Raw genomic sequence first — 288,358 nt, forward strand, 5'->3', positions numbered from 1 at the left:
TAGAGAGTTAAATTACCAGTGCTAAATAATATAAAGTTTTTACTTTATTTTACGGGATATAGGAAGAGTGCAAATATATTACTTTTTAACCTCATAAACTCCAAAAATTTCATTTTTTCTTTCATATGGCAAATTTACCAGAAGTGACAGCTAACTTTGCCATAATTGTTTTTATGCTTAAAATATTATAATTTACAAAAATGAAATAGATATTTAGTAATAATGTAAATTTTCATGAAATTTACTACGTCTAGGTGCAGGTTACTCATTACGTTTTCATACAATTATATTTTTTTAAAGCGAATCAAACTTTTTGACACATGAAAAAGTGGCAAAGTAAGCAGGTTTCACGGTAGTACAATCCTTGTACTATTTCATAAGTTTTAATGATTTTTCTCTATTTTTATATCCATTTGAATTAATTAAATACTAAAACAAAACAATAAGTAAAACTTTGTAGAAAATAAATGATGTTAAACAAATATACCTTCTATTTCATGCTGCGTTTTAGAGTCTAATAAGAAAATTAGGATTAAAAAAAAACTAGAGCCAATCTACCAAAACTATTAATAGTTTTATATATAATATGCATTAAATTATTCGAAACCACTTTCACATCCAGGGCAACAAAATCATTGTTGACCAGTGTAATATTCCTTGTAATCTTAAATATTTATTTATAAATATATTTTTTATTCCTATTTTATTTTATAATAAGACCAGTAAATATAATATTTACGTAATAGATTCTGGAACAGTAACCTATTTTAAATTATATAACGTGAAAGCAACTGAAAGATTCTTCTCAGTTCTCAGTTTATTGCAACAGAGTGTATGTAACATTCCTACGTACATTTGGTAATTTTCTATTCCTATTAAAATCTTATCACAAAATACCTAGGTATAATAAGGTGAAAAATGAAAATATGCAAATGAATCTTATATATACCTACCTATTATTATATAGATACGCTATACATATAGGTACCAGGTACACATGACACAGTACATAAGTAGATATTTGGTAGATATCATGTGATGACGTTCCGATTCTATGTATTTTTTTCACAATTTTTTTCTAGCCTTAAAAATAAGGTTTATTAATTATTCCCATTGGTCGTTGTGTGGACGTTGGATCCCGAGTTACGTAACTTTTTGAAAAATCAAACAATCATTTTAAAACAGTTCAATAACACTTATGTTTATGTACTACTAATTACAATATTAAAATAAATAATATTGGAGAGATAAAAGAACTATGTAGTATGTAGCATTAATATAGCACTACAAAATAAAAGAAATATCCTAAGGAAATATCTAATACCAAAGACTGTTGTATTAGCACAAAATAATAAAAATAATGTATTTAGCCACACTTAGCTATAAGTTTTGAATTATCTACTAAAATTTGATGAATAATATCATATCTGGCTATTTGTTATTATGTAATTAGATTTTAACAATTTTATGACTATATTATTATTTAGACAGAAATATTATAGTATATATTTAATATTACATTACATGAATGGAAATTGCAAAGTAAAAATAAAAATTCATTAATACTTATCAATTATTGATGTGTTCATTTTATTCATGACAATAGAAACACAAGATTTTTTAACAATGTGCAGTCATATTTAACATAATCTCTACTAATATCTACAAATAATAATAAAAAATATTTTAATTATTTACATACTATTCTTCGTAACACTCATAACTTAGTAAGCATTAACAGAAGATTGCTAAATCATAAGACTAACAATAGATTTTATTTAAAATATACATATACATTTTCTATTTTAAATACTAAAAGATTCTCCACATCCACATGTGCCCTTGATATTTGGATTGTTGAAAACAAATTCAGCTGCTAATTTATCTTCTACATAATCCATTTCAGTACCTGAAAATACAAATTGGAATTTAATTATGAAATTATATGCTAAATATAAATGATGTGGAACAACAACATAAAGGTTTTGCTAACCTAGTAATGTTAACTGGGCTTTTTTGTCAATAATTATTGTCACACCATCTTGTTTCACTTCTTCATCAAGTTTGCCTTTTTCTTTCGCATAGTCTAAGGTATAAGATAACCCATTGCAACCTCTTTGTCGTACACCAACTTTAAGGCCCACAAAGCCTTTTGCCTCTTCCTTTGACATAATTTCTTTTACCTTCTGAACAGCTGACTGCGTTAAAACAAGGGCTGCTCGCGATGGTAAAACTCGTTTTTTTACTGCTCTTACAGTTGCACTCGCTATTGATCTAGTAGCCATCTGCAATAAATAAAAAGAGTTTAACAGTGGTCATCAGAAATTTTCGAGTTGCTGTAAAAAGTTAATTGCGCTCTTAGACAAGAGCAAGACAATTATTTTTTTTCTTTTGTTATTACTATGGTTCCCTGGTACATAATTCTCAGTAGTATTTAAATATAAAATAATATAGTTTATTCAGCCACTACCTTATTTTTTGATATTTTTACTTTTATATTCTTTTCATCACAATTAATTTATTTTGGAATTTGGTGACATTTTTGAAAATATGCGACAGCCGACAGCCGTCATTTCATTTGTCGCATTTGACTGTCAAAATATAATAGTAATATCCCTTAATATCCAATGTCATTGTCAAAATATAATGTTTAGGTGCACAGAATACGAACACAGTAGGAAATAATTTTGAAAATCCAAAAGTGCACGCCTCATAATTTTTTTTTAATAATTAATTATTATTTTTGTTTATTTAATAACAATTAAACCACATCGAATCAGACCCTGAAAAACGTAGACAGAGAAACCAATAGACAAATTGATATCTTATGTCGCATTCACACAAGAAAAAGAGCAACTTATGCCGGTGTTGTGTAAAGAAATGAGAGAGAACGATAAAATTTTTTGTTTCACCCAGCGTGCCACTTTTTTCAAGAAAAGAAACCTACTTTGCTAAACAAAGTTTGACAGCTAACTATCGTCTTCCCTAAAAATATAGTTTTTACATGTTATAAGTTAGAAGTAATTCATTGTGTTTGGTTTTGCATAATCTAAACTTACCGTTAATACCTTATAAAATAATACCATGGTGCGGTGTAGTGTTAAAGGGTGTAAAAGTGTTAGTGGAACGAAAATGCCTGGATTGTCTTTTCACTCGTAAGTATACAACTCTTTATCAGTTATTAGGCCTTCATGATACTTTAGCGTGTTAATATATTGTGTATCACGTGCTGTTGACTTGAATACATTGTTTAAAAACCACAAAAATAACAATTATAAATTTTAACCTAAAAAATTTTGTGTTGCCAACTTTTCTACAAATTGTTACCCACTATTATGGGAAATAATAATATATATTCTGCAGTGTGTATTTTATTAAATATCTGAAATATTCAATGGCTTGTTCCAGTTTTCCTGAACCTGATAATTTACGACAAATTTGGATTGTAGCTACAGGATGAACAGATTGGAAACCAAAACCGAAGGTTAGAAAGTATTACGGCAATCACCACCACCGCGACGCTGCCCCGCCGAAGACAATGGACATTCTTGGTTCCAACATTGAACCGGAGGGACGTAGTTAATTAAGTTAGAGATAATTTAAATGTAATTTTTTTATTACAATAAATTATTATTAAGTAAATTTCGTTTTTTTTTGCGCCTTCGCGGGTCGGTCAATATAATTAACGTGTGTATCTGTTAATATGTACTTACGAAAATAAACATTCTTTTATTTTTTTTATTTAATTTTATAAAAAATAATAAACAATCGAGTTTTCATCTACATTATCATTACATACACATTTTCATATGGGATTATGATAATGATATATTACATATATTCATATTATACATATATAGGTATGTGTATATATGTACATAATATGTATTACCCTTCTAAAGGTAATATGTTTATTATATACTAGCTGCGCTCCGCGGTTTCACCCGCGTGGCTCCACTCCTGTTGGTCTAAGTGTTATGGTACAATATAGCCTTCCTCGATCAATGGGCTATCTAACACTGAAAGAATATCCCTTCCCTCCTCACCTTCACCCCGTCCCGCACTACACCTCCTCATTGTATTAAACAGTATACCTACTATTTTCTGTAAATTGACACTTTTAAAAATTCGTTATATCTTTTGCATGGAATATCGCGGACTTTCTTGTAGATATTGGTCCATTCTATAATACCGTAGAACATTTATTTGTTCTATTTTCAATAGATTCCGCAGCGCACGCGATGACAGAATTTTTATTAATGATACATTATTTATTACATTTTTGGTAAGGATCTCTAATTTTTTTGAAAATGCAATATAGCCTATGTTGCTCAGTGAATATGCAGCTTTCTAATGGTGAAAGAATTTTTGAAATCGGTCCAGTAGTTTATGCGTGAAAACCATACATAATTACAAACATTTCCTCTTTATAATATTAGTATAAATAGTATAAACATGTAAGTATCATGTAATGTGGATATTTCATTATTATCCACTTATGTTATGTGAATAATGATATTGAGAGATTTGTATCTTACAAATTGCGGGGTAAATTTTCCCTCACATGGTAACCCTAAATATTGTGACGTATTCTTTTTTATCTCTTTCTGCGACACGCATTGCCGGTGTCTATTGGATTCTCTGTCTACGCTGAAAAATGAAAGGGTTCTATTCCTGAGCATACTCAAGCGTAAGAGAAAAAAAAAGACTCGATTACCTAGTAAAGTATTTCGGTCGCTATCGTGTTAACAAGAAAATCCTCCGCACATACAGACACACGGACGTCCAAGACAGAACTTTTTTAAACTGTTTTTTAACTAGTTTAAATAACAAAAATGACATCAAAAATATCATGAATGTTAAAAATAGTGTTTTTTCTTAATATGTGTGTGTATGTATTATCTTACAAGTGCAATGTGATACATAAAGACATTTTAAGTTTGAAAAATCAGATGTTTTGCGCGAAGTGACAGTAGTACCTACCTCAACCACACCTCAACGCTTCGCTTATGAGGCGTGCAATAGAAATAGAATCTTCTTTTTGTTTTTGAAATAGAATTATACTCTGGAAGGATGTAAAGTATGGATGTCTGTTACTCTTAAAAGTACTTGGTATGTAGACGGATTTATTAATAATAATATGATTACAATTTGATTTATGATACTTGATTTTGCACGCGGGTTCGTCCACGGTGTGGCACAGTACTTGTATAATAAAATGTGGTATTGATACTGTTTATTAATATAAATATGGACTTTTATTGTATTATCACTATATAAAAAACAAATATGATCTTAAATTCCTATGTAGGTACATAATTTACGATTACAGCAATATTTAAAAAAAAATAATACAATTAGTAATTTTTCTTAATTTTTACGTTAAAGTGGCAATTATAGTTTAAATGCTGTATGTAATAAAATATATATATTTTGTAACTTAATTTTGAGTAATTGAAATATAAATATAATATATTTTAAATATTATATTAAATTATTATTCTTAGGAAAATGATCAAATTTGCGGTCTTCTAGACATGAAAATAAAAGTTAAAAAAAAATGGCTGAAATGACACGTCAGGTTGTTAAATTGTCACAAGTTCATGTTGTGTGGTGTCAGCTGAAGAATCCAATTTATGTATGAAAGAAAATAATGTAAATGTGAATTATTAATAATGGGAGGACAAAAGTTTGAATATGATGAAAGCGGCTCGACATTCTTCTATTTTGTTTTATCATTTCTTGCATTAATATTGATTCCAGCGACATTTTACTACTGGCCAAGAAAGCGAAAAGAAGGTAAAGTTTCATAAAATATTGAGTATTTCCAAGTAAATATTGTATTCCTAAATGTATAATATTTTAAAATCAATAAATTTATGTACATATCATACGTGATTTCATTCATTTTTGAGAATCACTTCATGGTACAAGTACAGTTATGTTTCAATTTGGACTACATCCGCCACACGCAGCACAATTTTAAAAAGTAAACGTAAATTTGAATGTTATATTGTCTTTACAGATCCAGTCAAATTAGCAGAACAATGTCAATGTCCGGGTTGTTTAAAAAAAAGAATAATTATAGAACAATCACAACCTTACAAAAATGTTAAAAATTTCTTTGTAATGTTAGCAATAGTGTCCGGATGGGTGCTATTAGGATTTTTAGCAGTTAAAGTATCACAGTTTGATTATGAAATGTCCAATTTTGATCCATATGACATTTTGGGTTTACCACCTGGGGCAACTCAGGCAGAAATTAAGAAGTCATATCGTAAGCAATCACTTATCCTGCATCCTGATAAGGAGACTGGTGACGAGAAGGCTTTTATGAGACTAACAAAGGCCTATCAAGTAAGTATTAAGGATTCAAATGACTGTTATTTTAATATAAACTTGAAATAGAAATTTATTATTGAGGAAATCAATTATTTCCACTGATAAACTTTGCATTAATGTTCATGTATGAAATTTGCATTGAGATTTGCCAACAATGATGCAGTATTTATTTTAAAAAAATATTATAAATTGTGTATGAATAATTTCAGGCTCTTACAGATGATGAGGCTAGGAGAAACTGGGAGAAGTATGGTAATCCAGATGGGCCGGGGGCAATGAGTTTTGGTATTGCTTTGCCGAGTTGGATTGTGGAGAAGGAGAACAGTGTGTGGGTGCTGGGGCTTTACGCTCTTGTGTTCATGGTGGCCTTACCAACAGCTGTAAGTTGCAAAGCCATTTTTTTTTCTAAATTTTACCTTTTTTTCCTGTATTGCTCTTATCTTTTATTGTCTTGCATAACTTATTTGTTAGTAAAATTATACTGTTGTGCAATACATACTTCTACTTTTAAATAAATACAGTTTAGTAATTTTCTAATTTATGTACTTACACAAATACAATTTTCTTATTTCTAATTATTCAAACAAGAATGTATTTAGATATTTAACCACAAGTAAGGATTTTTTGTTAATTCATTGATTTAAAGCGGAATGACATTTTATATTTATTTTATTTGTCTTGATCATTAATCATATTATTCAGATAAGGAAAATGACTGGGCAACATTACTTCTACAAGCTTGATACTACCATAATCAAAACAAATCTAAAGCATTTTATCCGTACTATATATAATATTATAAATGCGAAAGTAACTCTGTCTGTCTGTCTGTTACTCAATCACGCCTAAACTACTGAACCAATTTTCATGAAATTTGGTATGGAGATATTTTGATACCCGAGAAAGGACATAGGTTACTTTTTATCCCGTGAAAATGACGCAATCCCGGAAATCCCACGGGAACGGGAACTATGCGGGTTTTTCTTTGACTGCGCGGGCGAAGCCGCGACTACTTTATTCTTTTTAATTATCTTTTTATTAATATTAATTATCTATAATATTATAATATTTTGTTTTAGGTTGGTACTTGGTGGTATCGTTCCATTAGATATTCAGGGGAGCAAGTTTTACTTGATACAACTCAAATGTATTTTTATTTCTGTCATAAAACACCATCTATGCCGCTCAAACGGGCTCTTATGATTCTCGCTGCCTCTTGTGAGTTTGACCGTAGACATAACTCTGAAATTATTGAGAGGAGTACAGATAATGAAGAAGTGCCTGCTGTAAGTATTTTAAAATTATGTCTGTAATTCATGTTATTTCGGCTTTTATTCTGGGATGCATTTTAGTTTACATAAATTGAAACACTTAAGCATAAAATATACATCTGTTGTGATCAATGAAGTTGATACTACTAAAGGTGAATATTTCAATAGTCATAACTGCTTATTACAAATCATGTTTTGCTTTAAAATATGGTAAAGTCTAGTAAAAATGTAGTTATAAAATTTTAGGAAAATAATAAATTATGCAATTTATAAATTAGGATCTAATTTTCGTTACTGAAAATTGTTCAAAAATTTAATTTATATCTTATCCAATATACATTGTAGCTGCTACGAGACCTGCCAAATTTAGGAGAAAAAAATAAAGAGCAACCGTTGTGCCGACCCTACAGTGTGAAAGCTCGTGCGTTACTTCACGCGCATTTGTCACGAATGAAGCTTCCTGAGGAGACGCTGGAAGCTGACCGACGGTATATTGTGTCTAGATGTCCCGATCTCATTGTGGAGATGGTCAATTGTGTTAATCAACTTATTGCATTAGCATACGCTAGAAGAAGTGAGTATAATTGATATCATTTATGTGTAAAAAAATATTTAAAATTCAGATTTATATAAAACTGGTGGTCCGCCCCGGCTTCGCCCGTGGTACATATTTAGTATCCTATGTCCTTCTCCTGGCTCTAAACTACCTCCCTGCCAATTTTCAGCTAAATCAGTTCAGCCATTCTTGAGTTATAAGTGGAGTAACTAACACGCCTTTCTTTTATATATATAGATATTTGTACTAATATGTATTGTCTGTTTTTTTTAGTCCCCCGTTTACCAACGATTGAAACAATCGAAAATTGTATGAAAATGTCACCAACTATAGTGCAAGGTCTTTGGGAGTACAAATCACCTCTATTACAATTACCATACATCACCGAAGATCACTTAAAGTATTTCACAAACAGAAAGAAGCATATAAAGTCTCTGTTACAACTCGCACAATTGCCAGGTGAAGAGAGAAGACAGGTGCTACGGTTTTTAAATGACAAACAATATGATGATGTCATGAAAGTCTTAGGAAATATGCCTTATATTCATTTCCAAGTAAACACTGAAGGTAAGTTATTGAATAAATTATAATAAAATTTCATATTGTTACTGTAAAACATTTGTTTAAATAAAAAATAAAAATTAAGTATACTAATGATATTTATTCATTATTGCAGTAATTGATGATGAAAATTCAACGGTTGTAACAGCAGGAGCTATTGTAACAGTAACTGTACTTCTACAAAGAACTAATATGAAAGAACTTTTCGGAGATACTACTATAAAAGAGAAGAATAATATAAAGTAAGTCTACATATTTTATACTCAATATATAATAGGAAAAAGTAGCAGTCTAAGAGCGTATACGCACTATGCGGGTAGCCGTCCGGCTGACCGCAAGCACAATTATGTACGTAATATTCATTTCTATGCGCACTGCGATGCGGCTACCGCAGACCGCACAGTGCGCATAGAAATGAATATTAGGTACATAATTGTGCTTGCGGTCAGCCGGACGGCTACCCGCATAGTGCGTATACGATCTAATACCATACCATAAATATTTTTAAATTATAAATATTTTATATTATCATTTTACATCATTGAGATAATATTACTAGTTACTACGTATGGAGGAGACACCACGAACAAAATCTGTGCGCCATTTTTTTGCTCTTACTAAGTTTTAAAAATTATTATCTATTTAGGTACTTACCGATGAAAGTTATTCCTTTGCACCTTTCCGTATTATTTATATTATTTGTGCAATATCGTAACACACACGAAGGCATATTTGATGCGTTTCACTTTAAAACAAATAAAAAATGAGCGTGCAGTTACGCCATAATATGGCGTATGTTGAGCGGAACATAAGTGATGTAGGTGGTGTCGTCTCCATATGTATATCTCAATGTTTTACATTACTAAATGAAATACTAATTTCAACAACTAGGGACGAGGAAGACGGCGCGGGCGCGGGTGAAAACGGCGAGAATGACAAGAACGATAAAAACGATAAGACCGAAAAGAATGAAAAGAACGATAAGAAAGAAACGGCCCCCAAACGGCCGGTGTGGATGAAGCAGGGCAAGAAGCCGGTTAAAAAAACAAAGAAGCCGGTTGCTAAGCAACAGGTGAAAGCGGCACCCGCCGCCCCCGCGCCGCCCTCCCCGCCGCCAGCCGATGTTAAGAAGAAGGAACCAAAGAAAAAGGATGAGGATGGTATGTTAATAAATATTAATAAAAGTTAATAAATGATTAAGAGTTTTTGTTTGACACTAGGATACGCTATTATTTACGTTGCGACACATATAAGAGTAGAACCTTTGTATTTTATTCGTAAATGATAATATTTTTTTGTTTAATCTGAACATATAGAACGGAAAGCATTAATTTATATTTTAATCTATTATTTTCAAATTTAAGTTATTTAATGTATTGCATAGTTTCGACGAGTATTTTTCCTGCCTTCCCTGTATAATCGCGTAGTCAATAGCGTTACACAATTATGCGGTTCAAGGTCACTTCCAAAAGAAATTTAATGAAATAAACGTTCATACATTCATTCTATTATGTGTACTTTACACACTATTGATAAAAAAATACTTTCAATCTAATCTCACTAGTGAAAAATCACACCGGTAGTTCGATATTATTCGTACATTGAGCACAATAAAATATCTTCTTCTACACAGGCGAAGAATCCGAAGCGGGCAGTTCGGACGAGTCGGGCACGCACAGCGACTTGTCGGACAACGAGTCGCGCGACAAGTCGTCCGCGGTGGACGACGACGACGACCAGTGGGAGAAGTTCCAGAAGCGCCTGCAGAAGCGCGAGAGACTCGAGGGCAGGTCCAAGAGCTCGCACCCCGTGCACTGCCCGTACTTCCCGTTGGTGAGTATGGATATGAGATAAAGATTTGATTTAGTTTGTGCTAAATTTGGTGATGAGATAAAGATTTGATTTAGTTTGTGCTAAATTTGGTGATGAGATAAAGATTTGATTTAGTTTGTGCTAAATTTGGTGAGTGTTGGAAATGAGATAAAGATTTGATGTTGTTTGAGCTAAGATTTGAATACATTTTCATAGGTCGCCTTTGAATCACGTGATTTCCTTTTAATTCAAAATATTAACGCTCTATAATATAGTCGAATTGACAAGAATGAGCAAAATATAACAGTTTGAAGAAAAAAATTGAAGCAACCGACTAATTATTGGGACTTCCTATATTTGATTGAAGTGAAAACTTTTAACTAATATTTTCTTATGTTTATTCTATGAACTAGCTGTGCCCCGCGGTTTTACCCACAGTGATCCGCTACTGTTGGTCTTAGCGTGATGATAAAGCCTTCCTCGATAAATGGGCTATCTATCACCGAAATAATTTTTCTAATCGCACCAGTAGTTCCTTAGATTAGCGCGTTCAAACCAACAAACAAACAAACTCTTCAGCTTTATAATTTTATAATAATAATTATAATATGAAATGAATAGATATACATAAACCGCGTTTAAAATCTGTTAAAAATTCATCTAACCATATATAACTTAGAAAAACTCCTACGATAAAGTGTTCAACGCGGCAAAAAAAATTTTCACTCCAAAAAATGAACTGTATCGTATACGTCAAACTCAAACTCAAACTCAACATTTATTTATTCAATTAGACTTCTTATAAAAGCACTTTTGAAACGTCATTACATATTTTCAAAATTTACCACGTCGTACAGGAGAAGCAAGAGTTCTGGTGGTGCTACATCTGCGACCGCAAGTCGCACACGCTGCTGACCGCGCCGGCGCACGTGACCGCGCTGGTCGACTCGCACGAGCTGCAGCTGCGCTTCACGGCGCCGCGCTGGCCCGGCCTCTACACGCTCGCGTGCTGCCTCCGTTCTGGTATTAGCTTTATGATTTTCGTACATGAATGATTTTGCAGATAATGTGTCGTTTGGTTACAGTTTCGGTATTTGAAGCAAGAAAGAGTAGGAGATATTTAGTTTATTTAATAGCGTAGTACACTAGCATATATACGTAATTCAATATTGTGTGAAACAGTAAAATAAGAAAAAAAAAATCCCATACAATTTCGGTTTATAGTTTATACCTTTTGTTACTTGTACCTACAAGCCAAAAATATATTAAAAATTTTTTATCAACCATTACTAAATTATCCTTGTTTAGAAATTAGAAACTATTATGTAAAAAAGTCACTAATTTCCTTTATCGCCCGAATCGAACAGCTTCTATTAAACTCAAAGCCTAAGTCATCTTTAAAATATGAACTATCCACATAAAAAGCCTAAAATTATAATAATCCCCCTCCCACCAGATTCATACATCGGTATGGACCAGCAGCAGGACATGAAGCTGGACGTGAAGGAGGCGGCCGCAGTGCCCGCTGAGCACCCGCAGTGGGACCTTAGCGACTCCGACACGGATAACAACGACCAGGTACCACACTGGCCACTTTTGTTTTTTTTTCCTTTTTTAAATGAACAATTTTTAGCTGTGTCGATTGTAGGACACGTACACTGGCCACTTTTACACTTTTTTTTAAGTAAAAACTTTTTTAAGCTGTATCCATTTTTGAAAAAAGAATCTTGTCGATTGCGTGATGCGTCATCGATATGCGCGCCATACTATTAGTGACGTGTTGCGTTTAGCAATTTTTAGCAGCCACTGCTTTTATTGCTTTATGTTTTTTTACTTGATAAAATCGTTGTGAATATTTTGTATATAAAATATATTAAATTTCTTAAAAATAATATGCATATGTATGTATGTGTATAAGTGTTACACAGAGAAAGTTTTAATAATTACAGCTTTCTTTCTAATTTACTGCGTAAGTTAATTCTCATTTGATGGGCCTTCTACGAAGTACTAGAAAACAAAAAAAAAAAATATGAGTTAAGTATTGCCAGCATATTAAGTTGTTAAAATTGTAATTTTTATTTTCGTTTCATTTTATTGAAGGAGGTACACTTATAATTTAAGATATAGTGTACCTATGTAATATGGTACAAAAAAATATTTAATAAACATTGTTCCTATGCAAAACGTCGGATGCGAACATCGCGCATTCGATTTGTAATATTTATTTGTTTACGGAAATGACCCAAATAACTGGACTTCGTAAAGCAAATAAATTTTAAAATTAGTTATCTAACTCCATTTAATTAAGAAAAGAATTTAAATTGTTTTGTTATGCTAAATGGGTGGAATAATTTGAATAAAATTGTTGAAAGCTTTAGAAGTCTCATCTTCATTCATATTTTATATTTATTGTGTGTATAATGTGATACCTATACATAATTAATAAGAAAATCTGAGACTTTGTGGTAACATATTATTCAACGCGTTTCTTATTGCGGCTTAATGGTCTTATTCAAAACAAGTATTCCGCTATTTTGTAATCGATTAATTATCGTTATAAACAAATGACAAAACTCGATTTTTCGTAATTAGTGAGTCACGAGGACCTCAATCCTTGCACAACGCGAGCGCTTTTATGTGTCAGTACCGTGTTTTAATTCAAATTCGTTTATTTTTTAAATTTCTTTTATATAATTTATGGCCTCCTTGGTCTTACACCTTAAGCTCTTGGGTTATACAACCTAAAAATTTATCCTTAACATATTATAAAAACAACATATAAAACCACTGCAGTAGAAAGAAGTAGGTACATATTTTGTTTATTTATAGCTAAATACGTATAGGGATTCCCGATAAGGACAATTTTACAAGTAGAATCTTTACTTTCCAACAATATTTCAAGAACTTAATTACAGTTATGTTGTGAAATTGTCACTTATCACTGACTACAATGTTTTTCTGGAAATATCGAATATTAGTATGTATATATATGTATCTTTTTATGGACAAAATCTTAAAAAATATTACCAGGTCAATTTGATCAGTTGACAAATATTATCTTAAAAAGTTTATATATTTAGCGGGATTCGGAAGGAAAAATGTGTTCCGTTTCTGTGTTTGCTAAAAGAGTAAGGGTCTAAATATATCAATATCCGCATCGGCTAACGGTAGCGCGGAAACTAATTTCTCTTGTTTTCTTATTGTCTTCGAGTTGCGGACTGCGGTAGACGACAATGGCATTTAAAATTCAGTTGCATACTTAATCAAACATTTTAGCATATTTGTTTTTCTTAATGGGTATTTTCTGTTCAACAGGGAGGCAACGAGAGTGAATTCACAACAGATGACGAGGTCGAGGAAGAGTAAATTAAATATTAAGTTATTTTTATAGAGTTTTTAATGAGGTGTACACGGCATTTATTGTTGTATGGTTTGAGAGCGAATGAATATAGTATCTTTTATATTCAAACATTGTTTTATTATCCTTACTTAGTAACGTGCTGGGTTTTAATGGTTTTAAAAGGTACCATATGGATGTTTACAACGGTGCTAATGGTGGAGCTTAGTGACGGGGTCGCTGTCCATTTCGATAACACTTAGAGAGCTGTTCGAAACGTGCAAGAAATTGCAATTGCAGTAAAACTTACTCTTAGTACCTTACATACCTTTTAGACTAAATATGAATTTATCAGTGTAGATTTAAGATATACGAATGAATATATCTAAGGCAAACATTTCGATTAAAGTAACAATCATCATTATAAAACAATAAATTTCATTATTATTTTAAAGAATTGTGATATCCTTGCAGACTGCAGTAAATATTCTTAATATCAATTTCAATATCAATTGATTTTGAAAGACTAAAGCAATGCAAATCCCTATTGATCAAGAGACAAGAGGTGATGACCGATGCTCTAATGTGTCAAGTATAGGTAGTATCGAATGTGTTGTTCTACTGAAGAACAACAAAGGGTATCGGGTTGGGGTGTACTGTGTGCTGGAGGGCCGCAGCGAGGGTATCGTCCTCGCTGGCGGCGCGCGGTGGCGCGGCGGTGTGGCGGCGCGGCGGAGGGCGCGGGGCGCTCGCTCGCCGGCCAGCGCCGCCTCGCACTCGCGCGCCGAATCTCACAACAGACCCACGACCGAACGACCGACACTCACGCCCGGTGTCGTATTACGCTCTAAATATATCTCGCGAGCGCGATCGCCTATTTGGAAACCGTCGCGCGCCGTGTTTTGAACCAGTGATTGACAGTGCCGAGTGAAGAATTTTCTGATCGACGCAGCATTCGCCGCCGACGTGAGTATCCTCGAGATGTACCTTGCGATGAAGATGCCCGCGAATATTGTATTACCGCATCGCGGTTTTAAAATAAACAGCTGTTTCTCGGAATCGATAGCGTTGGTAACGTGCTAAATTGGGACCCCGTTGCGGAAAAAATGAGAAATATGAGATCATGTTTGGTTCAATTTTTTTTCAGGGCTCGCAAATTTTTTATAAAAAAATAACTTAAACATTCAGAGTTATGGGTTTTCCTCTTTATATACGTACACAAAACCAGTGACTAACGTTTACAAACATAATGAATAAAATATTAAATCTCATTAAAATTACAGCTAACAAAACAATAATTTAGCAACATAATAATTAGCACAACGGAAATATGTACAATGTACATTGTACAGTAGGGCAAATGTGATTAAGGATTCTGACAAACTAGAACTGGTCCCTAAACCAGGAATATTGCATAAGCGCTTATTGGTCCGAAAGTCGTGGGCAGTGAGTCAATTGTGTGGTTTACTGATTTACGATAAAATTTGTGTTGGCACCTACAATATGAATCTAATTGGCAATTATGAAACAGGAGCAGACAAGACTTATTAAATTACAAATCTCAAACTGACCTATTCACAGATTATATTAAATAGGCATTAATAAATAATAGTTTTTATTACGCAGATAATTATTAAGGTGCAAAAGGTCATCCTATCAAATAGGTAATGCATACTTATTTACAAATACATATCTTTGATAGACATAATCATGTACCTATTTAGTTGCTACATTATTGTACAACCCTTTTCTATGAGGACGTGACAATATAAGTATTTTATTCATTTTATAGGTAATTAATTTAAAATTTTACAATTTGTTACGAAATCGATACGATCAGATTATGATAATTGATGGGTAATTAAATGATGCAAGTTATGGATTATTCTGTTCACGAAAATATTATGGAATTGGATTCGCAGTGTCTATATAATGCTTATTATTACATCTTATCTTTTATAGTCTATGTAAAGTTGGCGGTTTTCACGGTTCGAATATAGCCTGTAGTTACGATTGGTGATATCCCAACGTTGACTATGGGTTGCTGCGCGATGAATCGAACCACGGACTGATAGCGGGCCGGTTAGACGAGTCCCAAGCCAGAGTGCAACGGCCCAAACTAAAGGGAATTTTAAAACGTTGAATCTTGCAAGCCCTTTGATCTTCAAAGAACATTCAAAACCATTTTTTTCTTCGGCTAAATTTAGTTTTATACCATAACATATGCCAATCCATACGACCAGCGCGGCGCCTTACATTTACGTAAACGGTAAACCATGGATAGTAATGGGAGAATGATAATATTTCGTCCTTTGTTATTGCCTGCTTAAACAAAGGAATTTACCTATAAGGAAATGGGAAATGCAAATTAATGATGCTATAAGTTTATAAATATTATAGTACTGTAGAAGCCGTATACATACTCGTTGATAGTTCCTTTAGAAAATACGCTTCATATCTTTAATATGGTAATTACCTCACAGAATCGTTACTGCGTAGTTATTTTAATGTGGTATCGCATTATGCATTTTGTGTAGAACCTTCTTATCTTCATGGAAACTTTGGAATAGGTATGGTAATAAACTCTCTTGGCAAACGAATAAAAGTCTAGTATAGGTCTGTATTGTTATGTAGGTTTATGCTGGATTTGCCTTACCTATATTCAAAACATATTCTGATCTCGTATTTTTACGAATAATCAACGATGTCGCCTTTGATGTAGGTATCTCAATTATTATTGTAAGACATTATAAAACCATTAAGGATTAACCCGGTTTTAAAAGTCAATAATTTCACGTTGTGAAATTAACAAAATTTAAGCCAATACGGAATGCCTAATTTTCTGGTCTAATTTAATTTTTGGTCTTATTATTTTTCCTTAACTACACAATATTATGATATGATAGGAAGGTATACTTAACATTAAAAAGGCTCATTCATGAATTAATATCAAACCTAATAATGATACTTCGACACTAACATTGGTTATTGTCATAGTAAAATAAGATGTGAAAATATTAACTTATTACTGTAAACATGAATTTTAAAAAAATACATTAGTTTTATTAATTTTGGATGCTACCCAAGATGATAAGTGGGGAGTGAGAACTTAAAGTCAGACCGTGACAATGATTGTTTAGTGAAAAACAAAGACACGTGAGACTACAATAGAAACATGATAACAAGTATCCATAGAAAATTGTAAAGATTGATCTACATTGGAATTTATAGTAGGATATTACTTCAGTCCTGTATTGATGAATTTTCCTACAGGGATGGCGACAAACTTATTTTTTTTGTTATTTTCAATTTTCTTCGCCTGCTGATATTTACTGCTAGATAATTCTGATATGTAAGTATTATAATATTATCATGTCTAGGAAAGTACTTCATACATCTATTACCTATTATTTTTATATCTACGAATATGATCTACTAATTTTAATCTTCCTATAATAAATAGTCCTTCCTATAATTAATAAAAACAAAATAATTCGTCTTCATTACTCATTGCGTCAAATAAAGATTGATAAAACAATTGATTGAAATTATTCTTATTATCATATATTTAACTTTCCACGTATTGTAAGAATCTTCTAAGAATAAGAATCTTTTCTTTTTAAGATATCACACTGCAATGACTCATTGATTAGCTAGATGTTTTATTTACATTAAATAGTCAAGATCCCTTATCGGATAGGTATGTTAACTTGATTTCTGATTAAGGAAAAGACGCAAATGCATTCCTTTACTTCATCTAAAATACATATTAGTTATTGTCTAGACTATTATACCTACATATTTTATAAATTAAACAAAGTACCTAATTTTTTAATATTAATAATTTATTATGGTCATTCTAATTTTCAGGCTAAAAAGGTACCTAACTACCTAGCTAGCTATTCACTTTAAATTTGTATATATCATTTCTCAATAGGGTTTATATTTAACCCTGTTAATTCACCCCATTTAAGTCGCTGTAATTAACATCACCTGTACACAGTATTAACGTACACGTTTTTTCTTGCAACCTTTGAAAGGTTTCATTTCAGACCATTCCAGTAAACCCACCCGATATTTAGGTAACAATGACTCCGAATGACTTTTATACCTTTGAGACGATAACTTCCAGCTCGCTAGTCGAACACAAAGGGATCACTTTTATTTATTTTTTTCGTTACCATATGAATCTGTTGATGACTCAGAGGTCGGTTGGTCAGGGTTTACATTACTCATAACTGTAACATAGCCCTCTAACCCACTGTTGCTTTGTTATTATGATATTATACGTATTTGATGTTATTTTTAACACGCAAATATTTTTTCTGACATCAGCTTTTGAACCTTTCAATTGTTAAAAAAGCATGTCTAGAAGTATTGTTAAATAATTGTCGTCGTTTATCACGTAGCAGACGAAGTCAGTGGGTGAATAAGGAGAGCTTAGTTGAGCGTGCCATTCATAAACATGCCAATATGGCACCGGGATCAATCGTGCACATCCGTTTTGCTCATTCTTAGGTCGCAACTCGCAAGCCAACTCTCCGCCTGGAACAATAATGTGTATATGTAAAATATTACATGCACCACTACCCGCATGAACAATGACATCATCAGTCCCATCACTTGGATACGCAACTTAGGATAATTTGTTCACAATTATTGTTATAATATTATAAAACAAAACTATATAGTTTTTAGGCTTCATAAAGGCCTGTTTAACCGGTTTCTATCAAGGAAAAGTCGTAAAGTCAATAAGAACCTTAACAATAGTGAATTCGCCAGAAGGAAACATACCTAACTAATTATCTACAGATTTTTTTCTATGGAAAATTAGGATATCATTTAATCAAATTAAATTGAATTTTGTTTGTAATTGTTTTGCGATTAAGTACCTATATCTTATCTCATATTCAAATCTCAAATAATTTTTAACGAAATCATTATTTAAAAATTGGAAAATATGAGAATAGGGTTTAATCAAAATTACATGTGCACGTTAGCCCTACATATAAAGAAGCTTTTTAAATGCTTTTTATACATAGTTGTTAGAGTAAGTTAGAACTGGAATAAATTTTAGTGAAAATCAAAAACTAGGTTTTGGTTGTTAGGCAAATTATTCGTTATCAAGATATACCTAATTGGGAATAATAATATTTACATTATTTTAAGTTAAGTTAAACCATGGACTAATGTTAAACTTTAAATATTCCTACGTTCAAATCCATTTCTAGGAGAAAGAAGAGAACGTGTCAGATTTTCAAAATGATTGAGGTTTAATAAAACAAATTAAAGAATGGCTACGGCACTAAATACGGCGCCAAGTTACCTAGAGAATATTTTAGTAATACCTAGTTACTACGATTATTACAAGTGTTTATTGTTATTCCATTCAGATTCCGCATTGTTTTGATCGTCGGCGTTACGTGTACCTACCTATTACGTTTACGCTACACGAGCGAAACCGTGTTCATTCACTAGTTGTAAATTCTTTGACGCACGGTATCTATAATTAAATTCATTCACTAGCTTTTGCTTGCGACTGCGACGACAATGTTACGTTCCATTTATTCAAGTAATGTATTGTATGGTATGTTAATAGTATTTTAATAGCGATCGTTTACTTTTCAATTTATTCTTTTAGTTTTTAACAGAATACCAATAATATGCCCAATCGTTTTAGCACAGACTAATAATAATATACTACGTATACTTTAGGTTACACGATTTTATTCTAATACTAGCGGTCCACCCCGGCTTCGCCCGTGGTACATATTTACGTTTTCTCTACATAAAAACCATCCTCGTACTTCAAGGAATATAATAAAAAAATAATTATCGAAATCGGTTCAGCCGTTCTCGAGTTATGCGCTTACCAACACATTTTGCGATTCATTTTTATATTATAGATTGCGTAGATAACACTTCAGATAGTATTTACTTTACCCGATCGATAAATTCCCGTGGAATTTATCAATAGGAACTAACATTGAGATATGAGGTATATAAACAGGGTTAATCATTTCAGTAGGTATATGTTGTGTTATCAGTGATGCGTCCGAGCAACGTCCGTCGTAAAATGGATGTCGGCCAACAGTTTCGCAACTGCTCTTTATATACCCACTCACCAAGGTCCTTTCATTGCTTTTTGAGGGTTATTGACATTAACATAGCGTTACACAATTAGTTATCCAACGATAATATAAAATTCCCAACGAATTTTACGGGGAGCTTGAGTCTGAGCGGACGATCCGGTGACGCTCGAGAAGTGCCAAGTTTACGTCGCCGCCCACGGATACAGAAATACCGCGAGGTCGTGATAATGCTGACTGAGAAAATATAAATTATCTGAAACTAGTTTCGTGCATATTTTTAAACTGAATTCAAAATATCTTGTATATAATTCAATGTTAGTGGTTAACCTATTTTTTCACTTGTAATTAAATGCATCTAGACATTATAACATTCAATAAACATAATCAATTTGAAGTCGATATTATCATAGTACATATTATCCTAATTTTATTTAGTAGTGTTCATAGGTATTTATCATTCGTATCAAACACACGGGCTATTGGTCGTATCTAATTACTGCTCATAGTTTGAAGATGTGGAATTAAAACCTGTGAAAATGCCGGAAGTAATCTTTAAACTATTTTTTCATAACAAGACGATAATTAGTAATTAGATGAATTTCTATAATTGCAATAGTTAACTATATGAATTGCCTATTAGGCATTAGCGTCCCTTATGTGATATGATAAACAGAGTGTAATTTGGATGGCGCCATGTTGCTGTTACCTTTGAATATTCGAGTGCAGCTGACGCCAACGCTTGCGACACCGCGACTGGACTCTGGCATGCAATATGCGTTTGTCTCATACGCAACCCAATGTAACAAGCTGGGCGGCATCGAAACAGTGAAAGCGATTCCATTTCATTTATTATTTGGCTTGACTTGAGTCTGTACTCTGTATGAGCGTACAGCGAGGGAACAATAGAGCGACCTCAGAAGGCCACAGCTGGGCAAATAAGCTCGTCATACGTTGCAATCAAAGGAGTAACAATGACATCAGCTCTATATCAGCGGGTTTATTTATTGTTCACAGTTCATTCGCCAATATATTGTATTTAATATTTTATTATTATTGTTATTGGAATGTTTGGTGGCACTGGTGGTTTATGTTTCAATAGCGTCTTCGTGCAACGGAACTTTGCTCTGTGCGCAGGTACAAATATTTATTTTAACACCTACTCGTACCTATAACATTATTGGTGCTTGCTAAATCTGCAACTGCCTACTTTGTCAACGTTTGCCAAAAAATCTATTTTAAGTCAAACGGAGTCGACATTAACTTTCAGATGTTTTGCCAATGTCACATCCATATAAATAAAATATACGATTACAGTAACAACCGATAAAACGCGCTTTTAGAATTTAAAAAAATATTTAAAATCGCATTGTGTTTTGAGGACGGCAGTATCATTCCCATTTTATGTTTTGTAATAAATTCTTTGCAAAAATTTAGCATATTATGGAGAAGAAAGTATTTTTAATAATATCGTTAATAATTATTCTTTATTTATATGAACAACCATTCAAATAAAAATTTTAGTAAACTACATAGCTTTACATCTTAATTCTTTTAATATCAATTAGTAAGAAAACAATCTTACGGTTATATAAGTATACCTAAATAAAATCAAAATCTCAGTATGAACTAATTTATACATTTTTTGTGCCGCACTGTGTTTCATTAGATCAAAAAAATTTCCCTGTGCTGTTTATTGTATTTATCGATCAAGGGATGTATTTACAATGTAAGAGTAGAACACCCACGTGTCAATTTCTTATACTTTTTTTTTAATAAAATGGCAAACTTTAGGTGAATTTTTCATGAAAAATATTGAAATGTATTCTGAAATCGTAGCTGTCTAAGATATTTATTTTAAATAAATATAGACTTATAAAGCATCTTTGGGCGCATATTATACAGTTTTTATTTTTGGAAAACTACCTCCGAATACCGAGAAAAATATTTTTTTCAGATTTTCGTTTTTATTTTTTTTCTCCCTAAAAACGCAAAAGTGCGGCTTGTCACTAGCATAAAATTATTGCTCGTAATAAGGCCTATCACTCATAAAAAAACCACGCCGCACTATTGCGGTTTTTAGAAGGAATCCAATTTCTAAATATAGTGTAAGGGTTGTCAATAAATTTGACCATCATTCTTTTTATTTTGTTTTGTACTATATTTTTTACCATATTTCAATAAATGAGATATTTAGGCATGAAATCTAATGACCTGCTTGGGAAACCTTTTTTTAATTTTTTTTTTATTTATACTATTGATAAGCACGTGTTTGAGGAATTTATTTTTTTCCATGAAGAAGCTTGCGATGTGATAAGTATGTAAGTTATATCTCTTTTTATTCCTCGTATATCCACACTTAGAAGAAAAAAAAACTTGTTTTACCTTTTTGCGACAACCCTATGTTGTTTTTTGACCTTTTTGAAAATGTCGTATTCTTCCCAAAAACCGCAATAGTGCGGCGTGGTTTTTTTATGAGTGATAGGCCTTATTACGAGCAATAATTTTATGCTAGTGACAAGCCGCACTTTTGCGTTTTTAGGGAGAAAAAAAATAAAAACGAAAATCTGAAAAAAATATATTTCTCGGTATTCGGAGGTAGTTTTCCAAAAATAAAAACTGGATAATATGCGCCTAAAGATGCTTTATAAGTCTATATTTATTTAAAATAAATATCTTAGACAGTTACGATTTCAGAATACATTTCAATATTTTTCATGAAAAATTCACCTAAAGTTTGCCATTTTATTAAAAAAAAAGTATAAGAAATTGACACGTGGGTGTTCTACTCTTACATTGTAAATACATCCCTTGATCGATAAGTACAATAAACAGCACAGGGAAATTTTTTTGATCTAATGAAACACAGTGTGCCGTTGAGATGTTTTGTCATACCTTCCTTCTTACTCATGTGCGTGACGTCATTGAATGGTGCATGACTAACAATCCGGTAAAATTAAACACATACCACCAGCCGATGTGGACATCGATAGTTCACGGAAGTGTTACGTAGAACTATTGAAGAAATCGTACAAGTCATCGGTTTCGGAAGATACTGTTTCGTCACTGGTTTGTTTGTTGATTCCTCTGACCCCTAGGGCCTTTACCATTACTTTCGTTTCTCTTTGAGATGAGGTCACAACATTTGATTATTGAATGGGCATCTATTAAGGCTGCAGTCTAGCAAAATTGCGTTTTCAACAAGTTATTTGACAATTTTTTCCCGGCTAATGAAATGATAAACTGAATTTTTTTTTCTTGTTTATCAATTAGTGTTATATACGCAATGCGCGTGAATTTTTTCACATTTATAAAGTTACTTTATTTTATCTTAATCAGGCCTTCAAGATAAGTCTCTTTCCCCCAAAGACATTTCGAGCTAAGTTTGTGCACTCACTACGTTGCAACCGATTACAATTTACACAATCTGATCAGCGCATTATTATCCTTATATAGTCGTTATTAAAAACTGCTGAATACAATTGCCGAAAAACTTATGATTTTCTTAATTAGAACGTTATAAATTCATTAAATTTCCCATTTTTTGCCTTACAAAATCTATTGATAAATACTGCTAAAAGTTATTTTTTCCATTAATTTATTCGAGTTGGTTGAAGACCAATGAGTATTAATCCTTTAAAAAAATTTTTTTTTGAATTTTGATAATTCTTTAAATATTAAAAAAATATTTAAAATAATTAGGAAAAATCCTAGCGAATTTCTTTAGTCGCGCTCCTTGGGCCGGAGCGTTCTGACGTGTGCTCTACGCTCGATTTTCCTTCATACCGAAGTGAAAGTTGCTCTACTTCATTAAATTTAATATTTTTGTTAATTGATTATTTTTATCTTAGTTTTGTGCAAATATTCGTATTTTTAAACATTTGATTTCGATATGGAAAATAAGCGAAAAAAATACGCGTGTAACTACTAGAAAAAAAATTATCTTCGAACATAAAGTTAATGAAACCAAATAGATTGCAAAGATGATTGGCAACAATTTCTTTATTTTACGGGGTGTCAGTAAAGGGATGTATATTTCTTTAAAACTAAAGTAAGCTCATAAATTTTCTTATAATATAATTTTTTTGAAGTTCCAAAAATGTTTATTTTTCGTTTGAGAAATACGAAATATAATATAAACTTGTATTGAGAACTTGAACTTCCCAAGTTCATCCGGGGAAATCCCCATACGGGGAAAATGATTTGTTTACTCCAAAATTGATCCGAGGTGTTTTAATTTTTTCTTCTAGTCATTTTCAACGTAGCGGCATGTTGTTTGATTATTAATTTTGTAACTTAAATACAAGATGTTGGTTTTATATTCTGATCTTACAGACGCGCTGACAAATTTAGTCCGCCATTTCTAGTTTAGTCTACCAACTCTAAGTACCAATATTAAAACGAATGGATTATCATCACATCATCAAAACTCAGATGTAATGGAAGATCACAATAACATAGAAAATTCAGTGGGTGTTGAGAACTAAACAAACAGAAGTAACAGAGACGCGAAGAATAAAAAAAGAGGACGAAAGCGATAATTCGTTGATGCTTTCCCTTTTCGACGTATTGTTAGGGTACATCACCAATCTGCAAAAAACAAAACTGATGATTCCCAATTGCTGATTAAAAATGAAAAACTGATGATTCCCAATTGCTGATTAATAATCGACAACAGTGGTGAAAATTTGCCGATCACAATGAAACATCCTTCAGTGGTAGCAGATTTACTCATTTCAAATGTATCGGTGAACAGCGTAAAGGAGAGGAGGACAGGAAAACATTATGAATGTGGATGGTGGATTGTATACAGGGTGTAATCGATAAGTATGTGCAGGCGAATATGACGTTATTATTGCAGGTATCAAAAAACTTAAAACTGATATCGAAATTACTTTACCTAATGAACAAAATGACAATAATAACTTTTTAAAAGTATAACGAGAAATATCTAAAAAATTTACTTTATACACTCCCATATCAAAAAGGGAAAATGGGACTAGTAGAAGTTAAATGTCTAATTCCGGCAAAAGACATGAATGCGGAAGATGCGGTTAAAAAAAATTTAATATTTGAAATACAATGCAAAAAATAACACTTTTGTCATAGATAAGAATCATGACTATTTTTTCTAAATTCAGGGACAACTAAACGTTGCAGAAGCATAAGTCTGCTTATTTGCTGTTTGGACTGGAGTGAATAATTCGTTAAAAATAGAATATATAAAAAAGTATGTAACGTTTAGGCAAAATAAAATGATGGACCATTATCAAGATTTTACATAAATTGCCTACTGTCAGAATTGATTGATTCGAGACTTCAGCATTCGATGCCCATCAAGGACCCATCCTATATCATTCAAGCGATTGAAAAAAAAGAGATAAATCCAGTGCAACCGATAAAGCATCAGAATGCTAGCAAAAGATTTATTAGGTTTATCAATATAAATCTATATATTACACATAATAATATAATAAATCTGTAGAAGACGCGAAGACTGACATCCGCGCGGACGGAGTCGCGGGCGGAAGCTAGTGAGAAATAAATATCTTTTGTTTTCATTTGCGTATTTTTCTATTTTATAATTTTTTAACACACACATTAATTTTTTTTTATTATATACAAAATTTGTTTATCCGTTTTATTAGTTAAACTGAACAACTTTCACTAAGAAACTTAGGTCGAAAAAAATGTAGATATAGAGTTATGCATTTTGTATGGAAAGTTTATTTTTTTTTATATTTCGTCCAAATTTCTTTGTAAAGGTTGATCAGTTATATAAACATGAAGTTGAAGATATCAATAGAAAGTATTCGCAAATTTTGTGTACTGATAAAAAAAAATCACCTGGTGTAATTTTCACGAAAATTGTTTCAAATTGTCATTTTTGGTACTTATTACGAATATTAAATTATGCATACGAATGATTTAATTTTTAAAAATTAAGTGGAGCAACTTTCCCTTAATACATTTGTATTATTTACATATAGGATGACAGGATGCATTTGTTTGCACTACTAGACCAAGCCCTTAAGGGAAATATATGTAACGTGAGAACTGAGACATGCCTTCTTAAAAGAAAAGTAAACATACATGCCAATATAAAAAATAATTGGACCCAAAATGTGTAGGTAGACTATACATAGATAGTGCATAGAGCTTGCAAAATTTGGTTTGTATTTCATTTTGAACTAAAACCGAAGACATGTGTACAAATATACCTATTTAGATAAGATGGCATAGTTTTATGCTATAATAATAATTTCATAGATTGCATTCTTAAGATAAAACGAGAACATGACCGTCAATCACGAGCGAAGGCCGGGAAACGACATTGTACGCTGAAAAGGACAACAATAACCAAACAATACCCATATTGTACCTACCCAACATAGACATGAAGTAGTTATATAAAGTAATAATGGTTTTGTTATGGGTTTTGTATATGATATATTTTAATATAACAACTGTATTATTACAATATTTTATTTTCATTTTCAGTAGGTAACTATATAGTCAGCGCTAACATTCATTATTATCCCCTTTCATCCTACTCTTTTTATACACCTTTTGTACCCAATACAGCATTCAAATGAATAGTATCTCATTAGTAGTAAGAAACTACTTACTTTGCCTTTGCTATTTATCGTTTTTTATTGTGTATTGAATTGATGGGATGCGTGTGTCGACTGAAGAGTGCCACGACCTTTTGATTGGTGGCGCTGCAATGGCCAAGGCATGTCAGACAGTACAATCTTAACACATTAATGCAAGGTAGAAATAAAAAGTATTTTGCATTTCATGCTCGTCGCTCGCGCAACCTTACTAGTATGGTTTTTGTTTTTCGTGGGACTTCGATAAACTTATGCATTTTTATCCGCGACGTGGTTGCTTTACGGTTTTTGGTCTTATCTTTTTTTTTTTATCACAGAGCAAGCAAAGGGGCAGGTGGGCCACCTGATGTTAGTGTTTTGGTCTTATCTGGTAGACTTTTCACTGCCAAAGTATTTTACACAAATCAATATGATTTTGTAGGCCTGTAATATTGTGTGATCACTGTTCAGGTAGGCAAGGTATTGAAATTAGAACGGTCGTTGGTGGTGAACGATGTATAGGAAGTAAAATATTTGCCATCCGAGCCCGGCATCAAACCAACCTAAGTTTCCTTTCCGTTGCGTCGTCTGCTCTTGTTTGCATTTGTTCTCATTAGGTAGGTACTCTACATAACTCTATCAAAATTTGTTTTATCAAAAAATAGTGCCGTAAGGAGAAATCAACGTTCAAAAATTGATAAATGATTAGGTTATTGTTTGTTCCTTGTAACAAATCTAAACGAAAGTTTTGCTCTCAGCCTTTCACTAATGTCTTTTGAATCGCAGAAGATCTTCCGCGAGATAAAATAGACCGCAATGTCCGAATACGCTGAGTGCGGTCAGTGAAGCTATGCCTGAGTGAAAATAAATCTTCAATTAGGTCAATCAAATGCCAAGCACGCCAGCAATATTATAATATATTTTTTATCTTGGCGTAGTTGCGTATACAATATAAGAATTTTACAAGGCTGCATCCTCCATGAACGTCCGGACACGTTAATGTAAGGTTTATTACATTATCATGAAGGGGAAATTTAAAAAACGGTTTTCTATTGTTTTGTAAATTTTCTTTGCATCTAAATGGGTCTTAAGTCTTAACTTACATTACAGCATTAAACCATTTAAAAATTCGCATCGATTCCGAGAGATTTTATTTTTAAATTCGATGTAAGGGTGAAATGGTAAAATATTTAAAAATTTAAATACATACATAAATATTTATGAAATGTTATGCTTTCAGATGGCACAGTTAATATCTGTGCGTTTGAACAAGTCCGATCAGCAGCCACTTGGCTTCAGGCTGCAAGGCGGCAAGGACTTCGGAACGCCTCTCGTCGTACAAAAGGTAAACTAAACAATTCACATTATTTTCATAAGAGCAAATTGAATAAAGATGAAGGTGAATCAGGTTATTCTTAGTTTCAATGTAGAGGCAACTACAAGAATATCTAGCATTTACAATAGTTGTTTTGCATAATTTATAAATGTATAATGATAGTAATTTCCAAAGTAACTCTGCTAATGTGTATTCATTCGCCCACACGCGGCTATCGACCGATCGAAGCGTCGAGACGACATAAAAGCAGACACCTCATATTAGGTTTAATGTGTTATATCAAAAGAAACACCACAGTATTTCTTGGAACTAAACGTTATGCATTTACAATAAACACATTACTCATAATTGAAAATAATTCAATTATACAGATAAAAGAAGGAAAATTAATATACGATTCTACCGACGTAACTAAGTTCCAAGTTTAGTTCTTTAATTTTATATTCATAGCTTAGCCACGGTTTAGATTTTTCCCAAAAGAGACTTATTTTATTTAACTTATGTGGGTGCCTAAAATCCGTTACAAGCGATAGCACACTATCTATTGAGTATTGTGTTTTTTATGTGATAGAAACCGTTTTGTTTAAACATTTGTCACGTTTTATCAACTTCCAGTTACTATTTAAGTGGGTGATTAGTTATCCAAAGGAGCTTTTACCACTCATTAACTGTTAGGTGACCTCGTTGATGTTGTTGCATCACTTGTACTAAATCAAGGCAAGGTTGTTATATCTAGAATTTTTAATATTAATTGTTTTAAATCTTTGCATTTAACTACTACAGTAATAACTATAGGTGATTATCATCAATCAAAGTTTACATTTTAAATTTCCACATGCAAATTCAGTCACAATTTTCAACAGATACTAAAAAATAAAAATCATTGATTCAGCTAAAATTAATTATGAACCGATGTGATAAATAGATGAGAACTTTATTGAATTCGTTCTGTCAGCCTTGCATAACACGCAATAAATTATTAATCTTCCATCTTAATTCATGAATAACGGCCTATTTGGCGCAGTTAGCGAGTAACGACTGATCATACAGGATACAGGTTTATATAAGAAGTAAGAACTGCGAACACGGCGTTGATTGAGAGTATGTCGATTAATATTATTAAGATAAATGTTTGTGTTCGCTGCAGTTCAGAGAGCCCGTGTATAGTTGTTGCATAAAATATAAATCAACCTATAGGTACTATGTATACCTCTATGGCTCTATAATGTAAAGCTGAAGAGTGAACTGAGTTTGTTTGCTTGGACACGCTATACTCACGAACTACAGGACAGATTTTCAAAAATTCTTGCACCTTGATTTGTTGGTACGTGATCCCTGAGCTATACTTAAGCTTATTCTAAACGTTATTTTAATCGTAACAGTATATCAATAATAATCCAGAATTGGCATAATTCAATGTTGTTTTTTTTACATAAGGAATAGGTAAACTTCCATGAATTGGAATTAATAATAGGAATGCCTGATATAATATGGCAAAATTATTTATTCTCGCTCATTTGCCTAGTTACTGCTTAAAGTAGTCGTGAAATTTTATTGAAATTAAATTTTCTTGAATAAAAAAAAAGTAGGTACCTAAAGTTTTACAGTATTCATCAGACACTAGATACATCAGAGTAAAATGAAGGTTGAAGGAAAGTTTCTCTAGAAAACTATTTTAAAGAGGAAGCAATACAACCCAGTGAACATCTTATAAACAATCTACTAAAAATAAAACTGACATCTGGTAGGTAGCGCAATAAATTCTTTAAAAATGGAGAAAGGTGCACCGAATAACGTGCTTGCAGATTCAGCGAATATTTAAGAGGATGAGCAAATTACTAAGAGCCAGGTCGTTTACATGTTAAAGTACTTGTACAGTTAAGTTCATATATACCCAACATACAAGCTACTCGAGAAAATAAAACAATTTAAATATTCATGCATGAACAATGGATATGTTCCATGGAACTTTTTCAAGATTCCAGTAAGATTCTGTATTCTGTTTGATATGAGAAAGAAAATAAATTACTCTGTGATCGTATATCTGACTTCCCACTCCCACACTTAGAAGTATTCTATTCAGAAAAATCTATTACCGTTCGGATCTATACACACTTAACATTGATTGAATAAAGAAGTGATTTATTATTTTTAAATGACAACATCTCCATTAATTTAACAGCGCACATAACAAATATGAACGTGTTCAAATTAGCATATATTTGAATGTGTTAAGACACTCTACAAATACTCTCTTTAGATTTTTTGTGTGGCATACAAAACATTATAAATGAGCGTCATATGTTGGTTTATTGTACTCGTCGTGTACATATTGTAAATTATAATATATCATTATGTTACTTATCGGAACCAAATTCTCGAGAACCACACTGACATCGATCGCGATGTTAAGAATGTTAAACTATTTAAAAGTAATGATGATGATCCGAAGTAGCGGTACTTTCGCATGCCTTGTTACTTATACTCACATTAAGCATTGATGGGATATTTTATCCTTTCTGACAGTTCAATGAACTGTTAATTCCCGGATCTGCATGGTTGTGCCTAATCATAACGAAACCGCTTTGTTTATTTAATGTTATAAGTGTACTAAATGGAGCGGTTGGTAACGTGTTCGTTTTTATCTCTGATGAATGGCTTGGATAGATGCGTGGGTGTCTGCTGCAAAAAATAGAGTAAGGATTAAGATTTAATCTTGTCCAAGTCACAATTCAAACATTGATTATGTGAATTTCTTTGCATAAGTATAATTTGTACCTATCGGCAGAATGTAATTGCATGAAAAAAATTGTTTCACTATTCCTGGTTCTACCTTCCCTGATAGACAAATGTCCTACGACCTACATAGAAATTAATTATATTTATTATTAACGTATATGGAGCAATAAAACGTGTTTCTCTATTTAAAATGAAGGAAATCGAGAGTAGTTGTTAAGTCATAAGGAAAATTGCTAGTTTATCCTATCCTCCTAGACGTCGGGACAGGTCCTTTAATCGAAGCAGGTTTAGCACCGCGATGCATTCCTGTGCTACCTATCCGTTGTATTTTACTTTCTCTTGTAAATAAAACAAACACAACACAAACACAAACTCCTTAAAATTATTTGTTTTCCGTTGATTGTATGGAAAAATATACGAAAAGCTCTACAAAAATTATGCTTAAGGATTTCGAGGACATATTGTATAATTTATTTAAACACATTATTTAATTTTATAGTAGTAGTGTGTTAACTTTTCGTTGTAACTGTTAGTGATTTATTGTTAGCTTTTAATAACATTTTCGTATTTGGTCCTGGTTTTGCGGCTGACGTCGAATCACCTTACAGGATGCAAAACAATACACACTTAAGTGCATACGATATGATTTTTTTTGGTTTTGTAATGGTTCTGGAGAATGACTAATGAGTAATGACATATTAGATAATTGGATGAACACTTCGCTAACTCTTGGTAGCTAGCTATTATTACTTACCTTTTAAGCGGAATCATTTTGATGGAATTTCACTTATTTCGATGACATTTTAATGATTTTGAAATAAAAAATTGCGTCTGGCACCTATTTAACAACGAAAAAAACGTCTTGCAATAAAAAAATTATGTCTCATGGATCTATCTAAAGGCAAAAGATTAAAAATTACGCATTAAAAAATGACTTTAAATTAAGGATATTTTCCTGTGCAGATAAGATGCGCACTAATAAACGCAACCACTGCGACCAGCCAGACAGCCCGGACTCTAACCGAAATAGCAAGAGGAACAGTATATCAAAGAACCAACTATACTAAAATGCTCTCTTGTCAACGTTGGTAGCTCCTATACGATCTGACAATATAAATATTTTGAGTAAAATAATGATATAATATGAAAAGACCACATTCATAGCAAAACAACACCATAAATGGGTAAAATTGCTCCAAATATGTATGTATCATTCAGTACAAAGAAATTAAATGATTTCATCAGAGACTAAAACCACATACTAATAATAATATACTACGTATACACTAAAACTAGGATGTGTGAGCTAACAATTTTACTGTTTATAATTATTTCGTTATGGTAAGCCTAGAGTTGGAGAGTTTTGTTGCATAACTGGTCGGGTTTTGTAGATTCGGACTTCGAACACAATCTGAGTCACGTACTGGCAGGGATTTGTTTTGAAATTAGAACACCGTGCGGCGACAGCGTTCTGTGGATTATCGCCATTGGTATTTTCATTTGTTTTTTTAATCATCGAAGGTTTAGATATCATAGCCTTTTCTATTTTACTTTAGTGGAATGGTAAATAATTTTTCTTGGCCATTTTAAAACAAACTAAACGAAAAGGACTAGGTATCTACTTAAGCATTAATTTTGTTGTTATTTCCTTATTACCGATTGACTAACAGGAAATATTTTACGGTTGCATTAATCTTAAACCACATTATTTTAAAAAGGTTTTGAAGTCGGAAGATGGCCTCAGGAAATTGTATAAGGTATAAACTATAAAGTCATCTAATGTGGAGTTCTTTTATTTTTCTTTATGTGTTGTTAAACGAATATGCTGACATATCTATTTATATTTTACACATAAAATATTAGGTAATATCCTATAAACATTTAAATACTTACCTATTTGTAAATAGCATTTCTGCAATGGTTATTTAAATGCCCATGAATAGAATAACAATTTAGATTAAAGATTCAAGGTTTACAATTTGCATCTTAATATTTTTTAGGAAATTTCTTGACCATAAAGAAATTTGGAAATGTTTTAAAAATTTTACTTACTAGATTTCCGCCCGCGGCTTCGCCCGCGTTTTCAAAGGAAAACCCGCGTAGTTCCCGTTCCCGTGGGATTTCCGGGATAAAACCTATCCTATGTGTTAATCCAAGTTACCCTCTATATGTGTGCTAAATTTCATTGTAATCGGTTCAGTAGTTTTTACGTGAAAGAGTTACAAACATCCATACATCCATACTTACAAACTTTCGCCTTTATAATAGTATTATGATTATGATTATGATAAGTTATAACTATTATTTTATGAAAGCTTGGTAAATTTTTATTTAATAGTTTTTTATTAGTTATTACACGAAATGACAATGACCTAACTTTAGTTCTTACAGGCTACAGCTGTGTTATTGTTACTGGTCATACCTAGGCTAAATAAGGCAACGCGTGTGCTCAGGAGTCAGGCGTTATATTTTGTAAGAAATAAACAATAAAGAAAATAATATAATAATATGGTATGACCTCGCACGGCGGGCGGGACTGCATTAATCTCCAGTTCTTGTATTTCTGCTGCCATATATGGCATGCGCGTGCTCAGAGCCACTAAGGGCATTGCCATAGAATAACACATGAAACGCGACACTTTATATGAGAATTTAAATTAAACTTAGGTAACTCTCAATCCATTATGAAGATGGTTATTATCACAAGTAGGGTAACGAATGATTGAAGATGTAAATTGATTAACAATGGAAGGACAAACTTATTTAAAACCGTGGTAAAATGGCAGCAATTAATTATTTATGAAACGTAAATTGTTATCTGCATCACGATCGATGAGTCAAAGCTCGCGCGTCCGAGAACATTGATTCGCTTCTCTAGGTCATTAGAATGACTCTTAAATGAATTAATTTGAGAATCATGATTTGTACAACAGACTGAACTTTTTGCATTTATGTGTTAAATTCATTATGCTTTTGTTTTTGTTTTGATGCACGAGACTAGGAATTTAGTTTATGAAACTTATTACTTTTAAGTGTTATAGCTGTTATGTATATATAAAGTATGAGTAAAATATTTGGTGATGTGGTTTATTAGTTTATTAATAAACATATTCCAAATATTTTACTCATAATTTCATCCATAAGAGTTAATTCAAACTCTCTGTATATTTAACTCAGTAGTCTTTGACAAAATTAAAGTACAGGGTCAATATCAATGGCTGGAAAAACTTGGGTTATTTAAAATTTTTACTTGCACCTGATACTTGGGTGGGGTTTCGAATAAAAGTATGACATATAGACAGCCAGGCTTTAGTTCAACGATAACCTGTATTGTTGTAGGTACAATACATGTCAATCATTACCTATTTACGAGTTCGCCAAAACTGTATTCTGTGTTTAACGGTTTTAAAGTGAGTGTGCATTATTTTGAATTGTCTCGTGTGCTTAAATAAATGTTGCTTTAAAGTTTAAACAGTTATAAAGATACATCAACTTAAATCTTAATTTAGGTTATCCTACGGAAATAATAAGTAATAATTATGTATTTAAAAAATATAACGATCCTTCGAGGACTTTCTCGGTGTAAAGCTTCACTTAACGTCTAACCTTGATAGCATAAAACTTAAAATGACAAATTGTTAAAACATTGATGTTAAAATTTTTAACTTTTTTCCTAACCCGTTATAAAACTGCAGTGGATTAATGCGGGTATTTAACAATTTAACAATAGCTATTATACGTTTAATACTTATTAATATTTTAGCTGCATATTTAAATCTGCTGGCTTAGATGGTTTTGTTTGAATAGAATATTATGGGTACTTTTAAAAATGAACACACGTGCAATGAAGAGCAGACGGTTGGCTGGTTCTCGTGACGTCACTGGCGTTTCCTTCCGCGCCCTCCCCACATTCCAGACTTCATTGCATTCTTGCAAAAAATACTTGTTTAGCCTAGAATATAACCGGTCCACGTACCCTAGACTTCGTTATTAAACCAAGGCGATTTAATTTTTTAAGCGATTACGCGAACCTTCGTAATATTCTGAGCTCATACTTTTTAATACCTTCCTATACCGTAGTAAATGCAGTAAATTATTATGTATATGCGGTGAACTTGTTATTCTTATTGGAAACGATTCCATTTGCTTATTGGTTTATTTACAAATGGATAAAGTAAACAATATCAGCTGTTTGTTATATAAATAGTAGTTATGGATAATGCGCACCGCGACAGTAAAAATAATAAATATATTTTGAGAACTTTTTAAACGCTATAAAAACGCAAAGAATTCCATGTATTTGAAAAGCAGCTGCGGCGGTCGAGGGACCACTTTAGGACTTTTACCTACCTTTAAAATGTCACATATCAATTCTCGTTACATAGAAAAAATAAATGAAATAATATTGTTAGTTCTGTCAAAAAAGCTTTAAACTCGGGGACAAAGACTTTTTTTTTCTAAATGGATGTTCATATGACCAATAAAACATCCATAATTATGACCGTTCATGGTGGTATTTCGTAGGTTGTTTTTAGTAGTTGGCTTGAATTCATTCTATGCTCTCTAAATATATTTTATGTGAATAAATAATTTAAAATAAATAAAAAGTGATGATAACAGAAAAAAAAATACAAAATTATTTAAATTAGAATCATATATAAATTATATATAAACATTAAACATTGAGACTTCAGACTAGGTAATTCATAAATAAGGATTTATTGGTTAATGAAATTACACTCATTTTGTATTCATTGATATTGCGTAAAGATTAGAAATGACTAGTATATATTTTATCATATTGTATTTGTTGTGTTTTAATTAATTTAGTTTGATAAGCCAGCTTTTGCTGCTATCTACCATATGGTATGTTTATATAAGTAACGTTCAATGTTAAGGACCATATCAAAAGAAGTTTGTCCTCGTTTAGTTATTATACGGTTAAACTACATCCATTAAACATTTAGATAATGTATATTTAGGTGTTAGTCTTGAGATATTCAAAACCTACCAAGGTATTGAACCTTGACTTCGTTTATTTTAGGTCTAGGTAGAGTGTGGTTATCACAATAAATAAGTATAACACTTACCTAAACTTGACTGACCTAGTGAGACCTACGTAGGGTGAAACAAAACACGATGACGACCACGAAACAAAACATGATTAAGTTATACTTAAATCTAAGTATTAAGTTATAATTAAGTTCTTAGGTTTCTTAGCTAATTACATTCTTAGGTACTTAAGATAGGTAATATTTTATAACAAGCATCTTTAAAGTATCTACAGATGTCACATAATCTGCAGCCTCCAAGACTGTAACATCTAATATGACTATTATTGCTATTCTAAAATAACTTATTATTCTTTCAGGTTAACGGTGGTAGCGCAGCTGAACGCGCAGGGCTGCAGGCTGGCGATGCACTGATTCGTGTGAACAACACTGAAGTATACGCTCTGCGTCATCAGGAAGCCCAGGACGCAATCAGAGCAGCTGGCCCCATGCTGGAACTCACTGTACAACGGTAGGTAAAGCTTTTGTGACGTCCAATGGGCAGAGGCTAACTGTTTGTACAATAACTTTAGGTAACTATTATGAGTGGCCACGCTTAGATAAATTGCGACCACGACATATTTCGATTCCGCGATGCAGGTATTGGCAGCATAAAAAGAATAATTACAAAAACAGTTAATTCAATTCAACGGCATTTGGATGTAATTTAAATAATCATGCAAATTAGGTACATAGAAGATTAATTTTAATAAGAAGTTATGATGATTAGAAACAATATATTTCAATGTCGGCATAAAAAAGGTAATTGCGGTTGTTCCAACCTTCTGAAGGCGGCGCCCAGCTTCCGCCGCATTGCATTAAATAACGATATTGACATTCAAGATGCATTCTTGTTTATTGACTTGAATGCTACTTATATGGTAGCCAGCTGCTTATCTTCATTATGCAAGCCACTTGCGTAATGGAAGACTTGCAAAAAACATTGTCTTACTATTACCTAAGTTATAAATAGGTTTAGAAGATATGGTGCTCTACAAAATTGATATTGTAGCGTTAACTAAAATAGCATCGTTTGATTTTTGAATTATTATATTAATCACTAGCGACCCGCCCCGGCTTCGCACGGGTGCAATGCTGATACTAAATAAACTACAGGAAAACTGTGAACGTTGTATATAAAAAAATAGCGGCCCGCTCCGTCTTCGCACACGGGTATAAAATAGGTATATAGCCGGGCGGCCGGCCGGTACCGCCGCAAATGCTACGTCCCGCAATTTTTAAATCTGTAATATCTTCGAAAATATTCACTTAAATCATACGGTGTACAGGCCCATATAGATCTATATTAAATGAACAATGTATTGAAGGTATTTAATTGGTTAAGGATTAATGCTGTATTGGTTAAAATCGCATCGAAAATTAGCCATTATTTGTCGTAAAAAGTAAATGACAAAAAAAAGTTATTGTGGGTTATCCATAAGAGATAGACATATACCATCGCGGACTTTTCTATAGACCTTTTCAATGTGTATAATACTTAGTACATTATTTTGATAAAACTCGTAGGGTTCAGCCTGCGTTTGCAATGTAAGCGGAAAAAATGTAATTTTTTACGACATCACATTAGAAACCTCAAAAATAACAGTACTTCTCCACTATTTAATGGATGTTATTATACATATAAACCTTCCTCTTGAAACACTCTATCTATTAAAAAAAACCGCATCAAAATCCGTTGCGTAGTTTCAAAGATTTAAGCGTACAAAGGGACATAGGGACATAGGGACATAGGGACAGGGAATGCGACTTTGTTTTATACTATGTAGTGATTATTCTTGTCATCTTTGATCTTTCATTATAGTTATATTTTTCATTATTTTCTTAATTATCCAGAAACAAAAATCATAACATAAGTGATAAAATTGTACCGCGCACCAAAAAAAGACAAACAAACAAACACACTTTCGAATTTAGTGAGGATAAGTAATATAGATTTGCCTGTAACATTGCAGCGGTGGTGGCACCTGGAAGCCATCAGTGACTCCGACGGGCAGTCTGCCGAGGCCGGGCACTCGACCGCTGGGCGCCAACCCGACGCCCGTCACCAACACATCACTCAAAGCAAACCAACAGACTTCCCGCGCTTTTGGTTCTGGACACAACAACGTCGCCAAACCTTTTGGTTACGTAAGTATAAGTTATTGTCATTATCATCATTTTCATCATAATCATTAGTTATTATAAGCCATCTAAAGTTAGATTTTGTCCGCGTTTTATGAGAACCTACCTCTCAGATCAAGAGAGAATCAGATTTCTGCCACTGTAGGTTACGTTATAATTCGTCAATAGATTCAGGTATAATATAGGTGCTACAAACAATAAGTTTTCTATTTTTATATTTCATAGATTTTTAATGAAAGATGACCAACGATAAATTCGCTGAAAATATATTTAGAAAATATATGTGGGACCTGTAGATTTGTAATATGTCACGGTTTTCCCTGATGCATGATAATAGATTGCTTCTATTTACGTGCCTGTCTAGAAACTCACGAAAGCTTTGATTTATAACATATTATTTCTTTTTAAGATGAACGGCACTGACTCCGTAAAAGGCATCGTGAACAAGCAATACAATACGCCTGTCAACATGTACAGTGACAAAACCATTGCCGAAACTCTATCTGCTCAAACTGAAGTTTTGGCTGGAGGCGTACTCGGGTAAGTGCTTCGTCCATAAATAAATTACAGAAATAATAAAGTTTGATAGAATGTATAAAATTATATCTGATCCACACATAATCTGATTTTTAATCATAACAGAGTCAACTTCAAGAAAAACGAGAAAACCTATGATGCCGAGAAAAGCGCTGTATTCAAAGTTCTGCAAGAAGAACAAAACGACCCTGAACCAGGTAAAATGGCAATAACATAAATAAAGTCGAAAATAATTGAAAGTAAGTTTACCAAAGATATATGGAATTCCTGTGTGGAATTCCTTGGTAGAAGTAGAAGGATATGCATACTATTTGCTTGGATTGCGACTGTCATATGAATGAATGAATATGCATATAAAGTGAAAGCAATCAAAAACAAAGGGGGATCGGTAATTATTTTTAAAATCTACTTACTTCTAAAAGTTGGTATAAGTATACCACACTTATACGCGGTTATTCAGTCCTCTATGTATACAGGGTGTCCCAAAAAGTAGTGATATACTGAAGCTGGGAGGTAGAGGACTTAGAGGGCTATCCGAATCACCCCCATGTGTGTTATACGATTTTTCGTATTTTCGGAGTTATTAAATTTTTTTCAATTTTTCATCGATCGCCGAGTACGATGAGATTTTTATTTATGGTGACGTGAATTATTGCGCTAGATGCTTGATTTTTTTTGTGTGCTAAGCTGAAAGATAGGCCAATTCAGTATGGTAACATTTACTATCGTTAGATCTTCGAATGGAATAATAAAAAGAATTAAATGCCAAGAAAGATAAAATTACCCAGTATGTTCATAACTTCAAGGGCCCATAAAAAAATAAATTCACATAAAAAAGGTTTTCCATTTGGCTTTTAAAAACTTGCTCTATCGATCAGGTAGCTACCCTAAAAATTTCATTTTATTATTCTGAAGGCTTCAATGGAAAAATTGAAATCTAAATGTGGTTACTGCAAAATTTTTATTAACATGATGATCATTAAAACCAAGAAATAGGTGTTTAATTACCAGAATTTTTTTAAAATAGCCCCGCTGTTGCTCAATGCAAGTGCGACATCACCGTAAAAAGTTGTCTCTTAAATGTCTGAATGCTCTTTTATCATTTTTAATGGTTTCTTCTGCTACTATGAATTTCCGGGTTATTTCGTCCAAATTGTGGCAGTCTCTCGTCTTTGTAGTATCCCCACGGAAAAAATTCAATAGGGTTTATGTCCGGAGACCGTGGAGCCCAGGCTAAAGGGCAAAAATACCCTGAAAGATGGATTGGTCGTTGCAGCCTGCGCATGCGCCGGTGACGCCTGCTTTAAAGCCTGGCCTCCACGGTCCCTCGACCTAAACCCCATTGATTTGTTTCAATGGGGATACTAAAAAGACCTCGGCTACTTGAGAGAATGCCACAATTTGGACGAAATAACCCGGAAATTCATAGTAGCAGAAGAAACCATTAAAAATGATAAAAGAGCATTCAGACATTTAAAAGACAACTTTTTACGGTGATATCGCACTTGCATTGAGCAACAGCGGGGCTATTTTAAAAAAATTCTGGTAATTAAACACCTATTTATTGGTTTTAATGATCATCATGTTAATAAAAATTTTGCAGTTACCACATTTAGATTTCAATTTTTCGATTGAAGCCTTCAGAATAATAAAATGAAATTTTTAGGGTAGCTACCTGATCGATAGAGCAAGTTTTTAAAAGCCAAATGGAAAACCTTTTTTATGTGATTTTATTTTTTATGGGCCCTTGAAGTTATGAACATACTGGGTAATTTTATCTTTCTTGGCATTTAATTCTTTTTTTTATTCCATTCGAAGATCTAACGATAGTAAATGTTACTATACTGAATTGGCCTATCTTTCAGCTTAGCACACAAAAAAAATCAAGCATCTAGCGCAATAATTCACGTCACCATAAATAAAAATCTCATCGTACTCGGCGATAGATGAAAAATTGAAAAAAACGTCATAACTCCGAAAATACGAAAAATCGCATAACACACATGGGGGTGATTCGGATAGCCCTCTTGGTCTTCTACCTCCCAGCTTCCGTTCATCACTACTTTTTGGGACACCCTGTATAACTTTAATAAGATTAAAATGATCTCCAAGATAAATAAATTAAATTATATATTAATAAATTAAATTATTTTCATTGAAAAATTGGGGAATAATTTATTTATTTGAGTGAGTAGATATAGTTCCTATACGAATTGGCAATGATTAATAAGAATCAAAATTGATATAAAGCTGAAGCGCCGTCCGCTCCGACGACGCCCGCGCCAGTGAGCGGTCTGCGGCACGTCACCGCGCCCGTCACCAAGCCCGACGCGCCGCTCAACAACACGGGCGGCCTGCCGGTCGGACAGAACATTTGTGAGGATTGCGAACGCCTCATAACGTGAGTCGAACGGTCATCGTTCGACACGGTCGCAAACGTTTCTATGCATTCCAGCTCTAGGGCTCTTTTCGGCATCCTGTCAAAATCTTTAAAAATATTTTTGTTTTTTCGACTTCGGTCGTTGTTAATCGCTCGATTGGCGCGATAATCGTGCGATTGAGTGGTTCGATTGATTCCAGCTATTGTAAAAAAGGTAATAAAAATGGTAATTAATGCAATATTTACTAACCCGCCTTATTTAAGTCGTCCCGTTTATCGACTTCTATCTTTCCGCATCAAGAGAGAAATTCTTGAGAGACTTTCGACGGCATACAAGTGTTTTTAATAGTAATTGGGGGATCAGCAGAGGCGTCCAACACGTTTTATTCACGTGCAAGCGTGACGCGTGCCGTGGCACCGGGCGGCGTGGCTCGGCCCCCGGCCCGCGCCGTGCGGCCCAGCGCCGTGCCCGCGCGCCTGGCGCCCGAGCCGCCGCACCGGCCCAGCATCCCCGTCGGCTGCCACCGAGTGTTGCCGGACGGCCGGATAGCCCTGGGAGCACCGGCGCACCCGCAACCGCTCCCCGACGATCTGCCCGCCGTCCACGACCCGCCGTACTGCTCCGAGTGTAACGCCCAGATAGTGTAAGATGAGCTCGGAATGCCTGACGTTTTTGCGCCCGTGTCGAACTGTGCATTAGTTTAAATGTGGTACCGTAGTCGTGCCTTTTATACACAGAGCGTTAGTCTAATAATTAACGTTTATTAAATACTCGATATTTAATACTCGAATAATGTAATAATATTTATGAATACAAAAATCTTTGTATCAAAGGCATTATTGTAATATATGTTGGTATATGGCGGCCTCTTTCCGTTCCGTGGAATGAACTACGTGGAACTACGCTAAAGATGCCGTGGACCGAAATAACTCGATCACCTTACTCATGTATCGTCACGATATCTAATGGTAGATTATCGTTAATTGCTCATTATCATATTTTATAATCATAACTCGCATATATGTGTACACAAATGATACATCATTTCAATAACTCATGTCGTCAATTCTCACCCAACAAACAATTATGCGTTAAGACAAGCTTTATTAGACATGTATTTCGGTTCTACTTAGATATTTAAGAGGTAGCGTATTTCTTATAAGAGAGTTATAGAGTGTAATAACACCTTTATACCCTCGATTTTGGCACAAAATTTTGCAGGCTAAGCCTGTATGAAGCCCTATATAGTGGTTCTACAAAGCCTTTAGTTGAAGTGTGTAAGAGGTGTTACAAGAACGTCAATTTTAGTTTGAAACTTTATAGCGCCTTTAGAATGGAGTTAAGTTGAAACCTAGAGTTATATAACATATCTATAGTGGTGTTAGTTAGAACTAAGACCGGTACGTTGATACCTTATAAGTCATTTGAAAAGTTTTCTGTGTCAAAATCAGATTGTAAAAGCTTTAAAAAGAATTCTATTAATTTATTAAGTTATTATTTGTCCAAATGAGTGCTTCGTTTATCTGCCGACAGTATGCCGACATTGCAATATTATCATCACAAAATGTATGATGTGGATTTAAAGTATTTTTGAGTTAATTATTAGTGCGCTTGCCAGTTTACTGTGATAGTGTATCGTGTTTCTCATCTCAATTTTAACGCGCCCTCAAAAAATTATGAATTAGAGGAATAAAAGGATAACATTTGAAAATGCAAATAACCTAAAATAGTTTTAAACGTCATTTTCAAGTGTTGCTAGGTTTTATTAGTGATTATATACATAAAACTAAGTAAAATAATTAGGAAAATGTAAATATATCGTTATAAGAAAGTGATTTTGTACCAATAAATTTTTAGGTTATGTTTCCAGAAAGTAATCAAAATGGCGATTTTTTCTTAAAGTTACAGTCTTCCCTTAAATCAATTATGACACTTGATGAACTACAACGCCGGTGGTAAAGAGTATTATACGGTCTTGGGTTGATATAAGAGAGGAATTATACACTTATCGAAGACATTTACCTGCTGTGGAGACTAAAATACTGATTTTAGCTTTATTTATACATGTTTGGATTAGGGTTCCTTACAAAGTAATGAAACCCCTAATCTTCAAGTCACCCCAGGCGCAGGTTTCATTTTAAAGAAAATGCTCAGCTTACAGTTCATACATTCACAAACACAAAAGATACACAAAAATATTGTCACGAGCTCAGTTCGATAAATGTTTTCAGAATTTGAGGTTAGGTTATGCATAAACTCTTTAAGCGTTCGAAACATTTAATGGTGTTTTTACAGAGTTACAAGTAATTTATCTTACACCAAAACCTTTTATATAAGGATCGTACAAAACCACTGTAACTATTTAACCTATGATTGCCTTTAGTATAACAGGCGTAAACTGTATATAAGGGTTATACAACGTATGTAGAGTTTGGTGTTACTACACTCTTAATTAACTCCCTTGCAGAACCGCTAACGTTACTGAAGTTGAAATAAAGTCTTATGATCTAAAAGCAACTCCGTTATAGCAGATTTGTAGCAATAAGAGTTAAAGAGAGTTAATGAAGATCTTTCAACAGGTTTTAACGTTGTAAGCAGAAACAAGCTTTAACGTCTTAAGTATATACGCAGCCACTGATACTACACTAACTACTAAGGAAATTGTGATTCGTTATTTACAGTTGTAATGCAACTTGAAGAGCTGAACTTATTTAATAAGTGTACTGAACCACCTTTAGTTATAACTGAATCCATTATAAATCAATAGTAGTACCTTAAACATTAAAATAGCCTGCAACCAACGCATAATTGTTTGTTGGGCATGTATTCATAGTTATAAGTAGTAATATAATGTAGTATGTGCACTTGGCATGGTGTCAATAGGCTGCACCGTGTAGACGATGCGTAACTCGCCTTGTAGATTGAAGCACGTATCATATACATGAGCAGCATGAAATGTTATGTAATAATCATAGTTATGCAAGGTTACTGTTTTAGTTGTAATTGTTTAGCGAAATATCACGTTAACTTGACGAGAACCATTTAAAATGGATCGCTTATAAAGCTATTCTTGCATTTTAAATAGTTTTAGTTTTAGTAGCATATTAGATGCGCTAGAAGAATATTTTGTTCGTACCCATATGAATATGAATCCACCGTCCACGCATTTAAATATTAGGTTTTAAAACTTTTTCATTAAGTACATATATTTTTGACTCACGTTCTCCACTATAATTTAAAATATTTCATGAATATCGTACTATATTAATGTGTTTAATTCAACAGTGGTGTCTTCGTACGTATAAAGGACAAGAACTTGCATGTGGAGTGTTTCAAGTGTTCCACTTGTGGTACGTCCCTCAAGAACCAGGGCTACTACAACATAAATGGTAAACTGTACTGCGACATCCACGCCAAGCTAGTGGCTCGCCAGAACCCACCAGCCGCGAACATGGAGCCAGTTACTGTGCCACCGTAAGTATTTGTTTAATCGTTGTTTTTATTATAACCCTTAATGAATATGGATATTAAGAGCACATAATCCCAATATCTAAGCATTTTACGTTAAAGAAAAGGTTATACTTTGCTAAAAGTTTATTGGCTAGTTCAAGCTAGTTTGATAGATTTGCAAAATTGCCGTTCTTTCATATGTATTTTATTTGCAGTGGTGGTCGCATTCCGACAAACACATACACAACGCCCCTTCCTCCGTTGTCAACTGGAAATTACACCAATGGTTCTTCGTCATTATTTAGCGTGAGTTATTTAAAATTGCTTTCAACTAGATAAAAATATTTTTCTATTATTAGGCATTCGCTCATTTTACCCCAAGGTTAAATGTAGTTGTGCTATTTTTATCTTTATTTGTTTAGATCATAATATAAAATTAGTAACTAATAAATACCTACTCCATGTGTTCGCGAACCAGTGGCGACGTTTTGGCACACACATAGCATTGCAGTTCGGGAATGTTATATTTGACCTTGATGTAGTAATCAAAATAATATCTATTATTGGTAATTGATGGATTAGTACCTATTAAACCACTAGAGGATACACACTCAGTGGACAAGTCATGTAAACAAGTGTCGGTGATTCAAAGTTACTATGTTTACAGTTAAGTAAAATTTTATTCTTTTATTTTTAATTAAATTATTTTGTAAATTATTTCATATATTAGAAGTGCCTTTCTATTGTTTTCGTCTCTAGTAATTTTATTGTAATTATTGTTTGTTAACAACGCCCAATGGTATATTATTTGATTATTTTATGTATATCATAACTTTAATTCAATGTAAACAGAATCGTATTGTTACAATTATAAAACCAAGGTATTGCTTGATATACAATTTACAAAATACACAAAATGCAATAACATAGTCATTCTCAAGAATGCTACGTAACATAATTATTCAGTACTAGGTACACATTGAGATACTATTACTACGTATGGAGAAGACACCGCCTACATCACTTATGTTCCGCTCAACATAGGTCAAATGGCCTCACTGCACCCAGTCGCTTTAGCGCGATGGTCGCGTTCATGTGTTGTTTGTTTTAAAGCAAAAAACCAAGAAACTCATCAAATATGCCCTCGAGTGTGTTGCAATATTGCACTAATAATTCAAGTAATGCGGCAAAGTGCAAAGAAATAACTTTTCATCGGTAATTAATCAGATAATCATTTTTAAAACTTGGTTCGAGCCATTGAGATAATATTAATATGGAGTCGATACCGCCTACACCACTTATGTTCCACTCAACATACGTCATGTGGCGTAACTGCACTCAGTCGCTTGCTCGCTCATTGGCGCGAACGTCACGCTCATTTTTTATTTGTTTTAAAGTGAAACGCATCAAATATGCCTACGTGTGTGTTACGATATTGCACAAATAATACAAATAATACGGAAAAGTGCAAAGGAATAACTTTTCAATCAGTAAGTAACTAGATAATAATTTTTAAAACTTAGTTAGAACAAAATTTTTGGCGGGCGACATTTTGCGTCATTTGTCATAGATTAAAAATTTAAGATATGACATTGGGCATGAAATAAGTGTTGTTAGTAATATTTGCTGGCGTATATTTTTATAGTATAAAATAATAATTTTACATATTTAGAAAAGCATAGACTGGTTGTTAATTGAAAAAAGGTGAAATCATGAAATATGAAAATCAATTACTTAATCACCAATTTTTTTTTTGTTAATTGATTTTAATCAATTTTAATTGATATTGTATAAGCTACTGACTTGAACGTATAATTGAATTATTATTTATTTATCTGCACTAATATTATAAAGAGGAAAACTTTGTTTGTTTGTTTGATTGTAATAAATAGGCTCATAAACTATTGGACCGATTTTGATGAAATTTGGCACAGACAATCTTTAGACCCTGAGAAAAAACATAGGCTACTTTTTATTGCGAAATATGTACCACGGGCGAAGCCGGGGCGGACCGCTAGTTCAGAGATTAATATTTTTTCTATTCAAGGTTTCCATGTCTGGGCCGTGAAGAAAGGGAAAAATGGGTAAAATTTGTCCAAAACAACCGCAGTGAAGAAACCTGGTTACCATCCGATAGAACTTGCGTCTGTTCATTGCATTTTCGCGATGAGGATAAATATACCACAAAAGCGGGAAGGCGTATTCTAAAGAAGTCTGCTGTTCCTTGTATTGATGTTAGTAATAATAATAAAATTTTACGGATTTGTATAACAAATAAAATATTATTTTAGCCATCACTAACATTATTATTATTATATTTATTTTAGCCGAAGGTGTGCTACAATAGTACTGGAACAATACAAGCAATTTCTGAGCCGGGAACATGTTCTGAGGATGATGAACTAAATATAAATAAACACAATTTTTACACGGCTTTTATTTTTTTCTAAAAAAGGCTCAATTTGTAAGGAATGAAACTTCCCATAGCCCTGACTGAACCTCCTCATCCTATATTATATGCCAGATATTGTTAGCCCCGCGTAGTAAAGTCAGTTTATATCTAAAATAAATATTAAGTAAGTACAAAGAAAATTTCAAGTCAACGTGCATGTAAGGAGTGGCACCCAATAAAATAGACAGAAAGAAACAAAGTGTCGCCTCTATAGCGGTGAGTCAGTGACATCGCATAATCTATGACTGTCTAGCCGTCATTCGCGCGCCCCGCGCCGCCATCTTGGCGCACAGATTTTGTTCGTGGTGTCTGCTCCATAATAGTATTATCTCAATGGTTCGAGCAAAATTTTTGGCGGGCGCCATTTTGCGTCATTTGTCATAGACTAAAAATTTAAGAAACGGAATTGGGTAAAAGATGTTTAGATTAATATTAGATGACGTAAATTTTTATAGTGGAAAATAATAATTTTACACATTTAGAAAAGATTGTACTGTGGATATTATATGAAAAAAAGGTTAAATCATGAAAGATGAAAATAAATTACCTATGTATAAATTTTATTTTTGTTACATTGATTGGTTTTAATTGAAAAGTTTTCAATTGATAAGTTTATTAATAATTTATTTATTACGTTAATAATATTTTTTTTGTTACATTGATTGTCTTTAATTGATAAGTAATAGGCAAAATATTTACAAAGTTTCGCCTCTATAGCGGTGAGTCGATGACATCGCAATCTATGACTCATAAGCCGCCCCGCGCCGCCGCGCTTGCAGCACAGATTTTGTTTGTGGCGTTTCCTCTATACTTAGTTATAATAGCTCAATGGTACTACATCCGTTTTTCAACGAACCAGCTATTAACTTAGTTTTCAAGAACCACCGTTGGCACTTGGCAGAATCCGTCCTCACTGCCCACTGGGATCGGGAATTGACATTTAAGAAAGAGAAAAAAGAACCAACGTTCACTAGTGACCTGTGACATTGATATTACCACAGAATATATTATACTATAACGCGACATATTAGGTATTTAAATTCTGTGGTGACATTGTATCTAACTTAGAAAACATAAATAAACTGAGGGTATCTAATATAAAACTATTGCAGCCATCGAGCAACTTGTCAGGCCCGAAGCCGTTCGGCTCATCGATCGGCTCGGCGTACTCGCCGTCCCTGTCGCCGCGCTCCGCGCCGCTGTCGCCCGCGCGGCCCGTCGCGGCGCCCGCGCCCGCGCCCCCCGCACCCCTCTCTGCTCCCTTCGCACCGAGTAAGAGAGTCACTTTTGCTGTTTAATTCTTGTTACATTATTATGTCAACATATTATAGCACTCGAAAGGAAATCAGACCACTTGTGTTTGTAAAACCTTAAATTTAAATTGTGTAGGTATCTACTATGTGTGCAATTGTGAATCGAATACAACCTAGATAAAAGATTAATAACGTGGCGTCACTTATTTCCTTTTGGATTGTTTATATTTTATGATAATCGAATAGTAAACCAATGTTACAATAGTAATAGCCCCGTGAGGAAGTATTGTATATAAATGCGCACATAATACCGATACGATACCTTAGGCCGCCTGTCCATCCGCGTTTCCACCTGCAAGTAGACTTGCAAGTTGCTGTCAGACAGACTGCCGGACATTTCTTGCGGAAGTTTTCTTGCAGATGGAAACGCGGCCTTAGATCATTAATGATCTAAACAAGAAGGATAATATTTGACTAATCTATCTTAGGAAGATCCTAAAAATTTTGAATGGTCCTAATATTTTCACATTTTGAGTCTAGTTAGTAAAAAAACAAGTAGGTACTTACATAATTATATTTTTTTATACCTAGTTATTTGGGTAATGGATTTATTGTTTGTTTTGCTAAAATTTATATTATGTTATTACTTTTAATTTATAGTTCTAAGGATGTACATTTAGATCTGTTATAAGAAATCATTTTGTTGAAGACCACATTGCCTTTATACTTAATTAGTTTTTTAAATTTTCAAAATTTTATTAGGTACCTACTTACTCTAGATTTTTATTTTTGCATGATATTCTATTTTACATTTATACTAAGATAAAAAATATACGGAAATTAATCTAAAATATTATATTTAAACGCAACTGCAAATATTGGGTGTATTAAATTTGGTTTGTTTTTGACAGAGGCACCTGTTTCAATGTTTAAAGGTAATAATATAAATAGAAAGCATAAATAACAGCAACACAGCTTCATAAAGCAAACAGGTTGTAAATACAGTAAATGCGCTCTACGCGGAACGCCAATGCCAGGCACAGCACTCTAATTAATTTCACTTATGCCCATTATAGTTCAAAACTTTTGAATCCTAGTCAACTGGATTAAATAACCGTCATGCTTTCGTAAGAATTATTTTCTATTTTTAATAACGTAGAATTTTTCAAAATAACTAATGTATATTTTTATTATTTTTTCCCTCCCTCCATTCTTAACGTTTGCTATTGATAACACGCTAACAGCCAAAAATGTAAAAAGCATTGTGTGGCCCCCACCGAATCCTCCAGAAGACGAAACACCTTTGGCGATCTCTTCAGAAAATGTTTCTAATAAACATTTAGCAGAAACTACCTTCGTTTCCACTGAAAGTATGTCAACGAAAGCTACTGCTGAATCTAAAGTAGCAAAAGAACAACTTTCATCAGGTGACCAATTTATATCAACATCACAAGAAACAGCATTTTCTTCTTCCGTTTCATTTTCATCCGCTTCTACGTCAGCTGCTACCACAGCGTCTTCATTTTCTAAATCATCAGTACAAAGTGAACAGACTCAAATGATGCAAGAAGTATCCAATTGCACCGTCCAATCATTTTCGGAACAAGCAACATCTGAAGAACAAAGCTATGTGCTTTACCAATCAGAAGGCCCTGGCCCAGTAACGTTCATTCCAACCATTGGTGGCATTTCACGCATGGACCAGAAATTAATGCATGATGTTACAGGTTTTGAATTAAAGCAAAATGATATTTTGAAACCATCGTCATCTGTCATGAACACAGAAATATTGCAACCAAAAGGAGGCATTGCCGATGAAGGGAAAGGAAATAAATTTGATGCTCAATCCATTCAATTTTCAAATACTCAAAACACAAGAAATCCTTTAAGCACAAACTTTACTGAAACAAACAACACTTTAATTCATTCTAAAGAAAACAAAACCCAACAAGAATCGAACACGTACTTTGATGGAAAAAAAGGTAATGATGAAATTGCAATACAGCCTACAGAATGTTCTATTAATAACGCTAATATCACAAACCCTATTAAAAATAATTCTCTTTTACAAACTTCCCATGAGGAAATGTCTTATCCGCCACTTAAAACAACTCAGCAATGCCTTTTTAGTGACCCCAATCCATGCTTAAATGAAATTCAACATTTTGAAACGAAATCTCATAACTCAACATCAGAAACATCCGTTAGTCAAACATGCGAGCAAAAAAGTAATATTTCTATATCCCAGGAACCAATGTCTTTCATAGCATCGGGTTTAAATATTTCTTGTCCAACCTTGTCGCCCATGGTAAATGCATTAACAACTATTCCAGAAAAACCATTTAAATGTATAAATAATATTTGCACAGGTAATGAGAACGATTTGAAGGAAACTGCATTATCTACATCTACTAATGCACACCTTTTTTCTACAAATTATGAAAACAAAGAAATTGTAAACAGTTCCACACAGGTATTAAGTCAGTCCGATATTCAACGCCTCGATAACAAAAAGACTATCAATACGTCTATTCATTCCAATAAACACTCATCCAATAATTTCCAATCATCTTCACAAGTATCTGCATTTAGACCTGTAGGTAAATATACACACCCCCAATCGTCACATATTAACTCTAAACATTTATCAACAAATTCAGAGAATTCCGCCATTACCACTTGCATAAATACTCAAGGAATATCTTCAGTAAAATCTACTAAAAGTTACTATGAACATTTAAATAAAAATGAAATGTATTCATCGACTGCCCAATTTGGTTCAGGATTTCACCACATGAACTCTAGAATAAATGATACTAATACTTACAATTCCATTCATCAGTTTCAACAACCTGAAACATCTGAACCTATTCACGTTTCGAATAGTTGTCAAGAATCATTTATGCCCGTAGTAAATCCTGAAGATAAATTGTCAAACAATTATCATAATATATCTTCTCCTCTAGTGGTTCCCTCTCCTTTGCACCCTAAGTTGGCAGAAACAAAAGTTTCTATACAAGACACGAAAAATATAAAATTTAATAATAGTCATATTTCTACGGCTTCTCATCCTGTTTCAGATGAAAATATTTCACGAGGATCACCACCTCAAAGTCGTCCTTCGACTCCAAGCCTTATAAATAAACCTGCGCCTATAATACCACATTATCAAATGAATTTAGCTACTGTGGAACATTATGCGCCAGAAAGCCATATTTATCAACCCTCGGGTGGGGAAGGAAGCCGTACACCAACTCCAAAGCCAAGGCCTCGAACACCTTCCCAGGGTCCAACCTTCAAAGCTCAGGCTCCTCGTATAAAAGACAATGCCCCACAATCTTACTTAAATCAAAATCAGCCTTTTTCACACCAACTACCCTCAACATTTCAACAAGAGCAAAATTTAACTCAAACAAACATGCTTAGCAATGAAACAAAACATCCTTTATTAAAAGAAGAACAACGCTCAAATATTGAACGCCAATCTGAAAATTACAAAGAAGGAAATATGTCAGTAAAAAAAGATAGCATGATGAATCAGAATTATGGACAGAAACAGATGGAAACACAGAATGTTGCTGAATATGGTAACACGACGGTGCAAACAACTAGAAAAACATTCGAAGAATATGAACAAATACAGTCAGCTAAAATGATAGAAATAAAAAAAGGTGCTTCATTGTCTTCTGATTCATACCAACCTGTCGAAGCTTTAATTCGTCCATCTGCTATTAACTCTAAAAAATCTTCTTCTGCCATGAGTTTTACTCCTACTACACCAAGTTTTTCTTCTAATCTTACTAATGAAAATGTGGATACCACTAGACAAACTCATAAAACAGCGTTTGAAATGAGTCCTTCTATTTCTGGTGCTAACCGTGGTCCGGTGTGTGATCCTCCCCCGTCAACAGGTTCCAGTGTAGGGGCTGCCGCTCGTGGCAAAACATTTGGCGTGTCATCGGCTCCTAAACGAGGGAGGGGAGTTTTGAACAAAGCTGTTCTACCTGGCTCTCGCGTTCCTCTTTGCGCTTCTTGCAACGGCAACATTAGGTGAATAGATGTAAAATGCGTTCATGCGTTTGATTTGTGTGTTGCATGTTTATATGTAGATATAGGGATAACTGTCACTTATGAATGTGGTCTTTTACTATATTTTAGGCGTGTATTTAAAATGTTTTTTTTTTTATCATAACAAGTGTTTTGCTTTTTAACGAGTGTTGTTTACATAGATGTTTTATTTTCTAACAGCTAATGAAACACAAAATTTCACCAATACACATAAAATGGAATTTAAAAGTCCAGCTGAAGAACGATTAATAAGAAAAATGGCAAAAATGGCATTAAACGGATATGAAATTGGTATACAGAGGAAAATCAAACCCGCAGATCACATACAATCTATGGCCGATAGAATACAAGATACGATCGTCACAAACCACCCCTTAAATTCAGAAAACACATCATCTGGTGAAAACAGTCGTGATAATACACTTAAACGACCATCAGCCAAAGTAACAGACAGAGTATTTAAACAAGCAGAAATTAATCTACCGCTATTAAATGCATCAAAAGTAAACAATTCCAATGGCGAAGCTCCTCTTCCACCGCCTTTACCAACGACTCCAATTCCAGTTTTTCATAGTCATAATGCAATGAGTAATTCGATGATAACCGAAGATCCTGTTTTACTTCAAATAACAAAAGATTTAACTCCTGGAGAGAAAGTTCAAAATGGAAACACGTATTTAAGCTGTGAAGATTCAAAAAAAGACAAAGTAGACAATATTTACACAAATAATTTACATCAAAGGTCCAACTACAATAAATCGGCATTTTTAAATGATTCACTTTCGTACGAAATTAACAAAAGTGACGCTAAAATTGAGTCAAACTTTTCAAACACCATGAGCAAAAGGAAACTATTTGAAAGGAGTGATGCCATTAATGACTCAAATTTCTCAGCAGATAACAGTTATTTACAATACAAAAATAATGACACAAATATTAACATATCAGACAAAAATAATATATACAATAAAACAGGAAATAAAATTAATAACAAGATCATAAATTCTGTAGAAAATGGGAAAGAAAAATCTTCAGAAGGTACAGACGAGTCTCAAAATTTACCTAGTAATTTATATGATAATACACTTTATACTTATAAAAATACTAAAAATGAAAATGGTTTATCGAATGGACAGAGCTTAAATAACGATGAATATTTGAATCGAATTAATACCAATAAAGATAATACAGAGGAGACCGTTGTAAGACGGCGGGAAAAGAAAAATATTAAAAAAGATGACGGTAGAAGGGATTCACATATCATTGCTAGGCCATTAAGTACCATGACCTCACTTGATGTTGCCGATGGACATTACATATGTCACGTATGTGACAAAGCTATTACCAGGTAACCACATATTCATTTACATTCACATTATAATTTACTCTAAATATATTTGATATATAAATTATTTGGCATGGTCTTGATAGCATGGTTTATTTGTTTACTGTTACAAAATAACTGCACGATTTAATAATTTAATTTTAAATAAATATTCATTAATATTTTTGCGAAACGGGTACCATGACTAACATTTTGGATTTATTTTGTATCAGGGGTCCATTCATAACGGCTTTGGGTCGCATATGGTGTCCAGAGCACTTTATTTGCGTCAATGCTACGTGCCGTCGCCCCTTGCAAGATATCGGGTTCGTTGAAGAAAATGGTCAACTGTATTGCGAATTCTGTTTCGAACAATATATTGCACCATCGTGCGATAAGTGCCACGCTAAAATCAAAGGGGTAAGTAGGTAGTATAGAATACAGGTAAATAGGACGAAATGACTGAAGCAAAACACATGACCCTAACATTGATGTTGATTTTCCCAGGATTGTCTTAATGCTATCGGAAAACACTTCCACCCCGAGTGTTTCAGCTGCGTTTACTGCGGTAAACTTTTTGGAAATAATCCATTCTTTTTAGAAGACGGTCTACCATATTGTGAAGCAGGCAAGTCAATTGGATTATAACAAACAATTGAGATTTAATAATTTGTATTTAGTATGCCCATGTTATCATATTCATAAATTTATATACATTTTAGACTGGAACGAGTTATTTACGACTAAATGTTTCGCATGCGGTTTCCCCGTGGAGGCGGGCGACAGGTGGGTCGAGGCGCTCAACAATAACTACCACAGTCAGTGCTTCAACTGCACGGTGCGTATGATGAGAGCCCTACTAAAACAATACAATATGTTATACAATAATTGGCCCCCCGAACTTTACCGTTATATTTTGTCAAACCACTTTGAAATATGAAATCAATGTTTCTATTTCTAAAACATAAAATAGTCAAAACAATGTTTTAACGTGAGATGTGCGATTCCTGTTATGAAAAATATCTCCCTTCTATATTCCGCGATGTTCCTTATGGATATTTTTGTTTAATGAATAACTTACACTTTTCATTCATTTATTCAAAAATCGAAGGGTTTTATTGAGGTAAACATGCTCTATATTCATTACATATTATCTTCTTAATAATTTTTTACACACAGCTCGTCATACGCTGCCATTCAGTGTTATGTTCCCAACTAATTAATGTGTGAAATATATCCTCGTGAAAATTAACACAAGTTTGTTAAATAAAATATATATAAACATACCTTCTATAAACTCCAGAAGGTTTTTTTTTGTGATTTCGTAGTTGTAGAGTAGTTTTAGTGGTATTGCCTGAGATTGCTATGTATCGTAAGTTTGAGTGTTTTATTGGGAGGACAAAATGTTTTGGCTATTATATGTAGAATTTTTTTATATATTTTGTACAGTGTTTTTTATGTTTAAAATGTATAAGTACTTTATTTTATTGTCCATTTATTTTTGTGTCTATAGTTTATAACAGAATAGGTCAACATAAAACTTATTATATGTTTTATTTATTTTTTTGTTAAAGGTGTGCAAAAAGAATCTCGAAGGACAGAGTTTCTTCGCCAAGGGAGGACGACCTTTCTGTAAGATTCACGCCCGCTAAAAGTCCACCAAAAATTATTTATAACTCCGATACTGTTTATTCGACTGTTACTTTTCGCCCAGTCTCTCTTTCTCCTCCTAAACCATCTGCTAATACTAGTCCACCACAAAGGACCAGAAAATTGGAAACACCCCTCCACTTTGATGGAGGACTGTTTTCCGATATAAGAAGTACGGATGGAAAATTATTGAGTAAAGTAACTGTAGATCATATTCACAGCACTACAAAACACGATGTGACTGATTCGCCTAATTTGTCAGAAACTTTTGAACCTGAAGGACACAAAGCTGTTATTGACGATATTATCAAAACTGAAACAATTATTAATGAGGATGTGATAAAAGTAAAATTTACTCCTGTTCCTCCTGAAATTGATTCGATTTCAAGACTTTCGCCTTTCTTTAAAAACAGATCTCTGACTCCAATAAATTACATAAGAAACGATTACGATGATCTTACAAGTTACCAAATTGTCAATTCATTGTGCAAAGAAATGCATCTTCTGCATCCTGCAGATGGGAAAATTATTGAAAGCGAATCAAATCAGAGTGAGGCAAATTCAATTCAGCGCGAACATAGTCCATTAGCTAACACAGAAATACCAATTAAACTGATAAACATAGACAGTTACTTAGAAGAATCTTTAAATAGATTATCTGAAACTAAGGATAATACTTGTATGGAAAATTTGGAGGAAGAAAGAGAGACCGTAATAAAAGATGCCTCTATTAGACTTAGTCAAGAGAAAATACTAGAAGAGGCAAATACTATAGTTACAAAGGATAAGAAGGAAGATCAAGCGGAAGATGTATGGAGGTCATCTTGTACAACCTATTCTGTTTCTGCTGAGGATGCGTTTAAAATAAAGTCAAAATTGAACAGTGTCGAGAAAATAAATCCGGGAGTTATAAGCGCTATATATAACCTGCCAATGCATTATCATGCAGCAATCTTATGTTTATTTTTAATTGTATATAATCTTGTTTACCAATATATCAAACAAAATTGCCACGGCAATAAAAATAACGCTACAATGTAGATGAAATTATCATCTAATCAAATTATTTGTAGGTATTGTATACTAGTCAAAAATTTTGGATATTAAAAATAAAATATGTTTTCCGGAAATCATTTATTCTGATTTACATTATTATTTTAATAACTGTAAATAATTGAAATACTAAATATGCTTTGATAATTTGCATACCATGTTTTTAATAATACTTATTTAACAATTGGGTGCTTTCATTTTATTGAATTTTGCGCGCAATATTGTGATAAATCGTTTCCTCTAATTTTACTTAAGGCTTTGTACACAGCTTCCGGAATGTTTTTAATAAACTAACATTAACAGATTATAAAAAAAATTGCGGAAAATATTTAAAAAGTTATTGCAATTCTATCGAGTTAGAGAACCAAATGGTGCACCAATAATAATAATAAATCCTACTAAGTATAGTGTGTATAGATTGATTATTATTATTACGAAATACTATTTTAATTTTTAACCTAACTTGAAAATTAAAATACCCTTATTATGTATCTTTATTTTCTTCTCTTCCTTTTTTGGATTCACCTTGTAATTTAATGGTAATTGATTTTAATAATTACTGTGTTGTTTATTTTACTACAATTATACACTATTTATTTAGATTTATTATATTGCCGTTAGAATTAATGCATAAGAACATTTTTATAATTATGTGAGCTTAAATAAAGTATTTTATCATAATTCATTTAGTTTTATTTTATTTCCCCACTAGCTCTAAATTACTACACTAAAAATTATCAAAATTCGGTTAAGGGTGCTATAACAGATTTTTAACAAAAACCGCTATTTTACGGTACAATTTTAACTCAAAGCACTTACACGTGAGAACAAAGTAATATCTTAATTTAAAGATAATATATTCAGTTCTACGATCATCTTATAAAAATTGTACGACGTCATACAAAATTGTCACTGAAATACGATTTTCCCAGCACAATGATGGCATAAAATGCAAAAAAATGGGGTCTAAACCGGTACACTTTTAAGAAAATTAAAAGCCTAATCTATCTTCTTACCTATAAATTATTGAGGGATATATAGTCCTTTATAGATTGAGATAATTTTTTTGTATCTAAATCAAAATTTTATTTCAATTATAAGCTAAATTAAAAATACTTGTCGATTTCTTCATACATTTTGCTCTCGCGGGTCGTCAGACCGCGCTCAGAAGCGCTCTTGGAAGGACGGGTGTATCGCTCCTCGTCCCAAAAATAAAAACGAACTAGAAAAAGATTATTGTGCGTATACTGTCGTTTTCGTGATTTGAAATATTTGATACTTTATAAGAGTAAACTGTATAAGTTTCATATTCCAGTTATTTGTAATTTAAAATTATGTTTTAAAAATTATGTTGACTGAGATCCTCTTTTTTTATGGGTTGTTGAACGGATTGGTGGGGTAAAGCAATTTCTTAAATCCAAAATGGCGCCGACGAAAATTTGCCATCTTTTCGTCATGGGTGTCATTTTCATGGTTTTTGGGGTAGCTATTAACCAATATGAGGTCAAAAATAAAATCCAAGATGGCGCAGACGAAAATTTTACATCTTTTCATCATGGGTGTCATTTTCATGGTTTTTGGGGTAGCTATTAACTAATATGAGGTCAAAACTAAAATCCAAGATGGCGCCGACGAAAATTTTACATCTTTTCGTCATGGGTGTCATTTTCATGGTTTTTGGGGTAGCTATTAACCAATATGAGGTCAAAAATAAAATCCAAGATGGCGCTGACGAAAATTTTACATCTTTCCGTGATGGGTGTCATTTTCATGGTTTTTGGGGTGGATATTACGCAATATGAGGTCAGAACTAAAATCCAAGATGGCGCCGGTGAAAATTTGACATATTTTCGTCATGGGTGTCATTTTCATGGTTTTTGGGGTAGCTATTAACTAATATGAGGTCAAAACTAAAATCCAAGATGGCGCCGACGAAAATTTTACATCTTTTCGTCATGGGTGTCATTTTCATGGTTTTTGGGGTAGCTATTAACCAATATGAGGTCAAAAATAAAATCCAAGATGGCGCCGACGAAAATTTTACATCTTTCCGTGATGGGTGTCATTTTAATGGTTTTTGGGGTGGATATTACGCAATATGAGGTCAGAACTAAAATCCAAGATGGCGCCGGTGAAAATTCGACATCTTTTCGTCATGGGTGTCATTTTCATGGTTTTTGGGGTAGCTATTAACCAATATGAGGTCAAAAATAAAATCCAAGATGGCGCCGACGAAAATTTTACATCTTTTCGTCATGGGTGTCGTTTTCATGGTTTTTGGGGTAGCTATTAACCAATATGAGGTCAAAAATAAAATCCAAGATGGCGCCGACGAAAATCTTTGTTATTTTATTTTAGTTTACATCTTTATTATTAAGAAAATTACACCTATGACGAAAAGATGTCAAATTTTCGTCGGTGCCATCTTGGATTTTGGTTTTAACCTCATATTCGTTAATAGCTACCCCAAAAACCATGAAAATGACACCCATCACGAAAAAAGTCAAATTTTCGTCGGCGCCATCTTGGATTTTGGTTTTAACCTCATATTCGTTAATAGCTACCCCAAAAACCATGAAAATGACACCCATCACGAAAAAAGTCAAATTTTCGTCGGCGCCATCTTGGATTTTAGTTTTGACCTCATATTTGTTAAGAGCTACTCCAAAACCTTGAAAATGACACCCATGACGAAAAGATGTTAAATTTTCGTCGGCGCCATCTTGGATTTTAGTTTTGACCTCATATTGGTTAATAGCTACCCCAAAAACTACCCACACTTGCAAATGTGTTTGCTACGTAGGAAATTTCAGATTTAAGAGTATCCTAGGTAATGTGTTAGGTGACGAATACCTATAATTTATTTCATTCCGACTATTTTTCGGAATAACATACATTTACTAAGAATTGTATACAATGCCGGATTTAATACAGTGCCGGTAACATCATAGTATGTATGATAATAATTCTACATTTCTTATAAAGCTTTGATATTGTATACAATTCATAGATTATTATTCAATGAAATAATGATGTAAAATAGTCACACTTTTTTAAGTTGTTTGAATATACTAACATACTTATTAGGATCGTACCTACTAATAAAAGTAACAAAATGAATTTTTAAAGTTCCTAGTAATCTTCTGGAATCAATTTCAATAAAAATACATAATATCAAAAATTAAAAATAATATCAAGTATGAAGATGGTCTATAAAATGGAATGCGCTATGTTTACGTGAGCGTGATATTGCCGCGAACAAAGTTACGTCGTTAGATACCTAAATTTGAGTAACGCAGATTTGTGACAGCGTCCTTAATGAGCACAAGCATGCGCTTGACGGCTTTATAACCTGCTTTAAATTATTTCTTACCCTTTTCAGTTTTCGTCTTTAAAACATAGTATTCAAGATGATGCAGTGTCTACCTGTTTGTTATTTCTACTTAAGTCTGGAACATTCAACTAAATTGACAACTTGTAATCTATACAATATACATCTATACTAATATGTATTATAAAGAGGAAAGGTTTGTATGTATGTATGGTTTTCACGCATAAACTACTGGACCGATTTTGAAATTTGGCACAGATAATCTTTAGACCTTGAGAAATAACATAGGCTACTTTTTATTGCGAAATATGTACCACGGGCGAAGCCGGGGCGGACCGCTAGTAATATAATAAATTAGTCATTTATTACGTGATCAGGGACACCCTACAAAGTAGATAATTTCATTTTGAAATGAAACTTCTGTGTGGTGAGAGTAAAAGAAGGTCACGTGTCATGGCAATAACATCACGTCATGGAGTAAGGCAACGATTTTGGTATCTTTAAATCTTGTCAAAGAAGTTTGACTTCGGTCTTCGGAAACGTGTATGTACGTGTGCACACACGCTCATTTTAAAATATAGCGAGCAGAGGCTTTTCTGATGATAAGACATTAATCTTTAGGGTATACATATAAAGATTAAAGTCTTATCATAATACAAAATTCTTTAATAGGTACAAAAAAATACAGAAGAAAAGAAGAAGAAATACTTATGTAGTACGAAAACAGTTTGATATTTTTAATGACAAAATATGAGTCTCGATGTAGGCTTTCTGCGCCTGACAGAGATGCTCATGAGGGCCACTACATTTTAACAGGATGCAGATGAGTCATTTTTAATATTACAAACATCCATTATGGATGTGTTTTTATACAAAATTATTTTATTGGCATTATATATCAACATTTATATATCAACAATTATTTTATTGGCATTATATATCAACATATATATATATATATATATATATATATATATTATAGCTAATTTTTTTATTTTTAAAATGAGTTCACCCATTCTTGAGTGTGGAAAATTAATTGGCGTAACTAACACCAAAAACACAGACAATTTTATGTTTCGGTTTTCGTCCATTTGACTGACCTGCTACAATCACGTGCGTAAAACTTGAATACAAACCTACCTTCCCGCGCAAGTTTGCACTTTTTACGTTCCTTAATGTGTAAGCAACAGTACTATCAACATGAAAATTTGATTTGACAAGAAGAGAATTCAAAAAATTAACGTAAAAGTGGCCGCTTCCCATCCGTGCCTTGCAGATGTCATCGCGCGAGAGAAAAATTTGCCGGCGAGAAAAGTTCATGGTAAGATATATCACTGTTTTAGCTAGTTTACGTAATGTTTTTGGTACGTATGTTTAGTTATAAGCCTATTAATCGCAATTAGAAGTGTTTATTATACTTTTTTTATAATACTCTTCGAAAAATTAAGTGGACGGATACTAGGTTACCAAATTCTCAAAATATTTGGTTTTCGTCCAAGTGGACGAAAACTCAAACAGCTACGTGAATATTTGTTAGGTTCTTTTTACTCTATCGGACCTTTAAAATACTGAATAGTTTTAGTCCGGGATACATCGCCCATTTTTGCAAGTGATTACTATCAAGCTAATTTTTCGTGAGTAGCTTTATTTTGATGAGATGCCCAATAATTTCATGTACAAAACTCTCGATTGTGGTAGCTTACAGAGGTAACAAGGATAAAAATTTTTGATTTGACGGTTCTCAAATATTTATTACGCAATTTGTAGGACAATATGTCTGTTGAATTATATAAGTATTAAATAAGTGAAAATAAAAAAATCAGCTGGTTAGTAATCATTTATGATGACTTCGTTATCGATACACATTGGAAAGGGGGACTCTTTGAATAAACCAATGATTTTGTAGGACAAATATTTTTTCGAATAATTTAGATAATTATCTTGAGATTGAACAAAAAAAAAACATTCAGTTAGTAATTAATATTTGAGAACCATCAAATCAAAATATTTTATCCTTGTTTCCTCTTGTAGCTACCACAATCGAGAGTTTTGTACATGAAATTATTGGGCATCTCATCAAAATAAAGCTACTCACGAAAAATTAGCTTGATAGTAATCACTTGCAAAAATGGGCGATGTATCCCGGACTATTTCTCCCGAAGTGATCTTTATTGCTATTAGCACAGACTAATAATAATATATGTACTACGTATACAACTATTAGTTTAGATTTTTTGGTTTCCGTCCACTGCTTTGTCAGTGCTGCCAAAATAAAAAAATATTTAAAGAAGTGGACGAAAACTAAATTTAGCTTTAAACGTTTTAGTTTTCGTCCATGAATGAGTATTGGAGTGGACAAAAATTAAAAATAGCTATTCTTTTGCATTACTTTTCGTCTTTTTTACGTATTGAAAAGTTTTCTATTCAGTATCTTCCTTATAAATAATTGGTGAGGGCCAGAGTGCTGTAGGTACCTAATATTGTCATTCATTCAGTCATGTATCATTCTCCTTATGTGAAGTAGAGTCAATTATTCGTAGCATAAATGGGGGTAGGTCAGACATAATACACTGTATTTTTCTTGATTAATGATAATCTTGAGTATCATCTTTTATTCTAGGTCTGTTTTGCCAATGCAATATTTTTTTATTCTACTTACTCAACGTATCCTAAGAAAGATCTTATTGTTTTTAGATGGCCTCGAAGGAGTCTAAGAAAGCTAGAAAAACAACGCTACGTACACTGAAGAATCTTTAATAAAGGCATCAGTAAGACAATAATGCATAGTTCAGTATTAGTAGTTAGTAGTTCATAGTTCAGTTCAGTATAGTATAGTTTATTTTAGTAGCTAAAACGTATTATTATGGCTGTGTTTAATATAGTACGTTTCATTTGATAAACAAAGTATTAGAATGAATATTTCTGTTTTTTGATGTAATTTCTCAGTCCTATAATTATTACTTTATTCATTTACATTGTAAGTAACGCATTCCTTTCTTTATTAAGAATGATTAAACAATCATCACTAACGCATATAAAGACTGCCAAGTGCTACATAGATCTCAGTGTTGACTAGTTATATTGATTATTATTAGTAAAACTAAACCTGTAAGGTAGTGAGAAATTGATTGATGGTGATTAAATAAAAGTATATATATACCTGTAATTGGTTTTTAACTTAATAGTTGACCTACCCTCCTTTTTCTACACGGTGGTCGAAAACTAGCTTACACTAGGACGAAAACCAGTTTTTTTGGACGAAAACTAGCATATATACCCTACTTTTGCAGAAAATAATTTAAATAAAAAGATACGTCAAAATGATTTATTTTCACTTAATATTATCTTAAAGAAGACTATATAAGGACTAAATAAAAATATTATATGTTTAAGTAAGGGTGCTCCAAAATATTTATTTCGCATCACAAAGTTGGCAACTCCCATAACTGGACGAAAACCAGCGCAATGACCCTACCTAGTTACATAATATAATATGTATATTCTTTTATGATTCTAATAAAAAAATTATTATAGATATTTGGGAATGTGAAGGATTGAAAGGTATATATATGTACTAGGTATATTATAGTAAATAAAATTTGTTATATTAAGTTAAATTAATATATTTCCTAAATATTGACATATCTACTCAACATATAGCTAATTTCATAATAATTATTTACATATATTTTATTCTTCTGATGGATTTTCATATTGTGCTTCTAAGTTAAGAGGATGTGGTAGATCATCGTCCCCAAAAAAGAATTTTAAAACTCTGAAAAAAATAGTATTAATAAATAATAAAAATAAAAATAATAATAATACTGCTCCATATCTGTTATATGCATGCATAATAATTATAAAGTAATAGACTATGCAGCTACCACAAAGACTACAAAGAATAATTTCATAATATCAATGAAAAATATGGGTAAGGCAAGAATTTGCACCTTTTCCATTCCACTCCCAATCCAATGAAACTAAATGTTAGAAATCCATGCCAAATTACTGTAAATCGTGGTTCAGGCTCCCTTTTATGGCCAAAGTTTTTATATGTTCTTCGGTCAACACGTAATACTTGTCTGAACAGTCGTAACATAATTAAATCACCATAAAATAAAATTCAAGAGCCCGCACAGTGTGCATATAGTAATTCTCAATCTTAAATTTCAAGTATTTTATTTTTATTTTTCTGCCAAATGTGAATTGTGAAAACTTTGTAATGACTTATGACATTAGACATAATTGACATCATTTTGACGTTTGATTTGCTTGGTTTGTCATGTTCCAGCTTGTGTTCCAGTTTACGCAGTGACGCATGTGTCAATAAACGAATATCATTTCTGTTTTCAAGTTATTGCATAGCTTTTATCTAAGACTTTGATCGCGGCCACCGAATGTAAAAATTCCGTAACGAAAAAAAAAACCTAACACCCTCCCCCACTCCAACCGGCACAGCGATGCGATGCTATCTAATTAAGCTTTACCGCGGCAGTCCTCGAGTGCCACGCGTATATTTTTTACAATAATCACAAATAAAGCTAATAAAAGAAAAAAAATGTTGTGTGGTTTTATGAAACCACGGTAAAAGTGAAACTGTTCGAACGGTTCCGAACACTGCTTTGTGTAGCGCATGTCGCGTGACGGTCGGCTGCCGAGTAGGTATGAGGTAGGTATACCTACTCGGCAGCCGCGATACCTACACGCGACATGCGCTACACAGACCAAAAAGTTTGAGACGATGTAATAAAAGTTTCACTTTAATTTAAAGTGAAACTTTTATTACATCGTCTTAAACTTTTTGGTCTGTGTAGCGCGTAGCGCATGTCGCGTTTATCGCGGTTGCCGAGTAGGTATACCTACTCGGCAGCCGAACGACACGCGACATGCGCTACACAAAGCAGTGTTCGGAACCGTTCGAACAGTTTCACTTTTACCGTGGTTTCATAAAACCACACAACATTTTTTTTCTTTTATTAGCTTTATTTGTGATTATTGTAAAAAATATACGCGTGGCACTCGAGGACTGCCGCGGTAAAGCTTAATTAGATAGCATCGCATCGCTGTGCCGGCAGCCGAACGACACGCGACATGCGCTACACAAAGCAGTGTTCGGAACCGTTCGAACAGTTTCACTTTTACCGTGGTTTCTTCATAAAGTTATAAACAGACGTTCGAACTGGTGCGACCGGACCACCGTACTCGTGCGGTGCGATCGACTCGCCACACGACCGCACCGCACCTAGGGTTGCCAGTATTTGATTTAAGGGTTAACAGCATCAAAAATACGAGTTTTAGTTATTTTTTACGGGAGATAATTAAAACAGCAATGTTAAATAGAGAAAATTTATTTTTGGCATTTATATTTGCTGTTGGAAGAAACAGCTTTTAATAGCTCTTCATTTTCTAAAGCGAATGTATAAAAATCTTTGCACGATAATTTAAAATTACATTTAATTAATTTGCAGCTTCGCCTTTACAGTTTCAATATTCAATCGGTTTCGGCTATCCGTCCAGGCATTGCCGCACAAAGAAAATATTCTTTGTTTAAAAATTATGATTAAATTTACGATTTTTAAAAAAACATTTAAAATATTGGAATTTTCGCGGCCGACTGAGCTAAATAAATTCATATAAAAAAATAGATACACTAGTGACTAGATAATTTATTACGTTGCTAATATATGAAGTGATTAAAGGCGCAAATTATCCCTTTTTGAAATTTTCGATATTGTCGATAGAGGCGAAAGTATTGTAATTTTTACTGATTTTCGTTTTTATTTTTTTATATTATATGCAGGCGTTAGTAGAAGCTCTGTTTAGTACCAAAAGAAACCTTGAACTGAGTTCTACATGTGACAAAAATACCACATTCTAGCCACGAAGTTATTACGAGATATAGATTTTCAAAGAATGTCAGGGTTGTCCCTAGTAAACAAAATTATATATATCATCTATCTATTACCAAGTTTTTGTTTATGTTTTAGTCGTTAGTTATAGTCGATATTTCAATATATTATTATATGTAGGTACATAATATTTATATGTAATAAATTAACTGAACAAAAAAAATATCTTAGATTTATAAGACAATTCAATAATATCAAATTAATACAAATTAATCTCCTTTTTTTGTGAATATTTCGAGCATTGATCATAGTAATCTCATTAAAAGTCAAACCGAATTCCTTGAAAATCTATTTCTCGTAATAAATTCGTGGTTAGAATGTTGTATTTTTTTCACATGTAGACCTCAGTTCAAGGCTTCTTTTGGTACAAGTACAAGTACAAGTTACAACCATTGAAAAGAAGAAAACGAAGAGAAAAGAATGGGCAAAATTATATTTAAAAGACAGGGATTCATTCAGACATATGCAGTCATATCATAAATCTTTGTAGAGTTCTAAAATTTATATTATTAATCTTTTTTCAGTATTAGCCACGTCATCCGACGCCATCGCCATTGATAACGATCGACCGACGTCCGTTTTGTTTGGCGGTAGAACTATGACTAAAGCTGTAATAAGTATATAGTCTATGACTAATGCGCTGTCCGGTGCGATCGCCCGTCCACACGCGCGAATTTGGTACGGTCCGCACCAAGTTCGGATGAAAAAACCATCGAACCAACCGTACCGTCAATAATAATAATTATGTCCGGCGGACCACTGTACACACGATCGAATATGGTCCGGAGCGCACCAAGGTCACGGTGCGGTCCGTACCAAATTCGAACGTCTGTTTATAACTTTAAACCACACAACATTTTTTCTTTTGAAATATTACCGAAAAGCCGATACAAGAGAAGATAATCCATAGAACTCCACAGACAAACTGCATGTGCAGTTTTGTGGGACTTAGACTTAAGTTATTGTAATAATTTTTAAGAATAATTTCAATAAATAATAATAAAAAAATATAGAGTTCGAGAAGTGTGCCTGATTTAGTAAAAGCTCATTATCACACTGTTTGTATGCATTTCCTGAGAACATTTCCTATGGTACTGTTTATTTTTTTTACACCACATGAAAGTAGAGATTTCAATGAACAAAAGGCTCCCCAAGTTTTTGAAAAAAACTGATATTTTGACGGGTGACCTTTCGATTGAAATTAGGTTGTTTTTTGGTATTAATCCATATTATAAATGCGAAAGTAACTTTGTCTGTCTGTTACTCAATCACGCCTTAACTACTGAACCAATTTGCATGAAATTTGGTATAGAGATATTTTGATACCCGAGAAGGGACATAGGCTACTTTTTACCCCCAGGGGTATGTCCAGACATAGGATAGGTTTTATCCCGGCAATCCCACGGGAACGGGAACTATGCGGGTTTTTCTCTGAAAACGCGGGCGGAAAGCTAGTACCGATTATTATATTTTAAGACATATTACATGATGGAGATGGATATAACTACCCTGCCTACCAAGGTATTGGTTGTGATCGTATCATTTGCGTTAAAATAACATTTTGGGAATAAATGATAGGCACACCTTTCGCATTCATACTTCTTTATTAAAATAAAAATGTGAAACATCAATCTTATGCCGCAGCCACACGACTCGACGAGTGGTATGGGAAGTAACGAGGAAAGTAGGCAGGGACATAGTGTGGCGACGTTACTCGTCATGCCACTCGTCGTGCTCATCGTCCTGCTCACTGCTCCCCATTTTGTCGGCTTTTGCGCGCGAGTCAAAGGACCGGCAATACGAGTGCGAAATGAAGAGCGTCGCGTTTAATCGCGCGAGTAGATACCGCTTTCTCGCCGCTGGCTGATGGGCGCCCCCCGGCACTCTGCCGGCGGGCTCGACCTCGCTAAGCGGCGATGAAGCACCCACGGACATTCTTCCCTGCTGCAGCTCGCAGATCGCCCGCGATACACGCGGGCTCGATCGCACTGCAGCAGGACACCTCCCGAACTCGACACCTCGGACCATTAGGTCCCACCCAGTGCCCCGTCTGTAGTTGCAGGCGGCGTTGCTACCACTGAAAGGGGCCGTCGCCCCGAACAGTTACCCCGAGGCCTGTGAAGGCCTGCGTGGAAGACCCGACTTGCTTGCGCGAGTAGAGCAGTGTGTGGCCAGACGGCAATATCGAGGCGAATAACGACAGCGCGATGAGCAGGACGAGTAGCATAGTGTGGCTGGGGTATTACAAAAGGCGGTCCTTGCCACAGTACTTACGTCTAATATTCCATCATATTAACTAAAATTATAACAAAAATGTAAGGGTACTATTATATATTCACTTATTATGTACAAAATAACCAAACATCTGTTTGTGGTTAAAGCTTAACACTAGAAAAAATATTTACAAAATATATGTTATGTTTTTATGCCTATAAAACATTTTATATCAGTTTTCTTTTGGATAAAAGATAGTCAAAATACATATGATTAGGTAAATCATACCTACTAAAAATTATCATACCTCTACTGCTAAATCATTACTCATATAATCATTATATAAATATGTTAAAGAAAAATATGTTAAAATTAAATGCATGTAATAACTGAAAATTTAAATATTGAAAGTGCGAAGCAATATGATAAACACTTATGTATGGCTAATCTTCAAATTTAATAGAATGTACACCCATATCAATGACACCACCTCGGTATGATCCTCGCTTCTTCTTAGTCTTTTCATGTTTGAAAGACTTGCCTCGTGTGTGTTTCAAATCTATATTTGCACGCTCACCCCACGATCCACGTGCTCCACTCTGAAACAATAATAATATACTATGTATAAGTAAATTGTTGGATTTGAACTTGATTTTTACATAATGAATAATCTAAAATTTATATTCATTAAAGAAATACCAAAATGTATTTAAATTTTAATTAATAAATGTATAAATATTAAATCACATTTTGATGAGGATATTTTTATCGAAAAAAATGTCAATTTTTTGTTCATAATTTTGAGCATTTGTTATTCTGACAAAAAAAGGGGATGACTTGTTTAAATTATGAAAAAGCGTGTATCGAGCAGACGTTTCAGAAGTGAAATTTCTATTGCAAGATTCAAAGATACCAAAATCGTCGCCTTATTCCATGACGTGCGATATTGCCATGATGCGACCTTGAAATTTTTCTCTCAACGCGCCTACAGAAGTTTCACTTCAAAAAAAAATAATTACTGATCATTGTCTTGTTATTGTTAAAGTTTACTTGCACAGTTTTTAATGTAATGCGCGCTCCACATTCTCGGCAAAACTACACGAGACATAGCGAATACGAGAGTGTGGAGGACATATTCGGCAAGTCTCGTCTATGTTCGTGCAGTCTCCATCACGTGTCGGTATTTCGTATCCGAATGAAAGGGCTCTCGTGTAGTTTTGCCGAAACAAAAAACACTCCCTCCACATTCCCGCCGCGAGTCCGCGACAGTCTGCTTGCAGGGAGCATGGTAAGCGCACGTTGATTTCGGTGAAGAGCGTTTTTCCAACGTCTCTTGATAACTTTTTTTTCTCGAATAAACGTATAATAGGGAATATGCGTAAAATTTGAAATGGCCTAAAATATTTTTTTCTCGAATACTTATTATCGTAATATTATAATGAAAAGGATTTTTTTTATTTACTTATTATTTAAACCCCTAAAATGATATTCAAAAAGTGCAAAATAAGGGAGCGAAATTCAAACTTCCAAAACGCACCACCTTCGGTCGAACGAAATGTGACGTCATCTGACACGACATTGTATTCATCACTCCACAGTAAACACTCACTGGACGTGTCATGTGACGTGACGCAAAGCGCGCGCAAAATGGCGGCGTTTGAACTGCTTTAAGTTTTTAAAACTTTTAAATTTCATTTTTAAAAATATCTAGAGTATTTTGAAGCCCATTAATATTTTTTTCTATGTTATAAAATAGTAAACTATAATTTTAAGACAATTCGATTCCACGTCCATCTCGTTCGAGTACCGAGCGCACAAATGCGCGAGCGAGAATGTGGAGAGCAGCTCTCGTCTCGTCAATAGTTTTGGCGAGACCCGAGACAAAACCTCTCGTGGAGAATGTGGAGCGCACTTAAGAAATTATGATGTAAAGCAAAAATATTCCTTACCTAATCGAAAACAATCTTTTTGTTTTGTTTGTTTTCGCCACCGTCAAAGCTTTTTCTATCATTAAAGTTCTTGTTAAATCCTCCTCTGTCCCCGCCGCCCCACGAGTGCCTATCTCCGCGACCGCCCCGGCCTCCCCTGTCTCCCCCCCGGCCCCCTCTCCCCCCTCTGTCTCCAAAGCCGCCCCGGCCGCCGTGCCCCCCTCGGCCTCCTCTATCACCGCCGCCTCGACCTCCCCTGTCGAACCCTCCACGACCCCCTCTCCCTCCTCTATCGTTGAAACCGCCGCGACCTCTGAATCCCCCTCGACCCTCGCGATTATTAAACGAACCCCGATTAAAACCACCGCGACCCCGGTTAGACCATCCATTATTGCCGTTCCCAGATTCATCTTCACCATTCTCTTCTTCTTCATTTTCTCCCTCCTGGTGGAGAGATAATATTTAAAACCAAGACAACCCTATGCATTTTATTTATAGCAGTAAAAATTTTAAAGTAAATGCCCAAAATAGTTAGCCATGTGCTTAATAAAATTTAATACATGGAGTTGCCTTGGCTCTTTAAATTTTAGGGCATTTACCTTGGCTTCAAATGAATTGTCTTTAAGTCTAGGATCCACTTCTACTTTTTCTGATACAACTCGCCTAAATGGCACTGGTTTATTATTTTTTTCATTCTCTTTGGGCGTAGACACTACATCTGTACCCTAAAATTACATATTTCAAACAAATTAATTTTATTTTTATAGAACAAAGTTCACACATTAATTTTTAAAGTTATTGTACCAGTTGAAAAATATATCTATATTTTTCTAATTAGTAGAAGTAATTGTCATCATTATAACACATTAAAGAATATAGTATGATTCATTTAAATAAATTATTCATATACAATGGGTTTTATAAAGGGCTTGTACAAAAAAATATTGCATATTTCATACCTTAACAAAATTGCTGTAGGGTTTTTTTGCTGGAGTATCATTTTCTCCATCTGAACCTTTTCGTTTCTTCCCTTTTTTAAAACCATTCTCAGCAGCCTGAAATGTTGCATATAATTAGTAGTAATCTCAGCACAACTGTAATGTTTTTATTAATATGAAACTTGGCATCATAATATGTATTTTATACTAGCGGTCCGCCCCGGCTTCGCCCGTGGTACATGTTTACGTTTTCTCTACATAAAAACCATCCTCGTACTTCAAGGAATATAATAAAAAAAGAATTATCGAAATCGGTTCAGCCGTTCTCGAGTTATGCGCTTACCAACACATTTTGCGATTCATTTTTATATATAAGAAGACAAGATAGATTTCATAGTACATATAATATATAGATTTAGGAAAAATTTAGGTTAGGTTTAGCTTACCTGCGATTCATTGTTTGCTTTTGTGGAAGGCTTGTCGTCATCACTATCATCTGAAGATGATGAAGCATCCTGTTTCTTAGCTGGTGTGCTTATAGACTTTGCAGGGGTAGCCGTGAGCTTCGGCATTTTAGCAGCCTTAGGCTTATCGTCGTCACTACTATCATCACTGTCATCAGACGATGATTTGGAAGACTTTCCTTTAGCTGGTGTTGCAGCTGGTTTGGATTGAGCTGCAGGTTTAGGCTTCTCATCATCACTGTCATCACTATCATCAGATGATTCTTTTGCCTTCTGCTTTGCTGGTGTTGATTTCACAGCTTGTTTTTGAGCTGGCTTTGGCTTTTCATCTTCACTGCTGTCGGAATCTGAAGATGATTCTTTAGCTTTTGGTTTTGCAGGTGTTGCATTTTTCTTGGCTGGTGTCGGAGCTGCCTTAGCTGGCTGTTTCTGAGAAGTTTTCTTATCATCATCACTACTATCATCACTGTCATCAGATGATGATTCCTTGGCTTTAGATTTAGTTGTGTTAGGGGCAGGTTTAGCAGGAGTGGGTTTGGGTGCTTGTTTTTGAGCTGTTTTAGGCTTATCGTCATCACTGCTGTCATCACTGTCTTCTGAAGAAGACTTCTTTGCTGCTGGTTTCGCAGGTGTGGTAGCAGGTGTTGGTTTTGCCTTTTTCTGTGCTGGTTTTTCATCTTCACTGCTATCACTGTCATCTGAAGATGATTGTTTAGCTGCAGCTTTTGCCTGTGGTTTAGGTGCAGGCTTAGCTGGTGTAGCTTTTGGTGTTTGTTTGGGTGGTACTTTAGGCTTTTCATCTTCACTACTATCATCACTATCTTCAGATGATGATTTCTTAGCATTTGATTTAGCTGGTTTTGCAGAAGGTTTTGCTGGTGTAGGCTTGGGTGTTTGCTTTTGAACAGCTTTAGCCTTATCATCATCACTGCTGTCGCTGTCATCTGAAGAAGATTTAGCAGCGTTCGCTTTGTTGGGTTTAGCTGGAGGGATTTTTGGAGCTTGCTTTTGAGCTGCCTTAGGTTTTTCATCTTCGCTACTATCATCGCTGTCTGAAGATGACTTTGCTGTTTTTGGCTTAGCAGGGGTTGAAACTGGTTTATTTTGAACAGGTTTTGGTGTTTGCTTCTGCACAGCTTTGGGCTTATCATCATCACTAGAATCATCATCAGATGATGAATCTTTTGTTTTTAATACTGGTGTTTTTGTTTGAATATTTTTCTGTGGTGGCTTTGTTTTTTCATCTTCAGAATCTGAACTGTCAGAGGATTCTTGTTTTTTTACTGGTTTTGGTGTATTATTAATTTGTGGTTTAACAGGTTGCTTCTTGGGTTGTGTGGTAGCATTATCCTCACTGCTATCTGAGTCATCAGAGGATTCTTCCTTTTTATTGGTTCCTTTCTTAGCATTAGCAGGGGTGGCCTATAAATTTAAAATGAATGTTTTGAAAATCATACTTTTTTCACAACATTTTAATAGGTCAGTATTTTTAAAAATCAGAGGTAGTGACGATAACAAAGAATTATCATAGTGCATCAATTACTTTAATTTACATCATTTTAAGTATTTGTTTGAATTTTATAAGTGTTGCTTTGTTACAATTTTGTAACTTACTTTTGATGGTAATTTTCCATTGACCTGTGGGGTGCTCTTTTTCGGTGCTTCATCTTCATCACTTGAATCATCAGAACTAAAACCATATAAATGTATTTGATCACTAAAAATATCAAGAATTTAATATCCATAATATTTTGTTATGACAAAAAAATTTAATTAAAAAGTATACATGTCAAATGTGAATAAAACCCAAAAATAAACCCCAACCATTTCAGGAATTAACTTTTGTCACACCCCGGACACTCCATACAAAATTATTGTTTTGACAGTCACACTGTAGAGACTGCAAATATGTGTGTTAACGCTTTATGGTTGGCACACTTTTGACTAGCGTAAAAAAAATTCGTGTTTTTCTGATGAAATACATCCGTAAACAGCACAATATCTAACCATTTTCTACGAAAAACGTTAATCACAAATCTAAAATAATTAAATTACTTTAAGTCAATTTGATTAATGTTGTCAATCTTCGTTGCGTATCGTCCCTGTAGAAAAATGTGGACCATTTAGCCTGATTGTGCGGGGTGAGGTACCTAAGTGTTTAATTTTGGCGGGAGACGGAGAGTGTCCGTTCTGTAGCATTTAGCTACTATTATGACGTATTCTGTGCTTTTGGTCCACACTTTTACTCATTTATTAATAAATTAAAAACTAAACTGTTTTATATGTATGTAATTTCAAATTAATAGCTTTTCTTAATGCACAATAAAGTTCATACAACTAAAAGAAACAATTGGTATTTAATATTTTGGCCTTTTGTTAATAAATGGCTGGATGGATTGAGGGACATTTTTTTGCCGTAGCAGATGCAGAGTTACTTAAATGACTTAATTATTTTTTATTATTGCTATACTATAATGAGAGAGTAGAAATTATTTAAACGCTTTAAAGTATAAATTATTAATAATACCTTTAATAAGATATAAACAATATAAACTATAAGGTTATAAGAATAAGCATGCTCTGAAATATTTTGTTAATTCTTAAAAATGTATACAAACCTCTCTGCCTTTTTAGCCTGCTTAGCCGGCGTGGTATTTTTTTTCAGTTTTATATACTCGGAGATGATGTCTAGAAGTGATGGTGAACTTGGAATAGATTTCTAAAACAACATCACTTTATACTTAATTTAATGTATACATAATTTTAAATATAAATTATATATATTAATATATATTAATCAACTTAAAAATATAAATTGGGACATGAAAGATGAATAGTACAAAGTTAATAAAAATATAGGGTTGACTTTAGAAACGTGCGGCACGAATTTCGGCGCGATTTTAATTTTTATCGATCGATAATGATGCCCCGAAACATACATTAGCGGCTTTTCGTGCGGAAACGTGTAATTACAGAAAAATCTTTTTTTTTATTTTTGAGATTATGTTCAAAATTGTTTGAGTTACATTGACAAAACTACAAGAATTGTGTTTGAAAGAGATAACAAATGTCTTAATGTACATATTAAAAACCATAGTTCATTCAAAAGCATGTTGCTGAGGGGACAACAATTCATACGGGTTATTGGCGAGCATAATATGATTGTTTGGGGCAATATGGGTATGTTCATAAAAAAGTTAATCACTCAGACCCAGACAACCCATTTGCCTCTGACCCATTTGAGTCCCAGTGGCATGTTGTAAAAAGATTTTTTAAAAAAGATAACTATAACCACTCAGCAAACTTCGGTGATAATATTATAGAATATGTGGAGACGATGGGTGGAAAAAAATAAAATGGATCCATTCATTGCCATTGTAAATTGTATCAAACATGTATACAAGATTTGAAAAATAATTATTTAAAAAAAATGTTTTTATTGTATGTATATTGCACACAAATTGTTTATCACAGAACCGAATCTGTCCACCCCGATTCCACGTGGTACTTGTCTGTCATACACTAGAGTGTATTAAAAAAGTCGGAGGCGCGGAGGAGCGTGGCGCCCGCGTGTGCTGAGGAGCAGGCAGAGTCAAGCGAGCCGGAGTGGCTGAGGCTGGTCGCCAAAGGCGACCAAAAAGCCGAAGCTACAAAGGCGAGTGAAGACTCCTGCCTGCAACGAGGTACACGGGGGCAAGCGCCACGTTCTGCAGCGCCGGAGCAGTCAAGAAAGCCCATAATCTTCGTTATATTTCTAACTACATCACTACATAGTATAAAACAAAGTCACTTTCTCTATCCTTATGTCCCTTTGTATGCTTAAATCTTTCAAACTACGCAACGGATTTTGATGCGGTTTTTTTTAATAGATAGAGTGATTCAAGGGGAAGGTTTTAGTATATAATTTCTTAGGTTTAAGTCAAAGCGGGCGAAGCCGCGGGCGGTAAGCTAGTATAAATATAATCTCAAAAAAAATTAAAAAAAAATAGAAGGGGGGGTTTCCTCACCCCCCCACTTTATAGGGGGTCTCCCCTCACCTCCCCCCTCCCTTTCCCTCCCCTCCCCCCCCTTAATTCGTGCCGCAAATTTCTAAAGAAATACCAAAATATAGATTTATTTTCAAAAAGGTAGAAATTAAAGTTTTAGATCGACGAATTTAAAAGAAAGAAAGACATAATATTAATTTCACAAAGTTATGCTAAGATAAAAAAAAAATAACACGCGTGGCCATCATTATATTCGAAACACACGTGGTTTGGTACATGGTTAACTTACCGCTTTAGTCTTCTTTTGGAAATTTTGCGCTAGTGTTTTGTCTATGTTTAATAGGTATTGGAATACAATCCCTAAGGTTTCTTGGTGAACTTCAGAAGAATTATTCATTTCTAATAATTATTTCGCTATAAAAAGTATGTATAACCGAGACCGGGCACGAGCAGCGGCCACACGGCTGCTTTGTCACAGATTAAAAGAAAAATTAGTGTTCGAATTTCATGGTGGCAGTACACATTGGGCCAACGTGTTGGGCCAACGGGTTGGGCCAACGTGTAGAGAGCTACTTGGCGGTATGTTGGCTTCATTAGCCTAGTTGGCGCCAATATTGGCAGGCCAACCGAATGTTGTCGGTTTTTTGTGCACACATCAAAGGATCTTGGCGCGCTCCACAAACAGCGTTCACACGTTGGTGTCTTGTTCAGTTTGTTGTTACTCGTCAGCGGAGACAGTATCGTTGCGCGTCAATGAAATTTACGTTTAACCATGTTCCGATAGCGATGGCGGCGCCGAGGTTTTACAATTCGTAGATTTGTATCGACATGAAGGAATAATTTGGAATCCACGGCATGAACTACACAAAAATAAAACCATATGACTCAATAAATTAGATGTTCTTTTTTCTATTTATTATATTATTCTAGATGTTTTTCTTATCTAACTTTCATACAATGCGATAAAAAAATGAATATATTTATAAAATGAGTAAAATAGTATTAAAAAGTTACTTGTTCTTAAAAATTAAATAACAATATACAATGAGCATTATTTTGATCAAATTGTGCTTTATTACATAAATAATATTATCATTTAATAAAATAATATCTAAAATCTAATCTTTAAAGTTTCGTTTTATAGGTAAGTAGTTAAAATTAAATTAAATGTAAAATGTACACATTTTAAACATTTGAAAAAATCTAAACATAATAATGTTTTATTTATACAGTTATAAAAAAAGGACAATAGAGATTGGAAAATGGTATCATCGCAGACGGCAGAGTACACTCATTGTTATTGATGCACATGTACGTAATAATTAAACGCACTGTATATAATTAAATTGCCGCGGCTGCAAGAACTTCTACGGACTACGTCCATCTTTGAAGCGCCAATGCAGAATGATCAGTACGCCAATGTGTGAACAGGAATCTTGATATCCTTCATTTTTTCCCAACACGTTGGCCCAACGCCTTGGCCCCATGTGTACTGCCGCTATCAACATTCAAGATGATTTGAAGTATAAAAAAGTGTTTCCATATTTAATAAATGCTTTTGACAATTTTATGTTTATAAAGCGTCTTATTCACGGTCAATCCCCGACGTACGTCGGCTCAAGGCCGCGGTGCTGGATGTATCCTACTCATAGATGTAAAGCCGGTTATTAACGATTTTAACCGTGCGGTTAAAAATGCATTTTTCGTTATTAACGGTTAATTAACCGTTAATAACCGGGGGCGGGGGGAGGTTGCGCGCCGGCAGCATGAGATGATGAAAGGTTATCGTTTTTAGGCTATTCATTTCATAATTATTATGTTGCAATGATTAAAGAATCTATTTTAATTAATATGTATAGTAGGTAGGTATCAGTCGTTTATGTTATGTTATTTATTATAGGTATAGGTTTGTAGTATGAATATTTCAGATACTTAAATTGTGTTTAGTTTACGTTAAGTGACTTACAAAAAAACAAAACACAGTACTATTTTTATAGGTCGCAGTCGGATAACTAACCGTTATTTACCGCACTTTATGGGTAGCTAACCAAAAATTTAGTTAAATAACGGTAGCTAACGGGTTTTTTACAACTATAAATTTATTCCTACTGACGATCGTGCGCGCATCAAGCATGGCTAGGGTTGCCAACTTTTATTTGAAGAAATAGAGTATATCTGATTTTAAAGGAGGTAAATAAAGAGTAAATAAATATTTTTAAAAATGTATTTTTTTGTACTTTTTGCAGTAACTAAGAATTTTTCATTATTTTTAAATGAATTATATGAATCCAAAAATTCCAAATCTAAATTTATATATTTCAAGAGATCATTTTTAATTAACTTTTAATGAAGCTCGGTTTCTCTCTTCCCGCCACTTCACATTCATGACCGAAAAGACTCTTTCAGTAAATGCTAAAGTGGCGGGAACAGAGAGTATATAGCTAATCATTTTTTTTAAACAAACAAATTCGTCAAGATATTTTTTTAAAATAAATTGCCATTTTTCTGCAGTGGACTTTTGCATAAAATCTGTGTTATTCAACAATTCGCCTTGGAGTTCTTTTAAAATAATAACTTCTGAATATAAACTGTCCATGTGTACAAGGTTGATCCAAAAGTAATGATAATTGGGATTTCCTGTGTACATAAAAATCAAAAATAACCGTTTCTTGCTTGCTCATGTACTCACTAAGTTATCACAAAAAAATCATATCAATAGGCCACGTTTCCAAGTATTTACATTAATTTCTGTTGGCAACACTAATCTGCTGTACGTCCGCGCTATTCACTGTCCATCTGCACGACGTTCGCGGTGGTGGGGGTGCTTGCTGGATGAAAAGTTGGTCGTGCACATCCAGCAAGATAATAATAATAATTATTGACGTACGTCAACGCTATTCACTGTCGTTTTGCGTCGTGCATCGTGTATGACCTTGGCGGGACGTAAATAAGACGCTTAAGGCCGCCTGTCCATCTGCAAGAAAACTTCCGCAAGAAATGTCCAACCTCTGAGTGTCCAACAGTCTGTCTGACAGTAGCTTGCAAGTCTAAGAGCGTATACGCACTATGCGGGTAGCCGCATTGCGGGTAGCCGTCCGGCTGACCGCAAGCACAATTATTATGTCCGTAATATTCATTTCTATGCGCACTGCGATGCGGCTACCGCAGACCGCACAGTGCGCATAGAAATGAATATTACGTACATAATTGTGCTTGCGGTCAGCCGGACGGCTACCCGCAATGCGGCTACCCGCATAGTGCGTATACGCTCTAATTCTGCGTTTCCACCTGCAAGTAGACTTGCAAGTTGCTGTCATTGCAGACTGTCTTACATTTCTCGCGGAAGTTTTCTTGCAGATGGAAACGCGGCCTTAGAAATAGAAATTCATATTTGTTTTTAGCTTAGGATATTTATTAATAATTAATACAAAAGTTTTTGGTTTCACATTTGAAAAATGTTTATTATTTTATCAATTACCCTTGTATCATGTTCGTCAAAATTAAATCTATACTAATATTATAAAGCTGAAGAGTTTGTTTGTTTGTTTCTTTGTTTGTTTGAACGCGCTAATCTCGGGAACTACTGGTCAGATTTGAAAAATTCTTTCGGTGATAGATAGCTCATTTATCGAGGAAGGCTATAGGCATATATATATGATAAATATCATCACGCTACGACCAACAGGAGTGAAGCTACGGGGGTGAAACTGCGCGGAGCAGCTAGTTCACATATAAAATCGTAAATAAAAAATCCTATCCTATCCACATCCTATCCTACTAGAGTCAAAATAATATTATAAGTGCGAATGTTTGTGAAGATGTAGTGAGGATGGATGTATGTGTATGTGTATGTGGTGTATGTATGTTTGTTACTCTTTCACGCAAATACTACTGAACCGAATAAAAATGAAATTTAGCACACATAATCTAAAGGGTAACTTGGATTAACACATAATATAATAGGTTTTATCCCGGAAATCCCACTGGAACGGGAACTATGCAGATTTTTTTAGAAAACGCGGGCGAAGCTAGTACACTATGACCCACATAAACTTCACGTTTAGCATACTTAAAATTTAGAGCCCACATAATATTATGACCTTAGATTATGACCAAGAAGCTTATGACCACACTATGACAATATAAATTAGTATCTCTTTTATATTTTTTTCTATTATCAGGTAGTTTATTTCTTTTCGCAAGTTTATTTATTTTCTATAATTTTTTTACAACTATGAAACAACACAATTATTTGTAAATAAATTATGCATAATAATTAAATGCGTTTTCAATTTTGTTAAGCTTTTTTATAAAGTCAATTAAATAAAATCTATTATGGGCTGACGGCTTCTGACGGCTGGCTGACGGCCGTCATCTATGTTTTTTACTCTGTTGCCCATGAATTGAACAGACATCACATAGATTTGATTTGAGAATTGAGATTTGAGAATTGAGTCTTGAGAACGATCATGTTTTCGTTATCATTTTTTATTTTGAGTTGAAATATCTTTGTAATTTGTATAAGTAACCACATCCATAGTTGATATGTTGTTGAGGGTTCATCGTATATTTTTAGGCGAAGTTGCTTGATTTATTATTAATTGAAAAGCTGATATGTTTCCTATTATTAGCTTTGTCGAATGTGAAAAGCATTATTATTTTATGGCATCGAGTAGTTATATAAAACTGTAAAAGTGAATTAACAGGTGCAATAATGCCCCTTCAACAAATAAACGTAAAGAATTCATCAGAAATTGAGAGTTGGGAATGGGGTGGTGGTTGTGGCAAAGAAACAATTCGTGCAGGGTCTGGTAGTAGTCAAACATCTTGTAGTAATTCAAGTGGTGATATCTGCAGGATTTGTCATTGTGAGAGTGAAATACATAATCCTCTTCTAGCTCCATGCTATTGTTCTGGTAAGCTACTATATTTATGTAGTCTATATAACATTTAAGGCCTTAAAAATAAAACTTAAATATGTTCATAATTGTATAGCATATTGGAAATTAATGATTTTAATACACTGAAGTAGTATAGTGCTTAAGCAAGTCTTATCAAGTGAAAGAATTACAGTATACTTTTATTGTGTTAATATAATCTGGTCTTCTGTTATTTGAAAAAAAAAACCTTGATTTCTTATTATTTACCTATTTGTTTTTAACTGACTTCTTTCTGTACTGTTTCTTTTTTCTGTACAGTCTACTAGAATAGAAACACCATTGTTATTATTTAATTTAAAGTATACAACTATCTAATAAATAAATGAATATAAGATTAGGATGATTTGAATTACAATTAGGAGCTATAATATAACCAGTTGCTATTTTTTATATTAAGTACTTATAATCATTATTACTGTTGATAAGTTTGGAGCATGTAATTAAAATAAATGTTCAATGTTGTAGTAAGAGTAACTAATTTTAGAAAAGAATAATATAAAATGAAATGACAATATATTTTACATTATTGTAATGCATCTGAAACACATATACAGCTTCTTAATTTACATAACAAGTACTTGAGTCAGCATGAGAATCACTGCATATGCAAAGCAACTTTGGATTCTAGTGGGATTTTATTAAATCCTTGTTAAACTTATTATCAATATTTTAAATTTTAAGGCTTTATTTGTATCACTGGCACTGTTGAATGTTTGATGTTAAAACAATTATTTAACACTACATATATGGGAAAATAATATCATAATATAATATAGAGTGCTTAAGGCTGTGTACGCGGTCCGTGCGCTGTTTGGCTCAAATATGTGATTTTTCAAACCAGATTGTCCATCAACCACTTATCTTACAAACATATTAATTACTAATAATTTTAGGAAATTTTATTGTCTATGTAGTTAGTTAAGAGTTTTTTTCAATTAATACAGTATTTGTGAATACCATTAAGAGAACTGAGCCGATGATTACTTGATTTCACTTTTAGTGTCAATTTCGAAACTAAAAATATCTGAAATTGCTGACAGATCTAACACACAATTTTTTTTAACTAACTGCAAAAATCCATATTAAAATATTTAGTTAAAAGATTTTTTTTATTTTGGACTTACGAAATTAAAATCCGAACAATGTTAATTTTTTTAGAAATTATAGTCGACAAAATGATTATTTTCACCAAGATATTTGACTTAATTGAATATAATTTATACGTATTGCAATAAAAGAATGTCTTACTTATAAGATAAAATTTAAAAAATCAACTAAGGTACCTCCATTATTTTTCTACATTTTTTTTAAAGTACTATAAAACACTGCGCGCGACCCGATTCAAATCAGTCAGCAGCGAGCCTTTCCAGAGAGAGGACATGTTGCTCTGCACTCTCCTGTGGACCTATGCTGTTCATAGTAAAAGGATAGCGCAAGCGGCGCTCTATCGTAATAGATCGCGGAGATTTTGACTTGCGTTAAATTGAATAAGCGCTCTTAAGCATTAATAAATAAATGAATATTATTTGAATTGTTAATGTAACAACTCTGTATTGTACAATAAGTAGCTCTGAGTATAATTAGTGATTAGTATATTATATTTTTCTTAATAACAGCTTTTATGATTTAATTTTTGTGAACTTAAGACATTTTTTTATTATTGTAAGTTGAAGAAAATATTCGTGAATTATTTACTTAATTTAGTGCTGAAGGTAGTTTAAAACAATATTACTAAATGTTTTTTGTACAATTTTAAATGCATTTCTTTCAAACAATAGCAGAAAGGACAAAGTATAAATTAAATTAAATACTATTTAAATAAGTTTTTACCTGGCTGTCTTAATATGTTTCATGCTCATGATGTCTTTATGACATTTTTTGTAGCAATTATTATTAATAAGATGTTGCTGGTGTCTCTACAAATGAACTTTAATCTTTTCATTGTGAAATGACTAAACGATTGTTATCAATTATGGGGTGCAGCTGCCACATGATAACATAATGTTCACATGATTGAAAGTATACATAGAAATCTGTTATAATTTTTACACCCCTTATATTTAAAACCTTTGTACTATTCTCTTTACTTTTTTGAGTAAAATTACGTGAGTTGTATCCTTTTTTTCTTTTGCAGGCAGCTTGAAATATGTTCATCAAAGCTGTTTACAACAATGGCTGACAGCCTCAGAGACGAGATCATGTGAATTGTGTAAATTCAACTTTATTATGCACACAAAAATAAAGCCATTCAGTGAGGTGGGTATTAAAATAATAATATATGTAATTATAAAAATAAATACTGTTTCAAGCTGAACTATGTACCTATTACATATTTATAAGATTTCAACATATCCAACACACTATGACAATATCACTGGCCCTGTTGAATGTTTGATGTTGAAACAATTATTTTAACACTATTAATTTCATAATATTATATAGGGAGCTTGAACCTGGCTGTCTTATATGTTTCATGCTCTGGATGTCTTGATGAATGTCATTTGAAATTTTTTGTAGCAATTATTTATAAGATGCTGCTGGATCTACGAATGCACAATAATAATAAACACAGATGGTCATTTGAATTCATCTAAATCACACCACTCTACAGTTGAGCTTTTCTCTAAAAAGTATATTTTCAGTCAGAAAAAAAAAGACTCCCATTTTATTACTGCATTGATGTTAGTCATTGAGAATTATATATTTGACTTTAAGTATGTATTACAATATATTAACGGATAACCCCAGTTCTTTTCAATTTACTGATGATTTGTAAGAGAGCATTGATATTATGCTCTCTTACAAATATTTCAGCTAAATTATAGAAATATGTATATTTATAAATAAAGAAATGTATTTGATAATTTAACATAGTCTTGGGTGTCAATTTTTAAAAATACTTACTTAATACTTATCATGTGGATATTAGGATTTGAGTTATTTTTTTGCACTTATGTAAATTCAAGCAGTATTAGAAGGAGTCTAAGTGTTCAACAACATATTTACCATCCAATCTAAATTCATTATTCATTGCCCTATTAGCTATCACCTAGTCTACTTCTATGATATTTAGTTTTATCTGTTTTCTGAAGTGGTCTAGGCCTTGGAGAACCAATGCAATCTTACATCGGAGTTTTCATCACAGAGATTTAATTCTAATTTATTTAAAAAATATGATACTATACATACATATTTAAATAATTGTAGTGAGAAATGTGTACAGGTTTCGTACATAGGGCGAGATGGCTAAGCTAATTTTATATTTTTGTTTCATATCCTCGGAATATTACAATTGCAAACGTTTGTGATGTGTTACTCTTTCACGGGAAAACCACGGCTTGAAACGGCTAGTTATGGCCAAAAGTGCTTAAACTTTGTTTAGGGGAAAACAGTCTTCAGATAACCTGAAGTGTACAAGTCCAGAGATGTACGCGCGTTTGTTATGGGTCAAAATAATCTGTAACCCCAAAATAATGGGACACCGGATCAAATCGGTTATTATCGGTTAACGGTTAACGGTTCTTGGGATTGAGAACGAGGATAGCTTTGTGATAGATTAGTATGAAGATAAGGATTTTGTTAACAAATGCTTCTATTTCAGTGGCGGTTATTGGAGATGTCCGGTGTGGAGAGGCGGCGGCTGTGCTGCGCCGTGCTGTTTCACTGCGTAGCCGCGCTCTGCGTCATGTGGTCGCTCTTCGTGCTCATCGAGCGAGCCGTCGAGGAGGTCAACAAGGGACAGATTGGTAATTCACTACACGGCCATGTGTTAAACACATTACCCGACCGCATTGCTATACACGATCCATTTAAATAACACCGCGTAACATTATTCAATTCATATAAGCAAATCTAGGAACTATACCAAAAAAAGCTGTCTGACGACAATGCCGTATCGATATTATTAATCGAAAGTAAAAATAAAATAAAAACAAGTTAGTTCCGTTATACTGCAGATTAAAATGTTTGATACCAGAGCTAAAAATATGCGTATGAATGTTTGTATTAATACATATTACACCTATGTTTTGTTTGAAGATAACAGAGGAATTTCGATGATTCATTTCCAGTAACAGAGTCAGTTTGTTTCGGTGTAATTGCATGTTAATATCGGCATACTGCATAGCATTGAATAATTTGTAACATTCTAATGTAATTTGACTATTTCAGCGTGGCCGTTTTGGACGAAATTAGTGGTGGTCGCAGTGGGGTTCACCGGCGGCGCTGTGTTTATGTACATTCAGTGTCGACAATATTTACATCTTTGCAATCGATGGCGGGCGCACAATCGGTAAGCGACAAGGAAATTTTAATAGCTTTATTCATTCCATTTAAACTGTACCATATATGTACGCACATGGTTTCCAAGTTAGCGCTATTAAAACATTATCATTATAATTAACATTCTAATCTTGTTACTTTTTTACAGCCACTTTTTATAACATTTTGTTCAATCGATTGCGCAAAATGAGTTTTAAACTCATTGCAGTTTATTATAATATTTTTATATGATATAAATACTTTTCTCGTACAATAAACGATTTCACACAACAAGTTAAGGTCACTCGAACTATAAACACGTGAATTTTGTAAGATCAAGGTTTCTGTGACGCAAATTATTCCCAATCTCATGTATTCTAGAATATTGCAACAGATGATTTGCAATGCTACCAGATTGACTTTCGGTGTGAGTCCGGTTTGTCTGTATGCGGATTTCCTGATTATAGAAAATATAAATATTTAGACGTAGGTAATTTTTCCGTTTAATAACTATCTGGGGGCACGGCAGTGCCCCCGCCAAGTCGAGCAAAAAAAAAGCGGCACGGCCGTACCATCCTTTTCTCGAAGCAATTCGGGCCTTTTGCGACCCCCTATAATTCGGTTGTGGATAAAGCAAGAAACCTGAATCTTCAGTAACTAATCCGGCATTGTATAAACACGGAATATTTAAAATTTCAGTCAATTTGAACCAGTAGTTTAAGAATGACAACTTGTTAAAGTTTCTAAATTTTGTCACTCACTGACTCACCGATCATCAAAAGTCCAAGGCACTTCTAGCAGACTTAGAAGCTTCATATTTGGAATACATATAGAGTTTAGTGTCTTAATCATGGGAAAACTTAAATATTTTGTAATTTCGGTCCAGTTTTCCAAATACACCAACTGCATAAATAACTTTGTAATCCCATATAAATATATCGGATTACAAAGTTATTTATGCAGTTGGTGGTTGGTGGTGGTATCAAAAAGAAAGGCTCTACAAAAAGAAGTGAGATCCCATCAAAAACATCCTGTAAAAAACCCAAGTCTCGCAGCTCAGTCTTTCTACCGTCAAAAGTTGTGAGATCCATGTAATACCAAGTCGGTTAATCTATTTAGTGTCTACTTGAAGGACCTTCTGTCTTAAGTTATTACATAAGTTATTATCATGCCAATATTAAAAATATTTAACGTTTTAAACAAATATATCGACTTGGACATCGCATGAAAACAAAATGAATATTACAATATTATATTAGATTCTTTAGTCTCTCGCGCCTCACGCGATTGAAACTCTCGTTCCTGTTGGTCGCTGGCCCGTCGTGCTGTGTAGTGTGATACATACTAATAATCAAATCAAGCGATGTCCAAGTCGATCTATTTGTTTAAAACGTTAAATATTTTTAATATTGGCATGATAATAACTTATGTAATAACTTAAGACAGAAGGTCCTTCAAGTAGACACTAAATAGATTAACCGACTTGGTATTACATGGATCTCACAACTTTTGACGGTAGAAAGACTGAGCTGCGAGACTTGGGTTTTTTACAGGATGTTTTTGATGGGATTATGTTTTATTTTTCTCAACAGGAAATTTACTTTTATAAAAAATAGGATTATTGCGTAAAATCGACATGTTTATATTTAATTTTCTGGTCGTTTTATACCATAAAATATTGTATGTATTTGATATTGAATTGAAATTGAAACTATACGTACAATTACATTTTATAAAAATATTAATACTTAATAACGTAAAACAAAATAAGTAAATCATAAAAGTAGTGAATTTTCCATCGATTATTATCTTAACATTTACAAATATTATCTCATAAGTACTTATATTTTTATTTTTATGTAGTCATCTGGACTAGATTGTTTTAAGCATAATTTAAACATATAAAACGTATAGGGAATCTAGCAAAGTAATTAAGTAACATAATTTGAATTGCTAAAATGTCAAATACCTAGGCATAAACATAAATTTTATGAGAATGGATACTAAATTATCAAAATTGAAAAAACATAACCTTGTAGTTCAGGATCCATCGCCCATTTTTGCACTTGATTACTATCAAGCTAATTTTCCGTGAGTAGCTTTATTTTGATGAGACGCCCAATACTTTCTTGTAAGACATATTGTCCTACAAATTGCTTAATAAATATTTGAGAACCATCAAATCAAAACATTTTATCCTTGTTACCTCTGTAAGCTACCAAAATCGAGAGTTTCGTACAAGAAATTATTGGGCGTCTCATCAAAATTAAAGCTACTCACGGAAAATTAGCTTGATAGTAGGTAATCAAGTGCAAAAATGGGCGATGGATCCTGAACTATTGCATTTTTAAAAATTAGAAGATTGGTATATCACGAGTTTGATAATATGAAATTAGAAAGCGAAGTTACGTTGAATCATAATAAATGTTTACGAATTCATCGAATTATTGCATATTTACGATCCGTCGTAAAATTTACGTCATACAAAAGTCTTCGAGTTAAATACTAGAAGCATACCGATTAAATAGAAATAGTGTGGTTTTTGCATACAATAGGTCATCAAAATTATAATAATAATATATGTACGTTGCTTACAATATTTGCATTTAAATACAATTATGAATTTCCGTTCTTATATGCCTAAATATAATTGGTGTGTCATAACATACGTAATTATCTCCGTGTAGTCATATGTCTTCAAATCTCAATATCGGATATTATTTTTTTTTTTCAATATATAATTTAACGAAATGAACGAAAGCAATCCGAATGTCGATTACAATGGGTTTGGAATTTTATTGATATTTGCATTTTGTAAAGGCAATCAAGCAATTTTCACAAAATCTCTCAAACTTACTCTCCCATTAAATTTTGATTAAATAAGGCGACAACTAGTTCATAAATAATTAATAGACTGGACCTGTTATTTAAAAACATGATTATTGTTTGATAAATCGATAAATTGTCTGTTCAAATGAATTTGACTTATTAAGTCTTTATTATTATAATTTATTTAAAAAATATGATAATGTGGTAGATAATTTACAATTTTTTTGCATAAAAATATATTCGTTATATAATTAATCTGTGTCATTCACTATAAAATTAGATTGGGAAAAAATAATTTGAATTAAATAACAAATTACGTAGGTATGAGATGTTTTTGTTTATCTATTCTCCAAGCACGTATAATATGCAGACACGAAATTGTACACGAGTACGTGATCAAAATTCGTTTCAACATCTAATTACAACTAATCGATAAATTCTTGATTCATCAATTCACACATAGACCGGGAGATATTGACACAAAATTTCGAGTCATTTGTAACAGGATGGCGGTTCTACAGGGGTCTTAGTACGCAATGACAAAAAGAAAAATGATGGTGTGAACGTTGGTACCGGCGGCTTAGTCGCGTGTGCGTTAGTCAAACTCGTCGGAAAAATAGCGAAAGTCAAACGATTATCTGCACAGGAAAATATCCTTAACTTTATAGTCATTTTTTTAACGCGTAATTTTTAATCATCATCATCTACTATTAGTATACATAGGTATATAGAAAATCGGGAGTGGTTTCTTTAGCATTAGTGCAAAGAAATAGTAAGTACTCAGTAGTAACCATAGATTTAATATTTCCTTTAATACAACATCTTTTTAATTTAAATAATCACACAAAACATTAAAACTATATAGATTTTAAGAGACTTTAATAAATTTACGGGATAATAAATTTATTTATACATTGTTGACGTACACACAATGTATAAATATTACGTTAAAGTTGTGTAAAGTACGCCAAGGTTGTTTTGGCGAATAAATAACATTGTAGAGGGACCTCATTCACAAAGTGCTATCAATGCTAAAGATTTTCCTCATTTGTTTGAAAAAACGAGATCTAATCAGAATTTTACGACATGAACATATTTGGAATTGCATGCACTTGTAAACATACAGTGGTGGTCACATAATTAAAGACACTAAGAGCATTTTATACTACACAAGACACTTCTCTCAACATTTTTTTTTACACTACCATTGGAACTTGTTAAATAATCTTAAAATATTCAGGTATGTGTTGTCTAATGCTAAACTAAATTTTATCTACAAAACTTGTCGGTTTGTTAGATTTTAATCGGTTCATCCTTACTACTAGCAGTTTTAACCTAGCAAAGGTCTGGCCATATAATTAAAGACATTAGACTCGCTTATGAGAAATATAAAAAATTATTATTTTAATGAGATTATTTTTCCAACACAAAATGCCTGACGTATTTACAAAACATTTTTACACTTTTCAATATTTGGTTGCATATCCTTTGGCAGTAATGACGATTTACATCTCTTGGGCATTGAAGCAACTAATTTTGTACAAGTTGCATCACTAATTTGGTTCCATTCTTCGAAAATGCTTTGCAAATTTAGTCGACGTTTGATGACCGCTTTGCCGCGACTTCTTTCTTTCTTGATTCCATAAGTTTTCGATCGGATTTATATCCGGACTGTGGGGGGGAGGGCAATCCAAAACAGTTACAGATTGGTTCCTTAACAAGCACTTCACTACTTTTGCTGTGTGCTTAGGAACATTATCGTGTTGAAAAGTCCAAACAAAAGGTAACATTTCCTCCGCATAGGGCAGCATGGATTGCTCTAAAATATACTTGTACTGGAATTTATCCATGTTGCCTTCTGTCTTTTTGAAAGATCCAACACCAAGTCCAGAAAAACAGCGCCCACACATTGATATTTCCACCCCCATGTATGACTACTTATTAATGTATCTTGGATCCATTTCCTTATTGAGATGGCGTCTTACATATTGTTTTCTGATAGAATTAATCCTATTAATCTTAGTTTCATGCAAAAACAGCACATGTTTCCATTCTCGTTCAGTCCAGTGTTCGTATTTTGTAGCAAAGTCAAATCTTGCCTTCACATTTTGTTTTTTCAAAAGTGGTACTTTCCGAGATACTCTTCAGTGCAAGTTTTCCTCACACATTCTCCGTCTAATTGTCCTTGCAGACACCCCCTTCAGGCTTCAAGCCTGCTGCACCATACAACTCTGAACTGTATCAGTTCCGACACTTTTAATGGATCTTTTTTAGCCAACAACACCATTTTTGAATCTTTCGCCCGAGTAGTTTCACTTGGTTTTGCTTTTCTGAGTACGTTTTCGGTCGTGTGGAACATCTTGACATGTTTTATAGCATTCGTAACCATATCCTTGGAACATTTTAATTATCATGGAAGTTAAAAATAATTTTTCTTGTGGACGAGTCGCAACTCTTGTTTTTAACCATAATAATTGATATTAAAGCAATTAAACATATGAATTTTAATTTTAAAAATTAAAAATACTCAAAGAAATTATGGATTGTCAACGATTTATGAAATTACGCGGCAAAACGAAGAAAAGCACAATGCTGTTTCTTTTTATTTAAAAAAAATTATAACTCATTTCTTGTTGTCTTTAATTAAGTGGCCAGCTACAGTGTACGGAAACAAAGTTTGTGTTACATTCCCACAGAGAGCAAGTGCCGAAACTAACAAGGAATATAACTATTTTTTATCCCTCATTTTAAAGAACATATTGTCTTGTATGGTTTAGTAAAAATAATACTAGATTAAATACCTTTTTCAGGTAATTGTACTTCCTAATGTAAATCTTTTATGGTCAATTAGGGGGTGTCTTTAATTATGTGACCACCACTGTATGTACTTATTAATTATAAATGTTAATTTTATGTGTCAAAGACAAAAAAAAAAAAATATTAATTGAATAAATTCAAAGCTGTTTCTATTTTAGGTACATACTTACAAAAATATATGAGAAGTGCAAGTGTCTTCTTAGATAAGGTTTAACTGTCTATTAACTATTTTATTTACATTGAATCTTGGAGATAACTAATACATCGCATTCTAATATATAATTTAGTTAAATTATATAGATAATAATTATTTATACCAATTACCAACAAATATATATGCACGTTATTACTATTTTACAATTGGAACCAGTGCTCTGGTTAAAATATCTCTGTTTTTAACGCCATTCGAATTATATTTTCCACTCGAAAAGTCGTTTGTGAATACGGCCACAAGTTGCTTTGAACTTATTCTACATTTATCATTATTTAACTAAAACTCAATCTAAGATGGAGAACAACATTATGTTTTGTCAATAAATAGTTTCCCACATTCCAGTATACTGCTAATCCAAAACGCGCCGGAGAAGCTGCCGATCGCCGCGTCGCCGCGGGCGCCGCTGCGCAGCAAGCGCCGCGAGCGCAGCGCGCGCGGGCAGGTGGTGGCGAACATCGAGCCGCCGCCGCCGCCCGTCGCCTACCACGAGGAGGACGAGAGCGGCGGCTTCGAGACTTATAGGTAACTAGAGGTCCGCCCGTGGTACATATTTCGCAACAAAAGGTAGCCACTAGCCTATGTCCTTTCTCGGGTATCAAAATATCTCCATACCAAATTTCATGCAAATTGGTTCAGTAGTTTAGGCGTGATTGAGTAACAGACAGACAGACAGAGTTACCTTTGCATTTATAATATTAGTACGGACTATGAAGTTGCGTTAGAACCTGAGGGTAAATGCAAGTGTATTTCTTTAGCTCATGTGTTATTTTGGTACATAAGCTACATCTGGGTTGCTTGGAAGAGATTGTTTGTTTATGAGCAATAAGGCCGACTTTATGTACGTATGTGCCGTGTGTTATTATTGTATCAAATTATTGTCTAGTTTTATTTCTGTCTTGTTATAATTATATGTACAATAAATAATAAATAAATAAATAAATGGCTGCTAAGTATTTTCAAAAACCGTTCACTGATTTTCCCGCGAAAGACGAACAAACATACAAACAGATATACATCCATCCATCCATCCTCACAAACTTTCTATGCGTGACACAACTTCGCCAGAAATGTTTTTTTAAAGTGAAACTTTTATTACATCGTCTCAAACTTTTTGGTCTGTGTAGCGCATGTCGCGTGTATCGCGGCTGCCGAGTAGGTATACTTTTACCGTGGTTTCATAAAACCACACAACATTTTTTTTTTCAAATAATGTTTAATAATCTTAATTATTCATTAGTTGTTACCTATAAATATTACAACGTAGTTCATTAATCATGGAAATTTAAATTTTAATCATTGGTCTAATTACTAACTAGCTATCAAGGTTGTACCGGGTAACTTGCTATTGCTAACCTGTATATTATTTTGTAAAGTAATGATTATAGTGTTTACTGTTTACCATGTGAACGATGACTCATTGGATGCTATTTATAAGTATTGTATACAATATGATAAGTATGTTTATTAACAAGTTCAATATGCTATTATTTTTTAACTACCTTCTGTTCGCTGCTTTATTTGCGTGGATATAATCGTTAGAAAAATATTAGCTTTATTTTTGTATACAAACTGTGTGCCAAATTTCATGTTAACGCAATTTTCGTTATAGTGTTATGTAGGTGGTAATTATTGTCAATTATTAATTGCAATTTTATCAAGTCAATTTTACTTATTTACCGTTTTACTTTTACGTTTAGTCATTCAAAGAGTTTGTCTATCTCGTATTTTCATATTTTTAATTTCGTGTGACACATTACATTTTTAAATAAAAATTGGTTGTTTGTAAAGTAGGTTTACGATCGAGATGTTTACGTGATAACGTCTTATTGGTGGCAGCGCTCGAGACGAGACGGGAGATCGGTCCGTCTCTCTCTCGTTATACCTGCAATCGCGCTCGTGAGGTTTTGGTGTGACACAAGTTTCTGAACATGTCACCCGACTAAAACGATTTTAAAAACGTTATCACGTCAATAAGTACATTTGTTTTCCAGGGGCAACCCGCACAGGCGGCTGTCCGCACTGAACGCGGAGCGGCTGCGCGCGGAGCCGCACGAGGAGACGCGCCGCTACTCGGACACGCGCCTCGCGCCCGCCGCGGACGACGCGCAGCCCACTGAGGTAGGGGGTTAGTGTGTGAGTTGCGTGCTTTTCCTTGTTTTAGTTTGCTATAAATGTTTTGTTGAATGTCTAAATGGGTTGAAGACCAAATTTTTAAATGACCTTCAAGTTATGTGAAAAGATGCTAATTTATCAAAATTCCGTTATTGTTTATAGTATCTCTGTCTATGTATTTTAAATATCTACAATACTATTGAATGCGCAAAAAACATTTTCTGTATTCTTCTGCTGTTCTGTTTTTATTTCTGTCTTACATGTCAGTCATCACGTAGAAAGATTCGGCTATTTATCACACAATAACAACATACTTATGCATGTTAAAGTCATCAAATGTGTGCATAATGAAAGTGTACTTAACATTGTGTGGGTTGTCCACAGACGGGCGTGTACCACATAACGGTGGACCCGCTAGAGGCAGACATCAGGTCGCTGCTGGCGCTGGACGCGCGGCGCGAGGCCCGCGCTGCCCGCTCGCTGCCCAACCTCCGCGCGAGCCGCGAGAGCCTTCTGCCCGCGCGCCGGGAGAGCCTGCTGCCCGCACCGCCGCCCTCTGCCCGCCCGCCCTCCTGAGCCCGCCCCGCGCTCACCCTCTACCTGGACGACAACGTGTACTAGGAGACCATGGAGACCGGGTGACCGAACCACTGTGAATGTGAACCGGAGCGACTGTCGCGTACAGTGCGCTACATAGTGTGAACCGAGAGGCCGTTGTAGTGAATAGTGCGTTACATAGTGGGATACTATAGTGACCGATACTGTGGACGTGTGCAAATAAATAAATATCCTGTGGATGTCGGGAATTACCCATAGTGACCAATATGATGTGTATGTTGAATTGTATCAACCAACTGTAGTGATCGATTAGGAGTTAACTGTGTCCTCTAAAACCACCCATAGTGACTGTTGAATATTGGATTATGCTTTTAATAGTGTGAATCAAACATCGACATAGAAGCCGACTTTTAACCATATAAAATAGACAGTAGGTTATTGAGTATACAAATCATACCAACCATTAAGTTTTGAACTGTTTCTATGATGTGGAATATGGTGTATAGATAGACTAGTGTGAACTAGCTGAAATGACCACTAGAACCAAGTATAGTAAACATGGTTGGTCTGCATTAGAGTGAACTATGTGTTTTTGTAGAATATATGGAGAAAATGTGTCAGAAATGTGAACTGTCCAAAATAGCACACAATCATAAGCAACTGCAGTTGATGGAATGGTTATTTTTAATAAAGGAATGAAGCTATTACTCTTAAACTTGGTCTGAATGGATATCCCATTGGTACAGTGATCTCTGAATAGACTGGAAATGAAATAATGAGGCATAATGTAAGAACTGTGAGAATGAAGGTACATATAGGTATTTTTACAAACTAAAAGAGAAAGGACAAAAAGTATTGAAATGAAATGAAATGAAATAAAAATGAAATGAATGAAATGAAATATGTTTATTATGGATACATAAAAAAGTATTGGAAGGGCTTTGGTCGTGGAGTTTTGCAGTTCTCTACTTCATTAATTATGATGGTGAGATATCTTGAAACAGTCATGACAATGATACTCCACACATAAATATAGTTTAAGACTGTGAATGAACTACAACCAAAGAGTGATTGGACTGTATTGATACAGTATTGTAATGAAAAGTATGTTTTGTTAACTTCAGTCCAAAAGGTATCTATCGTCCAGTAAAAGTGTCAAAAGTGGTCAAATTTGTGTTCTAGAATGACTATAGTGTAATTTGTTGTCATTCGCTTAGTATCTACCAAGCACTAGAATATGAGAGCAGTTTATTGTAAATCATTCTCAAGTTATGCGTATAATAAGTTGCATAAATTTTTGTGTTGCTATAAAGTTATTATATAAATTAAATGATTTTTCATAAAATAAAGTTTGTCCATGGCTACTTATAATAAATGCTTATTAGCACACTATCGAAATCATGTGTCCTAAACAAAATATACATTAATAATGTGCTGTTTTGTGCAATATTATGACTGATTGTATGCAAAATATACAGTAACAATCAATCAAGTTTTTTGATTTAGCTGTGTTGAATAATGAAGTTTAGTCTGATAGGTTTTTGCAACCATCATTACCTAAAGCAGTACGGAGCATTAGTTATGTTTATTATTATTACATATTTTCTGATATATATAACTAAAGGCGTTTTCCTAAGTACCTCAAGGTATAGAAATGAGTATCTTGAATTTTCAAGTATAGGTAACAGTTTTATTTTATAATTATTCAGTAAAGGATTTTTTGTAAAATGTAAATGGCGTGTAATAATAATAAAACATAATTAAAAAAAGGCATGACAATTTAGACAGAGGACAATAATCAGGTAACTTAAAAAAATTGCTAGGTAATGATGGTTTAAAAATTATTTTTGCAATTTTTAAGCATATTCTACTATGTGTTTAAATTGAATTTCAACAATCAAAATGTATTGTGTAATGAATAAAATGTATTGTGTATAAATATCATTATCCCTTGAAATCTTACAACTTAGCAAAAAATGTGTTTTTTATTGATGTGCCATTTTTCATCTTTCATATTACAGTGAACTATCACATTTACATATAAAATAGTCATGTTCATAGGATTTAGTGCGTGTAAATAATTTGTGTAATATACTATGGTAATGATAAAACATGTGCCCCATTTTTTAAGTATGTCTGGGTCTTGTAATGAATTTATTTCTTATGGAGCATTGTGAATGTTTTGCTTAAAAAAATTGGCGTCGCGAGTACTTAGCTACGCAAAATTTGTTCTACTTAATTTTCGAGGGTTGAATTTGTTTGCAATTTTTTTTGTCTCGGATTTTGTCATGTTCCTGTTATGAAAAGTCCGTCCTCATCACGAAAGTAACAATATTTTTTTAGAATTCTGTAAAGGCTTGATGCTTTATTTATTTTTGATTTAATGATATAAGTCATATTTTCTCTCTACAATCATTTAAATAAATAGTACAAACTAGATAAGTCTAGAAACAGAAAGTTGCATAAAACCAATATGCTTTATAATTAGGCAATTTTGAGCCCAATCATTCACATTATTTTGTCTTTTCTGAAATATCAGTCTGTCTGTCTTAATAGAATCTCATTATTTAGGTAACTTCCCGTCCTCTTGATCTCTCGCTTGTCTCTAATTCTATTTTTTTTAATGGTTTACATAAACGTAATTCTTTTCTTTAACATTAGCTTCGAATTTTAAATTTTTATCATTCTTGTGTATTGAAAATTTTAGTTTGGTAGCATCACATAGAAATCACATTTGAATTAATAAACTTTAAAACGATAATAATATGTAAAATAGCATTGATAATGTATATTTTCATTATGTATGAATTTGAAGCTTTCTTAAATCAACAATATAATTATCACTAAATTAGCATGGTGTGTAATTATTCTTGACATTTGCTGGTTAAAATAAATGTGTAAAGAATATGTATATATATTGAACCTATTGTAAGACCTATTATTAACCTAACTAATCTAGATTTTGGCTTGATATTGATATTTGGCTCTTTTAATTAATATTTAGCTGCATTCTTAGTTTGTTCGTATATATTTATTGTTAAATAATAGTTACTGTGAATGTCAATGAAATCGTGTCTAGGTAGTTATTTATAACACCTATAATGTTATCTTTAGATAGGAGAAAAAAATAGATTTGACATTTGGTGCTAAAGTATCAAGGCTCTTTTCGCAAAATTGGACTATAATTTTAATAATACCGTTACATATTCAATGCTGGTTGCAATACCTATAATTATATCGACAATTTTAATCATTTAATAGTTGTGAATACTTACATAATATGAAATAGACAAATCGGCAATTAAATAATCTTTCAGATATCAGTATTAAATAATTTATAACGGAAAAGAATAGTTGCATTAACCTTTGCTAATTATTATTAATGACTTATAAAAATAATCTAAATGTTGGATTAGCAATGAGTCTGATTCGAAAGAAGTCTGAAATTTTTTAAACTTAAGTAAAAATGCACAAAAAATAGACACTGTCCGTTATTGTAACCTACGAATCATTATTTATTGGCAAAGAACATCGATATGACCTTAAATTTTTATCGTCAATATCGCTGACATATCGTTATCTTGTTGATGAAAAAGGCTCTTAATTTTCAAGAAATATTCAACGTTTGAATGAAGGTTTGAATTTAAAATATTACTGCATATCACGTTGTAAACAACTTTGTCGTGTTACTTGTACTAGTGTAAATAATTGCTTCCGAATATAAAAGTGGGAAATAACTATCATTGCATCTATCTTAGTATTGTTGGTTCACGTAAACATACTTACTCTATGTGTTTTGTTATCTATGTATTTATTGTGCCTTATTTCCTAATTGTGATATTTTTTCCTTTTATTTAATTTCTTTTTTTTTGAGAATTTTATCGTTTGTGTTGTTTTATCAAATTTTCAAAATTGATGCATTTCTGTAGGTATATAACTTATGTTCGTAAGCGATTTTTGCTCAAAATTTGATTTCTCCCTTGCGATCCGTGTACTTATAGTTCATGAAATTTGTAAGACTGTTTTTATTTTATTATGTGAAAAATGTTAACTCCAAATTATAAATATAAGTTATTTTCAGATGAATGAAGTTTTATTTTATTCGTACTTAATAGTACCAGCTCCCACTGCTCGGTTCTGCAGATATGCAATGTAGATATCTACTGTACTAGACTTTATAGGGTATGAAATAAGCAACCAGTTGGATAAAAATAAATAATTTATTTAAATAAAATAGTTTGAATCTCATTCTCGTGGTTTCGACCAGAGCTCGGGTCGTTGTGACTAGATTGTACACTCAACATTTCTTATATTCATTACATAAATAACATTTCTGTACAAACAGATAACACTTAGTAATTAAAGTTACGTTGCTACTTAAAATAAATTACTTGCCTAATACTCGAGTATTAGAAAAATTAATCCACCGAAAATAACATTACACACTGTCGAGAGCTTTATTATAAAATATGTCTCCTAAATTAATTTTGTTAGTCTTGTAACTACGAATATAATGTGATGGTAACGCCGCTCCATCGCTCACAATCATCAGTCATATCAAGATGGCCACAACTTCTACGTAAACCGACTAAACATTACAGTTTCTTCAGTATTTTACAATCAAAATGTCTTGGAATTTTAAAGGGTCCGAAGATAATCTTTCAGAACTGCAGATTTTGTTCAAATATCTGTCTTAAAATTCGGTATCACCGAGTACATTGTACATAAGGCGCTTGAAAGAGTTCGATTGCTGAATATGCTCTTCGTGTAACGAGTTCACCTGCAAAACAAAATATTTCATTACTCTCAAGAATTTTTAATTTTTGTAAAAATGAGGTATTGCCTACATTTAATTTATTCCAGGTATTACATATTTTACTGCATTTATTTAATACATTAGTATAGCATAGTACATAATATATTATTAAAAAGGAAGGCTAGTTAGAAATATAATATCATATTTAATCTTGGCATTAAGAAATTATTCATAGACTAGCTTCCGCCCGCGACTCCGTCCGCGCGGATGTCGGTCTTCGCGTGGATGGTTTATTTCTCCATTTTGAGTAACTCTGACAATAACATCTTATAAATATCTATTGGACCTAAATACGGCTAGGCTAATAATACCCAACGTGTGTTCGCGGTTCTACAGAACAACGTCTATGGATAAAACTGAAAAATTAAGATTATTTTTTTTCTACGTATTTTTCCAGGATAAAAAGTATCCTATTTTACGCCCAGGATAATAAGGTATAATTATACCAAGTTTCATCGAAATCGAACCGTTAGTTTTCACGTGATGTCTTCACATACAGACAGACAGACAAAAATTTTTTTAATCAAATATTTGGGTTTGGTATCGATCCAGTAACACCCCCTGCTATTTATTTTTTCAATATTTTCAATGTACAGAATTGACCCTTCTACAGATTTATTATATGTATAGATATTTGATTTGAATTCAAGATTAGCACGCGTTAAAAATATACTTACGAAGGTCGTTTGTTTTCCTGCGAGTTTTGTCTCGTTTTGTTGTTTTGATTTCGGAGGGACAGGCTTCTACAATGCATAGAAAATAAAAACAAAAATCAGAATACATAGTTAGGTACATAACTGAGTGAATATTATATAAGAACTTTTCATAACATAAATAGTGTATAATTTTGTAAATACTGCAAAAGCATCTAAAGGATTTTGTTAACAATAATTGCAGGTTCGATTCCTGGTTTTGTAATGTTTCACATTTAAAGTATGCTAATAATGTTGATATCACCTGTAAGCTTTTGAGAATCTTGTATCGAGGTTCAAGTAATAATTCATATATAGAATCAAAATATGTTATGTTCCTAATAATGGACCTTGGTTAATTGAGGTCTGTAAGTCTGTTTGAAGGAGATTTGTGTTATGTATGGTGTGTGTAGTGTCTGTCGGTCTTGGTGCGTTATGTCTTGTTCTTACGTGTGATGTGTGTTGTTTTCCATTTACGTAAGTATATAATACGTTGTGTGACGCGTAGATGCAGTGTTATGTAATTTGTTGTATTGGGATTTGGGTGTTACATGGACTGGCATGTTTGGTGACGGGTGCAATGTGTGGTGCGTAGCGCATCACACACCACAGTGATATGTGACGCGATGTAGTTTTGTGTAGTGTGTTATGTGCATTGTATGATGTTGTATTAAGTGTTGCGTATTGTATGTTGTTGTGTGGTATGGTGTTTTGCATAGTGTGTTGTGTTATGTGCATTGTCTGATGTTGTATTAAGTGTTGCGTATTGTATGTTGTTGTGTGGTATGGTGTTTTGCATAGTGTGTTGTGTTATGTGCATTGTATGATGTTGTATTAAGTGATGCGTGTTGTATTGCATGTTGTGTGGTATTGTGTCGGGTGTTGTGTGGTGCGAGCAGTACCTTGGCGGGCTGCGCCGTGAAGAGCTTGGTCTGCGGCGAGGGCTGCTCGTGCGCGGGCGGATCCTGCTCCTGCAGCGCGCGGAACGTGTCCGACTTGGCCGGGTCGAACGCCTTCGAGCTGCCCCCCGCCACAACCCCCGTTTAGTTCAGTTTAGTCGGTTAGAGGCGCGATAGATACACGAGTACGTTATACCATATACAGATACTGTTAGTACGACTGATGATAGAGCGCATCGGGTGAAATCGATTACACTAATATTATTATAATACTATGAAATATACGTATATTAGCTATACTAGCACGCGTTTGACGCGTGAAATGTCAGATTGCAAATTTTTAGTTGGCAACGTGTCGACGTCGTCGCCGTGCCGAAGGTGTGAGAGACGAAGGATAGTTGAGAATAGCGAAATTAAAATAAATAAGCATTAATGCGTCATTAGGATGGGGCGTCGACAGTTGCTTTGGCGTAGTTTCTAGTAAAAGACCTGCCTCTTGACAACGTGTGACCGCCCGTAATGGCCGTTAGCGCTATGTGAGGAAACAAATACCTCCATTAAATTACAAACTTATTTTCCTTCAAAATGTAATTATAACATTTATTTGCTTGCCTTAAATAAATATGATTGTAAATTGATCGAGAAATCTTTCACCTATAGGGAATGCAATCTGATCTAATCTAGCGTACAAATACAGCCATAAATTAATTATATAGCTTAGACCTTAGCCTAGAAAGAAGACTAACTCTTGGAGAATTTCAGATATTTTCGTTTGGCAGACTGCCATGCTCTTGAAACAGTTCAAAGATGAATGTGGCTTAGGTAATTATGGTGACCTTTAATATTTCGTGCGGTATGCTGTTTTGTACTTTACTTCCTACTTTAATAGAAATACGAGTGAGGTATATTTAGAGGAGCAAAACAAAACTATATAGTACATGATTCCTTGGCGGTAATTCGAAATGGCCGATATAATTCAAGGATTCGAACCTTCTGAATTAATTAATATGAAAGATTTACCGAATCTATAGAGCTAAACATTAATCATCTAATTTAATGCATTTCTAAATTAGATAATATTGAGAAATACTTACGGCAGAGGCGACGTCTGTTGCCTGATAGAATTAGCAATGTTCTGTTCTGAATATAGGTTGATTGGTGAGTTAAATTGTTTGTGCACAACCTGGAATAAATTAATGTTATTGTGATTACTGAAATAATATTAATTAGCAACACCGATGATCTTCAAACCAAACAAACACAAATAAAATGATATTTGACATCATTGAGCTCGATGGAAAAATAAAACTGGACACCATTAAGAAAGTAGAATATTAAGTGAAAACCAAATTTATCAAGAATATGTCAAGAAGATATAATAAAAGTGCATAAAGAATGTAATTATGAGAAGAAAAAGAAAACTGAATATTATGGTATCTTTGGTAAATACCTATTCCAAAATAGAATAGTTCACACAAGAACGAAATTGGTACTTGCGTAGTTGAACTTTTTGGAAGGAATAGGTACATCGCTATTTTAGTAATATGTAATTTTAATTTATTAATTGAAATTTTTAACTTTCTATTACTCCGTTCCCTGGATTGTTTCAATTTCTAGAAATGAATGAAGTTAGTGATGTAAAAACTGAAATGAATTTTCTTTTATCCACAAACGGATGATTACAGAACGGCGTATTAACTATATGAATCATAGAAGTAAAAAACTTGATATTTATAACTTGCAATGGCTAGCTAATTTCGCTACGATCTATGCGATGACTGTGATTTCATGAAAGTTTACGTCGAGAACCATGCGTGAAAGTTATTTGCAATTCCAAACAATTATTACAACCACCTTATTCGCATCTTCACCGACCACTCGCTGCAACACCGATTCGGCCACCTGAGTTTTTCCAAAAAAGTTCCATTTTACTTAGCGTTAGACTCAAATATTATAATTGTGCTCAACATTTAAAGCTTTATAGAAATATTCTGTACAAGTGTGATTGTGTGCATGCGTTATGATTTGTGCGTCCGTGCATACTGTATGTACTATGTAGATATGTACCTAACATACTTACGAATTCGTGGCATATAAATTATTTTTATCAGTGAATGCTATTTCAAAATATTTATAACATCGTTGCCAAAACATTTGTGTCATATTCATAAGTAAAGTCTTGTAAATTCAAGTTTTAAAAACACATTTAGAAGTGGGAAAACGTGTTTAAAATTATGTGCACCCAATATTCGTACAGCCAAAACAAAATTTCATCGCATATTTTATGATGTACTTATTACAGCCCACATGTTATTCATGCTTTTTAATAAACATAGTTACTGAGGGCTTTTAAATTGTAACGTCTATTCTTGAAAAATCTAAGCTAATGTGTCCCAATATAAAACTAAGTCATTAACACCTCATTAACTTTTCTGAGAACTTAAAACAATTCTATGTTTCTGAAAGAGTTGTTATTTAACTACACTACATTTATTTTACACTATTTTTTTTTCCTTTAGACAACTTGACGTTCGCAAAACTTAACTACCCAATATTGAATATACCTACTGCAGTAGGAACAGAATTTTATTATTTCCTATCCAAAAATAACCCGAAACAAGCGCTAAATTCACTTAAATTTTCCTTAAAATTCTCCCATCACATCACAAACAAATAACAATCGCTAACTTGTAGTGTCTTTAAATTCTCCTACCCCATCCTAACCATCCCTAAAAGGAATCAAAGACCCCATACCTTCACGAAAGGGTATACAAATATAACATTTAAACACATCTCTATTTATTTAATAAAATACATTATTTGAATTATACGTCGATAGAATGGTTAACGTAGTAAGACATTATTCAGTTTATGTTAGAGCAATTTCACGTGAATGAGGCATACGTGATTTTATGTTTCTTCAAAATTCCCTATCCCATCCTAACCATCCTTAAAACAAAAGATATTTCTCTTCAAAACATAAGCCATACCTTTTGCTTCATGAGCGTGTCGCGGTAGTCGTGGTGCGGCGGCGCGCGCATCGCCGGGTTGGGGTGGTGGCGCAGGTAGCTCTCCGTGGGGCCCGGCTCGCGGCGCACCTTGGCGCCCGGCAGCACCAGCGGCGTCGTGCGGTACGGCTGCACAACATGCTCAATTATAATATACTAGCTTACCGACCGCGGCTTCGCCCGCTTTGTCTAAAACCTAATAAATTATATACTAAAACCTTCCTCTTGAATCACTTTATCTATTAAAAAAAAGACGGGTTGCACTCCGGGAGTGCCGGCAGAAGTGAAAACTTGATTATATTAACGTTCAGCATGTTTGATATTTTGGAATGGTATCCGTCTTACGCATGGAATATAAGGGCAAAAAAAAAAAACATCCGTCTTACGCTTTTTCGATCAGGCCACGTGTCCTGACGCGAGTTTAAGATTTTATACCCAACGCCGCTAAAGAAGTTTTCACTTCAAAAACCGCATCAAAATCCGTTGCGTAGTTTTAAAGATTTAAGCATACATAGAGACCGAGAAAGCGACTTTGTTTTATACTATCTAGTGACTAGCTTCGCGGTTTCACCCGCGTGGCACCGCTCCCGCGTCTTAGCGTAATGATATAAATTATATCCTATAGCCTTCCTCGATAAATGGGCTATCTAACACCGAAATAATTTTTTAAAACGGACCAGTAGTTCCTAAGATTAGCGCGTTCAAACAAACAAACAAAGCTAAACTTTATAATATCAGTATAGATTGACCATACATCAACATTTTTTTAACGAGTAGGTATAGTCGTTTATAAGCACTCTTTCACACACAGGCAATCAGCTGTGTTTTAAATTGCCCTTTTAGAACACGATCTATCTATAACTTTACTGTGACTTTAGTAATATCTTAGGGTCATTTTATTTGTGTGAAACAGTAGGAACTAAGAACTTATCCGGCCTGACAGGCCCGTAGAATTTGCCGAACCAGTGGTAGGTAAATAATTTCTTTGTATTTTGATGATAAGCGCTTCTATGAGAAGTCTAGTTGAAAAAAAAAATGTCTAAACTGTTGTAAAAATTAGGAGGGATATCCAATTGAGAAAAATTTACACTACTCCTGATATTTTTACAGTTTACACTCTTTCAAATTTACTTTCACATAATTGTATATATTGTGTCTTTCTTTCTGTATTCTTTAGTACTTTACTGTATGGAAAGCGATGACCGAACACAATAATAGTCCAATCCAAAGATACAAGTCTGATCATAATCGACTTCGTAGAACCCTGTGTGATTTGGTACAGTTAGTAGTAAATCGACCTCTAGGAACATTTGGCTAACATTCTTCAAACAAACTATTTATGTAAACTATTTTTGAGTTTACAACCTTCTAACATTAACCGTGACATTCTTTAAACAAAACATTTTCAATTAGTTACTAACACTGATCGTCGGCGTGATTGGCACGACGCTCCTTTTTATTACGAAAATATGTACGTAATAATTCATGTTGAAAATAAATTAGAGTAACCACTTAGTATCATGTGAAAATGAAGAAAACAAAGTACCCCATACCTTCACGAAAGGGTATACAAATATAACATTTAAATACACCTCTATTTATTTAATCAAATACATTATTTGAATTATACGTCGATAGAATGGTTAACGTAGTAAAACCTTACTCAGTTTATGTTAGAGCAATTTCACGTGAATGAGGCATACGTGATTTTAACGGTTCCAAGGATTATATCCGCCGCGGCCGTTGCGAATTGTGCCAATGAGCAAACAACAAATTTCGACATTTATTTCCGTTCATTTCGCTATTTACAAAGCTAGAGCGCTGACGCAATTGATTACTTCGGCCGTTTCATAAAATTTTTCCGCAAAATTTTATCGAAGAAATTTCTTGGCCCACTCTCATTGAAACAATTTTTCGTTATTGCTTCTTGTAAGAAAAACAAATTTCAAACGACTTAAAATTGAAATACATTAGCTGTTGATGATTTTTGTGAAATTTCTGTAAGTATGAGGTTTTTTACATCTGTTACAATATAAATTGGATAAGAAAATTAATTATTATGTACGACGTGTGAATTATTATGAGAACGCAATGCACACGTGCAAAGTATGAAGCTATATAGAGCTATATAGAGCTTCATATTTTGCACGTTCAACTCTATAGTTAAAGGAGTATTCGAATAAATTAAATAGGTCAATAGAAAACATAAAATTCAGATTTAACCATACAACAACAAGTTTGTACTGTGACATTGAAGCGAAAATAGCTTTTACAGCTGGCGTTTGGGCATCAAATAAATTTGTTAGAGTACATAGCGCTTTTTAATGGTTTAAATAATTGTATCATAATAACTCTTCTTTTATTTGATCTTGCCATTTACCAGATATTTGTTTGTTCAGTGGAATTTATTTGGGCACTTATTATTGGAATATGTAGACGATTAAATAACTATTGGGCAGCGGAAAATTTTAGAATTGATTGGTACATTTTCTTAAACTTTCGAATTTGTCTATAATTTTATATTATATCAAACGTCCCCTATATTAAAAAGTATATATTTACGTTTATATTCCTATAATAGTCCTAAGGGACTTTCCCTTTCAGTTGTTAATTATTATTCGAAAAGCTTTAGGAGATATTTAGGAATATTTCGTTTTTAGTACTATATCTATATGCTGACATTAGAAGGTGGAAATGCATATTTGAATATTGTTTTTTTTTTTAAGATTTAATTCAAAAACTACTCAAGTATTTATACATAATTTTATCAATAGACTTACCTACTCACTCTATTTTTTTACCACACAAGCTATACGAGGAGAAGCGTCACTTAGACGCCTCTATACATAATTTGTACATATTTCCCTATAAGCAATTAGTTTTATTCTTAAACATAATATACGGTATGTATTAAAAAAAATGTACCTAACAATTCAAATGTAAAGCTTTGGGTATCATTGATGTTTATTGTATCAAATAAACTTGCTTGTTAGTTATTGTTCTGTTAGTTCCAAAAGGACGACTTCCGAATAAATGATAAACACAGTCATACCACACACGTTTCAGAACTTTTATTACCAAATCAAGGTGCTAGAAGTTCTTAAAATTTGTATCGCTATACTGTAGTTATTACATCACATAATCGTGAAACACAAGCCGCTTTTCGAGTGCTCCCAAATTAGTTTGCGCTTGAATGTTCGAGATAACGAATCACCCGTAAAGTTTCACAAGATTGAACGGTTTCATGATATTATGTTTAAGTATATGTAGGAGTATGTAAACTTTATATTTCCACTCATTTGTATTAGTTTATTTTGCACAGGTTTAGTATTAACAAATTCAAGAGTTAAGTTTGTATCGACGCACCCAATTTCTGACATCTTCTTCCTCTGGATGTTTAGGGTCCTGGTATCCGTTCGGGAAGAAATTAGGATTGACCGACATTGTAACACTATTTTAGACGGACGTGTCGTTGAGCGTGCGATCGCGGACTGCGACTCCAGTCGCTCCCACAGTAAACACCAATTTCAATGCATCTATTTTGGAAATATGACGAGAAAATAGGCGTCAGCGTGGGCGAGATCTCTAGCACCCTAAGGCCTTGAAGGAGACGCGCGAATTAATTATTATTATTGCCTGTTTTTAACGTCTACGCATTGTCTTTGATGGCCAATAAATCCCGGACCGACGAATCGTCTAACACAAATAATGCAATTTTTGTTTAAGTTTCAGAAATATATGCACAAATAAATAACATTCTGATATATAATTTTACTTGGGATCAGTCTAGAACATCTGAGGTAATCACTTATTACTCAGAATAATGGACACAAAATGACGTCCGATCTGTGAATATCATCGGCTTCATCACTTTAATTAATAACATAACGTAATAAGAACGTTATTGGCATAGCGCCAGATTACACGGCCCGTCTCCGTTTAGAACTTGGGTAACCTATTTCGTGCGAAAAATATTGAAGATCGATAAATGGGAAAAATAATAAACAATTTTCCCATTATGAGGTATGCAGCAACAGTAGAAGTTATATCAAATACTTACGTAGGAGCAAAAGGCAGCAGAACTACATAAAACGCAAACATTGTGTAGTAATTTGTAAAGTATATACCTATTCAAATACAATGTAGCTACATACTCAAAACAAATTAGGTACAAGTAAAAGCTATTGTATAATACATATTCGCATATTTAAGTCGACCTACCTACTTAGTAATTATCTCTTTTTATATATTTGATTACCTCTAATATATTTATTATTATGGTAATGTGCGGTAATTATACACATAAGAGTCTTAAAGCACATAATATGATCTACATAATATCTCATGTTAAGATTTTAGTTAGAAGTTAGAATCTTCGTAAGAAATTAGTGATTAATATCTTATATACGTTTTCAACATCACATAAATCGTTTTATTATAAATTTATAACCGAAGTAAAATCATTTATTATCATTTCACAAGGTTCTGTCCCAAATACTCGAGATGTAAAGACCATGTTACACTATCGAAATATGCGCATGAAAAATGACACAAGGGAACGCACTTGGCAAAATTGTTTGGCAGAAACGCAATATGATTTCTACGATTGAGGGCTTTGAAAAACTATAAAGATTCATTTTGGCAGGCCATCATAATAGTAACTAGTGAATGGGCACTATACTTTACTCTTTCGCACCTGTGGAGTTTAATACGATATCAATTCTGTATCACTTTTTCTTTCATGTAACCGTACATTTAATGTTGGCAACTATAAAAACAGTAACAAGATGAATAAATATACATATATATTATATACCTTAGAAACTTTCATCATTATTATTGAGCTATTGACAGCCATTTGTAACATATTTTCAGTTACATATTTCTACCTCGAAAATCGAAGTGTGCGTGTAAAAATGTTAATTTCCAAACTCTTATTAATAATTTCCGTCTATGTTTTTATCAAAGAAACAGTTTTTACTTGTCTACATTTTAACAAAATATAAATTTTGTCAACTCTTACCTGGCTACCGATAGACTCGTCAACCACATCGTCATTGCGAGAGGAGACGGGTGACAGCATTAGGCTCCTGTATTCGCCTTCATGCTGTACTGACAACTGTGGCTGCAATAGCGGAGTGCTTCGTGGAAGAGATTCAGGTCCACGCCACGCATTGCTCTGCCCGGATTTTGGGCTTGGCGTCCTGGTGTAAATAAAAAAAATAAGCTCTTGGGTTTACTCTTGAAGAATTTCGATAAAAAAGAGTAATTTTTAAGTTTTAACTGAAAATCTGTTAAGGCTGCCCGCGTTTGATATTTGCAGCAGAAATATTTAATCCGTTTTCAAAGATTCGAAACTGAAGTATGCCATAAATTGAGCAAAAGTTATATGATTTTTTACCACCAGTAGTAGTTTAGTTTATAAATTTTATTGTACCTTGAGTCTGCTTTTTGTGTTGTGTCAAACTTTTACTATATTTAAGTAGTGACTTATGAGTTATGACTATATGTAGGTTTCAGAGATGAGCGATAACATAAGGATCAAAATTTCCTTATACACAGCATTATGGCCATATATTGCTGGATATTATGGCTTGTAATATAATCAAATTTCAAAGGTCACTTCAAACCTGATGAGGTATTTAAAATTGGGATGATTAAAAATAACATTTGACCCAAATACTTTTTTGTACACACATTTCTACGATGCATCCATACATATCATTACATTGACGTTTTAGTCCTTACCCAATCAATCGTAAGGATATCTTACCTAAACGGTGGTGGAACAGCATTGGATACAGGTGCACGTTGGGCCATGGGTGCGGCTCGAGGGACTTCCCGTTCCGCGTCCCTAGAGGTAACGTGTGTTGTTATAGCTACGTAACGTGCAATATGGAACACTCAGTTATTTGAGCGTTAAGGAAGATTTGTAAGTTCCGAAAAGGTCGGTTTTGTATAGTGCGTAGTACTGGTATATTCATGTAGTTTGGATAACATTATTACTAGGTGCAGTATTTCTTTATTGGACTGAATAGTAAAACATTAAGAATATTGTAGATTAGTTAGGTAGTTTAAGTTTATACAGAATTATCTATATTAATTTTGGCGAAAGTAAATAAGCGGAGTTTTATTCTACTTAACATTTAAACATGAAGCAGCGATAGAGCATTCTGTTTTATAACTTACCAAATATTATATTAAGCATTCTTCAATCTTACGTAAGTAATAAGCCTAGCTTGTGTTTTTTATTACTTGTGGAATCAAGCAAAGCCACAACAGTGCTTGAGAAAATCTACCGGTTATAAAACATGAAATAGGTCAATTTATTTAGAGACTACATATTATATGTGAAACAGAATGATCCAGAATTGAGTTCGCTAAATTTACAACCGTCAACAGATATATTTTACCTGACTAGTCGACCTTTGATAAATCATTACATATTATGAGCTATTCATAGCACAAAACTAAGCTTAGAACGCTACTAGTTCTTAATCAGACACGACACAGAGAAGGCCATGCTAATTATAATGCTTCTATTGGCTATTTTCAATGTGTCAACATCCTTAGTTTTAACTGAATTTACGAATAAAGATCGCGCTCCGAAATTAAAGTAGGGTCGGAATTCCGAAATTAAATTAAAGTAGGTAATTAAAATAGTTTTGAAAGTGATTCCAAGAAAATTTGTGGTGTTTAAAAATTTGTGTTTAGATTATTTCCTGATAAACTTAAAGAGATCACAATTTGAAAGATATAAAATAAATTAAACTGGATTGCAAAACTTCACAACAGAAAATTTCCAATGTTCAGTTTTTTGTTTGTTAAAATTAATTATATTCTATACTTTGACTACAGTCTGTCAAATTGACATTTCACGCATATACTCTGAGTTTAATATTTTAAAAGTTAACTGGTTAAATTAGCATTTTCAAATTTATTTTAACATCATAATATTTTCCTATTTTTACACTTACAACGAAAAAAGCGGCATTAATATCCATTGAAGTGAATCTAGCTACATCGTGCAAACGACACCGAGTGACAGATCTTACTCATACATGTAATGATAGAACGACGGTGTGGGTGACCGGCCTATATAGCTGCTCGGCGACCGCGGCATGCTGTAGTAATGCGGGCTCGAGGTACTCCTGTGTTTCAATCTTTCAACTAGACAAGTCCTTACAAACAAAATCTTTGGGAGACGCCATCAAGAAGAAGAAGTCATTTGCAAACTTCTTTTAAGTTTTCATGAAGTAAATTTTAGTTCTGTGCCAATTTTTTGACAAAAACAAAATCAAAATAAAAGCTACATGTTAAGGTTGATGTTCCGACCGTCCCTCCATACATTTTTGATTACCTCTAAACACTTAACACAGACACTATTTCTTTAAAACTAATCATTTTATCACTTCTCTATAATGAAATGTGTGCGCGTTCGACCTTTTTAATCAATAATTTACAATATTTACTTAGAAAAACAACAGTAAAATACCGGAAAAATTTGACACTTCTACAGTAGTGTGCGTGACTTTTGCCAAGCAAAACACGACATAAAGCACGACATCTAGCGCATAGACTATATACTTATTACAGATCTAGCGCGTCAATGTCTAAACGAAAGGCGATGTTTAGACATTGACGCGCTAGATGTCGTGCATTCGCGTTCGTTATCTTATGCATAATGAGCATAATTCTAATAAATCAAAGTTCTGTGTAAAAATTGAGTAATTTCATTTCCAATCGTTCAAAGAAAATAACAATAAAATAAAATAAAACTAATGACCTTAGAAACTATGTTTTTTTTTATTTATTACTCATTATTGTTCGTCCGTCGTAGGTCTGTAAACTGTATTGTACACTGAAGGTAAATGGTACTGTAGGTACTTTAGTTCGGCGTCGTCGCTCGTCGGCTTGATATAAAATTACATTCTTGATTTCATTGACACGCGCTATGATTTGCGCGCGGAATTTCTTGTGTTGTGAATTTATTTTTGTATGCTATGCATTTTAATTGATTCAAATTGCAATGTTTCTCTAGTATGCATTTGAGACTATATTGTAAATTGTAATAATTGATCGTGGGTATAGTAATTAATTATTCTAATAACGCAATTAGTAATATATGTATTTTCGGTGGGATTCAAAACAAAAAATTGGCCCGTGATTTTTATGAAATTTCACCACATTGCAAATCACATCAATCATAGTTCGTACACATGTATGACGAAAGTGATTAGTATTGTGGCTAACATTGACTCATCAGTTCATCACTGAAACCAGTGATAAATCAGTACCTATATCATATTGTGTTTGAATATTTTTAAACAATGATATAAGTATACAATTATTATAAATCGGTAAACTATCAAAGTAATCACAAACTTGCAAACATTGGTAAAATGTCCAGTAGTTTATGAGCCTATTCATTACAATCAAACAAACAAACAAAGTTTTCCTCTTTATAATATTAGTGTAGACAAACACTATGAATACGATCACGAATGCAAATTCGGGGATTTTCTAATTATTGCTAAATAATAATTGAATTCGTTTTGAAATACTCTATAATTTTTAGTGTATAAATAGACATTTATAATGTGGTGCTCATTTTTTTTGTACTGCTAACGCTATTGTAGGTACCTATTTTCGTTGTTTTATTTCAAGTGAACACGGCCATACAATTTTGTCACGAGCCGCCTATGATTGTAGGTACTTTTGTTAGGCTCCTTCGTCGTCCGCGTCGGCTCGAAAGTTCTTGATTTCATTGTCACGCGCTATGATTTGCGCGCGGATTTTCTTGTGTTGTGAATTTATTTTTGTATTATTATTATTTTTTATTTTTTTTTTATTTTATTGATTCAAATAAAATATTTCACTAGTATGCATTTGAGACTATATTGTATTATGTATAATTTATCGTAGGTATAGTTATTCTTATAACGCAGTTATATTTTCGGTGGGACAATTTGACCCGTGATTTTTCTGAAATATCACCACGTTGCAAATCACATCAATCATACACACGTATGACGAAAGTATAGTGGCTATAATTGACTCATCAGTTCATCACTGAAACCAGTGATAAATCAGTATATCATATTTTATTGTGTTTGAATATTTTTTAAACAACGATATATACAATATTATTATAAATCGGTAAACTACCAAAGTACTTCCGAATTTTCAGACAGACAAACAAGTAGTTTGAACACGCAGTTTTCTTATACTAGTAGCAAAAATCAAAACCATAATATTATGTTTACCTACTATATTTTACTAAAAGTCGAGTGCGTCGAAATCGTAAATAATAATATGTTTTTCACCTTCCTGGTTATTTTCCCATAGTAAATAGTGTTTTAGGTTTGTTGTTGTAGGTAGGAATAATAATAATTATTCTTACATGTTGGTTATGAAATGTATATTGAAATAATTTACTTTTACAAATCATTAGTGATATTAGTTTTGAGTGAAAATGCTTGGATCAGCATAATATTATATGGTACTTCAAATACATGTTTTGATAAAAAAAACAATAGTGTAATAAAATAAAACTGCGTTTTATTGTAATCAATGTTGACAATTTTAAATTCCAAAATTATTGATCAATAAAATAGTTTACACCAACAAATATAACTTTTATTTTTATAACAATCGTTCATAATATAAACCGTAGCAGGTGGCGTTTTGAAGTTCTGTCTACTCATACAGAAAAATGGAAAACTTGTTTTTTTTGTAAACAATTTATTACTCATGTTGTTTGGCAACTCGAAGCGTGGTCGTCCGTCGTAGGTACTTTTGTTCGGCGTCGCGTCGTCATCCGCGTCGGCTTGATATAAAACATTCTTGATTTCATTGACACGCGCTATGATTTGCGCGCGGAATTTCTTGTGTTGTGAATTTATTTTTGTATGCTATGCATTTTAATTGAATCAAATTGCAATATTTCTCTAGTATGCATTTGAGACTATATTGTAATAATTGATCGTGGGTAGGTATAGTAATTAATTATTCTAATAACGCAATTATATTTTCGGTGGGATTCAAAACAAAAAATTGGCCCGTGATTTTTATGAAATTTCACCACATTGCAAATTATATATTATACAATTACAATTACAATTATTATAAATCGGTAAACTATCAAAGTAATTACAAACTTGCAAAATATGCTTTTCCGAATTTTCAGACAGACACACAATTTTATTAGTTTGTTTTAGCAAAGTAGGTACCTATACCTATACGCTTACGTCGCGCGTCGCGACTCGCGTCGTCGAAAACGGTGCGCCCAGAAACAAACATACCTAATTCAGTTACAATCCTTTTTTTGTTCCGTAATTTATTGTATTTATTCTAATACGATTTTTTTTATTCGTCGGCCAGTTCTACTAGGTATAAAAAGATAAAATTGAAATATAATTATTGTAGCGACAGCCATAGGTATTATGTTACTATGTTTTCGTAAATATGTTTTTCACCTTCCTGTAGGCGTAGTCTCGACACATTAGTCGACATCGATCTCGACCGAAATCGGTCGGTAACTAACGATTTTCAGTAACTATAGTATAGACCTAAAAAATTTAGTGTTGTTTTTCCAAGAAATTTACCTTGATATTATGGAATATATAGTAAATTAAAATTAGTTACATAAATTTTTCGCATTATTACAAATACAATTGCATATGAAAAAAGCACATGTTATGCACAAAAAACATGGCAGTTAATTTAATTTTAATCAAATTCGATATTTTTTTATATCAATCGTTTAATTAATGTTCTATTTATTACATATTCATGGAATCCAAAATTCCATGTATGGCAATCTCCTTATTTACTTTTTTGACATTTGACATCAATCAATCAAAATAATATTTCTATCAAAATAAATATAAATTTTGTGTTTTCAAGAGGATAATTTTTAACTATGTTCTTAAAAATCCTATAAATCTATTGGATAACAAATATCCTAAGAAAATATCAATCTGCGTTATGTTTTTATATAGTTAAAGCTATTAGTTTTAGTTTAGTAATATTTTGTTGTTTGTGAAGTGCAATAAAATTCTAATCAAAAGACTCTAAAAGCTCTACAAGATAATTCTGCTCAATTCGAAGCCTTTCGAGAAATCTTTAAGACATCATAGAAATTGACGGAACTAAAACTAAGGACGGAACGGATAATTTGTATCACTTGTATTTTTAGCTTGTATTATTATACTAGCGGTCCGCCCCGGCTTCGCCCGTGGTACATATTTACGTTTTCTCTACATAAAAACCATCCTCGTACTTCAAGGAATATAATAAAATAAGAATTATCGAAATCGGTTCAGCCGTTCTCGAGTTATGCGCTTACCAACACATTTTGCGATTCATTTTTATATATAACTAGCGGACCGCCCCGGCTTCGCCCGTGGTAGGTACATATTTACGTTTTCTCTACATAAAAACCATCCTCGTACTTCAAGGAATATAATAAAAAAAGAATTATCAAAATCGGTTCAGCCGTTCTCGTATATAATATATTATATTATGTGCATCATTGTATATTTTATTACAGTTAATAAGCAAAAGATGAATATATGCAATTGATTTAGCGGTTCACGGGTAATTATTTATGCAATAAATATAAATATTTATCTATAAATTTTATAATTTACAGATGAACAAGTTACTACAATTATGTTGATGAGAGATGATGGTTTTGAGCCAACTACGCTATTATAAACTGTTAAATTAAATTTTTCTAATAATTTTTTTTCTTAATTCGATCGTTTTTTATTTGTATTCATCTGTATAATTTTATTATCCTAGAAGTTCAGAAAGAAATTAATCGAATATGAATGCAATAATTTAGGCTGAATAAATGCAGACAGCAGTACACTACATATTTTAATATTTATTTAATATAATATAAGAGGCTTCTTAACATTTTCAATAAAATTTTGAAACCATCTTAAAAATAAAACATTATTTGTTTATTTTATTTTAATTGCAATAACATTAAATAAGAGAAAACAATATTGCGTTAAATCGTTTAGCATCGGAAGTGTGAAATATCTTTTTTATTATAAAATTATAATAATCTTTAATTTTTCCGACATTATCAACCGTATCTACAAACCCACACAAACCGTAAGGCCCTTCTCCCATTACGATACTTCTAGAATACGATACTCGAGTAGAATACTAGTTAGATATTTGCTCGCTGCCCGATGCTCGCATATTATGCGACTGAAAAATGACTAAATTCATCATTATTGTGCCTCGTTTTTGTAGACGGACGCTATGTCGAGCGATTCCAGTGACGACGTAAAAGTAGGAAGTAGGTACTGGATTCATCCATATATTGAAAGAAACATAAATTGTAATAAGAATTTTTTATCTTTCTACCAAAGAGATACGCGCGAAACAGTCGCGGACGTGTAGGATACCGGTAGCGTAATGGGAGAAGGGCCTTCGAGATCTTGTCGAGATCAAACGTCGGTATCATAACGATTGACAATGTCAAAGAATAATTTGTTTTGACAATATTCGAATGTGTTGCAAAGAAATGATTTTCCAAATCCATGAAATCTATATTTTATTTATTTTTCATATATCTACGGATTTGAAATAATGATGTTATTAATTTAGATAAAAATACATTAATACAAGGCTGTTATTATATAAATATTTTGACACATTACGGAAAGTTTTGTGAAGAATAAAAATTATAAACAAATATGTATCCATTGTATACTTCCATCAAATTAGGGAGAGGTATTAAGCGACATCATTTTCATTGCTGAAGACGGGACTATAAATTAGTTGTCGATAATTACCGACTAATGTGTCGAGACTACGCCTCCAGGTTATTTTCACATAATCTTATCTTATATATAAAAATGAATCGCAAAATGTGTTGGTAAGCGCATAACTCGAGAACGGCTGAACCGATTTCGATCATTCTTTTTTTATTATGTTCCTTGAAGTACGAGGATGGTTTTTATGTAGAGAAAACGTAAATATTATGTACCACGGGCGAAGCCGGGGCGGACCGCTAGTATATATATGTATATAAATGAATCGCAAAATGTGTTGGTAAGCGCATAACTCGAGAACGGCTGAACCGATTTCGATAATTCTTTTTTTATTATATTCCTTGAAGTACGAGGATGGTTCTTATGTAGAGAAAACGTAAACATGTACCACGGGCGAAGCCGGGGCGGACCGCTAGTCTTATATATAAAAATGAATCGCAAAATGTGTTGGTAAGCGCATAACTCGAGAACGGCTGAACCGATTTCGATAATTCTTTTTTTATTATATCCCTTGAAGTACGAGGATGGTTCTTATAGCTAGAGAGCTAGTTAGTTTAGTTTTAGTGCAGTGGCAGTGTAAATGTTGTTGTTGAGGTTATGTAAATTTAACACTTTAGTTAACTACCAAGATATAAAGAAATGAGGATAGGACACAATAACTATTGGTTGAGGTATTTATAAACTCATAATATACTTTTAAAAAAATCACGTTTTAATAAATTTCTAGAATTAAATTAGAACAGCTGATTCAAAATAGCCTAAAAAATCTTAATAATAATAATTACGCTTCACAGCAAGAAGAAATGTACCATATGTACCCGCACAAAGTCGATATTGTGTTGCCTACCGTTCGACTCAATGGCTAGGGTTGTAACTACCTTTAATAATTATTACCAAACTAATAAACCGAGTGATGCGAAATAACCATAATTCTTTTAGAGTTTGATAAAATGATCAGGCAGGTATTTTCTTTAATCCTCTGAATTCTCGGTTACTAAATTGTATCGTTGAAATTATTCTTAATCGCGTAAATTTAATAAATAATCATATGGAAAACACTTTTCATTTGTTTTTTTACTTTCACGCCCAACTACTATACAATAATTACGTTGTTTCGGTATTTTGACGAGAAAACGCAGGAAACATCCGTTGTATCATTTTAGATAGATTGTATATTTTGTATCTGTAGAATTGAAATCAAAGCTATGTATATGTTGTCTCCATTCTTTTCTTATCGGATTGTTGATCCCAATGCGAATGCGTCACTTAAATTTTATAAAAGACAATTAAGAACATCAAAAATAAAGTGATACGTAAATATTTCACAGTGCAATATATTATGTAATTAATAATAATTATATATTTATGAAAAAATAATTACATCAGATTTAATAATAGCAATTGTTTTGAATGTACATAATATGAATAAATGATTACATCATAATAGTAATAATCACAATTGTTTTATTTCCCATTTGTTGCAACCCTAGCATATTTTCATGTAGCAGCAGAAGTACCTACACTGGCGGCGCGGCGGCATCGTGCGACATCAAAGGCATTGCCTTACTAGGTAAGTTTATAATGACTCATTTCTTTTATTATATAATTTACGTTTTACTTTTACAGAATCCGATTCAATGGATTATGAAGACGAGTCACACAACGCCATACGATAGTGTCAAAACAAAACTTTTACTTTTATTTCTATTTATTCGGTATAATTACAACTTAATAGTGATAAATATGATCATTATAAATACAAATAGGAATTAACAATATCACGAACACGTGACACAACTAGTATTTTACCGATTCCATACGTAGTCATACATGTTTCAAAAGAAAAACTTTTACTTTTACTATTATTTCAATTTATCCGGTTTAATTAAGACTTAATATTGATACATATGATCATTATAAATACAAATAGGAATTAACAATATAACGAATACGTGGCACAACTAAAATTTTACCGATACCACCCGTGGTCATTCTCCTTTGTGGGTCATTTGTAACAGGATGGCGGTTCTACAGCGAAAAAAGAAAAATGATGGTCAGAACGCTGATACCGGATACCTTAAGATACTGTAATATAAAATATTACTAGATTAGATAAAATATTATAGGTAGTATCTTCACCGTGTGTGACGCGCTTTACATTCACGCCATCTAGAGTTAAATCTTTATCATTTTTGTATACGTCTGTGTGTGTAAACGACCCTGTATGCAATGACAGATGTTAAAACGCATAATTTTACCGAATTGGGTGGATTTTAAGGCAATGATATAACATATTTCAATAAAATATAATATTCAGTAACCGCCATGACTATTCCTAGGTTTGATGACTATTCCAATTACGCAAAAACTCAAATAAACTAGAAATGTAGAATTCAGCGCCATCTAGCGGGATATTGGCTGGGAACAGATCGTTGCAATCACCTTAATGTTTTTATGATACGTAGTACAAGGGGCTATTGCACTGCTAAGGCAATACTATTCTATACTATATACTATAAGGGCGCACATAAGAGCGCCTGCAGCCTTGAGAAGATCGTCTAGGGAGGCGTCATCACTATGTTAGATTATTTTCGGTATAATTAAATTTGGTACGCAAACAAAATAACATAATGATTACCATGAAATTAAGAAACTAGATATAACCAGAATGAGTTCAAGGATTCGTATTTATTGCACTGCATCCGTCGAACATTTCGGACTATATAATAAAAACGTATGTTTCTTGAATTTGGACAGTAATTAATTAGATATATGACTTGTCTGCTTGTACAAAGTGTTTTCCATTAAAATTATCTTATTAGTAATATTAAATCATCGAAATTGTTGTAAAGTCTATTAATGTTTAGGTCTAGAGTTAAAATGAATTGGAATATTTGAAATTACCTTTGAACAACAAGTTTGATTTGGTTTTGAGCATTTTTAAAAAGATTCTGTGCGTCTTCGTGTCGTAGGTCCCTTGCGTCGTAGTCGTCGATTTTGGCAATAATGTCGCCTCTAGCGAGGTCCCGCCCTGCCGGTGTGCCTGGCGTGACCTGGAAGTAACAAACAATCAATCAATTTAAGTGTGTATTTGTTTTAACATTGTATAGAAGGTATAAAGTATAAGGAAGAATTGACGCAAGAATTTTTAATAGGTACACATACCTAATATTTTGATCCTAAACTCTGCTTTCATAGAATCATTTCCTGTATTTATTTATTCAACCAAAGTGAAGCGAGAAAAGAAAAGTCAATCACCTTGAACAACAAGTGTAAAAACAGATGAGCAATGAACGCCTTGTTATTCGTTATGTCATACTATTTTTCACCTGCTATAAAGGTTGAAAGATATGAGACCGTGACATTCTGGATTATGCAATAGCTAGGTCATCTGATTTTTCGTATTGGCAAGTCGTTTGTTTCATATTTTCATGAAATAATAATTGTAAAATGTGTATTTTTTCAACAGACGTTACTATTTAAGATGTTGCTATATCCTCCACATTAAGTTTACATGGGGTTATGTCTGTTTTAGCGATTAATGACAATGAATCGGTTTCCTTTCGAGATTATATAAATTATTGAATTCTATCTATTTTGTATTTAAATACTGCATCATCCGGAGTCCCAGAGATGTTATCGAGGGTTGCTAAACGTTATGACTAAGATGACCTTGTGATTAGGCAGGGGGTTGGATGTGTTATGCACCGAATTTGGCCAAAGGCCAAGCTAAATGCGGCCAGCGACGCTGTCGTGCCAACCGTCACTGACACTTTTATTGAAAACAACCATCGACCTACTACAGGCCGACAAATTGACGGGCTGATTTGCGCAAATCCATCACGCAACCACTGAGTCAATGGCGAGGACGTCCTAAATTTACAACTGATACTTGTCACCTGATCTATTATTAGGGATGTACATGTACTTCGGTAGTACTTAATCAATATGACGTCACAAGAAAAAATTGTCTGTGGTAATGGAACTGATGAGATTTGCGTTATAAATATCTACGTCCGTGTTTGAATGGTTTTATCATATTGCTGCTTGCGCACATTTTTACGTCACACAAACGCATTTACGAATTCAAAGCTATATCTAACAAATTTAAAATCGTATTTATACGAGGATGAAAAAAGTAAAATAATACGTAATGGTATTTACCATTATCTAATGTTGTTACTTAAGATGTTAGCTATCTTGTCCTGCAAGGTTGCTGGTGTTTTACAAGTAACCCTGTATACAGGTACCCACTCTTGGTATACTAAGCTCAAAGGAGGTTATAGTTCTGCATACGCTGAGTTCGTAAAAAATACTTCCAGACGCACTATTTTTCAAATAAGTAGATGAATTCTTAAAACTCTATGTGTACCCCCCCACAAGCAACCCGCCTCATTTTGCCACCCGCACGTGAGCTATCGTTTAAGATTATGTTTTCATAGACAAAATGCTCACATTAGCGAAGCGGTATAAGCCGGCTGCGCGAAGCTACAGAAGAAAACATGAATTTTCAGGAAAAATTAAGCAAAAATTTTTTGACGTAATTTTGTTGTTTAAGTATTTTTTACGTGATCAGTTTATGCAAAACTACAAGTCCCTTCGCGCTTAGTATACCAATAGTGGGACACCCTGTATAGATACCATATATGTGATTGAAGTGATTTTGTCCTATAACCTTTTTAGGTATAATAATGCAATTTATCCTGCCTATCACCGTCTAATGCTAATGCACTGCATGCATGTATCAGAAATCTGTATGGGGCTGAAACTGTGTAAATTTATTTGCGGACAAAAAAATAAATTAAAGTAGATACATATACGTATAAACAGTGGCGGATTTATAGATTTGCCGCCTGTAGGCTATTCAATTTTTGCCGCCTCTAAATTTTGATATCTTAGTCCACAATCATATCAATTTTCTAGATATCAATAAAATTTCAACTTAATAATTTGTGCTCCATCATCCTCGTTACATCAACTTTTCCCATATAGTTCAATTGAGACGACACCGCCTACATCACATATGTTCCGCTCAACATAAGCCATATGGCTTATCTGCACTCAGTCGCTTTAGTGCGATGCAATGGTCGCGTTCATGTCTTGTTGTTTTAAAGCAAAAAACCAAGAAACTCATCAAACATCAATCATCGAGTGTGTTGCGATATTGCACTTATAATTCAAGTAATGCGGCAAAGTGCAAAGAAATAACTTTTCATCGGTAATTAATCAGATAATCATTGTTAAAACTTGGTTTGAGCATTTGAGCAAAAATTTTGACGGGCGCCTTTTGCGTCATTTGTCATAGACTAAAAATTTAAGAAACGGCATTGGGTATGAAAGATGTTTAGATAGAAATATTAGATGACGTAAATTTTTATAGTGGAAAAAATAATTTTACACATTTAAAAAATATTGTACTGTGGATATTATTTGAAAAAAAGTTAAATCATGAAAGATGAAAATAAATTACCTATGTAACTCAGTAAGTATCAATTTCTTTTAACATTGATTGGTTTTAAAAGTTTTAAAATTATAAGTTTATTAAGTAATAATTTATTTATTAGATATTTTTTTGTTACATTGATTGTTCTTAATTGATAAGTAATAAGCAAAATATTTACAAAGTTTCGCCTGTATAGTGGTGAGTCGATGACATCGCTAAAATCTATCTTTGACTCACAAGCCGCCCCGCGCCGCCGCGCTTGCAGCATAGATTTTGTTCGTGTTGTCTCCTCTATACGTAATAATAATAGCTTAGTTATTATTGAGAACTATGGTACCGTGTTAGATCCTTGATTATTTTTACAGCAAAGAATTATCTCTATTTATTATCTATCTCTATTTTATTTTATTATCTATATTTACTCTTGCCTAAAAATCAAAATCCGATGTTTTCGCACATTATACCGTACCTTACAAATATGATGCACATGAATATTATTTAAAAAGCAACTTATCGGAAAGAAAAATGATCGCTGAGTTTATAAAAATTATTTTTTCGGTTATGATTAATTATTTTTTATTTAAAAGGAAATAATTTTTGGATGATCGTGTTCACAGTAAACACGATAAGTAACTTTCGAAAAAAAATTTTTTTCACTTCAATTTTTTTTTAAATATATGTACTTGTTTTACAGGAGAGAAGCCGTTGAATGAAAAATTGCAGCTGAGTATTGTTTTATCTTATTATAATTAATTCATTCTGATTTCTGATTGGCATTTTCTGAAAAAGTTGGCATTGCGAAAAAGTTATCTGTTATGAAATCTACTGATATAAATATTTAATTTAAATAATTCGTGTAGATACGACATGAGCGCTTAAGGCCTGCTCATTTGGATTATTCCAACCTTTTTCTTACTGCAAATAAAATAATTAAGTATTAAAATGTACCTATTAATTTTCTAATGAGCAAATTGTCTCACTTCATATTTTGTGGAGGGAATTTTTTTATTGTCAAGTCACAGTCATTCAACTAGGTATCAGTTATTTGATTAATATGATCTCTATAAGATATTGAACTAGTTTTTTATTTAATAAAAATTAGTCAATTTTGGTCAGTATTTTTATTAGCAGTAAGCAGATCTCATAATTATTAGGTAAACGGAGAAAAAATTATAGCAGCTATCAGTGAAGAATATATGTAAAAATTACTAAATTTCGATAAATAATATCGAATCGCGAAATTCTAAAAGTTCATAATCATTAGTGCATAATTAGGAATTGTTCATGTTGAAATAATTATTAATTAGCACTGCATATGAGAATATTTCAATTTTTGTTAAATATTATGTATTTCTCTCCAATCATATATTTCTCTCCAATTTTCGAAATTCGTATTATGTGTGTGCATAATATTTTTTTTTAAATTGGTAAACCGAAATAATAAATTTATGAACTAAATTTGCCGCCCTAGGCTCCAGCCTACTCAGCCTGCTGGTAAATCCGCCACTGCGTATAAATTAAGTAATGATTTATTGTATTCGAGTATTCGAATTCAAAAATCTGTTTTCTATTAAGACCGACCAAAATTGAGAGATTAATTCGTCTATGTTTAAAAATGTTTCATTCAAAACACACTGCACTTATCCGTTCCATGACCTTGTCTACCATAAATCACCGATGACGTTATAACCGTGATCTATTTAATTTAATATTCCCATGCCCCAATATTTATGATGCCGACATCCTTTAACATCTGTTTTGTGTTTTCATAGACGTGTACCACCTTTTTTTAAATGCCTTTATGTCATTACTAAGTTTGTTCTAATTATTGCAATTACCACATGTTTAATCAGAAGATTTTCCACTCCGCTTACGCATTCATATTTCTGTAAGTTATTTGTATGTAATCTAGTCTGATCCAAAACATTTTTTTATAAATTATCTCTAATCTAAATTCGTCATAAAATTATTTTCAGCAGTATGTAAATTCCAAGTGACTCAGGAGAGTGTTTTTAAGCGCATTGGCGACACTTTTTCTCATGAAACTTTTTTTATACTCCAGTTGTTTTGATACGTGACACAGTAGACACGGTGTCGTCCTAACTTCGAGCCTAGCCGGCGTTTATAAATAAACAAGCCTGCCGCTCTCGGCCACTTAGCTGATTCATGTAATGCTAGCAATTTCTAGAAACATTTTATAGCATTTTCGCGGAAACTTTCAAAATATTGATATGATGTTATTGTACATATGATAAATTTCAGTTTTGAGATTGTCATAAACTAGTAGGTAACCAATCTATAGCAAGCTAATATATTTTTAAGTAATTCTAAAATTTAAAATTGAGCAACAAGCTCTACCTCTTGATTTTTCAATTCATTGGAATTCCTCATTTAGTTTAACTTATCCAACAAAATATATGAATAATAAGTATATTAATGCAGTGTAGATATTATGAATTCTGTTTCCCATTTTGTTAGGTCGCAAGCTCGAGCTTCTAAGTTCTAAAAAAAACTTTAAAAATATTGTGTTTCTAACCAAAACTGTGAGTGAGATCCTTGTTATATAAAACATAAAGTTATATAAATGTTTAGGTCCTGTTGAATCATTAAAAAGAATAGGTTTTATTTAATAGCATTCACACATTTGATTAATCATTTTGCTGATATATCTTAGAAGGGCAATGTTAAATTATAAAAATTCGTAAAAACTGTATGCTAGTTATCAATATAGCATATCTATTAAAATGTCTTCATAGACTTCGTAGTTGCTGAGCAAAAATTTGCACATGTTTGCATAGCAAGTTTGCTTAACATAAGTTAATCTATTTTTAATAATACTCGTTTATTCCTTATCTCTTGAATTTTTCCTATATTTAAGTGTCAGGTTAATTGAGCTTAAACCTATACTTTTCAACATTTAAAATGCATAGCATTATTTGATTTTATCACTAGTTATGCATGGAATGACTACAGGCTACAGGCAACAAATCCGAAAACTATCTCTCCTAAAATAATTTACAAGATTAACTGCGACTTTATTGTTATGTCGCCGACGGAAGCTCAAAGTTATTGAGGTCGAGTAGAGAATTCGGAGACGGCTGTCGAATGACACGAGACTGATACAGATCCCGGAATAGAAGCCATTGTATCGACTAATTAGCAGAACAGAATTTAAATATAAAAAATTCCGCTAATCTAAATTCGATCAAGGCTGCAGTTACCACGGACCGAAGCATTTTATTGTATCGTGATTCAAATCGCCCGAAACCTCTTACGATGCCATCGGTACAACAAGATGATAATCAAGCTCCACAATAGATTGACGGCGGTTTGTTTACATCGGAGAACATTGTTGACGTGAACGCAACAGGCGTACCCTAGTAACGATGAGCGGCGTGGCGAGGTCCGAGCCGCCCACCAGCCGGAGACCCCAGTTGGTGTCGCGAGTTTCCCTCCGCAGGGTCACCACGAAGGTATGGAGACGCCCCATGGCGGTGTAGCCTGTAGGGTTCGTATCGAATGCACTGCGCGGGCGCGCGCTGGTTGCGCGGACTTGCGAGCACGGCGATGAAACGAGACGTTGTGTGGGCAAAATTAGCTTCACCACAAACTACACCCCGCCCCTCCCCCCTGACCTGCACTGCATAACCCTGCTCGATCGACCCAATTCGATACGGAAGTCAATGTTTTCGTAAAACCCATCCCATGGTGCAATGTTTTTCCAACCGATCAATCATAAACTTGCCTATATTGAGAAGTAATTTAGACTTGGTAAAGTGGATAAGATGCGGTAATCCTTTACATCACTTTTAGACATTGCGTAAAAGGTACATTTATCCGTGGAATTATAATTAGGATACTCTCCTCTATATGTTTAATTGTTTAGGTCAAAAATTAGAATTTGCCTATCACTTGTTGATTGATTTATAAATGCATTTATTGATTGTCATTCACTTATAATTAGGTCATTAATCATTATGAAGGTACTCATGCATTATTTGGCTAGCGTTGTCCAATGTATTTTAAGACGTGATTGCTATACTGTTTAAGGCATAAATTGAAATGATAAAGTAAAAATGGTTGAATGAATATATCTATGTATAACATTTAAAACAATTATGTAGGTATATTATTTTATATGAAAGCAAATTGACATACATATAAAACAATATTATAGATACCTCAGTTATAATCGCCTTTTTGGCACTTATTTATTTTTATGTCACCAAAAACTGTTAAAAATTATAACTTGAACTAGGTAAGTACTTAGTCAATAATAGAAATATTTAAGTAATCAAAATGTGTGCTTCTATTATAAAAATGTCACGAGTACATAAAATTATTCATACTGGCTTGGATTTAAAAAAGAATAAAAATCAAACTACTTTGTATTATTACTCCCATCAAGTTGGTAAATCTAGGTGCATATAATATTAACAACTTCTAGAACAACTCGCGGTTTGATATTGTATTTAATACTGCAGTATAATAATAAAAAAACTATATATTAAATCGAATAATTAATGATTACAATTCTAATCAGCAACAAAAAGCAGACTCACTTTTCTCTGGGCAAATTTCCTAGATTCATCGTCAGGGTCGGGTCGTTGGTGCGGCACGCGCCAGAAGGGAGGACGCTGGTACATCGGCATTTTATCACTCGATCTTCTAATCTTGTTTCTATATAAAAAATAAACTATATAAGTAACATCCAACAAATGCACATTAGAGAAATTCGTATTGCAGCTATTTCCAGTTTGTTTATTTCGTGTTGCAAAAACACAGCATGGCACACATCGAGATCAAAGAATCGAAAAGCAAACAGAGTGGCCACTTATGTCGAGCGGTTATATCCATGAACGGTCGCGAAGAATTTCAACGTAGGCGGCTGGCAAAAAGTTTATGCGATAAATCAGGCGTTCGATGGACAAGGTCGAGGATATGCAGAGGTGTGAAATATTAGGGCTAACACTCACCAGAGGGCGCGATGCGGCGTCTTTTCCCCGACCGTGTCGCTCGTACAGTGTAGCGTCTGTCGGCGAATTATTCCCGGGAACATAAAACGTCTATTTTTCGCGTCGAGGATAGAGCGCGCGAAACGTTCGACGTGTTGTGCCTCGCGTGATTTACAGACAGACGCCGGCCGCGCTGTTTCTGGGCCAATACGAAATTCGCAATAATTCTTTCGTTTACGTGTGGTTCAATGATCTGAACGTAGCTTTTGAGATATGAAGACGTTTCTAGACCGATATGCTTTGTATGAGCTATCGTTTCTCCGAATGGGTGCACTAAACTCTGTAAATTTTCAAACGTTTTCGTTAATCCTAAATTAGCGAGCCAAAAGTGTGGACGTCTTGTTAGTTTGATTAACAAATTTCTAAACAGAAATTCCAGGTCGTAACAACAATCACTCACCATAATGTAATTCTTATTAAATGATTTAGATCACACCTGCTGCACACTGCTACGAAAATTGGGTCATCTTGCATTACATCTTTTCTCACTAACCTAATTGCTCTGATAAATTAAAGTAAAATAACTGGTAACATGTGTATGAATAAAACAACATTAACGAAAAATTCTGTAATAGAAAACAATGACTTAAAATATAGTAATTAGTAAATAATTGAGTTACTTAAATTATAAATGATCAAATAAATCTCATATAATAATCATAGCAGGTCAAGTACAAATATTTGAAAGTCTAAAAATAAAATGTGTAGACATCATAATTAAAGCTTACAAAGTAATATTATATTAACGGTACAATTGCTTAACAAATAATAAATTTAAAATTAATGACCAGAACAGATACCTGTAATATTTTGATCAATATGCAAAATCAATTTGTATTGAACATATTTCATAGAAAATTGTTAGAAGGTACATGTTTTGACACATAATAAAATTAATTTGACCCATAAGAAAACTTTTCCAATAGCAAATAAAGACATTGAGCTTTTTAATTATTATAAATCAAAATTATTTTAACCGAAATACATACTATTTAAATGTATGTTAAATCAAAGATCTAATGTAGGAGATAACTCTTATTTACTAGGTATTAATTCTAACTTTTGTCGCGCTTATATTATAATAATAAGTCGATATTTTGAACTTAACAATAGTAAAATTATATGATGATATTTCCATAAAAGCCAAAGATTTAAAAGATTTAAATAGTGTTTCCTTTATTATTTCGGTGTAATTTTAAGTGTGATAAGTGGCATTTATTATATGAATTTGTTAGTTTTATACTATCTTAAAAACTACTGTAACAAAATGGCACAGCTGGCAAGATTTTTGGACTATTTGGAGTAGTGTTCCTATATATCTTTAATATTAGATCTAAGATTCTAGATTATAATTATACTATAGAGTGAAATTCACTTCAATTCCTCTATCGTAATATAATATTTTTGAAATGCCTATTTTGTAGTTTAATGTTATTCTATCTAAAGGTCCTTCCAGCATCATTGTTTTTACTTAAAACTGAATTATTATAGACCTCTTATATGATTTATGATAAATATAATTAATGATAAAATTTTTTATAAAAATCTATCCAATGAATAATAAGCAAGTAACACTTTGGAAATCCATAACTACATTCCTGTAATTTAGTTCACATTTATATAATATAATATGAAAAACAATGAGATAGATTTCCTATTTGTAGTAATTTTTAGTATTTTTAACATTTACAAATTATTTTAGTAAATATTTTATCAATTAACCCGTTGAGCCCCGAAAGGCCCGATCGGTCCACGACACAATAGATTTTCTATTGTGTCTGTGATTACGGGGCCTGAGTTATTAAAAAGAAATTTATATAAAGAAGTGTAATTTTGAAACCATAAGGTTATTAAAAGTTTATTGTTCATAGACATAATATGAATTATATAACAAGGACGCTTATTGTAGCGATAAAGCATCAGATAATATTTGGTTTATAAAATATACATAATCTGAAATTCAACCATGAGTTTTCTTACATTATGTACTCGTTTTCTTTGTTCTACGAATTTGGGTGATGTTTTTAGACAGCGCCTCTAGCGGTTACGTTAGAAAACAATCAATTCGAATAAAATCATTTAAGCATTAAATGTACGTAAAAAAAGAAATTTGGGTCGTTTAAACTTTATTCTACGACGAGTAATATTTATAATTTTCCCTATTAAAATATAACATTTTAATAAATTAATCACAATTTACACGTTGAACAAAACCAGTTTGTTCAGGAAAACTATGTGAAAAACACAATTTATAAAGAATACGAATTTTTACAGCAACAACATCATCAATGAATAAATATTAGTAAAAAAACTCATGGTTGCTTCACTATATGCATTCAAAACTTAACAAAAATAATTAAAAATCCAACAAAGCAGGTTTAGTGTCCCTAGCGCATTTGATAAGCGAATACATGAGTTTAACAAATCCAGTGTCCTTTGGTTTCTCTAAGCCGCGAAGCAGTCTGTTCTTCATAACCGCTACAAACTCTCTGTTACTTAGTTGTCCGTCCACTGTAATAATATCAGTTATTTTTATTTTTATTCAAGTCGTGGAATACATTCAATCAAAAGATTGAAATGTTAATTGTATCTTTCAATTTTAAAAGTTTACTACCTACCCTTGTTTAAGTTTTCACTCGTAATGATCAGGACAGATTTAATTATAATCAATAGTCAAATCGTGCAGTAGCTATTAAGGTACGTAAAGAGATTGCTAAAAAGTAAGATAAAAAGTTTGAAATAAACTTTAAAGTATTCCGATTTATTTTTCATAACAGTATGTTTATGCATTGACTTGTCAGATTCAGATGTAGGATGAACGTCAACTGAGACTATCTGACACTAATATTATATAGAATAAAAAATATGGGTCATCTGTCGGCTGATAAACTCTATAATCAATGTTTTCATTATTATCAATAAAATCAACCATACTCACTATCCTCATCGAATATAATGTAGTTTGCTGGTTATTAGTTACGTCGTTTATATTGTTTAGGGCGTTAGTACACCTACGCATTCGCGTGCGGCATCGAAACAACGAAAAATCTGTCAGTAGTATGGCAGGTTTTCGCATATGATATGTCTCACTCTAGCACATAGATAGATGAAATAGTTGCGTCCTTGTCAGTATTGTTTCGCAAGGAACTGCGAAATGGCCATTACACAGACGCATACGTTCCGCTAGTGAAGTTTCACATCGTAATCGCAATCATTGCGAAAAAGTTGCGAAAACATTGCTGTGTACTAACGTTCCGCAGATATTTCGCTACGCAGTAGTTCCGCAGAGACTCGCTGCCGCATACGAATGCGTAGGTGTACTAAAGGCGTTAATAGGTGGAATTAATATCAAAACTTCTCACTATTCTCATCAAATATGGTGAAGACGACGTTAATAACATGCGGGTCCAGGTCCACATGCGCCACAGTTCTCGCGACGTGTCTGAGGGTCGGCTGGTCTATGGACGCGCCCGCTATGTGGTAGAACGTTAGCGCTGTGTCCACGTCGTTTATATTGTTTAGCAAGTGGAAGAACTTGAGGTAGTCGTCTTTGGTTATACCGACGCCGTGGTCCCGGAAACTGAGGGAGGAAATATCTATTTAGTTTGTTTTTATTAATAATAATATGAGGTAAAAATCAAACAAAACGGTTTTCCTTTACAAACGATTCAATTTTTTCACTAAAAAACTAATACTAATTATGCAAAATTCATCATTTACTGTATAATATTAAACAGATTTTATGATTATGATATTTTTAGTATAGTCTCAAATAACATACTGGAAGAATAAGACTTACGCCTTCTTGACTCGTTTTAGCATCCTGGTCTTCTTTTTAGCGGGGTAACCAGCATATGCCAATAATAACTCTGCGAAGTCAGCTTCTGTTATACGACCATTTTCATCTGGAATTTGAGAAACACGATATTTTTAAACTTAATTCTAAATAATAAAATGTAAATTCCAAATTATTTCAATTTATTTATAATCTTTTTGAGATTTGCAATATTATATTTTTATGCTTAGTATAAAAATAATTGAAAATGAATAAATCTCACCTGGTTGCTTTCTCTGAAATTCCAATGATAAAATTTCTTTTTGTAGTTGCTGTTGGAAGTCTAAGAATTTTTCTATCGTCAATTTCTCGTTGAGTTTTGGACCAAAGAAGTACGTAGTAAGTGCTGAATTTATACCCTATTGAAAATGAAAGAATAATTTTTAATGAAAATGAATATAAATATAAATGAAATTGTGAAATAAGTAATTAATTGTTATTGAAGTAGGTATATCACATATATTAATGATTAGTTGAATATTCAATTAATTTATGTGAAAGTATATAATATAATAAAGTATTTCTATCAAGAGGGTAATATTTTTCTGTTTTGCTCATTCCTGAATAGAAGTGATCGATTTTTTTAAATGCCATTTTTTAGTCTAGTGATTGATTCATTTAACAAAACATGCATGAATAGGTAATATATTATTGGAAAATTTGATTAGAAGTTATAACTTAGTAAACGTAATAACGTAAATAAGTCGCAGACGTCAGATCTATTTTCAACACTTTATTATCCTTTCTTTTTTTTTTTTTTTTTTTTTTTATAGTGGGGAAATCTTCCAAAGATACCCACGGCCCCCGGGGAAGGAGCCGTGGGTTATGTCGGATTCTTACCGACTAAAACCCCACTGTGTTCCGTCGAGCCGCTTTAATGATGGGGCCGCGGGTATTTGTTGGAATTCTTCCGCGACCCCCTCGGCGGCAGCCCGTCTCCAGGCCAGGCGCAAGCCAAGAACAGGAAAGGTAGTTTGCCTGCTCTTCCCTCCCGTTGGCGGCATGAGCGGAACACGTCTCAAGCCGCCTCACCGCACCGGACGATGGATTACATTCCCCGTTCCACCGCCCGGCGCCCTTCGTCAAGGAGGCACGTTGCGACCGTGTAAAGCGGCCGCAACACGGCGACGACGCCCAATAAGACGTCTGCGCCGGATCGGGTCCGCGTGAGGATCCCTCTCGCGCACCCGCTCTGCCTCCTCTTTCTGCGAGATCACGCTCTCCGAGAAAGCGATCACCGCACGCCAGGATCTGTCGCCATCCACCATTGCACGAACAACGGAGGGTAGAGAGAGATCCGGCCCAATTATCGCGACTAAGCGAGCACGGGGCTCGGCCCACGCGGGACACACGGCAAGAGTGTGATCTGCCGTGTCCTCCGGGCAGGCACACCAGTGGCAGACCATGCTGGGCTCCCTCCTCGCGACTTTACACAGGTACCGCCCGAAGCAGCCGTGCCCGGACAGTATCTGCGTAAGGCGACACTTTATTATCCTGCAAACATAACATAATATACCAAAAAAAAAATTAGCGTATAATATTTAGAAACCTTAAAAGTGTTCCCAGTATTGGCATGATCGCGATGCCTCGATCCAATGCTGCTCTGTTGCCGGATGAGCGCGGCCACCTTCTCGAATTCCTCGCAATCTACATCGCCGTCTCCGTTTAGGTCGAACATACGAAACGCGATTTCGAAGTGACGACGTGACGCTGAAAATCGTAGTATTAATTATAGGGAGTTTTTTTTTTTCAACTACTCACGTATTATCATACGTACTATAAATAATATAATACTTACAGTAAAAAATAAATAACACGCAATAAATAAGATAAACTCATTAAATTATTGTATTGCCGTTATAGTGTTTAAAGGAGTCGGTTAAATACAAGCATACAAAGATACAGGTGAAACTAATAAAACAAAGTCCTAAAGCCACGTCTGTCTGTCTGTTTGCGATTAACTCAAAAACTACTGGACCGATTTTCATTCTGTTTTCATTTATGTATAGCGTGATTCTTGAGTATAAGGTTGGTACCTACATGTACAATTGGTTAAGTTTTAACAACTTTCCTCTGTTTCTAAGAATTCGAAAATAGTACTTAATATATAGAATCAGAGTAGGTGAATCAGAACATTGCTATTGTCATCACATATCAAAACAATTTAAAAAGAAGAAAGCGGCGACCTAAGTACCAACTTTATAAATACGAGAGTAAACGTTGGTTTTTGTACTGTATACATTGAAAACCTAACAGATAAAACTATTTTAAAATTCTTTACAAAGCTGCATTATTTTTAAAAACCAAAAATATGAAATGTTGATATTCTTACTAAGTAATAATTCCTACGGATTATTTAATCGAATGTAGATTGTAGATACCTTAGGTACTTTAATATACTGAAAAAAAAAGACATGGCTTATTTACGAAAAGTTTTATCGGTTATCTATTTTCAATATGTAAATTAAAATTACTTTTTGATTATTCATGTATTCATTAAAAAGAATTAAATAAAAAGTTAATAAGAAGAATGCAGCTCATTTCTATTATAAACGTTTTATATGCAGGAGTGACGTTTCTCAAGGCAGTGTTATAAAATCATTAATTTCGCTCATGCTCCGTGCGTACGGATGCTGCGTCTCGTCACTCAATCCCATAGTGAAGTATAAAACTATCTCTAAGTGCGCGAATTATGCCATCCTCTTAAACTCAACAACATAAACTGTTTTATCCGCTTTAAATTTTATTCTTCTTACTTATAATCCTTTTCTTTTACACATGACGCGACAAAATGACATATACAGTGAAAAGGTTCCGCTCGCGGATAAATACAAAGGTTTATTATTGCTTACGATGTGGTGCAAAAACGGCGACGTTCTTATTTTGGGCGACTCTATACGTGGTAGTCATGAAGATGACGATTCTGAAGGGCAATGGGAACGCTCCAGCAAAAGATTTGGCATTAGCACCTGACAATTACACTAAGTGGCTGGTAAATAAATACACGTTGACGACAATAACAAAATGGTTGTCAGTTTATACTTTAAATGCTTACGTTATAGTTACAGGGACCAGTTATAGGAGACGACGAAGCGGATGTTGATGGATCTAGCAATGAGTGGAAAGAACCAGACAACGCAACTATAATTGAGTTTGAGAATCGGTCTTTAAGGGTCCAAGAAGCTTGTCACCGATATTCTCTACAATCGCAACCCATAAATAATAAAGAGTTCTTCGTTGACCACGCGCATAACCTCGTGTGGTGCAACATATTTAAAGCTGCCAGCTCATCTTGGTTGTATAAATTTAATATTTTAGGTATGGCCTAAATATTTATATAATCCTTTCAATTAATTTGGCTTTATTTCATATTTTACAAGTTTTCAAAATTTCAGCGGGATATGATAAGAAGTTCTTATCTCGAAGCAGATATACGCCTCTAACATTAGCGCGGCGAAAGTTTCCCAGGCCTAGTGAGGAAGAACTCCTTGATGCGATAAATACACCGGGTGTGATATCGCTCTTAGTGGTGCGCGAACCATTCGTGAGACTACTGTCTGCTTACAGGGATAAATTAGAAAATATTACACCTCCGTTTTATAGGAAATTGGCGAGAGCGATTGTAGCGGAGCATAGAGATGCGGCGACCAAAATATTAGGGACAATCAAGAGTTTTGGACCTACATTTTATGAGTTCGTTGCACATCTAATTTCGAAACATAAAACTAAAACTTTAAATTTCGACGAGCACTGGGCACCTTACTATAGTTTTTGTTCACCGTGCGCGGTCAACTTTACTGTTATTTCTAAAGTGGAAACGTTGTCGAGAGACTCGGCGTATGTTATTCAACAGCTCGGGCTTGGCCACCTGTTGGGTCGCAGGGTTCAAGATCGAAGAACTCGTCTTCGCACTGTAATGAATAAGTCACGCGACGGCAAAAATACTTCAGCGTTGTTAAAATATTATTTCGGGCAAATTGATAAACATATGCTCGATGATTTGTTAAAAATTTATGGCATCGACTTTGATATGTTCGGTTATGATTCAGATGTTTATTATAAATATGTAAGAAAATAAATATAATTAAATTATTATCATTGTTTTATTTTCCTTCTATAATTACTTATTGGTACTTGATTAATATAATTACTTACTTGACAGCACAGTGAGTAAGAATATGTAATCGCTGAAAGTAATTAGGCCGGAAGAACCGAGCTTGTAGAATATTGAGTCTTCATCAAGGTCTAAATTAAGTCGTTGGCTGATAGTCTGTGTAGAAAATAATAATTTAAAAATTAAACTTAACTTAAGAAAAATTTTATAAGTAGGTATAAGCAGTTTTAAGTCTACAATCTGACATCACAGGCTTATAAGATAATGGGACAAGGGTATTGCTAACAAGATAATTATAATTCCTATGGTTTAAACTCATATTACCAAAATAAAAAGCCGAAAGTACGCTGTTTCAAGGTTCTAAAAGCTTGTTCCCTCATCTATGAGGCTAGGTAGGCACTAATTAAAATTCTATTTCTCCTAATTAGTATGAAAACAAAATAAGTAGAAAGGTATATGTGCATGCTACTTTTTTCCATGTCAAAGGTGTAAGTATTTTAGATCTATCTTAGATATTCTTAAAAAATACGTGCTCAAAGCTGATGGACTACAAAAACAAACCAAATATCCCACATTGTGGATAGATTAAACGATTTATCTAGGTACTATCTTAGCACAGTATTGAAAGAAAAACTGTGCATGTGAGGTAATGAAATATATAGTTTTACAAAATAGTGAGCAGTAGAAAAGAAGAGGCGATAGAACAGTACCTCATTGATGTTCTGAAAAGATAAGAAATCGGTGTGAGTGGCTGGAAAGTGCATGTGCTTCTACTTTGTGTCTTTATTATTGCATAGAATAGACAATAGTTTTTGATATTTCTAAAGAGAATATTCTATGTATTTTACAGAGATACATGTTTAGTTGTATATTTTAAAATATAGGAGAAGATATATGGCCGGATCGAAGATATAATAATTAAGAAATTAAGAATTAGTTTGCATAGTGGTTAAAAGGTAGGTACATAATATAGTTATGACAAACTCACTAACTATGATTTCTATCCTAAGGAAATATGTTCACAATAATGGTAGTTGTAATATTAATGATACAATCTATTTATTTATTATATTATTCCAATCTATGTAATACTGTTTCTCCTGTATTTAGTCTATGATATATCTGACATAAAACATCCACTAAATTAACTAACTTATGCAACATAGTTATACACATAAATCTAATCAATTTGCCCAAACATTATACAATATGTCCATTATTCACTTTTTAAATCTTATATTTTTACAGCTTACCTTTGGATCATATCTTCGGTACTGGTCTAACCCCAAACCTGTTGAAACATTACGAATTAAGTACAAAATCGTCATAATTTTTTTTTAATATAAAACACTAAGGTAACGGCACCAGTCGTGGACAAGCATCCAGTAATGGACAAAATAAATATTAAATTTAAATATTAAGACCAAAATTAACGTTATATAATTTGGCAATACTTAAAATAAAAGTTTGGTTCATAAGCTATCAAAATACGACATTTCATCTTATTCGGCCTAAATGTTTGAAGATGGCAGAACGTTATGTTTAGATGCTGCGACTCGTTTCGAAGAAATCCGTTTTTACTAAGAAAATCCTTAAGGAAATGAGGACACAATTTTGGTTATAAGAATTTTTGTATAAATGTCAGCAAAATTTGATATTACTTTTATTTATAGTAGTTAAGTGTACGAAATATTACACGATTTAGTATCATGATAGGTTATGTTGTTTAAATAAAATTCATCAGTGTCCATAACTGGATTTAATTCTATGGATATATCCATTTATGGACATTTGTCGAAAATAAACTTTTTTTAAAGGTATTAATTACATGCGCTTTTCTGTATTGTCTTTTCTTTCTGATTAATAATATACCTATCACGACCATTTTAAACAAAGGATTCCAATATTGTACAACAATTGTCCATGACTGGATTTGCTTTGGTTCCTATAATGGACATTGATATTTTTTGTTAAAATTACACTAATGGGTCCAACAACATAATATCTAATAGAGAGATCTAGAGAGTTCTCTGATGAACTGTTTGGATCGTTGTCTGCTGCTAAATTCCACAACCATATAGCACACACGCTTAAATTTCATCCACACCACCTTGACAACAGTTTAAAAAAAGCTTTTTGCCTCGTGCTACAATTTGGAATCCATATCGATGGACTGATCAGATTAAGGCTGCTGGCGGATTCAGATTGGCGATTCACTTCACGAGTGTAGCGGAATGCCAGGAAAAAGGGAGATATGGCGGAACATCATGACGCGGGTAACATCTACCCCCCTAGAGTGATATGACGAAGAAGAAGTCCCAAAATGGATGGAATGGCAGTACTTTTTTGAGTTATATTTTTCATCTCTGACTTAAAAAAAACCATTTTGGTGTTTCTTAACGGACATAACTCGTATTTAACGATGCATTTGTCCAATTTTTGCCTAGAAAATGCAAATTAAGACTGTTTTAAATATTATAAGTATGCAAAATAATTAATAAGTACTATTTTTTATAAATACATCCCCGATTTATTGTATTCCAACCATCATTTTCAAGATTCTATTGATAACTATAAGTCTTCTCCAATTGTAAATAACTGGAGAAACGACATTAGGTACAGTCCATAAATGGGTGTTCATAACTGGATGTTGTCCAAAACTGGGTGTCCATCATTAGATTTTTCACTGTCCAACACTGGTGCAAAAAAGTGGTTTTTTAATTTATAAATAACTTCATTATTTATGCATTGTAATCTTTTTTCTAACATTGGTTACGTTAAACTAACATAGAACTAAAGGTATAACTAAACAATATCCAATAAAGTTAAAAAACCTACGAGAAATTTGCAAAAAACTTCAATTTTTTCCTTAATCTGTACAAGACTGGTGCCGTTACGTTACATGTTTTTATTTCATTAGTTACCATCAGGTTGTTTTACTCCAGGAGTCATAGAGCGTAGAAAATCATCGGGAGTCATGAACACCTCATGTTGGTCATGATGTTGAGCTTGAAGGGTAGCAAAGTAACGGAATACCTTGTCTGGGGTGGAATACTGACGCATGCGATTTTCGTATTCTATGATCTGATCCGAGCAGCGTCCAAGATTAAAAAAATGATATATGAAGTTATTGCTATAATTATAATGGTGTGCCATACTGTTATGATATAGCAAAAATATTGAGTAAAAATATTTCTATCAGTATATCAATTAAATTGCGAAGTGGGGTTGTTGGCTTTAAGTTTTTACTAGTGGCTTCATAGGCTAAATCCTAGCCTATGAAGCAGCAAAATTTGGGATTCATTAAGAGTAACACTGATTAGCACTAATAGGAGATAGTATGTGATGTATGTATATGATTTTAAAAGAGCAGTTACAGAGTCTTGTCATTTTGCTGAAGAAATTTCTATAAATAATCGTAATCTTAATCGTAAATCGTAGAAAAAAAAAAAGGAAAATGAAATGAAAACAATAAATGATGGATGGTAACATCCATAAGAACAAAATTAAAACAAAAAAAAATACCATCAGGTTGTTTCATTCCTGGTGTGATGGCTCTAAGGAAATCATCAGGGGTCATGTATACTTCAGTATTTTCACCATATGTCAATTTGACTGTAGCAAAGTATCTGAATATTTTATCAGGAGTGGAATAGGCTCGCATACGATTCTCATACTCAATAATCTAAACAAAATAATAAATGATAAAATAAAATGTAACATTAAAATAGAAAAAATATAATAATTGTGTCCAAAAGGCAAAAACATATGTGTTTTTAATTTTAAGATAAAATGCCAATATAATAATAAAAATATACCTTCCGATCTCTAAAGCCAACTTTTTCTTTTCTAAATCGTTTTTTCCTTGTTTCTATCTCACTTTCAGATTCAGAGTCTGAGTCAACAACTTCTTCAGCAGCATTGATGGATGGTATAATGGTGTATTTTTTCCTTTGAATGAATAATTATATGTTGATAAATATATTTACTTAATATTAATTTTTACAAAGTCATTAAGACTTTGTTGCCTTAGATAATCTTTTACTCCTACAACTGTTCAACTAAGTCATAAATTAATTTTGGGCATAAACTACTTACTTACTACAATAACAAATAAATAATATGTCCATGCATTTTATCACCTCTTTATTAGAAGGTATCATTTAAAAATAGCAAATAGTTAAAATTTCACTTACCATACTTTGTAGGAGGTAAAGGCAGCAGCACCGAATAACACGGAATATACTAAGAATTTGTTGGAATATTCATTAATCTTCTCAGATCGAGCAGTATTGTTACTACCGAAATACCTTCTATTTACAATTGGCGGTATGAGGATAGATGGCCCAGGGTTCAAAGATAATTTTTTAAGGGGTTGTATAGCCCTTGGAAATTTATAGAAAATTGGATACATTGTGATACCAAAAAAATACAGAGCTGAAACAACACGACCAGTAAAAATTCCACTACATACTAAATCAAATGTTATAAATAGAGAATAGTCGTGTATTGTTTAGTTGAATACCTAAACAATTTTTAAATATCCAACGTTCAGTGCAAAATTTTCACTTCTTTTTGTTTCATTTATTGAAATAAAAACAATTTATATTTATAAATCATAATTCTGAAATCACAAAATATTTTTTCATACAATTGTGAATTGACAGTTCACACTTCACAAATAATGAATATTTGACATTTGACACTGACCCCTGTCAGTGACAATGACAAATAGATCACAGATTAGTAATAAATATTTGTACTTAAACAAAATTGCGTGCACTGTGTTAAAAAAAGATTATGGAATGACGCAAAATATTTTGCAAAAAATATGGTCAAGGAACTTTTTTTTAAAGAACAACGATGGTTCAAAAACCTTAGTCAAAAACTGATCTCTAAAAGGCGTCCAAATTCCAAGTGAAATGACAATTATAAAATAGGAGTAGATAAAAGATAGGAGGTGTACATTCTTCAATGCATTTATGGAACAATTCTTTTTAAACATAACAAACATTTAATATTAAATACTAGAATAAAAATTATTTCAAACGAGTTCTAGCATAAGAAGACTTAATTGTTTTAGCAATGAGCAACGAGTTCTAGCATAGGTAGACTTAGGGCGCTTGTGCACTACAAGGAATTTTACTGTCCGGCATTCCGATTTTTTACGGTCCGGTTTGGCATGAAAAATCCGATGAATTGGCTTGTGCACCTGTCCGTCTTTACTCGGATCAGTGCGGTACAGTTTGACGGTAGAATGCTATCATATTTTTTTGCATTTTACAAGAAACGAGTAAAAAATATAGAAGATGAAATATTATATTACTTCGTAAGATATATTATTCTATAAAAAGTAAAGTTCCGTAAGATATTTAAAATGCGTGTTTCACTTATTTATTTTAATCGGTGACGAGGAGCTAAAGCTATTCCCACTTGAACTTTAACTTACCAACACTTACTTAGGTAATAATTATAGGTCAATGTATATAAAAATAACAATACCGACTTCTCAAATCTCATTGCCAACTAAAAGAAAGTTGTTTTACTTTCTTTTAATTGGCTTGCTTTTAATTGGCATATGCAGTAAAAACAGTAAAATCCAAGCAAGTGGGCATTCGAAAACAATTATACCTACAGCGACTCGTAGACACAAAAAACCATCCGGAATAGGGAAAAGTAAAATGTCGGACAGTAAAATTACGTATAGTGGACAAGCTAGTATATAGATTAATGGCGTGCCATACCGGACCGTAAAAAATCGGAATGCCGGACCGTAAAATTCCTTGTAGTAGACAAACGCCCTAACAATTACATAATTAGTCTTCTTATTGCTAGAACTCGTTTCACAATAAATAAATACTAAATATTCTGTATATCAGTATAATTTATTAGGTTTCTAATTTCTACGTATGGCATTCTAACTTTGTATTTTTTCATTGTTTTTTCTCGCTATTAACTCTAAATATCTCTCCAAAATTCGTGTACATGTTTATCTCTTGACTCAGTACTAGAAAATATAATTAGATGGCTACACCTTGCAACACTATCTCTCTTTCTCAATTTTCTGTGTGTCGTTCACTCAGTCGTTATCTGTGGGGGAGGAAAAGCCCGAATTTATTGGAAATAAAGATGTTCGAGTATTTTATTTGAACTAATTCGAAATTGATTTAGTATTTTTAGTCAAATAGTATATTCAATATCGGAGGTAACAATAAATTTTAAAACGCTGTTATTACAGAAATTGGTGTTTAAATACGAACATTTCAATTTTGCCAAGGTGTAAGTGCTAACATTTCATTTTATACGTAATAGAAAGGAGCGTGTTATGTAACCTTGAATCACGGGACCTCGATATTGATCATCATATTTTGAAATAATTCAGGTATGTGAAAAGAGGATATTTGTATATATTAAAAGTTCAATTACGAATTAGTAAGACCGATTTATAGGTGCTGCATTTCTTATCACTGTCACATATCGGTACTCAATAGACTGGTTATTTAATCTTATGGTTGTTTTAAATGTAATTTTAATATTTTTATATGTTTTTTGTTTTTATAATATATGTATACTTATTGTAAAGATTTTATGTTCAATAGGTTTAACATGTAAAACATAACCTTTATTTTGGAATGTCATTCATGCCTTTACCTACTGTCCTATGAGAACTATTTAAAATTTAAATTTTATAGTAGTGTTAAATATTAAAAAATAAAGCTAATATAGGAAATGTTTATTAATGAACTTTCATGAAGCTGGTGTCTTAATAAATAATATATCCTATGTTATTTGAAAAATTTGCAAAAAGTATGTTCTTTATGATAGTGATAATTTTCTAGTCAATTTTAAGAAAAATACTTTTAACAAGTAAGTCCACAAACAGTAATAAAATACTCAACTGCATTCTAATTATCACTTTGATTTTATACCTATTGAGAAAGTTAAAAAATACAGATAAAATATAAATATAAATCAGAATACTTGTCAATGTGCCAGTTATAGTGACATTGTAAACATTACAATGACCTACTTTCTAGCATAAAATTCATCTTATATGATAGAATTATTTCTTTATATTCATATTAAATGATAAGGCTTTATTGTTTACATAAAGCTTTGTAATTATTTATAATTTCTATATAATAACTGTCTATAAAAGATTTCATAAAATGAAAAAATAAACTGATATTTTTTAAATTTGGCTAAACTGTAATTTTGTTGTTCTCTTTTTTATTAACATAATATGAGTTTTGAATACTTTATTCTGATAAATATTGCAAAAAATAGACAAACTATTACATATTTGTGCATTTTAACTTTCTTCATGTTTCTTATTAACAGATTTGAAATTATTTCTCTTATTGTGGCAGATAAATTAAAAAAGAAGTACACACAAATTTGACAACATGCATCGGGCAAGATTAATGCTTCAGGCTTCAAATAAAATAGGCAGTACAGAACGATTTGCATCATGGCTGATCAAAAAACCACAGGTATTTACTTATGTTACATATCTATTACAATAATTTATCTAACTTATTTACATACTTAGAAAATATATCAAACTGAATCAGGCAGTGATATTAAAGAAGTGTAAACAGACAAAAAATATGTTTTCATGACATTGACAAATGTTTAAATGAATAATATCAATGATGAAAAAAATAACATTGACCTAAAATGTATTTTTCTATTGCCTTATTAACAGATAGCCTGAGCACGAATGTCAGTGAAATTTTTGTAAAAAATTTCATGGTCTCAATAAATACAATATCATAGTTTAAATTGCCACCATTTTAACTGATGAGTCATTTGACTTATGATTGTGTAATCAGTGACGAGGAAACAAGCCTCTTTAGTATGATAATAATTTTTATCATATTAGTTATCTATACTAATATAACATATTATAAAAATATATATTTTTGTATTTGCTTACTAATTCTATTTTTACACCTCATAAATGAAAGTTTTTGAAAGCTTAAGTTTTATTGATTTATTTTTTTAAAACATGATTTTGAAATTTGATGATGTTAATTTACTACGAAATAATTTTACCCGGCTATTAGAAAAGCTGACTCATAATGTTTTAATTAATTCTTGACACATAGCCTGCCGCTATGACAGTAAGCGCCAACAGGCTCAAAAGTTCAACAGCGGCAGAACCCTTCCTCAATGGATCAAGCTCAGCGTACGTTGAGACTATGTACAATAACTGGCTGACAGACCCCAACTCTGTACATGCTGTAAGTATTTACCTCTTTTTCAGTAATTCCAAAGTAATTTCTAATCATATAACCAAGGTATATAAGGAAAACTTTTTTTGTTAAAATTGTGATGATGGTAATGATATTTTAGTTATTATTTGAACCACTCCATTAGTTGATATCTAGTAAAAAAAATTGAGTTATTAAAGTAATGATATGGTAGTAACAACAAAAAAGTAAAAATAAAATAGAGTAAAAATCGTTTAGGTCATCAATAAAATAATTCTTATAAGGAAAATGTTCAAGAATACAAACATTTGTGTTTTTAAAAAGTGTTTCCTGTAACAACTGAATGTGGAATTAGGAAATTACCGTTAGTCAAGTTCAATGATAAACATAACAGCCTTGTAAACTTAATTCTTATAAATTAATAAAGAATAGAAAAAAATATATATAAAGCATTTGAATGCCATAAAACCAAAAATATCAAACTTAATTCTTATTCTCATATGTACTATAATTGCGATGTTTGTGTTCTTTAAATGATTTTCAATTATAGCTTTAATAGCACTTACAAATAAGGTTACTTTATCAATGATAGTGTTAATAATGTAATAAATATGTCTACTGTCTAGTCCACTTGTCTAGCAGGGTGTCTGTTGGAGATAAACTTTTTACATTATAATGTATAAGTAATTTCATTTAAATATGGTGTTTTATAGCATACAATTGAATAAACAAACGGCTTAGCAAATGCATTCGTAAATTGTTTGTGCCTTTTCTTAATTTCTTTAATTTATACAAAGAATTTTGGGTCTATAGTTGAATTATAGGTTTATAGAAATTAGCATTTGAGACTTTTAAAATTTCGTTTCTATAACATAGAATACGATTTGTCTCTCTTCGATATCGTTCCTCTTGAATATTCGGAGCAGTGCGATGAAATTATGGATCGTGCCTTATTCATTTGCAGGAGTTATCTAACTTAATCCAGTTTAAACTTGACGCTCGAATAACCTAAAGCTAAATGACCTTGTCATAAACGAATCCATCACGACTATAAATTTGCTTTGTGAGATATTTCATGCAGATTGTAGAATCTTCATTTCCCGTAGAATGCTAATCTTTATTTACTTTGTATCGTGTATCTTGACTGATTTTACTTTAAGCAAATCGTTATTTATTTCGCAAGCTTATGTTTAATTGCGGAAATTCGTTTAGGCAATTCTTATGTTTCTTTACATAGTTAAATAATAATTATTGGCATTTTAGCATCGCTTTACTATATAAAACTATATATAGATAGCCGTTGTTAATTGGCGTTAAAGGTTATCGAAAGATTTTCTCAACGTTTTATTATAATTGCGAAGATTATTACACGCCCTCTTTCTTATCACCGGACTTCGACCGTCTCGCCTCCATGAGATTGTGATAAGTGACACCATGGGTGACGTCTATTTGTATATATATTTTTTCGTGTTGTTATTATTTTTTTATGCATTTTATGTTTATCTTGAAGAGCTATAAGAATGTCTAACGAATTATATGACTGATGCTTTTCAATGATTGATATTAATGTGATTTAATACCAGGGAACGAAATGGAAAGTATGAAAATATTTCTCTGGCATCAGTCCATTAAGGGCCGTTGTAAACATGAGCTTAAAGAAGTCGAGATGTTTCGATTTATTTTGCTACTGTCGCGTCAATTATAGGATAAAGATAAACAAATAGATTCATTGTGAAAACATTTCGATTCCATTTGAGGTATCCTACCCATGTGTATTTCATCTATGTATAACATAGTTTGCCGGCGGTTACATATCATCTGCGATCCGTATGTTCTACTATTGATTGTCGCGCTACTACAGTCACATTATCATAAAACTTCTGAGTATAAGAAAATCGTGTTCGTAAAATTAACAACGAACTCGCAAAGCAGAAAAAGTTAGGTAATTTTTCTATAAATAGAATAAACTTAATGAAATTCATGAAACTACACAATTTTATGACGTTATACAAAGCAAAAACTCACCGTAATTAACGAATATATTATTATCTACTAGCTTTCCGCCCGATTTGTCTAAAACATAATAAATTATATACTAAAACCTTCCTCTTGAATCACTCTATGTATTAAATAAAACCCGCATCAAAATCCGTTGCGTATAAGTTTTAAAGATTTAAGCATACATAGGGACATAGGGACAGAGAAAGCGACTTTGTTTTATACTATGTAGTGAAGAAATCTGGAAATGAAATCGGAGGCCTCGGTCTGACATGTTGTAAAAGAAAAATGTTAAAATTAGGTAACTCTTTGTTTCCCAAATGATATTTGGTGTGTTTGTCTGTGACCAACATTTGATAAAAAACTTTGAATAAAAATAACTTTCCATTTATTTATTAAACTAGCTTCCGCCCGCGACTCCGTCCGCGCGGATGTCGGTCTTCGTTTGGATGGTTTATTTCTCCATTTTGAGTACCTAACTCTGACAATGACATCTTATAAATATCTATTGGACCCAAATACGGCTAGGCCTATACTTAATAATACGCAACGTGTGTTCGCGGTTCTACAGAACAACGTCTATGGATAAAACTGATAAATTAAGATTAATTTTTTTCTACGTATTTTTCCAGGATAAAAAGTATCCTATTTTACGCCCAGGATAATAAGGTATAATTATGCCAAGTTTCATCGAAATCGAACCGTTAGTTTTCACGTGATGCCTTCACATACAGACAGACAGACAGACAGACAGACAGACAGACAGACAGACAAAAATTTTTTTAATCACATATTTGGGTTTGGTATCGATCCAGTAACACCCCCTGGTATTTATTTTTTCAATATTTTCAATGTACAGAATTGACCCTTCTACAGATTTATTATATGTATAGATTTAATCTGATTTCGAAAAAATCGAACTCAAAAAACTTAGCAAGTACAACTCCTATGTTTCCGCTTAGTATTTTTTTCAAACTACCACCATACTTTTGTTTATCGTTAATTCATTTCATATAGTCATGGGACGCATTCTTCCGCAACGCGACAAACGGTGCGCAACCCGGAGTCGCGTACACACCTCCTCCCAATCTAGCGCCGTACTCTAAAAATGAAGTCCCTCTGACGTCACTCGTTCCGGCCGCTGGTGGCATGCCCTCTATTGCCTCGGGTAAGTCAAACTTTAATTTGATTATAAGTGTATTTTTTATGATCTTTGGTAATTAAATTTTTAATGCTGTCTTCTCTCATTCATAATAATTAGATACATAATCAGTGAGAAACAATGTAAATCCAACTGTTGTTCATCCAAATAAGGTTGAATGTATTATGATGCTTAGATTGTTAAAATTTATCGCTTTTCAAACGTTTTGTGACTGGGATTTGACAAACATATTTCAGGTCAGTTTTAAGTTCGTTTCTGTATGGGATTGTGTCCAGTTGGTTTTAATGAAAAAAAAAAAATGCTGTATTAAATGACATATCACAATTAGAGTTATTCAATAGTTCACTGTTTCGCTTCCGATTCGTAATGGATCGCTTTTGCGATATACACAGATAATAATGAATACGCAGATTATGTTACACAGTGCCATTTCAAAATCAAGTCACTGTTTAAAAACTTTAAAGTACAGAAAATAGAGATGCCCTTCAAAAGATAAATATCAAAGCACTTCTGGTATATTCCTTAACATTTTTTAGAATTGTTTTTTTTTGGATATGTTTATACGGTTATCTTAGATAACCTATCTTCATTAATCATTGCCCGCATTGCGTCCACGATGTGTCGTTCTGGGGCGTTATTATTTTGTATCAACGTCATGTTAAGCATTTGTTGGGTTTATCTCATTATCTCTATTTGTTATGTCTATATCGCATATCATGCTAAATCCACATTAATGGCATGTCCAAAAAACAAGATATTATATTAATTATATAAGATTGTTTCCGCTATATCTATGGGGGTAAGGGCCGTAATCCACTATCCTAAAGAATTTAGTCAGTTTACGGTTAACTATTTTAAATTCCGCTTTAGATCTGACCGAATTCTTCATAATGTATGGTTTTAATTAAAAGAAAGATGCGGGCTTCAGATAACAATATATTTTTTATACAAAACTCGTCATAACATTTTAATGGCGTCCATGACATGACTTACTTGACTTATTTTTTCACTTGTTCCTGTGTCCCCTAGCTGGGGCAGAGGGCATCCACAGTGACACACGTCCATGACATGTTTAATTTTAATTATTTTTTATTTCAATTGGTTTGAAATGATTTTTCCCACAGGTTCACCAATTAACGAAAAGATCATTGACGACCATCTCGCTGTGCAGGCGATCATCAGGAGTTATCAGGTGAACAATGTTTCTATTTGTAATTTTATGTATTGCACACATTATTTTTATTTGCAACCTTTTTTAAGTTAAACTTTTTGTTCCCTGTCCAATTTAAACTACGACATGTTGAAATATATTTTGTAGATTATCTTATATTACTTTTGGATTACATATTAGAAATTACAATATTCACGTCTTGATACATTCACGTATGATTGCTTGAAAAAGACAATGTTTAAACACAATGGGTTGTTCAGCCATTTTTTTTTAATTGTTGGGGGCAACCTTACTCATGGTTATACACAATAACAAATTGGTAACACATTATTAAATTGTTTGTCTGCGAGTATTGGGAGGAATTAGTTGTTGGTATTTATTGGCACTCTCGAGGGCGTTCAAATTGATCGACACGACCTAGCAATGCGAGTTCATTGAATACTTTCAACAATTAATAATATTGACATAGTGATGTAAATACATTTACAATTTCATATTGCGATACACACTAAAACGCTCAAAGCCATTTTTAAAATCCCTTTTCCCGGTCACGTATTTCCTTTTGCATTGGCATTGACATGGTATTCATGACATAATCGCTCACGTGCGAATTAGTTTAATTAAGTCCATGGGTTTAATCAATAATTATTTACACTCCAATTATAAAAGTAGGAGTTGGGCTAAAACAAAAAATTTTTCATTCGGTTCTTTATTTGTTCGATTTGATTGTAATTCTATCGAAGTTTTGTTGACTAAAGTTTTAATCTTTCCCTTTTTATGAAAACATCAAACGTGTCAACGAGCAATCCGCCGTATAGTCCTGAAATATGATTTCCCCGGGGTCCCCCTTGATGCAATAATATTATCCATTCAGAGTATAGAGTCCATTTTATGTTATCGAAAATGCAATTTAAAATATCCCATGTTAATTCCATTTCTCTTTAAGTTCCTGATCCTGATAATTATGTGGTCTAATTTCTCTGTGTAAGTGATAGAGACATCTTCATCTCTATAACGGAACTTTTAGCTTTTTTAAGACTATCTGGTCAACAGTAACTATCTTTTTAACACCGTTAACCGCTCCAAAACACGCAGTCCTATATATTCCTAAGGCGGCAAGGGAAATCCTTAGTAGTCTTTCTACTCCAAAAAATTCCCGTATCCCATATATTCCCAAGCGCTTCCGCGAAGGCGATTTAGTGTGTACGTTGGGTCGTGTCGTGGACTCGTGGGCTAACGTGTGGTGGCGGGTGCGTGGCAGGCTCGCGGGCACCTGGCGGCCGACGTGGACCCGCTGGGCATCAAGACGGCCAACCTGCCCCAACTGGGCTTGCGGGCGCCCAACTCGGAACTCATCATGAGGAAATATTTCAATTTCGGTACGCAGCATACGCTCGCGAGTCACGAGTGGCTGGTGTTGCGAATACTCGACACACATGTCAAAATATTAAACGATTTACATGTTTTTCGCCCTTGTCGCTATGTGCCACCGTTGCAGCACTGTTATCGAATCAAAGCAACGCAACGGCGCGATTCAATGATAAGATAGACTCAAGTTCGAAGAAAGTGGACTGATAAAACTATGTCTTTGTGCTTATTTACATTTTATTTAGAAATTCGAATGCAAAAATGTTAACTGTGCCAAGTTTTTATGACTGCTAAACCGGCTACGTTGGTGGAGCCAGTTTAGTTAAGTCGTTTTAATGAAAAGTTTTGTGCCTCGAGTATTTTGCAACACTACGAGTGACATGTCGCTGCCGTGCGTTTGAAAGCAATCACTTGCGATAACTGGGGTGCATATCGTATCGCTTTGTCGTCTTTGCCGATATTATTACATACATACACCTTTTTGGATTCAGAATTTGAAAATTCCTCTTTTTGTAAATTTGAATTAGATTACATTCTTTAAAGTAGTGCACATTGCAACTTATATCGAAGGAATTTACAAATTCTGATATTCTGTCATTAACCACGCGATATGAAGTATATTTTGCGTAATATTCTCAATTATTTGTTCATATAAATTTCTTGGTGATTGTTTTCAATATTTTTTTAAATACTAATTTAACAAATAGTTTATGTAGAGTTATCGGTTGCGCTTGGTATTGAATAAGGTTTCAATATTAGTTAAAACTTAAAACCAATAAGTCTTATAGTACCTTGCATGTATGTGATAATATAAGCAGTATTTTCAACAGATTTTTTTGCTGTAGTCTCGTTTCAAAGTATAACAACTTGTGTAGAAATTATACGATGGTAACAAATAATCAAATACCATTTTAAATTAACCTTATCTAGGAACGTTGTGTTTTATACTAACCACATTGTCATGCAATCATGTATTCATAGACCGACCTTTAAGAATTGCTAGTCTCAAATGATATTTATCCAAGATTTTAAGTCGACGCGACGTCTCCGTATTCCTCTTGATTATTATTATTTATTTATAATATATCCAGCCATTATAACCTTTAATTAACTGGGATTGATGATACGAAATATTTTTATTTAATAAGCTTATGTTTCATTAACCGAACGGTGTTTTGGGAGATGGACACACGTTTCTAATAATGTAGGCATTTGTACACTTATGTATACACATTTTTTTAGTGACTGTACACGTTTTAACGGACAATCTTGATAAAGTGCTTTTCAATACACTGATTTGGTGGTAAACATAAGAGCACCCATTAAAACAATGTCCATGTAAATGTCTCTTACTATGTGGATATTGCGTAATGTTTTCACTTGTTGATTCACATAAATTATATGATGTTGATAAAACATTGGATTATTAGTAATAAAAACAATACTTACGTACCTGTCTCCTTCGATGTGTACTTTGCGTATATTTTCAAGTAGGTATAATTCATATAAATTATTGGTGCTTGAATTGAATTTTTGACATTTAATGATTGGCAATAAAACCAATGTCCATGCACATTGCACATGTCCCTTCAATGTGTTTAACCAAATTAAACAAACAAATTATCCGAGGGTAGTCGCGCGGTCACCTCGTGGCGAATCTCGACCCGCTCGGCATTACGACCGGCGACCCGGTGTCGAGCGGCGACTGGCACGGCGGCCTGCGCGCGTTCGCCAACGAGGCGGTTATAAGGCAGCACGTGCGATTCGGTATGCCATGATACGGACGTCATTGCGATTGATCATTAAACTACCCGCTTTTGGTTTGGGTTCAGATGACTGGCTAGGATTTTTGGGATGTGGGTAAAGGAAAATTAAATAAATCTAATCTCTGTGGTGGGCCATTTGCGATTGTTTTGATTGAAAGATCTCCAGTAGTTGAAACGTGGTTTATTCATTATGTTATTAGATTGAATGGTGTAATTAATGAAAATTGAGCGTTACTGTCCTTTTTGATTCGATCACTTTTCTGAGACTAGTTTAAATAAATAATTTCCCCAGAACATTTATTATAAAGGAAGTGCACGTTATCTGAGCTTGATAATCTTGATATTACGTGGTCATCCATTGATTGATCTACCCGATGCGGTTATTTTAATTTTCAATCTGTAATTGCGTCTTTATTCTATTGGGAAATTGGAATACTAGGTTAATCCCTTATAAGCTTATTGCCAGTAGACTTTTAGTTGCTTACAATATTACTATACGGTGTATGGTTTATTGGTAAACTCGATATATTTCGGTGCCGGGTTTTCTTATAATATGCTGTTATTATTACTTTATGCACTTTTTAATAATTAATAAGAAAGCTGGTGCTGCTATATGAAAGATTGCAAGGCTTTAGCTTCGATTTATACACATTTGCATGTGTATGATATTACACAGCCGGTATATAAATCTTCAGGGCTTTTTATAGCAGTATATTTTTTACATTTTTTTAAATACACATAAAATGTCAATAACATTAAAAGCAATTACAAAGGCATTATGAAACTTGAGACTAGCTTTTTTATTTTCGGTCTTATCATTTAACTACTATCGATCTATTCAGCTCATGTTTTGTGATTGTCTTTACATTAGGATTTAAATTAACATTTAGCATTCATTAAATTATAATGCAGTGTTTAACCATATTCCTTTACTAGCCTAATGGTTATTAGGCTACCATTTGGGACAATTATAATTACAAATTCCATGTTTATTTCATATTTGTACTGTACAATTTAAAGTGTTATGTTAATAATAATACTTACTTGAACAATGAACGGGGACGTGTCCTATCTTTAAAGTTTACTCATTCAATGTGTTTTAAATATGTGACATTCTAGGACATTAAATTTAAAGTAAGTTTATTGTAAGTATGTGTTAATTAGATTCTTGCGTTTCGGTGACGTACATTAAGTGATACTTTTATTATGCAAATTAAGGCATGTCATTGTAATGGACAAACTATAAATAAAATAAATATAATTTGTATAAATACTCATAAACTGGAAAATAAATATCCTATATAAAAATAGCGATGATATATGTAGGAAATTATGTTTTATATATTGTACTATGATTCTTTTTGATTGAAAAAGCATCAATCATGTATCAGGTATCATTTTCGGATAGGTATGTTGTCTTATCAGCTTCATCACTCTTCCTATATTTAATGATATCACATGAAAACGGCATATTACATTCATATTAATTTAAGCATACGGACACAATACAAACTACACTCAAAGAAGAATGAGTCCAAAAACCTTGTAAAACTTATTTTTGTTAACGTCTTAAAACAGGAGGAATATTTGGTTCTGCAATTCTGAATATTGAATTATTCGTCGAACAAACGAAGTTTTGTTGCTTCCATGGTCATCAATATTATTAAATATTTTTATTTCTTATGATTTTTTTTTAAATATTATTTTATATTCCATAATAAGTTAATACCTACATCATGTCAATAACATACAATTCCGTTATTTATTTATCCATCATTTTAAGCTTTTTATCTATTATTTTTGAAACGAGGTCCACTTCACCACTCTTTCGATAACGTTATTTTATTAAACCAAAGTATCAACCTAAAAAAACAGATCCGGGGACACCATATAGCAAAACTCGACCCATTGGATATAGCAAACTTCAATACAGCTGATAAAAACCCCCGGGAGGTGATACACAGCAGCTACAGGTTTGGTAAGGAGACTAGAACCTGCATTGCACCTTAGCCGCTCCACAAGCGACGTAGTTATGGCGACAGAGTGACCAAACTATTTTTATACGCTACTCTCAATTAAATGGGGACCACCTGTGTATTGCATAAAGTCTTGTCTTGTGTTATTAATTTCAAGAAGAACTTAATTTATAAGTTATTTTATATACATATTTATTTTTAGCATCTTGTAATCAATTTCCTTCAGACCTAAAAACATCACCAGAAAAGCTAAACACAATGGCCTTTATTTTATTTTGAGTAGTATAAAACATGTAAATTTAATTTTCATTTTCGAGTATATTTCTAACCTAAGGTTTGGTTATGTAATGGTTGAGCGCTGTAACTACAAATACGTAAACGTGATACGATGCACAAGAAAACGGTGGCACGCCATTACTATTATTATGTATATATTCATGTACACCATATGCATGTACCTATATATTATATCGGCTAGAACTTTGTTTGTAACAAGCATGATATTTCACTTTAATGTTTATGTATATTATGTGAAAACTATGCATGATTATCTATTATTTAAGTACTTGTTTATATTTATTACATATAAGTATTTAAGACCATTTGGGTATGCCTATTTATGAAATCAATTGTTTGTGTACTCGGTTGAAACTATGGCAGGGATTTGTGAAGTGACCTTGGTGTTTTATATTTAGTTTTCTCGCTTCTGGATCGACTCCAACTGATTTCGGACACTATCATTTCAAGGTGGAATACAAAAGTGAAAATGTAAAATTCGTTTTGCGTCACATCCTTATCATAATATGTTTATTGGTTTATTGTGATTTAACGTTGAGCTTGGGACGGCTAGGAAAAAATTGTCATTGGTAATCGAATTAGGTCTATTATGTAATGCTCCGAGAAATGCTAGTAAAGGGATATGATTACTTCACTTATAAATCTGCTTTTATGTGTGCTTTCTTATTTTCTGTCTCAGTGTTAAAATTGGTACAAAGCTTTATAATAGTTCTATAATTCTGTTCTTGGTTACCTAATGTCTTAAAAAATTGTATGACGTTTAACGATTGAGGTTCCTACTCTTATATATCACTATAAATTTTAGATGAAGCCGACATGGACAGAGTTTTCAAACTGCCTTCTACGACATTTATTGGTGAAAAAGAAAAGGCCTTGCCGTTGAGGTAATGTATAAGGAAATATATCCTTGAGTACATGTTACTTATCTTTTGAACAATCATCAATTACCGTGTAAATAAGTGGAAAATGATGAATAGTTAATTCTACAGCATTATTGTAATTACAACTTACATTTCTAGTAAAACAATTTAAGCAATTGAAATGCTAGTCATAATTAGTTTATTTTGTCACGACTTAATAATTCACTCAAACGTTCATTAAAACAGCATACAAATTGTGTAGTTCTAAATTTTATTCACATCAATGTTGCTCTAAGTTCTATATAGTATCCTTTAATATACGTAATTTGAATTTGTCCTCAATAACGTCAAAATATGCCGCAAATGACCCAACCTACACCTCATGTTTCTTTCCACTCCAGAGAGATCCTGAACCGCTTGGAGCAAGCGTATTGCAACAACATCGGTATCGAGTTTATGTTCATAAACTCGTTGGAGCAATGCAACTGGATCCGGCAGCGCATGGAGCCGCCGAATGTCACCAAGATGAGCCCCGACCAGAAGAGGCTGATCTTGGCACGGCTTACTAGATCCGCCGGGTGAGGATTTATATTGTTTCCTTTTATTTGGTCAAATGAAAACACAAATGAATTATAATAATAAGTAAAATTAATTAATTAAGGGCCGATTTTTCAATGCTTAGATAAAACTTATCCGTCCAATAAAGTATTATACGATCATATTAAAATGTCACGTAAACTGTCAAATACGGGCAATTAGAATACGTTTTTAAAATGGTAGTTTTGTACATTATTCGACGAATAAGTTTTAACCAAGGATTGAAAAATCAGCCCTTATTTGGTCAAATGGAAACACTAATTAATTATAGGTGACCAGTAATTTACAGATATTATGATGTAGTAGGGGGTAAGAGTTTTGTTTCATGTTAAAATGTTATTGTTACTTTAGTATTAAAATGATATGTCTATTATGAATCCAAGATAGGTAAGTAAAGATATAAGTATAGAGTGGTAATAATATAGACACATTAAAACTAAATTTATCATTGGCCATGACAACAATAAAATTTCTTGGATCAATACTATAAGTAATTTAAGTAAGTATTGTTTTAATAAACACTTGTATCAATGAAATAAACATTACACTTGTTTCAATAAATAATCATAAATAGATTCTGTAAAAAATATTGTATGATAATTATAATATCTCGTGAGTGTAATTATTTTATTTGTATTAATAAACCGATAAATAGACTAGAATAAATCAATAAATAAAACTTTTCCTTTCAAATATTTCCTCATTTAAGTAAACTAGTAGAAGTATAATCACATAAAACGCTAATAAAACCTTTTTTTTATAGATTTGAGAACTTCCTGGCCAAGAAATGGTCATCCGAGAAGCGTTTCGGTCTTGAGGGTTGTGAAATCTTGATTCCCGCCATGAAGCAAGTTATTGACGTGTCGACCAAACTGGGTGTTGAATCTATTATCATGGGAATGCCACACAGAGGTATTATACATTTTGTTTTAGAAATTATTACAAACAGAATTATATAGAAAATTGTAGTCCCGTGTCCCCTAGTTGGAGTATGGGGAAGATGCATTATGCATCTGTTTCACTGATCGATTTTTTATAGGACACGTATTTTGAATTGAATATAAGAGAGTATGAATTATATTAGAGACAATTGATAATATAGTATTTACATTTTTTTGGACGATTTGTTTCGACAGATTCGATTTATCAGATAATTATTATGCGTCAGCAAATTATTATCAAGGATGACAGTTATCACTTAATATAATTGCATAAACCAGTATGATTTAGCACAAACTGGTATTTCTCCAGTTTGATACTAATTAAGCTGTTCGTTATCTCTACACAAGAACAATAGCAAGTTCAGTCTACTAAATTTAAACAAACACATGTATATTCATCATTTCACATCATTAATAAACCATTATTTAAATTTCCATTCGGAATTTATAGTGTTGATTGCAAGCAACAAGAAAAATGTGCAATAAATTTGTATCAATAATTTATTGCCCATCAGTAATGAAAGTGGAGTATAAAGTAAAGTTAAATAAATAAATAATAAATAAAAATATCTTTATTTGCTCAAATGTGGTTCACAAGTTATTACTATAAGGGCCGATTTTTCAATGCTTGGATAAAACTTATCCGTCCAATAAAGTATTACACGATAGTATTAAAATGTCACGTAAACTGCCAAATACGGGCAATTAGAATACGTTTTTAGAATGGTAGTTTTATACATTATTCGACGAATAACTTTTATCCAAGCATTGAAAAATCGGCCCTAAGGAAAATGTAAAATACAGTACATTCGCCAGTTATACTGGCATGCAAACAAGTGCATATTTAGATAAATGTAATAAATACTGTATAGCTATGTATCGCTATAGATATAGTATATGTAATTAACTGGCAATTATGCTCAGATGTTTAAGCCGCACGTCGAATAATTCGTGATGTTTAACTTTCTCTGCAACTTATACTGATGAGAGGACCATTTTGGCATCAAAATCAATTTTTTTTTCTATTTTATAGTGCCATATAAAGGTATGTCTATGTCTTTGCCTATTTACATATGTGTTTTGTTTTTCTAGGACGTCTCAATGTGTTGGCTAACGTGTGCCGTAAGCCACTACACCAGCTGTTCACACAGTTCGCCGGTCTAGAAGCCGAGGATGACGTAAGTTGTACTTGATTTTGGGTAAAACCATGTATGTATATGTATATCGCGAATACATTGTTATTGTTACATAAATAAAATAATTTATTGGACGATAACGTTTTTATATGCAATGATAGCTTATCTATTTGCATACAATAAATACGTCGTGGGAGTGGCGAGTTTTTACCGGATTACGTATGTGTGAAAAACCTTATGCAATTTTGAATTGAATGAAAACCCAAATTTTTGCTTAAATAACTCCATTGAAATTAATTAAAATGATCACAACGAACGGAATATATTCCCGCTTGACATTCATAAACTCTCCAATATTTCTAAGTTTCTGAATTTTAAATGAAATGAAATAAATTTATTTGTCCATTTTATGAGAGTTTACAAAAATGGTACAATTAAAAACGCGGCTCTGTCTTCATAGCCGGGAAAATTCTGTGTTCATATGAATTTCCTATTATATCAAGTCCATCTCATCCAATACAACATATTTCCAAGCATTTCGAACCCATCCTATACATATTTCAGGGTTCTGGTGACGTCAAATACCACTTGGGTACGTACATCGAGCGTCTCAACCGCGTGACGAACAAGAACATTCGTCTCGCTGTGTGCGCTAACCCATCTCATTTGGAGGCTGTAGACCCAGTGGTGCAGGGCAAGACGAGGGCGGAACAGTTCTATAGGGGAGATAATGAGGGCAAGAAGGTATGTATGGGATTTGGGTAAAAGAAAGGGCTGGTTAATTTCCTTAATAAGTTAAAACGCTGATAACAATTAATAGCAAAAAAGAAACTGTTCTGTTGAAAGTTTGAATATGAATTATTCAGTAGCAAATTATTGTCCCCATTAGTAAGAAAATGCGATTAAAGCGATGTAGAACGACAACCATAATAACAATCTAAACACAAAATTTTCTCATTGCTTCAAAATGTTAATTTTCACTCAATTATTTATGATACAATTATGATAATTACACCAAGTTTCATATTTTATTATTTATCTATACTAATATTATAAAGAGGAAAAGTTTGTATGTATGGTTTTCACGCATAAACTACTGGACCGATTTTGATGAAATTTGGCACAGATAATCTTTAGACCCTGAGAAAGAACATAGGCTACCTTTTATTGCGAAATATGTACCACGGGCGAAGCTGGGGCGGACCGCTAGTTACTAATAAACTTATTAATTTCTAAAAATTGAATCTATGTTCACAATACGTTACTAATTCCATACTAGGTAATGTCCATCCTTCTCCACGGAGACGCAGCCTTCGCCGGCCAGGGCGTAGTATTCGAAACGATGCACTTGTCAGACCTCCCAGCGTACACAACACACGGAACCATTCATATTGTAGTCAACAACCAGATCGGATTCACCACGGACCCTAGGCACTCGCGTTCCTCTGCTTATTGTACCGGTAAGTGGACGTTTTGTCAATTATCCAAATACATTTATTAATATTATGTAACTGTATAAGGACCATAGCATGTATAAATACGTTATATGTAGTTGCTTAATTGTATTAATACATCAAAATTATTTTAAGGTAATGTTGTTGTTGAGTATGTTTTGTAGGAAAAAAAATGTGTGCATGTACTAGTGTACATACGTAAGAAGTGTAACTTTACAGAAATACGTCGAATCACGCGTGGTAGGGATAAGAAAAAGATGGCGCGTAACGGAAAAATGTCACGCGTAACGAAAAAATGTTACACTAAATTTTTTTACAACCCCGATAAAGAAGTTTCACTTCAATAAATAAAATATCAAGATTTTTCATGACTACAGAAACTACGTTCGATCATGATTAGTTCGTAAAATAGGCTTCAATATCAGCAAGCGGCGTAACAGGCTCTAATTCTTATGTCAACTGCCTAATCTTTCCATCTTATTGACGAATTGATTACAAACTTTATTTGCTGAATATAGTTACTTAGGTTGAGGATTTATGCTAAATAGTATCTTAGATACATTCTGCTAATAAATAGAACATATAAAAATGTTTTTCACATTATGCCAATCGATCGTAATTTATTTTTCATACATAGATAAGATGTTTTTTAAGTTGTATATTTGTTGTACACGCTCCATATTGACAATACGAAAGTTGGGTAATTGAATTGAATTGGAAAAGCCTTGTCTTGCTTGCTTGTTCATCATATGTAATCTGTTTCATGTGTGAGAAGAGAGAAAGAGTATGCCTTATAAACGACTATATATAGTACTTACATTATTTTTCCATCGGTTTGAAACTGTTAAACTAATTAGTAATATGCTGGTATCCTGGACAACGTTTGTCATGTTGTATTTATTATGTATGCAATTAGTAATATGCTGGTATCATGGACAACGTTTGTCATCGGCAAGCATTTTTCTATATCCAACCTCTGTGATCTATTTATTAACCGTATATTGATTTTTTTGCAGACGTGGCGCGCGTAGTGAACGCCCCCATATTCCACGTGAACAGCGACAACCCGGAGGCGGTGATGCACGTGTGCAACGTGGCGGCGGAGTGGCGCGCGACCTTCCACAAGGACGTGGTGATCGACATCGTGTCGTACCGCCGCAACGGGCACAACGAGGTCGACGAGCCCATGTTCACGCAGCCGCTCATGTACCAGAAGATACGGAACACTAAGCCCGGTCAGTGATCAAAATAAAATAAGAATAAATTGGTAGTTGAAATGAAGATTAAGTCAATTCAGTAGCAATTATTGTAGTATTGTAAACTTTAAAAAAGTATTCAGAGATATAATAATTACTTCTTACTTAATTAACTTTGTCTACATCTCTGTATAAATTATACAGAGATGTAGACAAAGTTAATTAAGTAAGAAGTAATTATTATTAGTGATAACAATAAAATTCATGTTACGTTTGAATCAAATTTAAAACACACTATGAGAATTGCCTTAATATGAACCAAATAAAGGCAGATCTCACGTGGTGCATGGAAATTGCCAGCTTTAAATAAAAAACAATAAAATTGCTAAATTACGGTATATCTTCTTTTCCAGCTCCTATGTTATTTTCTGACAGATAATTTTATTTCTATTTTTTTTTGTTCAGTTCTCGAAATTTACGCTGACCAACTGATCACCGAGGGCGTTGTGACCGCTGAGGAAGTAAAGGATGTAAAAGACAAATACGAGAAGATCTGCGAAGACGCATACAACCAGGCGAAACAGGAGACCCACATCAAGTACAAGGACTGGCTCGACTCACCCTGGTCTGGATTCTTCGAGGGCAAGGACCCACTTAAGGTAAGAATTATAAAATATTGAATAATTAAAAAAAAAATTCTGAATTCGAATAACTTGAATAATTTAGGTACATAATATACTTTATATAATTACTTATATAGAAGAAGTAAATATGTTTGTGTCCTTATTGCTTGTCACTATAACATGAGATGTGATATATAATTTTTGTCATATAATAATGTGTGATATATAAACTTATATACAGATTGCAAAATGTAGAAAAATGGTGGAAACATAACATTTGCTTGCAATATTATTGTTATTATTGTAAAAACAGTCTGACATATCAAATGCCCATTTCACAATTCAACGGTTTGAAATTGATACAGTAAATCTACCGATAAATCCTGTGTTAAATTGTAAGCAGTATGTTACGGATAACCATTTTTCGATAGATTACAATTTGACGGTGACAAATGAATAACATCATAAAATAATGTAATTTTCTATTCTCCTTCCCAGATGTCCCCAACCGGCGTGGTTGAAGAGACTCTAGTGCACATCGGCAAGCGTTTCTCCAGCCCGCCTCCCAACGCGGCCGAGTTCGAGATCCACAAGGGTCTGTTACGTATTCTCAAGTCGCGTATGGAGATGGTCGAGAAGCGTACAGTGGACTGGGCCCTTGCTGAAGCTATGGCGTTTGGTTCATTGCTGAAGGAGGGTATCCATGTGAGACTGTCCGGAGAGGACGTTGAACGAGGCACGTTTTCGCACAGGTGTGTTAAGTTTATGAAAATTCCAATAGTTATGTGATTATCAGTAGAGATGACTTAAGATTTGCTATCATTTTAAATTGCAAGACAGCAATTTATATTCTTTGATGTTGAACATCTTTAATGAAATAAGGTTTAATATCTAGGCAAGAAATAAGGTTTAAGTTCAGATGTGTAATGAATTTGTTTAATACTATTATTCAAAAATAATAAAGAGCACGGTTTACTTCGCAGACATCACGTGCTCCACCACCAAAAGGTAGACAAGGCTACCTACTGCCCATTGGCGCACCTCTACCCCGACCAAGCTCCATACACCGTGTGCAACAGTTCACTTTCTGAATACGGTAAGATTTGCAAATGAAAAAAAGGTTCATGTATAATTCTAATAAGTCCAAAATTTCAAAATGAAAATATTTATAGTGCAAAACACAAAACAAAAAAAAAAATACACTAAAATAAAACGCAAAGATAATATGTAAATGAAATATGATTTCTCCGGGCTTCGCTCTCACATTCAATTAAAATTCCCACGGGTATTATAGGTCTACCAGAATCTGATGGCATATTTATATTTAAGAAATGAAAGATTTTCATGTGGCAACTTTATTTGACAACTATCAAATTGGTTGTCAAATTATTTGTTTCTTCGCAGTTGATGAATAATTTTTAGGATTTTGTCTAAAAATTCTTCGAAAATGTCGAAAATGCCGCTGCGATCAGAAGCAAGAGGTGTTATTTATAATGTGTATAGAGAAAATATCCCATGAAGAAGGGTCAAACACATCACAATTTTGCAATTTTGAAGATTTTATTGGTAAATTGGACTTACCCGTTTTGATACTTTAAATTAAAAATATTATAAGTAGGTAACTATAATATTGTTTGTTGATTACAATATAATTTTATGAAAACTTATTACAGGAGTTTCCAATACGGCTATTTGTCAAGTCCAAGCTGTCCAAGTTAATTTTATAATGTTTCTATCCGTTATTACTTACGAAAATAAACATGATTTTATTTTATTATTGTTTTATTTTATAAAAAAAAATATAAACAATCTAGTTTTGATCTGCATTATCATTACATCTATATTATTACATGACATAATGATAATGAAATATACAAATATAGGTACGTGTAAATACATTTAATATGTACCTATTACCTATAAAAAAGTAATATGTGTAAGTATGTACCTTCATAATATTAAGTGGATATCTCATTATTAAGTACAGTATTGTCCACTTATGTAATGTGACTAATGATATCGAGGACAAAATAAAAAATAAGCAGTATCAAGATCGTTCAGTCCATTTTCCCTAGGGTTGCACACTCAAAATTTTGATTTCCCTAATTGCCATCAGATTCTGGTTTACCTATACATACACAAAGATCATACCATAGAATCGCTCCATCGCGACGTGAAAAAAAGAATGACAAACAAACGAACAATTACACTTTTCGATTTGAGTTTCCAACTTCTTCCTGATAATCATGCATAATAATTATTATTCATTAACTTGACCTGTATTAAAAATGTCTGTCGTTGCTCACAGGCGTGCTCGGCTTCGAGGTGGGGTACTCAGTGACGAACCCGAACGCGCTGGTGCTGTGGGAGGCGCAGTTCGGCGACTTCAACAACGTGGCGCAGTGCATCATCGACCAGTTCATATCGAGCGGGCAGGCCAAGTGGGTGCGCCAGTCCGGCATCGTGCTGCTGCAGCCGCACGGCATGGAGGGCATGGTGGGTGCACACACTGTTTTTAATTAATAAATCGTTTATTTATAAATAATAAATAAATAAAAATCGTTTATTTGGAAACAATACATAAGTACAAAATAATTTAGACACGACGATTGCCTCAACTATATAGTCCATTGAATAAAAAGTTCTAGAGTGCGTGAGTTAGTAACGTAAGATGTTTCTTCGGAAACATGTCAAGAGTCCCTAGGTAATAAACATACTAAAACCCCGGGACACTAGGAGGAGCCCCGGAGTGGGGGGAGGAGGGAAATGAGTCTATTTTTTCATTTTTCGCTTAAATCTCAAAAACGGTACATGTTAGAGAAAAACTTTCAAGGAAAAGTTGAAAGGCCATAAAGTTATCTACAAGTTGTACCTAAATCATATTTTCCTATATCCTACCGTTTCTGAGTTATAGGCAGTAAAAAATGATTTTGGCTCAAACAATTTCCCCCATACTACACATCAATCGATCAAAAAATATTTATTTCTTCCAAAAAACTCAAATGTGCAACTTGTGACCAGTACTGATAGATTGCTCTTAATTAGGTCTATAATTGGTAAAATAAACACATTCCTCCATGGAAGCCTTTAGGAGGAATCGATTGTCAAAATATTATATTAGGGCAGTTTGAGTTACTGAACTTGATCTTTTTATTTTTTTCTTCCAAAAAACTCAAAAGTGCAACTTGTGACCGGTACAGATAGATTGCTCATAATTAGGTCTATCATTGATAAAAATACTAGATTCCACCACGGAGGCGTTTACGGGGAATTGAATTTTATCAGGGTAGTTACGATACTTGAACTTTTTATTTTTTTTCTACCAAAAAACTCAAAAGTGCAACTTGTGACCGGTACTATTAGATTGCTCTTAATTAGGTCTATAATTGGTAAAATAAACACATTCCTCCATGGAAGCCTTTAGGAGGAATCGATTGTCAAAATATTATATTAGGGTAGTTTGAGTTACTGAACTTGATCTTTTTATTTTTTTCTTCCAAAAAACTCAAAAGTGCAACTTGTGACCGGTACTGATAGATTGCTCTTAATTAGGTCTATAATTGGTAAAATAAACACATTGCTCTATGGAAGCCTTTAAGAGGAATCGATTGTCAAATATTATATTAGGGTAGTTTGAGTTACTGAACTTGAACTTTTTATTTTTTTTCTTCCAAAAAACTCAAAAGTGCAACTTGTGACCGGTACAGTTAGATTGCTAATAATTAGGTCTATCATTGATAAAAATACTAGATTCCACCACGGAGGCGTTTACGGGGAATTGAATTTTATTAAGGTAGTTATGATACTTGAACTTTTTATTTTTTTTCTTCCAAAAAACTCAAAAGTGCAACTTGTGACCGGTACCGATAGATTGCTCATAATTAGGTCTATCATTGATAAAAATACCAGATTCCACCATGGAGGCGTTTACGGGGAATTGAATTTTATTAGGACAGTTAGTTAAATAGTTCAAGTATCGTAACTACCCTAATAAAATTCAATACCTCCTAAACGCCTCCATGGTGGAATCTGGTTTTTTTATCAATGATAGACCTAATTATGAGCAATCTATCGGTACCGGTCACAAGTTGCACTTTTGAGTTTTTTGAAAGAAAAAAAAAAATAAAAAGTTCAAGTATCGTAACTACCCTGATAAAATTCAATTCCCCGTAAACGCCTCCGTGGTGGAATCTAGTATTTTTATCAATGATAGACCTAATTATGAGCAATCTATCTGTACCGGTCACAAGTTGCACTTTTGAGTTTTTTGGAAGAAAAAAATAAAAAGATCAAGTTCAGTAACTCAAACTGCCCTAATATAATATTTTGACAATCGATTCCTCCTAAAGGCTTCCATGGAGGAATGTGTTTATTTTACCAATTATAGACCTAATTAAGAGCAATCTATCAGTACCGGTCACAAGTTGCACATTTGAGTTTTTTGGAAGAAATAAAAATTTTTTTCGATTGATGTGTAGTATGGGGGAAATTGTTTGAGCCAAAATCATTTTTTACTGCCTATAACTCAGAAACGGTAGGATATAGGAAAAAATGATTTAGGTACAACTTGTAGATAACTTTATGGCCTTTCAACTTTTCCTTGAAAGTTTTTCTCTAACATGTACCGTTTTTGAGATTTAAGCGAAAAATGAAAAAATGGACTCATTTCCCCCCTCCCCCCACTCTGGGGCTCCTCCTAGTGTCCCGGGGTTTTAGTATGTTTATTACCTAGGGACTCTTGACATGTTTCCGAAGAAACATCTTACGTTACTAACTCACGCACTCTAGACCCCCCTTGGAGGGACTCATTCAATGGACTAATAGTAGAGCCATTTTAATAGGCAACACTTGACAGTTCAACAAAATTCAACAATGTAACCTAGTAACGACGACATAGAATAACATGATATTACGTTTTGTTAGAACTGCACATTTGCTTAACTTTTTTCAATTACGATTACATATTTATAATAATAATGACCGATACAAATAATTTTAAGATTTCATTTTACTGATAAACCATTCTAAACATAATAAACAATTTCTGAATTATAGAACTGACGTCGCTACAATTTTGTGTCAATAAACTTTTTTCTTTTTAAATACCAGAGACGTTACTCTAAAAATCGAAATCTGACATCTAGAATCGAATGCATTGATTATTTGTGAATAAAATCATCATAAATTAATAAATGTGATTCAAGTTCGATTGACAAATGTTTCAAGTCCGTATCGATTAATTCACTTTAATCGATGTTTTTAAGCAGGTTACCTCTCTTCGAAGATAAAATTGATAGACGTCAAATGTTGCCTATTAAATTGGCTCGACTATAGGAATATATACCTGTGCTAGAGACGATAAGAGGTCTTTGCAAGTAAATATCGTATATAAAGATGGCACAATACAGAATTACAACATGCTTAGCCGTCATTTAACAGCATGCAAATTAATTAAATTTATATGTATTATATTATACACTTTATGGAGTGGAGAATGCATTTACGCATATCCTAGGCACTCGGAAAGATCATCGGGTTAGCGGACTCCCATTGCAAACAGTGGACATTTCAATTTTTACTATAGTATATTCCTACAGTGGGGTTTTGGTCGGTAGGAATCCGACATAACCCACGGCCCCTTCCCCGGAGGCCGTGGGTATCTATGCAAGATTTCCCCACTTAAAAAAAAAAAAAAAAAAAAAGGGCAGGCAGAAATTCGTACAATGACACGAAGTATTATGTTATCATCAAAATAAAACGATACCTATGCCTACCTATACCTTCATACACTACTTTATCGTTTACGCAGCGTACCGCTTTTCATGGTACAAGGTGAGGTGAGCGACGCGGTCGTTCAGAGGTAACAAACTTGTTTTGACATGTCTGGATGAGGTGCGGATTATATTACTTAAAGTAAATAATTCACTAATTTCATAAGATGTTACTAAAATATTTATTATTATTTTTATTATAAAACACTTAGAAGTTAGAACCTAAGAGCAGAAGTGGTCTAACATTTTTTTTGTTGTAAATTGTGTCATACCTACAGCTTACTGCAAAGTAAGTTAGATATAATCAAGTCAAAGTCAAAGTGTTATGTAATGTAGGTTACTGAAATAAAGATTTTCACTTTCACTTTCACCCTTTAATAATGTTCTCAGGTTACACAAAGGTTGGTTACCCCTGTTAGGTCATTGTACGAATTTCCGCCTGCCCTAGGAACATACTATAGAAATACAAACTCAAAAATTATTCTATTATTAATTGAACTAGACATCGTTCAGAAGAGATTTTGAGACGTTAAAATTTAATATTTACGACCGTTATGCATTAATATTAAGTACATTTACTTACCTAATTTTTATTGAATGACAGGGACCTGAACACTCCTCCGCCCGCCTGGAGCGTTTCCTGCAGATGAGTGCTGACGACCCTGACTACATGCCACCAGAAAGCCCCGATTATGAAGGTATGAAATTAATTTGCTCTAATACCTTATTTACCGTTGAATCTTTTAATTTCCAATAGCGTCTTTCGGTATATTTTAGTTTTTTAATTCTGTTTACAGTGATCGAAAGTTTTTTCATTTTTCACTCAACTTATTTATAATAAGAGTTATACATTTATGTACATTTGTCTTCAAGACTGACATAAATATTTATTGTTCTCTTAATCTTTTACTTAATGCGGATTTGCAGTTAGATTAAAGCCTGAAACAGCTTGTACCTAGTAAGTTATAAAAAAAATTGGTTGTTTGTAAAGTAGGTTTACGATCGAGATGTTTACGTGATAACGTCTTATTGGTGGCAGCGCTCGAGATGAGACGGGAGATCGGTCCGTCTCTCTCTCGTTATACCTGCGATCGCGCTCGTGAGGTTTTGGTGTGACACAAGTTTCTGAACATGTCACCCGACTAAAACGATTTTAAAAACGTTATCACGTCAAAAACGAAATAATTCCACATACAATAATATCCATATCCCTTGTTAGTGCGTCAACTGCACGACTGCAACTGGATAGTGGCGAACTGCTCCACACCCGCGTCGCTGTTCCACATCCTGCGGCGGCAGATCGCGCTGCCGTTCCGCAAGCCGCTCATACTGATGACGCCCAAGTCGCTGCTGCGCCACCCCGAGTGCAAGTCCTCGTTCGACGAGATGGCTGAAGGCACGGCGTTTAGGAGGTAACGACGCATACACATATAGACAACACGCCTTCAATGTGAACTTGGCACTAAACACACTTAAACATAATAATCGAACTGCTACACACGCGTAGGCAACACAACTTCTACACACGTAGACAATACAACTGCTACAAGACGTAGGCAATACAACTGCTACACAAACGTAGGCAATACCTACAACTGCTATACACACGTAGACAATACAACTGCTACAAGACGTAGGCAATACACCTGCTACAAGACGTAGGCAATATAACTGCTACAAGACGTAGGCAATACAACTGCTACACAAACGTAGGCAATACAACTGCTAAAAGACGTATTTAAAAAATATAGATACCAATTTTAGCGATTTCTATGTCTTAATATGGTGTGTTTCATTATAAACATTAAACTTTCGCTCTGATTATTATTCTAAATTATAAATTTGTTGTATACAGAGTGCTGCCCGAAGAAGGCCCGGCGTCCGAGAACCCGGACAAGGTCCGCAAGGTCGCGTTCTGCTCCGGCAGAGTGTACTACGACCTGCTCAAGGAGCGCCGCGATAGGGGACTAGAGAAGGACATCGCTATTGTCAGGTACATGCAATGTGTTAACTGGTCTTAGTTTTTAGTGTATAGTTATGAATTCTTGTCCCTTCATTATAGAAAGAGACAGATAATGTATGAAGGGGGGAGCTTGAAAGCTTAAAATATTTTATTGAATGAACACATTATAATGTTATAGCCGTTGAAAAATTTGAATTAAATTAGAAAAAAAATCTAGAACTAATAATATGTACTTTAGTATGTCCTACTAATATTATAAATGTGAAAGTTTGTGAGGATGTGTGTGTGTTTGTTACTCTTTCACGCAAATACTACTGAACCGATTACAATGAAATTAAGCACACATATAGAGGGTAACTTGGATTAACACATAGGATAGGTTTTATCCTGGAAATCCCACGTGAACGGGAAGTATGCGGGTTTTTCTTTGAAAACGCGGGCGAAGCCGCGGACGGAAAGCTAGTTGTCCTATAAATAAATGAAACAAACTCTATATTATAGTAATGAACAATAATAATTATTATTATACTTATTGTTCATTCCCATAATATATTTAATTTAAACGCCTAATGTTAATTAAAATAATTTTTGGTCAATTAGCGTTTTAATGCTATAAAAGTAAAAACGTAAACATTGGTGCAGGCTCGAGCAAATCTCTCCGTTCCCATACGACCAGCTGAAGAGCGAGATCGCGAAGTACCCGAACGCGCAGCTGGTGTGGAGCCAGGAGGAGCACAAGAACATGGGCTCCTGGAGCTACGTCGAGCCGCGCTTCCGCACGCTGCTGCGTGGACAGCGCACACTCAGGTACCCATAGAGATCTAGAGAGATGCCAATCGCTTGCGCTGAGTACGAAACCGTGTCTTTATTTACAAATTTACAAATTTACGCACACAACACACGCAGTAAACAAAATCAAAACAATACTTCGCGTTGTGTGCGTGTCATCACACAAAAATATGAGAGCGACTATTCGTTCGCACACTAGATTGTAAGTGACGTACGTATACAGCACCACTACAGCTTGTTCTTTTTTTGGGCGTATTGCTGTGACACCGGTCCCGCCCCCTAACCATATCTCCCTTTAGTTTCTGTGATCTGTGCAGGTACCCGTCGCAGTATTTATTTGTATGTTAGGCTCAAAGGTCGAAAACACTCATTGAGCGAAAAAATAGCTGCAATGAGTTGTGGGTACAGAAAAGAGAAATAACGCGAAATTTGTGTTACGGCTCTAATGAAAACGCTCACACCGCATTGTTGTAATGATATGCCACAGGCAATGATGAGCATTACTTGTTACTTGGTTTATCATTGTCTTTGAGCGTAACATACGTATAATATGTGTATAATATATCAATTGTTTAGGGGAATTGACATACTATAGACAAGTAGACTTACAATCGTTATTGATTCAATTTTCAGTGAAATTAACATCGTATTTCGTGGCAGGAAGGTTTAAAATCTATTATATCGTTGTTTAGAAAACTCTGCCTCTTCTAATACAAATCTAAGCAGAGTTTTGCTTCGGACAATTTTTGAGCGCGATTGTGAATCTAGTTTTTGTTGTATGTGAATATCTACAGGTGAAATGGAGGTAGGTGGGTATTGTGCTTGATGTTGAAAATCACTAAGGAAAGAAAGCTGTATTTAGCTATTTCGTGTAAGGTATTTTGTTTGGAACAACCGATTGCAATGCATATAATATGTACATATGCATGTTTACATTTATTTAAAATCTGCAAGAGTTGTAAGAAATATCGATTTTGGTCGATAAAGAAAATACGGCACCTTGAAAGCATTTATTCAGAAAATTATATCCATAGGTCAATATCATCCCAGATTTTAGGTTAATTTATGAAGAGACTAGTATTCAATTGTTTTTTACGCCTTGAAGCATACAAGCTTAACGCAAATAAAGACTAAGGGCAAAGTGTTGACAACATGCTAGCGAATCAGTATAATACTTCCCATTGAAATTTTATTTAGAACTTCGATAACACAAACGTAGCTTGCAGTTGAAATCCCACATCACCTAAATGCATGATTAATCATTTAGCTACTAACTAGCACACAACCATAACGTAGGGCCATTGGTTGCAGGCGTAAACAAGGGGGCGGGTGGTTTAGCCAACTGTTGGGTGGCGGTGAGGACAAACAGACAGACGCACACACTGAGACTGTGCCGCGCGTCATTAGGTGAGGATATTACCGCCTGTAATGATGCTTCGCACTTTGTTTTCATAACTGTGGTCTTATTTTGTATTCTTTGTCAGTGGAAAATTTAAGTAAAAAAAAAATAATAAAAATAAACACAATACGAATTGAAAACCTTTTGTCGTTTTGGGTCGGTCAAAGAAGTTGGTGTTTGATAAATTTGGTTGCTATAAAAAATGTTGATCACGGTCAATCAACGTTTTGGGTCGGTCAAAAATTGGTCATAATGCAATTTTTGTTTGTTTATAAATAATATATGAAGATGAATGGTTGTGTTGCTTTCTGTTTAATTAAACTACAAGTAATTTGAACTGGGACACGCAAATGTTTGTATCTCATAAGGTTAATTCTTCGAGAAGCGACTGACTGCTTACGCACAACGGTTGTTTTTTGCTTTTATTTATCATTTTAATGTTTCATGTAATTTCATCACTTCATCTTTATATGTGCAATTATCGTCATCACATTTTTTGCTTACCGGTTAGACATTAAGCTATCATCTGCAAGCTACGTTTTAATTTTCTGATCAATATAAGGTACTTACTATTATAACATTAATTTATCATTATAATTTCGAAGGCTACTGAAAATATGACTCACGTTGTAATGGAGTTGAATAGTATTTATGTATATTCTATTGTCCATTATATAATGTGTGAATAACCTTTTACCTACATAACTATACAGTATACATACCTAAATGGTCAGGTCGGCGGACACCTTTGCACTTTGGCCTAATTCACTCGAGTAAACTTCAATGACATTCGAGCGATTTAATGTTTCAAGGTGTTTCTCGTATTTACGTAACTAAAATTAGACTTGTTTAACTAAGCTCGAAATTTTCTAACTAAAAAGGTGTATAAGCCATCCATTTTGTTCAAGATTTCTTTTCTTATGGAAAAATTGAAACGACATTAAAGTATCATGGTATCTATTTTTTGTGAAGTAATTTAATATTTAAATAATAGAAAAGGTGACAGTAAAATATTATGTTATAGAAAAAAAATGCGTGCGTGTAGGTACTAGTGTACACACGTAAGAAGGGAAACTTCTTTATGACCTTATTTTTCAAAAAATAATTTACTCTATGCATCTATACAGAAATACGTCGAATCACGCCTGGTAAGGATAAGAAAAAGATGGCGCGTAACGGAAAAATGTCACGCGTAACGAAAAAATGTTACACTAATTTTTTTTCCAACCCCGATAAAGAAGTTTCACTTCAAAAATGTTGTTGGACAGTTTTGTGTTAAATTTTCTGTATTTGTTTTAACGTATGAATTGTTTGACAGCTACAATGGTCGCGCCACCGCCGCGTCTCCGGCCACCGGCTCGAAGGCGGCCCACAACAAGGAGCTGAAGAATCTTCTCGACGAATTCTGCGTATTATAAACGAATAAAATACATAAATTTTCTGTTTTCCCGAACCACCGTCGTCGAAACAATCAATCGTTTGCCGCATAAAATAAAATCACTGAAGTTTATAAAATTCATCTCGACCTGAACGTAAAATTATTCGAATTTTTATCTCATGATCCAATTAATTTTATTTACTGTCAGTATTTTTATTAATTCTGTATAATTATAGTCATATAACTTAGGTAAATTCTTATTTATTTTTCTGTAGAGTAATTTGTTCATAGGTACTATTTATTTTAACGATATTGAAAATATTTAGTTATCTCGTTGTGTCCGTGCCCGTTTATTTGTTCTCGATTATTTTGCGATGTAAATAAATGTAGTGTAGATTTAAAAAAAAAATTGTAGTCTTTTTGCCTTTGACAAATTGTACTCTTACGTACGTTTTTGCAATAGTCGAAGGTTATTATATACGACCGCGACGAAGTTACGTATCCGATATTACTTTAGATATTGCAAATGACCTAGGAGCAGTCACGTACAAAATATACGTTGTTTAGAACACTCTCGTGTGATAACATAAAATTATCGCGGTACTTTAGTTTAGAAACTTGGAATTGTTGTAACATAATAAATATTAAATACACTCGTCTGACGATATTGTATCAAGATATTAGATAGTATTATCAATATAAATATAACTAAAATTAGAATTAGCGTACGAGTAGAGCGTGCAAATGAATTTTATTTTGCAGCTGGTTGCATCTTTGCATAATAGTTTAATTCGCTCGTAGTTACCGCGGCACGGCTGTCTGTAAGGAATAACACCAAACAAACGTATTATCTTTCTATTTAAATAAAAATAATCGATGTCTCTCGTTACTTAAACTGAACGTAGAAATTTAGGTAGTAATAAATATTCGTCTATCTAAATCGTCCTTGTAACTTTTGAACTATTGCTATTACAAATACACTGGCTTTGTAGCACTTTTCGTATGTATTATATGCACTGTTTTATTGTTATTAAATAACCTTTATCTATTTTTTAATATGCTCAGGTTGAAGGGATGCGTGAAAGGATGTTCTAGTTTTGGATGGACGACTTATGTTTGAAAGGTCCCTGAGCTATTTATTGCTACGTACGTTAGATTGTCTAGTTATACAAATAAATATATATTCGAAGGATTTTCTGGTTTTATTTTATCTCCTTAGTTTTTAGTTAAAGTAAAATTTGACATTTCATTACGCACTTTATTTTAAATATCTTAGTGCCATAAACATAAACGAGGGAATATACCATTATACTTCATACACATAGTATGGTAGACATCAAAATATCCCGTTTCGTAATTCCTGTTGAAATAAGAAACTAAGTTCTGGTACTTCAGTTAAAACGATGTATGCATGTTATTAAAAGTTTACCTAATTTTAAACATACAAGTAACAAACAAATTTGATTTGTAAACTAATTAAAACAATCGGGTCACTATTCATTGATTTAAATATAAACATATTTTCATGTGTGTGTGTGTGTATTATTAGTTTTTATAACAAATGCAATATAATTATTATCTAATAATACAAGGACCATGATTCGCCCTAGTATGCTTACATCAATTAAATATTTTGTAAGTATGAATACGTAAAGGAATAAAAAATCCCTGAAACCCATTAATAATTATAATCTACAAATGAATAAACAAAATTGGTTTCTCAAAATACTAAATAACAATTAAATTTTATTTAAAGTATATCGTTGAGTTGCCTCAAAGCGGGCATCTTCACATTACATAATGAGTGCAATAGATCAGCCCGTTGACGGGCACTCGGCTCACCACACGCTTGGAGCACTTTCAAGATTCTTATCTTTCGGTAGTCTCATTTCAGCTTACAAAGCGAAGTCGACACTCTATTTATAAACCGTTTGGATAACGCCCCGGCCACGCGAAAGGCGCGAAGATTAGAGATTGTATCTGCCCTGAGTGCGTTTTGCGCGTCATTCCAACCGTCATTCAGAAGCTTGTAAAAACAAACGCTCCATTCCACGATTATATTTAGGCCAGATGGCTTTCAACTTTTTGTTAGGGCTTTACTTACAGTAAAAACTTTTATTTAGCTGTATAAATTATTGTTTTCGTCATAAATAAAAGTAAAGAAAATCCGCATGTATCGCCAATGATAATAATCGAATAAAAATTTTCTCATATACTCTCCGACTGAAAAAAAGTTCGTATGAGCTTTCACTATAACAATTTATCATAGAAAACCACATGGAATTTAATAATGTACGGTCTATCTATCTAGTCAATATTTCACAAACACAATTTTAAACGCTTTTATTTTTAATCAATTTTTACTTTATTGCTTCTTTGAACAAGATATTATATTACTCGTGGGACTTTCGAAACCTTGTCAAGTTTGAGTGCTGAGGGAGGTTTAATAGGAGGTTTTCCATAATTTGTTTAGCAACTTATGAAAAATTCACTTTGTGGATATTATTTTAATCTATTAAATTGTAATTGTTTGTTTGTTGTTTTGCGTTTCAATTAATCTATAATCATAAATAAAACAACAAAGCATCAAAAAGCTCTCACCTTATTTATTACATAATCTTTTTAAATAGGTATAGACTATAGATATTTAAAAACTATTTTTTTTAGTATTTTATTTATATTATTATAATAACATGTAGTAGTATCTCTTCTTTGACAGGTGCTTTATCATAATAAAATCACATTCACAGCACAAAAAATATCATATAATATCGATCATAATATGTAACAAATACCTATGCTAAAAATAAATGTAAGGTTGAAAAATACCTGGCGCACGCTTGGAAAGTTTCAGATTTTGTGAATACTCTTTTCAGTAAAAACCAATTCATACGGGTATGATCGGGGCCATTCAGTTTTTGTTTGAAACAGCCAACGCGTTAATAGGGGGGGGGGGCTTTTAATGATATTTGTTGTAAAATCTTAACTACGTAGCCAATTAAATGTTCTACGTGAGCTTATGTCACTTTCGATAGAGTACCTACCATTACGATCTACAATCTACGTACAAAATAGATTCTTTATATTATGTTTCTATCAATTCCTTTACATATCGTAAAAAAGGTATAAGTCTGTCCTGGTTAAATGTTGCATAATATAGAATTTGCTAAGTGTTCTCTGCAAAATGATTTTACTTCAATGTGAAATATCATTCGTGCCTTTCGTGGAGAATATAATCCGAGGATGTATTACCTAGTGAGGGACTTTGTTATTTCACTCGCGTCTGACTCCTTTGTTTTCTAAAGCTTCCAAGCGTCTTTAATATTTTCAAATGGCGGTTTAAATTTAAGTCTAACCGTAAAACGATGAGTGCAGCACTGTTTATCTTTGCCAAATAATTTATTGCCACAATTTACAAAATGAAAAGAAAGAAATATAATTTTTATATTGTGTGAAGTTTGTTTATTATCAGAGACACATTTCTTTAAACTACTTACTCAATAATATATACCTATATTTAATGTATAATTAGTCATTTCTTCCTGATTTGCAAGGATTTCAGGTAATTTTCTTTATATTACCAAGCTCTATTATATCTTTCATTAATGCTAAAAGATTTTATGTAGAAAACTTTCTACTTGCAAGCTATCAACGCGAAGGTGTTTGCATTAGCGAAGTCATTCTCTTATAGGAAGCAGCATGCGTGCGAAACAGATACTTAGAAAGATACGATCTTTAATCTTCACAGTTTGCCGTGTTCACAAGTACGTGCTTAGCAAAGTATTATATGGAGCCATAGAAGTGGAGTACCTTTTATTTTATTTGTCATATCATTTAAACATCGCATAAAATTAACAATTTATAATATGAGGAAGATAGTTCCTCATAAAAGTTTACCATAATCTAATCAGGATACGTTTAACTCACATTAAAAATTTCAAAAGCACTTTGATAATGCCTCTTAGCTTTGCATAATGCACATTGTGAGTAGTGTACCGTTAAAATTGTGGTGAAGATGGCTTTTTTATTATTTACTACATTGCGGTTGAAATCACAATACAATGCCGTGTTGCGCTTTCAAAGCTTTATAAAAAGACTACGCAAGCCTTTGTGAACGCATCGAGCCGTGCCCATTAATCATATGCGATGAAAAAATAGCGCTACTACAGCCAGCGTTATGAGTAAATAATACGTGATTGGTTCAATATTATGCTTTAATTAGTAACTGTGCTTTACAATACTTTATTTATAATTAACATGCACCTTTATATAATTTAATGCACGTTTTGTTTTAGTTTTTATTGTGCAAATAAGATTTAATTTACCTACTTAACCCCTTCCCTATACAGGGTTTAATCGTTGTGTGCACAGGCGATTAGTAAAGGGCTTTCTATATCAGTTTAAAGTTTTTTGATATCTGGAATAGTTACGGAATAATCGCCTGTGCACGCTTGACGATTACACCCTGTATTGCAAAAACAATTTCTAAGGCGCGGGTCAAACACAAGCGGCGCGGGCGCGGGCGTGCCATAAGCGCACCTCTTGAATCTGTTTTGCACCACGTCCTTCTTATACATTTTGTATGAAAGAATTTTGGAAAGGCGACGAGGCGGCACGCCACGGTTGCGCCGCGGGCGTACCGCAGGCGTACCGCAGGCGCGCTTCCCCCCATCGCATCCAAATAGAGGTCAATTCACGGTCATACACAATCAAAAACAAATCGGGTGGTATAGACCGGGAGATACTGACACAAAATTTCGAGTCATTTGTAACAGGATGGCGGTTCTACGGGGGTCTTAGTACGCAATGACAAAAACGAAAATGATGGTGTGAACGCTGGTACCGGTGGCTTAGTCGCGTGGGCGTTAGTCGAACTCGTCGGAAAAATAGCGAAAGTCAAACGATTTGTAACACAAAAATTTTAGAATTTACCGATAGCCCATAAAAAAGAAGTAGGCGGTAGTGTCATGCCATACTTTTCCGGTGTGACTTACAGCCTTAGATCATTAAGTAATGGATGGAGCACGCTGGCAAATGTTCTAACTAAACTTTCTGCCGGTTTTGGTGCGGGGAGGGTAACTCACACTTTGAAACACAATCACACATTCACAAAAATAATTTGTGTCTTTACAAACTCAAACTATTACAAAATGGACAGACTAGCATGTTTTTGCACACATACATCGATTACACAGAAAAATCTCTATACATATACGTAATAATACAATCGCTCTAAAGGGATGTAACCATATCGATATTACAAAAATAATAATTTTGTTGAAATTAGAAATAACATTAATATTATATTCATAAAAAATACTACACAGGTCATTTGTAACGTTTTCATCATTATTATATGCATACGAAAAAACAATAAAACGCCATTTTATTTGTATTTGAATATGTATTTATTCAACACATCACATATTATATTCAATAAAATAAATATCGGTCCATAAATTTTTATTGTTTCTGTACCGAGGTGTCCATTCTGATTTTCTCCCACAGCATTCAATCCACCTTAGCCTTAAAGCAGGATTTTTTGTAAATCTGAAATATACGCAATATTCGTACATACATATAAACAAAGTAGCTGCTCCGCGCGGTTTCACCCCCGTGGCTCCACTCCTGTTGGTCGTAGCGTGATGATATATACCTTCCTCGATAAATGGGCTATCTAACACCGAAAGAATTTTTCAAATCGGACCAGTAGTTCCCGAGACTAGCGCGTTCAAACAAACAAACAAACAAACAAACTCTTCAGCTTTATAATATTAGTATAGATTACATAATAGAAAGGTTACAAGATTAACATTACAAAAAAACGGCTAAATGCGAGTCGGACTCGCGCACGAAGGGTTCCGTACCATTAAAATGTTCTGCCAGTTAAAAGTAACCAAGCGTAAATTTTAATAAATATATATATACAAGACTTACAAAATAAACATTATACTCCTTTTTATGCAGTTGTGTAAAATTTTAATATAATAAAGATTAATTCTCATCTCATTTCAAATTATACTTAGAAAAATATTTTTTTATCGACGTTCAAGTTAAAAGCAGTCCGTCACTAAGAAAGTCGTAAAAATTTACGACCTTTTAAGCGACGAGTTTTTAAATTCAACTCTATCACTAAGTTCATAAAGATTAAATTTGAATTTCTCTTCAAGATAGTCTCGCTACATCACTTTATAGTCTCGTGGGGAGTGCGGTTCAATATCGCGTTCTAAATTCAACTTTATCGCTTAGTTCATAAAGATTAAATTTGTATATTTTCTCTTCAAGATAGTCTCGCTACATCACTTTATAGTCTCGTGGGGAGTGCGGTTCAATATCGCGTTCTAAATTCAACTTTATCGCTTAGTTCATAAAGATTAAATTTGTATATTTTCTTTCCATGATAGTCTCGTGAGGCCGCATCAATGATCGAGTACACACATGACTCGATTATTTGTCTTGATCATATCGCTAAACGATACATCGACGATTATTAGAAATTGCATTTAATTAGAAATGTACGTTAAAAAAATAAAAAAATATACACAAATGAAAGGTTATTCCATCTTTTTTAATATTCGACATGTTTGAATTGCTTCTGCAAGACTTGACAGTGCAAAACGGCATTTTTAGCGGAGCACTCGCAGACGTCCTTTCGATGTTTTACGAATACGCAGAGTGTTCGTAATCGATTACGCAAGTAGTTTTTATGAAAGCATAAGATTTTTCGATTCGAATAATCTTATACCTCGGCAAAAGGGGAAACGCCTGCGTGTGTTATCCATTACTTAATGATCTAAGCTTACAGCCCGCCATACCGACGCGAATGTGTTGATTTAAATAAAACAATTATTCAACCATTTGTACCAGGCTAACTTTTGCACAGGTAACCATCGTCGTGCAGCCATTTACGAAAATCGCCATGCCATACTTTTCGGACGATTCCAAATGGTCGCCATACCGCCGAAAATCTGCAAAAAAATTTATTTCGCCAAATTTTTTGTACCAGTATTGCATTTGGATTTTTGGAGAGTATTTGATAAAATGTGACCATTGTTATATTTGCCATACTTCTAGTAGGGGGAAAAAGTGCTGTCACACTTAAAAAAATAATTTATTATTAATTTATATAAGTGAAAATTTCCAACACCTAGATCTTTGAAATTTTGTATTTATATTCGTTGATCCTCAAACTTACAGGAAAAATAAGTGCCATACTGTTACAAATCGTTTGACTTTCGCTATTTTCCGACGAGTTCGACTAACTCCCACGCGACTAAGCCACCGGTACCAGCGTTCACACTATCATTTTCCTTTTTGTCATTGCGTACTAAGACCCCTGTAGAACCACCATCCTGTTACAAATGACTCGAAATTTTGTGTCAGTATCTCCCGGTCTATAGTAGGAGACGGTAGCCTGTCAGTCAAAAATGTGTTCTCTCTGTGTGGAATTATATAGAGCTGCTATTACATACCCTTCTTCGTTTTGTTTTTAAAGGTGAATTGAATTAATCGATGAAATGATTTACACAGGTGATGGCAGTAGGGAAAGTGAAAATGAAGAAGAGCATAATGAAAGTTCCCATGTATTTACAATGTCAGAAATAAAGATAATCCTGATTTTGATTGTGTTTTTTATTTATTTGTAATTGTAATAATATTGTGGAATGATCAGTACTGTAAATACTTTTGAACTGAGATTTTAATGATAAGATTTATATGGTTTAAATGTAAACCTGTGTTTTTAAACCATATTTTATCTATACTAATATTATAAAGAGGAAAGGTTTGTATGTATGTATGTATGTATGGTTTTCACGCATAAACTAGGTACTGGACCGATTTTGATGAAATTTGGCACAGATAATCTTTAGACCCTGAGAAAGAACATAGGCTACCTTTTATTGCGAAATATGTACCACGGGCGAAGCCGGGGCGGACCGCTAGTACAATATAAATTTTGTGTTATTTTAACCTTCTTTTCTTCCATCATTACACCAGTACTACTTTAAAATTACTTTAAAAGTACTATAAAATTTTCCAAGTAAATTCCAACATTTCCAACAAAGATATATTTGCAATCGTGGGGTTATCCTCGCTATTTACTTACAAGGAATTATCAAAACAAAATCGTTACTTTCAAATTAACGTTACTTTCAAATCTCTTTTAGCACAAAAAACATAATTTTACTAAATTATGCATGAAGAAAATGCATTTAACCACTCTATATAAATATCATTTTCGGACGCCAACAGCGCGCCCGATGCGCGCCGGCAGCGCGCCCGAGGCGCGCCGGCAGCGCGCCCGAGGCGCGCCGGCTGGCGCGCCCACGGCGCGCCGGCTGGCGCGCCCGCGGTGCGCCCGATGCGCGCCGCGCCGCTTGTATATGTCCCGCGCCTAACGTTTTTCAATTATTCGATTCTGTATTATTATAATAATTACAACAATAAAGCCATAATAATGATAAAATATTTCTTACTAGCTTTCCGACCGCAGCTTCGCCCGCGCATTCAAAGAAAAACTCGCATAGTTCCCGTTCCCGTGGGATTTCCGGGATAAAACCTATCCTATTTCCCGGGGTAAAAAGTAGCCTATGTCCTTTCTCGGGTATCAAAATATATTTATACCAAATTTCATGCAAATTGGTTCAGTAGTTAAGGCGTGATTGAGTAACAGACAGACAGACAGACAGAGTTACTTTCGCATTTATAATAATAGTATGGATGATTCGATTATGAGTCTTAAAACAATGAGGCAGTAATTTTTTAAAGTAATGAACAGGAAATTTCTCATTTTCCTTTTAGTTGAAACGGAGTAGAAAGTTCTAATACTAAAATCATAACGTTAACAGGAATGAAAGCCTGCTTGTGACGTTTATCCATAGTTAAGTAACAAAGGACTTGGATTTACAGCGTTATAATGTCGCCGAGTTTTACAAAGGTTTTTTCAGCAGTTTTACAGCAGTTATGGAACGTTCATAATGCTACATCCAAATGCTACATCCAGTGAACAGCGAACAGCGAACAGCGAACAGCGAACAGCGAACAGCGAACACGAACACGACACGAACACGAACACGAACACAATCAAATTCAAATTCAAATTTTTATTCAAATTCATATTCAAATTCAAATTCAAATTCAAATTCAAATTCAAATTCAAATTCAAATTCAAATTCAAATTCAAATTCAAATTCAAATTCAAATTCAAATTCAAATTCAAATTCAAATTCAAATTCAAATTCAAATTCAAATTCAAATTCAAATTCAAATTCAAATTCAAATTCAAATTCAAATTCAAATTCAAATTCAAATTCAAATTCAAATTCAAATTCAAATTCAAATTCAAATTCAAATTCAAATTCAAATTCAAATTCAAATTCAAATTCAAATTCAAATTCAAATTCAAATTCAAATTCAAATTCAAATTCAAATTCAAATTCAAATTCAAATTCAAATTCAAATTCAAATTCAAATTCAAATTCAAATTCAAATTCAAATTCAAATTCAAATTCAAATTCAAATTCAAATTCAAATTCAAATTCAAATTCAAATTCAAATTCAAATTCAAATTCAAATTCAAATTCAAATTCAAATTCAAATTCAAATTCAAATTCAAATTCAAATTCAAATTCAAATTCAAATTCAAATTCAAATTCAAATTCAAATTCAAATTCAAATTCAAATTCAAATTCAAATTCAAATTCAAAAAACAGCGAACAGCGAACAGCGAACAGCGAACAGCGAACAGCGAACAGCGAACAGCGAACAGCGAACAGCGAACAGCGAACAGCGAACAGCGAACAGCGAACAGCGAACAGCGAACAGCGAACAGCGAACAGCGAACAGCGAACAGCGAACAGCGAACAGCGAACAGCGAACAGCGAACAGCGAACAGCGAACAGCGAACAGCGAACAGCGAACAGCGAACAGCGAACAGCGAACAGCGAACAGCGAACAGCGAACAGCGAACAGCGAACAGCGAACAGCGAACAGCGAACAGCGAACAGCGAACAGCGAACAGCGAACAGCGAACAGCGAACAGCGAACAGCGAACAGCGAACAGCGAACAGCGAACAGCGAACAGCGAACAGCGAACAGCGAACAGCGAACAGCGAACAGCGAACATCGAACAGCGAACAGCGAACAGCGAACAGCGAACAGCGAACAGCGAACAGCGAACAGCGAACAGCGAACAGCGAACAGCGAACAGCGAACAGCGAACAGCGAACAGCGAACAGCGAACAGCGAACAGCGAACAGCGAACAGCGAACAGCGAACAGCGAACAGCGAACAGCGAACAGCGAACAGCGAACAGCGAACAGCGAACAGCGAACAGCGAACAGCGAACAGCGAACAGCGAACAGCGAACAGCGAACAGCGAACAGCGAACAGCGAACAGCGAACAGCGAACAGCGAACAGCGAACAGCGAACAGCGAACAGCGAACAGCGAACAGCGAACAGCGAACAGCGAACAGCGAACAGCGAACAGCGAGCTAGCTTAAATTAATTACACAATCGGGGTGTTAAGTGTTAACACCGACTTAAACATTACATTTTATATTGGTAGTATTTAAGCGTTTGCGGCATTAAATGATTAACCACAAGAAATTTTTAATTTAGCTTTATAGAGCTTCGTGATTGATTTTTTCTTGTTCTTTAAAAAATTCTCAACGTATTAGTTATTTCGCAGATACCTATATGTTTCCCTTGTTGCTCTATCATAAAAATAAATCTTTATTCAATAGTGTACTAGGCAAATAACGCATCTATGCATGTATCATTTCGAAACGGCTATTGTTCAAAATCACTGATTGTCAATTTTCATTCAGTATTGGTTTCATATCGGTTCCTGCACCGAATGGGCCGGAATTGAGTTACAGCCCAAACATAAAAACCATGCAGTGCGTATTATTTTTGTTAATTGAACTATATCAGTGTTTTTAGATAAAGGCACTTATATATTTGATTTCTTCGGACAGATGAATCTTACTAAAATTACATGTATAAATGTAATTTTAAGACAGATTAGTGCTCTTAATAGAATGGACTAGAATTCAATTGATGAATTCCCTAAAGCGCAATGAAGCATTGATTCTTAATTAAAATAATTAACTGTTGAATTAACTAGTGAAATAAATTGTTGATACTAATTACGTAGTCAAAATTTTCTTATAACATCATTCAAATTTACGAAGTGAGCTAGATAATTCTTGGCAGTATCATTTCAAAGTGAGAATCCTAAATATTTTATATTTATAGATACTAAGTCGTATTACCATAAATTCTCTTTGTAGATATTGTGCCTTGAGCTTCTCGTCAATAATTCAAGGTTTGAATTATTCAGAGATCGTTTTAGGATAATTCCCAAATTGAAGACTCCAATGTTACGCGTGGACTGTAATGAAGTAAAGTTTTATATTTATCGCTCTCGTTGGCAGGATTTTAATGTTCCAACGATGTAGCATGTTTCCAACACACGGGATGTGTGTACTTGTTATGTATTTATATTTTATTCACCCACTGAAGCCCAGCTTATTAAAATATATATGAGATCTTTTTGTATTCCCGTTGCGCTTTGTTGTAAGTAGGTAGGTAGAAATTAAAGCTTAATTACTATACCAAAAGGTCGATCCGCGAATAAAAATGAGATTAAAACTGATATTTGATAAAAGTATTAAATTTCAGTTACTTTTTATCTTGCCCTTCGATCTTGATTTAACGCCCTTTGAGGTCATTACTGAGGCTCACCGGAATGGCTTCGCTTAATGAAGTCGTGAAAGAAAATTGAGTTCAGTTAAAGGGGCGAATTTAATTCGATTTCAAACTTTTTAAATGAATGTCTCGGTTTGAGAGCGACATTGACTAACCGAAAATAAATTAGTGCAAAAATAATGTCCTCGTTGGCAGTTAATTAAAATTAACGTTTTTTTTCAGTAGGTATACTAGCGCTATTAGGGGTCGGATTTATTTAATAATTCTTAATAAGACGCGCCAGGACAATTGCTGATACCAGGAAAATTTCATAAAGGTGTGATTCTTTGATGTTTGATGAAATAATCTTCATTTTAAATTATCTGCCAAGTTAGAAATATTTTTTGCACGCCTCATAAGCGAAGCGTTGAGGTGGGTACTACTGTCACTTCGCGCAAAACATCTGATTTTTCAAACTTAAAATGTCTTTATGTATCATACATTGCACTTGTAAGATAATACATACACACACATATTAAGAAAAAACACTATTTTTAACGTTCATGATATTTTTGATGTCATTTTTGTTATTTAAACTAGTTAAAAAACAGTTTAAAAAAGTTCTGTCTTGGACGTCCGTGTGTCTGTATGTGCGGATCCTTTTTCTTGTTAACACGATAGCGACCGAAATACTTTACTAATCGAGTCTTTTTTTTTCTCTTACGCTTGAGTATGCTCAGGAATAGAACCCTTTCATTTTTCAGGGTCTGATTCGATGTGGTTTAATTGTTATTAAATAAATAAAAATAATAATTAATAAATATTTATTAAAAAAAAATTATGAGGCGTGCACTTTTGGATTTTCCAAATTATTTTACAGATTAGGTAATTATTATCTTAGTGTATCATTATTCCAATACAGTATACCTACCTTAAGATACCTACATACTAAAACATTTGGACATTATAATCAATAATAACAGCCATTCTCTCAATTTATACGCCCTGTAAACATCCCTAATTTATATCATTTGGTTTTCAAGTGGCGTATCCTTTTCCAGTGTTCAAGCTATCTCAAACAAACTTTACAGGAACCACTATAAGTTTTGACTTTGCAGTAAGGAGCTGAATAGGTTCAGATCACGATCTCCATAAGAAATGTTATATCCCTAAGTAACGCGTGAACTTTGAAGACATTAAATGGCGCAAAGTGGTTAAGTCTGCATGGTTTTATAATAAGCCCGTGCCTTGTACTCCAGCCTTAAGGCTTACCTCGAAAGAACGAGGCTAAGTTAGATAACCTAGAGAAAGTAGTTTGCAACAACAAGCTACTATAAGTTTAACTACAATTTGGTTTCAACTTTTTTATGGTTGTTTTAATCGAATTTGCGAGAACGGTTTAACCTTGGCTTCGAGTAACGTCTCGTTTAACTTGAACGACAAAATACTTCGGTAGACTGGAATTGTATTTGCAGTTTGTTGTAGGTATTTATAGGGTGAACACAAACTTGAATATTTTTATCCTACTTGTTAAATAAAAGAGAGTCGAACTAGGTTGAAAAATTGGGTAAACACAGAAAACAATTAAAATATTATACCTAAATTCTTTTGAAATTATTGAAGTCCTGGTGATTAAGAAACTTCAAGAATACTTTTAAATATTCACATGTAGAATCTAAAAAACTTAACTTGTACCGTAAATACTGAAATAACATGACGTTGGAGAATCAAAAAGGCTTATATGCTCGACCAATTTAAGCTTATTCGAGCACTCGAAACTGTCGGGGTAAACCGCAAAAACAGCACAGTGCTCTAAGCCTCTGTACGATTTTTTCGCGCCACAAAATCCTACATTAGCAATGGCCTGACATGCTCATGAATGGTTAGAGACAGACTTTTTAGGTATAGAGATAAGAGCACTCCCAACATCTTAGGTAAATTCCCTGCGGTAAAAACACGGTAAGATTTCTTTGTACTCCTGTGACTGCTGTATTTATTATGTTTATTATTTGCTTTAAGCCGAATGAAATTTCGTTATTAATATTTTAAATGTATATATTTTTGGCCACAGCTTAGCGTTGATTGATCATGTTAAATAAACACTGCATTAATCTGCATTAAAAATGAGTTAACATGTTATTTGTAAAAAATACATTTACATTATTAAATACGAATATTATTCTAGAAAATTCAGTTAAATTTTATAAAGCATTGTTTCAATATTTCAAATGTTATGAAACAAAATAAACAAGCCGACTTTTAATTTCATAATTCCGATTTACGAATTTCCGGCCTTTTGCAAACAAACTTTTTAGTAAAAACTGAAATTAAAGTCTATGGCCTCTTAATTTCCTTAGGTTTTTGTGAAATCATTACTTAATAAAATTTATATAGACACAAGTTCTAAATAAAGTTATTCTACATGTGAGCATGCACTCGCGACCCGTAGTAACATTTTACCAAGTCGTCTATATTAGTTAAAGACTTGTCTAAAAGAGAACAGGTGGCTGCGGTGTAGTGGAGCCATAAAATGTGTTCTATGCGCTTGTGCAGTGGACACATTTCGCTCTCTTTATCGCCTGATAGAGAGCGGCGGTCCTTTGTTCTCGACTCTGTTCTTGAAAATTTAAAAGCGGTCCTTGCACTAAATTTACCTTCACCTCCCACAGAACCGAGCTACCGACCAATGAATAAATTATTCCCACACGTAAGCCTACATGTATGTATTGAAATGGAGCCGCATCAAGACGGATTTTTATGGGCTCCAGGCTTGCCGTTACTTACCCATTAATTATTAAGAAACTATTCGTGTATTGGCTAGCGTTTCGGGTCTGTTTAATTAATGTACACAAATCCCAGTTGTCTTTCATGTAGGAGCGTGAATAAGAAAATAGGGTCCGTCTCAGTTTATTGTAGTTTTACATATTATATTACGGAGTTCCATAGTATTGTTGTGAGAATTCGGACTATCAAAAAATAGAACAGACGAACGAGGGTTTAATTGAACGTTCATTCATTTATTGGTTTGCAGATGCTGCATTGTACAGCGTTCATATAATATTTTGACCCTCGAGATTGATCGTCAATCGTTACCTACAAGTGAAAATTAAGAATTTAAGAAAAATATGAATTCACTTCTAAATGCAAAGAAAATAAGCAGATATTTGAATCAAATATAATGCAGTTTAACAGTGATACTAAATTGAAGAAAATATGTACAGACTATAAAAATAAAATCGCTATCTAGGTGCGCCTATTATCATTGAGGAGCGTGCCCAAAACATTAGTGACATTGCCAAGTTTGTTCTCTTAGTATGTTTTTTCTGTGACCCATATTAAAATGCTTTGTAATAAACAAACACAGTGTTAAATGAAAAAGACTAAAAAAAAATCTCGGCTGCAAAATTCGTGGTGCTCTTGATATTGTTTTACATTTTAACTAAGATATTCATCTATTTTCATTTTAATTACGAATTTTAAACAATTCTTATACTATGTATATAGAATTAATCATTATAAACTTTATCGAAAACTACAAATCTGTTTAAAATACACAGAATTATAAAACTAAAATAATTCTCCTATAGTCATCCTCCAATAAAATATTTAACAAAAGAACGATTTGTAAATACCATTCTGTTATTTCCCTATTTCTTATTTAAAAAACTGATAAATACAATTACAATTAATATTTAATATCCAGTGTTAAACAAAGGATTTACGGTGTCAGCCGGTATCTGTGACGCAGGTCTGCCCAATGTCAAATGAAGCGACCCGCAAGGGGCAAGTGATAACGAATAACATCCAATCCATTTCGTAATCCTCTCCGTGAATATAATATTAATATTAGTACAATCTAAACATAATGATTTTAAAGAAGAATTTATAATTATTCCTGAAAGGTTTCTTTTTAATTAAAATACATTGTTGAAAAATAAAGAAGGATATTGTGTGAATGTATTCGGTATAAAAAAGATTTAGATCATGTATTCTCATTTTTTCGAATTTGAAAAATAAAAAAAGGATATTTAGGAACCAATATAGTAGTAGTAGTACCAAAAAAGGATATTTAGGTACCTACCTAAATGTAAATGGTATCAAAAGATAATTTTGTTATATTTTTGGCACTTCGTACCTGGTTATTTGTTCTTGGCTAAACAATTATGCAGCAAATCACATAATTGATTATAATAAACATGTGACTAATTTTATATTCCACTCGGCAAGGTTCAGCTCGCTTTACTTCGAGTTGCATTAAGTTTCGCACTATTTATGGCAAAGCCGATAAAATATAGTGGTCGGTAGTTCCAAGCGCTAAGTGCGCAGATACAAGAAAGTGTAACGATTTATTCTTACTGTTCGCATTGAATGTGTAAATTATGCTTTTATTTCTAAGGAAATAAGAAATTCAGTTTAAAGGCGCATTAATAATTATTCTATGCATGTATATAAATAAATAAATGTGAAATAAATTATCTTGCAAACTAACTATGATTTATGGGATTCATAATTAAATACGCAAAATAGAAAAAAATATACGATACATTTTTTTTTTTTTTTTTTTTTTTGTGGTGTCTCTCAATGTTAGCCAGAAGGGCTTCTACATTTTAACGCGGACGCGGGGGTGAACTGAAGGTTCACCCTGGTAGCGACATGCACAAGGGCGTCCCCCCTTGACGGGGACCACGAACCTCGGCTTGAGCTGTCGCTTGAGTGGAGGAGGCCAGAAGGGCCCTAATCGGACGGGATACGATACATGCAGTATTGTTTTATGTGTTTCATATAAATTGAAGTTTATGTTTTATTTTAATACGTTTCATATAAATTGGTACTTAAACGGTATGGCGTTTTTCGTGAAGGGCTAGAAAATTGTAATGAAAAATTGCTAGGGAGGTCAATCGTTATACTTTTATGAAGTTACAATGTTAGTTACCATACTCCTCCGAAACGGCTGGTCCGATTCTCATGAAATTTCGTGTTGGGTAGATCTGAGAATCAGCCAACATGTTTTTCATACCCTTAAGTGATAAGAGTAAGGCTGAACAACGTTTGCCGGGGCAGCTAGTAATTTTAATTTATAAATTCACAAACTTTTTTTTACGATTTGTGATATAAATCCCTTTATTACACTAACAAATTTAAGACGCACGTTACGTAGGCGTGTCCTTAGTCTTTATAACCGATTAGTTAAGTGTTACCAAAGTGATTCTGCATTTATTAAACAATCCACGAGACTGCAGTGCAGTGCGAGCATTGGCACAATTTATAGGCTGGCCTGGTGCCGGGGACAACAGAGTGATCGCGTCGACTGCCCCGATCCCTAATAAATAACTGCAGTCCCCTTTGCAGTGCATAATACGATACTGTCCACCGTTTTAAAGCTAAACTCTCATCTTATAGCATAATGCGGGAGGTAACTGCGTCGGAAGCTGTGACAATCGATAGATATGTATATCTATCGATTGTCTCTATCTCTATTGTCTCTATTGGCTCTACATTCTAGGTAAATTAATTAAGCAAATGCCATGGTACCATCTTTTGATGGTGGCACCGAGTGATAAAACATTTTTTTGATGTTACCCAGTCTTCAATGATCACCAGAGTAACTATAATATTAAGTCTTGGTTCGTAGAATCGTGTCATTTAAATGTAATTACTTTCATATCTTTTGCTTTAGATACATAATTCAACAAAATATCACTGAGAATATATCATAAAAATGAATATTATAAATTTATATTTCTAAATTTACTATTTAATTTAAAAAAAACTTTCCACTAGAAACCTTTTAAATCAATGGTAATAAAGTGTTTTTACAAAAAAATATCGCTGGAAAGCTGAGAGTAAAATTGACTCAACAGTAAATGGAATATTTGAGAAACTTTCGTCATTTGTTTCTCGGGCAACTAAATATTTTGTGAAAACTATGTCCATCAAACAAACAAAAATAGTTGAAATGGTTTTGAAGCATTTAACTGGTGCCACTAACAGCTTTAGTAAATAAAAACTATGAATATTATACAAATAAAGCTAAAAGTTACTATTTATACGCAAATATTTTAAAATATCCTTTCAAAACTTTTCAAATATTGTTTAATAATATACATATAATGTATAAATGAACAGTTTAGAAGTTTCAGAATAAAAATTCATTGGTACACATGAGCCATATTTTGTTCAAAGCGACCTCAGTTCTTATTTTATTTCCTTCAAAGCTGAATTTTATAATGGAAAAATAATAATACAATTGCTGTTAATATAAAGAAATAAAAATAAAGAAACGTAACCCCTGGAAATTTTATAGGTAACCTAGGTTCTTTCTATTTATTTAAAGATTTAATTATTTAATTCCCTTAAATTATAATGACATATATTATTAATTGCATGATAAATTTCTATGTAGAAGCAATTTTACAAACATATTCACATTCAGACATGACTGTACAGTACTCCCAAACTGATAATGCGCATAGAAAAATTCGCCACTGTTCGGCAACTGTCATATTCCCCGAGCCTCCGAAGATGATATGTGTATTGTACTAGCGGTCCGCCCCGGCTTCGCCCGTGGTACATGTTTACGTTTTCTCTACATAAGAACCATCCTCGTACTTCAAGGAATATAATAAAAAAAGAATTATCGAAATCGGTTCAGCCGTTCTCGAGTTATGCGCTTACCAACACATTTTGCGATTATTTACCTACTTATAACTATTAAAGTGTCTTACTGAAGTTGGCGTAATGATGGATGTATGGAAGGTTAAAATAAGACAAAGTTTATATTAAAAAAAGACGGGTTGCACTCCGGGAGTGCCGGCAGAAGTGAAAACTTGATTATTAACGTTCAGCATGTTTGATATTTTGGAATGGTATCCGTCTTATCGTATAGGAGTATCGTATATTCGTGGTTCGTTGTTCGGTGTTCGTTGTTCGGTGTTCGTTGTTCGTTGTTCGTTGTTCGTTGTTCGTTGTTCGTTGTTCGTTGTTCGTTGTTCGTTGTTCGTTGTTCGTTGTTCGTTGTTCGTTGTTCGTTGTTCGTTGTTCGTTGTTCGTTGTTCGGTGTTCGTTGTTCGTTGTTCGTTGTTCGGTGTTCGTTGTTCGTTGTTCGTTGTTCGTTGTTCGTTGTTCGGTGTTCGTTGTTCGTTGTTCGTTGTTCGGTGTTCGTTGTTCGTTGTTCGTTGTTCGTTGTTCGTTGTTCGGTGTTCGTTGTTCGTTGTTCGGTGTTCGGTGTTCGGTGTTCGGTGTTCGGTGTTCGTTGTTCGTTGTTCGTTGTTCGTTGTTCGTTGTTCGTTGTTCGTTGTTCGTTGTTCGTTGTTCGTTGTTCGTTGTTCGTTGTTCGTTGTTCGTTGTTCGTTGTTCGTTGTTCGTTGTTCGTTGTTCGTTGTTCGTTGTTCGTTGTTCGTTGTTCGTTGTTCGTTGTTCGTTGTTCGTTGTTCGTTGTTCGTTGTTCGGTGTTCGTGTTCGTGTTCGTTGTTCGTTGTTCGTTGTTCGGTGTTCGGTGTTCGTTGTTCGTTGTTCGTTGTTCGTTGTTCGTTGTTCGTTGTTCGGTGTTCGTGTTCGTGTTCGTTGTTCGTTGTTCGTTGTTCGGTGTTCGTTGTTCGTTGTTCGTTGTTCGTTGTTCGTTGTTCGTTGTTCGTTGTTCGTTGTTCGGTGTTCGTGTTCGTGTTCGTTGTTCGTTGTTCGTTGTTCGGTGTTCGGTGTTCGTTGTTCGTTGTTCGTTGTTCGTTGTTCGTTGTTCGTGGTTCGTGGTTCGTTGTTCGTTGTTCGTTGTTCGTTGTTCGTTGTTCGGTGTTCGGTGTTCGGTGTTCGGTGTTCGTGGTTCGTTGTTCGTTGTTCGTTGTTCGTTGTTCGTTGTTCGTTGTTCGTTGTTCGTTGTTCGTTGTTCGTTGTTCGTTGTTCGTTGTTCGGTGTTCGGTGTTCGTTATTCGTTGTTCGTTGTTCGTTGTTCGTTGTTCGTGGTTCGTTGTTCGTTGTTCGTTGTTCGTTGTTCGTTGTTCGTTGTTCGTTGTTCGTTGTTCGGTGTTCGGTGTTCGTAGTTCGTTATTCGTTGTTCGTTGTTCGGTGTTCGTTGTTCGTTGTTCGTTGTTCGTTGTTCGTTGTTCGTTGTTCGTTGTTCGTTGTTCGTTGTTCGTTGTTCGTTGTTCGTTGTTCGTTGTTCGTTGTTCGGTGTTCGTTGTTCGTTGTTCGTTGTTCGTTGTTCGTTGTTCGTTGTTCGTTGTTCGTTGTTCGTGGTTCGTTGTTCTTTGTTCGTTGTTCGTTGTTCGTTGTTCGTTGTTCGGTGTTCGGTGTTCGTGTTCGTTGTTCGTTGTTCGTTGTTCGTTGTTCGGTGTTCGGTGTTCGTTGTTCGTTGTTCGTTGTTCGTTGTTCGTTGTTCGTTGTTCGGTGTTCGGTGTTCGGTGTTCGTGGTTCGTTGTTCGTTGTTCGTTGTTCGTTGTTCGTTGTTCGTTGTTCGTTGTTCGTTGTTCGTTGTTCGGTGTTCGGTGTTCGGTGTTCGTGGTTCGTTGTTCGTTGTTCGGTGTTCGGTGTTCGGTGTTCGGTGTTCGTTATTCGTTGTTCGTTGTTCGTGGTTCGTTGTTCTTTGTTCGTTGTTCGTTGTTCGTTGTTCGTTGTTCGGTGTTCGGTGTTCGTGTTCGTTGTTCGTTGTTCGTTGTTCGTTGTTCGGTGTTCGGTGTTCGTTGTTCGTTGTTCGTTGTTCGTTGTTCGTTGTTCGTTGTTCGGTGTTCGTGTTCGTGTTCGTTGTTCGTTGTTCGTTGTTCGGTGTTCGGTGTTCGTTGTTCGTTGTTCGTTGTTCGTTGTTCGTTGTTCGTGGTTCGTGGTTCGTTGTTCGTTGTTCGTTGTTCGTTGTTCGGTGTTCGGTGTTCGGTGTTCGTGGTTCGTTGTTCGTTGTTCGGTGTTCGGTGTTCGGTGTTCGGTGTTCGTTATTCGTTGTTCGTTGTTCGTTGTTCGTTGTTCGTTGTTCGTTGTTCGTGGTTCGTTGTTCGTTGTTCGTTGTTCGTTGTTCGTTGTTCGTTGTTCGTTGTTCGTTGTTCGTTGTTCGGTGTTCGGTGTTCGTAGTTCGTTATTCGTTGTTCGTTGTTCGTTGTTCGGTGTTCGTTGTTCGTTGTTCGTTGTTCGTTGTTCGTTGTTCGTTGTTCGTTGTTCGTTGTTCGTTGTTCGTTGTTCGTTGTTCGTTGTTCGTTGTTCGTTGTTCGGTGTTCGGTGTTCGGTGTTCGGTGTTCGGTGTTCGGTGTTCGTTGTTCGGTGTTCGGTGTTCGGTGTTCGGTGTTCGGTGTTCGGTGTTCGGTGTTCGGTGTTCGGTGTTCGGTGTTCGTTGTTCGTTGTTCGTTGTTCGTTGTTCGTTGTTCGTTGTTCGTTGTTCGTTGTTCGTTCTTCGTTGTTCGTTGTTCGTTGTTCGTTGTTCGTTGTTCGGTGTTCGGTGTTCGGTGTTCGGTGTTCGGTGTTCGGTGTTCGGTGTTCGGTGTTCGGTGTTCGGTGTTCGGTGTTCGGTGTTCGGTGTTCGGTGTTCGGTGTTCGGTGTTCGGTGTTCGGTGTTCGGTGTTCGGTGTTCGTTGTTCGTTGTTCGTTGTTCGTTGTTCGTTGTTCGTTGTTCGTTGTTCGTTGTTATAATAATAATAATAATAAAAATCTTTATTAGCAAGCAGGCCAGGTACATTAAAAATTAACAATCTATGTACTTACAAACTAATTACTAAAACCTACTAGCTAAAAGGAATGCCGCTCAGCATTTTACAGTGAAAGCATAGACTTTCACTGCAGAGCTGATTTTCAGCGACACCTTATTTATATATCTAATTATAACAAGATTTACTTAATGTTAATATTCAATATAGGTAATAAATAAATAAATAATATAAATATAATAAATATATATATATATATATATATACTTATATATATATTAAATAGTAGTACTTATAAATAAACAATGTATATTTTGTTAAGAGAACAAATATATCAATAAATACAATATAGCCAAAACCAGACAAGTGCGTAGGATTACAAACGAGCAATGAAAAGTTTAAACATGTTTCTGTTTGATTAAAAGGTACGCTGTTAAATGTTTATTAAATGAGAATTTTGATTTCTTATCCCGAATAGGAGGAGGTAAATCATTCCAACAATGGGTTGCTGCCCATTTGTAACTACCTCGAAAAGCGCTTGTACGATACTTAGGAACTATAAGAGGATTCGTTGTTGTTCGGTGTTCGGTGTTCGGTGTTCGTTGTTCGTTGTTCGTTGTTCGTTGTTCGTTGTTCGTTGTTCGTTGTTCGTTGTTCGTTGTTCGTTGTTCGTTGTTCGTTGTTCGTTGTTCGGTGTTCGGTGTTCGTTGTTCGTTGTTCGTTGTTCGGTGTTCGGTGTTCGTTGTTCGTTGTTCGTTGTTCGTTGTTCGTTGTTCGTTGTTCGTTGTTCGTTGTTCGTTGTTCGTTGTACGTTGTTCGGTGTTCGGTGTTCGGTGTTCGGTGTTCGGTGTTCGGTGTTCGGTGTTCGGTGTTCGGTGTTCGGTGTTCGGTGTTCGGTGTTCGGTGTTCGGTGTTCGGTGTTCGGTGTTCGGTGTTCGGTGTTCGGTGTTCGGTGTTCGGTGTTCGGTGTTCGGTGTTCGGTGTTCGGTGTTCGGTGTTCGGTGTTCGGTGTTCGGTGTTCGGTGTTCGGTGTTCGGTGTTCGGTGTTCGGTGTTCGGTGTTCGGTGTTCGGTGTTCGGTGTTCGGTGTTCGGTGTTCGGTGTTCGGTGTTCGGTGTTTGGTGTTCGGTGTTCGGTGTTCGGTGTTCGTTGTCTTACGTTTTTTCGATCAGGCCACGTGTCCTGACGCGAGTTTAAGATTTTATACCCAACGCCGCTAAAGAAGTTTTCACTTCAAAAATGGTTCTCAAATACTGGTTTACATTTAAATTGTAGAAATCTAATCATCAAAATCTCAGTCCAAAGGATTACAGAATCAGGGATTATCTCTATTTCTGATATCGTAGAAGGATCAGAACTTTCATTATGCTCTTATTAACTATCACTTTCCCCACTGCTATCTGCTACCTGTGTACATCATTTTATCGGAAAATTCAACTTTGAAACAAAACTAAGAAGGGTATGTAACAGCAGCTCTATATAATTCCATACATAGATAATACGTGCGGTCATCACCAATATATGAAGACGACTGACGGATTTTTGAATTTTTTGACTGACAAGCTACCGTCACCTACCGCCCGAATTGTTTTCGATTGTGTACGACTCTGAATTGACTCCTATTTCTTTCAAACAAGGTGCAAGATGCAAGTGCATTGTTTAGGGCACTTACGATACAATGATTCGGGGTGATTCGGGTGTTTCTGGAAATACGATAATTAGCGAAGATCTGCATGCGCATTATTAATTTTGGAGTACTGTACACCATTGTAAATTGATACAATAATTTGTTATAACGCACTTAAATTATTATTCAAATACAACAAACAGTTGAAACACGTATTCGTGCGATAATTCAATACAAACTCAATTCTTATCCGGACCGTAAACCAACAGGCCGTGTGTAAACGGCTTCAAACAGACCGAAGAGAATAAACTACAGAGATAACAAGATAATCGTGTTCGGAGTAGTTTCCCATTGTAACTTGGGTGAGACAATTTAATCTGTCGGCTCCATGGTCCCTCGGATCGCACTCTTTAAACGGCTAGTTTCGGTCGTCGCCCGCCGCCATGCCATGAACGATTTCAGCTCTTAAATAGTTACGGCGACATCGTTGGCGTTTAAATAAAGTATTCAGACGCGAAACTTTAACATTCCTTTGTAGGTTTCATTTATCGCATTGTATCCACTATGTTCTTGAAATGTTTATTTGTTATTGCATTTTTGGGTGCTTGGTCTCTGTTTGACTTACTAACTAGGCAATAAAGGAGATGAAAAGTCACTCAAAGACAATTTTTTTGTGGGTAGCTGCATACAATATTAAATAGTCAGAAGATTTTAGCATCTACTGTTTCTAATATGACATTGAAAAGATACTTTTCATTTCTATAACTATCCTTTGCGATGTCGTATTGAGATAGTTAACTTATATCCATCCGGTTGTTTAATTGTAATAATCGAATATTTAAATTTTCAACGACATCAAACAACATAAAATACTATTTGATCCTGGTTTTATTATAACTAATAAATTATAATATTATATTATAACTTCTGTTAATAATATGTTGGTATGTGCAAGCGCGTTGCATCGCGAAATGCGTCGTTCATGACAAAAGAAATAAAAGCCTCAAAGAAGGAAATTGTATCGAACAAGTACGTGTTACTCCGTAACAGAAAACGAATTTGTTCTTTTAATCGCGTGTAAGTCCTTAAGGCTACTGTGACTTGCAGCGAGTGAGATTGAATGTAGTGGAAAAGAATTCAACAGGAAAGTCTATTAAGGAGAGTACGGGCGCTTAGTTCGAAATTAAATTTAGATTGAAGCTATCCGTTAGAAAGAGAACCCGATGTGGGACTATTGTTTACAGCGCTAGATTGCACTATTTTGTTAGCTTGGTAAACTTTATTGTGTGATTAAGTCTGTGATTAAGGCGTTCTTCTTAGTGTAACAGTCTTTAAAATAACCTCTTTACAACGCTAACTTTAGACGTGTTTAAAATTCTACGTTTCATCGAACCTTGGGAATTCAATCACTGGTTACAGTTGAAATAAATAAAATTAATAGCAAAATTTCCATTTAAATTTATCACTTCAGACAATCGTAAAACTGAAAGAACTCAATATTTTTTTTACGATTTGCCCAAATATAAGATGGACTTTCTATTTAAATAATGAAAATACTTGGTGCTGTAAAATTTACTTAGTAGTTCCAGTTGGTATTTTTAATAACGAGCGTTTTACGATTACATTATTATGGAAATTCGTTATTATTAATATTTCGTGTCTTCATGAATGATTAGTATTCAAAAATCTAAGATAGAATTATTTTACTTAAGCAATACATATTATATTCTTAGTAGGTAATGCTTAATTATAAATCTAATTGAACGGTAGGAACTGTAAGCTGAAAAGAGATAAACGCTTGGCCAAGTTACAGGAATGCGATTATACTAGCTCTACTTTGAGAAATTTATAATGACAAAGCTCTTCAAGATTCTAATCATGTTGTACATTCTCTGAATGCGTCTTCCATACGTGTCTATTGTTTAATTAATTAGTTACAAAATCTGCTCCGAGATGTGTGACTTGGAACGACAAACTTTGTGTTTTTGAAGGGGCTTTTCTGAGCTTAATGGAAAACAGAATTATGTAATCCCCTTCACAAAGTTTTCACACTAGTCAATTATGTAGGTATTAATGAAAGAGAATGTGTTAAAATGTTTACAACAAAGTTTGTTGAGATTATGTTGAATATATTTTAAACAAGCGATCCGCCCCGGCTTCGCCCGTGCTCAGTACAGATGCATCTTTCTAATGGTGAAATAATTTTTGAAATCGTACATACATACAAACATTATTACAAACCCTTCCTCTTTATAATATTAGTATAGATATCACTAGAACATCGTGTTGTTTATAGGTACAAAAAAAAAAAATGTTGTGTGGTTTTATGAAACCACGGTAAAAGTGAAACTGTTCGAACGGTTCCGAACACTGCTTTGTGTAGCGCATGTCGCGTGACGGTCGGCTGCCGAGTAGGTATACCTACTCGGCAGCCGCGATACACGCGACATGCGCTACACAGACCAAAAAGTTTGAGACGATGTAATAAAAGTTTCACTTTAAATACAAAAATCTTTATTGTTACTTAAACATTACGTTCTACATTGTCTGTGTTAAACATATATATTCACGGGTATACATACTAGGAAGGTAAATATATATTAACTAGACGAAATACTTCAATTACTTTATTTTATCCCTACGGCACTAATACATAATAAGTATCATATAATTATTGGGTAAAGTAGCTCCTAATTGGCTCTTGTTATTTTGGAATCGAACGGTATTTCCATTTTATTTAAAAGGAATGGTTTGAATAAAAACGTTAGTTCATTATCGACAGTAGGCTTGCTCTTCAACCGACTCGTTACGGAGACATGGCTTCATGAATAATTTACAAGGAATAAATGTTAGTCCCGCGAAATATCTACCTGTATGTTTTAAATTGTGCAAATTTCTTCTTCTGATATTCCGGCCCAATGAATATCTTGGAATATTTTAGCGGTACTAAGCTATAAAGTCGCATTATCCCGACTTAGGCCGGTATTTTTATGCGGGAACTTTAAACTAAACTATTCGAATACCGAAGTGGTATCACACGCCCGTTTTCAAGATTAACCTGAAATTGAGACTCGTACAATTTTCAGTTTCAAAGTTTTAAGAATGTTTAAGTGGATTGTTGTTTATAGCGCCGACCTGGAAATTTCCACAAGAAGCTATCTGAACATAACATGTTCTTCAAAGAACATAGGTAAATTTAAGCCCGAATATCAATCAAAGATACATTAATTTATGATATTTTAACAATAATCAATAACAATTGATCACAACATATGGGTCACCAATTTTCCTAGATGCTCGTAACAAATGTTCATTTTTACACTAAAAACACCTCAGTCAATAATAAAATAAAATTTATATTTTCTATTTAAGTAATTAGATTGGTCTGCAAAGTAACTAATTCCTATTTACATTGATTGTTTGATTGGAAATTTTATGACAGAGTAAGGACAAATTGTTCGGGTTTAGATAATGTAAGGTATAACAGTGAAACGTTTTTATCATCACCCTCTGTTTAATTTTGCAAAGAGCCAGATTTACGTTACATTTGGTTCTTTATTTGGACAGTCTACCTTGTACTTACCCAGTGCCTAGGATCAGTTAGGCGTGTACCATTAAAATTAAGTATTTTATATTTATGTATTGTATATTTGTTAGCTTCTATATGAGACAGATCTAAAAGTTTTACAAAGGTTTGACTTGGAAGATTATGTTAATTAATTTTCCGTGTTGCAATAACCCTCATGTATTTGGAGTTACACCTAGATAACAAACACAAAGTAATTATAATACTCTGTAAATATTTATCCTATCGCATTATAATTAGTTTTATGTAAGAGCCCTGAGTAAGCGGGACGGGCTTAATTTGTTGTTTTTAAAGCAATTTTGTGATCAAAGTCCTCACCTCTATAAAAGGCAGCACAAACAGAGGCGCTATAATCGATTTAATGAAAGGGGAATCGAAAGGTCCCGTAGGTTTGCCCTCCCAAATTTACGACTACCTCTAACGTTAAATTGGAAATTCATGCCGCAATAAAAACGAGTTGATGACCAAAAGATTACAACGATTTAAAATGAAACTAAATGTTAATGGAATTAAATCCGGGATGGGAAAATTTGAAACGGTTTTCATTAGAGATGGATTCAGGCGTAAAAGGCTTAGGGTATTGTCCGATCCTAACACATTTACCTACCGTTTAAAAATAAGTAACGAAAATTAACAATACAATGTTAAAATAATATCTACAGTACGTTTTTTTGTCAACCCTTTAATTTTTTAAACAAGAAGGTAGAGCCAAATCTAGCCTTAAGAAGCATATATATACCTCCAAGTACGGTTCTTCATTCTCGTTATTTTGACTGTATAAATTTCACTGCAGTGCCTTGTATGAATCAAAACATTTGCCTTTTAAATACTCGTTTATTATTTATGACTTGGAGCTGTTTAATTGGCAATGAATCTTTGACGTCGCTTCCACATTTCCAGAGCATTTATATTGAATATCCTACATTTTGTTTGATGTAGAAGATACCTCTTAAGCTTTATATACAAATGAAATCGTAAAATATAAATGAATAAGGAACGAATAAACCGTAAATCTTTCTTAGCAAAGTTACAATCTTTAACTTTCTGACAGTTTAATAAGATAATAAAAATATAACGAGGGAGAGATTAGGTAAATGAAATTTTTTCTTCCATTTTGCCGGTTTACCGATTGAACAGAGCATTATATTTTGTTTGATTACCTTTTTGAGAAATAGGATAGGTAATACATAATACTAATGATTTATCTTGCGCTTTACACTGTTTCATTTATAATTTGATTTAAAATAGTTTGTCAGTGTGTTATTTTATTATTTTGAGTATGTTTTGTTAATATACGAAATTAAGAGCACGTTCGTTACGAACTGCCAAACAAGAGTTAAAACTTAAAATATTAATGAAGTGCCATTTCAGCTGCAAACTTGTTGAAGTACTTAGTTGTTAGAACTGATTGATGGTCATCATGAAAATCTTTTCGATTTATAAAGCAAAGCCTCTCTAGATTGATATTAGAACATATTTTAAAATCTGCTCAGTAGGTTTTGATTCATCCATTACTATTACCCCAATGTCGTTGGAGATTTTACAACTTTATTTCATACTTTCGCTTTAAATTATATGCTCACTTATAAATATTACAATTTTTAAACGCTAACCTGTGATTCTAATGCCATGCAGTTAAACTAAATGGGGCAAATGTCGCACAGCAAAGCAATGAGAATTGAAAATTTAATGTTAAGAGTCGTACTTGCGTAGCAGCAAGCGTAAATGTGTGAAGGTAATTTTGCGGTAGCTACGCAGGAATGAGAAGGTTGTATTCAAAGGGCCTGGCATTTTATAGGGACAACATACGCTAATGTTTTATGGATACAGCGAAATCTTTTGCCCCTTTGTTCACAACAAACAACTTTCATAGACACATGTATTGTTCGGATTTTGTGTACTAGCTACGGATTTAACACAATACACTTCATGACACTGTGATGTAGAAACAGGGCATTAACACAGAACGTAGCGCCGTAATATTTCCTGGGTCATTCATATTTTAGCTTTTCTGGATTGTTTCAGCTGGCGTAATGGGATTGGACGTATACAATTTTTAAGCGTTTAAGTTTGGAAGTATTTTACATAATACAGTCCGTTTGCTTTAATCTTAATATATATAAATCTCGTGTCACAATGTTTGTCCTCAATGGACTCCTAAAAACCGATTATAATAAAATTCGCACACCATGTGCAGTTCGATTCAACTTGAGAGATAGGATAGTTTAAACATGTAGGTAACACGGGCGAAGCCGGGGCGGACCACTAGTAATTCTTTAAAATTTTAAGTTGTTTTTTTATGCTCATGTTGGTAGCTGATGTTTTTACAATAATCGATATACATCGTTACCAGAATGAATTGATTTTTTGTTTTTAAACAAAATTATATACTTTTGATCAAAAAATCATTAATTGAAGATTCATTATCTTTAAGTTTAAACAAGAATCTTTGTTGACTGTAGTTAATGAATGCACGTGTCTTTGAGCTTATCCAATGAATTTTGGAAGTTAATTAAATGTCCTATAATAACAACTGATCTTGAATTCCTACGTGACTTTGCATAATAGAAGTCCACCTCTGTTTCTAATAATACTCGGTTTGAAATAAATCATTTATAGAAAACGACTACAAACTCTGGAAATAAAGTGAGTTCTTGGAAGGAAAAAATATGAAATGAATAAAAGTTTATTCACAACAATAAGAAAATGTGATTCTATGGTCGTGTCGTGATATAATTTTGTCTGTGTAAAACTTCTAGGTTCTATTTGATAATCTGTGGTACAGTACAGGGCTTAATTTCTCAAAACTATCGTGTGCCACAGACCGTGAATAATTATTCAGGCTAATTTCTAAGATGCAAACATGCCTAGAGTATTATTAGAGATGGATCCAAGGTAAAAACAGATGAGACCGTTCTGTTACGAGACTTAATGTGGGTAAACACTCGTCCCTTGTAATCACGAGATTACAGGCCCTGCCTGCCCAACAGGTGAAAGCGATGACAAATTCGGATCACTTAATACAAACACACCTGGAACGTTTATTTAATTGGTATCTAGGTTAATATTCAATATTTTTTATTGTTTATATGACCATAAAAATGTGAATTAAAATACTTATAACCAATTGAAGTTACATAGTTTTTCAATTGATTATTAATTCAAGCTTATATTGCAACTAGCTCTTCCAAATATCTGCCAGGGGACTATACTGAATGTTGGGTGAACATTGAACGTAAGTAAATAATATGTGATTGCAAGTTTCATTTGAGATCATCAGTCAAGTTTTTACAGTAAATCTTCGGTATTATGAAAAGATATATAATATTCATATAACCAAAAAACATGTCATGTCTGTTTAAATTTTTATTGATTTATACCTAATTAGATAAAATAATTATATTTTTATGTCAAAACTTCAAAGAGATATAGAAGTCTTGAGAATGTGGATAGAACTGAGTGCTGAGTTATAATTATTATTATGTCTCTGGGAACAAACTTGATGACAATCTGAAGTAAAATTAATTTAAGGGTTGACCCTTAGGTTTGAGCTCACACAAAATAGAGAAGTTTAAAGTTTCACAAATTAATGTTTAACAATCCAATATTTTGTACTGTTAACAGCAAATTTAAATTAGTATCCTACTAATATAATAAATTCGAAAGTTTGTGAGGATGGGTGGATGGATGTTACTCTTTCGCGCAAATACTGCTGAACCGGTTACAATAAAATTTGGTACGTAGGTAGCTGAAGACCCAGATTCAGACATCAGCAAATATTTTTCCCGGAAATCTCACAGGAACGGGAACTATGCGGGTTTTTCTTTGAAGACGCGGACAAAGCGGGCGGAAATATGGTTCCCTTATATAAAGACGAATTATACCTTATCTTACCACATTTTTAAATTAATAAAATATTAATTAAAATTGCTAATCGTTTATTTAATTAAATAGATGTGTAACTGACAATTTTTTTGATCGTAGACATAATATATAAGTCACTCTATGGGAGTATTCAGAGAGAAAGCTTGAAACTTATAAGCGCTTATCGGCGCTTGTCATGTTCATATATTTTCCTGCGCGGGTTGACAGCACTGACAGGAAAATATATGAACATGACAAGCGCCGATAAGCGCTTATAAGTTTCAAGCTTTCTTTCTGAATACGCCCTATGATCGTAGAGCACTCCGAGTCGTGCAATAGTGTACAGATAAAGTATCTAGTGCTTTAAGATACTACAGAATATTATATTGAATTTATAAATGAATAATTTAACTATTTCAAACTTAACTAACTCTTCAATAAATGTAATACGAAGAAACATGCAATGCGAAATATAGAAATGTCGTCATGAAACTATATCACAGAATGAATAACTAAACTAGCTAAGTTATAAAGGCTTATACTCTTTGAAATAAACGTGGACATTTCACGTCTTCATTAGACGACTAACTAATGTAAGGTATTTACGTATTCACTCGTGTTCTCGTCCAGGCGATGATAACTTTGTTTCACGGTCGAGCTTTGTATAATCTATAAGTTTTGGATTTGAATTCTGTTCCCTCTAGTGTGTGCCTGTTTTGTTCTAGCCTGGAAAAGGTGTAATTTTCTACGGATGGTACCATTTACAGAGTACTCCAAGTCACTCAATGACACTTATTATATGAAGCAATTATTAGATTTTAAAAATATAAAGCACACGATTCCCTAGTTCTTAATAAAAAAATACATTTAACTACTCTTACCACATTTTTTATTTTGAAGGTGTGAATCATTTTTTTCTTTGTCTGTTTCTAAACATATTTACAATATTATTTATATTTAAACATGTATATTGAAATACACAAGTTATGACCCTTTGTGAATAAGTTCGGGGAGTTAAATGCACGTAAAACTATAATTTTGGTATGACGACAACAGAACAATAGGTACACAGTTTCATTAAAATAATTCACGCCGATAGATTCGTACATAGAAAATTTAACGTGAAATTGGAAAGTCCTGTGAACATTTTATACTGTATTCGGGCGAAGCCAGGGAGTAAAAGCATAATTGTAATTATCTTTGTCTGTGCGCCGCAAGCTACACAATAAAATAATTTTAACGTAGCGCCTTAACAATAGATTTTAGATACAAGATTGTGGATGCAATTTAAACCAACTAACCTTCAACTAACTTTAAATTGTTAACTTCATCTGTTGTGAAAACAGTTGGCTGAGATGACATTTTTATAAAATTGTGATTCAGTTTCGGTGCAGAAATTTAATAAACTGGTGACGCGCTCTTTCAATATTTATGGGATAAACAATATACTACCGACTACGAGATACTAAACAAAGGAGTTTTTATGATTGTACATTACCTACTAGTTATGACAAGAGATTATCGTATATATCTAATAATAATGTATCTTTTCCAATTTCATAGGTGGTAGCGTCGTCACTACGAGAGGCTTGGAGAAAGTATAGTAGATGGATTGCTTGGTTTTGTCTTATTTCCTTTTTTTTAAATTATATAATTATAAAGAAGAGCGCACTTGTGTTTGTGTGATATTTTCTACTTCAAAATCTACATTCGCATTTGCAAACTCAACCCTAAACCATAGTATAGATGGTGATAAAAGCATCTAGCTCATTACCTTGTAGCTTGCACAGAATTGCACGATAAAGTATTTTCCACCTTGCGTCCTCGCAAAAGCGCTACAAATTCTATTAAAACGCCAAAGACAATGCAAATCACGGCACACTAAAGTAATATGGCCATAAAGATAACAAGGGCGGTGAAAGGTGGGCCACATTAATCTTGGCATGGACCACCGTTCGTTCTGACAGCGTTCATTAAGACACAAAAGCATAGTCTATCAGTTAGTTTCCGTAGCGCTATGGCTTAACAAATTGGTGGCGTAACGTCTACATTTGGATAATGTGAAGTCGGTACTGTAACTGGTCGGAGCCAGTCGATTCATTTCGCTTCTATTTGCCTTTTGTAGCGGATGTTAAAAGCCATAATATGTTACACTTTAAAATTTGAATCAAATAAAAAAACTCTACATAGCTAGATGACCTTTTTTGTAAATGACACTAAAACATTTAAACAATTTTTATAACCATAATTAATATAATTAAATAAATCATTTTAATATTATCATCTTCAATTGATTAACTGTAACTGTTCAGGAGGATTAAAAACATAAATGTACGTATAAATCAGAGTAGTAGGGACTCATTTAAATTTTAGAATTAGTATAATTATCCTACTCCCTAATATAATTGGAAAAAGCCTACGAATATAATGAATAAATGAATTTAGCTGAGATGAGATAGGGGTAAAAATAAAACAATATTTTTTTAATTGTACAATGTTTATTTCATTTTCATTCATAATGTCATAGACATCGTTACAAATATGTCGATCGAGGAACTCGTTACCTGAAAAATTGACATTAAATTAATATCGTGTAAAGTTTATATACATTATAGAGCTTAATAAAACATATCATCTGGGATAAAACTTGAATAAAACTGTGAAATTGTTTATAGCTTATTTTCCATTAAGTTTTATAAGGCTAATGTTAAAAAATATTTACAGTTTTTGGCTGAAACCAAATTATGACATAAGTGAAGTCCCGTTTCCCCGTAGTGGGGTAAGGGGCAGATGCATTATGCATACATCTGTTTCACTGATCGATTTTCTTAGGGACAAGTAGGTGATCAGCCTTCTGTGTCCTGCCAGACCGAGACATTTTTTTTCCTTCGTCTCCACCGGGAATCGAACCCAGGACCCTTGGTTCTACGCTCACGCGTCAACCACTGTACCAAGGACGCGGTCAAATTATGACATAAACATAGTAATAAAATAAACATTACAATTGTAACTACAATTAAGTATAACAATGAATTAACAATTAATTTAATATTACAAATCAATAAAAAAGTACTTACGTGTAAAAAATCATGCATAAGTAGCATGCACATGCATAAAAGATGCCTTACATGATGGATGTCATAAATTTTTCGTAAATTAGTAATTAATTATAACAATTTAATCCCATTAAACATGCTGATTTGTAATGGTCGTTGCCTATAGATTGATATATATGTAGGAGTATTACTGGCTGGTAGAAGTATTACTGGCTGATGAGAATTACATCGGAACGAGATTTGACAACTGTCGATCTGGCGGAGCGTCGCGTCGATGGTCGGCTGCAGACGTTGCTTGGTTACAAACGAAGAACGGCTAGAGCACCACGTTTGCGACGAATCGCTATTGTTCCGAGTAATCTTGTGCATTGTTGTAACGAAACTAATTAAAAGCGATTGATTAAGTGATTTCCTAATTACTAGTGCATAGATTTGTACGATTACATAACATTTGTTTGTAACATTGATGATTCATTTGTTTCCACCAACATTATAAATTACTGAAGATATCGGTGATTCTGATGATTATGGCCATCCGCCCATATCAGAAGTGGGATATACCATGCGCTAAAGACCGAGGAAAACCAACCACCTGACGAAAATAGCGCCTTGAATTTGTTAAGCAATATGGAAGTCTTATACTTACTCGGATGATAGCAACGACGCAACCGCGCTCCGGTGGCAACTGCTAGCGCTAAGTCTTGTACAGTTAATCTTGTAGAGTTTAATCAGTAAGATGTAGACGTGCATGTAGAAGGTTGGTGTAAGATTACAGCTTATAGTACTGACTAAAAATTTAAAGGGATTTACTTGTGGCTCTTACCAATGCAATGAAAGGCTGCGCTGCCTCTTGCTTGACAAAGTTAAATTTGAATGAGCTCACATGGGAGACTGTAAAACAAAGTTTAATGGCCAGATTTTGTAAACCAAAATTATTTCAAGACTACTTTGATGAAATATTGCATTTTCAAATTGGAACAAAAGAAACCGCAGCAGAAGCTGGCTTATGGAATATGATCGAAACTATACCTAAAACTCGAATGCCAGAAGATGTTATAACTGGATTTGTCATATCAGTCTTATGTCAGATGGATGGTTTGATACGCCATGAGCTAAACGCATATACTGTCACTACCAAACCTCAGCTATTTAGAATTTTAAGAGGCATTTCTCTAAAGCGAAGATCGGAGCTTATTGAAATCCAAGAGCCTGATTTAAAACAATAACAAAAAGATTTGTACACGCAAGAATTCCTGATAAATGTCACTTTTGTGGAATCCCCGGACACCGGCAAGCCGACTGTAAAAAGCATCTTCGAGAAGATTTTTCTAGAATAACTAAACAACAAAATCCGTTAACTGCAACACGTGCTCTCGAGAAATTTGCGACCGTAACCTGCTACATATGCGGTCAAGCTGGACACGTAGCAACAAATTATAACGAAAGAGGATGATGTCGGTTAAAAAGGAGGTATAGCTACTACAAAATAAGAGGTTAATGTCTGCGAACAACGACTGTCGAGTGGCATCTTGAGGCCGTAATCCGGTGAGTCAGTCCCCTTTTTGTTTGAAAGCGGATCGTCTTGCTTTTTGATAAAATAGAGCTATCTTAGTAAGATGCCAGATACTGTGCGCAGTGATCTTGGGCATCTTACGGGCAAGTAGAGCGTGTGATGCGCACTTTGAAAAGTTTGCTAACGATTATCTGAAACGGTCCCAATAAAGCGTGGCGTGACATAACATCTGAGATCGTGAAATCATTGACCATGAATTGTCGAAAGTTGGTCGAAATTCATGCAGAGCAAGACAATCCGTAACCTGTGTGTAATCTGTGAGCATTGTTTGCATGAAGTCTACTTAACTATGTTGGCACGTTGAGTGAGAACAGTTATCGAGTAATGTGGTGTGTGAAGGTGGTTGAAGGGAATGTCGTCCGGGCCATGCAGCTGATAGCGGCTGGTCGAAGTGACACATTTATCCGATTCAACCATAAGTGTTCTTTGGTCGAAAGGACAGTGTCGTCCGGTCCATGCACATGGTCGAAAGGACACACCCGTCCGGTCCAAATGATACTGTGTAAAATTGGTCCTAAGGATAGGACATGCCGATAAAGTGTGTATTGTTTGTTGTGTGAGTAGAAAAAGGTGCCGTCCGGTCCATGAGTGGTCGAAAGGACACACGCTTTTTAATTCTGAGACAATTATTGTTGTATGACCGTAATATTACGTAGTAGACGTAGACGACGACGACGTATTAGCTTGTCAGGATGGGCGAGCGGGTATAGATAGACAGATACCCGTCCGATGGATTGTGTTATTGTTACAGGACTGCAATCTGATGCGCCCGAGGACGGTCGAAAGTCAGAATGGCCGTGTAGGAGTATTACTGGCTGGTAGAAGTATTACTGGCTGATGAGAATTACATCGGAACGAGATTTGACAACTGTCGATCTGGCGGAGCGTCGCGTCGATGGTCGGCTGCAGACGTTGCTTGGTTACAAACGAAGAACGGCTAGAGCACCACGTTTGCGACGAATCGCTATTGTTCCGAGTAATCTTGTGCATTGTTGTAACGAAACTAATTAAAAGCGATTGATTAAGTGATTTCCTAATTACTAGTGCATAGATTTGTACGATTACATAACATTTGTTTGTAACATTGATGATTCATTTGTTTCCACCAACATTATAAATTACTGAAGATATCGGTGATTCTGATGATTATGGCCATCCGCCCATATATATATAATTTACCTGGGGATAATAGTATTAATCTCTACTTAAACCTGATACATACCTAGTTGAAGAGTTTGTTTATTTGAACGCGCTAATCTGTATTGAATAAAATTGAGTAAATCAAAATTAAAAAAAAGTATAGTATAGTATTTAAAAAAGGATAGACTATAAATATATATTATTATAACATTCATATACGATGAGGGTGAAACCGCTGGGCACAGCTAGTACAATATAAAACAAGGATCAATAATGATAGGCTGTAATATACCAATTAATGTGTGTATCAAAATGAACCAAATGCTTATTAATAATTTAATTAGACATTAATACCTAACCGAAGTACGTGCCGCTAAAGATTATATTAGCAGTTTTCAAATAAAACAGAAACGGATGATCAGCAATTAGTGTGTTTTCACTGTAGGTCATTGCCATTTCAAAGACAATAAATTCTGTAACATCAAAATAATTAATAAACCCAATGGCGTAGTATAAATGTAGTTTTATACGTTAGTATAGCTAGTAACTAGAAAAGATAGCCCAGCATATGTAGGTATGTAGATTTAATTTAATAACACAATCTAATACCATTGTTGTGAGAAAATATACATTTGCGTAGGACATTAATTTAACGGGCATTTTTTATACATAAATACAACTTTCCTAACTTTTATCAGACATAAATTATATTTTAAAATAAATTTTTGCTATTATCGATTTTTTATACGTATCGTTTTTTTCGGCATTTTTTTTTTCATTTCTATGCTATTCTGTACACAAATGTAGCGCACAGCACTTCTCATGCATAAATACAACTTTACTTTATCAGTCATAAATGAAATACGTCGATTTTTGCTTGCATCTATTTCATTCAGCATTAAGTTCAGCATGCATACACGTATTTAATTTTATTGTTTGTTAAAAAGACGAAGTGAGATGTTAAGCATGACTGACGATTGAATATATTTAAAATACAAAAATACCTAAGCGAGGTAACCTCCTGAAAACATTGTATTTTTTTTTGCTTTCAAGTAAAATAGGAAAGGACGATTTGCAATAAATCTTATTGGTGGCAATTTGTGCTGGCGCATAGACCTATAGTACACTCTAACATCTGCAATGAAAAAATAAACAATTTATATTCAAGAAAAAAAAACAAGTGGTTTTCACATTTTATTCGTATTTGGTGGATAGATTGGATGGATTTTATTTATGAGTAAAGTAAAAATGGTATGAGGTATGAGGCAGGTTTAATTCCTAGAGTGCCCTAGCTTGCTCACAATATCAAGATACGAATGTCACACCATACAACGCATTGCTGTTGAAGGTCAATAAAATGTACAAAATATAACATTGGATTTTTTATGTACGCTAAAGATAAAGACGCAACACGCACCCTTCTTTTTTGTAGATGGATCTGTGTATCGGGAGTGGTAGTAAACCAGCACCAGAAAAGCTTTCACGGAATTCACACAGTATAATAAAGGTATAAATTAGCTGTTTATTTTAGCCATTGTTATAGGACATTGAATCCTGCGCACGAGGATTGTACAAATATACACGGAGGCGTTTTTTCACCCTATATTTCGCCATGAATAATTCGCATTCAATTAAATTCAACCATGTATGTAATAACATCTATATACTAAGGTGTAAGTATATGGTAATGAAAGGGTTTGTTTATAGGAGCATCACACGAGAAAATAACACATAAATATTGATTGTATCGTTTATTTTTAAAATATAATGTAAAATTTTTAATTATTTGATATTTTGTTAAGAATGGTCATGGAAAATTAAAGATTATAAATTATCCTTAGATCCTTTTCTCCGAAATATTCATATTTCTTATGTGATATATCAATTGTAAATTAATAATACAAAAACAAATCTGAAACATAAATAGATGATACTGTAATATTGTAACATTGAATAAATAAAACACTTTAAACGTGCTATAAGCGAGTTAAAATATTAGGCAATTGCATGTAAAGGTAAAGGTAAAAATTGCATCTTTAAGGAATAAAAATTTATTACCTGTTGGCAGTTACCCAATATCTATTTTGTCCCCGAATCGATTTGAGATGTATATTTTTAATATTGCAATATATTATACAAATTCAAAAAGAACAAGCACCATTTGGATCAGTGTTTGTGTTATTTGTGATATTAATAACATGCATGAATTATTTCGGCCTTTTGGATAAGATCAAAGTAGTATTTAAAATGTGCTTATTAAATACATAAGTGGCGTAGGCGTCAATGTATACTTTATAATAAAATTTGCAAATTGAAAGGTATAAATAAATGAAAATTAAATATTTAATTCTTATTTATGCTAGTTATAAGAATGTGAATTGGATAACGCCGAAATCCCATCTCTCTTTTATTAGTTTATTATAAATAGGTATTATATTAAAGCTAAAAAATAAACAATTCGAACACAGTTTAATACGTTTTAATCAGGACAAATGTATTTTTCATATTTTTCAACAAAAAAACTTGTATTACGGTGATCATATTGTCTAGAATAGTTGTGTCAAATGTATTCGTGTAGTTAGTATATTTGCGTGCGTATGTCATCCAGCATATTTTCCAATAAACACATGCGTATCTAGTTCAGCAACTTTTAAAAGGAATATAAATGGATGGTTTGCAATAAATACTTCAGAAAACCCGCCAAATCGGAAGCCGATATTGATATCTGAAAATTTTCAGAAATAATTTAAACATTGTGTTTTATTTGTTCCTAAAATTATTGATTAGTATGTTTTATTGATTGCTTTTTTTAATAACTGTACAAACGTTTTAGTAAACTATTATTAATTTATGTTAGTCAAATTCATAATATTAGTATATTAACGGTTATATTACGCAATTACGACTTTAGTTTATATTAAATATTAGAAGAGTGTGAGTTTTATTATTATTGGAGTTTAGTATTACATCATTTTCCTATCATAAGCACGTTCACGAAGCAACTTTGGGACTAAAGCTATGTTCTCCAGATATTGTGTTAAATACCATGCAATAATATTATTTTATTCTGTAAGTGACTCAACCAGCATGCAATAGATGATTTAAATAGGTAAATACCTAAGCGGTGTAAACCCCTGAGAATATTTGTATATTTTCAACTTTCAAGAAAAATAGAAAAGGCTGATCAGCTACAAATCTTTTTGGATTAATATATTTGACCATAATCTTCTTACGTATGGCAAACACTGTAATAATAAAAATACCTTTAAATGAGACTTTCCGTATATTATTATATCCATAAATTAATTATCGATCTCTTTCTCTAATATAAAGTAGGATATCTATATATTTTACAAAACGCAGCTGGACGGAAATATACTGCAATAAATATGGTTTAAATCGACCTCATTATTCTTACAAAATCCTTGGTATTATGTTTTTATAAGCAGCTCAAATTATACCACCATTCTGAATAAGGGTATCTATCTATAGCACCGCACGAATAATGAAAATATAAAATTAAATACAAACTTACATAATAAAACAAAACAAAAATGTAAGGTAATGAAAAGGATCTATTATTTCTACGTTGTGTAATAAAATAACACTCAAGCATAAATATTTGTAAAATTTATTTTGTAATTGAAAACATAATACAGGTATAACAATGTAATAACTTATTTTATTTGTGTTACAAACGTTAATTTAAATATTTGATCGTCATTTACATTATCTTCATATAATGGATTAGCTTCACTCGTCGTTTATTATTTTAATAATCGGGACGGATATAAAAGAATTTTGAAGACACTTATAATTCTGATAGGTGTGTAAACTGAATCTGAAACGCATAAATACCGTTATTACTATAAAATTTTACGTATAAAAATTAAAACAAAAAAGCTAAATAAGTGATTTAAGTTCTAACAAAAAATAAACAAAGCAATACATAATTAAATAACTATCTAATGTAGCAAATTGCAATTTAACACAGAAAGTACACAATCCTTAAAAAACCTTGATTATTATTCCATGAGCAGAATTTAAAAGCATTTAAACGTTAAGCATTACTCCATATTAGATAAGGAACTGTATTTCAAAACCTATAAAATCTTAAATGTTAGTAAATAAGCAAATTTCCCGTAAAAGCAATAATTATGAGCATTAGTTTTTGGTTATTAACTCCGAATAACATGCGAGCAAAAATATTTTTTTATATTGATACCTAATTGAAGTAGACGCCGTTAAATATAATTTCATCTCCTACTTTCAAACTAAATAGGAAGGGACGATTTACATTGAATCTTTTAGGACGAGAGATCGCTGCCGAGAGATAGGTGATTCCGAAATCTGGAACATTAAAGGTATAAAAAAAACAGTGACAAATTATAATTTAATTATTATAATTTATATTAGTAACAAGGTATTAGTATACAGGAGAAACTGTATTCATCTCTGGGATATCTACGAGATTTAAACAACGTTATATTACATAGTTTTGTATAACAAATAAACTCAAAAACCACTCTATCGATTTGAAATTCTTTTAGGATTAATAAGCTACATCTTTACTGAGTAGAAAAAAATAAGTATTGAATGGCTGGAGTTATATCTTTTTAGGTGTCGTTACGATTATTTATTTAAAACTTTATGTGTGTTCAACATTACTTGAGTAATTTATTTATTGAGGATGGTGTATAATTTTCTGATTAATTATTTCTTATTGGTTTAAATAAGTTTAAATGGTTTCATAATTTCAATATCGTTTTCGTAAATTGAATTTCTGCACAGGCGACTCTATAGCATGTGCTAAGTGAGCTTTTACGTTATGATCTTTTCATGAAAGTCTCTTAAGATATAATTTATAAAACAGTCAACACTTTATATTAAAAGTGTTTATTAACTTGAGAACTATCTTAATACTATATTATTATTATAAAGGCGAAAGTTTGTATGGATGTATGGATGTATGGATGTTTGTTACTCTTTCACGTAAAAACTACTGAACCGATTACAATGAAATTTAGCACACATATAGAGGGTAACTTGGATTAACACATAGGATAGGTTTTATCCGGGAAATCCCACGGAAACGGGAACTATGCGGGTTTTCCTTTGAAAACGCGGGCGAAGCCGCGGGCGGAAATCTAGTATTGAATACTTTGATAAGATCACGACTCATTAATTATTATGAGTAAGATAAGACCAAACCAGCCAGCTAGAAATGCATTGAATTCTGTGTCTAGGTGTAGAGTAGTTACTACAATAATACAATTAATCTATTGTTAATCCATTTAATGTAGTATCTAGAACATAGTTGTATTGTGTTCTCTGAATAAGACATTTTCTACATCATAAAGTTAATGAAATAGGTTTATGATGTATTATATATTATGTATTTGATGAAGATTTTTGTGTTGTTTAAAAACGTATGTTAAGATAATTGAAATTAAATGTTTTGAAAAACATTTAAGGCATTTTATTATAATTTGAAAATTATTTGCATTCATATGAAAAATGGTTGTATAGGAATGAGAGTGATTAAAATATATCTTGAGTAGATTTATTTTCATTTTATTTGTCTTATAATTTTGCTTACATCTTAAAAGTTTACAATAGAAACATTATAATATGGTAATTCAATTTATTTAGTTTTATTGTTAATTATTCTTACTCTTTAATACTATTGAGTATTAATTTTGTTCAATATCGAAATACACATACACATATAGATTTGAATATAAAATTATTTTTCTAATTAGATTTAATTCCATTGAATAAATTGAATCCAGCGGCTCTTATTTCGTAGTAAAACGGTCTGTCAGCTATGAAAATCCTTGGGAGTTCAATCATAATGCTGTCAATGTATAAAGTGAAAGCTGAAACAATATTGAACATTCAATATTATATGTGCATAATATAAATTAAATAAATAATATTTATACGAGCGTAATATATTTGTTTAACAACTACATTGTCAAGGAAAGAATAAGTTCCATTTTATTAATGTAATTATCATGAAATGACTTCGAAACTATGATAATGTATGCGTATTGAGTAATTATTAGTGCATAAAATAAATAAATAAATAATGCAACGTGCATGCCATAAAGAAAATTAAATTAAATTACCTTTAAGTTTTAGAAATAAATATTTTAATAATAATTGCAGCGTGCATGCAAACAAATCATTAGTACTACACTAGGTATATTTTATTAAATGAAAGTATTATTATTTCAATTGTTTTATTAATTGTTTTTGCTTTTTTCGTATTTTTTTTGTACGTGAATATTATTAAGATAAAATCCTTCTTCTTCTTTAGAAGTAAAAAATAACGTAATTTATCAAAATTCCATGCAATTTTCATCATAATAATAATATAACTTTATAATAAGCTGTTAGGGAAATTATTTTGCAATACATATAATAATTGTTAAACTAGATTACAACTAACTACCTATTGCCCTAGCATTATTAAAGAAAAGACTAATTTATTTTTCATCAAATTCAATTGCATTAAAGTTTTATGAAATACTAGCATTCCGCCTGCGGCTTCGCCCGCGTTTTCAAAAAAAAACCCGCATAGTTCCCGTTCCCGTGGGATTTCCGGGATAAAACCTAGCCTATGTCACTCAGAAATGATGTAGCTTTCCAACAGTGAAAGAATTTTTCAAATCTGCCAAGTAGTTTCGGAGCCTATTCAATTCATACAAACAAACAAACAAAAAATCAAACCTTTCCTCTTTATAATATTTGTATAGACATAAGTATTATCAATTATGATACTGTATATCTGACAGAGTAAACTAGTATTAAAAAAAAGATATCCATGCATATCGCATTTTAAAAACTGATTTTTAATACCTAGGAGTAGAAAGCTCCATTGAATAAAAAGTATTTACATCCTTTCAAGTAAAAAAGGAATGGACGATTGACCAAGAATGTTTTAGAACAAGTGTCACAGTCATTTCTAGTTCCGAATTCTGGAAAATAACATGATCAACTTAAATATTTATTATTCGTAAATCTAATGTAAATAAAAAAAAATACAATCACATGTAGGATATTATTATGCAGATACAAACTCCTTAACATTTTTTCAGATCAATTTTTTGTATTAGTTACAACATGAATTGATAAAAAACAACTGTTTGAAAAAGTAATATAAAGATATACATATATGTATTGTACATTAAAGGGGAAACAATAAACATTAATAAAAATAAAATAAAAAATGCTTGATATATTTAAGTAAGTACCATAATATGCATTTAGGATAAGGTTCTTTGTACTGCTTGTTTGCAATCAAACAAAACAATAATACCTTTAGGTATATTCGTTAAGATTATAATATAATGAGATTATTAAAAAGTAATCTTTTTTAATTCGTCAGGCCAAGTCATCAAAATAAAAAAAATCGTTAAAAATAAAAACTTGAGAGTGAGGTCAAATAATAGTATCAAATGTTTGTTCGATGTTGTTTATTCACTAAAAAGTCAGACAATATCGTCTAGTACATAACACTGGGATAATTTAAATATTATTGAATTCGCAGTCCGTTAAATAATGTGACTCCACCAGTTCTGATTTCAAAGTAAAATGGTCTGTCAGCGAGGAAGATCTTCGGAGGAGGCTCGTTAAGTAAAAGACTTGTTGCGACGATACCGTAGACTGAAAAAAATCCGAACTCATATTTTAACAACCTTTTAATGAAGCATGCAATCGAACAAACATATTATTACTAGTATAGTATTATAATATTATCTGTGATATTATCAACTAGCACTACTCGGCATTAACTTTAAGCATTCATAGCAATATTGTCTACAATTCTACCATATCTTTTAAATGCATGTACATAATATGTATAAATAAAATAAAAATAATATATTTTTTGTATTTATTACCATATTTTTTATTCTACGTGAATGATAAGAAAAATTTGAAAAAATGTATCGAGTAATTTTATAAAATATTAATTCTGGGAAAACGCATCGAATATTTTTGAAGCTTTTTTTGAAGGTTTTGCCGAAAAAATATACGAAAGATAAATTCTTTATTAATACAGTTTCATTGAATATTTTATAAAATTTAAAACTGTTATTTAATTAAGATTACTCTTACCGTTATTTTTTATTAATTGGACGTAGTAAATAGGAGTTACGTTTTTAAATTGATCCTATAGTATACGAATGTAATAAGTTGTTTTAATATTTACTTTAACTTATTGAAGTTTTATTATGAAGATGATATATTATTATAAATATTATGTAAAAGCAGATTATATATCTATATATACTTTATTTGCTGCATGCATTACATACATGGAAATGCTAATAAATACCTAGGAGTGATAGGCTCCACTAAATAAAATTGTGTCGCTTCCTTTTAAATAAAATAGGAACGGATGATCAGCAAGGAATATTTTTGAAAGTGAAAATAGAACTAATCCAAACTCTGAAAATGGAAATAAAAAATAAAATGTTTTTGATTTTCATTATATTCACCATTATTTAGCTGGTAGGCAAATTATGTAAGTGTTTCATGCTTGTGATGTTATAACTGATTAATCTTTCATATATTGTACAGTCTACATGTTTACAATTATAACGAAAAAAATATAAATTTTGTGCTAAAACAAATTTAACCTTTGTGTGACATACGGTCAGTAGTTTTGCAATTTTGAATGCAGAAAGTATCTATTTATTTGAACAGGGTCTCGTAAAGATAAAATATAGAACGGGAATAATAACAATAAAGAGAGCAATATATTCATAGTTTACTTTATTTAATTATGTGATTAATTGTTAACTTAATACTTCTTGATTCTACCAAACTTTGTGTCCCTTATTTAATAGATATTATAGTATATTTATTTTTTCTTGAATTTTATAAACGTAGAGGTTTCATCTTACAAATTTAATAAGATGCCCAAAAGAAACATTTCTTGGACAATATTTTTAATATTTAAAACACATGAAATATATGATGAAGATTTGGGAAACAGAAACACTTTTGTGTTTGCCTATTGGATTTAATTCCTATTTTAGAATAAAACTCAAGAACACAATGAAAACTATAATATATGAAATTATTGTATACAAGTATACTTATATTCAACAAAGCCAGATTCATGTATTATCCTATTTTGTCGGAATGCAAAGCTATTTATTTAGCTGTTAACGACAGAACGCTTCCATAAAGAGAATGTAAGTACTTCTTTATGGAACAAATGATAACGCGTTGAAATCTCTACGCTCTTATATGACAAGAAGCTTAGAAATGAGAAGTGACTTTGCTAAGTCTACTTCATTTGCAGCAAACTACACTGTTTGCTCGTATTTTGTATTGAAGAACCCTTCAATATATAATATTAAGAAGCCTTTCTTGTAACTGTTTGTAAATATAGTATGTATATATATTTATGTTGGATGCTACCACGAGAGGTGAGGATAGATTAATGAACATAAAACATCTTATATATTGTAGCTTTGTATAATTCCAAGTTAACACAGGGATTTAAATTCGTACAACTTTCTATTCTTTAAAAATTATCATAAATTCAAACATTTCGTAGTACCACATTGATATCAAATATTATTTTAGCATATTAGAAATGGATGTTGATATTCAAAGAGTGTATGTAGAGGTATACACGATTGTTTTTTTATGATGATAAATATAATAATAATTGTTCTTTCTTTTTAACTAGATGGTCAGTGTAAATTGTTTTTCAAGACAAATATTGAAGAAGCATTAACTTAGATTTCTAATTTACTTGATTTTTGAGAGTTTGCATGAAGTCGCTATGATGATGATGACCTTTAATGATCTAAGATGATGACCGTATAGAAATTTAAAACAAAAAGAGCAGAGTATTTTATTACAGAGGCGGTTTCGTGGGTATTCTTATATCTATCAATTGTCACAATACCCTTATAGACTACAAGCCCGCATAGGACAAAAATATGGGTCAAATGAACCACCAGGGGTCATATCTAGAACGATAGCAGAGCAAAAAATAATAAGATTCATCACTATGCCGTCACTTGTAAGCTGTCCAACTGAGTGCAGATGAGAATTGAAAAGTACAGGTAGACTCGGTAAATTTTGGTCATATATTTTTGTACGGCATTCTTAACCATCTATAGATCCATTAAAAATAATAAGAAACCGCTCAGTGCCGTACAAAAATGGTGGTCCACCAAGTCGGAATTTTTATTTAATTTCCGAGAGTTACCGGGGGTAAATTTGGTCATTTGACCATGTACGGCATCTGTGTCATACTATTGCTATACTGCTTTTAATCCATTATTCCTCAACGCCGTACAAAAATCATGGGGACAAGGGGAAAAAATCGAGAGTTGTAATCCCCTCTCTTTCCCCACTCCAGGGGGTCATTTGACACAACACGAAATAAATTTACTTTTAAAGTATTTTATGCATAGATAATATTTTTTCATGTGCCGTACATTTTCGTTGGTTCAAAGGGGAAAAATCTGAAAAAGAAAAAAATCCATATAACGAAATGTTTGCTTTATATTTTGATAATAAAATATAAATATACATTAATATTAAGAAGCTCGAGGTGGTTAATTATTACCTTGGAAAGTCGGAGTCAGGTGGAATGGACTCCGTTAAATTGATGAACTAATAAAAAAGCTATGAACGAAAAGATGTGAATTATATGCAATCAGCCCATGAATACAGGTAAAGTCACAAGCAAATGCTAGTAATATATACATATTCAAAATGTACAAGTAAAGCGCTTCCAAATGATACCAAACACTGCATATTTATCTTAACTTTATTTTTTTACTCTGTATGTTTTGTCCGCTAGAGGGCGCCACATTAGATTTTGTGAAACCCCATATAGCCTTTAGCTAGCTGGTCGCTGGTTATCCAGTGAACAGTTCAGACGCTTCTAATGATATGTTTTTTGCATTTGTCGAATTCTGATAAGTAGTTTAGAAGTTACGAGGGAATAGATGAACATACATACATGACCTGTAAACAACCATAACCCTCCTTTTGCTTTGCCGTAGTTGGGTAAAAATATGTTAATGCCGTACTGTATCAAATGGCCATAAAGCACCCTTAAAATTGTAGCTTTCGTCGCTTTCATCAGCCTAAAAGATGTGGTCTGCACAAAAATGTACGGCATCGTTTTTTCCTAATTTATCTATGTTAATACTATTTAAAACAACGAATAAAGTGTAGAAAACTATTATATTTCATTAATCTACGATGTTTAACTTTAACAAAATTTCTGGTTTTTCATTTCTCTATAACTTTTTTTAGAACGGTTTCTTTTGAACGGCAATACTATACAACAATTGGATTTTACGATATCATGTTAAAAAAAAAGTTCCCGTACAGGGTCAAATGACCTTACAGCTCTTTATATCAAGAATTCGATGAAATTAAGATGATTATTGGTATACATTTAAAAGAACAATTATTTTTTGACGGCATTGCTTTTAATAGTACTTTTGAGTGCTAGATAATGTTTTGGAACCGAAGCCGTACTTAGTCAAATGACCCCCTGGAGTGGGGAAAGAGAGGGGATTGCAACTCTCGATTTTTTCCCCTTGTCCCCATGATTTTTGTACGGCGTTGCGGAATAATGGATTAAAAGCAGTATAGCAATAGTATGACACAGATGCCGTACATGGTCAAATGACCAAATTTACCCCCGGTAACTCTCGGAAATTAAATAAAAATTCCGACTTGGTGGACCACCATTTTTGTACGGCACTGAGCGGTTTCTTATTATTTTTAATGGATCTATCGATGGTTAAGAATGCCGTACAAAAATATATGACCAAAATTTACCGAGTCTACCTGTACTTTTCAATTCTCATCTGCACTCAGTTGGACAGCTTACAAGTGACGGCATAGTGATGAATCTTATTATTTTTTGCTCTGCTATCGTTCTAGATATGTCCCCTGGTGGTTCATTTGACCCATATTTTTGTCCTATGCGGGCTTGTAGTCTATTACGATTATCGTAAACACGCTTACTTGTGTGTGTGAGTCATTTCGAACGTGTTGTATGAAGTTTCCCTACCGGTTGTCTATACTGTCTGTGTCTGTGTATCTATATTGTGATACACCGCAGTTTTTGATTGCTTTGACTTTAAAAGTAATTAAGTACTCCTTGTTTAGGTTCATGCATTTCGAAGGGAAAAGGTTTTGATAGGTAGAAAACGCTAAAACCAATGTTTATATTTGTAAAAATTAAGTATTTTTATAATTAAATGATGAAATAAAAGTCAAATAGGAATTCATGTAGTTCATACATTTTTTTGCAAAGCTTGGAACATTGATAGATACTTTATTTGGTGTACTGATATGTTACAACGATTACAAGTATTCAGGTTTAATTTTTAAACAATATGCAATATGAACATCATTTCAAATATTATAATAATCTTATTGTTTATTTATTCCAGCATTAATTCCATTGAATAAAAGCAATCCTTTAGACCGTATATCGAAATAAAATGGCCTATCAGCTTTAAATATCCTGTGCTGTGGTTTAACGTTTGGCATTAACATATTAATAAAGAAACCTGAAAAAATATATTAATTAAATAATTAAATAGTTACTTCATTTATAAATATAATCAATTTGGAAAGATCGCAAAGGAACTGAAATACATTTATTTGACGAAATCAGCGAAACGACAGCTTTGTCAACAGACTTGTTTATTGCTAAACACACAAATTCAATGCTAGAATTTATGGTGTTATTCCAGGAATACAATTTTATTCTTTTAATAAGAATTTTCGTGTTGAACAAAACAATCTGGTATAAATTAGACTAACGCATTAGTGGTATAATATAATATTGTTATTACTTTTTAATAGCTTAGGTTAGGAGTTTAGAGTTAAAAATTATAGGTATACTCAAAGAAACCAAAGGCTATTACATTAATTCCATACCTTGATTCCAACACATTTGAAACTTGAAGCGATACTGCCCAAAAATATGAAATGAATGCCAAGGAAATGATAAAAATAGGCATCAAAACTATACCTAAATCCGGAAAATTAATATTTTACTCCAGAGAAGATTGGCGATGATCTAACTCTAATTTCGAGATAAAATGGTCGATTAGCGAAGAAGATTTTCTGATTTGGCGTTATGACGAAACTTTCTTTCCGAGGTAAGAATACTGAAAATATGAAGCGACAAATTCCAAAATGGCTTATTGACATCACTTACGAAATCTCTAACAAGAAGGCTAAAAGTTCGACATTATTTTTGAGTTCTATTTGTTATAGATATGTTTTAATTTTGTGCACTCAGTATTATTAAGTTAATTTAAAAAATACTGCCCAGAGATGAGACATTGAAAAATAAAATAACAAAAAAGGTTAGTTTACAGACAAGTAAAAGAAATATTGTGAATAGTATTTACCTTTTGTTACAAAATGAAGAAGGAAGATCACAGTAATAATTATAACTTTCGTAACAGTGATTATTTTAGTTCTTGAATATCTTATTCTTGCATAGAAGTTAGTATAGTTTGAATTATTCACAGAGGAAGAAATAAACTTAATCACACGGTAAGGTAAACAAATGCAAACGCAAATTAATAAGATTTGTAAAAAGTTAAAAAATAGATATTAATATGGCCGAAAGTTATATGTTTGAGTTTATTGGGCTATCAATAATCTCAAACTAATGATCGTATTTTTTATAGCAAAACTCACCGTTGGCAGCGGCTGCTTCAGCACCTTCTTCATTCACTTCAATAAAGGCCTTTTGTAAAGCATCAGAAATATATAAACCGTTATCAGTTCCTTCCAAGAGGTTGCTAAGGCGAGCGGTACTGGCAGAGAAAACTCTCTTAACGCCCATCTGCAACAAAGTTATCAAATATAATTACAAATTTAAATTTGGCTAGTACAAAGAATTTAATTCTTATTTCCCATGTACATTGTACGCACTACATATATGGGCCAGCGATACTTACATTTTCCAAAACCTTTTTAAGATCGGTGGTAGTTTCAATTTTGAATTTAGGAATGTGAACTTCAACTTCCGTCTTGTATAAGTTTTTCAGGGCCTTGTCCAAAACATTAGGGTCCTTTAATTTCTGTTCCAATTCATTGATACCGTCTACTTCATTTGGAAGTACCAATACCATTGATGCTTCTTCTCCTTCATAGAACATTTCCAAAATCTAAAATATTCAAAAAAATATATTAGCCTGGCCAGTGTAAGCACTATTTGTTTGTACATTATGAATTGTCATGTTACATTTATTTATGGGAAGATTGTTTTCAATTAGGTATAACAATTATATATTTATCAATGACAAAGAATAATGTAATATGAATATTTTTATTTACCTGGGCTTTGAGTTCGTCACTTTCGCCATACTGGAAATCTCCTTTTTGGTACATCATATCTACTTTAACAGACTTGTCTTTGGTTACATGGAAATCTCTTGGTGCCGTTGCATGTTTGTTGAAGGGACTTTTCCAGAGACCCTGAAGATTTAAATTTCGTAAATTCATTAAACGACATTCTTAAGGTATTTTATTATCGAATATTTTTTCTAATACTGTTTTGGTCGAAATGGTTTTAAACATGCACTAGGGATATATTTCAAATAGTTCTAAATAGCCATCGGGTCTTGTCTATTTTCAATGTGATAAGCTAGACGGAACATATTTTTTCAATATTTTTTTTTAATTCGGTTGTCTTAAAATAGAATTGTTAAATATCAAAAGTAAACTCAATTAAATAGTGCATACAATAATAATTAAAAATCGTAATCGTAAACACAGTAATGTATAGATAATGGATTGATTCAATCATATTACCCATTTAATTGTCTCTATCATAATTAAAATTAAATACCTTGAAATAAATAGCATTGACCAACAATGCACGAGTATCAGAACTTAAAGAGTTAGGGTCCACGAGATTCTTTATTTTGTGGTTTGTTTGGTCTTCCACCTGTAAAAAACGTAACAATATGTTATCATAGATAAACAAATTTTTTGTACGTAAATTGGATTATACTTTAACAATTATATCACAATTACCCAGGCATTAATCGCATTCGCAGTTGGGCCACTATCAACGAAGTTTACGTTTTGAACTTCAGAGTGGAAAACATCACGAGTTACAGCTGCAAAATTGTCATTTAATTTGTAATTTTGTGCGATGTAAATTTTACTCGCAGTTTTGAGTTCAACTCCCTTGACCGATTTCAGTCTGTCATCGGAATGAGAAAACACTGCTTTCGTCTGAAAATTGAAAAGGTTGTTTATTTTTATTATTATTGATATGAGCGTTAATAAATTCATGGTCAGTCGATGTTATTATTATCATTTACGGTTTTCTTACGGGATTTTCCTGTTGACGATTTTCTCATATTATAATTATAATTTTACTCACAACATTATCGTTGGGCATGCCGATAGCGTTGAGCAGTTCATCGTGGGATTCTCCTTCGGAAGCCAAAGCCAGCTGAGCGAGGGGAGTCAACACGGAGAATGCTGACATTACAAAACTTTCATTTGGCTTCTCCTTTACTACTTCCTGAAATTGTTGTTAATGTTATTTGATCACTTTATTAATAATAATGGAGGTTTTTAAGAGTAGAGTGAACAGGTACATCCTAGAAAAGCACGCTCAGCTTACAGTGTCAGTATCAGTGAGATCGTGGCCAAGCACTCCCCTATTGTACAATAAAAAAAAATATATCTTTAGATATTCAAAAGTCATTGTTCGTTTGGTTTTTTCTTGATCAGTTTGTTCTATTAACAGAGGTGTTCCTAAAGGCATATTGAATGAATTAGACGTTAGATGACTTATGCCTTTGGCCTTAAATGTTCCTGTTTCCTCAACATGGTATCTTAGCCAATAATGCAGATAATTTGCACGCGATATTGCTTCAGATGCTTGCTCTGTGTTGACGAATTGAACAATGTTTTAAGATGAGAGAATAAGGGCATTGCTAGGTACTAAAATGTATTCAAATGCATTAGATTTAAATTTATATCGATATATAACTTACAGAGAACATGTTAGCTGTGAATTGATCGTTTCCATTTTTCAATGTTCTGGATAATTCCGTATTATCTCCTAGTGCTATAGCAGCGAGTGTCATCACTGAAAAATAAACATAAGAGTTGAAATGTAAGGAAATTTTTAGTTTCAGTTATAATTAAAGGTAGTGTTTATTGCTTTAGGATTTCATCTGACAATGTTTTCTATAGTATTTACTATTTGTGGAGCTCTATAAATAATTTGTAGTACATCTAATTGAACTACAACTACATATTTAATTTTATTGCTTATCGCACCAAATTTTATGTATTTCAATTATAAATTATTGAAGTGATAGTCTAATGTAATAGAATTTAAAACAGTACAAATTATTTCAATATTGTCCGAATAGTACTCGCTGGATTCATTAAGTTTGTTCGTAAAAGTAAAAGATATATATCTACACTCCCAAAAACCACACATACCTACAATTAATTTCAAATGTATATCACTGTGTTTACGAATAGATAAATTAAAATTGTTTAACATATTAATAACATGAATCATCAGTCCGGTGCTTTTTCGTGCATCATTAAAATTTTAAACACGACATGTAGAAGATGTATAAACGTTTTCGATAAAAGGTACACAAAAACAGTTTATTAATTGACTTCGATTGAACTTTAAATATGTTAAACCGGTCTAGGAGGTAAAAAATTCCCTCTATCACTTTTTATGTCTGGGATTTCCAAAGCGACTATGTACTTAGATGCGATGATGTATTGTTTGGTTAAACGACATTGCATCATCGTAATTTTATTTGAAAATAAATAAATCGTAGACTAAAGGAAATACGTGGGAAGTACCAATAATAAAACACATAAGTATTGAATGTTGTTATTTATTATTCAGATCTTTATGCGATTATTTGTTACGGAGTTATTGTTAGTATGTTTTCTATTTATATTATTTTAACGTAAATAGTAATATTTTAAACAATGATTTTAAATTTTAATGATGATAGCTCTCTCCTCTCACTTACTATACTTCAAAAGAAAGTATGTAGTTCATTTAGTAGTAGTTCATTATATTCTGATGTAAATATTAAAAATGGAATTAGTTAATATAATCAATATCGTCATAAAATCAAAAGTTAAATTCCTGTGATTTGTATGAGACAACAAAACACATTTAAAATACTTCGCAATAGCGAGTAGAATACTGATGAAGTTCTAAAGCAAAATAATAAAGAAACAATACAACCGAATTGATAAAACGTTTTTGGAAGTCGGCTAAAACCTATAGGTCTCTTTAATAGAAATAAATTGAACAATGGATCGATTTATAAAATATAGTGACGTTGAAAATGTATTGCAATTACTTAGGTATGACTCGAAGGGAGATTCCCACTGGAATATAAATTAATATTCATAGAACATCACTAAAAATGAAATTGATTAAAAATTTAAAAAGTCATTATTACAGTTTATAGCTATTTATTATAATTTACTAATAGTAAATCGTATAAAAAAGCGTGTGTGCCGAACATACGTTTCAGAAGTGAAACTTCATTGGCAAGATTCAAAGATACCAAAATCCTTGAAAATTTAACCTTTGAAGAAGTTTCACTTCAAAAATCTGAATGGTTCCAATAACAAACAATTACAGTGCATTAGTTTCACATAATACGATTATATCCCAATCGATTTGGTTATTTGTTTTGTTTTGATCGATGTAATCGTTTTAAGAAAAACACAACATTAGGAAAAAGTACAAATACCTACTTAAATATTTTAGGTAAAACGAAATTAACTATTATTTTCTTACTAAATATAAAAAATAAAATGTACATAAATAATATTTTATATGATAAAATGTTACTAATTTTCTGATTTATATAAAAAATAAACGATACAATACTTGAAATTAATTTCTTATATTCAAAGTAATTCGAGTTAATAGCCGGCATTGATTACCATCAGGGGTCAAGGTCAAGTTCACCGATAACTAGATGCTTAAAAACCCACAACTTTGAATACTTTTGTTTATTGAGATAAGAAGTTAAATATATACCTACCTACTTTCAAGATAAAACTCCAATAAATATGTATGAGTTGAAAAGAAATTGCATTTAATGCAATTAAATCGATATTATTAATATGACGTACCTACCTATATTTTTTTATTGATGAAGGTAGAAAAGAATGTTTTGTATTTTAAGTATTAATTAATTATTAATCTAAGAAATCAATATCACGCATAAAGAAATATAATTCGAAATTAGCATGCTTAATTCTTATAAAATTCCATGTAAAGCAACAGGCAGGTAATTGAAATTTGAAACGAGGAATATGTACAAAATTATTGGTAATATACTAGAGCATTAAGGAAAATAAATTTGTATTTTTCCAAAAAATATTATTTAAATATTATTCACAAGGAAAATAACATAGAATAGTGGACTTACAATAAAAAATAGTGAGCTTCATTTTGCCGGTTGACTCGTTCAATCGCCGGTCACACACTAACCAGTTTCATGAAGGTGATGTGCCTTAAGTAATTCACAGTCGGTTGTTATTGTTGCCACGGTAAACAATCTCGACTTTGGGTCATTGGGGAATTCAAAGAATTATCTCGGTCCCAATTAAAATAAAATTATGCGAGATCTTAGGGACTATTCACATATGCACGTCTTAACTCGGGACAATTAAAACTACATGACCGATTAAATCCCGTCAAATCAGTTTGGTATTAATACAAGCAAATGTGAAGAGACCCTTCAATCAATTTTCCTAAATTGATAAGACTTCTTTATAATTGTTATTGACATTAGTTATCGTTCACGTAAAATTGGATAAATCATTGTATGATTTATCTTATTTTCTACTAAATATGCTAGAATAAAAGGCAAGTATAATATTATTAAGTATTTTGTTCATGTGAAACATAACATTAAATTGTGATACATTAAGAAATGCAGTATCTATTGAATTGAATTGATTATTTGCTGCTGGACCCATAATAAATAGTTATAGTAGTTTGCTGAAATTTAGGTTTCTTTTTTAGTAGGATACTTCGTTTAATGATTAAAAGAAAATACTCAGGAGGAAATTTCTCAAACGCTAATCTTCAGTTATTATTATTTTATTTGATACTACTTAACACATGCCCACATCGTTGGGCGTCAAACAATAGGTATTGGAATTTCACATTGGAAAATATGATCGAAACATTAATCCTATCACATGGTATGTCCACTGAGGAGTACTTTTGTGTCATTCTATTATTACACTATAGCTGTGCCCCGCCGCGCCGTTCGATCCGCATTGCTCCGTTCCCATTGGTAATACCATGATGGAGTCTATATGGTCTTCCACGATTTTAAATGAACTATCTAACAGTGAAATAATTTTTCAAATCGGACCCGTGGTTCGCGTTCGCGTGGACGCGTTCACGCAAACAGGCAAAAATAAACTTTTCAGCCTTATAATTTATAATATTAAGTATAACTAGAATAATTTTCTCATTTATGATTGAAAAATTAATATAGGATACTGTATTATATAATATATTATTTCACATGTGATTATGGAGCAAACGAGTCCAGAGTGTCTTAATAAAATAATAAAACGATAGTTTGGATAGTGGGTTCTATTTTTGGAGCGATCGCCAACCTCCTGTTCAGACAAAGGACACTAAACTATTAGTGTTTTTGTATTGTAACATAAACATATACTTTTAATATGGGAGGATAACAGGACATAAAAGTAATTTTTCATCATTTGAATTTATTCATGATTTAACACAATGCGGTTGTTGTACATTACTTTAACGTTTCGAATAACTAGTTTGACAACTGAGGAGTATATATTTGTTTATGATCATTATCTCCATAGCGACAAAGGATGTTGGTCCGAGATCAGGTCTAAGAACTAGTTTATGGAAAGCAAAAAATCCTTTTTTGAAAAACAACAACAACAAATCATAGTTGTTGAAACGAAGACAAATAAATTATTGTAATACTGGGAGCTGATTCCAGGAATTTTATCATGTTTCTGAATTTAATTGAATATACATTCTGGCTTAAAATGTAAAGTAAAGTTAAATAAAAATACATTTTGATTTTATGTCATTACCATTTACCACCAACCACATGGCAAATATAATATGTAGAGATACATTTCGTGATTTTTTGTATTTATAACAATGCGAACAATTTTGTTTAAAATATGTAAAATGAATGTGTTCTGTAAGTTATCTTCAAATAAGTTTTTGTAAATAGCATGAATATCTATAGTAATGTCATTGTAATCTACAAATTCTTCCATGTAATAATATCATAATCATGGTTATAATAGCCAAACCGTAAAATTAGATTAGAACGATTAGAACTACGATATGAATTTACACAATAAATATATTTAACCTCATATTGAGAGTTAATTTGCATCGAGTTATTTTCCTTGTAGTATTATCAGGTCACGATTGAAAGCATAAACAAAGACGGATAAAAATGAAAGACTTACAATCATCTTACAATATTATATTGTATGATTAATTACGGAATATGTAATTCTCAACGGAATTATAGAAGTTGATAAATATATAGTCTTTATTTATATGGTACTAGCTTTCCGCCCGCGGCGTCGCCCGCGTTTTCAAAGAAAAACCCGTTCCCGTAGGATTTTCGGGATAAAACCTATCCTATGTCCTTTCTCGGGTATCAAAATATCTCTTTACCAAATTTCATGCAAATTGGTTCAGTAGTTAAGGCGTGATTGAGTAACAGACAGACAGACAGAGTTACTTTCGCATTTATAATATTAGTATGGATTATTAATATGAGAAGGATAAAATCTTCGATGGAAGTTGGAACGTACTTTCGGACGTGATAATAATATTATATTCCAAGAATAAAGTAATAAGCAAATTAATTGGCAGCTTGCTTTTTTCACATAAGCGTTATTTGCTGTACCTACTATTTTAGCTGAAATTATAATATTGTTTATTTTGGCCTCGGCGTTCATGTGTGTGTTTAATGTATGGGATTTTTTGTTTAACAAGTAAATGTTTGTATGTTTATATGATGGACAGCAAATTTTACTAATTGAGACATCGATTTTACTTTTATCTCTGTAGTTTGAAATATGACCTTTAGCTTTTTAGGTATTAATTGTTATGACTATGAAGACTGGCTATTTGGATGTTCGTTGTTTGTCGACATTTACTTACAGTTGTAATAATGTTGGATGGTGTAACACAACTCATTTTAGTAGATCTGTTTCATAGGTTTTTTTTTTCACTTGCGGCCGCGGTGAAGGAGCTTTGGGTTATAGTCACTACATAGTATAAAACAAAGTCGCTTTCTCTGTCCCTATGTCCCTATGTATGCTTAAATCTTTAAAACTACGCAACGGATTGTGATGCAGTTTTTTTTAATAGATAGAGTGATTCAAGAGAAAGGTTTTAGTATATAATTTATTATGTTTTAGACAAAGCGGGCGAAGCCGCGGGTGGAAAGCTAGTAAAATATAAAAAAACAAGTCTAAAATGAACTTAGAAATGAATCATTTTCAACAAAAATACGATTTTTCATAGTTCAAACTGCTATTTTTTGCTATATTTGTTTATTTTCCTATATAATTAAAATGGGATTTGGCCTCTGCTTGTTGCACAATTAAGCTGTTTCACTGAACCGGTATTTTCGAAGGATGGTACATACAACTTAAGTTTAAAGGTTACAAATATATAATAATTTTGCATCTGCATCTAGTCGTGAAAAAATGAATAAATATAAAAGATTGATATTAATTGCTAGAAACAAGAATGTAAAAATAGTTAGATATATAGGAAGTTTTTACTTTTTTATTACTTAAAGTTTTTTATGACGTTGGTCGTTGTTCAGTGTGCAAAAATATTGAGCTTTTAAAAACATTACCTTGAAGATTCTCAATCTATTAACCACGTATCGAATATTTTATAATAATCTGTTGACCCGTGTCGACCCCTTCGATAAAAAACAATAAAAATAGAGCGTGTGTGCCGGACACACGTGACAGAAGTGAAACTTCTTTGGCAAGATTCAAAGATACCAAAATCTTCACCTTACTCTATAACGTGACGGGATCGCCATGACACGACCTTAAAGTTTTACTCTCTTAAAAAAAGGGAACAAACGAAACATAATTATTTGTAATAGAATATTAGAGGATAAGAGCTAGCGCGCACGAGCAACTTTGTCTCCGCAACTATTTTGTCTCTACCACCTATGGGCTAGTATGAAAGTGCGCGCACGTAGCGACGCAACTCCCCATACAAATTGATGGGAGAGACAAAATAGTTGCGGAGACAAAGTTGCTCGTGCGCGCTAGCTCTTATGCTTTATAAGTGCAACGTGCTGGTCTTCAGTAGTAATAAAATAAAATCTATAAATTAAATTTATATGACTTACCTGCTTAGTATTAAAATGGCTTAGTAATAAAAGTTTAATAAAACCAGTATACTTGATGCATAGGGAGGTGATTGACCTTGTATACGGGTCTTCAGGTAGACAAGTAGATATAAACAATTTGCAACAAGCAATCATATTAATTATATGCTAGCTTAAATAGTAGGTATAAAATAATGTACTAATTAATATTTAACAATATTTTTTGTAACTTACTAACACCCTTTTTTACTGTCGATAAGATGTGGTGTAAGATTATAAAATTATTATATTATTACAGGGATACTATTGGTTAAAAGGCTGTAATTTCGTCAAACTTCGGCAAGGGGAATGAATTTTAAAAACTTATAATGAAAATTAAGACATGTGAGCCCCTCAACCATGATGCATCAACTTGGTATCTCAAAATATAAAGCACAAAGCTTGAGATCAATTTATTCCTGTACCTTTTTATTTAGAAACAGTTTTAGTTACATTGTTTTAAACAATTAGGAAGAATTAAAAAAAAAAAACATTGTTTTGTATAGTAGGTACTTTTATTTACTACTTTTTTTAGTTTCAGTTGAGATTTGGCGTATGCTTAATCGGCTTTAACTCCACTGAATATTGGTACATTTTTTGCCCTTATTTCAAAGTAAAATGGTCTGTTGGCGTTGAAATCCTTCACAGTGCTATAGAGAGACGAGTCGAATAAATGAAATTCTGAAAAAAATTATACATTGTAAATTTGAAGTTATCTTTAAAGCCACATTAGAGGCCTATTTAAACTAGAGCGCGAGCGGTATCTGCTACCGCTCTCGTTTGAATAGGCCTTTCACTTGGAAACACATCTTCGGACACGTCTGTAGATGCCTATGGGCCATGGAATTGCTTACCATCAGGCGATCCACATGCTCGTTTGCCTTCTTTCATTAAAAAAAAAACTTATTACCATTCACTTATGCTGATATTGTATGGCTATTGGCTTGTTTATAACTAAATAATCATATTTTTTGGTTTTGATATGTAATTAATTAAGGTTAAGGGCATTCAATTATAATCAGTATAATATCAAATATGTGAGAAAAAATATTGTACAACACCCTAAAATGACCATATACGAGCAAATAAATATATTTGATTTGATTGAATCAAATCAAATATAGTAAAAGTTTGTTAGTACGAGTTAAATGAAGGAATAAATTACTATTTACGGCAGCTGCTTCAGAACCCTCTTCATTAACTTGAATATAAGCTTTTTGTACAGCATCATTAATAGATACATTACTGTCGTCTCCTTTCAATAGTCTAGTTAGTTGAGCTTCTCCAGGTGAGAAAATTTTCTTTACACCTAACTGTAATTAAATATTATTATTATATCCCTTTCTAATTATTTTATGTAAACAAGCGATAATTTATTGTATGTTTAAAAAATCAAATATTATTTTTTAATACTTACTTTTTCCAATATATCTCTTAAATTCGTCGTTGTTTCAATTTTAAATTTCGGAATTTGAACATCGACTTTAACGTTTTGTGTAGTTTGGAGAGCCCTATTCAAAGCATTGGGGTCTTTTAGTTTCTTCACTACGTTAGTAAGACCATTTATTTTATTCGGAAGAACAATAACCATAGAGGCCTCACCTCCGACGTACATCATTTCTAAAACCTATAAAAATTCATAATTATTTAAGTTAATTTGAATTTTATTTACATACAAGTAAAGGAATATAGGTATTTATTTACCTTTGCTTTTAATGTTTTGTCTTCAGTATAATTAAAGTATGCTAATTGTTTCATCATAGGTACTTTTATAGTATTTTTCTTGGTGACATAAAAATCTTTCTCAGTTGTGTATTCTTTTTCAAATTGTTCTTTCCATTGACCCTTTTCATTGTCAAAAATGATTTAATTAATATAAGTAGTAAATTAATCTTATGTGTAAAAAATGTGTGCGTGTACTATAGTGTACACACGTAAGAAGTGAAACTTCTTTATGACCTTATTTTTCATAAAATAATTTACTATATGCAACTTCACGCGTGGTAGGGATAAGGAAAAGATGGCGCGTAACGGAAAAATGTCATGCGTAACGAAAAAATGTTACACTAAATTTTTTTCCAACCCCGATAAAGAAGTTTCACTTCAACAAAGGAATGCATTAAAGCTACAAGTTATTAAGAACAATGATTTGTGATAACGAAAATATAGTTTTAATAGATATTGGGAAGTTTGAAATTGATAAATCATGTAAATATGGCAGAAGAAAAATACATATAATCACCAAACTATATCTGGCAAAAACACAAAGCATTGATCAATATAAAATTTAATTAAAATTTACCTTAAAATAAATTGCGTTGACGAGCATTATACGTGTGTTACTATTTAATGAATTTGGATTAACCATATCCTTTATTTTGTGATCTGTTTGATTTTCAATCTGTAAAAAATGAAAATTAAATGAAGTTACAATACCAACGTACAAATAAAAAATACGTAATCTTTACATAATATTATGTACATAATTATATGTATATTAATTATTGTTTTAATTTACCCATAAGTTAATTTCTCTCGCGGCTTCCACATTTTGAGTGAAGTCCACATTTTCGATTTCGGAATTAAAAAGTACACTTGAGGCGTTTGCGAATTCATCATTTAGCTGAAGATCTTGAGCAACATATACTTTACTGGCTTTCTTCAGTGCTACGCCTTTTACTAATGCTATGTTCTCGTCTGCTTGCGAAAACACTGCTGCAACCTTTAAAAATATATTATGTTCCCTTAATTGTTATGTAGATTCATATTATGTTCCCTTAATTGTTATGTAGATTCAACGATTTACATTAGTTTATTGAGCCATTCATAAAACTTAATTTAATAAAGTTACAATCTATATGTACATAAAACTCAAAGGTGACTGATATAGTGATCAACGCACAGCCCAAATTACTGGACGTATCTTCCGAATGAAATTTGGCATGCAGGTAGATGTTAGACGTAAGCATCCGCTAAGAAAGGATTTCCCGAAATTCTTGCGGGAACGGGAAAAAACGGAGATGCACGTACAAAGTCGTGGGCGGAAGCTAGTTTTTATATAATTATTAAATAATCAATCCTTATGCAAAAGTAGCAAACGTAGATGCATTTAACAATCCATTTTCTAAAGAAACCATGTCAATAACCAATCTAAGGATTTTACGTGCATTTAGATCAGAGATCGATCGAAAAATAATATGTAATAATTGAAGATTAATGTTTATCCTAGACTTATCCCCTAAGTTACTGAACACAATATTGTGAGTTTTACTTACAACATCGTCGTCAGGCATGCCAAGTACGTCAAGTAGTTCATCATGAGAGTCTCCTTCAGAAGCCAAAGCCAGCTGAGCTAGAGGAGTCAGAACGGAGTATGCTGATATGACTGCACTCTTCTGTGGATTTGCTTTCACCACTTCCTTAATATAAAGATTTATAATTCAGTGATTTGTTCGAATATTTGTATTAAACCAATATTATGACCATTATCTGTGGTATTACTAATAGTTTATATCCAAACTGTACATAAAATACTTAATTATAGAAACTAGACATTTCATTATCCTCCAGAATCTCCTTTGCTTCTTGTAATAAAATAAGGTAAACAAATATATTAAACTTTACTTACAAATAGCATGTTTGCTGTGAATTTTTTGTTTCCACTTTCAAATATACTAGATAGATCGTCATCATCGTTTGCTATTGTTAGGACCACAAAGGTAATTACTGTAAAATAAAGAATACATAGTAATGCTATTACAAATAGAGCAAAAACAAATTCCGGAAAAAGTATCACAACTTGTATTCCATACATATTATTTACAGGAAATGTATTCCTATCTATACTGTTTTAATATTATAAAGCTGAAGAGTTTGTTTGTTTGAACGCGCTAAAATCAGGCACTACTGGTCCGATTTTAATTCTTTCGGTGTTAGATAGCCCATTTATCGAGGCTATAGACTACCTATATATCATCACGCTAAGACTAACAGGAGCGGAACATTGCGGGTAAAACTGCGTGGCACAGCTAGTAGCTCATAAAATAAAAAAGAAACAACATATTTTGCAAATAATATGAATCTAAATTTATCTATATTAAAATGGGTTGAGGGGAGAAAGTTTTCCCGTTTTTATGTCAACGGGGACCTATCTCGGGATAATTAAGAAATGTTTTCAACAAAAGATTTGAAAATTAACTTTTTAAATGAACTTGTATCTTTTTTGCACAAGGAAATACGTAGGCATGTTCTATAATAATACAACTTAACAGTTAAAATCAGTCTTGTAGTCATTAGTAGATGTCAAATAACAATTTATCAGCAAGCATTGTTGTGGTTGTTTTACGACTTTGACGCATCTTCGGTAAATGTTTAGTGCTAATTGTACATACTATAAAAGTAATATCTGAGGACGATTGCTCTAACTAATCAATTGAGAATAAATGTAGAAGTGAGTGTTAATCAATAATATACAAGTATTTTTAAATTAACTTTTTGTTTTCAATTATTATACAACATAGTATTTTTTTAGTAAAATATAAAAGAAACATGTTTTTTCAGTCAAAAATTTATGCGTAATACTTTAATAGAGAGGATGTTTTGGTTCAAATACATTTTGTAAAGTCATAATGACAATTTTTGTTTACATGTGAAAAAAAAATTGATTAGGTATAGTTAGTATCAAAAAATTAAACATTGGAACTTATTAAAAGAAAACAAGTAGGTAATAGTATGAAATTATGTTTTTCACGTTTTATGTCGAAATTAAATTGCCGATACTGATAACATTAAAAATACAATAGCATTTAGTATTTTCATGGGTTCACGTAACCGATTTTACGTTTCCCATTATATTACATGCGTAACGAATTTTGTAATTGTGTTATTAAAAATAAACGTCCTTCAGTCATTAACTAAGTCATAATTGCATATTGTAAATATTTGAATTTTTAGCCCTATTTATTCTAGTTCTGAAAGATAACAGGAATAACAACGTATTTATAGGTGTCGTATGTTATTCAAAACAAAAGTGGTTGATAAGGTTTATCTTTCTAAAAGATAAAAATATTATTCTATAGGTATAGTGGAAAAATAATAAGTTGTGCTAATTGAAAATATACATTTACTTTAACTTAGCTTTTATTATAAACTATAATAATCCTGCATATATATTAATACTAACCAAAGTTATGATTTGCATTCGGTTACAAATTAGCTATTAATGTAGCGATTTGATTAATATTTGTCAATTTTCCTTTTAAATAGAAACAGTTGAGAGAAAATAAATCTTCATAAAGATAAGGTGCTGTATTATACCAATATATATCTATATAAATATCAATAATTGATGTTCAGCAGGAACATATAAACAGAAAGACATATAAAAAGTATCGGGTGATACGAAGTTCAACAGGTCATCTTGTAATCATTAAAAATGTTTATAATGTAACGTGACTGAACATGAACCAATGTGGCCTAGGATACCTAGGTAAATTGTTTAGGATTTAATGATTTTTCAAGAATTTAAAATGCAATTTATAATTATTATGTTAGGTACTTTTTAAAGACTTTTTACGATTTATAAATGAGTGCGGCCATGGGTAATAAATACAGTAATTTCTTTAATGTGTTATTGTAGATAAGGTACATTGTTTGTTTGCGTAAAGCATACCTACTAAGTATGAATACTATAAAATTATAACCGACTACAATGGACTAATATATTCAAGAGCATACATTCAAAGACAGAAAGACAGATTTGAAATTAATTGGCATTAGAATTTTATTATTGGTATGGTTGGTAAAGCTCGTTCAATTACAGTTCGTTACGTTCAATCGGACAAACCTTGGTAAAAACTCACCAATAGTCAGACTCACCCATGAGTACAACAAGCACACTGGTATCTCTCAAGACATAGACATCTTCAGTCAATCTCTCACACGTTTTAAATCGTTAATCCTGCAATTTAGCCAATGACAAAAGTTTCTATTTTTCCTTTATTAAATGTAACCGAACTGTATATTTTTTTTGTAATGATAAATTTTAATATAAATATGATTGAGTAAAATTTGTAATTTTTTTTTAATAATATTTATTATGTATGTATAATGAAGTGCTCATTAAATTTTGATTATATAATATTTTTAATAATTTGACGAATATAATTGAAATTTTAAATTTGTAATTTATTTGTAATTTATTGTAATACTCTTCGTGGTATATAATCAATGTTATTAAGTTTCTTTAATTTTTTTTAACTAATATTTTTTAATAAATTGACGAATTGTAATTGTAATAAATATTTTGAAGGCTGTAATTTCCTATAATTAAAGGTGCAGAAGACCATGTACTTAAATAATTAGATGTAACAAATGTAATCTGTATCCTTTGTTGGAAATTCTAAATAAATAAATAAATAAATAAATAAATAAATAAATAAATACAGGCAAAATCACGTGATGTTGAATAGAAACATTGTGATCGATTTTTGAATTAAACGATCCCAAATTTTTACGCAATCCATCTTCATCTTTATCGGTACTTTGTTAAACAGTGTTAGCGTAACATACCTACCTACAAACAGACAAACGGACTTTCAGACTACAATATATTAAATGGTTTTTGGCTTTGAGCTATCTAATTATTATCTACGGCACTTAAATAATTTAGTGTATTTATTATAATCCAGATCGCTTTTGGCAGAAAACAATCATAGATTAATTTTATTTCGTCCACCACAAAAAGAAGTAAAATAGAAGAAGAAATCTAATTTAGAAAATCATTATTATTTATTATAAACTAAACTTGTCTTCTAAAAATATTGCATACATTTTGCTTTGATTTAATTATAAATTTTTAAAGAACAGAAAAACATTGATCACGAGACCTTATTTGAACCCGCGAATTCCACTATTTATTTTATCCTTTCGGTTTTGTGTCTTGGGACACCCCGCACCATCTAAATATATTAATTTTCTAAATAGAAAATTAACAACTATCTGTTCAATCTGTCAATATGAAACATAAGTAATTTCTATTAAAGTTCGTAACGCTGCAGCTGTATGTAATATATAAAAATGCCTTACATTGAAAACTGAAAAGTGTACACTTACGATAAAAAATTGTCAGCCTCATTTTGCCTACTGACTCCATCAGTCGTCGGTTACCTAATGACCGATTTCTGTAAACTGTAGTTCTTAAAGCGATAAATATTACAAATACCACAAAATATTGTACTATTGTTCATTATTCCAGGGTTCATTAGGAAATCTGAAAATTAATTACCGAAATAATATAGCTTGAAAACATCACATTAGTTTGAAAACGATTTTCATTGTTTTAGAACGATATTATGAATTTGTTCGGTAGATGACTTCATTCCGTGTGTGTTCCTTTATAATTATTATAGTGTATTAATTTTTGCTAGGTTGTCTTGTTGAAAGTACCTTTTAAAACTTTACTGAATCAGGTTGTTTGTGCTCATCTTTATTCTCAGGCGCAGTCACATTTGATATTGGCTGAATTAGTTTAAATCGGCCAAGACAATCATTACCTTAAAGGAGAAAATTTGTAGTAATTGAATTAAAAGTGTACATAGCAATTTATGAAACAGTTTTTGAATGCAACTTTGTGATGTGAGGCATGGAAAATAAACATAAATAATATACAAAATGCCTAGTATTATAGCTTATTATAGCTATATCTGTAAATTTATTTGAGCTTTCAGTCATTAAATAAGTAAGAACACAGATTGAGAACATTGATTAGATTAATTATTATTGTTACCTGCCAATGAAGTTAATATTTATATATAGCTACGGAACCTTATAAGGTAGTTTGTATTCGTAATTAAAATATCTTTCGTAGCCAATTCTTTATTATAATTTATTACATACACAACTAATTGAATAGAACAAATTTATCAAATAATTAATAATTTAAAATAGGTACACGTAAATTTTCACGTTAGCAAAATGCAGAAAATTTTTCTCCGTATTTTTTAAGTACCGTATGTTATAACAAATACATAATAAGCAAAATAAAGACAAAATATTATTCAATCAAAATTGATGAGCGAAAAATTGATCAAAATGATCAGAAATAGATTTCTGAATAAAGACTCCATTAGATACGTCATTACCTTTCAGAATCCAGCCGTGTACGAAAATATGTTCAAACTTCCATAAATTACCATTATTGCTTGAATGTTTATTTTTAAAATATAATAGTAAGTATGATAAAAGAGTATATTAGACATCAATTCAAAAATAAATGTATTTTAGGTCATACTCTTTGTAAAACTTCGTGTAATGTCATGTGTAATCTTTGCCGCTACCTAAGCTTTGTCTAACAGATGGTAGTACCGTTGAGCTTATTGTTACAAGCACAAATATAAGCGCTAGTTCTGTTTAGTTCACAGTCCCGTCTAGCGAGTCTGCTACGTGACGCGAGACACGATAATGAGTCCACGTGACGCGGCTTCCAACCCATGAGCCAATAATTTCCGGGTTCTGACGAACGCGTTTCCAATTTCAGAGCTCAGTAAATCGATCTCTTATTTTTCTGACTATTAAACAGTTAAATTATATAACCACTGGAGCATAAAGCTAATTTGGAAACACATCTGTACTTGATCGCGTCACACGAGGTTATTTTTCTTGTGAGTGAGTTTAAATTATTTTTCGATCGTGTCACGTAAAGCTTGCGAGGGTTGTGCGGCTTTTCTCATTAAATAAACGCTTAATTTCCGTGCAATTTTCTTTTGCATTTATAAATTATTGTATTATTGGCTATCACACATGTGAAACGAGGGTTGTGAAAATGGTAATATTTTCGACTTGACATTAATGTTTTATTCCCTTGTATAAATGTCGTTTATTAAAATCTTTTTTACTTAGGTAAGATATTTATGTAATAGGTAGGTAAGGGTAGGTATTACATAATTTATTAGTAGGTATTATACTTATTATTAAATGTTTTAAGTGTATAATTAAAATTACGTCAGTTCGATTATCAACAATTATGAAGCATCTTAAATGTGATTTCATGTGGCGAATCAACAATAGCAATTAAATATTGCTGTGAAATGTATGTAGGCCGTTCATTTACAAAATATTTATACACACTCAAACTGAACTCAATTTGATTAGTTTGTTATATTTTTAGTCATTTGCGTTAGAGTGTGGGCTAAATATTAATGAAAAGAAAAATATTAAGTTTATTTCTGTTCATTCATTAATAAACATACTTAATTATAAAGAAAAGAATATTTAAGATCAAAGTTAAATATTCATTTCTATTTGACAATGCACATTTCGTTTAAAATTTTAATATTAGCTACTATTCTAGTGATTAATAGCTGTTCTTGCTACTTATAATTTCACCTTTCATATTCTAGAATATTCTGAATATCTATATGCATCCACGAACAATTGCAATTTTAATCTATTACAACATGTCATTTGAATTCTGGATTGAATTGGTTTGACCTAGATTTAGGAGGGTTGAAACGGGTTTGTCCGATCTATTTGTAGATAAAGAGGCGACAAATCTTTCTTTGTACCGACAGCTTCTATAAGGACTATAAGGAAGTTACGTACAAGCTCAAAAGAGAAAGGTATATCTGTGAAAAGTTCCTATGAGTCAACTCATTGAACATTACCGATTTGCATAAACTATGCTTAACACTAGCAAACTAAGCAATGACCAGTAAACCATGAATTTAAATAAAATTTTGATTCACTAAAATTATATATTATTAAAGATACAGTTCCACGCATATATACAAGGTTTACTAAAAACATTAAATTCAGTTCTTCAGTTCCTATTTCCTATTCAAAGACTAGTTAATGAAAACAAACATCCAATTTTATTAATTTTATATTATTGCCCAATAAATTATCATACAACATCATTAAAAAACTCTTTCATAATTATTTTTCAATTAAAACCAATGTTTTGAGGTTCTCCCATAGTTAGACCATAACTAATTATAACTTTTATGAGCGGCGACGGAACATTGCATTTAACATGACATGCACTTGATCGATGGTTTACCTAAGTGGTGAACACTGAACATTACATTTATCAAAATGATAAAAAAACCTTTATAAATTAAACTTATTTTAACAGATTTATAGCGCGATTTATTTTATTTTATACTAGCGGTCCGCCCCGGCTTCGCCCGTGGTACATATTTCGCAATAAAAGACAGCCTATGTTATTTCTCAGGGTCTAAAGATTATCTGTGCCAAATTTAATCAAAATCGGTCCAGTAGTTAATGAGCCTATTCTTTACAAACAAACAAACAAACAAAGTTTTCCTCTTTATAATATTAGTGTAGATAAATAAAAACAAGTTCAGTGACTTAATGAAATAATACAATCCCCAAGCACAGACTAGTAGTAAGACTAAGAAACTTGAAATTTTGAAGTTATATTTCGAAAGATATTTAGCACAAGAGCATAAGGAAATGACAAATATATAAGACGAAGTTAATTCAAAATTTTGTTGGTCGAAAATTTAGAAGGGTAAACGATAAGAATTTTCATACCAAAGGGCCAGTCCACCAAAACTTCTTCATAACGTCTTATCTAATTAAGTTGAGAAAAGGATTAATTAAATTCCAAACTCTGTTAATAAAGTCGACCTTAAGGTACAATACTAAATCGTCTAACGATATAACGCCCCGTTTTATAGAATTAAAATTCATTAAGGGTCTTTCACAGTCGCCCGTCCGTCATTCTTGGGAAATTTTCATCAAAATAATTGTTTGAATAGGAGAAAGGATCAGTCAAAGAATGGCATTCCTTCTATTGTGTTATGAATTATCATATTAGGTTTGGTTATGGGCTTTGTTGACGATAATTTACGGTGGAGAAATTGGAAAAGCTAATTAATTTTCTTAGTAACTATAATAAATAGGACAAAGATACGAGCAGGAAAGACATCGTAAGAAAATGGTAACAGTTTAAGCAATAGCGTCAAATTCAATACTAATTGAAAAATAAAGGATATTTGTGTTTTTCAAAGTTTCAGCTTTCAGTTGAGTAAGCAATTATTCGATACAATTCTATGTAAGCCAAAAACGGAAAATTCTCACCGCCCGCTCCCTGAAACCAAACCATTGTGTTTATATTTAACCACAACATAGATATAGTTCTGCCAACTCCATTTCTAATCAAACAGCTTTAGTGCAGTGATATGTAATGGTGACTAATGTGTCCAAAGTCGGTTTCATGCCAGCGACAACATGGAGCTGTCATAGCCGTATGTTTATGACGTGAAGAATGGAACTGTGGAACAAATGTGACGTGCAGAACATATAATTATTTATAGCGTAATGTAAAACGCAGGTTTTCGCAAAGGATAGTGTGTAGAATATTAATTAGTTGGTCATTAATTAGGAATTTTTATTGTAGGTTTATTTTTTTATGTTATATTTGTGTGAGTTGGTTCTTACTTCGGTAATAAAAAGCAAATGAAAATGTGGGTTACAGAAGTTACTAGCCAACTACATCGGCGCTGCAAATGAAGAAATGTTTCTTTTACCCTGTCTGATAGTGGTATTACAGAAGGAAATTCATATATTTAGAGTGTTGAGTTGTACGAGTTACCACTCGAATACGAAATTATTTCCCTGGGAGCCTTTTAATAATCTCTCTGTGCGCTTAAATTTTCCGTTTAGCATTCATTGCTATGCGTACAATTTTACTTCTCCTGTCTGCAGTGCTCCCTAAAATTAAATCTTGGTTTCTTAAATAAAGCGTTACAATTGATAAAAATTAAAAACACATTCATGTTTAAGCTTATGTGAAATACGGAAAATGTCCTTATTTACAATATTTATTTCGTTAATATACTAAAAGAAGTGCCAAGTTAGTGAGTTCACATCTCTAAAGACTTTGAAGCACTGCGCTAAACTAAACCGTGGAAGCTATTGAATTGTGTTCGATGCGTGAAATTGCTTTTTTTCTAATATATCTGAAAAAGGGAAACAGTATCTGTTATCCACTACTTTCAAATTAAGGCTAATAATATGATAATATGAAGAATGTAAATATTTTACATCTATTTATATACATTGTACTTGCGTATTCAGTAAACAAATCTGGAAGAACTGATAATATGATAATGAACATAAATTGAATATCTATATTCACATCAGGTTTAGGAACGATCAGTTTGAACTTGTAAATTATTTGGAGAGCTATTTCGAATTGTCTGGAAATTGTGTTTCGCATCTGAATTAATTACGAGTTAAACAAGTTATCTCAGATACAATTGGTGTTCGTTATGAAGATACACAAATGTGTTGATGATTGTAAAAGTCCTGGTTTGCTAATTTGTGGATCAGGATTTCTTGGAATCTCGATATCTTTTGTCGTGTTGCTTATTGTAGTGTCAACTTTTGAGCTTGTATTTTGTTTATTTCCAAGGAGGTGGTGAGGAGGAGACAGTAATAGATAATAAAAAAAAGATCTCATTGACCAATGCTTGGTTATTTGAATATAAATCTTTCAGGTTTCGGACATAAGTTATTAACAATTTAGCAAACATATGCTTCATGTTCACCTGTATGCAACACTTGGTGCCAAAAGGATTTTTTGTGAATGACACGTATATATAACTTTCATTGATTGAAGTTTATTACGAGTAATATAATATATAATTATTACTTTTTATATTCATGTATTACTAATAACGTATTTGTAAACCCATTTCAGGGAATCCCTATTTGATATTTCGATAAGTTTGTTTATCTTAGTGAATCTATATTTACATAATATTCAATATAAATAAGTTATTTATATCACGACACATTAGACCTTTCATTTCAAAGGTTATCGGTAATTGGTGCCATGACATTGTGTATTTAATAATAAATAACCATAACGTTCAAAATAACAGAACATGCTTGTAAGTTATCTACAAAAGGTCCACGTAATAAGTGATTCAACAAAAATTCAAAGCGCTTTACTATTCAAACAAGTACATAAATGAATGCCTTTAATTCATTTTCCGACCGAAGGAGCTTATAAAATGCGAATATAAAATTTCTCCGCCAAATAAAAAACGTTAAGAGTTCATAAGCGATTACGTCATAACGGATGAAAAATGACTTTTAAAATCCAGTAACCACTCTGAACTGTTACCGTTCCCGCTTAAGATGAATTGTTGAAAATTGATGCGGCGAGATTAGTTGCAAAATGTTATAAACTTTGCTATTTCATTCACTATTTTAATATCCATTCAACGACCGGGATTATGCAAGTTGTGCTAAGACAATTCTGGAAAGTGCTGTTAATACGTTGAGTTTACGGGATGCATGATTGTGACTGTCATAATTTTCAATGTTGATTTACAGTTTAATAATATACCAATATACAACGCATGATATAGAGCATACCTAGACCTTTTAAAGGCAGTAGGGAGTAAGCTCCTTTATAAGTACCATTTGATATCATAATTGCTAAGTTTTAGATGATTGGACGGATGTAAATTATTTGAAACTAAATATATTTATGGCTCAAATACTTGAATACCTTGTGCCTGTGGCGTGCTGTGGCTTTCTTTGTCCATGGCAGCGCAGGACACTAATTTAAAAACAGCAGAAAAGTGCATTGTCCAAAATAGCAGTCGTGTTAATAAAAATACATACAACTCTTTTTTATCATGACATGCGGTTCATATAAATAAGGTTGATATTCGATAAAATTCTAGAAAGTTGCTTCGGACTACTGACATACTGCACGAAACGAAACGAAACAAACTCCCGAAAAAAAGTATCTTAAGTACTGAAATCCAGCTTTTTATGAGTTCCAACCGAAACAGCCCGATAAAAAATTCAAAATTAAACTAGTTCAGTATTTACGTCGAAATGTTAAATAAACAAAACAAAAATCTGTTTAAACTCTGCCCATGAACTCTTATTCACAATTAGCTGAATTCAAGAATAATTTGACTGCGAATAAACAACGGTAATGTTAAAATTTAACTGAAACTGAAACTCGTGAATAATGCTATTATTCCTCTCTGTAATGGAAATTTTTAATCGTTAATGAGATATATTTAAATCTTCTGTCGAGTTCATTAAATTTTTCGTCGAAAGAATATTATTATAGCCCCGTGGGGATTTCCGTTGTATTCCGTTTGCAATAAATTTTAATAATTGCGTATGTATCCTCATTTATATTTTCGTTTAATAAACTTCTTTCCAAGCAAAATGTTCAATTTTAACATTTAAAAGAATATTATCACAATTTCTATGTAACTTTTTAATCTGTCTACCTTTGTGTAAAGCATCTAATATTATTATCTATATAAAAGATAAACCCCCAGAAGAAAAATATAATAAAAAAAGGTATAAAACAATACCTACCTATTTTTCAGGTTATAAACTGTTTCTTTGAGTTATAACTTTATTGCTCAGCATTATTGGCAGAGCTAAAATTTTGGTTCAGTTCAAAATGATAGTTCCACCAATGCTGATAATTTTGCAAACGTGCCTTTAAAATTGGCAAGGGAATATTCGAATGTTAAGTGGCAGACCTGTCACTCATGGTCTTGCTCATTCAGCTGGTAATGTTGCTAATCTATAATGAGTAGATGGATATAGAGCGATATAATATAAGCAGAAGAAAGAATTATGATAGTTCAGACTTAAGACGGGTTTTCTAATGAATCCTGTGGATAAGGGAGTCAAATAATAACAAACACTAGCGAACACCTACATATAAAAAAAATCGATTAATTACATAGATGTGAAATGCATATCTGCGGAAACACTTCGTACTTCACTTTTAAAATGAAAAATTTATAATTACTTAAATCAAAGTTACGTGATCAAGGCTTACCACAGTTCCAATACTATACGTACAAATTTATTCATCCGTCATGGAATTAATGATAGAGACTGACCGTCGTATAATGCAGGTGTAAAATATGTATAGACATTGCTGTACATCGAATATACATAGCAATTGTCGGCCCAGCCTGTGGCTACTATAACATTCACGTAGTCATTAGTGCGGACACAAATCATTGACGTACAGGACACATTTGTCACCGGGTAATGATGCCACAATGCCTAGATGTAGGCTAAATAGACTACGGGATAAAGGTGTGACAAAAATGACTGTGCCGTATTGTATATGAGTTCTTTTGTCGTGTAACGGGGTCGTGTGTTTTTGTTAGCCATTGTTAAACTAATGCTTCGTTAATTATAATCACAATATACTGCATTTCAACGGTAAAACGGTGAGCCGCAACGTGAACGTTGATAAATTTCTGTTTGGTGATACAAGTGAATTTGTGTCTTCAAATTAATGATTATTTCTACTTTGCAAGATGTTTGCATAGTTAAATTATAATTTAATTTTTATTTGTTCACGATTAGGAAAAGGTTAAAATTCTTTTAACGATCTATCAAGTCACTAACACCACAGGCCGTGCCAAAGTTACCTAATATATAGCAGCAAAATTTAAGCGCTTTCGGAGTAGGGTAAATTTATGTACAACTAAATATGCAATCTCAAACGAATTCTTGGGTGAAAAAGCATGCGATTTTACTCCCATACACTAGAAATACATTTGAAAATCTTATCCTATCCTACTAATTAATATTATAAATGCGAAAGTTTGTGAGGATGGATGTGTATGTATGTGTTTGTTACTTTTTCACGCAAATACTACTGAACCGATTACAATAAAATTTAGCACACATATATAGAGGGTAACTTGGATTAACACATAGGATAGGTTTTTTCCCGGAAATACCACGGGAACGGGAACTATACGGGTTTTTCTTTGAAGCCGCGGGTGGAAAGCTAGTCATCATCACTACATAGTATAAAACAAAGTCGCTTTCCCTGTCCCTATGTCCCTTTGTACGCTATCTTTGAAACTACGCAACGGATTTTGATGCGGTTTCTTTTAATAGATAGAGTGATTCAAGAGGAAGGTTTATATGTATAATAACATCCATTAAATAGTGTAAAAGTACTGTTATTTTTGAGGTTTCTAATGTGATGTCGTAAAAAATTACATTTTTTTCGCTTACATTGCAAACGCAGGGTGAATCCTCCGAGTTTTATCAAAATAATATACTAAGTATTATATACATTGAAAAGGTCTACAGAAAAGTCCGCGATGGTATATGTCTATCTCTTATGGATAACCCACAATAACTTTTTTTTGTCATTTACTTTTTACGACAAATAATGGCTAATTTTTGAAACGATTTTAACCAATACAGCATTAATCCTTAACCAATTAAATACCTTGAATACATTGTTCATTTGATCTATATGGCCCTTTACACCGTATGATTTAAGTGAATATTTTCGAAGATATTACAGATTTAAAAATTGCGGCAGTACCGGCCGGCCGCCCGGCTATCTATTTTTTACACGCTTTTTATTAGCTTCACCTGTATTTTTGTTTATAACCGACTTCTTTGGGCGCGATTTTGACCCACTTTAAACGGCCAGATTTCGTTCAAACTTTGTAGATTTATTGAGGACCGATGACAATACACTAATTTGATAAAGCGTGTTTTTTAGTTTTTTTAACTATCATTTATTCTGTAGTGTATTTAGTATCAGCATTGCACCCGTGCGAAGCCGGGGCGGGTCGCTAGTATATTATAAATGTAATCTTTACTGTCTGCAATAGTAAGAAAGCTATTATTAGAAAAATAGTTGTAGGCTATATTATATCTCTTTAATTTTAATCGGTCAGCGATTTTTGTGGCCTTTCAATGGATTGTTAAATGGTCGGGTAGGGGAGCTATTCAACTCTTTGTTGGCCAACTGCAGTATTTATCGGGTTTGATCACTTGACTTAAAAAAAAGACGTTGTTTGGGTGTTTTTGTTTAAAAGCTTTTTGTATTCCATCGTATATACTAAAAAATAGTGAAAAAAGTTAGGTAAAATAATAAAATTTAGGTCTAAAGATTTAATAAATATATATTTAATACTTATCTATCTGATTTTAATGTAACAGTACAGGTGTGTATGTACAGGATTTTATGGAATCACAATTTTATTCTTGTTAAAAGACTCAAAGACAAATATTACTAAAATAGGAACAAGGTTCAAACAATACAAATAGAAGGCTCTATATATAAAACTTTAGTACCATTGCCCCAGTTTGTATTGTTTACAAACTCTATACCAAATTCAAAACTAAGTCCAACAATACCTATGTTAAAAATATCTCGCAAGTAGTGAACTATAATCAGGTAACCATTTGCACGTCAGTCACGTTTGTCGGTGCGCTTTTCACGGAACAAAAATATACAACTCCTAAATTACTGCAGATGCATAGAAGTGTGGAATATTTTAAATCGGTTACCTTTTTAAGAAACGTTCACTGAATTGAAAGCATTCGGCCATTTACTGTTGCAGCTGTCATAGGAATAAAAAGCGAAGTAACAATATTGAAATTGTAATAAGAATACTCTTTACAAATACAGATAACGTGTGAAACAGTTATACTTTAAAGTATATATTATATCAAGGAAAGAAACAATAAACCGTTCTTATTACCTATGAACAAGCATATAGCATTTCCAGAGATATTCAGCAAAGAAAATAAGACTATACTTTGTGCATAACAAGACAGTATCGAGTTTCTAAAGGTTTGAATACAAAACTCTTTCCTTTTTAAAAACTTATAATGTAACACCGTCATTAGTTTAATCACATTATATTTACGCTAATTTGCAGGGATAAAACATTTCACCACCATCGTTACGAGTGCAATTACAAGATTAAACGAGTTCCCCATTATAAATTACCAAAACCTCGAGTGCCTTTATCCGCAGATTGTTTGAGAAAATTTAAGCTGTTTTCCTTTCGACGAAATTAAAAAAGTATGATTGAGGATACAATTGCTTTGCTTCCATTTGCACGAGTCTTGACATTTACTTTATTTGTTTTTATTAAAGCTCATTTATAAGAAAAATGGCGAGATTCTGCTTTATGAAAATCTTTTTTTTTCAGATTTGACTGTAATAATAAAGGTAAATGAATAATAAGTCGTATTCAACGCAACCAACGCTCATAAAAGCGCTTAGGAATAATGAACTTTTCTATTCACTTTTGTGTTATTATATTGTTTACGTAGTTTTATTTTCCACGTGTTTTAAACAGGTGTGACCTGAAATATCATTGTGAGGATTTTACATTTATGTTCATGTGTCGCCTTGAATTTAGTTTGCATTATTATGCAAAGTCGAGACATTGAGCTGTGAGAATAAGGAATAGTCGTGTCAAAAAGTTAACTGAACGAGGCGATGGTAGCATTCAAAGGATTTCTGTAAAATGCGCGCTGCTAAGGGTTATCATCACCTATTCTTTATGATGTTATCTACTGGCAACTTCACCTTTATTTCGCGCCGATTCGGATTCCAACAAAATGAATGTCGTTTCATGTAACTAGTAAAAATGCTCTTTAGTGTACGTGTACAATTACTGTACTGTAAAAATTATTCAGTTACCACATTTTTACAAATGTTTTAGTGCGATTAGAATAATAAATATGAGAAAGCTTTACTGTACCTAAATTTATGGATAAAGCTGTAGGTAATTACGAATATTACCTACGTAAATTGTTTGCTTAATTAATTAACCATTATATTTAGCCACATGATTATACATCATAGAAATAAACTCTAATAAAGAAACTGTTTATGACGAATAAATTAGTAAGGGTTTGTATATTTCGTTTCGTAAACATTATAGGTACTAAATGTTATTTTCTTTGGCAAAGCAGGTTTTTCTTGAGAATAATTCTTTCTTCTGATGAAATATCAATACAATTAATAAGGAAGTATTATTTTAAAATCAAAAACTGTGCACTCGTGTAAATACGCGACACAATATAAAACCATTTAGGGTTAATTGTTTCATTTATAAAATTGATGTGTGGGAGTTTAATTAATGTGGTTTATGTGAAATTGTGGAAGCATTTGTTCATTTTATGTTCTACTCTGTTGCAGAATAAAGTATTTTGGATGGGACCTTTTGCCGGTTTTTTAATATGGTTACTAATTGTCACTGACGGACTATTTGGGCTTTATTTAATAACAGCTTTAATGTATTAATGACACCAACATAGTAAAGAAGACTAGTTAGTTCTTCAGAAATATTTTGAAATTAAATATGATTGTAAAAAAAACAGCTATTCTTAAGGCATTTTTAATAGACTTGTTCTAAGAAAAATATGTCTGGAACACAGGGAAATGAAATTGTACTAAAATTTATTCGCAGTTTTTTATTTAGTTCTTCAGAACTACAAGTAAACAAAGGCATTCCTGCGCATCTTTGTATTGTCAGGAATGTGCTAGTTGATTCCAAAGCATTTACATTTAGTTTAAAAATAAATAAAGGATGTCTCGGAATTTTATATTGAAAACTCCTTTTTACCATTCAGTACACTTATGTTTTAAGGTATTTGTAAATATTTTTCTTACAAATATAGGTTTTGAATAATAACATGTTACAATGGTTACTAATATAGTCATTTATTCATTAGTAATCTTGTTTTTCAGCTGCGGTTTACAAAGAAGGCAGAACCAGCAGAACAAGCGGCCTCGCGGAGCAATTGCTGCGCCATGCTTGCGGTCTGTGTGGACGTGGATCGGCTGAGGAAAGCGCATGTGCTAAAGCTCGACTAAGCAACAATCTTTAGATAACATAATACCTGCATCTGCCCCATACCACACTAGGGGACTTCATAAAAAAAATATACTTACAATCTGAGAAATGTGATAACTGATTTTTTTCATGTTTGTTTACAGTCAATGAGATAGTTTTAATTTATAATATTATAGTAATTATAGCCACCTCACAGGTGTTATACAAATTAAAACTGTAACCCGCATTTAACACGCAAGCGAACGATTAGTGTTTCATAAATGTACGTTTAATTCGTAATCGATGGTTGACGATCGGCGCCCAATGATTAATTGAGCTAAGGCACGCTGATGCCAAGTATTTATTTATACATATAACAAATTGAGTCCTTACGAAAAAAGATATTAAAATGCTATTTGATTAAGCTCGAATCAATACTATTTATGGATGTATAATATTGGAAATAATGTTATTGAGAGATTGAGTTGCGAGTTCGATTGTAATTTTAAGTTTCTGAATTGAGTTTCTTAAATGAGTCAGTTAATTTTTTTAGGTTTAATAAACTTATGAATTATTTATTCCATGTATAAAGATATTATGAACCACGCAAATATATTATAGTATCCACGAAAATCAATAGATATTAAATGAAAATATTTTTACAAACATTGTAAATAGTAACAAAATACCATCGACATCATCAGAAAGAAAGAATGAATGAAAGAAAGATCATTTATTTGACTCCACAATAATAATAAACACAATCATCACAGACATCAGTTTACTTAAGACAAATCTAACAACACACCTCAAGCTTAATTTCATAAAGCCGTTAACACCACAGAGCTTAACCATTGAAGTACACGAACACACGAGATTCAACTCTGACTAAGAACAACTACATCCAAGCTATTCAGAAGTAAAAGACAAGATTGCTATTTACTTAGACAATACTAGCCGATACCTGGATATGGTCAGGTATTTTTGGATGAAGCCAAAAAATCTTCAATTTCCACAAAACTTTTTAATTTTTACATTGTTCTATTGCCTTTGTACATTAAAGTACATTTGTTTTCCTACAAAGGAATACAATCTTATGTAAATACGGATACGCTACTCGCGTATACTCCTAAATTAAAGTCACTATCGAGAAACTTAAACGGAGCTAACTCGGAAAGAATTATTGCAGGCATTATTGAACCTTACGCTCATTACAGGATCTAATTTGAAATTTGGAGACTGAACAAAAGATAGCGGGGACCGTACGTCTAGATCGATTGTCGTTGCAAGACGTCTTATGTGCAAATACAGGTGGTGGGAAAACCACCCCTATATCACAATCCTTCGTACTATTATCACAGAATATGTTGGAACTTTTAACACACATTGTACATCTAGTGCAATATCGATCAATTATTGGATTTAAACGTAGTTGCCGTAACGGATACGGGATATATCATCAGCGGAATTAAATTGCAAAGCTACATGGTTGGATTTTAGTATTTGTTAACTACGCTATGCTTTGGTAATGGAATATTATTGTAATTATAAAATTCCAACATTGCTTTTAGTTGTGAATGTATTAAGAGGTTTTAAATTAATTGTCATATTCATTTTGTTGATGGTTGTAGAGGTTATTTTTATGGAACAAACGTAAATGGACATTAATGCAAGACATGTAGAGGTAATTGTTAATGTTGTTATTAGAAAGTACAAAAAAGGTTCAATTTAACCAAACAATCGAAGAAAACATTTTACGGTACTGGAATATAAAAATGACAAGAATAGCGAAAATAGAGTAAACAAAAGATGGGTATTTGGAGAAAATCCGCAAATTAAATGTTACCTCTGATGAACGTGAACGAAAACTCAAATAAAGATCACTGAGAAAAGGTTCTTTCAGTTTTCTTTTGATGTACCCACAAAAAGAACTGGAATTCAAACGTGAAATTTTGACGTTACGTTTGAAAGAATTAGTATAAAATGTGTTTAGAACGCCTGTAGGACGCAGAGAAAAAAGATTTTAAAGAAAAGGGAGGAGTAAGAACAATAAAAGTAAATTGAACTTGGATAGAATTTTCGCTTCGCGAGTTTTAGTGGCCGATTTGGCGTAACGAGTTTTTACCGCCTTTACAACTTTGCAGGTCGCCAACAAAGTAACTCTGTACAAAAAGTTTCGTTCCAAAACTATGTCAAAAATGTTGATACTTCAATTCATCCCACTATTTTTCAATTGCGCAAGCGACTTATATGCTATTGGTATTTAAAAGTTTTATTATGCCTAAAAGTTTTGAATAAATCTTACTTACATTGTCTACTTACTAAACTGAATAAATACTTACTAGGTACTATTTTACCTGAGTCACACTTATATTTTTAAATGACAAGGATTCCTTTTAGGTTATCCCCAACCCTTTTAGGTCTATAGAACACTTTATCGTTTAGGCTTTAATATCCATCACTGGCTAAGAGCGGGTCTTCATGCCATTCAAGTGTTAGGTTCTACAAAACACCTGTTCCCATTACAATTTTAACTATACATGATACTGTTAATGTTCATAAAATATGCTCATCTATACTCTAAACTTTGCTCCACAATTGTGCATTAGCTAGCTGTACGAGCATAATAAATTGTACATTTTAACTTCCAATACAAATAAATTGTTGCCTACAATCTACATACTTTGAATTAAAACACCGGACAAGTGTAGTAATTACTTGTAAATTATACAGGATGTTGAAGGGGTGGCTCAGCAATTTAAGCCCCTCATTATACGATTGCAAACTAAATGTGCTTTTTGAAATCGCACTTAATTAACAATTAGGTCTGTCTTAATGTGCGGTTTTTTACTTTTGAATTATAATATATTTGGAGGAGGTTCTCGAGTTAAATATTCATGTTAATTTAGTTGAAAATGGACAAATTCAATTCTATTATATTCTTAACATTAGATTAGCATAAATAATTATTAGCATCTACTGAATGAAGCCAGAGAGGCATGGTAGAGCGATATGTCGTTAAATTTTTTGGGTTTGTAGACATGTCAGTTTCACTATTAATTCAAAGATCATTTGATAAATTATGTGGTATAAAAATAAAAAGGCAATTTTTGCGTTAAAATGTATTCAAATACAATGAAAGGTTTGAAGAGCGAGGGATCCGAGGGCCGTCAATTTTGGCGTTGTTGATTAGACCCATGTTCAAATTCTGTTTAGTTTTATTTACGACTTCGAAACTCTTGTTACATTAAGATTTGGCTTGCCAAAATATGTTTCTACATTTATTGTACGAACAACATCATTTTGAGATATGCAAAGGTATTTGAGTATAAATAAAACATAGTACATATATTATTATGATAATGGGATCCATCCCAAAATTGCAGACAAACATCTTCAATAAGCTTCCGCCGTCCCTAATGTTTTATTCGCTTTACTCTGCAGGAGTGACTTCTAAATATTCACTTTGGCATGATAATAAATTAGTGGATAGACTTGAAAGTAAATCCGCGATCTAATTGGACGTCAGAGGTCGGGAGCGTCGCTATCTCGTAGTTAACGAGCAAGCGGGCAGCCCGCATTGCCGCAGAATCCTCTTTTTAATTCAGTCAACCACGTTATTATAAATATGCATGTAAATTAATTCAAATTATATTTATTGGTTGTATGCATTCTTATATTTAATATATATCGAATGTTTAATTAGCGTAAAAAGTAACAACGTATGTATGGATTGGAATCTTGATGGATTATTATTTTTTCAAAGTAACATTTAATCCATACTTATAATATAAAGCTGTAGAGTTTGTTTGTTTATTTGTTAATCTCTAACTTCTTAACCAATTTGAAAAATTCTTTCAACGCTATACAATACAATATATTTAAAGCTTTATACCACGTATCACGTACCACGGATGAAGCCGGGGTGGCCCGTTATATATCTATATCTATCTATCTAAATAATAGGTGAAATATTTACTAAGTTAACATGGATGTTTAGTAAATATTTTATGTTGAAGAAGATAAATATAAATTTGGTATCTATTAATATAAGGTAGGTATCCATTTCTAAATTACACAACACATTTGACGAGGGTGTTACAAAAATTTTAAAGAGATAAAATATAAATGTGTTATTACCTACTAATTATGAAAACGTTAAACAGAACCCTCATTATAATAAAATAAAATAAGGCAACTCATATTTACGATAAGTAAACCAATTAAAATATTCTTCTTTTCATAACCGAGAATCAACCAACCTAAATATCCACTCATACAACTTTCATACCCTCATCTCGTCGATTTTCCGAAAATAATTTGAATAAAATACGAACATTTACATTACCGTCAAAGGCTAGTTACAACTTTGCCATTTCAACAATAATGCAATGGACTAACAGTACCGCAGCTGTAATAATTTTAATGCTATGGGTTAGAATTTGAACAAATGATAGGCATTTTCAAATCCCATCGAGCTAACTAGTCGTAACAATTACGATCACGTCAAAACAAATGAAAAAATATACCGTGATCGTCATAACAAGTCAATGCGTTAATTAAAAATATTTTCTGGGACCAGTATTCCCTTTGTATGTAGTAAAATAGCAGTTCATTAAATAGCATAATACTCTTTAAAATAAGATACCAATTTTTGCTGAATTCCAAATTCGCTCATTTTTGTTTTCCTCAATTTACGAGCGTGGCTTTGTGCACTAATTAGGATGTACGAGTAAGCCTAAACAGGTTAACATTTACGTAAAATTTGCATTACCCAAATGTTATTCAAAACTGTTGGTTTAAATTCATTACTATGGTAATTACTTATAGTGCTCAAGTTATTCATGGTGATATTGTTTCTAGTGTCTCGTGTCTGGTTAAAATGAAATCGTTAACTGTATTAATATAGCTTTTTGTGATCGTTCGGAAAGTTGATTTATTAAATTTTTTTATCAATTCATTATCACACCATAAATCTCTATAAATACATTTCGTATTAAGATTTTGCAATAAAATAACATACATTTTAAAGTATTTTATATAATAATAAAGTATAGGGATTAAACTTACCGTATACAGACAAAAATATTTAAATATATTTTTACTTGATATACGCGTCCTTTTTTAGCATACGCAACGCATTAATATTCCTATTTGGCTCGAAAATTGTACGAAGCGATGTGGTCAAATGTCGTATTTATGTCACCCCTACACTGCCGAACCACGATAAAAGGTTTAAAGCTATGTGGCTATTCTGAACGTCCTAATCCGCAATTTGCTTTGGAAATTCAAGCTTTCATTATGCTGCTTAATTTGAAAATTTTCGTTACATTCCCTCTAATGTTTATTGAACAATGCCCATTGTTTATTAGCTTTTACGGTTTCAATTTTGCATAAAATGCATGTAAAAGAAGATAAAACGTATAAGGATGCGAGTGAATCCAAAATCTTTATCTTTTTTAATCTACTACGGAAGCTTTTAATAGGATTTATGCATACTATCTTTACGGGTAAAAACTTTGCCTATTAAAAGGCATGATAAAACTGCAAAATTATAAAAGTATTCTCTAGCTAGCAACATCGTAGGCTAAATATAATTTTAGGGATCTTAATTGTTAGTATAGTTCTACATGCATTTGATAATTTTATCATATAATTTTTTAAAGTTGCATAGATTTTTTCTGTACTTTTTAAGAAATAATCAATTTTTAATCGATCACAACCCGCAAATACTTGAAAGAACGAACGAACTGCACTTCAAACAATATGTTAATTGTTCACAAATTCAATAATCGGAAAACTATAAAAGTTGCGCGAAGTTATAAGCGAATGAATTAATGAAGACCTCGTAAATAACAACTTTGGCTTTCCTTTGTGTAAACAATTAAGGAAAATTGTTGTAATGGACCGTTTATAAGCAATCAATTAAACAGCGGGCTTTCTGATCTGTAATTGAATATTTCTAAGATTCTTGTTATAGAAAATCTGCTTGTTTTCCGTGCTTAAGTTATCAATTAAATCGAAAATGTTCGAGAAAGTTTCCAGGGATTGTGTTTCTTTATGATTTATATTAATGTTATAGGGAAAATGCGAAACGTTAAAAATTATACGTTTGTGGTTATTCTATAAGTATCGTAGCTAATTAATAAAATAAATTTATGTAAAGGAAAATATTTTGCACTTTACGAATCTGAATGAAGAAATGAATCTTATGAGTTGTTTTTTAAAATAGTAAATAGTCTTCTTATCTTTTTCTTGTGGAAATACCCTGTACATGAAAACCTAATTTTAAACATAATCATTTGAACATACTATCATAATTCAGTAGTGTAAATACAAACATAATATGTATTATATTTACATACGTTTTTATTTATAACATCATGCGTTAATACCATAAAATACAGCGACAAGGCGCTCCGCGTCAGTTTTTTCGATATCCCATATTCCCTTACAAAGTATGCTACAGGCTTAAGTGGCTCTTTAGCCGCCAATTAAGAACTTGACGTTCCCAGGCGATTAATTGCCAGACAACTTTTGTCAATGACATAGTGCTCCACGTAGCTCTTAGCTTTTTGTTCACTAACGCGATGCCTCAGCTTAAAGAAAACTTTTCTAGCTTAATATAAAAAGGGCGACAGAGTTGTTAGCCGTCTAATTGATAGTCACTTCGGAGCTGAAATAAAAGTTGGTAATTTTTAGCGCAAATAATGTTATTTTCAGTATTGGCATTTATTTGTTTAATGGGTTCAAGGTTCTAAGTGAAGAGGAAAATTATTAAGAAATTTTAAGTATTATTGCTCTTGAGGAATAAATTAGTAAACAATTATCGGGGATTCCTTTGAGCTACTTTTATTATTTTAGAGAAGATAATATATACAGGGTGACCCACCGTTGGTATACTAAGCTCAAAGGAGGTTATAGTTTTGCATACGCTGAGTATGTAAAAAATACTTATGAAATTCCAGACGCATTTTTTTTTCAACTAGATGAATTCTTAAAACTCTTTGTACATCCATAACAAGCAACCCGCCAACCTTTGCCACCAGCACGTGAGCTAACGTTTAAGATTATGTTTTCATAGACAAAATGCTCACATTAGAGAAGCAGTATATGCCGGCTGCGCGAAGCTAGAGAAGAAAACATGGATTAACAGGAAAAATTTAGCAAAAAATTTTTGATGTAATTTTGTTGTTTAAGTATTTTTCCCGTGATCAGTGTATGCAAAACTACAAGTCCCTTCGCGCTTAGTATACCGATAGTGGGACACCCTGTTTATTAAATTACTTATCTACTTTGTAATTGCAAGTTAATATTTAGATTTTTCATCAAATACTAAACGTCATAATATTTAATAAATACTTACAAAATCTTATTAAAAAAAACATGAAACCTTACACTGCAGCAATCAAAAGGCTAAAGTTCAATAACAGAGCAGTGTACAAGTCTATTTGCGTAAAATAAAGCGAAATGAGGACTCCGGTTACATTCCGTCAGATTGACGGAATCAGTGAAATTCGCTGAGCGATGAGTAAAAGTTGTTTATGGCTTTCATAATGTATAGTGGCTTATTTCGTTCAGTACTTTGTGCTTACTGAGTACAGCTCTTTGAGGCTACCCTTTGACCGTTTTGGTTATCTGCCGGATTGTAATCAATTAGTAGATTCGATTGGAATTCTATTTGTGCTAGCGAAGAGGGAATACCTTTTAGCCTACGCAACGTTTGTTTGAACCCCTCTGATTCATTTGTGTGGACCATTATTAACCTTTATATTAGAGGTTATATAGAATGTTTGACAATAGTCTTTTGTGTGATGTGGTTTCCAAGAAAGTTATTAAGAAAATTATTACATTTAATCATATCCAAGATATTTTGATGGAATATAGTTTGGTTGGATGGATTACAGGAATGAATTGTGATAAATATCATAATCTAAGTAATAAGGTAAATAAGTCCAGCCAATGTCGTCATGTGTCATTATTTTGTAATCATCGTTAAAACTGTATCATTCAGTTAAGTAGCGACCTATAGGTCCGTCGTAAAATTCGCCAAACTATCGACTCTGGATGACCAACATCGCTCTAGGCACTTCGGTTTAGTTCTTTTGGATTGACAGGCCATTACACATCCACCCACTTTAGAGAGCCTCCACTATAAATGTAGAAGCATGTTCTACATTTTAAAAATATCACGTTCCATTGCATCGTTTGACCTACAATAGGATTCATGTATTGAAGTTGAAACAGCGTTAGACACGCTATTTAGACGCGTACATTCAAGCTTGCAGAGTCGTAAAAGTGGTAGTGGACGTATCCTGTTGTAAAGAACGCTTTCAATTGCAAATGGGTCGTGGGACCAGAGGCACGAATTTACGACCGCGAATAGAACACGCGTTATTTGGCGTCAAGAGAAGGTTAAATGAAAAACTGTTATTTTATCTCGGACGTTGAATGTTTCTTTTTAAGGCTTTCACAACTTCACTAAATGGTTGTCTTTTTATTTTCAGACTTTTAGTGACTTTACTACACCTGTTTCTCCGTAACGAAACCTTTTATACAGATATAAATATCTACATTACACGTTATAATTTTTAATATTGAATAATACAATGAAATTAACCATAACACAATATTGGATTGTAATGAAAGCTAAAAATAAAACAAAAATAAAAATATAATCTGTGACGAGAATGTTACGTAAAATAAAAATATGTAAAATCACAGAGCAGTTTGATAACTAAATGCATCTACTAAATAATAATTTCTTGTGTACAAATCTGAAGAAGTCACGTATTTGCCAACTATGAGTTCACCTCCAGTGAGGTTTCCACAACAATCCTTAAAGTGTCCTCAGTTCGTTATCCGCACCATTAATCTACTTTTACGGTGTCACGACGTCTCTCTAACAACAAAAAATACCGTAATTAATGAATCTGTTTTAAAACAGTTGATTTCTATAATGTTTTTTAAAGTAAAGGAAACTCGATACCTGAGGTAAAGTTTTGCGCTGATAGATATTGTGCCAATTATGATACAAATTCTATTCACAAAGTTGTACATTTATAAGGTTTCTTTATAGAAAGTAATTATTTTAAGGATTCGCCTTTTAGTTTGGTTTTAAACTATATGTTCATTGTCTTTGGTTTTGTAATCTATTAACCTATAAAATAGGGTTTTATCCTATCTCCATGCATGTTTAAAAAAAATGGGGCTATATTGGACTATGTCATGCATGTGGAACCAACGCCATGTTAAATTTTATTGGTTCGGTATGAATTGTTTTAATTGAAGCAAGCAAATTTATTTTCCTCGTCCTCTCTGAGTTACCTACCTGGTAGAGTTCGCTGCCAATAAGGCTGATTCAGCATATTGATAAATATACTGATAAGTTTTTAAATGTGTCCTATATTGTGTACAATAAAGAAATTTTTCATTCATTCAAATTGGAATAGCATGTAGCATTACTGTATTTCATTATATTCTATAGCAAGAAGAGACGATTGAATCTTTGAAATATTATGAGTATTTTATTAAATATTATAAATAGCTATTCTAAGTTTAGCCGGGATAGGATATCCTGTATTTCTCAGAAGATGCTATTAGTTTACATCTGAGCTCTGACTGGTCGTATTTGAATCTTCTGTGTGGTATGACCACGCGACAACCACGCGAGTAGGTACTTGGAAACCTATTTATTACTTAGTTGTTTTAGGTTGTTATTTTCTAATATGTCTGGTTTTGCATATTCGAATACAAATACAAGGTTCTATACCCTATTTATCTTCAAAACTAAAAATAAGCTGTAAAGCTCACTAATTTTAGTTAAATATGAGGTGAGTAGGTTCTTCCTATTTTGTTAAAACACAAAAAAACATGTTAACTCTTTCTTTTTCAATTTTAGTTGAAAGATTTTAATGAATAAAAAACGGTTATAAGGCGGGACTCAATTCTGCGACTACCAGCCATCTGCGGAACTAAGGTATGGATTTAGGGGCCTACATTTTTCTAAAATAAACCGCATATTTCAATATATGTATTTCGTTTATGAAAAGAAATTTTATACCTATATATTTGGCCAATTTGCGCGAGTCGCTATTGAATATTATTATTACTGTAGAATCTAATAATTGCTGTCACAAGTATTCATGTAAGTGTCTAGTATAAATAAATGAATAATTCCCACACATTTGGCTGAACGAATTGAATTGATTGGTATCTTTTGTATCGCTATTGGAAATATTGATTAATTTATGTTTTTCACTGCAGATTGCGCTTTTGCGATCACGAATTATATATAGAAATAGCGTTTTTTAATTACGTAAAATCGTAGCTGGAAACCAATTAGATTTGAAGCGTGTAGGGATATCTGTTGATTTAATCCGAAAACAGATTTAGTTTGCGCTGTTGCTGAGGAAATTTTAACAGTACATTAAGTTTTAGTTTTAGTTTTTCGATTTAAACTCTATATACCAACGTCTAATTCGTTGAAATTTATAATTCTCTGGATTCTTACACATCTAACGTCGATTTTATCAAACATGTGCTCGTAACAAAGGCTCCATTACTTTGTTATAAATCTTCTTTATATATAAAAATGAATCGCAAAATATGTTGGTAAGCGCATAACTCGAGAACGGCTGAACCGATTTCGATAATTCTTTTTTGATTATATTCCTTGAAGTACGAGGATGGTTTTTATGTAGAGAAAACGTAAATATTATGTACCACGGGTGAAGCGAGGGCGGACCGCTAGTCTATAATATAAAAATGAATCGCAAAATGTGTTGGTAAGCGCATAACTCGAGAACAGCTGAACCGATTTCGATAATTATTTTTTTATTATATTCCTTGAAGTACGAGGATGGTTCTTATGTAGAGAAAACGTAAATATGTACCACGGGCGAAGCCGGGGTGGACCGCTAGTATTATATAAAAATAAATTTTAATCATTAGACTTCTATGAAATTGTGGCGATTCGATACGAGCGTGACACAAATGTTATCAAAGCTAAAGCCCCTAGCAAATTAGTGTTAATTAAAGTAAAAAATAATTACTACTTACAAAGCAAACTGGGGTATAATTAATCATGTGCGCCACCTGCTCACCTACAATGAAGTTTACTAGAACATCGCATGCTTCCAGATTAATCACTTGTCTCGGAGCTAGGTTTGATCATAATCATCAATTACGCATTAAACATGTTCTTAGGGAAAATATACGATTTTCACCGTTTGTTTTTGTGGTTTTATTTAAACGTTTTAGCGTGATTAGGTTGGTAAGTGGATGAATAAAAGTTCAATACCTATGTACAGTTAGTAGTTACTTATGTAGAGAGTATAGTAAAATTAATAAAAATTTCAGGCCCTAAACACGTAAGTAATATATTTAAAGAAACAACATAATTTGCAATATTATATTTATTTGTAAATTATATTGTATTACTGTAGGTATATTTTGATTCACAGCATGACTGTAGACATGGCTTATTTTAAAGCCTTATTAATTGAGGTGCGTTATAATGATACAAGATAATGAACAAAAACATTATGAACAGACCTGTAAGTTGCATGTAAAACAGCCTTACCGCGACCACAGTTTGCGGCTAGGCGCGCAACGAGCCAATGTACTGTAAAGTGTATGTTCTCGGTACGTTACATCCGAAATATTCGGTTATTCAACTTTACTGCCCACGGCTGTTCACAATATACAACTATGTATGGAGTTGAGGAGCGAAGTTTCGCGTAGTTGGGTTCTAAGAGTGACTTGGTTAGCAGTATCCTGACATATACAAGTAATAATATAAATAACTAGCGGCTTTGCGGCTATATTTGCAGTGAGTATGATTAAAAGTTATCTATCTAGAGAGGAATAATGCTCATGTTATATGTAGTGCAGTAACTACAATTCTTATACAAGTCTACAACCAATTTTCGTCATTGCCAAGAAGAAGTCGTTGATGACAGTATTATAATGTATGAAAATCTCTACTTAATTATATAATTATATCAATTGTGTTGTTATATACAAGGCTCATTATATAATGAGCCTTGTATATAACAACACACGAGACTCTATATAATATGCACTATACGATAACATCCCATTGAAAGTATGTGGAGTTTTTTTGTGGATCTTTCCAGTAACATCTATATTCATACCGTTTTTTTAATAATCTATCATCTAAAATTAGTCCGCGTAAAAATGTAAGCATTAACCTGAAAGCGAATTCAGTGTAAAGTAATAATGCAATATCATACAAAAGTTTATCATTATGCCGCGCCATACAAAACTGTTTGCTTATATTGCGCGGGAAGCGAAGTTGATACAGGCTACAGCTAAAGCTTATTACCGACATTTTTAATCAATCTTTAAAATTTTAGTATCGGGATCGGAAATTTTAGATTGAGGAGGTTGTTAAGTTTACTCATTTAATCGCTTGAAATAAAGATAGATTTTTCTATGTACATTTTAGCCGTTTTGGCAATGAAGGATTACTAAGTATATAATTTGCCTAAGTTATAAGAAATTTCAATATATTCATAAAGTAACAATCTATTTTTACCATATCTTTAATAAAAGAATATTAAGTACAAAAATAAAAATAATTTACTGCTAATAACTGGTCGTGATGTTAAGTATAGATTATAAGGTTTCATTTGATTAAAATATATTATATAAATGGTTTTTAATAATCATTAAATGGAAAAATCAGAAATAATGCTGAATAATATGGAAAAGGCATAAATCGATATAATCTTACAGGCGTATAGGCAGCCTGCAGTGATGTCTTCCTTGACAGCCTTAATTGGCGGTTCTTAGGTTTTTGTTTTCTTTTCGTAAGATGGGTAATTATGTGGTTTCTTACAAATCAGCTGCTTATTGTACATGTGTGCATGGTGTATTTACAATTTATATAGATTTATTAAGGGATAAAAAGACATTATGATCGAGTGGTAACTTGATTGAATTTATATTTTTACAGTTTATACCACTCGATTGATTGATTATTTATATTTTTCCGTGTACTATATAATTTTCCAACATGTACTTTTACAGCATGTATTCATATATCACGGAAAAAATGTGTAATAAATTTATTTTGTAATTTAAAACTCACGTTTTGTACTCCATTTGAATAAAACCAAACCAACATCACATACACCTTAATTTATACCACGTATCATTAAACATACAATTTGTACAAAATATTTGCAAGTGATACATAGCCGTGAAGTGATTACAAAACCTAACACGTAAATAAATGGGCGTCACTGGTTTGATAAATTTACGAGAATCATCCGCTTGCAAATACTGACACTTTTTACGCGTTGATTAATGTCCGCTGTATTTTGCTATATTATACAAAGCTTACGTTAAATATTTCTAACAGTATTAACTGTATTTTATGCGCATAATATTTCGAATACGTATTTTACGCCTTTTTTAAATAAAAGCATGAAACAACTATAACCTAATGAGATGAAACTGACGTTAATATCCACGTTTATTGTATGGCTGTAAGATATCTATTGGCGGACATTTAACCTCTCACATTGATTTACAGTATCATGATAATAATACTCTACTCTCGTCGATTTTTCGACGTTTTACCTGTTTAAGAAATTACTTATCTGTTCAATTTAATTTAATATAAAGAAATGATCAATATATAAGTCTTGTTTTATCATGTTTAACGTTTTAAATCCCTAAATTGTTAGTATGTACAGCAGTGATGCAAAAACTAATTTTCACGTGGATCTAGTTTCGACTATTTTCGTCGTGTAAATTCACCGTTATAAATCGCTAACTTGTCCACGTCAGTGTAGTGTCCGTGACTGATGTTTGATACAGGATTAGAGGGATAAAATCATCACTCTACGTTTGAGCATTTAGTGCGGAAAACCAATAGAGTATAACATATAGTTTCATTCGAGCGTGGCATTTACGAAACGAACGTTAGAAGGAAAATCTGAGCACGAACGGCACATAGAAATATATTACGTAATGTGAATGTAATATCTACGGTCTTGAAATATTTTTGATAGTGTTTCTGCTTTGTGCTTTGTCATGTATGAAATGATACAGTGGCGCGTATTATATTGCGGCTCGGGTGATATTGCAAAAATATTTCCATTAAGTCTGTGCATTCATTAGGTTATAAAAGAACTAGTTTTATTATAGCTTTCGTAGAAATTCAGCAAAGCTTTTAGACAATAAGCTACAAAATGTTTCCATTTGGAATATCATATAATACGACGCGGAAAGGGGTTCTTAAAATAACAATAGTCGTAAGCGCCTTTTCATAGATCAGTGTATTTATACAACCTATTTTAAAATATAATACACCGTGTATAAAATAAATTGAAATTATATTAAGTATCGTTTAACAGGCAATGTTACTGTTTGGGAAATATTATACTAACTGCAATATTGTTATACTTACTTAAAAATAAAGCATGAACTTTTCGTTATCAATAATGTTCAAATTCGAATTGTTGTTTATACCATACTTTAACTCGTTAAACATTTTACAAGACATTTCAATGGAATATTGTTTCCATTAAGGCTGCAGTCTAGCAAAATTGCGTTTTCAACAAGTTATTTGACAATTTTTTCCCGGCTAATGAAATGATAAACTGAATTTTTTTTTCTTGTTTATCAATTAGTGTTATATACGCAATGCGCGTGAATTTTTTCACATTTATAAAGTTACTTTATGTTACCTTAATCAGGCCTTCAAGATAAGTCTCTTTGCCCCAAAGACATTTCGAGCTAAGTTTGTGCACTCACTACGTTGCAACCGATTACAATTTACACAATCTGATCAGCGCATTATTATCCTTATATAGTCGTTATTAAAAACTGCTGAATACAATTGCCGAAAAACTTATGATTTTCCTAATTAGAACGTTATAAATTCATTAAATTTCCCATATTTTGCCTTACAAAATCTATTGATAAATACTGCTAAAAGTTATTTTTTCCATTAATTTATTCGAGTTGGTTGAAGACCAATGAGTATTAATCCTTTAAAAAATTTTCTTTTTGAATTTTGATAATTCTTTAAATATTAAAAAAATATTTAAAATAATTAGGAAAAATCCTAGCGAATTTCTTTAGTCGCGCTCCTTGGGCCGGAGCGTTCTGACGTGTGCTCTACGCTCGATTTTCCTTCATACCGAAGTGAAAGTTGCTCTACTTCATTAAATTTAATATTTTTGTTAATTGATTATTTTTATCTTAGTTTTGTCCAATATTCGTATTTTTAAACATTTGATTTCGATATGGAAAATAAACGAAAAAAATACGCGTGTAACTACTAGAAAAAAATTATCTTCGAACATAAAGTTAATGAAACCAAATAGATTGCAAAGGTGATTGGCAACAATTTCTTTATTTTACGGAGTGTCAGTAAAGGGATGTATATTTCTTTAAAACTAAAGTAAGTTCATAAATTTTCTTATAATATAATTTTTAAAGTGAAACTTTTATTACATCGTCTCAAACTTTTTGGTCTGTGTAACGCATGTCGCGTGTATCGCGCGACACGCGACATGCGCTACACAAAGCAGTGTTCGGAACCGTTCGAACAGTTTCACTTTTACCGTGGTTTAATAAAACCACACAACATTTTTTCTTGAAGTTCCAAAAATGTTTATTTTTCGTTTGAGAAATACGAAATATAATATAAACTTGTATTGAGAACTTGAACTTCCCAAGTTCATCCGGGGAAATCCCCAAGGAAAATGATTTGTTTACTCCAAAATTATATGCCGAGGTGTTTTAATTTTTTCTTCTAGTCATTTTCAACGTAGCGGCATGTTGTTTGATTATTAATTTTGTAACTTAAATACAGGATGTTGGTTTTATATTCTGATCTTACAGACGCGCTGACAAATTTAGTCCTCCATTTCTAGTTTAGTCCACCAACTTTAAGTACCAATATTAAAACGAATGGATTATCATCACATCATCAAAACTCAGATGTAATGGAAGATCACAATAACATAGAAAATTCAGTGGGTGTTGAGAACTAAACAAACACAAGTAACAGAGACGCGAAGAATAAAAAAAGAGGACGAAAACGATAATTCGTTGATGCTTTCCCTTTTCGACGTATTGTTAGGGTAAATCACCAATCTGCAAAAAACAAAACTGATGATTCCCAATATACAAACAATAACAAATAATCGACAACAGTGGTAAAAATTTGCTGATCACAATGAAACATCCTTCAGTGGTAGCAGATTTACTCATTTAAAATGTATCGGTGAACAGCGTAAAGGAGAGGAGGACAGGAAAACATTATGAATGTGGATGGTGGATTGTATACAGGGTGTAATCGATAAGTATGTGCAGGCGATTATGACGTTATTATTGCAGGTATCAAAAAACTTAAAACTGATATCGAAATTACTTTACCTAATGAGCAAAATGACAATAATAACTTTTTAAAAGTATAACGAGAAATATCTAAAAAATTTACTTTATACACTCCCGTATCAAAAAGGGAAAATGGGACTAGTAGAAGTTAAATGTCTAATTCCGGCAAAAGACATGAATGCGGTAGATGCAGTTAAAAATAAAAAATTTAATATTTGAAATACAATGCAAAAAATAACACTTTTTTCATAGATAAGAATCATGACTATTTTTTCCAAATTCAGGGACAACTAAACGTTGCAGAAGCAGAAGTCTGCTTATTTGCTGTTTGGACTGGAGTGAATCATTCGTTAAAAATAGAATATATAAAAAAGTATGTAACGTTTAGGCAAAATAAAATGATGGACCATTATCAAGATTTTACATAAATTGCCTACTGTCAGAATTGATTGATTCGAGACTTCAGCATTCGATGCCCATCAAGGACTCATCCTATATCATTCAAGCGATTGAAAAAAAAAAGAGATAAATCCAGTGCAACCGATAAAGCATCAGAATGCTAGCAAAATATTTATTAGGTTTATCAATATAAATCTATATATTATACATAATATAATAAATCTGTAGAAGACGCGAAGACCGACATCCGCGCGGACGGAGTCGCGGGCGGAAGCTAGTCAGAAATAAATATCTTTTGTTTTCATTTGCGTATTTTTCTATTTTATAATTTTTTAACACAAACATTACATTTTTTTTATTATATACAAAATTTGTTTATCCGTTTTATTAGTTAAACTGAACAACTTTCACTAAGAAACTTAGGTCGAAAAAAATGTATAGAGCTATGCATTTTGTATGGAAAGCTTATTTTTTTTTATATTTCGTCCAAATTTCTTTGTAAAAGTTGATCAGTTATATAAACATGAAGTTGAAGATATCAATAGAAAGTATTCGCAAATTTTGTGTACTGATAAAAAAAAATCACCCGGTGTAATTTTCACGAAAATTGTTTCAAATTGTCATTTTTGGTACTTATTACGAATATTAAATTATGCATACGAATGATTTAATTTTTAAAAATTAAGTGGAGCAACTTTCCCTTAGTACATTTGTATTATTTACATATAGGATGACAGGATGCATTTGTTTGCACTACTAGACCAAGCCCTTAAAAATTTGACAAAATTTGAAATATTTTTTTTTACAAAGAACATTTGCCGTGATATTGCTGATAAAGTGAATGACGATAATTTTCCATTTATTACTTCTCCTTTCTCAATGCATTGTACGAAATAGTAGCACTAGTCGATATCTGTAAGTAATGTTAATAACTAATACATTAGCAATTACGTAAATACGTGAAAAAATAATATTTGATTAAAAACCTTCGGTATCTATAAAGCTGTGAAAATAAAATATGTCATTGGCTGCTGGCAATGAGGTGAACACGCAGGGACGCCACAGACTATATAGATTTTTAAAGCGACCCACTCAAAGTCCGATCGCCAGCTCTATTGCCAAATTGGTAGCGTGTATAGAAATCGCAGTGTCTATATTTTAATATTCTGTTCGGAAATATGAACTATGTATCGTGTGTGAATATGATTATTTTGAGCTTTTAGTGTTTATGTGTGTATCTACATTTAAAAAGTAATTCAAATTGCTTTGCAAATTCAAGGATAGCCAAACTTCTGACTTGAATATAGCATGAACATAAAAATAAACATTTAAAAACTCGACTAGAAATAAAAAGGCTGAATTATCCATGCAGTCTATATCCTAGTTCACGAATCAATGGTAAAATGAATCTCTTGTGTGCAGTAGTCGAGAAATAATCCACTGTTTATGTTTTGCCAGATTTTAATTGGATTGCGGACGAAATGAAAAATGTCGGCAACATCTCGGAATTATTAAAAAGCGAATTCACACTCGCAATGGAATAGCGAATAAAGCTGAAAACTTTGTATGAAATAGATATCAAAGGATTAAATTGGTTGCACCAAGAATGGCGAATTCAAAATATTAAAACCGTGCAGCTATTTGCGAGCTAATTTTATACTTGGTATTTAATATTGAGTAATAGAAATAGGCTCTAATGTTGCTCGTGTTTATATTTGTTTAATAAATTAATAAAAAAAAAAAATAACTTACTAATATTATATTGTAAAATACCAAAAAGGTATTCCTATTAATCTTTGTCTTTTAAGTATTCTCTTTTATAAGTAGAATGTTAACTTAATTAAAGTAAATATTTCAAGGCGGTAAAATATAAAGGAATTTATTTTTGACTGATTTGACTGATTTAATATTGACAAAAACACTCTATTTTGTACTACTTATAACAATTATTTTGTGTTTCACGGAAGACGAAATAAGGAAACCCGTCAGCAGCAGGTCGATAAATGTTCACAATCTGTTGTAAACTAAAATAAGAATAAGAATTATACGTATCTATTGGAAGAAGTGGGAAATTTCGCAGATCCAACTGCGTTTCAATTAGGATAATATAGTGATTTCTAACAATGTCGAATAGCATTGGTTATTGTCTTAATATAAAGCTCATACATTTTTTAAGAATTAAATAAGTTTAGATTTATTTTAATTACTATAAAGGATCCACTTAATATTAAACTTTTCCACTCTGTTCGAAATAAAAACATTCTAGTGGTCGCGTCTCTACCATGTTTAATATATCGGTGCTCGTGGTATACCCACTTTATAATATATTATACAATTTATGACAACAAAACGAGTCCAATACTATTTACATATGCCTAGTTACATGAAGATAAATTGAGGTGACGGTACGTGACAATCGTACATCTCAGACCGAAATCTAAGCGTCATGAACCAATCAAGAAGGATCAGCAAGACGTGCTGTCGTATATTGACGATGTATGCTGTCATGATCTTACAGCTTGTTTAAGTAAAGATTAGTGAGATATGCAGCTGCAATATCGAGTTTATGATTGATTGAAAATTCGTTATTTGGGACATGGTTTTGTTAGTCGTTTAATGATTTGATTAGTATTCCACGGAAAGGTTTTCAAATGTTTTAAATTCAATAATAGAGCATAGGTATACTTTCGTTATGTAATTTTCAAAAGGGAATCAATGGATAAAGAGCACAAATAACTCACAATGGCCAACCTTCAGAATCAACTAATTTTGATTCAGAATTGTTTTTCGTGTATGTAACAAATCGCGTAAGTAACAATAATAAGTAACAAGTTACGTAAAGTACTTAGATTTTATCAAAAGAAGGATAAATAATGGGTTGAAAGGAAGAACAATCATATAAAATATATGACATAAAAAATTACCTTCATTTTGTTGCATTATAGCTTCTCTATAGTCGAATCCAGGATAATACGCTGGACGTTCAATACAACTTCAAAATCTTTACAGTGTCTTCGATTCATATTACTACGAATCATACTGAATTTTTTATTGTTATAGATTCAACGTGTAAATATGACTATGCTTGAGCCAAGTAGCGCCTCTTTACCTTACTTCCAAGAAGCGCTATTCTTCCTGTTTCAATTCCTTTTCTCTGCAAGATTGTATACAACTCCTGGTTGTTTGTGACTCACTTAATACCTTCGGAACTTAAAAGATGTTGGTTTCTACAGAGAATTCACAGTATGTGACAGAGAATACACAGTATTCTTTCAGTGATTGTGATATAATATTAAACAATAAACTTATGGTTTAAGAAAGAAACCTAATATTTTAAAAATGCGTTTGCGTATCATGGAATCGGAAATTCAAAAAATCAAAAGCCCATATAATGAGTCATTGTAATGACTCTAGATTTAGAACCTTCCGAGTTCTTTACCTGAAAGAATGAAAGACAATCGTTGACATAAACGTATTTAAATAGCTTATTTTGTAGGAACTATTTTCAAATAACATGTATTAAATGCCCTAATTCATATTATTTATCTACCTAATTATACTTATGACATACGCCATGGATATTAATTCGCAACATATTGATTAATAGGAAAAAACCTTTGTCGAGCCTAATGATACGTTAGATTCGGCTCTGAGAGCAAAAATTTTAGGGGCGGAAAATCATTAGTAATTAATGGAAAAATAATTATTTCTCCGAGGAATAGGTCTGTTATTGAGTTCGACGTAATATATTACGGGGGAGATATGACTGATTTTTGTATGAGCGATATTTCACCGGCCTGCGTCACTTTTTGCCAATATTTTCCTTTTCAATATGACTAATGCTTAGAGAAGATTAATTTAATGTACCTTACGCTTCCTATAGAATATATTCGTTAATGTCCTTATTATTGTTACAATTGATGATTTGTATTACAGAATTAGGAAATAAATGAAGCCTCGGCTTAATTCTCTACAAGTTCGTCATAAAAGTTAATGACAGGATTAAAATATGTGTCTGGTAGGGTGTAAGATTACCCTTACTTTTTATGGGAAAACGGAGCGTATAACTAGACGCTCTTCTATAATGGGGCTTATTAAAGAGCTCGAAATAAGGTTATATTTCCTTTTTGACATGTTAAGTGACGAGCGTTGAAAATATTCAAATTGATGAGGCAAAGCATCAAAGATAAAGGGAGGTAAAGGCAATCGGGGGAATAAGTGTAACATCGCTTATCCCAAGGGGTCTATATAAATTTCAACATGGGACTCCAGTGATCTTACTCACTCAGTTTATTGAATGAATTACTTACGAAATTCCTTACTGCATAATGTACGAATGCGCGTTTATTTCAGTTGAATATTTAACATTTGCATTACTATAATTTCTTTTGCATTTTTATTTAAAAAGGTATCAGAAGCTGAAAGAAAATCTGTTTACAAAATATGCTAGAGAAGAGTTATATATTATGTATTTGAAAGTTAATAATTAAAATATCACAATACCCAATTAATTTTATATCTATAGGTATGTGATAGTAAAATTCCTTTATGAATAGATATTATGAAGAACACAAACAGTAACTTCACTTCTATTAGCATTATATTATACAGTCTTAGCTTCACTTCAACTGAAAAAAATTGTACCGACCGTCCCGGTCGTTACAGCGTAATAATGTACCCAAATGGGCGATCACCAAAATATAACAAACAAACCCTCATCCAAACATAATATTTGATGCGAGGAGCCCGTACAATTGCCACATATCGTTTATTTGAAACATAAACAAGCGGCATTGTTGTTGGTATCGAGAGAAATCTCATATTTTGCGCAGTCTCTGAAGTAAAGTGAGGGTCAATTTATAAACGAGTGGGGACCATCATTCAAATGGATGGTTGTAGTTCGGGTTAAACACGCGTTCCTGATATATGGCCACAGTTTTACCTCCTTGACGTTTTTTGAAAACCCAATCCTGTATAATGGATAGACCGAGACGATCCTCTGTAATTTGGAACGAAACCGGCAAAGTTCATCGATGATTGCCTTTAAATGGTTTTCAATTTAACTTTCACATCCAATCCAAAGTTTGATAAGTTAATTTCAAATCGTTCCAATGTGTTAATGAATTCGAAGTTAATATCGTTCCTTATATGTTCCAATAGGCGCCAAACGCAAAACTGCAGACTCAAACGTATGTGGAACTAGGAATTACTAATTTAACTTTAAACTCGTAAAAAGTTCATCATTGAATCTATATTTCGTAACGAAACCAATTAATTTTTGTTTTAGTTTTGACATCAAGTACAATTCAGTAGAATTGAATTTCATATCGCATAGCGAAAATAGCTCTGTGAATAATTATAAAAAAGACTTTATAGGCTATAATAAAAATATTGTAGAGTAAAAAATTAAACTTTATATTATAATTTAACTTTATGGAATACCAAGAAGAGAACTTAAAAATAATGGTAAATATTGCACGCCTCATAAGCGAAGCGTTGAGGTGGGTACTACTGTCACTTCGCGCAAAACATCTGATTTTTCAAACTTAAAATGTCTTTATGTATCATACATTGCACTTGTAAGATAATACATACACACACATATTAAGAAAAAACACTATTTTTAACGTTCATGATATTTTTGATGTCATTTTTGTTATTTAAACTAGTTAAAAAACAGTTTAAAAAAGTTCTGTCTTGGACGTCCGTGTGTCTGTATGTGCGGATCCTTTTTCTTGTTAACACGATAGCGACCGAAATACTTTACTAATCGAGTCTTTTTTTTTCTCTTACGCTTGAGTATGCTCAGGAATAGAACCCTTTCATTTTTCAGGGTCTGATTCGATGTGGTTTAATTGCTATTAAATAAACAAAAATAATAATTAATAAATATTTATTAAAAAAAAATTATGAGGCGTGCACTTTTGGATTTTCCAAATTATTTATAAAAATACACAACGTGTTTCGACAATTTGTTTATATCAAAGTTCTAAGAAGGTACCTACTAATATGCTATTACCCAGAAATAATCTTCTTATACCGCGCACACGTCTCTCGTATATATCTAAGAGCGTCCAAAGACTATTACCGTGACTTTAGTTACCAAGACGCTATTGCACCACTTAGTGCAGATTAAAAACATAAGGCAATACTTTAAGACGGCTACTCGCATGCTTTCTTATCGAAACGCTAAAGAGCACAGCGGGGTACGCGCGACACGCGATTTAGCGATTAAAACGAGCATTCTAAATTATATTACTTTTTTATAATTATTCGCCAACCTAAACACTTTAAAGTTAGTTAAATTTCAAGTCGTTTGCAATAAAATGGTAATACGACGTATAACAAGTAGCTACTTTTATCACGTCAGCTGCTTCGATCTCGCTACAAAACCTCGGTTTGCGTGATCGTGCCAGTTTATTGTTTATGTTTTCCTTGAGGTAATAAGTAAACAATGGCTCATATTCGTTACTCTGGCTTTATAATTTATATGGAGTATAAATTTCTCATGTTTCAGGTTATTCATACGCTGATATCATCGTATCTATACTAATATTATAAAGAGGAAAAGTTTGTAAGTATGTATGTATGTATGTATGGTTTTCACGCAAAAACTACTGGACCGATTTCAAAAATTCTTTCACCATTAGAAAGCTGCATCTTTACTGAGCAACATAGGCTATATTGCATTTTCAAAAAAATTAGAGATCCTTACCAAAAATGCAATAATGTAACCCAAGGTGTAAAAAAATCCTCAATAAAACTTCTGTCATCGCGTGCGCTGCGGAATCTATTGAAGATAGAACAAAAAAATGTTCTACGGTATTATAGAATGGATCAATATCTACAAGAAAGTCCGCGATACCATATGTCCATCTTCAGTAGTTATGTTACTACAACAACTTTTTTACGTTTTCAAAGTAAATAGAAGTGCCGACAGTAATCAAACCATGTTTTCCATACACATATATTAATCCTTATCCCATTAAATGATGTTTTATTATAGACTGTTTCAATACCAGCAAAATACTTTTTAAATGAAAAGAATTGGATATTCCATTCAAAAGATATAACGACTCTACAGAAAATAGTAGGTATACTGTTCGAGCAGGCCGTAGTGCGGGGGTCACGGAGGAATTCTACCAATATGCGTCTTGACGGAACACAGTGGGGTTTTGGTCGGTAGGAATCCGACATAACCCACGGCCCCTCCCCCGGAGGCCGTGGGTATCTAATATCTATAAAAGATTTCCCCACTAAAAAAAAAAGGCCGTAGTGCGGGACGGGGTAAAGGTGATTTTCATGTGATTAAAAATTAAACCTATAGTCCGACCTATAGTAGACTTTTCACTGTAACGATATCGCTATGCGGGTAAAACCGCAGGGCATTGCTAGTAATATAATATTACCATAACGTACATTATACATTATACACAATCAATTAAGAATGATTGAATTGTCGCTCTGTGATTTATTGTAATTTAGGTATATAACATATTACATACATACTTCCAAACTGTGTTTACGAAAAACTAACACTAACACAGTTTAGATAAATGATGCAAACATAATGTTGTATGTACGCTGCATCGCGCGGGTTCACCTGTGTTTGTTCCGAATACTAACCATCTCCCTTTTCTCCTATTTCTGTCTTTGTAAAATATAGCCAATAGCATTCCATGGATAATGTATTTTCAGAAGTGGCAGTATTATTAAAATGGTGTTGGTATTTTTTAAGGTTATTGAGGGAATAAAAATAATTAAGTATCCATTGATTAGTTTAAATTTACATGGGTTTGGACATACAAGGTATAATTATTTGTTATCATTTATTGTACGCCTACAATAATGTCACATTTCATATAAATACCTTAGAGATAGAATGGTCCGTTTTAAACAAGGTTTTAAACCACTAGGTAATCATCAAATAGATTTACTCACACAAATTTAAAAATACATACAAACAGACGAATGTCAAATCGCTACCTTTTGCACATCTACAATTTGATAATGATAAAGAATCCTAAGTGCACGTCAATTCCACATTCAACGTCGTATACCTATATTTCAGCAATACATCACACATGGATTTAGTAGAATATATGCCTATGCCTGCTTGAAAACACAGTTTTACTTGATTTCACCAAATACAGTGTGAAAAAACAAATTCAAGTGTGAACGTGTATCTATTAAGCACATTGAACGTGTGTATTGTATAACTCACAATAGCATTAAGCATTCTGCTCTAGTAACATTTCGACAAGTTGGCTATTAAGGTCGTTATGTGTCAGGAAATTACTGAATAAATTCGATTGACTTCACCACCTGGCTATTGGCTGATCGACGATTCGCGTGTACGCGTTATTACTCTCCGTACAACGTATTAGCACTTATTATATTGTATACATGGCTTTAGTACAGATTTTTATCAGAAGTCATTTGGTTTTACTGATTACTAATCATCAAGTTATAACTAATGTTTGTGAAGTTCATAGCCGTTCTAATGGCCCAGTCAAGGGTTAAATGTAATGTTGTTGCATGTGATTTAACACAGAATAAAGAGACAAAAATGTTTTTTTATTAAAGAAAGGAGCTGAATGATAGTGGTTAGGTTTTTTCTTTGTATCATACCTTTTTGAACTTGATTGTTTTGAGAAGTCTTTCAAAGTTTTATGCTCAAAATGTTCTTTAAAATTAAGTCCCCTCGTTAAAGCCTTTTATTTCTCAGCCTGGTATTGTTTGAAATTACATTTATACCAATGCGTTTTGATAATTCGTTTAAAAGTTAGAAGTTAACTTAAACTGAATATTTCGATTTGGAAGTGTAAATATTTTGTAATATTATTTATTTTCTAAGTGTAACTGTTTTGACAAATCCAAAATATTATTAAAAATGCAGAGTATTTGCGATCTGCGTGTTATTTTTCAAACCGAAATCGCTTAACGGTTGGGAATCAATCAAAAAATTTGGCAGCAGGAAAGATTACAATCTGGGAGAGGATATAGGTATTTTTCGCAAAGATAAAATAGGGTAGAAATTGGATTATGAAAGTTAGTATGAATATTCTTCATTTTTGCACGAACACCGTCGCGCCGAGGTTAATGATGATTAAGGGTAATCCAAGAAACAGTTAATAACTGCATTAAATATTTATTAAGCGTTAACGCTTTTCATTTAGCGCCAAGTTTTTGGCCCGTAGCTTATTAAAATAAGTGTACTATTTAGTCGAGCAAGTTGCATGTGAATGGCACGAGCTTTTTCACTTAGCTAGGCTTCAAAATTTAATTGTGTAAATTCGTACCAATTACGTAAACGCCATAACGGACTTGGCATAGAGAGGTAATTTCATTATAATACTTGGAACATTGCTTTTTGTGAAAAATAAACGGAATTTTAGCAACAAGGGTTTAAATGGGAACTGCTTGGGGTTATTTTTATAGGATCGCGGGTCAACTATACGAAGATGATGATTGAATAATATCTGGCGGTCATCTATAAAACGATAGAGGAATCTTTTTTGAACATCTTGTTTTCTTTTGTTTGAGGCTTATATAAATACACGATCTGTATCTGCGGGAACAATCTCCGGAAATTTTTGGTTTGGTTTTCATGTTTGTGAACAAGATTTTGCTTGCTAGAAAAATAAATAGCAGTGTGTGTATGTGTGTGTTTGTTTATGTCGTGCTTAACCTTTATAATAAAATAATTTTAGGATTGATGAGGAGATATCGAAAAAATTAATCGTATCGTATTGTAAAATTAAAAATTTGTGTGCAATAAAGAATATATAACTATAACTAACTATAACTAATATTATGAATGCGAAAGTAACTCTGTCTGTCTGTCTGTTACTCAATCACGCCTTAACTACTGAACCAATATGCATGAAATTTGGTATAGAGATATTTTGATACTCGAGAAAGGACATAGGATAGGTTTTATCCCGGAAATCCCACGGGGACGGGAACTATGCGGGTTTTTTATTTGACTGCGCGGGCGATGCCGCGGGTGGAAAGCTAGTATACAATATATTCTTAAAAGCTATTTCATATGTAGGTATATATCTGTTATTTGTAACGAGACGCTAAAATATTGTCTAGCAATATTCCAAACCTTGTTCTTAACGACAATACGAGCAATACAATATCTCGCTGCTCATAATAAAATGAATGCAATTTCCTCGGTTCATGTGGGAAAATCTACTTTAAAACAATTTATATTTTATCAACAATCTTCACTAGTGCTATAAAGTAAAAAATATTGCTTCCAGAGCCTTTGTAATTACTTGCAAGAAAGGAAGGTAGGTACTGTACAGCGAAATTAAATGAAAACACTCCATCTCGATCGCTTCCGCTGCCCGGAAAAATATTACAGAATAGATTATGAAAATCTTTACCAAGATACATATAGATATAGTTAGTGAAGTCCTTGCCATAAGCTTTATGGTTGCCTTAAGGCATATGAGCGATTCTACGATTGCTACTGTTGCTGTTAACAGCTTTAAGCTCCCAGACAGGTCGGAAATGGATAACAAACTTATATTATTAGGAATAATGTACTTAAATAAGTTAAAAATCTACATGTAAGCATAATATGAATATTTTATACACTGAATCTTCATTTATTTTTGTATTAATTGCCGTATCGTTAATCGATACTGATTATTTTATTTAAACAATTAAAATATGATAAAATGACAAACTTCCAATTATATCAATTACAAACTTCCATCCTCTCCTCTATTAGGAAAGACGTCACGAACCCTTGGTACATTTAAATAAACTTTCTCGTTTTAGTTAGACTGAAAACACTGACTTATGAATTTCATACTTATAGGGGTCAATTATCTTCTATACGGCTAGTTTTAATTGGAAAAAATTATTTATACATATAAATGCTAATTTAAAAACTATTTTTATGTTGGTACGAATCCTTAATTGTTAATAGTTAAACACCTACATGATTTGCAAAGATGACTCTTGAAAATCATTTAAAAGATGATTCATTTGGAATCAAAAACATAAGCCCTTTAGGCTATCATAGCTGTAGGTACCTTTAGGGGGAATCTTAAGCTAAAATAAATAATAATAAATAGACAGATTTGAAAAGAAAATAGAACATCTGTAGACAGGAGAGTAGAACAAGCGGAGTTAGATCAGTTAAAGAATCCTTAAAAATGACTTTGTAAACAATAAACATACCACAGTAATCATTCAAGTTAAGATCTAAATCAACGTGAATGTCTAAAAGCTTACAATTCAAAAGGATAATAGTTAAGCAAGAAATAATAAAGAATATGGTATTCAGGTCATCTTCGCACGATAGCATCGATCTGCGAAACTTCGGTTATAAGTTTCGTAGAGTACGATCCAAATTTTGCCCAAATACGTCTTCCATTACAATCTTATCTAAAGTAGTAAAACCAACGATCCATCGATATTGGTAAATGTCGGTCAATGGATATCTACATTATGTTATTATTATAATATCCGCAAGTTTCTCTATAAAAGGGAATCCTTTATTTCCGATATCTTTATCATAATACGAAATATCAAATAAAAACCGTAATAGAGGGACGAAACAAGACAAAAGTGATTTCATTTCTGTATCAGGTAAATCAATGTGTACCGGAAAAGTTAGCACGCAATTCACAAATAAAATGAGGGGCACAACATTTGTTAGCATTCATATGAACATAAAGGGTAACTCTATATGCGCGGAACGTACTGCGGTCCCACTCATCTTTATTTGTTTTAGATTACTTTGGGCTTTGGAAAGTTAGCGCGTACGGACCGTGAACACATCTTCGGATTTATAAGGGATTTGCGAATAACAAACTTATACAAGGATGAAAAAATTATCACTAAGTTTTTCAATTCGACGACGTGAGTTGTTGATACAACGTTAGTGAAGTTTGTTCGAGAGCCGAAGTGTTGTTGTTCTTGCGAACGGCTCGAGTTTGATACTTATTTACTTATTTTATATTATTTTTTTCAAATTACCTTGATTTCTATATAGCGTCTTTCTCTTACCTTGCGGGGTTTTATACCTGTATGTTTGTGATTAATTTCTTACCTACTACGTCAAATAACAAAATATGTTGTATCGTATATTTCAAATTTCAAAAGTGTTTCAGTGGACACACATAATATCTATTTCCTTTTACCAGTTTTTTCCTATAATTCCAAAACCTAGATTCATTTGTCCACAGATTAAAATATAGTGAATTAAAATAGTTCACATGCAGGTTTAGTTCCCCCGCTATGATAATCAAATACATGCACGTGTGCACACGGCCAGATAGTGATGTTACATTACATACCCGCTTCCCAAACCATTGTTAATGTTCACCCCAAATTCGAGAATGAAGATGAGCTTTTCTTAATAACACAATGTATTTTGCTTTCCATCAACCGTTATAGAATCACACTATTCCCTTTGCATTTTCATTTAAAAAAATATTTTATATATTATATTATATCTGCAGCTTTGTACAGAACAATAGAGATAAGTTCTACGTATGACAAAGGAGTGTGATAAATGATATTCATTTGAAGATAGCAAAAGTTCAAAAGCTTTTTCCTGAAAAAGTAATATTTGGGGCACTCGCGGAATATCGCGTAATGTGATAGTCGAAGCCGCTAGCGCAGTTCATTTGAATATTTCATAGGTTTGCGGAGGAGGCGTTTGGTTTAAGTGATTACCGGGGCTGGCAGCGGAGATATATGCGCGCGTCAGAATGTCTTACATTGCTTAAATTATTATACATAAATCACCTTGCTATTATGATCGTCCGTATGATGTGCGCTTAAAAGCTTTGATGATGCCTTTTTGGTATTCAACGTTTTTGGGTACTCTTTGTAGGATGTTTAATTCGAAATAATCCTGATGATACGACTTATAAATGGAACTTCCATTCTATTATAACTTCTCCTATTGAATAAGTTTGAAGATAGAATTTATAGATACTAAGCAACATGTGTTATCTGTCTTGTCCGTCGTCTCGTCCGTAGTTCGTGTCTCTGTATTAGGAAAATATCCGGGGTGATGATGACGACGAGAAATATCGTTCATTTATTTCTGGCTTGCTAAATGGCCACCAATAGTTTTATCGTTTTAGCGTTTTACCCATTATTCTAACATCATATACACATTCACACATCATCGAAGAATATGACAATGAAAATGCGTATATTATGAAGTAATTCATAAGTTAATATTTACGAAATATGGTAATAGGCCAGAAAATTATATCACCGACCCATGGGGCCTCAAACAGTGGACAATCAATCATTAGTGACCTTAACAAATGTTTAAATCTGGATTTGGTTGATTTATTTGCAACTTGTTTTTTAATTAATGTTTCCATATTTAATGATATACTCACAAACAAAACGACGTGTTGAATAACGATATACGGTAAGATATATTTATAATAACGTGTACTATATATCATACACATGGAAAATAATATGGTATACCAGCAATTATCCAGTGAAAATTATAACTGATCATTAAAAATATATGCTCCAATAAACATAGCTTGCGATATTGTAAGAATTTTTAATTAAACAGTGCAATAATAATCAGCTCTCATACGTGTACTTTCTCTGTAATTTCTGTTTTGAATTTATTTAATATACAATCGTAGTGTTGCTCGTATTAATTTTGTTTTTTTTTAATATAATTTTCCGAGAAATTGTTCAGGTGTTTTAATGATGCAAATTCCATGTTGCCGAGAAAAAAATATTGGAATTATAATAGGTATACAAAAAGATTGAATCTTATATATAAAAATGAATCGCAAAATGTGTTGGTAAGCGCATAACTCGAGAACGGCTGAACCGATTTCGATAATTCTTTTTTTATTATATTCCTTGAAGTACGAGGATGGTTTTTAGGTAGAGAAAACGTAAATATGTACCACGGGCGAAGCCGGGGCGGACCGCTAGTCTATAATCTAAAAATGAATCCCAAAATGTGTTGGTAAGCGCATAACTCGAGAACGGGTGGACCGATTTCGTTAATTCTTTTTTTATTATATTCCTTGAAGTACGAGGATGGTTTTTACGTAGAGAAAACGTAAATATGTACCACGGGCGAAGCCGGGGCGGACCGCTAGTATTGAATATAATAATATCTATGTAGGTAAATAAATGCTTCTAGAATATAGGTTTTATGCGTCAGATGAAAAATTGTTATATATTACTTTAATACTGTAATATTTGCGACTTCAATTTTAACTATTTGTAGGTTTGCTCTTTATCTCATAACTTACAAAAGCTCTTACATATGAAAATAATTTAATATTTTAACCAAAATACAATTTACACAACCAAGCAGCTCGTAAATTAAATTTGAAAATGTTGTCGAGATAAATATTATGAACTTAATATTCGTTACATCGTCACGTTTTTAAAGAAAAGTCCGCAAGCGTTGTCTGGGTTGGCTTTAAAATTTATTCATAGTGCAGACAGACTCGCCTAGGTTAGCTCGAGCTTGTGTAAACGTGAGACCCATTCATATTATCTACCCATTGTATTAACTCGGTTACTCTTTAAATAAAAGATCGAAAAGCTTTCAGGAAAATTCCTTGAACTGTCTAAAAGTCAAATGTGTTGTGCCGTTTCTATTGCTGTTCTATTGCTATTTGCTACACATTCTCTATTGTCTATTTATCATTGCTGTTTACGAAACATGGTACAGACATTAGACATGCTATCAAAATACCTGCGTATTAATATATTAATATATATATACGTAATATAATTATCATCTTCAATGGAAACTTTTAAAGATTAAGTTAATAAGCTTTTAAATATTATACTTATACAATTTGTTTAGTAACAGACATCGTGGGCGGAAAACTAGTGTATTGTGTATTGATTGCATAGATAGTTAACAACAATATCTACTAAAGTATAAATTTTAAAGATATATCACAAACACGGATCAAAGGAGCCTTATCTTTAGTTCTATCAAAAGAAACCATTTCATAGAGATACAATAAAAGGCTCGTGAAATGACAGCTACTCAATTTCTATGATATCAGGATATTGTTGTAATAATAAAATGATATTTATGTCTTGACAGATATAAAATAGCATGCTTGGCAAGCACTATGTTTTTATATAACCAACATAATAAATGTGAATTACCGTTTGACTGCCAAAAGGTGATATTAGGTAATGAAGATGACAAAATTGTATACTTATATAATTTGTCAAAAAGATAACATCAGCCAAGTGCGTGTAATCACGCACAATGAAGGGCAATCAAGTTTTAAAACACTTGAATATTTGAAAGAAAAGAAAGAAAGAAAGAAAGAAACATTTATTTGACTCCACAATATAAAATTTAAATTAATAATGAAAACACAGATAACAAGCAGTTTCAAACAAATAAAACTGTTAAATAAACGATAAACAAGTAAACAATTAAAATAACAATAGGTAACAAATTAACAATCTTATTAATACAATAAAATAAAAATAAAATAAAATAAATGTGAGAAAAAGTAAGTGGAGCCAAACCAGGTAGCCACTCAGTATATGTTGCGACACAGTTGCAACACTGATTTTCAGTGGCCCCTCTCTGTAGTGATTGGAGCGGCAGTACGTTCGCAAATATATATTTTAATTAGAACATGTAAATAAAAAAACACACGATATACATACACATAAATAAAATTCACATTTTTCAACAATAACAATACACAATAAATACAATACCTACATACTATAAAATACGCTAAGACCTAATGAGAAATACGCAACTAAGGTTATTTATATTATTTCATTATAAATTAGAGTTATATTTATTTTGGGGAAGTTCAAGACCTTGACTTGTAAAAAATGTATTTGCTTTATAAGTTCGCCCTGTACGTGAATGAATAACTAAATTCCATATAAAAGTTAAATTTAATTTAAGTGTCGCTTAATATATGTATTAGCATATAGATGTAAATTCTTTGATACCTGGTAATTTGTATTGTTGTTTGTATTTGTTTTTATTTTATCAACAAAATCTATGAGGTGGATTAATTATTACACTTCATTGTATATTCATAAACGCATATCGCCTTGATGACGATTTTCTTAATTATAACTTTATTGCATTCTTGCGTGGCATCTTTAGTTTAACATTCCTATTGTCTTCCTTAGAATATCTATTGGATTATTTTTATTGTTTGCAATATGGATATATAGCGTAAACGTATTGTACTTACACAAAATAAACTCATAGTACGTAACCCTATTTTGTGTTTTTATAAAAGTCTTTCATTATCTTTCATTATTACAGCTCGTATTTTATTTTCTCATTTTATCAACGAGAAAGCGATTGGTTAAATTTTTAATCTTTCGTGTGATTAAAAAGTTTAGCACCACATGACAGTCAACGGTACAAGAAACTGCAACTTGTAAATTTTTACCACCGAATGCTGTCTTTTAAAAATGCATTTTTCTCTACAAGGTACAAAGGTTGGCAGAGTTTAACGCCTCGTTTAGTTTCAAACGAGATAGATTCAGTCAACGATAAGTACTTGAGAAGTTCTAGTGAAACACTAAGGCTTTATCAAAGTTATCGGGTACGTTAAAACTGTGTAACACGATAACAGCTGCGTTCAATCAAGGATAACAGGCCATAATAATATGTAATTATTTAAATCCTGAAAGTGTACGATGAATGCTTTTTTAGTCGACACAATCAATCGCAGTTTTAACACTGACCAAAAGAAGCAAAGGAAAGTTTCTACAGAGTAGAGTCGACATGCAACTCTAGTAGTGTACTTTCAGCAAATCATGTGTATTGAGGTCTTTTACTTTATGTCTGTTCGTTTCATAGAGAGAAAAAAAACATTAAGTAGGACAGGTACCTACTAATCACGATTTTGTGGATATAAGCGTTTGAATACACTGCTAGGTTATATAATATTGATCTTTTTAATTTATTCTAATTAATTTATACAAGAAAAATATGACAATAGATATAAAAAAGACATCATTAGTTTTACAGCTATTTTCATAAACTATCAGAATATTTACGGAGTAATGTAAAGTGACCGTAAACTCATCATTAAAAATGGAGAGTGCTTACTTTTCTTACCTTATATTTATGGCTCTAAAATTAATGAATGCTCCAGTTTCCCGCAGTATTGAATTAAATTTTAATTACTTTTAAAATAAATCAACCTATGCGAATTACTATCAAAATGTTTGTTAATTTGAACCATATAAAATTACAAACAAAAATGCTTTCTTAGTTGAAACTAGAATAATATAGAGCTTATAACTTATACCAAAATAGTTCTGAACGATAATATATTCAGATCGCAATAGTATTTGTAGCAATCGGTGACAGCTGCATTAGGAAGTGGGACATTATAATTTATGGGTCATATTTGTACAGCAACGTTTCCCTGACAATTGTCGGAATTCTAGTGGCATCTGATACTATGTACAATTTAGCAAGCGATTAACAATGATGCGTTGTATGTTTGTACATTTAAAAAACCCGGGCGTTAAACTAATTTATATCGTCAGCTGCGGGTCGTTATTTGGTCGGTTTATATCTGCGTAATAAATATGAATCACCTAAAACGTAGTACCGAGTTTAATTCTTATTTAAGTAAAGTAGTGTCGGGCAAAAAATTATGTAACTTTAGGAAATATTTGCTCTTAGAAATTTAAATATCACCCTGTTCAATCTGTCACGAATCGTGTTAAAAACCACGCAAGAATGCAATAAAGTTATAATTAAGAAAATCGTCATCAAGGCGATATGCGTTTATGAATATACAATGAAGTGTAATAATTAATCCACCTCATAGATTTTGTTGATAAAATAAAAACAAATACAAACAACAATACAAATTACCAGGTATCAAAGAATTTACATCTATATGCTAATACATATATTAAGCGACACTTAAATTAAATTTAACTTTTATATGGAATTTAGTTATTCATTCACGTACAGGGCGAACTTATAAAGCAAATACATTTTTTACAAGTCAAGGTCTTGAACTTCCCCAAAATAAATATAACTCTAATTTATAATGAAATAATATAAATAACCTTAGTTGCGTATTTCTCATTAGGTCTTAGCGTATTTTATAGTATGTAGGTATTGTATTTATTGTGTATTGTTATTGTTGAAAAATGTGAATTTTATTTATGTGTATGTATATCGTGTGTTTTTTTATTTACATGTTCTAATTAAAATATATATTTGCGAACGTACTGCCGCTCCAATCACTACAGAGAGGGGCCACTGAAAATCAGTGTTGCAACTGTGTCGCAACATATACTGAGTGGCTACCTGGTTTGGCTCCACTTACTTTTTCTCACATTTATTTTATTTTATTTTTATTTTATTGTATTAATAAGATTGTTAATTTGTTACCTATTGTTATTTTAATTGTTTACTTGTTTATCGTTTATTTAACAGTTTTATTTGTTTGAAACTGCTTGTTATCTGTGTTTTCATTATTAATTTAAATTTTATATTGTGGAGTCAAATAAATGTTTCTTTCTTTCTTTCTTTCTTTTCTTTCAAATATTCAAGTGTTTTAAAACTTGATTGCCCTTCATTGTGCGTGATTACACGCACTTGGCTGATGTTATCTTTTTGACAAATTATATAAGTATACAATTTTGTCATCTTCATTACCTAATATCACCTTTTGGCAGTCAAACGGTAATTCACATTTATTATGTTGGTTATATAAAAACATAGTGCTTGCCAAGCATGCTATTTTATATCTGTCAAGACATAAATATCATTTTATTATTACAACAATATCCTGATATCATAGAAATTGAGTAGCTGTCATTTCACGAGCCTTTTATTGTATCTCTATGAAATGGTTTCTTTTGATAGAACTAAAGATAAGGCTCCTTTGATCCGTGTTTGTGATATATCTTTAAAATTTATACTTTAGTAGATATTGTTGTTAACTATCTATGCAATCAATACACAATACACTAGTTTTCCGCCCACGATGTCTGTTACTAAACAAATTGTATAAGTATAATATTTAAAAGCTTATTAACTTAATCTTTAAAAGTTTCCATTGAAGATGATAATTATATTACGTATATATATATTAATATATTAATACGCAGGTATTTTGATAGCATGTCTAATGTCTGTACCATGTTTCGTAAACAGCAATGATAAATAGACAATAGAGAATGTGTAGCAAATAGCAATAGAACAGCAATAGAAACGGCACAACACATTTGACTTTTAGACAGTTCAAGGAATTTTCCTGAAAGCTTTTCGATCTTTTATTTAAAGAGTAACCGAGTTAATACAATGGGTAGATAATATGAATGGGTCTCACGTTTACACAAGCTCGAGCTAACCTAGGCGAGTCTGTCTGCACTATGAATAAATTTTAAAGCCAACCCAGACAACGCTTGCGGACTTTTCTTTAAAAACGTGACGATGTAACGAATATTAAGTTCATAATATTTATCTCGACAACATTTTCAAATTTAATTTACGAGCGCAAAAACTGACGTTGAATATTTATGTGTTTAATATGAGTGTATATTTAGAACGGTTTCGAGAAGGATATTTAACTGAAAAAGATACCATTAAATCCGTATGTCCCCTAGTGGAGTATGTCCCCTAGTGGGGTATGGGGCAGATGCATTTTACATCTGTTTCACTGATCGATTTTCTTTAGAGGCGGGTAGGTACGTGATCAGCCTTCAATGCACTGCCAGATTGCGAATTTTTTCCACTGGGGACGGGACCAAGGCCCTTTACGTTGTATCACTGAAGCGCTAAGCTAAGCATTATATTTTATTGTTCTGAGAATCCGGTAAAAAAATCTAATTATATCTATTCGACTATTATCACGAAAAATTAAATTTTAATTGAATTTTTCGTGAGCGCTAAGTGAAAAAGAAAATTGGGCCGAGATTTTTAGACATATTTAGATAGAACTAATAAAGTGCCTCAAATTAAGCTAATTCCAATGTTCTTTTCTTTCTGCTTTAATTTAATTTATTCAGAATACTAATTTCAGGGATTTTCTATATAATTGACAAATTATCTTTTATAATACATTTTGTATGAGCTTAAGTTATTTGTTTTGTTATAATGCTGTATTTTCTGTGTAAACTTGGTAATTAGCAAGTTGTAGGATATAGTTACGTTATATTATATAGTTTCAAGATATTTTTTGCATTATGTATTAGATTACAATATATTGCCGGCATTTATGTACAAACTTCATTGTGTTTATTATTTTTCTTCGTAGTCATCTTATTCACGGACAACCTATTAATTTGATATTTCTTCCACACTTATTATAACGCAGAGTTATTCCGTCATTGCTGTCTTGATTAATTTTCTCGTAGATTTATCTTATTATCTGTTCCAAAATATTTATTCAGGTTGGTAATTGTCCGTGAATTTCAATAATTTAAAAACAAACAAATTTGGAGCGAGTGGGTAAGGACAAACGTTCGGGAACTTTGTATTTGCCTAATTAACTACATTCAGGGGACCCTTTCCTGATTAGATCACGTATCGAGAGGATCAAAATGGATCTCCGAGTAAATAGAAACTTAGTTTTATTATTGTTTCACAAAGATAAATTGCCGACGAACAGAAGACGATTGACAATGCCTTCAAAGTTTCAATTGAATATTGTTTAAGTTACAGCTGATAATTGAATAAATAAAGCCGTTATTGACTTTCATTATAGTGTTGTACTCCCGTCTCGCTGTACGGCATAATGCATACGGCTGTTATCAGGAATTAATGAATTTTAAAATTGCACCCCATGCAAAATTGTTTAAAATTGTAATTTTTAAAGCGCTTACTGCTTCTTTACGATCAACATAATAAACGCTGTGAAAGGTAATAACTGGAATTGGTGTCTCAATGATTAAACTTAAATCGCGAACGGAAAATGCGAATACAATATTCCGTTTACAGACTACAACGTCTGACTGGATTCATTGAGTATTTATTACACTGGAATTGCTTCAAAAGCTTCATTCTTTAATACATTTACATCCGGGACATTTTCATATTTCATGACGAGTGATAATTCAAGTAAAGATAATGTTTTAAGCTCGTGTGTTAAATTTAGGTCAAACGAGAAACGAATTGCCGTGTCGGCCAGCGAGCGCTGACTCGTGATGAATACTCGGTAATGAAGCGATGTTATACGCTGAATGGAAAGTTTTTCAGAGCTCGCAATGCTCGTTCGTTGTGCACACCTCGATTAGCCTTAAATTTGAAAGAACATTAGCACATTTTCGCAGAAATATTTAGTCGTTATTCATGCGAAAGTGCCAACAACTTATTTAAATTATTCACGTTCGCAACACGCTATGTGTCATTTTGCGCCGTGATAGACGAATGAGGTGGGAGGTAAAATGAATATTAGTCCACTTTAGTACTTCAGTTGTAGGTTTTTATATCAATATCTACTCTATATGGATATGCCCGAGTTTGTCAAGTTTCATGTGCGATTGTAGAAGGAAAACCGCATAAAACTACCACGTAAAAATGAATTTAGATTCAATTATATTTATTAGTTATCTAATACTTCCACTTATTATCTAATAATCACCTATTTATTTAGAAAACCTCCATGATTACCGTATTAAATACGTTTATATACAGCATGAATATAATATTACTTTCCGCCGTTCTACAATTGCCCATTTGATTTGATCCATCGCGATAGCATTCCGGCCGAGTGTCCAATAACACATTAAGCGCAGTTTTTGTCAACATACGTTGTAGGTTTGATTAAAGCAATAAATCCCGGGTAGCGGTTATCTCCCATTTCTGCGCGAATTAAAGCGACAGAGCAGGATTCGGTAGTAAATTGTCCACGAACCGCGGCTTTCTTCTGTTAACATCTTGCGTAAATAATTTAGCGCTTGCTTTGTTCTGAATCACAATTTAGGGGCTAATAATTCAATATTATTGTCGTGGAAAGAATGAAGATTTTCGGGATGGAATGTACCTACTTTGGAACGTCTGTTGTTTTCTTAACGACTGAGTGAGGACTTATGCAAATTCCTTAATATTGTGTTGTTTAACAATTATGTTTGTTTAAGTCTATTTTATGGATAATATAATCCATATAATATTATTAATGATTATTAATTATTGTAATAGGAAAGTTAATGTCTCTTAAAGATATAAAAGAAAATCTATACTTGAAGGGTAATAAAAAGAGCAATAAAAGTCAAAACAAGTTTATCGTTTCCGAATTTTTGTCTGTCTGTATTAATACGCGATGAATGCAACGCGTGCGCAATTTTCAGCGCTCTATCTAGATATTTTAATTAAGCGTACGGTAGGATTTAAGTATAACCTACAGCGGAGATAAAGTCGGCAGAAAAGTTTAAATCTTATATTACCTTTTATATACTTGAATCTGGATTTTTAAACGTTATTTAACTACAAGTCGAACTCTACTATAGGCCTGGTCACATGTATGCTAAAATCTTAAAAAAATCTATAATAATGTATGAATTTATCAATCGAACAATCACAATAACTCAACTGCATCAACATGGTCACGTAACACGAATACAAACGTGGGAACAAACAAAGGTGGCGAGGGTTGATCAAGTTGGCTTCTCAAAATTAACGGCGTTAACGGCCTCTTCGCTCGATAGCCATAAATTACGGGCAGAGTTGATCCCATACAGATAAATCAAACGTTGGATGGAATGGAAATTCGATTATGTCCTTTATATTCACATTAAATGGTCAGTGTGTTTGTAAATTCTGTTTGATTGAATAACGCGGCACTTGATTAACGTGATACACTTATTTTATTTTGACGGTAGTACGTGAATTCGCGATTTTATTTTTACTCCGTGTCAGGTATTATTGAAATAATATTTGTTAAATATGTGCTTATCTTAATGTACTTTTTACGTTTAGATTTTTTATTTAATAAGTTCACGTAACCATACCTACTATTTCACATTAATGATTTATCATTAATGACACAATTAACGATGTATTTTTTTTTGTGTTTCAGGCGTCAAGATCCGCACAAACAATGGGATCCACATAGGGACAGAATGGAGGTAGAAGGTGTGGAACTTTCCTTTCTTTGCTGTTCTGTTGACAGATATAACAAGGAGAAACCGCTCTACCACGGATCGTTTTATTATCACTGTCATGCGCAGCCAGAGAACAATAATGTTTTTTTTTTTGTAATTCAATGATAGTATTTCATGTATTAAAGAAATTAATTTCTATAAAGATGACACCGAATTATTCACTTATAAAGGGTTAATTTGTTTACCCAAGGTACATTGGCCACAAGGTAACCTAATTCTAAAAATTATTGAGGTAGAAGGTATAATTTCGTTAAATATTTAAGACAAATATTACGTGTTGCAGTATTTCTTTATCCTAATTAATAGTGAAGTTAGTCATTTAACTGTGCTTTATTGTAATTAGAACATGTCGGAAGTAACTTTAAATTGTCTTGTTCGGAACTTCTACAATACTTGTAGTTGACAATGAATGGGATAAATGTGTTCTTTGAAATACTAGCGAGTGTCCCTTGTTTCGCTTTAGTTTAGAGAAGTATAAGCCACTAATCAAGTAGAAGATTTCACTCGTTCTAATTCATGTAATTAAAAGGCATCAATCACTACTGCTGTTTTGATGCAATATAATGGTCTTTTTTTGAAAAAAAAACAACATTAATAACTGCTATTACTACATAAGACTGTCACTAAGATTCATTTCAAAAATAGGTTTGATATTTTTCAAGTGCTCTATATTAGAAGGCAGATCCATAAAAAGCCTAATAGCAATTTTTTTCGAATTCAATTTCAATCGGAGTCTTTTTTTCGCATATTCTCAACGCTCCAACACACACATCCTCACATTTTTACAATTACAGCGAAGCGGCGAATAAATAGCATATGACAATACATGGACATTTTGGGGTCCCGAGAATATGGTACAAGTGAACTTTTCACATAAATCAGAGGTCTAACTTTATTCAAACGACTCTCTGGCGACATTCGTTTGGAATCCACGTCAAACGAAACTTCGTATGGGAAAGCTTCTTTCTAAGAGTGCGAGTTACTTTGCGGAGTCAGT

The 288,358-nt window shown here is 32.8% G+C and overlaps 11 protein-coding genes, 2 long non-coding RNA genes and 1 pseudogene across 41 annotated transcripts; 7 read left to right on the forward strand and 7 right to left on the reverse strand.

Annotated features, from left to right (window-relative positions):
- Positions 1-1,575: 1,575 nt before the first annotated feature.
- MagR (Iron-sulfur cluster assembly 1 homolog MagR) lies at positions 1,576-2,603 on the reverse strand. Of its 2 annotated transcripts, none has more exons than XM_089700397.1 (3): positions 2,471-2,603; positions 1,994-2,285; positions 1,576-1,909 (listed from the first exon to the last, which is right to left on the reverse strand). In XM_089700397.1, exons 2-3 carry the CDS (start codon positions 2,283-2,285, stop codon positions 1,806-1,808), a joined length of 396 nt encoding a protein of 131 aa, XP_089556523.1. In that variant the 5' UTR covers positions 2,471-2,603; the 3' UTR covers positions 1,576-1,805. The 2 variants fall into 2 exon arrangements, with proteins under 2 accessions (XP_089556523.1, XP_089556524.1); XM_089700398.1 differs by having other exon boundaries at positions 2,492-2,565.
- Positions 2,604-5,578: 2,975 nt separating this feature from the next.
- Sec63 (translocation protein Sec63) lies at positions 5,579-14,011 on the forward strand. Its single transcript, XM_089700966.1, has 12 exons — positions 5,579-5,799; positions 6,026-6,357; positions 6,552-6,722; positions 7,422-7,628; positions 7,959-8,187; positions 8,443-8,736; positions 8,846-8,972; positions 9,622-9,890; positions 10,364-10,563; positions 11,400-11,565; positions 11,999-12,120; positions 13,858-14,011. The coding sequence occupies exons 1-12, from the start codon at positions 5,676-5,678 to the stop codon at positions 13,906-13,908; spliced, it is 2,292 nt and encodes a 763-aa protein (XP_089557092.1). The 5' UTR covers positions 5,579-5,675; the 3' UTR covers positions 13,909-14,011.
- A 640-nt stretch (positions 14,012-14,651) lies between these two features.
- Zasp52 (Z band alternatively spliced PDZ-motif protein 52) lies at positions 14,652-55,080 on the forward strand. Of its 6 annotated transcripts, XM_089700971.1 has the most exons (16): positions 14,652-14,845; positions 27,802-27,906; positions 36,008-36,159; positions 37,661-37,835; positions 38,239-38,369; positions 38,472-38,563; positions 41,114-41,390; positions 44,033-44,221; positions 44,413-44,503; positions 47,762-47,921; positions 48,814-48,837; positions 51,814-51,952; positions 53,528-53,714; positions 53,802-53,922; positions 54,017-54,132; positions 54,869-55,080. In XM_089700971.1, exons 2-16 carry the CDS (start codon positions 27,802-27,804, stop codon positions 54,944-54,946), a joined length of 2,037 nt encoding a protein of 678 aa, XP_089557097.1. In that variant the 5' UTR covers positions 14,652-14,845; the 3' UTR covers positions 54,947-55,080. The 6 variants fall into 6 exon arrangements, with proteins under 6 accessions (XP_089557097.1, XP_089557095.1, XP_089557098.1 ...); XM_089700969.1 differs by lacking the exons at positions 48,814-48,837; positions 51,814-51,952 and adding an exon at positions 52,151-53,318; XM_089700972.1 differs by lacking the exon at positions 48,814-48,837 and having other exon boundaries at positions 14,653-14,845.
- LOC149484729 (uncharacterized) lies at positions 45,049-46,630 on the forward strand. The gene is made up of 2 exons (XR_016316297.1): positions 45,049-45,687; positions 46,245-46,630. It is a non-coding gene; the product is annotated as an uncharacterized LOC149484729 (long non-coding RNA).
- A 7,559-nt stretch (positions 55,081-62,639) lies between the features above and the next one.
- LOC149484730 (uncharacterized) lies at positions 62,640-63,600 on the reverse strand. Its single transcript, XR_016316298.1, has 2 exons — positions 63,279-63,600; positions 62,640-63,103 (listed from the first exon to the last, which is right to left on the reverse strand). It is a non-coding gene; the product is annotated as an uncharacterized LOC149484730 (long non-coding RNA).
- A 3,789-nt stretch (positions 63,601-67,389) lies between these two features.
- LOC149484731 (uncharacterized) lies at positions 67,390-75,655 on the reverse strand. 2 transcript variants are annotated; one of them, XM_089700975.1, is made up of 7 exons: positions 75,057-75,655; positions 73,400-73,500; positions 72,396-72,471; positions 70,764-72,203; positions 70,339-70,434; positions 69,979-70,104; positions 67,390-68,050 (listed from the first exon to the last, which is right to left on the reverse strand). In XM_089700975.1, the coding sequence occupies exons 1-7, from the start codon at positions 75,162-75,164 to the stop codon at positions 67,895-67,897; spliced, it is 2,103 nt and encodes a 700-aa protein (XP_089557101.1). In that variant the 5' UTR covers positions 75,165-75,655; the 3' UTR covers positions 67,390-67,894. The 2 variants fall into 2 exon arrangements, with proteins under 2 accessions (XP_089557101.1, XP_089557100.1); XM_089700974.1 differs by lacking the exon at positions 69,979-70,104 and adding an exon at positions 69,401-69,823 and having other exon boundaries at positions 67,913-68,050; positions 75,057-75,653.
- Positions 75,656-79,199: 3,544 nt separating this feature from the next.
- LOC149484732 (E3 ubiquitin-protein ligase MARCHF8-like) lies at positions 79,200-96,579 on the forward strand. Of its 2 annotated transcripts, none has more exons than XM_089700977.1 (7): positions 79,200-79,683; positions 81,842-81,963; positions 83,309-83,453; positions 83,878-83,998; positions 90,170-90,349; positions 91,819-91,945; positions 92,324-96,579. In XM_089700977.1, exons 1-7 carry the CDS (start codon positions 79,482-79,484, stop codon positions 92,513-92,515), a joined length of 1,089 nt encoding a protein of 362 aa, XP_089557103.1. In that variant the 5' UTR covers positions 79,200-79,481; the 3' UTR covers positions 92,516-96,579. The 2 variants fall into 2 exon arrangements, with proteins under 2 accessions (XP_089557103.1, XP_089557104.1); XM_089700978.1 differs by having other exon boundaries at positions 91,819-91,960; positions 92,324-92,461.
- A 119-nt stretch (positions 96,580-96,698) lies between these two features.
- Positions 96,699-125,487, reverse strand: Zasp66 (PDZ_signaling and DUF4749 domain-containing protein Zasp66). Of its 6 annotated transcripts, XM_089700989.1 has the most exons (12): positions 125,129-125,487; positions 124,715-124,832; positions 117,614-117,762; positions 108,974-109,063; positions 107,686-107,766; positions 106,936-107,116; positions 101,895-102,041; positions 100,759-100,806; positions 99,999-100,087; positions 98,908-99,025; positions 97,991-98,056; positions 96,699-97,277 (listed from the first exon to the last, which is right to left on the reverse strand). In XM_089700989.1, the coding sequence occupies exons 2-12, from the start codon at positions 124,802-124,804 to the stop codon at positions 97,191-97,193; spliced, it is 1,146 nt and encodes a 381-aa protein (XP_089557115.1). In that variant the 5' UTR covers positions 124,805-124,832; positions 125,129-125,487; the 3' UTR covers positions 96,699-97,190. The 6 variants fall into 6 exon arrangements, 5 of the variants coding, with proteins under 5 accessions (XP_089557115.1, XP_089557113.1, XP_089557117.1 ...); XM_089700987.1 differs by lacking the exons at positions 124,715-124,832; positions 125,129-125,487 and adding an exon at positions 123,529-123,736; XM_089700991.1 differs by lacking the exons at positions 107,686-107,766; positions 124,715-124,832; positions 125,129-125,487 and adding an exon at positions 123,529-123,736.
- A 233-nt stretch (positions 125,488-125,720) lies between these two features.
- On the reverse strand, positions 125,721-137,783 carry MICU1 (Mitochondrial calcium uptake 1). 2 transcript variants are annotated; one of them, XM_089700985.1, is made up of 11 exons: positions 137,642-137,783; positions 137,313-137,553; positions 136,935-137,067; positions 136,642-136,801; positions 134,370-134,407; positions 133,158-133,272; positions 130,552-130,712; positions 129,226-129,361; positions 128,967-129,072; positions 128,530-128,747; positions 125,721-127,678 (listed from the first exon to the last, which is right to left on the reverse strand). In XM_089700985.1, the coding sequence occupies exons 2-11, from the start codon at positions 137,528-137,530 to the stop codon at positions 127,524-127,526; spliced, it is 1,440 nt and encodes a 479-aa protein (XP_089557111.1). In that variant the 5' UTR covers positions 137,531-137,553; positions 137,642-137,783; the 3' UTR covers positions 125,721-127,523. The 2 variants fall into 2 exon arrangements, with proteins under 2 accessions (XP_089557111.1, XP_089557112.1); XM_089700986.1 differs by lacking the exons at positions 136,935-137,067; positions 137,313-137,553; positions 137,642-137,783 and adding an exon at positions 136,041-136,200 and having other exon boundaries at positions 136,642-136,755.
- LOC149484735 (carbohydrate sulfotransferase 11) lies at positions 131,642-133,080 on the forward strand. The gene is made up of 3 exons (XM_089700993.1): positions 131,642-131,994; positions 132,065-132,320; positions 132,398-133,080. Exons 1-3 carry the CDS (start codon positions 131,794-131,796, stop codon positions 133,078-133,080), a joined length of 1,140 nt encoding a protein of 379 aa, XP_089557119.1. The 5' UTR covers positions 131,642-131,793.
- Positions 137,784-139,178: 1,395 nt separating the features above from the next.
- Ogdh (oxoglutarate dehydrogenase Nc73EF) lies at positions 139,179-170,369 on the forward strand. Of its 6 annotated transcripts, XM_089700980.1 has the most exons (24): positions 139,181-139,321; positions 139,429-139,498; positions 140,487-140,609; positions 141,228-141,362; positions 144,348-144,498; positions 145,617-145,684; positions 148,666-148,798; positions 151,876-151,954; positions 152,332-152,508; positions 153,291-153,439; positions 154,561-154,646; positions 155,169-155,348; positions 155,884-156,064; positions 157,075-157,293; positions 157,720-157,913; positions 158,376-158,629; positions 158,861-158,973; positions 160,186-160,373; positions 164,253-164,346; positions 164,868-165,060; positions 165,504-165,641; positions 166,254-166,418; positions 167,712-167,807; positions 169,118-170,369. In XM_089700980.1, exons 3-24 carry the CDS (start codon positions 140,523-140,525, stop codon positions 169,215-169,217), a joined length of 3,180 nt encoding a protein of 1,059 aa, XP_089557106.1. In that variant the 5' UTR covers positions 139,181-139,321; positions 139,429-139,498; positions 140,487-140,522; the 3' UTR covers positions 169,218-170,369. The 6 variants fall into 6 exon arrangements, with proteins under 6 accessions (XP_089557107.1, XP_089557105.1, XP_089557108.1 ...); XM_089700981.1 differs by lacking the exon at positions 148,666-148,798 and adding an exon at positions 146,925-147,042 and having other exon boundaries at positions 139,179-139,498; XM_089700979.1 differs by having other exon boundaries at positions 139,179-139,498.
- Positions 170,370-201,453: 31,084 nt separating this feature from the next.
- On the forward strand, positions 201,454-204,071 carry LOC149484737 (uncharacterized; annotated as a pseudogene).
- LOC149484738 (alaserpin-like) lies at positions 202,041-223,925 on the reverse strand. Of its 10 annotated transcripts, none has more exons than XM_089701000.1 (10): positions 223,814-223,925; positions 221,375-221,469; positions 220,753-220,896; positions 220,398-220,601; positions 220,210-220,308; positions 219,696-219,836; positions 219,317-219,526; positions 219,054-219,201; positions 208,449-208,576; positions 202,041-202,126 (listed from the first exon to the last, which is right to left on the reverse strand). In XM_089701000.1, the coding sequence occupies exons 1-9, from the start codon at positions 223,833-223,835 to the stop codon at positions 208,449-208,451; spliced, it is 1,191 nt and encodes a 396-aa protein (XP_089557126.1). In that variant the 5' UTR covers positions 223,836-223,925; the 3' UTR covers positions 202,041-202,126. The 10 variants fall into 10 exon arrangements, with proteins under 10 accessions (XP_089557126.1, XP_089557124.1, XP_089557125.1 ...); XM_089700999.1 differs by lacking the exon at positions 202,041-202,126 and adding an exon at positions 207,795-208,056; XM_089701001.1 differs by lacking the exons at positions 202,041-202,126; positions 208,449-208,576 and adding exons at positions 208,947-209,172; positions 209,557-209,681.
- A 4,408-nt stretch (positions 223,926-228,333) lies between these two features.
- Positions 228,334-234,971, reverse strand: LOC149484739 (alaserpin-like). Its single transcript, XM_089700994.1, has 9 exons — positions 234,929-234,971; positions 231,444-231,541; positions 231,091-231,234; positions 230,334-230,537; positions 230,118-230,216; positions 229,520-229,660; positions 229,233-229,442; positions 228,981-229,128; positions 228,334-228,496 (listed from the first exon to the last, which is right to left on the reverse strand). Exons 1-9 carry the CDS (start codon positions 234,966-234,968, stop codon positions 228,375-228,377), a joined length of 1,206 nt encoding a protein of 401 aa, XP_089557120.1. The 5' UTR covers positions 234,969-234,971; the 3' UTR covers positions 228,334-228,374.
- Between the last annotated feature and the right edge of the window lie 53,387 nt (positions 234,972-288,358).

This window comes from Colias philodice, chromosome 11 (assembly GCF_061535455.1).
Source record: "Colias philodice isolate Cphi_HAF_F1 chromosome 11, ilColPhil1 Martin Lab GWU primary, whole genome shotgun sequence".
NCBI classification, from domain to species: domain Eukaryota; kingdom Metazoa; phylum Arthropoda; class Insecta; order Lepidoptera; family Pieridae; genus Colias; species Colias philodice.

What these genes read in the sequence shown, in the direction of transcription:
- Ogdh (XM_089700979.1), top strand. Translation starts at nt 140,523, where the DNA reads ATGCATCGGGCAAGATTAATGCTTCAGGCTTCAAATAAAATAGGCAGT. An exon ending in ACCCCAACTCTGTACATGCT is followed by an intron (nt 141,363 to 144,347) that starts GTAAGTATTTAC and finishes CATTTCATATAG; the next exon opens with TCATGGGACGCATTCTTCCG. An exon ending in GAGATAATGAGGGCAAGAAG is followed by an intron (nt 155,349 to 155,883) that starts GTATGTATGGGA and finishes ATTCCATACTAG; the next exon opens with GTAATGTCCATCCTTCTCCA.
- Sec63 (XM_089700966.1), top strand. Translation starts at nt 5,676, where the DNA reads ATGGGAGGACAAAAGTTTGAATATGATGAAAGCGGCTCGACATTCTTC. An exon ending in ACTGCCCGTACTTCCCGTTG is followed by an intron (nt 10,564 to 11,399) that starts GTGAGTATGGAT and finishes CACGTCGTACAG; the next exon opens with GAGAAGCAAGAGTTCTGGTG. An exon ending in ACACGGATAACAACGACCAG is followed by an intron (nt 12,121 to 13,857) that starts GTACCACACTGG and finishes TCTGTTCAACAG; the next exon opens with GGAGGCAACGAGAGTGAATT.
- MagR (XM_089700397.1), bottom strand. Translation starts at nt 2,285, where the DNA reads ATGGCTACTAGATCAATAGCGAGTGCAACTGTAAGAGCAGTAAAAAAA. An exon ending in AGCCCAGTTAACATTACTAG is followed by an intron (nt 1,910 to 1,993) that starts GTTAGCAAAACC and finishes TTGTATTTTCAG; the next exon opens with GTACTGAAATGGATTATGTA.
- LOC149484739 (XM_089700994.1), bottom strand. Translation starts at nt 234,968, where the DNA reads ATGGAGTCAGTAGGCAAAATGAGGCTGACAATTTTTTATC. An exon ending in TCACAGCAAACATGCTATTT is followed by an intron (nt 231,235 to 231,443) that starts GTAAGTAAAGTT and finishes CTTTATATTAAG; the next exon opens with GAAGTGGTGAAAGCAAATCC. An exon ending in GCATGCCTGACGACGATGTT is followed by an intron (nt 230,538 to 231,090) that starts GTAAGTAAAACT and finishes ATATTTTTAAAG; the next exon opens with GTTGCAGCAGTGTTTTCGCA.
- Zasp52 (XM_089700973.1), top strand. Translation starts at nt 27,802, where the DNA reads ATGGCACAGTTAATATCTGTGCGTTTGAACAAGTCCGATCAGCAGCCA. An exon ending in TCGCCAAACCTTTTGGTTAC is followed by an intron (nt 37,836 to 38,238) that starts GTAAGTATAAGT and finishes TTTCTTTTTAAG; the next exon opens with ATGAACGGCACTGACTCCGT. An exon ending in TTGGCTGGAGGCGTACTCGG is followed by an intron (nt 38,370 to 38,471) that starts GTAAGTGCTTCG and finishes TAATCATAACAG; the next exon opens with AGTCAACTTCAAGAAAAACG.
- MICU1 (XM_089700985.1), bottom strand. Translation starts at nt 137,530, where the DNA reads ATGTATCCAATTTTCTATAAATTTCCAAGGGCTATACAACCCCTTAAA. An exon ending in AGGAATGAAACAACCTGATG is followed by an intron (nt 134,408 to 136,641) that starts GTATTTTTTTTT and finishes ATGTTTCAACAG; the next exon opens with GTTTGGGGTTAGACCAGTAC. An exon ending in CTAAAACGAGTCAAGAAGGC is followed by an intron (nt 128,748 to 128,966) that starts GTAAGTCTTATT and finishes TTCCTCCCTCAG; the next exon opens with TTTCCGGGACCACGGCGTCG.
- LOC149484732 (XM_089700977.1), top strand. Translation starts at nt 79,482, where the DNA reads ATGCCCCTTCAACAAATAAACGTAAAGAATTCATCAGAAATTGAGAGT. An exon ending in AGCTCCATGCTATTGTTCTG is followed by an intron (nt 79,684 to 81,841) that starts GTAAGCTACTAT and finishes TTTCTTTTGCAG; the next exon opens with GCAGCTTGAAATATGTTCAT. An exon ending in GGCGGCTTCGAGACTTATAG is followed by an intron (nt 90,350 to 91,818) that starts GTAACTAGAGGT and finishes TTTGTTTTCCAG; the next exon opens with GGGCAACCCGCACAGGCGGC.
- LOC149484735 (XM_089700993.1), top strand. Translation starts at nt 131,794, where the DNA reads ATGACATATACAGTGAAAAGGTTCCGCTCGCGGATAAATACAAAGGTT. An exon ending in ACAATTACACTAAGTGGCTG is followed by an intron (nt 131,995 to 132,064) that starts GTAAATAAATAC and finishes CTTACGTTATAG; the next exon opens with TTACAGGGACCAGTTATAGG. An exon ending in GTATAAATTTAATATTTTAG is followed by an intron (nt 132,321 to 132,397) that starts GTATGGCCTAAA and finishes TCAAAATTTCAG; the next exon opens with CGGGATATGATAAGAAGTTC.
- Zasp66 (XM_089700987.1), bottom strand. Translation starts at nt 123,642, where the DNA reads ATGGGGCGTCTCCATACCTTCGTGGTGACCCTGCGGAGGGAAACTCGC. An exon ending in CGCCGCTCATCGTTACTAGG is followed by an intron (nt 117,763 to 123,528) that starts GTACGCCTGTTG and finishes TGTTACTTCCAG; the next exon opens with GTCACGCCAGGCACACCGGC. An exon ending in ATCAAACTTGTTGTTCAAAG is followed by an intron (nt 109,064 to 117,613) that starts GTAATTTCAAAT and finishes ATTGAAACACAG; the next exon opens with GAGTACCTCGAGCCCGCATT.
- LOC149484731 (XM_089700974.1), bottom strand. Translation starts at nt 75,164, where the DNA reads ATGAATAATTCTTCTGAAGTTCACCAAGAAACCTTAGGGATTGTATTC. An exon ending in CAGGCTAAAAAGGCAGAGAG is followed by an intron (nt 72,472 to 73,399) that starts GTTTGTATACAT and finishes ATATGGTTTTAG; the next exon opens with TTCTGATGATTCAAGTGATG. An exon ending in AAGCAAACAATGAATCGCAG is followed by an intron (nt 70,435 to 70,763) that starts GTAAGCTAAACC and finishes GCAACATTTCAG; the next exon opens with GCTGCTGAGAATGGTTTTAA.
- LOC149484738 (XM_089700995.1), bottom strand. Translation starts at nt 223,835, where the DNA reads ATGAAGCTCACTATTTTTTATT. An exon ending in TTAAAAAGGTTTTGGAAAAT is followed by an intron (nt 219,202 to 219,316) that starts GTAAGTATCGCT and finishes ACTTTGTTGCAG; the next exon opens with ATGGGCGTTAAGAGAGTTTT. An exon ending in TGAAGCAGCCGCTGCCAACG is followed by an intron (nt 217,907 to 219,053) that starts GTGAGTTTTGCT and finishes ATATTTTTTCAG; the next exon opens with GTTTCTTTATTAATATGTTA.